This window comes from Cupressus sempervirens, chromosome 9 (assembly GCF_028749045.1).
Source record: "Cupressus sempervirens isolate cs-2001-9-10 chromosome 9, ASM2874904v1, whole genome shotgun sequence".
Lineage (NCBI taxonomy): Eukaryota > Viridiplantae > Streptophyta > Pinopsida > Cupressales > Cupressaceae > Cupressus > Cupressus sempervirens.
In genome coordinates, this window is record NC_143126.1 from 307,746,937 (window position 1) to 308,035,294 (window position 288,358).

At 36.6% G+C, this 288,358-nt stretch overlaps 2 protein-coding genes across 3 annotated transcripts; one reads left to right on the forward strand and one right to left on the reverse strand.

Annotated features, from left to right (window-relative positions):
- The first annotated feature begins 8,202 nt into the window (after positions 1–8,202).
- Positions 8,203–229,724, forward strand: BASS2 (Sodium Bile acid symporter family). Of its 2 annotated transcripts, none has more exons than XM_089799937.1 (14): positions 8,203–8,342; positions 8,443–8,600; positions 62,951–63,050; positions 88,847–89,003; positions 89,239–89,280; positions 89,505–89,618; positions 89,749–89,811; positions 90,093–90,220; positions 196,250–196,331; positions 196,942–196,993; positions 197,118–197,215; positions 197,367–197,528; positions 229,000–229,089; positions 229,199–229,724. In XM_089799937.1, exons 2-14 carry the CDS (start codon positions 8,462–8,464, stop codon positions 229,274–229,276), a joined length of 1,305 nt encoding a protein of 434 aa, XP_089656063.1. In that variant the 5' UTR covers positions 8,203–8,342; positions 8,443–8,461; the 3' UTR covers positions 229,277–229,724. The 2 variants fall into 2 exon arrangements, with proteins under 2 accessions (XP_089656063.1, XP_089656064.1); XM_089799938.1 differs by having other exon boundaries at positions 8,208–8,342; positions 8,452–8,600.
- Positions 101,177–102,537, reverse strand: LOC149538624 (uncharacterized). Its single transcript, XM_089799939.1, has 3 exons — positions 101,848–102,537; positions 101,526–101,690; positions 101,177–101,403 (listed from the first exon to the last, which is right to left on the reverse strand). Exons 1-3 carry the CDS (start codon positions 102,429–102,431, stop codon positions 101,220–101,222), a joined length of 933 nt encoding a protein of 310 aa, XP_089656065.1. The 5' UTR covers positions 102,432–102,537; the 3' UTR covers positions 101,177–101,219.
- Positions 229,725–288,358: the final 58,634 nt, after the last annotated feature.

Below are 288,358 nucleotides of genomic sequence, written 5' to 3' on the forward strand. Positions count from 1 at the left end.
TACAGGAGGAAACCCTAAATGATGTATGCAACTTATAGAATGTCAATCATCATGTTTTCTTATTGAATAAGTGTATCTAGTATATTTGACAACATTAAGACTTATTTATAAATTTTTAGAAACAAGTATAGCACATACTTGCATCACAAAATATAGCAAATACAACTCAAAATGTTGAAAATACATTGCAAAATAATTATGATTGTATAGTAGAATAATAATAATTATGACTTTCAATCAATAGACAAGCATTAGAATTATATAAAGGGTTAATGATATTTGATGATTACATCTTAAAACTTAGTGATTGCATAATATAATTTAGAAATTTCATCAAATTGTTTGCTAAAATAAATTGTGAAGACTATGCATGCAAATCAAAGAAAAAATACATAATAGGGACTAAAAATTATGTTTAAAAAAAAAATGTTTAACTATCAATCAATTTTTGCAAATACACACACACAAGAAAATATGGCTATTGAAATTTTTTGGACTTTACCAATTTGTGTATGTATAATGACTATTTAAAGACTCAAGATTTCCACTAGTCTTTATCACAATTGAAAACACTTGAAAATAGTCATAGCCTAAGGTCAAATCTCATTATAATATTTCAACCCACAACTTGGTTGTTAGCTCAAACAACCTCTTGTCACACCCTAAGGTGAGTGCATATTTTTTTTTTCCTTTTTTAGAGGTTGGTCAAAGAAGACTTCTCTTCAATTGTGTCAACCTCCTAGGAAACAAATGGTGAGTATCTTGAGGGAAAATTCTTGCCTCTCCTTGCACTAAGGATATTGTAATATTTGGAAAATAAAGGGTAGCCTCTCAATTAAGCTTTCTAGTAAGATCAATGGTGTTTTCCTAAATGAGATTCAAGGGTGAGATACTTAAGTAAATTTGTATCCATGTTAGCTCCTTAATGAAGTTCACTCAGTTTGAGTTATCACTAAAAATTGAGCATGATAAGTCAACTATAAAGCTAGGCCTTCTCTAGAGTCTTATTTATATTGAGGTCAAATGGATTTACTACTTTGAGGTGATTCCTTGAGGTGATAAAATCCTTAAGCATGTATCTCTAAATAAAAAGAAAAATAGGGTTCTACAATAGATTATGCAACTGTAGGAAACATGTTAGAAAAATTGATCAATTTTGAAGCCCAAAATAATATATGATTTAATCTACCAAAAGAAAGAACAACAAAGGTTAGTTTTATGCACCTAACAAAGTGTTATCTTATCTAAGATAGACACAAGATTCTTCCATGTCACATGTTATAAATTCAAAATCAATAATAAAGCCTTAAATCTAAGAAATAAATATCATCCAAATAAAGATAGCTAACATTGACAAATAATTATTCTTTTTACAATAACCCATTACTAGATTATAAAACCTATTAATGAATTCTTGTAACTAGTGACAAGACATTGCATATAGTGATTACATCTTTGTTTGTCGCGAATGGATCAAATGAACCTATAGACACACAAAAAAAATCCTATCAATAAATTTAATTATTACATATCATAAAATTACAATTTCATATTAGAATCATGCAATTGTGGCAGTTTATCTATAGTTGCCTTGAATTGATCTAAACCTAAACAAAATTAAAGACAACTTTGAAAATCACCAATAACAGATGTCCACATTGGATTCACTAGGATGTGTAGGGGTATAATGTTGAGTCTTCAAATTCCGCAACAATATTAATGAATCCAACCATAAAAGATCCAACATGCTCCAAAAACTAAATACTTGGCTCAAGAAAGAAATACAATCAAATGCATTGCAAAATGAATAATTCAAAATAAATTAAATGCAACCATTTAAATGAAAATCTCTCCCTTGTTTATTTCCTTGTTATGCAATGTTGGCTCTCAAATTTGTTCAAAATATGAAAACACAAGAATTCAAGAATTGTGATTATAAAATTATAATGAGGAATCACCTTCATTTTATAGATTATTGGACTCCAATGAACGATTCAAATTGAGGGGCATTGATTGAAAATGAACAGATGAGATTAATTCAAGCTATAAAATAGTTGGATAGAAGATTGAGATAAATTGGCAATTGACTAGTTGCATGACAAAGATGATTGAACTGTAAATTGGGTGGCTAGAAGTACACTAGATTGATTGATCAGAGAGATGATTGCATTACTAAGAAGACTAAATTGATTACTTAGTGACATTTAAAAGAGGGGGGCAGGAGGTGGAGGTGAAGGAATGCTTAACATTAAATAATTAAAAAAAAAACTATTTAATTGTGCATGAAAGGGAATAAATAAATGAACCAATTTATTTATTTTTAGTAGAATATGCTTGAATTAGGGAAATAGAAAATTAAATAAATTATTTAATTTGAGAAGGCATAGGTAGTAATTGACATTATAAATTATTTATAGTAATAATAATAAGGAAGAATATTTTTAAATTAATTATACAATTATTTAATTAAACATATAGAAGGATTTTAATTAAATAACTAAGTCTATGTAATTAATTTGTAGAAGAATAAGTAGGGAATCTTAACAAAATATTAAATAGAACTTTAATAATTAATAATTTAAAATATTCAATTATTGAAATTAGAGAAAAATGACCATTTTAAATTTTTGAGTTAAGAAGAATTGTACAAATTAATTAGATAATAAAGGTAATTCAATTAATCAAGATGAACATTAATAAAGTTGTCACATGTCTATGAAAGATATTTTTAGTGTTTTACACTTATCTATCTTGAACAACACAAAATCTCTAAATGTAGGTGAAACTCCTTAGCCATTCAAACTTTCAATAAATTTTTTGAATATTTTTAATTAAAAATCCATGTCTTAATTTTGGGAGTGAAATTTTTCTTTGTCTAAAAAACTTGCATCTTAACTTTTGATTTGTTGACGTATATAAGTATTAATATGATGATTTTTTTTTAATGTGATAGTGTTTATGTTATGTTAAAATTGAAAAATTAAATTAGAAGATTACTCAAAGCTTATTGATTGATAAATGTGACCAATGGAGCAATCCCAATTACATAATAAAGATATTTACATTACTAGATGACTTCAAGAATATTAACCTTATAAATTTGTGCCCAACTTAAATTTAAGACCTATTTAATGAAATATGACAAAATTGGAGAAATTGCCATCAAACACCTTCAATATATCTTTGAATAGAGTATTACATCCTATCTACTGCTCATGTATATCCATTAATGTAAATAATACTCGTTATGTATTACTTTTCCCTTCACCTTCTTCATCCATGTCCACCTCTAAAGGATGATTTAATAAATCAAATAAACAATAAACTTCTACAACCATCCTGATGCACCTAACTATCTTGAGCAAGCTAATGCCAAAACTAGCTTGATGGTGCTCAATTTGAGATTCAACCCAACCCCCCAAATCACGAAGGAGATTAGGGTCCATTAATCAATGAATTGGTTTGTGACCAAACTCTTTCTTCTAAATGGAAACCAAGACCAACCATCACCTTTTTATAAGAAGCATTGCATCTCCCATTGCCAATGGGGCAACACCAAATATGACACCATCCTCTCAAAATTTGTAATATGCTTTCTTGCACCCAATAATATGGCTATAAACATTGATCCAACATATATGTTTACATGGTACCTCTAGATCATATTGATGTATGTGTACCCATGATCATTCAAATGTGATCCAGTGCAAGGCAAGATAATCCCCAGAGGATATGTCCTAACCCCTAGAAAATAACCACACAATGGAAACACAACAACAATGCAAGATCTGATACCAAATCACAACTCTTTATTCATAAAATAACTAATTACATGCAATGTGTTAGGCTGTAAGGCCTTTTGGTTATGACCAATTACAAAGCAAGTAACAATTTAGCAAGATCCCTCGAGATCCAATTGAAACCCTAGCTAGTCTAGATCCACACTCTGGTAGGAAACCCTAAGGAAATCTCAACTTGTGCTCACAAGCCCACCAAGAAATCTCCTAGTTTACCAAGTCTCAGCTACCAGCCCTTCTCAAAGTTTGCTCCTACTCCACATCCTCTTCTCCAAGAGGGATGAATAATGATTCACCCCTCCCAAAATGAATGAATGCATAAAGATTCCACAAGATAGCCTACTTATACCCAACTAATCCACAAGTTGGCCAAGTAAGCTACAAATTAAATAAACCCTTACATTAAATACATGTTGAGCCACAAGTCGACCTCCAATAGATATTAAATACCAAATTCCTTAAAAGACTTACAACACAAATCAAATGCACAAGGGAGAGACAACCAAGACCCAAATAGGTCCACACAAACTCCCAGGTTCATCCACATCACGATCATAAGCTACATGCATTAAGTGCACTAAATCAATCAAGGAAATTTGCAAGAACTCTAGTCGGCGCCAACACACTACCGAGTGTAGAAAACTCCCAAGCATTGTCGAGCAACCAACACATGCCAAGCAACACAACTGATGAGCTTCTTCAACGACTGAGCACCACAACAATTGAGTACCTTTAGCGATCGAGCACATTAGCCAACACTATGCCCAATAATAATCGAGCATCCACCCTTCTTCTTTGACGGAGCACCAAGCTTATCCACCAAGCCCATTCAGTCAAGCCTCCAATCGAGAAACACCATAGAGATGACTGAGCACCTCCAACTTTCCATAAAAATGCCTAAATCTTGAGGAACCTTAGATGCCCCTGCATTAGATTCCTGGGGTACAAAGAATGTGTGTCCCACACTTTGATGCCCAATGAAAAACCCACAACCATCTTCATCTTCACCAAAGACTTCAACTCCAATAGGGACAAGAAAACCAACATGCAAATCATACACATCTACATCATTCTGTCAAGCACTAGAATCTTGACTATCCAATCAACATGTTTACTCCTAGGAACAAACTAAACATAAAGCTTCATCAACAAAACCTCATTCACATAAGCAATTAATGAATCCACACTAGCAACAACAAACTCCACATCAACAACACTATGCAAATCTCCATCAACACATTCCAAACTCACAACACTAGCAGTCTCATTGCTCACAACAAGATGCTCTACAACATACAACTCACCACCAATAGAAACCAAATCATCTATGACCAAGTCCTCTGCAATTTCCATGTCGGTCTCAATTGATTGATCATGAAAAAAATCCCCATCCCAACATAAAAAAGGTTAGGAATATCCTTTGCAACAACCTCAAATTGCTCTATAGGTTTTGTATCATACTCCACAAATTGATCAACAAAACCAACCTCTTCCACCTCAACCTTACTATGTCATCTTCTCTCTCGAACAAGTTTTCTAATCGGCCAAACAATTCTCTTCTAGATCGATAGACTCCAACTCCAAAAACATCTATGGAATGCCCTCCTCATCCTGCCCTCAACCGAACTATCTTTAGACCGAGCAGACACCTCCTTAGCTTGATCAGCCAAACTAGCTTCAAACCAAGAAGACATCTCAACAAGATTCCTCTCCACCACATCATGGAGATTTGCAATCATCCCAGGGTCCAATCTTCTCGGAAGCATCTTCCAAGATCTTTGCAAACCCTCTACAACAAATCACCAAAAAATCAATCTTCCCTAACAAGATCAACCTTCCATCTTCGCATCCATCAATCCATCTACAAGTCCTCTACAATTGCAAGTCAACACAATGATCTGCCACCTCACAACCAAGAGATCCCTCCCCTTCTACCTATTAGTTCAATACCAAGGAAATGACAAAGATCACTCTTTGGAACTAAAACCATTTATGCATTAACTATCTCTTAGGAATAGATGATTTGGCGAAGGGCCAACTCCAGAAGCAGATGCTAGGAATCCAGAAAGAAAAGATCACCACCAGATCAAGATCTTCTTAGATCAACTCCTCTCAACCCAAGGTCCTGGTGCAAACTACCTCAACTTCGGTGATCAGTCTACACACTCAGGAACAACTGTGCTCTGATATATACCATTTGATGCAACACAAGGCAGGAGAATCCCCATAGGAGATGTCCTAGCTCCCAACAAATAACCACAGAGTGGAAACACAATAAAAATGCAAGATCTGATACCAAATCATAAATTTTTATTCATAAAATAACTAATTACATGCAATATGTCAGGCTGTAAGGCCTTCTCAGTTAAGATCAATTATAAAGCAAGTAATAGTTTTGCAAGATCCCTCAAGATGCAATCCAAACCCTAGCTAGTTTAGATCCACGCTCTGATAGGAAACCCTCAGGAAATCTCAACTTGTGCTTGCAAACCCACTAAGCAATCTCCTAGTTTACCTAGCCTTTAACTACTAGCCCTTCTCAAAGTTCACTCCTACTCCACATCCTCTTCTCCAAGATGGATGAATAATGATTCACTCCTCCCAAAATGAATGACTACATAAAGATTCCACAAGACGAGCCCTAGCAATACCCAACTAAGCCACAAGTTGACCTAGTAAGCTACAAATTAAATAACCCTTACATCAAATACATGTTGAGCCACAAGTCAACCTCCAACATATATTAAATACCTAATACCTTAAAAGGCTTACAACACAAATCAAATGCACATAGGAGAGACAACCAAGACCTAAATAGGTCTGCACAAACTCCTAGATTGGTCCACATCATGATCACATGCTACATGCATTAAATGCACCAAATCATTCAAGGAAATCCACAAGAACTCCAGTCGGCACCTACAGACTGTCGAGTGTAAGAAAACTCCCAATTATTATCGAGTAACCAACACATGCCAAGCAACATAGTTGCTGAGCTCCTTTAATGACCAACCACCACAACAACTGTGTACCTTCAGCAACCCAACACCTTAACTAACACTACGACCAATAACGACTGAGCATTCACCCTTCTTCTTCGACCAAGCACCAAGCTTATCCACCAAGCCCATTCGATCAAGCCTCCAACCGAGAAACACCATAGAGATGATTGAGCACATCCAACTTTCCATAAAAATGCCTGAATCTTCAAGAACCTCAAATGCCCCTGCATGAAAATGTCATGTATAACTATCTCAACCTTAAAGTTTAAGACCTAATGATCTCCCAAATGAAAGCCATTATCCTTCTTTTGGCTTTTAGACAAATTATTGTATCCATTATACAAATAAAGAAATGGGGATATTTTTCATCCTTGCTAGGTGCATATAACATGCAATATTCATTATGATGAGTGAACTTTGGAGTACTTCATCCACACAATCTTTAACTTCCATAATGTTGACTATTCCTTCACTGACTCAAAATTATGATCCCATGTCCTCTTCATAAAGTATCTTGTACCAAATGTCCCTCAAATATAAGAGTGATTCATTAATTTTAATGTCTATCACCGTATTAGGAACTCAATCCACCATGTCATTCCCCTCTCTTCATACAAGTGCTATCTAAACGTCTTTTACCTAACTTAGGAACTCCCAAATTGGTGTGATCAACTTTTTTTAATTTCCTTCAAATTGCATTGATTGTTATCTGCGAGTCCCCTTCTAAATGACCTATTCTAAAAATATTCTTGACATAATCTATTCCTAACATAACTGCTAGGAACATGTATCATTATTGTTCATTTAGGAGATTCTCAACAACTAACACAATTATTTTGTCTAGCTCGTGCCTTTAATTATATATCATATAAGCTTAGATTAATGTAGAAGGCACAATCAAAATTCACTTTGCTCAATTCAGATTTGGCAAAATTTTTTCAAGCATCAATCCCAAGGTTATAAACTATGAACACTTAATTATTTTACATCTTTTAATTAAACTTTAAATTTCTTCCATTTTGAAATTTCTAAATTTTGAATTTTTTCTCCTTTACATCATATAATTGATGATGAATCATTTAGTGTGATCCAAAATGTTGATAGTAAATTTTACACAATCAAATCCATAAATTGCCAAACATCCTATAATTGAATTTAAAATTTCTTCCATTTTGATATTTTTCAAATTTTCAATAAATAAATAAATACCCTAGAAAGTATACAAAGATTCCTTCGTATTTTAACAGGCACGCTCCTTGGAAAGTCGTACAAGCAGCACCATTCCACCAGATAAAACAAATTTAACGTCACTAAAATCATTTATCCATTGAAATGAAAATGATAATAGTCCCGCTTCCAAAAATAGAAATAAAATTTGGCTCCTCTCACTACATTTTGGAATCCATCCTATTCCTTATCCATCATCATAATCTTCTTGGACGTCCAAAATAATTGACAAGGGAGACCTCCTCTACGTTTTGTCCGTTATCCATTAATTTTCGAGTGAACTTGCTGTGACGGATATCCCGAGCAGGGCTTCCTCGTAAGACAAACCAAGCGTCTCCTTCCCTTTTGCTCAAGGTTTTATGATGTACGCGAGAATGTAATGTATATTTTCGGTAACCGTGTTTTCGTGCTTGAAGATTGCACAGGTAGAACTCCATGGCTTCAATGGCAGTTTCATTCACACCAGTTTTCTCATCACTTCAGCAGAGTGGAAGAAAGCTTTTACCTCCATCTTCACGCTCGTCTAGGATTCTCCTCTCGTCTTCAACACATGTTCGCTCACAATCCCAGCTAAGTGCGTCTTGTCTATCCTATTTTTACAGTTTTTATTTTCCCCCGTGTGTATAATTAGGACAAATTATAAACAAGGGAATCATGGCCAAAGTTGAATATCTTTGCATTTGACACGTAAATGAAATAGGCAATAGTAAGAAGTCTGTCAATTTTTCGATTTGGTAAGTTCCTCTGTCGAACTACATTTGGTTTGGTACAAAGGGCTATCTTTCTGTCAGATTCATCCGGCCTCGTGTATTGAGAGATAGATAAATCCATTGTTTTGGATGTATAATCAAGTGTCTACCTGGTTTTAAATGCCGTGTCACGTCTTCTTGAGGATTTGAGCTTTGTGTGAGGTAAATTTCTCTCGAAATTAGAAGGGGAAGTTCTCTGATAACTAGAACTAGTCCTAGATTGTGGACAAAATCTACAAAGTATTCACACTATGCACGCAAGTTTTTCTTTAATGCAAAGTGAAATAAACTAAAGTAGATCTGCCTTCTTTCTGGCCTCCAATATGAGCACAAGATTGAAATCAACTCTTCTATCATAGATGAGATTTTATATTTTATGACCCTAAATTGCATGAATCAACACTAATCAAAACACAACTGATGCAGAGATAAATTCAACGGAAGCAAAATCAAAAGGAACCAGCACCAGTAAGAGATATATAATAAAATTCTTCTTAATTAATTCATCAAATGAATAGTACATACACTTGCTCTCTTACAGATTTCTTCTTCTTGTAATTTCATATCCAGAAACTTGCCCTAAACCTAAACCTAAACCTAAAACTCTATTTATACTTGTTAAGACGGTCTATGAAAAATTCTAGATTATTACAAAATAGGAAAAACAGCCTACGGAAAACTCTAGATTGATATAGAATGGGGAAGAATGACCCCACAATGAGCTGTACGAATCCCAAGAAAAGATCTTATCGTAATGACAAAATCAGGATAAATTCTTGATTTAGAAATCACCTCCAAAATATTTTATGTGGGTGCTCTTGCACCATGCTCTCCAGGAAATTTTATCTCAAGCCCATTTGAGATGAATGCTTGTAGAGTGGTACCTTGCTGCTTGATATCTTGTTCGGTCATCCACACAACATTTGCATCTGAATAGCCTTTGAGTTTTACCAAATACTGCTTGGACTCCTTCCCTCTTGTTTGCTTTATGACTTTGGTGTCAAATATCCTTTCTAGTTGTGGTGTCTACTTAAATGGTAGACGTTGAATGTCTTTTGTATCAGCAATCTGTCCTGTATCAATTTCTTCAGTGGGTGCTTTTAATGGTGTGATGTCTGCTATGTTGAAGATGGGAGAAACGACAATCTCAGGTGGCAATCAAATCTCATAAGCATTGGTTCCAAACTTCTTCAATATCTGACAAGGACCTAGTTTTCTTAACATATGCTTGGTAGATTTACCTTTTGGTAGCCTCTCTTTCTTGAGATTTGCCCATACTAAATCTTCCACTTCAAATTCTAAGTGTCTCCGTTTTTGATCTGCATGCTTCTTATACTTGTCAGAGGTTTGTTGGAGTTATGCTTTGACTTCATCATGGATTTCTTTTATGGCTGTAGCAAATTCTTCTCCCTGGGCACTAACTTGTTGCTGTGAACTCATATCTCTTAACTCAAAAATCCCTCTAGGATGAATTCCATATACCACTTGAAATGGTGACTTTCCTGTACTTCTATTGATGGAGTATTATAGAAAATTCAGCTTGGGGTAGGATTACATCCCATTTTGCAGCATGTTATCTTGTGAGTGTTCTTAACAAATTGCCCAAAGTTCTATTAACTACCTCTGTTTGGCCATCAATTTGAGGGTGGTAGGCTAATGAGAATGATAAATTGGTTCCAAGTTTCCTCCATAAAGTTCTCCAAAAGTGTCCTACAAACTTCAAATCCCTGTCTGAAACTACGTTGAGAGGTAGCCTGTGAATTCTTATGACTTCTTTGAAAAAGAGATCTACTATATGAGAAGCATCATTGGTCAACTTACATGGTAAGAAGTGAGCCATTTTGCTGAACCTATCTACGACAACAAATACACTATCATGCCCCTTTTGTGTTCGTGGCAGCCCCATTACAAAATCCATCGTTATGCTTTCCCAGGGTCTAGATGGTATTGGCAAAGGTTGATAAAGCCCTGCATTTGTAGTCCTTCCTTTGGCCCTTTGACAAATCATACATATTTCCACAAAGTTTCTAACATCACTCTGAAGTTTCGGCCAATATTAGTACCTTCTAACCAATTCTAAGGTTTTATCCAAACCAAAATGTCCACCCATTGTTCCACTATGCTTCTCTTTGACAATGTTTGTCCTCATAGAGCACCTGGGTACACATAGTTGTCCTCCTTTGAAAAGAAGTCTGTCTTGTATCAAAAAATCAGGAAAATCAGCATGGTATCTTTCACCAAACTCCATGCATACCTTGTAGATGTCGCCAAACTTTGGATCTGCTACATACATGTCCTTGAGTGCTTCAATTCCCACACTTTCTAGCTGTATCTAGGAGACAGTCAGATTCCTTCTACTAAGAGCATCAACAACCTTGTTTGGTTTGCCCTTCTTATGCTTGATGGTGAAGGTATAGGCATGTAAATACTCCACCCTTTTCATGTGCCTATGACTTAATTTGTCTTGGCAATTCAGAAAACTGAGTGCTTGGTTATCGGTATATACAACAAACTCCTTTGGCAACAAGTAGTGTCTCCACCTTTTGAGAGCTTGAACCAATGCATACATTTCTAGGTCATATGAAGAGTATTTCTGCTTGGTTTCATTGAGTTTTTCACTTGAGAAAGCCACTGGTTTTCCTTCTTGACTAAGAATTGCCCCTATAGCAACCTTGCTAGCATCACATTCTACTTAGAAAACTTTGTTAAAATCAGGTAAAGAAAGAATTGGCTGCTCACTAACCTTTTTCTTGAGCAATTCAAAAGCTTCATTTGCTGATTGACTCCATGCAAACTTACACTTCCTTCCTCCTTTAATAGTTTCTAACATAGGAGGACATATATGACTGAAATTTCTTATGAATTTCCTATAAAATGTAGCAAGACCATGAAAGCTTCTAACACCTCCAACTGTTCTTCGGGTGGCAAGGATAGTATAGCACTTACCTTATCTTTATCCATTTTCAAGCTACCTTGGGAGATCACAAAACCAAGATATGTCAGCTCCTCTTGCATGAACAAACACTTTTCCAAATTTATTACCAATTTCTCCTCATGAAGTCTTCTTAGAACCATGTCAATGTGCTCTAGGTGTTCTTCCTTTGTCTTGCTGAAAATTAATATGTCATCTACATATACTATGATGAACTTGCTATTGAAGTCTTTGAGTATTTCATTCATAAGTCTCATGAAGGTACTAGGAGCATTAGAGAGTTCAAATGGCATTATCTTCCATTCATATAATCCATCATTGGTTTTGAATGCTGTCTTTCACTCATCTCCAACTCTTATCCTTATTTGATGGTACCCACTTTTTAAGTCAATCTTGGAGAAATACTTTGCACCTCCCAAACAATCAAGAAAATCTTCAATTCTTGGCATTGGAAACCTATATCTGATTGTAATCTTATTAATGGCTCAAGAATCAACGCATAACCTCCAGGTTCCTTCCTTAAAACAACAGGTACAACACATGGGCTTAAGCTTTTCGTAATCAAGCCAGAATCGAGTAACTCCTTTACTTGTCTAGCAATCTCTTCATTTTGTTGTAGTGTCATCTTGTATGCATCCTTATTGGGTAAAGTAGCTCCAGGAATGAAATCAATACAATGACTAATGTCTTGTATAGGTGATAAGGACTTTGGCATACCTTTTAAAATCAAACTTTCATATTTATCCAAAAGTTCTTTCACTTCATTAGGAATTGCCTTCTTTGTTTCAGCCTCCTTTCTGTCATTTCCAATGGGTTCTTGTGGTTGTGGGTTAGGCATCAAAAGAAAACAAGGCTTAGGTTCATCCTTCATGTTCTGTAAGAATTCCTTTTTATCAACCATCATAATTTTGGCTTCCCTCTCTTTATTTTCTTCCACTTCTTCATGATCAACAAATGGAATCAATCTAATCACTTTTCCATCCTTCTTGATGGTGTATATATTGAGTTATCCATCATGTTGTGCCTGCAAATCATACTGCCAGGGCCTACCAAATAATAGGTGGCATGCATCCATGTCAACTATATCATACAAAATTCTGTCATACTTTCCAATCTGAAAATCAACCCATGCTTGCTCATTTACAAGAGTTTGTTGACCCTTTGTTAGCCATGAAACCTTATAAGGAAAATGCAGAGGTATCCTATTAAGTTTTAACTTTTGAACCATCTCAAGAGAAACTAAATTCTCAGTAGATCCTGAGTCAATAATGACTTTACATACCTTACCTCCGAATTTGCAAGCAGTCCTAAAGATAGTTTTCCTTTGTGGTGGTTCCATGGTAGTAGGCACTTTCAAAAGTGTTCTTTTCATCATTAAACTTTCTCCTCTTTCAGGTACACTATCTGAGTCAGCTGTCTCCTTCTCTTGGTATTCATCATCTTGTACCGAATGTGTTCTTCTTTCACCTTGTGAACTTGAACTTGCTCTATCCGGACACCTAGATGCATAATGTCCCTCCTTATTGCAATTAAAACAAATAATCAGACTTGGCCTTCTACCACCAAATCCACCTCTTGAACTGCCTCTTCTACCTTTGAAGTTACCTCTGAAATTTCCTTCGCTTTGACTGGTTTCTTGCTTTATCTCCTCATGATCTTCATTGTTTTGTCCTCTTCTTTGGAAATTTCCTCTTCTCCTTTGATTTCTTCCTCTTCCTTTGCTATTTTGTTCTTGCCTTCTTTTCAATTTGGCTTCCACCTTCAATGCCAGTTGATAACATTTTTGTACCGTATTAGGACACAATAAATTAAGTTCTTGAATGTTCAACCTCAATCCATTGAGATATGTAGCAACTTTTACACTTTCACATTCACTCTACTTTGCCCTCAGGCTTAATTTTTGGAATTCTTCTGTATAGGCTGTGACATGTAGCTCCTTTTGTCTTAAACTTTGTCTCCTTCGATGAAGTTGGATTTCATAATCCTCAGCTAAGTATGTCTCTCTCACTTTGGCACACATCCTTTCCCATGAAGTTATCATGTTCTTATCTTCTTTGACCCTTTCTCCTTGAGTGAAATTCCACCAAGTGAGGGTTGGTCCCTTCAACTTTGACTTGGCAATTGTTACCTTGTCGTTCTTTGCTATATTTTTACATTCAAAATGGTTGTTCAAGGCTTCTATCCAATCCACAACAGTATCAGCATCCATCTTTCCTGAGAAGATGGGTAGGTCACCTTTGGCATCCTTCTTACCAACTCTTTCAAGAGCTTCTATGAAGTATCTCTGGTCTTTAGGTAAGTTAACCACCTCCTGCTCAGGGGTATCCTCTTCTCCCCCTTCTTCCTCTTGCTCTAAGGAAATCTTTGCTGTCTTTTCCATCCGAACCTTCATCTTCTCAAATTCATCTAATAACCACTTATTGATTTTCTCATGTTCTTGCATCTTCTTTGCAAGTTCAACATTGGTGACCATGTTTGATGTTTTAGCTTCTGACTTTGATCTAGACATAAAATCTAATTGCCTCAGGAGCTTTTCCCAAGCTTTGATACCAAAAATGATGCAGAGATAAATTCAACGGAAGGAAAATCAAAAGGAACCAACACCAACAAGAGATATATAATAAAATTCTACTTAATTAATTCATCAAATGAACAATACATACACTTGCTCTCTTACAGATTTCTTCTTCCCGCAATTTCATATCCAAAAACTTGCCCTAAACCTAAACTTAAACCTAAAACTCTATTTATACTTGCTAAGATGGTCTATAGAAAATTCTAGATTATTACAAAATAGGAAAAACAGCCTACAGAATACTCTAGATTGATATAGAATGGGGAAGAATGACCCCACAATGATCTGTACGAATCCCAAGAAAAGATCTTATCATAATGACAAAATTGAGATAAATTCTTCATTTAGAAATCACCTCCAAAATATTTTATGTGGGTGCTCTTGCACCAACAACACTTGCTCATCCTATTGGCTAAGCAACAAGTCAATATATACAAAGATCTGCAAAACAACCTATCCTATGTCATAGATAATACAATATTCATAAAACAAATAACCTAAGCAAAGTACAATGCTGCAACATAGATGAACAATAACACCAATGCATGACATTATTCTTCACTTCACTTCATTAATGAAATCTAAAACACAGTGATCATAAACACACACAAAGCAAATTAGGCATAACTTGACTAATTATAGTAGCTTAAGTTGAGCATCAACTGTCATTGAGTAAATCTTGTGAGTAGAACACTTATTTGTAAATTTAAAAATGACATTTTGAGATGTAGTTTAAACATGAAATTATTTCAAAAATCAATCCTTTAAAATTATCTTGGTCCTCCTACTTTCGGACACACAAGTTTTGTGAGGCCTCGTAGAGGTTACACTCAGCAACAACATCCCATCTCGAGCGGTTCTTTGAGACAGCCTTGCGCTCACTCTTGCCCTAGACTGTATCCTTCATTGCTGGACTACTTCTCGTCTGAGAAGTGCTTTTAACCTTTCTCTATCTGGTTCTTTTGCTTTGCTTTCTTTCTTGTTCTTTTCCCAGACACTATTTGGTGTTCCAGTTGTTGGTTGTCACTTTGTTGTATGCTTTCCCTAATACCCTCTTTGTGGTCTCTTGTTGGACATTAATGAATTTATATTATCTTATCTCAAATAGTTAACTGAAAACTAGAGTACTTTAAAGGAATTAATATAAAGAATTTTTTAAAGTGAAGTTAAAAGAAAAAGAGTTTTAGAAATCTGCTAAAAAATAGATCAGTTGTTCGCTTAGTTACCAGATTCGCGTGTCGGACACTGGATCCGACCTTGCTAAGATCTTGTAGATCTTGACGGATCTATAGGTGATTGCAGATCTTGCCCAGATCCTCGAGGATCCACCGCGGATTTGCGTGAAAGGGAGTAAAAAAAATTTAAAAAGTGGGCTAAATGAAATTTTTTAATATATATTTTTTTGTGCAAACCCTAAAAATGACCTTTTAAGTCATTATGCAAGTTCATTTATGCTCACATTTGCTTTCTATTTTGCTCTATCATTTTGCTTTCTTGAAGTAAAGTACTTGGATTCGAAGAAGATTGGTTGTGGATCTCCAAATACCTTGCAAGAAGTGTTTAAGATATGCATTTCAACCATATTCTTTAGTTCTTTCATAGATTATCGATTTATTTCTAGTTTTCCAAAATTTCAAGTTTTTGTGTAAGTGTTAAGTATGGTTTTCTTTCATTTTTTTCTAGATTGCAAGAATAGAACAATGAGTAGTCAAGGCTCAGTAGGTGGGGCTAGATCACTAAGCTTCAAAATTGATAAGGGGTCTGCTTTATGGAGACACACAACAAGAATCACACAATGTCCTAGGGGTGGGGTAGACATATGGAAATGTAATTATTGCAATGTACAACATAGAAACTCCTAATCTCGAATGAAACTACATTTTTTGGCTCTGCGGGTGAAGGAATTAACATGTGTCAGGGTAGTGGGCCAGATAAGAAGGGATTACGAGTTGCACAAATAGCAGCATTAGCTAAAGAGCAAGAAGATGCTGTTAGAGCACTTGCAAAAGCAAAATGTGGTGCTTCCAAAAGAACAAATACACTAACAACACCATCCAATCAAACAAGCACAAGAACACATCCTTTTTTGCCTATGCCAACTATAAATGATGAAGATGTAGACCCATCTCCACTCACTTGCAAGAGAGGCCCACTAGATAGGGCATTCCAAAATGCATTGAGATACATTGCTGATTAGAAAATTAGATATTGTTTAATTGCAAATGATGTTTTATTTAATTTTGAGAGATCACCTTATTTTAGGGCGATGGTGCAAGTAATAAATGGAACACCCCGTGGTTACAAACCACCTGGTTATGAGAAGTTGTGTAGTACCATATTACATGATGAGAGGAAATCAATAGAGGCTGAACTTAAACCAATAAGAGATTCTTGGGCTCAATCGGGTGTGTCTATTATTTTGGATGGGTGGAAAGATTATAGAAACCATCCATTGATCAATGCTATTGCTGTATGTCCTAAGGGGGCAATGTTCTTGAAGGCAATTGACTGTGAAGGGCAAGTGAAAGATTCATAATTTATTTCACACATTCTTATTGATGCCATAGAGTCAGTGGCTCTTGATAATGTTGTCCAAGTGGTCACGGACAATGCAAAGTTTGTAGGGCTGTAGGGATAACTATAGAGTCTAGATACGATCATATCTTTTGGACACCATTCACCGTCCACTCTCTCAATTTGGTGATGAAATCAATTGGCACTGAAATAGATTGGGTGAAAAAGATATGAGGAAGCTGAAGAGATCAAATGTTTGTGACAAATCACCACATATCACAAACAATTTTTAGGAGTTTCTTGGACTTGGAATTATTGAAGATAAATTTGTAAATTTGATATTCAATTATATATTATTGGATTCCATAATATATATTTGTTGTTTATATTAGCATGTTTTAATTGTTAAATGTATTACTAACTTGAGTTTAACTTGTTCTTAGGTTGTTGAAACCCGCTTTGCCTCTCACACAATCATTGAAATAGATGGTCATTAGTCCCCAATGGGACGTTTGGAAGGATTCCAATACAACAAGGGCCTTAAATGTGAGAAGAATGATACTAGATGAGGATTAGTGAAGTCTTGTGACTTATGTGTTGGAAGTCACCGATCCAATAATGACAATGCTTCACTTTGCAGACAGTGATGAGCCATGCCTTGGGGATATTTATGATTCCATGGACACTATGTTGGAAAAAATTAAAATGGTAAGTTCTACACTAGTTTACAATAATTGTTTATTTGAGAGATATCTAGATTCTAAAGTTTAAATTGACATAATCACTAATTATAATTATTATTCATATCTCATGTTGGTTATCAAAATAACAGGTTAGAAACCTACGAGCCTTGCCTGCTCGATGCTGGGTATCTAACTGATTTTGGCCAACGTGACAGGATTAAATCCTCTGTGCTTTAGGTACTGCTGGACCAAGGCTTGTTTACCCAAATCCAAAACTCGGATGCAAAATGTATTATAGTGGATTGCAAAACAAATTCCTTCAACTGGCAAGCGTTAAGGAAAACTTCTATATTTATGATTAATAACTTCAAATTTGGACTGCTTATTTAAGTTGTACTTTGCTGAAAATAAAAATAAAAATGAATTACAAAGTGAAATTAGATTCTTTAAGAAAAAAGATGAGGAAATGCCAGCGTTGGATTCAGAATTTAAGAGCAAGGTTGTGACCAGTGCCTGATTCTAGTTGGGTAATAGAGTTAACATACATTTCTAACATACAACTTTATAGTATTAAGATTATAATATTTGCTAGAATTTCAATTAATTTGATGCCACAAATTGTTATGTGTCAGTGTATTCAAATTAGTCTATTATGTTTTAACCATTATATGGACACAATAGATACAAATAATAGAAAAGAAATGATTTCCTGTATTATTTGTATTAATTGATGTGAATAGCCTTAAACAATTTAATGTTCTTATCAAATTAATAAATTATAGACAAATAAATAGACAAACCATAAATGATGAGAATATATACAATTCAACTCTATAACAAATAGAAACTCTTACTGGTTTGGTTGTAGAACAGACTGTACCAAAGACATTCAGCCTTCTGATGTTCAATTCAATACAAATCAATCCTCACAGTATCCAAATTTGAAACTCAAAAATCTTAGTCTCCTTGGCTTTGTTCAAATTCTCAACTTTTCCTTCAGAGAGATACCGAATATTCAATGGTGCCAACAAAAGATTTTACAATACAAACATTCTGTATATATTTTAAATTGTATCCCGATCACAAATAATAACTGTCTCTTTCCAAAAGCAATAAAAATGATGTCTCTCCTTACTTTACTTTACATATATTTATATACCTTTAAAAGACATCAATTGCTTTTTCAAACAACATGCCTCTTCATAAATAAAATTAACCGATGCTTAATTCCTCTAATATAATTTATATTGTAACCGATGGTTTAGATAATTCCTCCTTTATATCATCTGGGCGTTGCTTCATTTTTTCCTAACTATTATCTGCGTAATCTTTCACCCCTCCAATGGCTTCCTTCTTCCAATTTCAATCTCCGGTTACAACTGTGAGGAATCGTGCAGACATCTGAATCAGATTTGGAGTATGCTCCAAGGTTGCTGCCATCTGAAGGTTGGGAACGTGCGGGTTTATCTAGAGATCGCAACACATCATTCCTTAACATGTGCTTGGTTCGCAAATAGTCTTCTTTTCCTCAACATATGTTCTCTAGACCTGTGTAAGAGCACAAAATCAAAATGAAACACAAAAATCCATGATTCAACGGTTCTGTGAAGCATAATCATTAGACCTTCAAATAACTCTTGTAGTTTCACGCATATACAGTAATACGATGATAATTATTCGGCAAATCGTGAAAACACGACTTCCAGATCTAACCCATTTGGTACGAGAATATTGCACACTTCATTATAATGTGATGTGGGAACTCCATTTCACCAGTGGACTCGAAATCTTGTTCTCATCAAGCCTACATGATAATATTATTGTCTGCACTTATGTTCTTTGACTGGGATCGCTGCACCATATAGATAGCAGAGACACATTTGTGGGCAAGATTTGACTTCCTGTAACTTTGTTTGGAGTGCTAGCTAGATAGAAGCTTTGACTAGAGACTGGCACGATGATTATCTGTATTTCTGAACTGTGTTTAGACATTGCATACTCTTTTGGTTTCTGAATCAATTGATACAAACTGTGCATAAAGTTTGTTGCCAATGGAATCCAATACTTCAAAAGATAAATTTATTATCGGGATTATGACCTCACTGCACTATTTTGGCTATGATTGCAACTATGCATTATTTGTTGTATTCATATATTCATCAGTTTATCTGTTGTATATTTCACATATTCGCTTGTTATTTGGTGAAACCCTTTCATATGTATTTCTGAATACAAATTCTCATTTATCAACCTCACAGAGAATCGGTGATATACCTATAAAGTTTGATGAACATTCTGATTATAGTATTACCCAGTCTACAGCCAGATGTGGTTATATGTTTCTTTTGATTCCAAAGATTAAAAGTCTTGCCTTCATTACTCATAGTATACCCTCAGCAATACAAGAAAGTGTACAGGCTACATCAAACATTATCCTCGACCTATCCTTCAGTTGTTGGCAAACAGTGATGATAATTTCTTCTCATAACTGTAGGATTCATCTCTTCACTATTATAAAACATGCTGAGCATCATGACATCTTCTAGGAAACTGTGTGAAAACCTGGGTCTCTGATGGCAGCCAATTCAATACTTTTTTTACCAAGCTCTGAACGTTGGTAATGACCCTTCTCATATATAGCCTCGTTTATCGTTTTTTCCACTCTATAAAATACTCTGTTCAAGACTATTATTGTTTAAATTGATTGAAAATTTTTGGGTTCCATCATTGGCTCTTATTGGGGACATATGCCCCTTGTGGGCATAGTGAGATCTCAGCTATCTCTGGAAAAGAAGACCTGGCGACAAATAAAAGGAGATCAGTTTGTGAATTTGCACATAAAAATCTAGAAAATGAAATAAAATAAAAGTACGAAGGAACAAATAAAAAAGAAGAAGGAAAAGGCAGAAAATCTTCCCTTTCAAGCTTACTGAAAAAATGGTTTAAGATACTGTCCATGAACTGGAAAATTTTGTATATGACCCTTCATATCCTGCAAAAAGTAAGATTGTTCACCTGCTTTATCAGAAATAATAAATGGTCTGAGCCATAAAGCTTCGAACTTGCCATGCTTACCTTTGTCCTAATCCTTAGCGTTCCATTTCAAAACCCAATCGCCTGCCTTAAAAGATCGCTTAGAAGACTTTTTATCATGAAGAAACTTGACTTGCTGTTGCTTATTTATATTTTTCTCCTGTGCTACCCTTCTTACCTCATCCAACTCAATCAAAGCATTTAACTTATTTTCCATAAAATTGACATCTTCTAATTGCTCTTCAGTAACAAATTTGTAAACAGGTAACAAGTTATTTAAGGGAAGCTTGGCCTCTTTGCCATACACTAAGTTAAAAGGAAAGAAACTTGTCGATTTCTTTATCGTGATTTTGTCCGCCCATAATGCCAAATTTAGCTTTGAATCCCAGGCGTGTTTGTTATTATCCAGCATTCTCTTGATGATCTTCAGAATGTTTTTGTTGCTGGATTCTGCTTGTCCATTACCTTGGGGGTGATATGGAGATGAATATGAAACTGCAATACTATACTTCCTGCAAAACTCAACAAATTCGTTAGACCTAAAACACATACCATTATCTGTTACGATTTTTTGTGGGACTCCAAATCTAGTCAAGATATTTTCCATAAGAAATTTAATAACCACTTTACTTGTTGACTGCCGTGTAGGTATAGCTTCCACCCATTTGGTAAAGTAATCGGTGGCTACTAAGATCCAGCTATGTCCACCACTTGACTTTTCACTGATTTCTCCTATAAAATCAATCCCCCACATTTGGAATGGTTCTTCCGCTTGCATTGTCCTTAATGGGAGAGCGCCATCATATTTTAATTTACCGGAGAATTTTTGACAGGCTTCACATTTTCGAATATAGGCATGGCAATCCTTGAAGAGCTGAGGCCAATAGTACCTTGCTCGCAATATCTTATGAGTTGTAGTCCTTGCCGAAAAATGACCCCCATAAACCCCTTCATGCATTTCCTTGAGAATAACTTCTGATTGCGCAATATCTAAACAAAACAATAGAATCCCATCCTGATTTTTCCAATACAAATCACCCTGAATTAAAACATATTTTGCAGCTTGTAACTTAATGGTCCTTTTCTGATTCTCATTCAAATTATCCCTACATTTAGTATGCTGCAAATAATACACTATATCTGTGTACCAAGGGCATCTCCCAATACTAACTTTAGCATGTTCATTACTAATTTGGTTGACTTGCACAGCCTCCAAATTTGACTCTGCCATAAGCTTAGCTAGACCCTGCCCTCTAACTAATTTGGTAATCTGAATGTCCACATTGAATTCCTGGATTTGATTTATCCAACGACATCGTCTTCCAGTAGTTTCCGATTGTCTGAATATGTCTTTAATGGTAGCATTTGGCACATAGGCGATAACTTCAGCCCCTACTAAGTAAGGTCGAAAAGATTTAATTGCTTTAACCAAAGCATAAGCCTGTTTTTCATTTATATCATAATTCAATTCAGCTGCTTGTAAACTCTTGCTAAAGAATGCAATTGGTTGCTCGTAGCCTTCATTGTTCTTTTGTAGCATGACTGCGGCTATGGTATGGTAAGAGGCAAATGAAAATAACTGGAACGGCTTCTTAAAATCAGGAGATTTTAGAATTGGGGCTTCTTTTATAGCTTGCTTTATCTTAGAGAATGCCCCTACAGCCTCACTATCCCAAGCAATTTTAGCACCCTTCTTAAGCATCTTAGCAATAGGTTTAACAATTTCAGCAAAATTAGAAACGAACCTTCTCACAAATTTTATTTGCCCGAAGAAAGATTGGATTCCCTTAGTCGTTTTAGGTATCTGAATGTTATCAATAGCTGCTACCCGTTCAGGATCAATTCTAACCCCTTCCTTGGAGACGATATGACCTAACAATTTTCCTTCAGTTACCCCGAATTGACATTTTTTAGGATTCAAAGAGATTCCAAATTCAAGGGCCCTTATGAAGATCTTTTCTAAATGCTTACAATGGTCTTCTGCTTTCTTTGAATAAGCAGTAAGGTCATCTTGGTAGACAACCATGATCAAGTCAATCAATCCATCGAAAGCAACATCCATTGCCTTTTGAAAGGTAGCCGCCTCATTTGTTAACCCAAAAGGCATCCTAGCATAGACGTAGGTACCCCAAGGTGTGGTAAAAGCAGTCTTATATTGTTCGGATTCTTTTTTTTTGACTTGATTATAACCTGAGAATTTGTCCATCATAGATAGTCATTCATTACCGGTTACCTTTTGTAATAAAATCTCCATGTTAGGTAATGCATAATTGTCCTTAAGGGAAGATATGTTCAAATTTCTAAAATCTATACATGACCATATATCTCCATTCTTTTTTCTTACTGGGACTAAATTCGAAACCCATGTAGAATGCCTTATAGGTTTTATAGTTCCGGCGTCTCTTAATTTGATGAGTTCATCTTTCATTTTAGGAGCTAATGTTGGATTTATAGGACGCTGCCTTTGTCTAAATGGTTTAGCATCAGGTTTCAAAGGTATTTCATGCTAAAACAAATCTTCCCTATACGCTTTAAGCTCATCATAACTCCAAGCGAAGACGTGTCTATATTTTCTTAATAAAGTAATTAGGTCGGCCCTTATTTTTGATGACAATTTCCTCCCTATGTAAACCTTTTTGGGAGAACTCTCACTTCGCAAATTTATTTCCTCAATTTCATTTTTAATCTTGGTAGACTTGCTATTTTTTGGACTTTCCTTTTCGTCAAAGATTTGTTCTAAAACAACTAGACTTTTTGGTATTTTATTGGTTTTTAATTGCATTATTTCCTTTCCAAACAATGTTTCCTTACCATCTTCTTCTTCTATATACCCATTCCAATCAATGAACTGATTTTCATAATATCATTATCGTCCTCAAAAACTTGCTAGTTTTGAACATTGTCTGGTATAGAAGGCCTATTTTTCACTTCAACCTGAATAACTTCATCAAATGGGATATCCATTTGCCTAATAGCCATATTAGCCATTATATCAGCTAGGTAATTGGTTGATCTATCAACCCATTTGATTGAAAAGGCATCAAAGAATTCTATTAAATCCCAAACATAATTTCGATATTGTTTTAATCTCGGGTTCCTAGTTGAAAATCTATGCCTAATTTGTGAAACAATTAAATCTGAATCCCCTAAAACAATGAACATTTTAATCCTATATGCTTTTGCAATACCAAGACCAATGATTAACGCCTCGTATTCAGCAATATTATTAGTGCATTCAAAATTTAGTAAGAAAGAAAATTTAAAAGTTTTACCTGACGGCGAAACAAAAGCAACACCAGCCCCATTTCCTTCCTTACTACATGGGCCATCAAAAAACATGTGCCAAATATCATTACAATTTTCTTTTACATAAATTAAAATTGGATCAACAATCTTAAAAGTAGGTTTGGTTATGCTTACTTGGAAATTGTCCATGTCCGAATGGCAAAAGTTAACTTCGGGATCATAAATGTAATCTTCAACCAAATAGTATGGTTGGGTTCCCTTTCGATTCGTATTTCCTTCCCTCCCACAGGAATGGTAGCATAAGACATATCTAACTGCACATGACCTCCAACCAAATTTGACCATTTCCTGGATAACAACATACCATAACTTGCTGATATTTCAACTACTGTAATGTCAGTTCTGTATGATATATGCAGAGATGACGAAAAACGAAATTCAACATTTTTAATTATTCCAACTATAGGTACAGATTTGTTATCCATGGCATAACATTTTCCAAAAGGAGTATCAACTTTAAGTCCTATTTCCTTCATTACATCAGCAAACATAATATTTACTGTTGCGCCAGAATCAATCATACAATTTTTTACCAATTTATTGTTTATCAACAATGTTAAATAGAATGGGTCTACTTGATTTGTCCTTTTATTTAATGTTGTTCTTAGATATACAATAAGTGTCTCTTCATTATTTTTAACATCATCTTTATTGTTAATATCTTGCACACTGGACAATATCTTCACAGTCTCATGCTTGTAATCAGAAAATTTCATCATAACCATTAGAGGCACAACAATTTTTAACTGGGACAAAGCATGACTCATAAAACTATGACAATCGGATATTTTCTTACCATTATTTTGCACAACCGGTTGCTTGGTCATTCTATAAGCTTGATTACCTTCCTTTTGTTTGGTTTGAGTTTGATTTTTAGGCTTCTTAGATGCTTCAACCTGCTGCTGATTCCTCAAAAATATACTAGCAGGAGTTCCTTGATCAGCATTTTTATCTTTATTCCTTCTTTGGTATGTATGTTTAGCGTGCTCAACTGCTGCAATGGTATAAGCTCTTCTTTCTTCTGGTGTTAATCTACGAAAAGTAAGATTATCTTCTTCATCTGAAAAGACTTGTTGAGTGCATCGCTGCTGGTTAGAGCTTCTGTAATAATAATCAGCATTTTGATCTTCATTCCCAGTGTCATCTTCGTCTCTTCCCCATATTGGTTCAGACGATATTGTGTTGACCACGGGTTCTACACTTTCCTGATTTCCTTCTTCAAAAATAGCTTGTGCAACAATACAATGATTAAGATCGTGGAGCAGCCTGCATGTATCACATCATGGGCCATCATCAACAATATTCACTTTCTTCAAAGGGTCAGGTGAATCTTTAGCATGAGTTGGTCTCTCTGGTTTTCCATCCTTCCAGTTCGTGTTATAAGGCATATCATATAATCTTACTCTATCATTTTTATTAAAGGGTGGTCTCTCATTTCTACTTTGTTTGACTTTTATCTCTTTTAACATATCCATTATTTCCTTGAGTTCATCCTCCTTAGGATTTTTTGAATTATACAGTTTTGAATCATCCCTCTTATTAACTCTTCCTGCCGCCTTCCTATCATTTTCAATGGTCATGGCAACTTTGAAAGCTTGGGGTAGCGAAGAAGGTCTATGAGATCTTATTTCATAGTGAGTTTTGCTATCAAAGGCACTTAGGTAAAAATCAATCAAGAATGAATCCACTGGCCTAGTTTCTCTTGGAATTCTGTTGAGGACTTTATTAAATTTTTTATTGAACTCTGATACTGATTCATTGGAGTTCTTTTTAATGCTAGTTAATTCATGTGACACGAAAGATGTATCAGTGCGATCCCCGAATTGCTCAATAAATTGATCTACGAAATTACACCAGCCAGAAATTGATCTATTTGGTAAGCTTCTATACCATTCCGCAGCGTCATCGGTTAATGATTGAACAAACAATTTCATGAACACATCTTCATGTTCTTCTTCAAAATCTTCAATCACATTTTTCAGGTTGATAACATGTCTTTCCACTGATTCAGTTCCATTTCCTGAAAATTTTGGGATTGCATTCCTCAAATCATTTGAAATAGGATTCGGATATCCTTGAATCCCATTGAAATCAAGTTGCCTATAGCGTTCAATTGCCATTGGTTGCTGCATCACTTGATTTCTATTGCCTTGATTTTGAGCCACATATCCTTGAATGTTTTGATTATTGTTATTTTGATTTGCCCCATAAGGTTGTCTAGTATTCCCACTATTTTGCTGAATTCCTCTATTATTTTGTCCATTGTTCCATGCTCGCTGATTATTATATCTATTAAAATTATTATCTTGATTTCTCTCTCTTTTGTTCTCATAGAGCGGATTATCATGACTGGTAGCATATTGTGCCTCCAAATTCTTTCTGTGAGGTGGGTTATACCTAGGCGGAGTATTTTGATCTGATTTTTCTTCCCTCCATCTATTTTATCTTTCTTCATTAGAAGGTTTAGGCGGGGTGGTAATAAGGTCTTTTGACATTCCTATTTTTGCTAGGATATTCTCTGGCTGCATTTTTAATGTTTTTGCTAATATTGCGCTATTGCCATTCATAGTTTCATCCATTTTCTTTATTATCAAGCCCCATTGCATTATTTGCTCTTGTTCATCATCATCCTCTATACGAGTTATTTCACATTGAGGCTCTTCATCGATTCTAGGAATGTGAAAGAATGGGTTTTCTTCTTCCTTTTCCGGGCTATTATGGCTTGACTCACAAACTTCAGGTTGTTTATTAGCCCTTTCCTGAAAATTTCTATGCCCCGTGTAAAACATGTTTGCCTTTTGATTTTTACCTTTCTTATTCTTTGGCTTCTTTTCAAAAGTGAGTTGCACAAGTCTTTTAGGCTGGGGGTTTACCGATCTTCTACCCCACATACACTTGCAAAATTAAACAAATGCTGATCCAAATATACAATAGAGTCGCCAATTTCTTTTAAATAGAAAGAAATTAAAATTTGGGTTTTTTATCCAGCAGAGTTTTATGCCAATAATTTGAAAAACAATTTGCTGAAAATAAGAAAAGAGATCTCTTTTTAGTTGCTGATTTTATATGAATTAGATAAAATGAAAAATTTAGCCAAGACTTTAAGACTTTTGAGCACAGCTTTGAAATTTCTAGAAAAGATTTGTGAGTTTTATAACAATGATGATAAAAAATCCGAATGCTGGAATCTAAAAATTATAAACAAGAAATAAAAACAAAAGAAAACTTTCTGATGTATCCATATCTGACTGAAAGAAAACAAAATCAGAAATCTCACCTCTAGGCTTATGCCTAAATGAAACTCTAAACTGGTCTTGGAGTAAGTAAACCTTACTTGCGACATTCCCCAGTAGAGTCGCCAATCTGTTGGTTATCAAAATCACAGGTTAGAAACCTACGAGCCTTGCCTGCTCAATGCTAGGTATCTAACTGATTTTGGTCAACGTGACAGGATTAAATCCTCTGCGCTTTAGGTTCCGCTAGACCAAGGCCTGTTTACCCAAATCCAAAACTCGGATGCAAAATGTATTATAGCGGATTGCAAAACAGATTCCTTCAACTAGCAAGCATTAAGGAAAACTTCTATATTTATGATTAATAACTTCAAATTTGGACTACTTATTTAAGTTGTACTTTGCTGAAAATAAAAATAAAAATGAATTACAAAGTGAAATTAGATTCTCTAAGAAAAAAGATGAGGAAATGCCAGCGTTGGATTCAGAATTTAAGAGCAAGGTTGTCACCGGTGCCTGATTCTAGTTGGGTAATAGAGTTAACATACATTTCTAACATACAACTTTATAGTATTAACATTATAATATTTGCTAGAATTTCAATTAATTTGATGCCACAAATTGTTATGTGTCAGCGTATTCAAATTAGTCTATTATGTTTTAACCATTATATGGACACAATAGATACAAATAATAGAAAAGAAATGATTTCCTGTATTATTTGTATTAATCGAATTTGAACAGCCTTAAACAATTTAATGTTCTTATCAAATTAATAAATTATAGACAAATAAATAGACAAACCATAAAGGATGAGAATATATACAATTCAACTCTATAACAAATAGAAACTCTTACTGGTTTGGTTGTAGAACAGACTGTACCAAAGACATTCAGCCTTCTGATGTTCAATTCAATACAAATCAATCCTCACAGTATCCAAATTTGAAACTCAAAAATCTCAGTCTCCTTGGCTTTGTTCAAATTCTCAACTTTTCCTTCAGAGAGATACCGAATATTCAATGGTGCCAACAAAAGATTTTACAATACAAACATTCTGTATATATTTTAAATTGTATCCCGATCATAGATAATAACTCTCTTTCCAAAAGCAATAAAAATGATGTCTCTCCTTACTTTACTTTACATATATTTATATACCTTTAAAAGACATCAGTTACTTTTTCAAACAACGTGCCTCTTCATAAATAAAATTAACCGATGCTTAATTCCTCTAATATAATTTATATTGTAACCGATGGTTTAGATAATTCCTCCTTTATATCATCTGGGCGTTGCTAACTTCATTTTTTCCTAACTATTATCTGCGTAATCTTTCACCCGTCCAATGGCTTCCTTCTTCCAATTTCAATCTCCGGTTACAACTATGAGGAAATCGTGCAAACATCTGGATCAGATTTGGAGTATGCTCCAAGGTTGCTGCCGTCTGAAGGTTGGGAATGTGCGGGTTTATCTAGAGATCGCAACACATCATTCCTTAACATGTGCTCGGTTCGCAAATAGCCTTCTTTTCCTCAGCATATGTTCTCTAGACCTGCATAAGAGCACAAAATCAAAATGAAACACAAAAATCCATGATTCAACGGTTCTGTGAAGCATAATCATTAGGCCTTCAAATAACTCCCGTAGTTTCACACATTTACGGTAATACGATGATAATTATTCGGCAGATTGTGAAAACACGACTTCCAGATCTAACCAATTTGGTACGAGAATACTGCACACTTCATTATAATGTGATGTGGGAACTCCATTTCACCAGTGGACTCGAAATCTTGTTCTCGTCAAGCCTGCATGATAATATTACTGTCTGCACTTATGTTCTCTGACTGGGATCGCTGCACCATATAGATAGCAGAGACACATTTGTGGGCAAGATTTGACTTCCTGTAACTTTGTTTGGAGTGCTATCTAGATAGAAGCTTTGACTAGAGGCTGGCACGATGATTATCTGTATTTTTTAACTGTGTGTAGACATTGCATACTCTTTTGGTTTCTGAATCAACTGATACAAACTGTGCATAAAGTTTGTTGCCAATGGAATCCAATACTTCAAAAGATAAATTTATTATCGGGATTATGACCTCACTGCACTATTTTGGCTATGATTGCAACTATGCATTATTTGTTGTATTCATATATTCATCAGTTTATCTACTGTATATTTCACATATTCGTTTGTTATCTAGTGAAACCCTTTCATATGTATTTTTGAATACAAATTCTCATTTATCAACCTCACAGAGAATCAGTGATATACTTATAAAGTTTGATGAACATTCTGATTATAGTATTACCCAGTCTACAGCCAGATGTGGTTATATGTTTCTTCTGATTCCAAAGATTAAAAGTCTTTCCTTCATTACTCATAGTATACCCTCAGCAATACAAGAAAGTGTACAGGCTACATCAAACATGATCCTCGACCTATCCTTCAGTTGTTGGCAAACAGTGATGATAATTTCTTCTCATAATTGTAGGATTCATCTCTTCACTATTATAAAACATGCTGAGCATCATGACATCTTCCAGAAAACTGTGTGAAAACTTGGGTCTCTGATGGCAGCCAATTCAATACTTTTTTACCAAGCTCTGAACGTTGGTAATGACCTTTCTCATATATAGCCTTGTTTATCATTTTTTCCACTCTATAAAATACTCTCTTCAAGACTATTATTGTTTAAATTGATTGAAAATTTTTGGGTTTCATCATCTCATATCCTAGGTTATAGAGGAGGGAGAATGATCTTCAAGGCACCTTTTACAACAAGGTGGAAGAAATTGTTCATCATCGATGGAACAAGATGACCACACCTTTGCACCTCCTTGCATATGCTCCATCCCTGAGGTACTGTAGTGCTTATCAAATGCTTGTGCTTGTGTTATCCAATGTTTGTGCTATTGATATTTGATAGTGTTCAATTGTATGTTGTTATCCCCAGGTACTATAGTGCAGATGTACTTTTGTTAGAAATAGGGAATACTGAGGAGGGGGGGGGGGTGGTTGAATCAGTATTCTACAAACTTTTGTCACCAACTGGATATTATTTATTACTTTGAACCATACATAAGAAAGTAAACAAGTAATGCTGAACAGTAAGAGTAACCATGCACAAAGGGAATTCATAACACTATATTTTGTTAACTAGGGAAACCTTGGCCAAGGGAAAACCCCGGTGGGAATGATGCCCTCAAAGATATACTAATATATATATATATATATATATTCTTTGTTAGAGGATGGACCTTGTTAGGCATCTGTAAACACATTCAGTACATAAGAGTCATTGATAGGACACTTTGAATCCTTGTTAGGAATTGTGGTACAATGTATGCAAGAAGAGCTCATTGCCCAAACATGCACTTTCAATTACAAGAAGAGATCATTGCCCAAACAAGTAAGTTATCCTTTAAATTCCTCAAATACAGATGTATAGATGCTGTAACTTCTTTCTAGCTGATCTCTAACCTCAACTCAATCTCGGATCACAAAATCAGGTTATCCAAAACTTGCTTCTTGCATATGATACAAAACTTCGCATTCATAACTTTCATGCATAACTTTCCAAATAACCTCTCAAGATCTCTTTGCATAAATACCATGCCTTTTCACAAATTGCTGCTAGGGTGGCTAGGACCAAAATAAACTTTCCAACTTAGAGTAAACATCTAGGATGTTGTCCCTAATTAGTCAAGTAATTATTTTGCAAACAAAATAATTCTTTTACCTTTCATTCTGCTGTTCTGAACATAGTTATACTGGTAAATCTTAAATATCTCTTTTCTGTATTGTTCGTACTGATGTCCGCGGTTATACACATTATCATCAACATGTATACTGTTTCCATATAACCTCTCTCTCAAAAAAAACATCATATAAACAAGTTATACTTCAAATACTGTTCTTTGTTCCTCTCTGATAAACAATAGTTGCATTCACTAGAACTTGAATAACAAGTGTCTAAGTTAGTATTCCTGCAAGCGACATTAACCACATGTTCAGTTCACTTCATTCTTCCTCCATGTAACCTTGTGAGTCATAGTATGACATTAGCAACAAGTTGCATAAAAAACAATACACTGCTGTAAACCATTTTCATACTTAGACAATTTTCTGAGTACTAAAAAACTAAGTATCTTTATTTCCAAGGTTTTCTACAAGCATGCACATCATGTGCTGCCATTAATGACGACATTTATATATCTACATATAGCCAATTGTAACATCAGGATTTCCTGGGTCTAATTTATCATTCAACATACTCAAGGAATACAATTTCTATTTCGTTTCATAGGAAGATAGTTATATCATTCATGTTCATGTGAATAAGATTTACCGTTAAAATCAGTTAAACAAAATTTCTTAACTAAATACTTGAAGTACCATCAAACTAAATTACCACAGAAATTAAAACCACATACCTCGGAAAACTGAGTTTAAATCAAACTAGGGATGCTTTTGCAACCACCAGGGTTAGTCCACAAATACACTATAACAATTTCATATGATGACTATCATCTACAAACCGCTACCTTAAAATCAAATGATAATTTTTAATAAATACCACTATATTTTAAATTAAGGAATCACATACCACTGTATCAATTAGGGCATCATTTACCTTCAGTTCATTTAGGGCTTTTGATACTGCTATCTCACTTAGGGCCTCTGCTACCACGGATTCATCTAGGGCTTCCGATACCACGAATTCAATTAGAGTTCCGATACCACTGTATCATTTAGGGTTCCAGTCATCTCTCAAATCAACTAGGGCTTTAGATTCCTTTTCCTCTGATTACTTAACTGTAACAGAAACTCAAGATTAGAAATATACTTATATTCGATATTCATATAAATAAAAGTAAAATGATGGTAACAATGAAATAACACAATTTGATCTTACCTCATAAATAAAAGTGATATTACCTGTTTCCGATAAACAAATGAATGCATAGCTTATCTCTGTTTGACGTATATCCGACATCTTGAGAGGTGAAACATTGTCAGAGGTTTAACCACCCAACCTCGGACCACAACATATCCCCACACAATCTCTAACGAGAAAGGCCCTCCCTACTTGGAATTGACAGGGAACATCTTACCATTCATTGGGCATCAAGATATATAACACGCCATACGACTTGGCAGTAAGAGATCACCATAATAGGAATATGCATGAGTTATTAATTAATTCATATTAAATGATAATATAGAAATGTCATAACTGATACTGGTTCATATTATTGATGATTCCTTTCTCACACCTCATCACCCATTTTCTTGGCTACACAGTCGGGTGAGTCCCAGGTATTCGGAATTCTCAGAGCAGACGGCTCTATCAATTATCCAAGAAGATTACATGTAATCCACCATTTCACATTCTTTGTTAACATAAATTATATTCTTTAAAGATCTCATAATTGACAACATTCTTGACTACATTCTTCAAGAGTGGAACTTGCTAATGCATTGATTTATTATTTTATATATATAGTTTGCTGATATCATTCTTGTATTCTTCTTTTACAGGTTCATCTACACCTCATCACCATAATCAAGCCATCAAGCTGATGATTCCTTGGTGCCTTCGAATTAACTTTACTAATATACTCTGCACCTTCTTCACCCTATTCTGGCTTTTAACCTGGTGAATTCCTTGGTGCCTTCAAATTATCTCATCTCCATTATCAAACTTATATCTAAATTGCATGATAAATGTTTTTCTGAGAAGACAGAGTTTTAAGATGAATTTCAAAAAGTTACATATTATAACTATAACAGACTTGAGAAAGAACCATTGTTATGCTATCACATATGGCAGCCAACTGACCTTTAAAAGATCTCAGTAAACTTGAAAAGATTATGACCTGCTTTAATCATTGTCTTATATCACAATAAAGAAAATGGCAAACATTAAATGGAATACGATTGACTTTAATCACATATTGTTGTCTTAACACAAAGGAAAACGTCATACTTGCAAAGAAACTATTGCTATGCAGCTGACTGATCTTAAGAAGGTCATACTGATACAAAGAAGTCTTAGTCGACTTCACTCACTATCTTGCACTATGATTGTCTTAGAGGCATAGTAAAAAGGTGAAGAAATACTTCAAACTCAGAACGTGGTTTCTACAATAATACCGGCACACTTAAATTGAAGGTGGAGAACATGTATGACTGCTATAGGAACGATTACCATGCATTAACAAATAATATGGAATGGAAGATGTTTTCATTGTATGCAGTCATGAAACCTTACATGACACTGCAGAATTAATGAATAGCTCGGATGCTTGAGAAGACTCCAAACCGTGGCAAGCTTACTCAGCCGTATGCAAGGTAAAACCCACTATTACTGCAACTAATTTGATTGCTTGCTGGGGAAACTTGGTTGCAAATGGCTTGAAAGCCTATGGTATAATGGACGCCAAAGCTAGGAATAAGAGTGCTGAGACACGACAAAGGATTGCATAAATAATATTGAGCTGACCTTACGGCTACCCAACAGTTACAAAGATCACTCGAATCTTTAATCAATCGGCTAAAGGAAAAGAAGAAAGAAGGAAGATAAAAGGTTTTTTTAAAAGTTATTTTAATTATTAAAAACTAATAAGCAACATCACTTAATTAATAAATAATAAGAGCCTGACTCTATGGCTTCCATTTGTTACAATAAACCTTACGAATTCCAATCATAAATTTGACTTAGATCCCCAAGTAATAAATCGATTAAAAACATAAAAGAGAGGAGAAAACGATAAAATAGTTCCAAATGTCAAATATTAAATTGATTCCAAACCAAGTGCTAATTGGCTTGAAGCGAGGAATAATAAAATAGATTTATAATCCAAATGTTATTAAATTATGAACATTATTATAATCTTATGGGTTCATATGAACATCATTTTATTAAATTATAATGGTGCCGAATCATTTTTATATTATATGCATGTCTATAAATATCAATTAAAATAATATGATGAAAGATACATATTAAAATCTTTTAAGATACATTTTATATTTTAACTAAATTATTGTAATTTAAATTATTTATTTAAATAACTCATGTAGTTCCATAGATGTATTTTGTTTCAAATCGCTAGGTCCTCTACCTGTCTGCCCAGTGATGGTGATGCCCTGCCTAATTCTTTTTTGAGAATGCTTCCACCCCTTCAACATGCTTCTTGCAAGGAATTTCTCAGTAATTAAATAAATAATTATAACAATTAACCTTTCATCTTAATTCCATGAATTCTCGATTAACGATCAACTAACATGTCATCTTCACTTGAAATCATAATGACTAACTATCATACCATTTTGCCATTGTTGATAGTTTTTGAGCATGCAAGATAGTACTCACCCATAGTTATGGTGTCCTGCATACACAAAGGGTTACTTGATAGTGATGGTGATAATATGAAGTTCTTCTACATCACACACAATACGACATGTGTTTTGTTATGGGACCCAGGTATTGATTCGCGAGATACATCACTTTACACAAACTTCCATATATTGCTTCATGGTTTGGAGTGTTTGGGCATTTTTGTCAGAATGGAACAGTTGGTTGTATGTTTGAGAGATGTGGAGGGTCTCATGTTGTGGTTGAGCATGTTATTTTGTCAGTTTCCCTAGATTGCATGAGGTTCAAGGATTGTTAGTAGGGACCTCATGGAGAGGCATTGGCAATATGGGTTGGCACATCTATTCAAACAGGTACAATATGGAATGTGTTGCATTTTTTTTGAAATTGGTTTGGAATCCAGGAATCAACATGTATAATACATTCCTCCAATGGATTCATGGTGAGATGTTACACTTTGAAGATCTTGATGTTTATATCAGGGTAGCGCAACATAGGACATGGGTGCGTTGGTTGCACTTGGGCAAGTATTGTTATAATACTATGTATCATATGTCGATTGCTATGACTCCATTTAGAGCCCTCTATGGTTATGATGCTCTATCTTTTGTTGATTTGGTGATTAGTGACAATAGGGTTCCCTTGGCATAGGATTGGGTACAAGAGAACTAGGACATCATGAGATTTCTTAGAGAGAATATTCAGCAGGCACAAAATTGGCAGAAGGTCTATGTTGATCGACATAGGATTGAGAGGATATTTGAGGTGGGGGATATGGTGTACCTACGACTGTAGCCTTACCAAAAGAGCACTCTTAAAAGGGGTGGAGCTGAGAAGCTCAAACCTTGTTTTTATGGACCATACAGGATTATCAGGCGTGTTGAAGAGGTTGTGTATGAGATTGAGTTACCATCTGGCAGTAGGATTCATAATGTGTTCCACATGTCGTGTCTGAAAAAGGCACCAAGACAACATATTATACCATCTCTAGATCTTGGAAGAGAGGGAACGCTAGCTGAGAAGCAGGTTGATTCAAGAGTATCTGATTCACCGGAGAGGTCTCCCTATAGAGGACGCCACTTGGGAGGGCGAGACTATTTTATAGCATCCAGCTTTGCAATTGCTTGTGGGCAAGCATCTCCGAGAGGGGAGGATTTGTCATGTCTCTTTTTAGCTCTGTCTAGTAGTGACATGAGAGCCTATTACGGAGTCTCGTAGGTTGGTAGTGGTGATCAGGGACTCATTCAGGGTTTTCAGCGTCCGGATTTGATAATATAGGCGGTAGTAGATTAGTTGAGAGCAATTCTTTGATTTTAGAGGGTAGTTCCTTGATTGTAGGAGGAGATTCCTACCTTTTAGGAGGTGGTGACGTTTCCAGAGTTGAGGTTCTATGAGGTCACCCCCTGGTCTCAATTTCAGGAGATTTGGATGCGTCCCCTATATTTTAGGAGTATCCCTAGATTTGAGGGTGTGACTGCCAGTTGGCCTAGGTTGTCCGACATCAGTTACAGGCAGATGACAAACTCAGTTTCATGTTTTAGAGGTGAATTTTAATATATTTAAATATTCTCCTAAGTTAGCATTATAATAATTTAAATAAGGCTAAGTGTTTAGCCATTTTGGAGCAATAAGGAGTTTTCAGGCTCCATTTGGATCGATTTGCCTATGTGTGATAGCTTGTTGGAAAGAGTTCAGTCTCTAGTATTTGATTATCAATTCCTGGGACTTATTTGATGCTTGGAACTATTTGTCATTAATAAAGTAATGATTTCCTTCTATTTGGACGTCTTTATTAGGAAAATAATGTTATATTATAAAGTTCAAATGAAATCCACTTTAGGGTTCTTTTAGGGTTCGAATTTCCTTGGAGAGAGGATATAAGGAGAAGGCAGTGTAAAGATGAGTAGCTTTATCATTTTGTGAACCTATTTTGAATGCCATTGCTCTGGAAGAGCATTCCTCACTTAAGATGCAAACCCTAGTGTTGAGAGTGGATTTGTTGGGATGTAACCCTCAACAAGATCAAATTTGAAGGTTCTTATGCATATATTTTGATCATGACAGAGGATCAATTTCTAGTGCAGGCAGTTGATTTATTGGGAAGGCGGCCACTTTGGTTCAGCCTGGCTTTTCCTTATAGTAGCTCGCAGGAGGAATTTTGGAGTGGTTATTTGCAATAGAATGAAGTTGTTTTATTGCAGCAGCTTGGGCTCTTATCAATTGAACTTGTTTGGCTGTAGCTGATTTCCATCTTCAGCTGGCGTCAACCTTGTTCGAAGTACATTTGTATTGGTACTATTCTAAAATAAATCAGATTCTGTTAGTACGGTTTTAGAATCATTTCCAGAATAGTATGTATTGCTGCATATGATTTCTATCACTTCTATTTTATCAGTTACTGTTATTTATTCATTGTAATACATATATTCTAAAAAATACAAAAAGAAACAACCTTCTTCTACAACTTTTTTCTAGCTCTATAAGATCAAAGAAAAATCTACAAGAAAATATAATTTATATAATTAAACAAACAGTAGTAGTAGAGCAAAAAATATCCATTTGGGATATTTCAAACTTTGTTTGTCCTAATTTGAACATGACTTGCTTAGCCCTTCTTTCTTCACTTTGACCATAACACATTTTTTCATCTGCTAAGGTACTTATTTCATTGCAATGTCCCCTTTTTGAAATAGGATTTAATAACAATAAAAAGTTAAAATAGAAAATAATAAAAAAATGTAATATAATATAATTACATGATATAAACAAAATTCAATTAAAGTTGATGAATGGTCAAAAGGCATGAAATGAAGGGTTGTGACTCCCTCAAGCATGAGTCCTAAAAGGGAGATTATTTCAATTGAGAAGAGGAGGGATGATTGATCCAATCAGTGAATCAATTAGGAAAGAAAACATCCATCAATTGAGAAATAAAGGATTATTGTTGAAGGGTGGTGACTTAGTTCTTGTAAATGTTAGCATGAATGTTGATGGTATTCCTTTGGGGGAGTATCTCAAGCATTGTCAGAGCATGTGGGAGATTGTTAGTATGATTGCCATGTTGCATTCATGACTGTATTTGTCATTGATGTCAACATAGCAGTATCAATTGGGAAAGAAAACATCCATCAATTGAGAAATAAAGGTTATTGCTGAAGGGTGGTGTCTTAGGTATTGTAAATGTTAGTGTGAATGCTGATGGTATTGCTTTGGGGGAGTATCCTAAGCATTGGCAGACCATGTGGAAATTTTTTAGTATGATTGACATGTTGAATTCATGACCGTGTTTGTCATTGATGTCAACATAGCAGTATTTCTGTGAGGATTGGCAAAGTAGTAGACAAAGATCGAGGTTGTACGAATGAAGAATTGATGATTACATTAAGCACGGTTAAGGACGTATTCTACATTGTGTTCTAATGATGTGGTTAAGTGCACATCAAGTAAGTCGAAGATATGGAGAAGGTATGCTTGATTTACAGAGAATAGTATATAGACAGAGTATCTAAGAAGTAGTTTTTGATGAGTGGATTGTATCTCCTAATAGAGATAGAATTGTGATATGCTAGGTTAGACAATGACAATAAAAAGTTTGATGGTGATGTCAGTGAGTGCACAAGGTCTGGGGTTGTACGTGTGAGAAGTTGTAAAGATTGTAAGCCGAGAGTGTTATGTAATTGTAAAATAATATATTATCTTAATGAAGTCCTATTATAATTAATTGGGAAAGCCTCAAGGCTGACTCAAGGAATTGTTTTGCGGACATGGTGTAAAGGAAGGTTATTCTTCTTTTGGTAAAGTGTGGATTTGATATGGATGAAGAGTGAAGTGTGTGAACAAGAGCATAGTATTTGATAAATGCGAGTAAGTGATCAAAGGGATTATTGGATACGAAGTTGGTGATTTGGTATTGAGATCAGAAGGAGAGAAGTCTGGTAGATAGGACAGAGAAAGAGGAAGTACAAGTACAATTCATTTCTATTATTATGCAAAGAATAATATGGAGACTAGTTGGACAGTGAGTTCGGTGGTCTTTCCCCTGAAGTTGTTTGGATAGTGGGTCAATTTGCCTTCTACAACTCCTAACAGGGTTGGAATCTCCTAACAGAGATTCAAAGTCTCCTAACAGGGACTGATATGTATTGAATGTATTTCATTGACTCCTAACAGGGTCCATCCTCTAACAAGGAACATTTATATTATTACATCATTTTGTGAGTACCATCCCCATTGGGCTTTCCCTTCTGATCAAGGGTTTCCCTAGTTAACATATTTGGTGTTATTGTGTATGAGTATCTTGTTATGGTTGCTGATTATATTGCTCATATGGTTAAGGATTAATAAGGTTGATAATTGTTATAATAGTTGTATAACTGATTGACTCCCCCCCTCTCAGTTATATTGGTGGACTTTATTTTCTAACAATTGGTATCAGAGTATCAGGTCCTTGAAGAGAAAACTTAATAGCTTTGGGAGATCAATGGTGGGTGATTTCAGGAAAGAAAGTCCTAAGTTTGACGGAGTTAAGTATGACAGTTGGAAGGAAAAGATGAAGACTCATTTGCTATGTATGGGTCTAGGATATTGACTTTTGATTTAAAGAATGACAAAGCAAATGTGGAAGAAAGAAAGCTTGAGGAATGCAATAAAGAAGAAAGAGATTTGTTTATGTGCAATATGTGAGCTAGAGAAGCATTATTGATAGCTCTTCTTGAAAATGAATACAGTCAAGTAAGATCTTTAGTAACATCTCATAAAATTTGGAAGGATTTGGAAAATATTTTTGAAGGAGATAAGCATGCTAAAAGAGTAAGATTATAGAATTGAATATGTTCAAGATGCTAAAATGATGGAAGATGAATCTGTGAGAAGCTATATTGGTAGGATATCTGAGATTGTTGCAGGAATTAAGTCTTGTGAAGGATCTAAAGAGGAGGATGAGATTGTATGGAAGATTTTGAAAACTTTGACACCACCATTCAAACAAGTAGCACAGATGATTGAACTTCTGATGCCTTGTACTGAGAAGTTCACTAGGGAGACTTTGCTTGGAAGATTGGAAGCAATAGAATCAAGTTTGAGGCAGTCTGGAGAATTGACAAGAGTGGAGACAACTTTTAGTGCATTAAGTGTTCGTCCTTGTTTATCCAAAAGTGTAAGCACCCATGGAGACTATGCTAGCAACAACAGATCCAAATCTGAAGAAGATAGGAAGATTGAAGAAGGAATAGCCCTTCTTGTGAGAAGAGAACCAGATGGTAAGAAAATTTTCAAATGTTGGAATTGTGATGAATTTGGTCATTATGCTTCTAAGTGTCCTAAAAGAGAGTAAAAGTATAAGAGAAATTTCAAGCCTAGAAGACCTAGAGATTGTTTGTATGCAAATAAAGATGATGAATCTGAGAAATGAGTTCAGAGTGAAAGTGATGATGAGTTAGGATTTGTGGCTATAAAAGAAGAGAGTTCTAAAATTGAAATTAGAGAAGAAAAAGCCCTAGTTTCTCAAGTTGAAAAGAAATATGATTGGATTATAGATAGTGGTTGTTCACATCGTATGACTGGTGATATGAACAAGTTTGTTATATTTAGAAATCACGGAGGAATTGTTAGAGTTGGTAACAATGCAACTTGTCACATCATAGGGATATGATCTATTACTTTTGATGGAAAGACTACCACTGATGATGTTTATTTTGTTGATGGTTTGAAGCATAACTTGTTGAGTGTTGGACAATTGGTTGACAAAGGTTATCAGTTACAATTTACAGAGAAGACTTGCATTATCAAAGATAAGGATGGTAAGCTGATTGGAACGGGTACAAGATCCGGAGGTAATGTGTTTCAATTGAATTCTACTAAGATGACTTGTTTGGTTGCAAAAGTGGATAATAGTTGTTTGTGGCATAAAAGCTTTTGTCATAAAAACTTTGATAACATTATGAAGGCTAGTAGTACATTTGCAGTCAGAGATTTGCCTAGAATCATGAAGCCTACTAATGTTGTTTGCAAGGAATGTATTCTGGCTAAGCAAAAGAAGGTTTCTTTTCCCAACAAGAAGTTCACTACTACAGAGAAGTTGGAGATTGTTCATAAGCAGCCCTATCAGAACAAGAGGTTTCTATGGAGAAAGGTACTTTATGATTTTTGTTGATGATTTCACTAGATTGATGTGTAGCATTTCTTAAGGAAAAATCTGAGGTAGTTGAGAAGTTTAAGATATATAAGAATAGAGTTGAGAATGAATCTAGTGTAACGATTAAGTGTTTGAGATTAGATAGAGGTTGAGAGTTTAACATGTTTTGTGAAGAGAATGGAATTAAGAGACAATTATCTTCACCCAAGACTCTTGAGCAAATTGGGATAGCGGAAAGAAGAAGCAAGTTTGTATCAAAGACAGTGAGAGAAATGATGTTTGAGAATGATGTATCTAAGACATTTCGGAGGGAAGTAGTCAATACAACAGTATACACCATGAAAATAGTGCAGATCAGAAAAGGTAAAAACAAGATTCCTTATGAATTATGATTTGGTCACACACCCCCAATGATGTATTTCAGAATTTTTGGAAGTAAATGTTACTTAAAGAGAAATGATGATATTGGTAAGTTTGATCCAAGAAGCGATGAAGGTATGTTCCTTGGTTATTCATTGAAAAGAAAAGCTTATAGATGCTTTAATCATAGAACTAAGATAATTGTTGAGTGTGCAAATGTGAAAGTGGATGAAAAGTTTGGAGTCAAAGAAAGGATGATGAGTTCTAATTCTGACGAGGAAGAAGATAATCCTAGATTTGTTAAAGAGAATTTAGAAGTTTTCTTTAAGACCAACAATGACTTGCAGAATGATGTACAAATTGTTGAGCAAAGAGGAGAACAAAGAATTGAACCAAGAGAAGAAATAAGAATTGAAATAGCAACTCCTACACCAAACAGAAATTTGGCAAAGAATCACCCTGCAGAGAAAATCGTTGGAAGCAAAGACAAATGAGTAATGACAAGAAACAGAGTACATGAGGAATTATGTCTAATTTCTCAAGTTGAACCTAAAAGCGCAGATGAGGCATGTAGGGATGATCATTGGATTCAAGCAATGAAGGAAGAACTAGATCAGATTGTGAAGAATGAAACATGGGAATTGGTTCCTAGGCTTGAAGACAAGAATGTTATAGGAACTAAATGGGTATTTAAAAACTAGATGAATGAACAAGGTGAAGTTGTGAGGAACAAAGTTAGATTGGTATGCACAGGATATTCACAGCAAGAAGGGATAGACTATGAAGAAACTTATGCCCTTGTAGCCAGGATGGAAGCAGTAAGAATGTTCTTGGCTTATGTAGCAAATAGGAAATTTAAAGTATATCAGATGGATGTCAAGTCAGCCTTTTTGAATGGAGAACTTGAAGAAGAGGTTTAAATTGAGCAGCTTGAAGGATTTCCTTTGATAGAAAAAAAAGATATGGTCTGCAGATTGAAGAAATCACTGTATGGTCTAAAACAAGCACCTAGAACTTGGTATGCAAGATTGGACAAGTATTTGACAAAAAATGGATTTGCTAAAGGTATGACATATAGTAATTTGTATTTGAAAGAAATTGAAAATGGTTTGTTGATCATTGTGATATTTGTTGATGACATAATCTTTGGAGGTATGATGAAGCAAGTGATAAAACTTGCTGAAGAGATGAAGACTGAATTTGAGATGAGTATGATTGGAGAAATGAAGTTATTCTTAGGTTTACAGATTGTGCAAAACAGAGATGGTATTATCATATCACAAGCTAAGTATTTAAAAGACTTGTTGAAAATATATGGCTTGGAAAGTTGTAAGCCTGTTGGTATACAAATGGTAACTGGTCACAAGTTATCTAGCAAAGATGAGACACCTACAATTGAGTAGAAGAAATACAGATCAGTGATTGGAGGTTTGCAATATCTGACTCACACCAGACCAAATATAACAAATGCAGTTGGGATAGTAGTAAGATTGCAAGCTTATCCTAAGGAATCTCATTATGTAGTAGTAAAGAGCATATTTAGATATCTAAAGGGTACAACTGATTATGAATTATGGTATGATAGATCAAGTGATTTCACTTTGTGTGCTTATACTGATGCGGACTGGGAAGGCATTATGGATGATAAAAAAAGCACTAGTGGTGGAGCATTTTTCCTTGGAGGAAGATTGGTTTCTTGGCTAAGCAAGAAACAAGATTGTATTTCACAAAGTACAACAGAAGCAAAGTATGTAGCAGCAACAAACAATTGTAATCAAATCACGTGGATGAAACAGACGCTGAAGGATGTTGGGATAGAAATTTCAGAGCTTGTTATCATACATTGTGACAACACAAGTACAGTGAGTATGTCTAAGAATCTTGTATTGCATTCTACGACTACACATATATCTATTAAGTATCATGTTTTGAGAGAGAGTTGCAGAGGAAGAAATCAGATTGGAGTATGTAAGTACAAAATATCAGATTGTAGATATCTTTACAAAACCTTTGCCTGAAGATACTTTGGATACTTGCAAGGTATGCTTGGGGTTATGCCCCTGCCTACTTGTGAATAGATGATGCAAAGATTGCATTAGTCCAGTGGTACAAAGGACTATTGTTTGACTGGACTGAATGTTGATGCTTCTTCTATTGGGGAGTATCTGAGATGAGTAGAGTTATCAAGGACTCTTGGTAGATAGTTTTGAACAATGTCTTTGGACACTTGAGTTGATTGAAGACTTGAAGTAGATGATTGATGTAATGATGTCATTGATGTCAATGGGGAAGAGCATGCATGAAAAACATCTCCTTAGTACTATTGGGGAGAGATTACATAGAGAAGTATCATGAATAGGGGAGAAGATCCTCTAAGCACAATAAGGGAGAAAGTATTATTGATGTCAATGGGGAGATACATTGAATGGGGGAGAAGTTGAGAGTTGTTCCTGAGAATCAGAGTGTGTATAATTGATGCCTATCCTAAAGAAAAAGATGCAGTTAGAGCAGTGTTCTAGTGAGGTTCAGATTTGATTGATGAAGAGGATTTGAAAAGAAGAGAACAACAACAACAACAAAGTTTGATTTGGTATTCTTGGAACTTAGATGTTTTTCATCTATGTTGCCATCAATGCCAAAGGGGGAGATTGTTAGCATGAATGCTGATGGTATTCCTTTGGGGAGTATCCTAAGCACTGCAAGAGCATGTGGGAGATTGTTAGTATAATTGACATGTTGCATTCATGACTGTGTTTATCATTGATGTCAACATAGCAGTATTTTGTGAGGACTAGCAGAGTAGTAGATAGAGATCGAGGTTGTACGGACGAAGAATTGATGATCAGGTCAAGCGCGGTTAAGGACGTGTTCTACATTGTGTCCTAATGACATGGCTAAGTGCACATCAAGTAACTCGAAGATATGGAAAAGGTATGCTTGATTTACAGAGAGCAGTATATAGACAGAGTATCTGAGAAGCAGTTTCTGATGAGTGGATTGTATCTCCTAATAGAGATAGAATTGTGATATGCTAGGTTAGACAGTGACAATAAAAAGTTTGATGGTGATGTTAGTGAGTGCACAAGGTCTGGAGTTGTACGTGTGAGAAGTTGTAAAGATTGTAAGCCAAGAGTGTTATGTAATTGTAAAATAATAAATTATCTTAATGAAGTCCTATTATAATTAATTGGGAAAGCCTCAAGGCCGACTCAAGGAATTGTTTTGCGGACATGGTGTAAAGGAAGGTTATTCTTCTTTTGGTAAAGTGTGGATTTGATATGGATGAAGAGTGAAGTGTGTGAACAAGAGCATAGTATTTGATAAATGCGAGTAAGCGATCAAAGGGATTATTGGATATGAAGTTGGTGATTTGGTATCGAGATCGAAAGAAGAGAAGTTCGGTTGATAGGACAGAGGAAGAGGAAGTAATAGTACAATTCATTTCTATTATTCTGCAAGGAATAATATGGAGACCAGTTGGACAACGAGCTCTGTGGTCTTGCCCTTGAAGCTATTGAGACAGTGGGTCCATCTGCATTCTACAACTCCTAACAGGCCCTGATATGTATTGAATGTATTTCATTGATTCTTAATAGGGTCCATCCTCTAACAAGGACCATTTATATTAGTACATCATTTTGTGGGTTCCATCCCCACCAGGGTTTTCCCTTTGATCAAGGGTTTTTCTAGTTAACATATCTTGTGTTATTGTGTATGAGTATCTTGTTATGGTTGCTAAGTATATTGTTCATTCATATGGTTAAGGATTAATAAGGTTGATAATTGTTATAATAGTTGTATAACTGATTCCGCCCCCCCTTGCTCTCAGTTATATTGGTGGAGTTTACTTTCTAACAATAAAGGGTGGTGACTTATTACATGTGAAGGGTGGTGACTCCTTCAAGAAATGGATTTAAACAAAAGTCATTATTCATCCAAGAAATCAAATTAATAAGCAAATGTAAAAAATTAGAAATCAATTAAGAATAATTTGGAATATAAACTGAGAGCATATATATATTTCAGAAATTAAGTATTTGCTGCTATTTTAGAATAAATTTATTATTTCATGAAGAGGTCTTGGGTAATTTAGCAAATTCCCTAAGGAATTGTGTCTTGGATTTGTAAAGTGTCTTGCAAATTGGAAGGATGACCAGTCTTCTGATTTCACAAGAGATGAAAGGATGACTTTTCTTCATTCTCTTATCAGATTGAACAAATGGTAAATGCACAATCAACCTTTCATGCTTTTGAAATAGGAGTTGGAAGGACAGCTAGCTTTCCATGCTCTAGTCTTGATCAAGGATGATGGCTAGTCTCCAAGGTGAACGAAGGGACTAAATTACAACCAACCTTCCATGCTCCTAGCAAGGCAAGGATGACTAGCCTTGGAAATTGTCGATTCGCACATTTCCAAGAAATTCATGATGTGATTTGGCATGATGTCTTGATTTAAATATTAATGATGCTATGACTTATTAATCTAACTTTCATAATTTTTTATGTACGGATTTGAATATTATCATAATTTCTTGTTACTTCATAATTTTTTTTGGTCATAATAAGGTTTTTTATATTAATTAAATAAAGAGATTACATAAAGTCCATAATTGTTTTTAAACATAAAACATCACCTAAAACTCTTCCATCAACACTACAACTATCACTTTGCTACTAGTGTTTGCTACATTCATTATCATCAAACATAGCTTCTAACCATCTACGGATTTCCTATTACAAACTAAATAGACTTCAATAGATTTACATATCTATTTTCAATGCATTTCTCAATCTTTTGCATTCTTCAAGCCACCATCTCGAAACCATTGTCCATGAGTGCTGTGACTATGCAACCTTCATCTTTCCTTGTTCTTTCCCTCTAACTAGCCACCAAAAATCTGCACCCTTCAGCTATTTTAAACAAAACCTCTACTTGTGGCTTCATAAAAAAATTGTCCTCCGAAAAGTCATTCCCATATATCTCCATTGCATGAAGCTAATCTGGCTTCCTCACCCATTGTCACAAAATTTTAACTTTCCACATTATGAAATGTATTTACCCAAACCTTTGCACAAGAATTCATAGCACACGAAAAGATATTTGACTCCTTGGAAATCAAAATTGAACCATTGGCCTTGGTCTTCCTCCTGCTTCTTGGTAAGCTTCAATTGCCACTTTCAATTTCCTCCACTCCTCTTTAATCTTTTCTTTGTAATTGAATTTGATTTACCCTCGCTGACCATCGCAGAAAGGGAACGAAGCCCATAGCAGCCACTTCCTCAAGGTCTTCATAGCATTTACTATAGTCAAAGCCAAACATTGGATATGCCCATTCTAATAGAGAATCTAGGCCAACTATCGAGTCATTATAGAAAAGAGACCTCATCATCCACCTAATTCGTTCCTCCTCCACACCAATTTCCAAATCCCACACCAAAATTTGTGGTGCTATGTCTACATTTAGTTGCACCTGTGCGTGGCTCCTTGGAATAGACTTCCGAAGGTTGCTTGCACAACTCTAATCACTTTTGTAGAAGGGCATTTTAGTACTTGACCTGCTCTAGAAGTACATTTTTGATCTGCTAAGTCCCTTTTTCTCACTTAAAGGAGCATTTATGACCTGCTAAGCGTTTTCCTATTTCAAAGGAGTATTTTATGGTGAATAGGTGCAGGGTCTGCTCCTTTTGGATTTTGAGACATGGCAAGCCACTTGAATTTGATACTTATAAGTTTTGGCTTTAGTTGGACTTTTCACAACTTAAAACTTTTCATCACTTTCACTTGGCAAACATGGTGAAAGCATGCACTTTTAGTCTTTTAGACTAGATAGTTATAACCATGGCAAAACCAATAATGACTTTTTATATATTGTCATTTTTTGAAAAGTGCTCTTTTTAGGCCTTTGCAACTGAACATATTGGCTCTACTAGAAAAGTGTGTGCTTTTGGAGTTCGAGCCATTTTTCATGGCTTAACTTATTTTCACTTTCATTTTTGCAAATCTACCTAAACATCACCCTTGGGACACAACTTTTGGTAGACTCACTTAAAGTGCTCAAATTTGGGTTGTAATCACTTTTGATCCATATTGGATTTTCTTACTTGGCAAAGCATACCCTAGGAGTCATTTTGCCATTTTTAAAATTCTTTGACAATGTTTCGCTTATTCTTAAATTCACACTTGTCCATTGACTAAATAAACCATCAATAAATTCATAGAGATGATGACCTACACATATGACATGCAACCTGATACCATAAAATCTAAACCCTAAACCCCAAACTCTAAAATTTCTAACAAGAATTCACTTTTGATGCTCCATAAATCAAGTACTTGAGCTCATTCCATACAGCAATTAGTCAATTTTTCTGTAAGGCAACAGCAGCAAGCCATTGATACATTTTATTTATATAATAATAACTGGTTCAAGAGCTCCTAGCAGAAAGAACCAGTAAAGAAAATCTCCATTCCTTGCTCTAATAAATAATACATAATGTAATCCAACTCATGAATCTAATGCTTGTAGTGATTTCTGCTGCTGATACATAAATCTTAGTAGTCCAGATTAGGCTTCAATAGAACACCCATAGACTACACATACAATAGATATACAAGACATATAATTCCCATCTATGCTTACACAACATGTGTATTGACAAAATCGTTTGACAAAACTTCACAAAACATTGGCCTTTCCTGCAGAATCAGGATCTTTCACCTTCCACATTGCACAAACAAGCAAAATGCATTCTGTTTGGGGTTCCCTAAATGTATACTAGAAGTCATTGCCCTTGCCTTTTTATAGTAATCACCAGTTGAAAAAACCCAAAAGCAAAAGAGCACCATGAATCATCAAAATAACCATTATCTGATCCCTGATACAGAAGGAGAGCAAATGGAAACTGAAAACTCATTTAAAATTCATAGACCACCAACCATATGTATGTTACTAATCCAACATGATTGTTGGGTCCGAACATCCCTTCACAAAATGAGGCTTACACTGTCATTTGAACCATCTTCACCAGAAGAAGAAACTTAAACACTTATCATTCCATTGCCCATGGGGAAAAGGGCATGGGCTGCTTATAAAACTGAACAATTTCAACAAAAAACAAAACTGGAAAGAGAAAAGTTGACTTTCATTCCTCCATTTGTTTTGTACCCATATCATTTTCCTTTGAAACAATGCGCAAACTATTACCCATAACATTTTCCTGAGTAAAAGTGCACAAACTATAAGTAACACTCAAGTTTTGGAAAGAAGCCACTTAATGAATTAGCAATCATGATCACATGCCTCCTTGTTGGACATCGATTTCTTTGTATTTCTCCTAACAATAACTGCACATTGTACAATTCTTTTAAGGGGTTGAATATATTAGTAGTATATCACAATTCTCAAAGTAACCACTACATCGGGTTATAAAAATATAGAGATGAACACTGCAACTATTATTTGTTGTAGATGCCAGATTTGCATTGGAAAGAGATCTTTATGAGTGCTATATTGCCATGAGAAGATCTGACTAGTTTAAACATGAGAATGGATAAAAGTGAGTATAATTCTTGGAATAATCACACCTTTGGGGTGGGAAACACAAGGATTACCACTACAAGTCATTTTAGTACTTCAAAATTCTTATTGCATCTCAGATGCATTTTTCTTTAAGAGGGACCTATATTAATTATATACGATGTTACCTAGGGATGTGTCCTTGAGCTTCGACTCGTCCTAGAAATGGGGATGTCCCTAAAACTTGGGAACACATGGAAATGTGTCCCTTGGCTGTCCCATATTATTAATGTTTTGAGTTTTGATAATCTGTTTGACTTTGGCTCTCATGTGAATTCTCAATTTAAATTATTTAACACAAATGTTATATGTAAAGGTTTTATAATGTATATAAGCATGCTTTATCCATGTTTACATATGAATAATTTGTTTCATACAAATTTTAAAATTTCCCTATTTTTTATGTAGTCATCCCCTTAACTGGCCCTTCTACCCCTAAAATGGCAAAAAAAAATTCCATCCCTAAAATATGTTTCCGACATCCCATATCTTGGGAACTTGGGATAATATTGCTCATATTTTGTCATGGGAAGTTACATCCAGTTAAAACATAATTGTAGCTGGTACAATTATCATAGTAACCTTATAGTAATAGTGCAGAAAGGAGGAGTTTGCAACTTCTTTTGTACACCTCTACATGCAATGTCCCTTTCATGGATTGCCTCGTCATCTACCCTAAAATCACAAAATCCAAATGAAACAAGGAACACAATATAGCTAGAGACATAACCATAACTTCATAATTAGATGAGGTAATATTGTTTGAGAACCTGCAACCAATTTAGATAATAATATAATCACAGTGCAACCACTACATTCATTTTTATGATTAAGAGAGAAATATGTTATGGCACATAATTCTCATGGACTCAACTATAATGAGGGTTGAGATAGGAAGGACTTGATGAGGTGCCCTAATTATTGATGGCCCTAGGCCCAAGAGCGGAAACTTTGCTCCCCTTGTAATGTTCCCGTCATTAAATAAAACAAATAATAATATTTGTATTTTGGGGTCTCAGTCAATTTATATATATCTCAAGCCCATCTCTTATTTTGGTTGTAGGTGTTTGTTGTCTTGTCGGCACTTGTTGTGCACCTCCGGAGTTTTCCTTCGATAGGGTATTATGACCAATGTGTTGGATGTTTTTGGTATGCAACTTGATTTATCTTTATTTGTATTACGAATTCTTGTTCGAGTTCTGCACTTGTTCGCCATTTCGAAAGCGAAAGACCTTCCCTCTTTGGCTTTGCAGGTTTGGTGCGATCAAACCCTCAACTTACTCTGCTCGTTTTTACTGTGTTTCAGAACTGGCAATTTCAAAGCAATATCATTGTCTGAATACAATTAAATCTCTTTGCGCAATATTGGATTCAGTGTATATTGTATTATTTGTCTATCTTGTTTACTTAACTTGCAACATCATCGAATGTGAAATTCCATTGGAGTCCATCTCGAATAGACTCAAGAAGTAGCTGCCTTTCTTGCTTATCACGAAAGGAAGGTGTTTATCACGAATTCATCAAGTTCGTCAGACTCACATTGCCCCGTCACACAATTACCAACACTCTTCCCTATGGCAACAAGACACATCCTGTATGACCAACCTGAGACAGTCATTTGACTATATGAATTTACTGTATGACCAATTGGGAGATTGACATCGTATTGTCATTTCTTTTTTTCCCTCACTGCACAACAAGTTCATACCGTACAATAGAAAGATCCTCCACCACAGATCGTAGTCCCTTAAGCCATCACCGTGCAACCAATCCTCAAGCCATCCATACGCTTGTGCGATCACTCCTATGACAACAATAGGCTTCCAAATTTGTGTCTGTGGGATATTACATTATAGCCAACCATATGGTGAGCTATAGAGAAGTTTTTGAGGTAGTTATGCTAGTGCAAGCTTAACAAGTAGATTACAGTGGTATCAAAGTTGGTGGTTTTGCTAGCTTGTTGGATGTGAATGCAAGTTTATACTAGTAAAAGAAGGCAATATCACTTCATTGGTAAAAAGGGGTGCCCATAAGATCCTATTGCAAAATTCATGACTTTGCTAAGAGAGCTCACTAGAAATCAAGTTCAGATCAATGACACACAACAACTCATGGAGGAAGCATTATGTAAATTAGTTGAAGGGAAAATATCCGAAGAACATAATTGGCATAGCGACGATTCGGTTATGAGAAGGGATAACCTTCATCCTTGATGCTCTTGATCATCGATGTCAACTTTCCCTCCAAGGATTGAAACATTGCACAAAGAATGAGAATCAACCTTCCAAGAAATGCAAGAACAGTTATAGGAAGACTGGAGGAATGCGAATAGGGAGGGGGATATATCTTACAAAGATATTGTTGAGTTGAGAATGAGGTACTCTGGTGGTAGCAACTGTGGTTACTTTATTGATGACCTCAAAAGGATGTTAGGGTAACTTGAATCTGTCTTTGTTTGATCAATTTGAATCAATCTCTACACAGGCGTGGGTGATAAAGGAAAACACATATTTCCAGCTCAGCTCTATGTTTGAAGAAGAAGCAACTAAATTTCCCACAGTCCACTTGGAATGAGTTGCTCATGAATGACGACATCATAGTTTGGTTAGTCTCGACCATGATCAAGTAACTTCTTATACCGAGTTTATAGAAAGACTTATAGATCATTTCAATGATAAGAATCTAGAACTCAATTTCATGGAGTTGGCATAGTTGTGGCAAGTCGGGTCAGTTAACAGTTACATTACTGAATTTCCATCCTTGGCTCTAAAGGAGAAAGGCAAGAGACCCCATTCAAAGAAGCCATCATTGGATGAGGCCACTAGACAAGAGCTTAGGAGAAAGCTTTGTTTTAACTATAAGGAGCCATGGGAACCAAGACACAGATGCTTAGGCAAGGGAATAATCGATTACATTGAGGTTGTGTTAGACAACGAGAAGGAGCATGAGTAAATGGTACTAAAAGGTATGGTCAACAATTTTCCAAGGAAGTTAATAGAGAGGATTGCCGCACTAGTAAGATGAGGGGGCACCATCCCTCTTGCTGATAGTCCAAGGTAAACTATTTTCTATGCGTGGGGGACTCTCCAAGGACAACAGGTCATAGTCACGCTCGACAATGGGGCCACACTTAATTTCATTAACTCATCACTTTTGAAATGAAGAGGTTTACCTATAGAGGCACATGTGTGATTCCAAGTCAAGGTGGGAGGAGGAACCCTCTTATCGTATACAAGAGGAAATTTATAATAATTGTTTACCATATGGGGTAAAGAAATTAATGCATCTAGACAATAGATAAGAACAACAGAACTCTTTGTATTATTCGCATATGCCAAAGACATTACATTATGCTTCTCATGATAATTACAATGATCTCGGAGGGTGTATAAATACTTTCCGAAGAACTTTCCCAAAGGAGTTTGTCAGCTACATACAACATGTTGGCTACATAACAAGAACCTTCCCGAAGGCCTCGTCGGTTACACAATAATTACGAACGACATACACCCTGTCGGCTACACAATGTTTACCAACGATAATAATATGCAAACTGAAGATTGAACTACTACTGAAATAATATTGATTTTCAAACTAATAAAATTAGATACATAGCAGACTTTTCAATTCACTAATTACTCCAGCATTATAACACAATGTTCGAGTAATGACTTCCCATCTTGTTGCTACAGTAACATGAATAGTGATGTGCTACAGTGACATGAATAGTGTTACGCTACAGTAACGTGAATGGTGTTGCGCTACAGTGATGCCATAGTAAAATCTGCCTTCAATTAGTCCAAGACCCTTATAAAATCATCCCTTCAAAATGGCATAAGCATTGGACAAGAAGCGGGAATGATATGAGCAAACACCCAATCTGCCTATAGCTGGGAATGCACCCAATCTGACTGTTAATGAAGCTGATAGCAATGAATTCCAAAGGCCAAATCCCAAGGGAATGATGTCTAGAATGTCATAAGAGAGGATAGACATCCTCTAATGCCAAGAATGGATTTGCAACTCACACATCAATTTTTTTCTCATATTCAACCTGTTGAATGAAGCCACTAGCGCTCCTTTTTATTCTTTCTGCAAGGGTCCATTCCACTCACATGGGCAATGTGGGATAAAGGATGTGTGATATAAAACATATTTAAATAATCACTTATGTCTCCCTTCGGCGCCCCTTTTTGATTTGCACACATTCCCATAAAATTTAATATTAAAGTAACACTTTAATATTTTACAATTAAATTAATTTATACTTTAATAATACTTCAGGCATAAAAATATATTAGCTATTGGACTCCGAATAGCACAAGTGATAGCTCATCAGAAAGTTCTCGCTGCAGAGTATCAAATTCAATCACCAAAACTAGCCTCCCCTGTATCCTGCTGACTTACTAAAAATAGTATGCCTGCCCGAGACTGAGGAAATCGACTCTGTTTTGGCCCAAACTGGAGATGACTAGGACAAAACACTCTAAGATCCCTTTAAACCCTTTGTTAGCCCTTGGGACCATGTAGAACTAGGCTAACGTGCACATACTTGGTCGACTGCTAAAGTGGCGACATACAATCTATCAATCTTTCAGTGAATTCCGCATAAGTATTTATTTGGTCATGCCCTAGTGTGATGGTGCCATGATGCCACCATTCATGCGCCACTCCCACCAAGTGTAGTGCTGCAAATTTGATTGCTTCTTCTTCTGACATTGGATTAAGTTGGAAGTAAGTATTAGCCTTCATTACCCATGCTTGAGCAGATATGGATCCAGATCCGTCAAATGGTGACAGATAAACCTTACAACTTTCTTTTGAGATCATCGTTAAAATATCCTCGGTTTCCACTTCTGGAATATCTCATTCTTAGTTCTGCATAATCTTTGTAGGATATATCCTTCTCCAAATTTACATTATTCCAGCCTTCTCTCAACTGTTCTTGAACTTCATCAAAGGTTGTTTGCTTTCCTCCATGTGGTACCTTCGTCTGTGGAGGAAAAAACGACATGGAAGGTCGAAAGTGTGCTGGATGAGGGTTTGCCTTACCCAATACCGAGTTTGCGCTGTGACCGTTTTGTTCACCAGATATTTTATTGTCTACCAATTTCCTGAGAGTTTCTTCCATAAGTCGTTGAGTATCATTGATCTGTCTAATTCCTCGAAAGATCTCTTAGTAGCGCCATGAGTTTGGCAGCAGTGGGTTCTTGTTCCACCATTCTATCAACTGAATGGGATCTTCTTCTCTTTGGGCTATAACCTCTCATTCACTGTCCACAAGCTGACAAGATCGTTGGCTCTGATACCACTATAATGTTCCGCTTCTGTCGGAAACTCTATTGCCATTCGGTAACAACGGAGATTCGTACGGTAGCAACAGATGTTCGTACGGTAGGGGATGCGGGGTGTGATATGGTGGGGTGTCGATTGGAGTCAAGTTGTATGGTGGAGAGGTCTGAGAATATACCATACAGTATGGCCTGCGTAAGGTGATTCCAAGGAGTCGTACGATGGAGTGAAGAAGGTTGTAAGTTGGTAGTGGAGGAGGGATATAGGTGTACAGGGAGTTTCAGATAGTAAGGGGTTGATTTGGAGGGGCTGTACGTTGGCAGGGATGAAGTGTATGGTGGGGATAGGGGCGTTTGATGAAGAGCGTGGTGGGGAGGAATGAGGTGGAGAGTGAATAAGAGGGAGTACTTGCTAATGCATAATTTGTATGATAACACGGAAGGAAGAACTAATACTCGCATATACTAGATAGTTGTTCCAATCAGGAAATATAATTGCATACAAAGATGTTGTGTAATGTTTCATTTCAGGTACGTGAGGCAAGTTTTGTAATGTTCCCCTTTCCGGATATACACCCGAAGGTTGAGATGTCGTACAAACCGATGGAATGTCGTACAGTCAGAATTGAGACACTATATGCTGGCAGCAAGGTGCCGTACGGTCAGAAAGGGAGGTCGTATAGTATAGGCCAGAGGTGGCCATATGGCAAACAGTCCGTATGGTGGGAAAAATGCCTGTATGGTGAGGGGATGAATCCGTACGGTCTGCTTGAAGACAACTGTATAGTATAATTAAGGAAGTCGATATAGTGGTAGAGGAGGACCATACAGTAGGTAGGAGATGCCCACAGAGCAGTTTGAATGGCCGTACATATGCCTAATAGGAGGATGTATGGTGTGGATAGGATTGACGGAGAGGGCAATCGCAGAGAGTGGTATGAGGAATTGATGTAGACAGTAGTGCGCAATGATTTCCGATAATCCAGATATGAGATAGATAGTTCCAGATATGCCAAACAGTTGATAACAACAAAATCGCTCCACAATAGATATATCAATATTTGCCAAAATCGAGCCAAGAAACATAGATGGAATAGGGTGAGGGCTAAATCCCACCGAAACCACACAAGCCAAATAGGGAAGATTTTTCACTTCCGAAATGGCGAACGATCCAGAATCCAACAGGAATTCGCAGTACATAGAAAATAATCCAAAGCATACCTAAAGACTACTTACAAGCCGTGCTTAAATACCCGTCAGGAAACTTTTCGAGGGCGTACAAAGATAGCCGACGACGACAAAAACTACAGAAACAAAATAAAAATGGGTCTGAGATATATTTAATCAATTGGCCCATTAACAAGGTTTAATTAAATAGATTTATTTTATGACAGGGACATTACATGGTGCTCCACATGTGCCAGATCCAAAGCAAAGTAACACACAAATGGAATAGGGTGAGGGTTGAATCCCACCAAAACCGAAGAAAGCCAAGTAGGGAAGATCTTTCACTTCCGAATGACAAACAATATTGAACTCTAACAGGAATTGGTAGTACAAAGAAAATAATCCAAATCGCATACCAACTACAACCTACATGCCGTGCTTAAATACCCTTCGGAAGAACTTCTTGAGGGTTTACAAATATAGCCAATGACCAAACCTACAGAAACAATAAAATAAAAATGGGTCCGAGATATACTAAATCAATCGGCCCATGAACAAAGGTTTTGATTAATTAATTATTTTATGACAGGAACATTACAATCATTGCACAATGTGTAATCACTGCATACAATATGATTTAGATCACTACATGTTATATTATTTCTATATGTATTTCTGTTGCTCCTCTTCCATAGTCATATTTGCTATTCTTCTTAATCTATTTATTGCCTTATATCTTCTGAGTCTGCAATTCTCATTGGATTGAATTCTTATCCTTGAATTTTTTTGTATACATTAATTTTAAAGGGTCACTACCTTTCATCAAAATTGAGTGACCACTTTTCATGGTTACCTTGAGAATAATATAATATTCCCCAAATTGATCTCTCTTGGACGATCTCCTCAAGTGAGGCCTTCTCCACTTTATATTTTCCAATATGAGGGGAGTCACACCCCTTCACCATGTTTGCCCTTTTTAAGGGTCACAACCTTTCACAATTACCACCCTCCAAAAGATCCATAACCTTCCATCATTTCTGCTTTCCATAAGTACCACCATTTGGAAGAGACACACCCCTTCATCATTTCTTCTTATTGAAGGAGCGAATTTCTTATTTTCTTCTCATTTGAATTTTCCTTTCGATTAAAGATTCACATCTTCCATTCTTTCTTTCTTCCTCTATCCTTATCCCCTTTTGAAATGAAGTTCTCTTCTCCCTTTTATATCTCATGTTTGAGGGAGTTAGAACTTTTCATCTAATGCCTCTTGATTACTCATTAAAATTAACTAAATTTTAGTTACAACTCATGGTTATGTTTACTTTTGTATTTGTAATTTAAATTTAATTTCTTTATTCTTTTACATTTTAATATTATTATTATATATTGTTAAATCATATTTCAAAAAGGGGACATTACACTACATCTCAGATTTCAGTGAAATGAATCTTTATTGGAGTTATCAAGACCCCAATTAAAGCTTGGAATTATTATGCATGTTTATAATGATGTAGTGTATTCTACTATCTATCTATCGGATGATAATCTGTTTGATGTGGTTCCTTAACAAATATGCCTTTCTTGTCCTCAACAACTTTGCTTGACTATCCATATTGCTTTGCAAACTCCTTGAATCATATCCAACTCTATTTATTGTTCTCCTGCAATTTTAACATTCCCGTGGGCTGTTTTTATCAACCATTTCACAATTCAATTTCCATTGTGCTACTTTGACATTATCAAAAGTTGTAAAGGGTTTGAACTATGATATTTTTCTGCCTCTAATTCAAAACTGAGTTTATCTCAGTGGACAAATCTTTTTGCATCTATTTCAAACAGTAGGTTATCTACAACCCAGTAGAAAATTCGCAAAATATTCCCATAATTGGATAGGAAATCAATTTTTTAGTTAGATCATCGGTATTTGCCTAATGCTGAACAATCGTCTTCTAAATTCATCATTTTTAATTCCTGGTCAATGTAAATTTTTCTTACTTGCTTATAAATGGTAGTAACTCTTGAAACCTTATGGTCAACACTGTCTTGATGCTTTTACTTCCTTACATCTTTCCTTATTTTTTGAGTATACAACAGATTTTCCAAACTCCTTTATGATGCCATCACTTCTTTGTTCCCAAACTTGTGCCTAAGCTCCCAAAATTCCTTGTGTATGAAGCAAACATTTTCTCTTCTAAGTTTGTTTCAGCTATCATTAGTCTTTCTTCCAATAGGAGAAATCTTCTTTGGTTGATTAGGAGGAGATCCATTACAGTGGAATTGGGTCTAAGGCACTGATTACTTTAGTTTTACAACCTTTTTGATAATGTATTGGGCTTCTAGTTCTACACGTCCTTTTTCCTTCATTGTTTCTTTTCTTTCTGTTTCAAGGTCGCGCTAAAAATTTCCACCCATTAGTTCATTCAGTGTACCTTTAGAAATACCATGCTTGCTGCCTGTTTCATTGAACTTCAACTCTATACTGTACCTATCAAATAAATGGTACCCATGTATGCCGACAATTATGCTAACCTCTTCTAGATTGATATTGTAATGTTTACCTTGAACTCCAATATTCTTACCATGATGTCCCAGGCTTTACGACTTGTAAGATGGTTTTGATCAAATTTTATGTAGGCTAGATTTTGGCTGTAACAATTATTCATTGCTCCAAATCCCTTCCCCAACCACACTAAAAGTGCTGGAATTTCGCACTTGGCAATTTCCACATGCAATACCTCCTACACTCAATATTAAACCAAGAGATATTTTCCATACATTGGCTGTAGGATTGCATTCTTTTGTGTAGAACCAAAAATGTAATGGCTAGATGTCGCCTTGTTCTAGCTGTAAACGTTGCAACAATGGTTAGTTTTTAACAATGCCACAATATGACTGAAAAATCTTCTTTGATTGCCAAGAAAACATGGAAAGTGGCAGTAATGTTGAGGGGAGCAGATTTATAATTGGTGACCCTAGTTAAAAGTTTCCTTGGCTTGTATCTATGGTAAACATTATTCATTCCTTATTAAGTAAAGTTGTTGATTCTCAACAAGAAAGACCCATATTACAATTATTCCATTTGGTAGCTACCCTAGAAGTGTGCTAGACCAAATATCACTACGATTAAGCATCTCATTTTTGGAAGAGGTCATAATTGTCATTTGTCATTCATTGATACTTCTCACACATATCATTGGCAATTCTTGGAGCCTCATCTTTAATGCCTTGAAGCTCTACACACTTTCTCTTGGATTCCAATCCTCCAAGGTCCATGATATATAAGTCTTTGCATATTTTTTGTTCCACAAAGTTATGATGAATATCTTTCCTTTATGATTGTAGGAACTTGTTTAGTCTCATCCTTGATGTATCCTCTAACTTATTTATAGTTTGATATCCAAAACACCTTACTATATTTAGTTGTAAAATCTTGAACATCAAAATGATGCCTATTTTTGTTGTCACCATCTAGTATCAAATACCTCATAGTGACTGTATCTATTTGTCTATCATCCACAATCTTCTCTTCAGTGGAGGTACTTGGCTCCCACGAGTGATCTATGAGCTTTGAACCTTGATCCACTTTGATCCTCAAATGATCACTCAGACTCCATGTGCAAAAATAGTTCGGAATTCTAAAACAAAGAGTCCACATGCTCTATACTACAGGTTGTATCCCTTTCTCTATCAACTTTCTTTGTGCGATTTCCATGGTTATGAGTTTTGTAATGACATGGGAAATACCAAAATTGAATTATTCACATACCTTAGGCTGTAAACAAAATGATTATAATCATTTGCTGCAAAACAGTTTTTGATTTAAGCAAAAACAGGTTTTTAAGGGACCCCAAAACCCTTTACAAGAAATCAGATCAAAAGATTAAAAATTGACAGACCCCTGGAACGACATGCCAGCAAAAGCAATAGGCCAGCTACCCAATAGAACCAAAAAACCAGCAACAAGACAACAAAATAGGATAGAATGATCAGAACCAAAAGACACACCAGAACAAAAGAGACACAACCTTATACAAGGTTATTGAGGATATCAACCACCTTCTCCTCCATCTGGGTCATCCTTTGAGCCACCTTCTTAAGGTCTTCAATGGCCAGGGGCAAAGAGATGAACGTTTCCTTCATGCTAGCCCTAGTGCACTTCCCTAGACGTTGGGCTTCAACAACCGACACATTCTTTTCTTGCTCCACATCTATAGTAGCCCTCTCTATGTTGTTGGACTCTACCTTGGCAACAAGAGTCCTCATGATCTTTGTAGTAGAGTTCACAACCTTAAGGGTATGCTCCATTATCTTTTTGAGGGTTGCCTCTGTCTTGTCCACTTTGCGAGATAGTGAGTCCAACTTCTTCTCACTTAGTTTCCTGGCTTTTCATTCAACCTCCACTGAATCCAAAGTAGATTCTTCTCTTCAAAGGTCCACCGAGAAAAGGTGGAAGGATCCAAAGCCTGCTTCCCTCCAAACACTTCAATATTTTGTTGCATCTCCTCAAACTTAGACGCAAGGGCACAATTTTTCAGGTTGGCTTATAATTTCATGAAAAGCCTACTTTAGAATCTCGAAGGAGTAGAGAGCTTGAGCATTCGCAGTTTGTAACACCTGAATTGTAACTTCCATTTTATCCTCAAAATTTTCAAGCCAAATGTCAGCAGAAACCTCCCTAGGCTTATTCTGATCCGAGAAATCAGACTCTTCGGACTCAATGGGAGAAACATGAACACCATGAATCATAGAGCTAGTGAAGTCTTTCAGGAACGAAGTCTTTTCTCTCTCTTCAAAATTCTTTTACTGCTCTCATCAATAGAGCAAGTGGACTTAGCAACAGGGGAACTACTGGTTAAGTGGCAGCAACAAAAGGACCCCCAATGAAAATTTCTCTTGGCACCATCACATCACTACTCTTACTCATAGACTCAACAGTAACACCTAATCCCACATCCTCCTTTCCAGCCTTCCCAGTCACCTTAGAGGAACCCACACAGGAGAAGTGAGCACATAAGGGGCTTTCAATCTCAACTTTTGACCACATAGAGGAGGGTGAGTCTCTTCGTGGCTATCCTCAATATTCACCCTTTCACCCCCTTTGAAAATAAGCTGTTTAGATGCAGGTTTTTTCTTGGGGAAAACCTTAGGTTTCTTAGTTCTAGGAGACTCCTCATCACCATCTTCCGTCCCACCGTCTTTTCCAAACTCTTTGGCCCAGTAATATTCCTATCTTCTACTCTCAACACCTTCTCCTAGGGGTTTCTGGAATCTTAGCCTGGAGATGCTCAAAGAGCAACAAAATAAGCCCTTGGTGGAGCACTAGTTTCTGAGGGTTGGGGAGCACCAGTTTCCTAGGCTTCTTCTTGTGCTCAAGAATGCTGGCATTAAGAGATGAGTATAAAGAGAAAGTAAAGGAAACCGTAATTTATGATTAAGGAAAAAAAAGTGATAATTATGCACATATGCAAATCTACAATTAACAGTAATGTACTCCATAATGACATGTACAATCTTCATCCAAAATGGCTTGAGCTGAGAAGGTTCAAAGTAAGAGTTATTACTTTTAACCAGGGCTTCATACTCATCCTCCATTTTCTATATCTTCACAGCTTTGTTGGAATTCCCTTCAAAGGGATTCCAGTAACCTCCTCTATGACCTTCTCATCAATGGTGAAATCCTTGCTGGACAGTGAAATGGAACCATTCTCCTAGTCTTGAACAAAGGTCTACATAATATTTTGTCATACCCATGCAAATTTTTCAGATAAGGAGCAATCCCTCCCTCCCTCAACTTTCTGCAGACCTCTTCAACCCTCCTCCAACTGTCACATGTAGCAGGTTCAAACCGCTTCAGATTTCCCCCATTCTAAACTTAGCCAAATGACTGATTTGCCTGATCAGAATCCAATTGTCAAAAATGGTGGTGTTTACGAAGAAAATAGGCCAAAAAATCACCCACAAAACGTGCGAGGTGAAAAGCATAATCATGGAAATCAGCCTCGAGGGACAATGACCACACATTTCACTGATTTGAGAGCCTTTATGTGTCTTTGACATTTTTAAAATCTTCTTTTCTAGTTCTGCCAAGGATATGATCAAAATGTATGAGGGCTTTAATATCATTATTAAAATTACCTTCTCCCTTCCATAATATAACATCGTTCAAATAAACCCCAAGGTTGGTGGGCCTATCCACCACCTTATTGGTTTCCCTATAGGAGTGGGCAATTTAAAATTTTTCAAATCCCTTCATATTATCTATTGACACCCTTATTAAATTGTCTATAATCGAAGAAACAGGCACCTCCCCCCTTAGGCGGCTTATAATGTTGTTCGAGCACCCTTCTATCCAGACATTTTTGTAGTTAAGGTGCCTAGCAATAACTAAAAAATGCTGAAAAAAAGTTTTTTGATAATCCTTAACACCATTTTTGTGACCCAAAACTTCTGAATTTGGGCTAATTGAAATTTCTTTCTTGAGTGCATATTCATCCTCAGTGCTCTACTGAAAATCAATGCGACTCATGATTTTGAATTTTGAAAGACAGTGCATGATTTGGTGCATCTTCAACTTGAACTCTTCCCATCCAACAAGTAGTCATTTTTGTCTTCCCTTCATTTATATTTTGGTGACACATGACATCATCGGAAACCAATAAAACTTCTCCTGTGAGAGACTATTTATCTTCAACTTTCTTTTTAGGTTCCTCTTGTTCTTGCTCATTGGTGTGTTCATATATTTGTGGCCCTAGTTGTGTTGACTGGCTTCTTGTGATTCTAAGTCAGATTTGGACTTCATTTCTTGTATCAGAATCGAACCTTTTGGGTCTTGTACCTTGATGTCCTGCTCAACTATATTCCCTATGTATTCATCGATAATGGTTGACAAGTGCCTTCAAGTTCCTATCAAAGGGAACACTAACTTTTAAATCGTTTGGCAACCTTTGAAATTGGTTTACAATTTTGGGGGTCTCAACTTCGTATATTTATTTGCTCCTCTGTATTTTCATCAATAACTTTTGAACAAAATCAATGTCCTCTTCCTTTTGTAAGGAGTTCGGTTGAAAAATACTGTATTGGGCCTCTATAGAATCTTTCATCTGTATCATCCTTTTAGACTTTCAAGTTTCTATGAGTGGAGTGCATCCATCATCACCATGTCAGGTGGCAGGATTATAGCTCAGATACCATTTGAAATGTCCTTTTTTAATTCTCTCTATTTTTGTCTTAAACAATTAATCTTTACTCACAATATTACTGGCATATTTAGTTATATATGTTAATTCAACTTTAAACTTATAATTCTGATAATTATCAACTTTGCATTTTAAGTTATGGTTCTCAGTTTCTGGGCTCTGCCTGTTTAACTTTCGGGGAGTGATTTTTTATCCTCCAGACTATTATTTTTTGAATAATGTATTAAATCCTTTAATGGTAATGCCTAATTTATCAAAACAAAATATTTATTTTAATTTTTGCTGTAATCTTTCTTCTAATTTGCAGCTTCCTCACTTTGTATAAATGCCTTGAAATGTTTCTTAATCTCTAAGTTGGGGGTTCTTGTCCACTAACTCGACAAGAGAAATCAAGATTTTCATCCTTAAATTTCTGATTTTTGAGGGGTTTTGTTCTTGGGCTGCTGAATAATTCACAGGGATAAATATATATAATATGTTTTTGTATGTCCTTTCCTTGATTGATGGACATTACTCTTCGTTCACGTGCCTTTTGACTTTTCATCAAAACTAAATTTCATTAAATTTCAGTTTCTTTTTATAATGTTAATTATTCTCTCCCTCTCACTCTTTACCGACTACCACAAGTGATTGAGATCTTCTGAATGAGATTTTCAAAATCACAATGAGAATCAGAGAAAGTTTGCAAAAAGTATATTTGGAACTTGGATGTGATCATGTAATATATTTTTTGTATGAGAAGTACCTGGGGATTAGTATTGAGATCAGTAATATAATGTAACAGATATGCGAAGCAAGACTTCGGTGCTTAGCTTGGAAATCTTTGAGCTTGGAATTGGTGCAAAAAGGCTTCGAAGCTCATTTCTGCTGCCACAATTATCAGGGTATGTATTTTAACCATATTTGCTTCATTGAGTTTTGTTGGTTTCTAGGGGAGATGTACTGACTCTCAAAGCTGTACTCCTATGCGTACATGGGGGTTTTGGGATGAGAATTTATACAAATACTTTTATTCATACAACATAAACGCTTTTGTTTTAATATCATATGGTACAGCTTCCTTCCCTGCCTGATGGTTCCTTTATTCTTCTTGTACACCAAGAGCCTTAGACCACAGACAGCATATACTGGATATTGCCCCTTAAAGATTAGAGGCTCCTGTGGTCCAAACACATGGACAAGGATGGTTATACTTGTTTATGGGGAAACTGCAATACTTAAGAGGTGACAAGAAATTTTCATGATGTGACATTTTTTTGCTGAAAAGGGCCACTTCTTGACATGAGAACACTGTGAAATTCTTCCTTGGTCTCCTAATGTATGCTCCTTTACAGCATATTTGACCATGAAGAAATGTTTTAACTTCTTCTTGCATAATTGGATCTCTTTCATCCCTTTTGCTCCCAACTATTATTCCTTCTTACCCCTTTGCAAAATTGGTGAAAGCTCATTGTACCCTGTCATAGGTGCTCAATTTGTTTGGGGAAATTGATTTCATGGTTTTATTTTATCTGAGTAATCTATATAAAGTTCTATCTTCCATTCCTATTAATTGACGGTAAGCTTTCCATTCTGGGTATCCTAGCACATTAATGTACTCCTCTTGCTTGCCAAAATTAGGATGCTGGTGTCAGCAAGTAGTTTTTCCTTATTGTTTGTTTAAAGGAAACTCAATTCCTTCTATCTGAATAGTTAAGGTTTTGCAGAGACTGTTTCCGTGGGTTTTTGTATATGTGATTTTTTTGAATTTAGTTTGTTCTTCACATCTTTTTACCAATGATGGAGGTTGGTAGCCTGTTAGTTAACTAAATCCAGTAAAGTGAAGTGAGGGAAAAAGGTAGATAAATTATCAAGGATAAAGAGAATTCTTTATTAGTGACTATCTCCTACTGAAGACAATTCAATTTTATGCTGTAAAAGTTATTCAAATTTTAGCCTTTTAGTAATTCATCTTTCAGCTTTTATTTGTATGTAATGAGGCTCTGCGTGTATTTTCTTTTGGTAAATGTTTGTAGAAAGTCTTCTACGGCATGTTTTCTTTTCTTTGAAGGTACTTATTTAGATGTCTTTTGATCTTTCACCAAACTTCCTCTGCTTCTGTCTTGATATCACAGTTGCCTAAACTTGTTTTAAGAAAAAAATAGCATGGATATAACTCTGATAGAATTGTCATTGCATTTAAAATTCAAATAATATGATTCACATGGTATTCCATCAATATAATTGACATTACATTCTAATGACAATTCTCATAATGATCTAATCATTCTAGCTGTCTATAGTTGTGTTGTAGGGAAAATAAGGCTTTTTAATCTCCTTGAAGCATTCTCAAATTGTGGGCCTTCAATATCTCACCCATCTGTAAATTTATGTGCTGAAATACATAATTGGAACTTCATTGGTCTTTCTATTATGGAGTGTTGAGCAGAAGGGGTTAAAACCCTTAGTGTGCCGAGCCTATGTAAATTATATGTCCAAATGGATTTAACTGTCAATGCTCTTATGATGTCTGCATCTTTGCACTAAGGATATTATAGCAACAAAGCACTAATGTGGTAAAAAAATTTATGCGGTCAAGAAGTGGCAGACCTTGAGCACTACAAATAGTAAGAAAGTAGTTAGTAGTATGTTGTACACAGCAAGTAATTAGTTTTGAGAAATGAAGTATCAAGAAAATCGCGAAGGCCTATAAATAAGACGACTTTCCTTAGTGGCATTAAGAGATATGAGGATGACTTAGATGACAGATATCTCCATCAAGTGTCACCAAGGACAACCACTTCCAATCATGGTGACAAGACGACATCTATGTGAATCACCACTAGAGCAACAAGAGAGAAGCATGTTACTAAATATACTAAATGAAGATGTATACCATTATGATAAATTGGCACCTTCATTGTAACAATCATCATATGATGGGAATGAAAGATAGCAATCATCATGACCATCAAGAAGATGATGCGAATATAACCAAGATATTGTGAGCATCCATTAAGTATTTATTGCTGTGAAGTGAGAATACCTGAGAGCCTGATAAAAAATCATCTAATCATCATCATGGAATAACAGTCAGCACACTAATCAGAATTGATAGCTAGGAAACATTGAACGAATCATCCACGTATGAAAGCTAATTCTTACTGAATCAAATATCTGATCAATTGATTGTGTAACACTGCATATCCAAGAATGATCACAAATGAAGACCAAGCAATGTTTCAAGTAAAGATTGATCATCTAGCATTGGACAGTTAAGTAATCTTGCGAATCTACATAAAGACAGTAAGCATCTGATTGCTTCCATCAGACCAATCATACATGAAGATAAGACATTATGAGAAAGCCAGATATATTATCGATGATATCAAGGAAGATTGGATCAGTAGTTGGCAGGTTGACCAAGGCATATATGATGGGAGAAATTGATGACATTGATTAAGATTGTTAAGCATCTTTTGACAAGTTCTGGGAAAGCATTGATCAATACTAAACAACAATATTAGTAAGACAGCGTCTTGAAGAGATTATAACTATTAATAGCAATAATCAAGAAAATTGATTTAAGGGAATAGTTGACTAATCAGATGATTAGTCACAACCAACGATAATGACAGAAAATGGATAAACAATCAAACAAGAATCTATTAATGATAAGTGGCAGAGATTACATATGCAAACTAATCGATATTCTCTAACAAACCAATAGGAACAACTTGGTTGACAGATCGACTTGTTATGAAGAAGGTCAATTGGTAAGAGATTTGTCTCACTGGACATGATAAGGCGGAATGCCTTCAATTTGCAAGATAAGATGGCTATCAAATCCATTCCTTCCAGCATCAAATCAGAAAACCTTTTATGTTTGATAGTATCCATATTTTGATCTGCTCAATCGAGCATTTTCCTTTGGCATCAAACAACTGCAAATTTAAGGATTAACAACATCATCATTGTTCCAAGATAATATATTCCAATCAGAACAACTCATTGCAAGAAGCAATACCCTCTTAGTTGCATATTCATATCGACATATCAGAGAACAGCATATTCATAATTGCACAGCTATATCAATATATCAGACAGGGCTCTAAATAACATTATTACTATAATCAGAAGTAGGTTCATTGCATAACTTACATCGATACATAAGGAAGAGCAGAGATCTCTATACATCTGCAGATTGGAATATCTTAACTTTGCGTAAATCGTAAAGTCATATCAGATACAACAGTGATCTAATGTCCAATCCAAATATTGTTATTTGCAGATTATATGTATGATCTTATCATTACTGATATGTAGGCCTAATCACCTTGCATATATTCAGTTGTCCAATCAGAGATAGCAGTGGTATTTTCATATATATCTTATCAATTGCATAATCTGAATCATAGGTCAAAATATTGTTATTGGCAACTCATTGCCAAGGGCAAAAAAAAAGATATCGAGAAATTTCAGAGATAAGTCTGAATTCTCAAGAAAATGTTGGGAACTTAAAAAATTGCTTAAATTTAATTAGAAATGCATTTTTTTTGCAAAAATCAATAAGGAGGTGGATCTAATGAGTCAGTAAAGGAGTAAACATACCAAACAAGCTGATCTTGGTAAATAAAATGCAAATAGGGTGCAAAATCGCATCCTCACATGGAATGCTAATGACTTTGATGCAGGGGTACCTGAGGTCCCTGAAGATTTTGGTATTTTTGGTGAAGACTAGAGGTACTCGGCCATCTTTGTGGTATTTCTTGGTTGGAGACTTGACTGAATGGGCTTGGTGCTCGGTTGAAGAAGAGGTGTGCTCGGTCGTCATTGAGTTGTCATGTTGGCCGAGGAGCTCAGTTGTTGAAGAATTGCTTGATATCTATACTGTTAATCTATACCGTTGCTTGGCAATGCTTGTGGTTTTTGTAGACACTCAATAGTATGGCTTATAGGATGGAGTTCTTGTGGATTGGATCTTTATCCTTGGTGCATTTAATGCACGAGGAGTGTGATCGTGATGTGGAGCGATGGTGGGAGTTTGTGTGGGCCTATTTGGGTCTTGCTTGTTTGTCCTTTGTGCATTTAATGGGTGTTATAAGCCTTCAAAGGCATTTGGTATTTAATATTTGTTATAGGCCGACTTGTGGCTTAAATATGTATTAAATGTAAGGGTTTATTTTATTTGTAATTTGCTAGGCCAACTTGTGGTTTAATTGGGTATAAGTAGAGGGGTCTTGTGGAGTTTTGAGTGATAATTCAGTTCAACATGGAGTAGCTAAGAGAGTGAAGTGTAGCAGAACTAGTAGATGTGGCTTGGGAAACATGGAGATTGGTTGGTGGCTTGCAAGCACAAGTTTAGATCTTGCTGGAGTTTTCTACTAGATTGTTGTCGTGCCACAAATTTGGACTTAACTAGGGTTTGGGATTGGATCTTGAGGGATCTTGCAAAACTATTACTTGCTTTGTATGTGGCCGTAATTGGGAAGGCCTTACAACCCTACACATTGCATGTAATCAGTTGTTTTATGAATAAAGAGTTGAGTTTGGTATTAGATCTTGTATTTCTATGTTATTATTTATATTCCATTGTGTGGTTAATTGCTGAAGAGGTTCCTGACCTTGTTGATATTGGCATAGAAATATGTTTTAATGATCAATTGGTAGATTCTGACATGGAAATTGGGGACTGCTTGGTCGTAGACAATTAGGTTGTTGTGGGTGATGATTTCTATGTTGCAGAGCATCTTGGTTCTGAGAGCTTGGCATGTGTTGGTGATGAATTTCATATTGCTACCAGTGTGGATTTGGTTTTGGATCGACCTGTTGTTGCCGCGGATGTGGAGTTTGATTCTCTTATTGCTGAGATGAATCGTGGTGATAAGTTGCATGCTAATTGGTGGTTAGTGGTGATACAAACAATTATGGCGTTTTGGGTGGATGCCGTAGGTTTGGGTAATTTGCGGATTTATTCTATTGTCTGTAGGGGATTGGAAGCCTTTGCTGAAGATGAAGTGGAAGTTTGGTTTTCATGAAGGAACAAAGTGTGGGACACACTTTTCTTTGTACCTCGGGACTTTGATGCAAGGGCATCCAAGGTTCTTGAAGATGCTGGCATTTTTGGTGAAGACTAGAGGTGCTGGCCATCTCTTTGGTATTTCTTAGTTGGAGGCTTGATCGAATGGACCTAGTGGAGAAGCTTGGTGCTTGGTCGAAGAAAAGGTGTGCTTGTTTGTCATTGAGTTGTCGTGTTGGCCAAGGAGCTCGATCGCTGAAGAATTCCTCAACATCTATATTGTTGCTTGGTAATGCTTATGATTTTGGCTGACGCTCGACAGTATGGCTTGCAGGATGGAGTTCTTGTGGATTGGATCTTTATCCTTGGTTCATTTAATGCGTGAGGAGTGTGCTCGTAACATGGAGCGATTGTGGGAGTTTGTGTGGGCCTATTTGGTTCTTGCTTCTTTGTCCTTTGTGCATTTAATGGGTGTTGTAAGCCTTCAAAGGCATTTGATATTTAATATCTGTTGTAGGCTGACTTGTGGCTTAAATATGTATTAAATGTAAGGGTTTATTTAATTTGTAACTTGCTAGGACGACTTGTGGCTTAGTTGGGTATAAGTAGAGGGGTCTTGTGGAGTCTTGAGTGATAATTTAGTTCAAAATGGTGTAGCTGAGAGGATTGAAGTGTAGCAGTGCTATTAGCTGTGGCTTGGGAAACAAGGAGATTTGGTTGTGGCTTGCGAGCACAAGTTTAGATCTTGCTGGAGGTTTCTATTAGATTGCTGTTGTGCCATAGATCTGGACTAACTAGGGTTTGGGATTGGATCTTGAGGGATCTTGTAGAACTATTACTTGCTTTGTATGTGGCCATAATCGGGAAGACCTTACAACCCAACACATTGCATGCAATTAGTTGTTTTACGAATAAAGAGTTGAGTTTGGTATTAGATCTTATATTTTTGTGTTATTGTTTATATTCTGTTGTGTGGTTAATTGCTAGGGTCTAGAACATCTCCTTTGGGAATTCTTCTACCTTGTACTATGTCAGGTAGTATCATATCTTAGTTTTCCTGAGCGTGTAGAGAGATTGTTGAAGTTGAGGCAGTATGCACCAGGACTTGGGGTGAAGATTATCATAGCGAGGTTGGATCTAGTTGATCTCTTGGATTTGTTGCAGAGGGTTTGTGAAGATCTTGAAAGATGCTTCCGAGAAGATTGGACCTTGGGATGATTGGAGATCTCTATAATGTGGTGGAGACGAGGATAAGTGAGGCGATTGCTTGGGTCAACGTTGCTTTGTCCAAACGAGTTGAGGAACAAAGGAAGGAAGTTGTATGCTATTGGAGTTGGAGTTTACCGATTCGGAAGAGAGTTGTCTGGCCGGTTAGAAGATTTGTTCGAGAACGAAGAGGGAGTGGCAAGGTTGAGATTGAGGCTGGTTTTGTTGATCAGTTTGTGGAGTTTGATGCGAAATCTGTAGAGCAACTTGTGGTTGTTGCTGAAGAGGTTCCTGAGCTTGTTGATGTTGGGATGGAAATATGTTTTCATGATCAGTTGGTAGATTCTGACATGGAAATTGCGGACCACTTGGTCATAGACAATCAAGTTGCTGTGGGTGATGATTTCTGTGTTGCAAAGCATCTTGGTGCTAAGAGCTTGGCATGTGTTAGTGATGGATTTGGTTTGGATCTGCTTGTTGTTGTTGCGGATGTGGAGTTTGATTCTCTTTTCTCTGAGATGGATTGTGGTGATAAGTTGCATGCTAATTGGTTAGTGGTGATACAAACGTTTCTGGCGTTTGGATGGATTTCGTAGGTGTGGGTAACTTGCAGATTTGTTGTTTTGTCTGTAGGGGATTGGAAGCCTTTTCTGAAGATGAAGTGGAAGTCTAGTTTTCATGAAGGAACAAAGTGTGGGACACACTTTTCTTTGTACCTTGGGACTTTGATGCAAGGGCATTTGAGGTTCTTGAAGATGTTGGCATTTTTGGTGAAGACTAGAGGTGCTTGGCCATCTCTTTGGTATTTCTCGGTTGGAGGCTTGACCGAATGAGCTTAGTCGAGAAGCTTAGTGCTCGGTTGAAGAAAAGGTCTGCTTGGTCGTTATTGAGTTGTCATGTTGGCCAAGGAGCTCAATCGCTGAAGAACTGCCCAACGTCTATACTGTTGCTTGGCAATGCTTGTGGTTTTTGCTGACACTTGATAGTATGGCTTGCAAGATGGAGTTCTTATGGATTGGATCTTTATCCTCGGTTCATTTAATGCGTTAGGAGTGTGATCGTAATGTGGAGCAATCGTGGGAGTTTGTGTGGGCCTATTTGGGTTTTGCTTATTTGTCCTTTGTGCATTTAATGGGTGTTGTAAGCCTTCAAAGGCATTTGGTATTTAATATCTGTTGTAGGCTGACTTGTGGCTTAAATATGTATTAAATGTAAGGGTTTATTTAATTTGTAACTTGCTAGGCCGACTTGTGGCTTAGTTGGGTATCAGTAGAGGGTTCTTATGGAGTCTTGAGTGATAATTTAGTTCAACATGGAGTAGCTAAGAGGATCAAAGTGTACGAGAGCTAGTAGCTATGGCTTGGGAAACAAGGAGATCTGGTTGTGGCTTGCGAGCACAAGTTTAGATCTTGCTAGAGGTTTCTACTAGAGTGCTATTGTGCTACAGATCTAGACTAGCTAGGGTTTGGGATTGGATCTTGAGGGATCTTGTAGAACTATTACTTGCTTTGTATGTAGCCGTACATGGGAAGGCCTTACAGCCTAACACATTGCATGTAATCAGTTATTTTATGAATAAAGAGTTGAGTTTGATATCAAATCTTGTATCTCTGTGTTATTGTTTATATTCTATTGTGTGGTTAATTGCTGGGGGCTAGGACATCTCTTTTGAGGATTCTCCTACCTTGTCTTGTGTCAGACTCATAGCCATAGTTTGATAGTTCGAACTCTGAAGAAAACTTAAAATAGAAAATTATTTTTGTAAAACGATAAGCAAATACAAGTACAATAACAAAATGTTCTACATCTTCCTCTTCCCCTTCCTAGCAGCTCTAGGAAAAACCACTAGAGTGGAAGGGGTCTAGGCCTAGAAGTCTGCTGTAGCTATGACTCAACCTCCATCTTGAATGTAGATGGTGCTAACACTGACAATGAATCCTCATCTATATCTGCCTCATATTCAATGCCCTCATCCTCATGAATGTCATCCAATCTCGTTGCGAATTCACCCTCACCAATAGCCTGCCTCTCCAAATTGTAGATCTCATTCTTTGTGAACAACAAAGGTTTCTTTTGTGATGTCCAATCATAGTAAAGATCTCTGTCATCCAAATCAAGTGGACTAGTTGGTGCTAACTCTACCTTTCTTATGTGCAACTTAAGGTAATATTGCACAAAGATGAGGTCATTGAGGAGTCTCTATGCTAACTTTTTCCTCTTCTTTGTGTGAATGGTCAAGTATAAGCTTCAATTATGCTCATGACTGGGTGAGTTGCACGACTGACATAAGATGCAATGCAAAGGATAGGTCTTTGTAGGTTTGGACATTTCCACCTCAATTTTGCCACCAAGCATTTGAAAGATAAATATTAAAGAGTTAGAAAGAAAGGTGAAAAATATGTTAGTAACTTAGTTTTAATCTACTTATCATGCATGTGAAATACTCTGAAATTCCAAATATTTGACCCGAGGTTTGAGTGTTTCTTCCTCTCCTTGCCATGGCTAAGGAGAATAACTTGCCTGTTTCATTTTGGTACACTTCCATCTTGGCTACAACGAGGTCTCTCACCTCAACCTTGGGTACTGTCTTTGCATGCAATCAGTGAGGCCCTCCATAACCTCTTTATTGGGATTCGTATAGGATGAAGAGAAGCAAAAAAGAGGGTTGACAGATTACCTTGATAGATGAATGGGTTGGTAGAGCTAATTGTTCTACCTATTGTCAATAATGTCCTATATGGGTTTAAATTTGAGGCTGTCTCCCTCATAGTAAATTTTGATAACCTCTTTGGCCCTATCCATGGTCTCATAAAGATACCCCATTAGGGTTTGATCACCGTCTACCAAGTGGAGAACTCTAACCAAGGGCTTCATCACTGACAATTGAAAAGTAGAAAAACATTATCATTAATCATTAGAGACTAGAGTTACAAATTAATAATTGAAGACTTGATTCCTAAATGCAAAATTTTTTTAATATTCAACTTTTGAAGTTTCCAAGTTACCTTTACAATTTTTGTAGCCACTTCTAAAATTGACTATCAAAGATGATGTACAAACTCACTTTCCATCAGGCTTCTTTAAATAATTCAAGTCTAGCCATGCCCAATTCACAAACTTTTGCTTCAAAGAGATCAAAGAAGTAATAACACTTTGCAACGTTAAGAAAATCATTGCAAAGCTTGCGACTATAGGTCTGTAATGTCCCTATTTTTAGCAGGTTCCCGCAGTTGGCTTGGTTAGTTCACCATTGCGACCCTCGTGAGTTGAAAATGGGATTTGAGGTTCTCAGTTGTGGGGTTGTAGGCTTTTCAGCAGCCTTTGTTGTGTTTTGGCTCCAATTGAGGGACTTACACTTTATAGTAAGTCAAACTGTTGGTTTCGATGAGCTCAGTTGAGTTAGAGGAGTTGGGTGATGCTCTTAGTTTTTATTTTGGGCTTTCGGTTTGGGCTCCAAGAATCTTAGAGGGAGCGTCTAGTTATAGTAAGTCACCCCGTCAGGTTCATTCATCATCTTTCATCATCAAGATCACTGATGTTGTTAGATTTTGATTCCGATGCTTCTTCAGTTGTTTTCGCAAGACGGGTGAATTATTATTATTATTCCTCTAAATATGCTGAGGTTACTATTTTTGTTGGTATTGTTGGTCGGTCACCTCAGTATCATAGTCCGTTGGAATCGGGATGAAATTTTTTAAATTGTGGGAACAAGAAACATTGGCCTTACATGTCAGAATATTAAGTTATGGTGGAAAGAGGTAATTTTTGGAGCCAAAAGCAATTAATAAATTATATTAATGACACTTTATTATATTTTAATGTTGTGTAGAGAAAGCTTCTTAAATGGAGTTCTTTTGGGAAACTGGTGCCATTTGGAGATTATAAATATGAGGACATTTGATGAGAAAAACATCTAATTATTGGTTATCTTATCTTTCTTTGTTGCCTTTGTGACACTTATGAAGTTTTGAAATTTTGTGCCCTTGCTGAAGTAGAAGAGTTTGGGATCTACAGTTGAAGTATTGTAGATTGAATTCTAAGATTGGTTGGCAAATTGTGCTGAGGTATACGATTTGTCATTTCTCCTACTATATTAACTATTGCTAAGGAGAAGTTTAATTTTTCTTGTTGCTAGAGGTTGTTTTGGAATTTGTGAAGCGATTCACTGGAGTTGTTATATCAAATTATGTGCTGGTTAATTTGGAGTTGGTTGAGTGCCAATTTATATTTGTTGTGGGTGTTGTTTTCTATCTGCTCTTTGGGAGCAACATTTTCCAAATCTGCAGTTGCATTTGTTTGTCGAAGAATTCTTTGTTGCTGCTAGTCTTCATTTCAGAGGGTTTCAAGGCATGTCTTACCTGAAAGTTCATGGATTGTAACTTCTAATTTTTCTGTGTATTGTTGATTTAGATAATAGGGGATATTTTATCAACTGGGTTGTTGGTATTTTGTGAAAATACTTAGTATTTAAGTTGATATTGAAATTTGAAAATTTTCAGCTGTATATTCCCTATGTAATGTCTAAATATTTGAGTTGAAATTATTATTGGAAAATCTTCTAGTTTGCTGCTATATTTTCGTATCAAAATTGCAAAACCTCAAGAACAAAAAAAAAGAAATCAATTCTTCAGCACAAATTGTTTGAGAGCCAGTTGGGTTATTACAGTGGTATCAGAGCTTGCTTACAAAGTGTTTGACGAAATGTCAAACAACTGAATTATAAAAGAATTTGGTGTTTGACTAAGTTATAATCGGTTGGGGTTATTACAAGGTCTAATCAAATCCTTCTCATGGGTGTGTTCTCTCATCAAGCAGGGAAACCAAGGGTGATTGTAGAAATATTTTGTTATCTTTCTTGCATCCTTTACAACCGGTCTCACCCAATCTAGTTTTCCTATGTCCTCTAGAAGATAGTCAAGGACATGTGCTACACAAGGAGACCCAAAAAGTGTGCTATACGTATCTTGGAGGATTCTACCTGCTGACTATAATGTCCCCATTTTTGTCACTATCAGAGTTTTATGGATTAGCCTATTATTGTGGTCTTTGTAGGCTAATTATTGTGGATAGAGGGTCTTTTGTGGTAGTGGCTTGGCTTGGGAGGGTCTTATCTTCTCCACATTTTAGTAAGCTACAGGTTGGTGTTCGTTTGGCTTAGATCGGACTTCGTTTGGGCTTAGTTTTGTGTACTTACTATTTGTGGTAAGTTGGTGTGATCGAGATGGACCCTTTCTATTTTTGGGAAGTGCATTTGGTCATCTGGAGAAATAATAGATATCTCAGACGACATATTTAAATGATGAGTATTTTAGGAGTTATTGTATTTTTAGTGGCCAAATTATTATTAATTATTAAATGACATATTATAAAGTTATAATTTAACTTTATAATTTCACTTAACTTGAGAGTTGAGTTATCATTGGAAAGTACCATTTATTAATTAGTTAAGCCAAGTCAAGTGAGAGAATCTAAAGGAAGCTTCTAGTTAATGTTGTGTGGTGAAGTTAAAGTTACATTTTGGCAACAAAAAGGGAATTTGGAGGTTATAAATACAGGCCCATTTGTTGAGAAAAGCACGCCTGAATATATATTTGCTTTTTGTTTCCTTTGTGGCTATTTCTGAGTTCTGAATTGTGAGCCCTTGCTGAAGTATAAGGGTTTCTGAGTTTGTTGATTTTTGAGCCCTTGCTGATGTACAAGGATTTGAAGCTGAGATGCATTTAATCCACAGATGAGGTATTGTGGATTAGATTCTGATAATTATTGACTTCTTGAAGTTGTGATTACTGTGGTTGGAAGCTTTTCTTTGTTAGGTGAATTCTGAGATCCATTTGTGGGGTAGCATTGAGTATTTCTACATCTATGTGCAACTGCATTTTCTGCTATGGGTTTGAACTGCTTATTGGTGGTTGCTGTTCATTGGAAATTGGGCAGCGATTAGTGTCATTGAATGTCTGCATTCAGACTTTCAGACTTGCAGATAAATTCAGGGCCTGTGCTTTGTTAATAAGAGCTCGTGCTGAAGAAATTAAGGACCACACTAATAAATCTGGGCATGGGGATTAGTTGGGAGCTGCAGCGTTGAGTAAGGCAACATGTGTGAATGTTGGAAAAGGTTTTTAGAGCCTGCAATTTTGTGTGGTCATCATGAGGAAACCTGGGGCTGTTGTGGCAACATTTCTGGGCAGTGGTTAGTAGAACATGCTCTGCATTCAAGACTGTCATAGCATGGCGAGTGTGGCGATCATATTATTTGAACAGACCTGCTCTTGGTTATGATTTTGCTGTGTACAACAAATCTTCTATCTTAACAGTTTCTTATTTCTCTATGTTTATAATTCGCTGCAAATTAATAACAGAATTCTAATTTTCAGTCTCTTGGGAATTTGGATATTGTGCAATTGTGTGGGAGAATCCAAAAGAACTATATATATCCAAAGCACCATAAATCAAAACAAAGAAATCAGAGAAAAAAAAAAAACATAAAATTCAAATAACAAATATCTTAGTATTCCATCAGCATTGCTTGGCCCCTTATTGTGGTTCCTTGCCAAATGTTTGTCGAAATGTCAAACAATTGGTTAGTGAAGAAAATTGGTGTTGATCTAAGCTATAACTAATTGGGGTTATTACACTAACAGATATGGCACAACATTGTTGGTTATGATTTGCACCAGAGGTGATGATTCTACCTTTCAAGCTTGAGTTTGTGTAACTGAACTCACAAGTTTACGAAGAAACAACAGGATTGAAGAATGTCTTTCCTCCAAAATTGCAGTGGAAGCCTTGTTAGTTTGACCCACACAAGCACTTGAGATGGGAGCTCCTCATTCAAGTTGAAGTCATTGTGCCAAGGTTTGATAAAAAGCCCCACCTGGTTGAAGAAATGAAGGTTGCCCTCAAAATCCTTAATCCTATTTGACATGTTGGAAACAAATACTAGAAAATAGTTATTGACCGTGAGAAGTAACTCCACATCTCCTTCAAGGTTCTAGACTTGGTTTGCCCAAGACTCTAAAATAGGTATAGAAAGATGAAGACCCATGAACTTGCATATGGGAGCATGATTACATTGGTATTCAACATCCTCCAAAACTAGTTCAGGTTGAATAAACAAAACCGGATGATCCTTGGACCTCTTCAAACAACCATTCACCTTTTTCATTTGAAAATCCTCTTTCAAAGAAGAATCTCCTCGCTCTACTTGGGGTTTGCCTATATGTTCCTTCGCACAAGCATGCACTGATAAGGATGGATCAACCATCTTCAAATCTCCAAAGATCATTGGAATTGAGGACTTTCCTCTATTCTCCATGGTTAAAAGACAAACACAACAAATAAATAAGAATGAGATGGGGCTGATGACCCATATCCCAAACCTCCACACTACCCCTACAGTGACAAGCCAAATCTCGACCATGACATGGAATGGAAAGATTCTCCTTGGCAGAAGATAAAGTTCAAAGACAGGCTTCAAATAGTTCAAGCAACCCGTAAAACAAACCCCCCTGCAAATCAAAACAAACTCCCCATGCTTGAACATAACAACACAAAGAGGAAAGACAAGCTAGGGCATGGAGGCCCTATCTCGTGCCCATCCTTCATGCACCACCATCTGTTAATTTCCCTTGAACATCAATAATAATAATATTAAATTACAATAGAACTAAAATATAAAGTAAATAAATGAATTATATTTTTTAATAATAAAAAAGTAATAAACTAAATATGAAAATAATGAGATAATAAATGCTGATAAAACTTAAAAAACCTAAATCACTAGTAGTGAAAGATTAGGAACATTGATTTTATCAATAAATAATATCATATAATAGTCAAATATATTTTAAATTAATTCTCTAGTTATTAATATTGTAATATATATAGACATTAATATTACTGATTAAAAAAAACAATATAGATGCTAATATTAAATTATTAATATTTTAAATATATAATTATTAATATGTTTTGATTGGTAAAAGTAATATGTTTTATTAATAATATCATAAAGGAGGATTACAATGAGATTTCATCATAAAAAACTAAAATACTGCCATCAACTTCTATCCCTATTCAATCTATAACTATTCATCATCAAAGCTACTTTGCTTCTCGAAATTGCAAACTAGCCTGTAGGCTTACATCATTCACACCCAATCCACAAGCATTCATCCTTTACACCTAACATCAAACTAGGCTTGATCTGTCATCCTTTTATCAAAGCTGCTCGATATCAATTTTCCATATTGCCATTATCTTGCCATGGATGCCTACCCTTTCAAACCTTCGACTCCCCATGCATCCTCTACCAATAATCTGCTACCGCAGCCTTTAGTATCTCAGATGTGTAGCTAACCATCAAAAACCTCAAAAAGATTTTACCCTTAAAACAAAACTTCATCCTTTCTTTCATCCCCCTCCCATTTCACACAGGCACTCACCTCCTACAGCTTTGAGTTCTTCCATGATGTGACACAAGTAAAGTAAAGACTCTTTCTACCCTTGCCACTCTGCATTCGTGCTTACTTATCCCATTTTTCAATTTCGTCCAAGATTCAACAATTTTCTTTTTATATTCAACCTTGTCGACTCTTCCCCACCACCATAGAAAGGGAACTAAACTGAACCTGCGAGCATCATCTTAGTTCTCGAAACACTCAATCAAATTAGATACCCATCTAGCCATAACCCACTCTAAATTCGAATCCAACCCCAAGAGTGGATCCTCATAAAAAAAAAATGCCTTTATCACATGTTTTACTTTCTCTGTATTTTCTCCAAGTTCAAGTCCTCAAGCAATGATAACAGATATCACATCCAAATTTACTCACCATTTCAGCTTCCTTTCTTGGAATTGCTGCTCTATGACTCCCAACACTGTACTAATCACAACATCCTTATTAATTTTTAGCAGGCCATGCAAATGTTCCTTCCTCACTAGACCTTCGAAACCTTTTTGTCGCCTCTCAGTGTCAACTAAAAAAGTGATCTCCATCGTTGCAAACCATAGATTTTTTCTTAGTCTTACAATGCTTCCAATGCCTGCATATCACCTCACCTTACCCCATATCTATAGCAAAAAGGCACACCTTTCTATTGTTGAAATGTCATTGAAACGACACTCCACATAATGTTTATATTCTTCCACGGACATCTGCTATCTTTTTATTGTTCTTGACATTCACCTCGCCTGAGAACACGAGAGGAAATTAATATCCGCCACTGCTTTGTTTCATTTATTAACGCTGACAACATCATTAAAGCTAGCACCTTTAGGACACTTCAAATAATTGTCATCATAGAGGCACACCATCATTTCGTAATGGTCATCAAGCATATTTATTATTAATATTGTTAGATATAATAATATTAAATTGGAATATTATAAGATAAGATAAGATAATGTCCATGAAAAACCAACAAGGTTTATGGGACTGAGCATACAAACAGAAGAGCTGGCCAAAGAAGAAGCACCAAATGGTGATAGAGAAGAAACAAAAGCCAAAAACAAAACAAGAAAGAAGACAAGGTAAGGACTAAGGGTTCTTCCTTGACACAAAGAAGTCAGTAATAGAAGGATAAACCCATGGACGATCCATAGTCTTAGACTACCATGTAGAACCGCTGTAGGATTGTCGCTGCTTGGAGAGACTAGTGCAGTTTCTAATCGATCTGGAATAATTATTATTTTTCTTTAATTACTGATATTATAGTATTGACATTTAAATATTGTGAACCAAATTATATTAAAATCATTATTGTAATATTATTTATCTATGACCATAGCATGTTATTAATTCTTATAGGCCACCGTATGAAGAGTCATATCTCTTTCCCAAATGGGCATTGACTTTAGTATATATTGGAATCAATTTACATTCTTAAGGAAGGGAAGAAAGGAAAATTATCAGATCAGCATTGGGCAGAGTACAGTCAGCATTAATGTTATTCAATCAGGTTTTAACATTCCAATCCACCTGTAAACCAGTGGACAGAATTGACTTATGATTTCCAGTTAGCACTCACTAATTCCACCAATCAGCATTTTATATAATACAGTCAGCATCTAAGGTACAGCCAGCAACATTTCATACGGTGAAGGAAAATCCCCAGTGCAGTAAGGAATATAATCATCAAATAGAATTAGGGAGTAAAAACCAATTAATACTGATCACCTGGGAAAAGATTTGGAATTCATTTTCAAGATATACAGATCATTTTTGGGGAGGAATGCATATGTATGAGGACACCAATTAGAAATGGGTGTTAAGGATAAATATTGCATAACCAAATTAGAGAACCTTTATATATATATTCTCCATATTTGTAATTTCTGGAGGAAACATCTGCCATTCTTATGTTGAAAAGTATAAGCATTGATCAGAAACAGTATCATGTTACCTAAAATTTTATTTCTTTACATTGCAAATCTAAATCATTGAATCAGGTCTAGCAAAAACGTTGGCTAATACATATCAAAGGCAAGTATATAATTTATAGGTCAGAAGGTGCATCATTGTCCATAATTACATACTAGGAGCAGCAAATAAACATCAAGCAATAAAACGGAATATCTAACCAATACTCTTGATTCAGTGTCATGGGTAGATCTAGCATATTCAATCAATAATCCAGACAAAGGCATAGGTCCAGTCTTCAAAGAGAAATATAAAGATATCAAATCAAACACAACCACTGGGTCTAATTCAGTGATAGGATAAGAAGGTCGCAGACAAGCATTAAGACATCCCTCCCAGAGTAGTAGATCATTGGAAGAAAATAAATATAATCTGGTTGTCAACATTTGAATCTGATGCAGGAGCATCCAGAGGTATAAGGGCAATCTTGTGTCACCCAAAAAAATATACTTAGACTTAGTTTCTGTTTCATGTGTTTTCATTTTTGGATACCCATTTGGGTCAAATAAAGGTTCCAACTCTCACCGTTCCACTATCAGTGAGCTAGAAAATCCCGAAAAAATAGGAGCATGTAATTGGGCCATCATTTTGGTAAACTAGAAGGTGTGAATTGGCCAGATGAATGTAATTATGATTTAGAGCATTCCAAAAAAAGAATCAGGTCAAAAGGCCCCACGGTTTGAAAGTTATTGCAGTTTTTCGAGTTTTGGAGACCTCCTAAGAATGCTTCAAAGTCAGGTTAGGGGCATTAAATGACCTCGGAAAGGGCCGAAAAATGGGGGATGAGCGAAGCCTGTTCATAGGGCTATAGAGCGCTTCGAGAGCTTTCCGAAAATGTAAACGGTTCGTCAATCGGAGCTACGGTTCAAAAGTTATGCCTCCCGGAAGTTCGATTACCGTTTCTGGATTCTTCTAGATTTGCACCGACTTCTAACGCAGCTTTTGGAACCTTCTATTTGGTCGGTGGATGCCTACTAGCACTTTCTAGAATGTACTCCTAGTCCTTAACCCTCCGGGGTCTATTTAAGGAGATTCCTGGCATTGTAAAAGGCAGTTCAGAGTGGAGTTTGAGAGGAGGTACTGAAAGGAGAAATTATCTCCAGATTTATGCTATTGTAAGCCCTTAGGGCATGTTTTGAAGTTTATTTTCCTGTACTGTTGTACTAGCTTATTTTCTCAGTTAATATAATTTTCCCTTTTCTGTTGTGTCCATTCTGTTCTTGGGTTGTGTCCCCATCAGAATCCTTCAAGAAGGCATATATTAAACTATAAGGGAGTGCCAATCAAACATACAAAGTTGATCACTTGATTTAGGGGGAAGAAAGTCAAATTCTTAATAGCAATTAAGTGATTAAAAAAGAGTCCTTATCAAGAGGAGCTTTACTCATCAAGAGATCAAGCAACACTCAAACTAGGAGGTGGAGACATTACAGTCTTTTGGTCACGGATGAGGACAAGTTAGCAATCTATTCATTAGCCTTATATTATGGCAAGATCTTTTTTTAGGCACATTTTGATGATTAAGGATTGTTGCAACGAGCTATGTCATACAGTAAGGTTGTAAGCTCTAGATCTTATTGGGAAGAAACATGCAAATGCACTTCTCATGCCAATAGTCGCCCACTGTACCAAGGATTGTGAGTACTTGAGTCTGAATCTCGTTGAGGATGTTAAAACTAGAACTAATGATTTCTGCAAGGACGTAGAGCCTTTATCTAGGGAGTAAAGGCTCATATGTTACAATTTCCAGCTTTAATAGGATTATCTTGTTGATGTGAGTTATATTCCACTACATGTAGAATTGAGTACTCAATATTCCGAATGGAATACCAAATCTTCAACCCTTTCCTGAATAAAGAAGCTGATATGCTAATTCATGTGTCTGAATTGTGTGATAAAATGAGATGACTCCAAGGCTCCTTCTTATTGCGGACTTTCTCCCAATTATAATGATGTGATATGTTGGTTATCACAAAGGGACTTATGCTGTTCATTCAATGTATACCAACTTGACTTCGACTTATTCTAACCAAGCAATTGCAAATAAAAGGGTTTAGAAAGCTATTCTACTCCTAGAATGTAAGAAACTATGGATGTCTTTGTGACTCTAGTAGGCTTAGTTCAGCCATCAACATCAACCGAGCTAGTGCGATCTCCTAAAGTAGATGTAAGATGTTCAGACTATTACATTCCATTAACATGATCCATTAATGCATATCAATATGCGAGCAATAATTGAAGTTAAGCTTACGATTTTATGCCATTCAATGAGGCAAGGAATACTTACAATCAACAAGCAACTAGTGGTTTGGTCTTAAGCGAGTTCACTCAAGATACATCCAACATATCTTCCATTCATCTACTTCTACTTCTACTTAACATGAGATGAAATCTAATCTAAGAGAGGTAGTGAAGAAAGCATGCGATACTCCAAAAGTCACTATTATTCACCATGAAAACCAACAATGAAATTGAGAATAGTATACATTAGTATTATGGTGACAATTTCAACAAGTTCCCCTACTCCACTCTATCTCTAATTAATTACAAATGAGAAGGCTTTGGCCTTTTAGAGTTATTCAATACCAATGAAGGGCCAAGGTCAATTCAAAATCAAGGGCCAAGATTAATCCAACACAACCCTAATTACAATTTCATAATCTCCACTATTAATCATCGAAGGCGCACCCAATTACAAAGAGCACAACATTGTGGGACAATTGGAAAATTACATTGCTTTCATGGGCCAATGAGAAGAAAGGTTAGGTAGAGGCTTATAGAAGAAGCCACCAATCAACAAGCCAATGATAAAATGCCACACAGGCTTACAACAAATATTCTTTTAAATGATAATTTTCTTTGATTTTTCCTCATTTGGTAAATTCAATGAGTCTGGATGTTGTATTAAGCTCTTGCATTGGGACACTTGGCATGATTTAAATGGTTAAAGAAATGGGCACCACTTTAGCGTGCTTATCTTTAGGCTTAATAAATACCCTTTACCCTCTTCATAAACTTCTTTTTTCCTTTGAAATCTTCTCGTTGCATTGGCTTGTTCTTGCATTCTTGACTTCTTGTTGACATGCTTTCGAACTTGTGCTTGACCTTGTGTAACATCCCATTTTAAGTACACATTCTAAGATTTATTATTGAATATCATAGCAGAATGGCATGAAGCAGTTGAGAAACAATATATCATATCTATATTTCAAAATTAAACAACAATTATAACCATTTCAATTGAAGATAACTAAATTAACTTTCTTAATTGATTTCTACGATTTCAACTAAAAGATACATTCATTGCAACCACATCTACGACTGTACATTTCAAGTAATATAAAGGTACTTGCAAGTAAAAGATTTAGGATACATACTGAGCTAACTGAATTAACCAACAATGTGTTGTACAAGTCTTGGCATCTAGAAAAGAGGAGAAGCATTGACATAGGCTTAACCTCCAAACCCTGGACCTTAACATATCCCCACACAATCTCTTATGAGAAAGGTCCTTCCTACCTCGAGATAGACTTGGGCACCATAGTGCTGCCATCCTGAGCATATCGATGGTAGTGTCGACTAAGCAACAGACAAGGTTGAGGGACACCTCCGTTAGCCTTTCTTTTGTCAGCTAGCACTCTTGACCTCTAGTGGTCATTTATGGCAAACATGCCTCTATAGTACCTTGGCCAAGGATTTAGGTGGGTATTCGCTCGACTTGACAATTGATTACATCGTGGACAAACATGAGCTTACTTGGACTTATACAATTCTCCTTTATAAATTGGTAAAATATTTTGAAATCTAATTTATTGTTTTATTTCCCTTCTCTTGCAGGATTTCCTTTCCTCGTCACCCATATCTATACTTGGCTCTATTTGGCCTTGGGTGCTTCCTAGGAGACTGCTAATAATCATGAGATTCTGTTAAATCAAAAGATTGTTTGTGGTATTATGTTGAAAACATACATAACTGGTACATATCAAATAGCAAGGAAATAGAGGATATTGCAATGCAGATTTGCACATCGTAGAGCATTATATAATTCCATCGGCTGGGCATTCACTATCCCAATCTTATAGCAGTCGATGCTTAAGTAAACAACCAATCCAAATAAGAGTGTGAAAGGAACAGTCTATAGCCTCTCAATGCTAATCGAGCTCAATACTCAATACTAATATTGCATTTAAAAGGAAAAATATATCTTTCTTGATTCGAGAATGCATTTCACATAATGCGAATAACATGATGGGAGTTACGTGACCAATTATTATTGCATTCTTTACAATGCAAATGACATGATGGAAAACATACGTGACCTGGGTATAGAAGAAGATATAAGACCAAGTGTTGGTGCAGAACAATCTTTGTGAAATCTACAGCTCCACACAAGCAACTTGGTTTTGAATTTCTGTGATATGCTCTAACGCAAACAAAGAACAAGGGGAATTGAAGAGAGTCGTGAGAATGGAGAGGGAGAACGCATGAGGAAGAGAGAGCTCTCTCTACCACGTGGATGAAAACTATAGTTCCACTGCTGCGATTACAAGAAAAGTGCTCGACTTGCTGTTACAAGAATATTTGAATTCAAATTTTAAAAAGAATATGCCACTAAGGGTGGCAATGCTCAAGTTGGAACATAAGGAAATATATATATATATATATAGTTCTCCATAATCTTTGCACAATATAATGTTTATATAATATATGTATATACTTATATATAATATTATGTTATCATGCCTTGATAATTTGTCTAGGATGGTACCTATATATATATATATATATATATATAATTTGAGAGTACATATAATTTATTTTTATCATTATATTCTCTCTAGTCATGTACGCATGTACTTATATATACATGTAAGCACAATTCTTAGACGTTATTAGAGTATCATGGTGGCATCATATATATATATATATATGTATGAGAAATCTATAATGTTGAGCTCAAACAAAGTCTCAAAATAAAAAGAGGTAGTAGTTTTTCCATGGTATTAAAGGTTTATTATTTCTCTTGTTATAAAGTTGACCAAGTAGCTCATGATTGTCCAAGGTGTACTCTGTTGCTTGGTCATTAAATCCTTCATCAAGGTAGTTAGAGCCCATACCTGATAGTGCAAAGATGGACTAATTTTGGTGCCCCACTCCTTGAATCCCGTTTAGCAATGCATTCCCCCCTTCGTCTACTCTTGCAACCAAAATGTATTTTTCCATAATAATAACGTGTTCCTCCATTTAAATAGAAATATCAATAAGATAAAATAACTGATAACTATCGCAACAACTATCCACCACAAATATAAGTATTCATTTTGCCAAAATAACATAAATCAACTAACAAATCATTTCCCAATGAATCAATTCGATTATCATAACTTCCATTTCACAAGATCATGTTATCAAGAGTATCTAACCATTACAATGACATTATCTTTAAAAGATCAGAAATTTGGGATGTAACACCTTGTACTTGTAGAAGTGGTTACAATTAAGTCACCTCATTAATATCACTCCCTCAAGTGGCAAATAAAATAAAATATGATTGTTTTGGACAATGTGAATCAATTTAAATCATTTTCATATGGCAAACTAGAACAACCTTCCTATCTAACCAAGTGATGTTAAACACAACCTTGCCCTCCTTTCTTAATGCCAATGCGTAGATTAAATCATTTGACTCTTACCCTCTTGTTTTGACACTTGGGCAATTTTTGGCCATTTTTCAAAATTTCAACACTTGATTTCCAAGAGGCTTTCAATTTATTACCAACCTACTCTGTAATGTGCGCTCTATAAGGGTTCACTTGGGACAAGTAATACTTGGAAAATAAAAGCTAGAAATAAATAATAACAATTCAAGCTATAATATTCTACCCTCTATCCTAATCCCAAACCTTAAAGACATCTCCTAATCGAGATTACTAACCCTCTTGAGGATCTCTAGGTCCTGGATGATATATCATCAATTCTAGTACCATCCTCGGTTACTGCTTCGTCTTCTCTAGAATGCACCCTTGACGGTCCTCCTTGGAAGAGAACCTCTATCCAAGGTCTTATTGCATATGCACATGTTGAGTCATTAGAATATTTTGTAACACGAAGATTATATCAATCTTGGGCATGTCGCTCAGATGGAGATTATATCAATCTCTCCTACCAACATTATAGATATAATAGAAATCTCAATCATGTCAGTTAGATGGAGATTATATCAATGTTTCATACTAACACTTTAGAAACTATAGCAATCTTACTCATATCAAATAGATGAAGATTTTACCAATCTCTCATATTAATACCATATAGATTAGATCAAGCCTTTCCCTCATAAGAGGTTATATTTACCCCTCTATAAAATATCAAATATTCATAGCATCATCTATATGTACATTATCCTTTGGAGATTATATGTGAGCAATTATATCTTTGTATACATAAATGCATAAAAGATAAATATATACATAGACATAAAAGTTAAAGTATTCATTATATTTACCTTAAATCTGATGTGAATCTTTTGTCTTATTGCATTTCATATGTTGAGTCATTAGAATATATTGTAACACGAAGATTATATCAATCTTCGGCATGTCGCTCAGATGGAGATTGTATCAATCTCTCCTACCAACATTATAGATATAATAGAAATCTCAATCATGTCAGTTAGATGGAGATTATATCAATGTTTCATACTAACACTTTAGAAACTATAGCAATCTTACTCATATCAGTTAGATGAAGATTTTACCAATCTCTCATACTAATACCATATAGATTAGATCAAGCCTTTCCCTCATAAGAGGTTATATTTATCCCTTTATAAAATTATCAAATATTCGTAGCATCATCTATATGTACATTATCCTTTGGAGATCATATGTGAGCAATTATATCTTTGTATACATAAATGCACAAAAGATAAATATATACATAGACATAAAAGTTAAGGCATTCATTATATTTACCTTAAATCTGATGCGAATCTGTTGTTGACTTATACTCCTTTGACTTTATTAGACTCGTTATTTTTTGCATATGTAAGGGAGATTTAAATGTTTTAATACTCCTTTTTATTTAGTATCATTTCTTTTGGCATTATGTATTATTATTACCTTATTCTCTTCTTAATTTCTTCTCTCCCCTTTACTAATATGCACTGGAAATCTCCTGCCCGGATGGTGTATAAATTGCCTCCTTTTACCTTTATCTCTACATTGGGAATGCCCGTTTTCTTGTATTATTTATTGCCTTTGATAGTATGTATTACCTTTCAATTTATATTTGGTTCTCCCCTTGGTTTTATTATTTGACTGAGTACAACCTCAGTGGTTTGGTGCTTCAATACTAGCTTTGGTCACTGATAATTCCTTTTAGTGTTGCCATTGTTATATGCCACGATGTGACTCGTCTTTCATACCCTTTGTTGTTTGACATTTCCTCGTCACATTTCCTTTTGACTCTCTATTGTTTGTTTCTTTTTCTTGTTTTAGTTTCAGCATGTCGTAAAGCTTATCCCATTTGTTTTTGGTCCAATATTGTAAATTATTCCTATACTATATCTCCACCTCCCTAAGTTATTAATGCCTTATTTGTACACAGTGTGCAGCTTGGGGTCACGGGTCATAACTCAGCCCTCCCAATTACTAACAACTTTATAAACATAGCCAATTTTAATATTAATTTGTTTGATTGGGATTAATGATTGATTAATGTTAATTTTAATAATGTGGATAATATTGCATAGTTGATTAATTTAACATGTACTGATAGAAATTAATGCTGATGTTAATTATATAGTGATTGATGATTGATTATTGATTAATACATCGTACAAGTATTAATATTGATTGTGTCTTATATACTATTGATTAATAACTTATGCTTAATCAATCACATAAATTAATTATCAATTTGTTATTTTTAATATTGATTTGATCAATTTATTTAAGATCGTATTTACAATAATCAAACAAGTATATATATGTACAAAATAGTAGAAAATTATATATGTATTAATACATTAATATGTTCCTTATGGCTCATGACATACCCTTCTACCTAAACCTACCAATGGAAAGCAAAAAGGTTGGGGGGGAGGTCCCCATTTGCTATGGAGTGATGGTGTGAATATCTCACAAGAAGTCTTCCATTTAATTTTGATTATCGGTCAATGTACCATCATTCTTTCTAGTGTAATATACATCACATCTATTTTGTTTGAACAAAAATATTAAACTCTGCAACCATTTAATCTACTAGAGGCATTTCATCCCATTTCTTATTCCTGTTCTGTGTAGATGTTGTGCAAATATATTAGCAGTATGTTTATGCTTTGTATATCAGAAAAAAATGCTCTATTTATTCTAAAAAGATTACAAGTGTTTTTTACTCTGCTCTTTTCCTTCGCATGCGAGTGGATTAATTTCATATAGTAGCTTTTATATTGATTAATTTCTTCTGCTTGTTGCTTTGTTCTGCAGGACATTACTGCCTTAGTATTCTGGAACAGATGTTGGCATTGTGAACTGCATTTACCTATTTATCTGTTTGCTATAGTACTTTTTATATTTATTGAAGATTCATAATAATTATCATCAATTAAACTTAAAAACTAGAGCATTGATTGGGATACTAGTTGAACATGCAACTTATCTTCACGATTTTGTTAGATTCTTTAACATCTCATATTTTTTCTGCTCCCATGGAATGTACTCAGATAGTTCATTTTGTCGTATTCATTTACCTAACCATCTGCTACGTAATTGTAACTAGTAAAAGCTCATCATTGTTGTTCTATCTGTTAGAATCTTCCCTGATTCTATCTCTAGTACATTGGAAGAGATCATTATTTGGTTGTGGAAATTATGATGATTGGGGACTTTTCCTGCTTAAAAAATATTTCTAGAGTAGATTAACAATCATTAATTCTTTAATAGTTTAGCATTCTCATAAGTGGGATTTGTCTGGGAAAGAAAATTTGTTTTTTTCACCTTGTGGATTCTTATGTTTTCTATCTTTGCCGCTTCAAAATTTGGTGGCCTTACAGATTATCACACCAGACAGAAAGCATTGGCAACCATGGCAGGAGGCAATTATGCAAAGCTGAAACAAATGCTTCTGGGGATGTTCCTAGTGCAGCTTCTGGGGAGCTAAGTCAATTTGAGAAGGTTGTTGAGTTGTTAACTACTCTTTTTCCTGCATGGGTAAGCATTTGAACTTTGAAGTTTCCTATGACTTTTTGCTTTAGTGCTTCAAGTACATTTTATTCGTTACTTTCCTTCTTTAATAGTTATAAGACGTGGTCCATGAGTAAAACTTTCTAAATGCTCCTAGTTTGGCAATTTGAATGGCAGTGCTTTGTTGACCTGTAGGCCTATTATGGTCATGAGAATCTTTCAAATTCAACCTTGACACTTTCCTATTGTGTCTTGTTTTCAGGTGATAATTGGCACACTAATTGGCATATACAAACCTTCAGCAGTAATTGAAACTTCCCTCTAATGATGCCAAAATATACTAGTGTTTTCATTCGGAACTATTTTGTTTCATTGTTTCATTTTTTTGAATGCACAGTAATTGTCTAGTTTTGAAGAAATTATTGCTATCATTATATTGCTACTTTTTTTGGTTAGCTACCCATGTTAACCAATCTTAACATTGCTTGGATAAGAAAAATTATTTAAAGCCATTTTATCTACATGCAGGTTACATGGCTGCAGACAGATTTGTTCACTGTGGGTCTAGGGTTTCTCATGCTTTCGATGGGGTTGACATTGACATTTGAAGATTTCAGGAGATGCATGAGAAATCCATGGACGGTTAGATACCATTTTATTTTATGATTTTAATTTTGGAAAATTGGTATTCCTGTTTTAGGTAGTCACTATGCTTCTGGCAACTTTTAATAATTTTGGATTGCTAAGTTGAATTTATCAATCTATTGTGCAGGTTGGTGTGGGATTTATAGCCCAATACTTTATAAAACCACTTCTAGGATTTATGATTGCTTCGGTAAGCTCTATAAAGATTTATCAAATGTGGACCTAGATTTCACTATAATAGTATTACAATGTCAGTTGAATACAGGAATCAATCTTAGTGACTGTAAGTGATAAAGCCACGTCTTGTGTTCTTGCCTTACTAATAGGAACAACTAGTCTTTCCAAATTAAATGCAGCATTGTTTTACTAAAGATGCCCTTATGTAGAATTATCTGTTGACTCATCAAGAATATTTAGTTATCAAATAAATTGTATTTTCACTTATGCTAGCATTGAATGTATGCATAACAGAGCCTAAAACTTTCTGCTCCTCTTGCAACTGGCCTTATTTTGGTGTCTTGTTGCCCTGGAGGTCAAGCATCAAATGTTGCAACCTACATATCTAAAGGAAATGTAGCACTTTCAGTGCTTATGACAACGTAAGTTTTTTCACATCTCCACTACACTGTTGTTTGGGGAAGTCATTTCTAAAAGTTGTATTAGCTATTAGTTCCCTTATGTTGATGGATGAAAAATGAATCTAATCTAAATCAAGTTTCTGTTGAATTACATGTTGGATGTTATGGCTTCTATCCACCTTTTGATTGATATGTGTATATGTTCATATACAAGTGTGTGACTATCTTTAGCAATGTTTATGACCGTGGGGTCATGCATAGTGTCCTAATCTTTTATTTGGATCAATGCTAAAGACTCAATAGTGTCTAGCTTGTCCGACTTTTGTTATTGGTACTTTATTCAGCTAATGATTTGCAATTTTTTGGCAAATTCCTATATTTGGATTTGGTAATTTCTAAGATTTTATTGCCAAAACCAACTTCCTTTGACTAAATTCTGATAATAATGTAATTGCTTAAATGTAAAAATCATAAAAAAGGGCACTTTTGTAGTGTTTTTAATTGAAACATATCACTCCTTTGTTTCTTATTGGTTGTCTATTAAAATGAGCCAGGATTTTGGTAATGCAACTGAATCTTCCTGTCTGCATTTAAAGAAGTTAGATAGGGATCATACTCTCAGATTTATATGAAATGTCCCCAGTAATAGGGTTACCTTGGGACAAGTACTACTTGCAAAACAAATGTTAGAATTAAACAATAACAAATCTATTATCTAACTATACTATCCTACCCTCTATTGTAATCCCAAACTTTAAAGACATCTCCAGATTGAGATTACTAACCCTCTCGAGGATCTTCGGGTCCTGAGTAATATATCATTGGTTCTAGTACCATCCTTAGTTACTTCTCTGTCTTCTCTAGAGTGCTCTCTCTAAGGTTCTTCCTAGAAGGGGTAACCTCTGCCTAGGGTCCTTATCACATATGCATATGTTGACATCAATGGAATATTCCAGCCATTAAGAATGTATCATCCTCACTCATGTAGGTGAGATGGAAACTAATCTTACATACCAACATTAAGGAGGTGGTTCCATACTAAGATTAATCGCTTCCTTGGAAAGAGACTATTGATCTTAAACCATTAATCATGTCTATTATTCATTTAGAAATCCACCTTTACGTATACATATTACATATGCATATATGTATATGTATAAAGCATCCATAAACATAAATTCGTGAAAGAATTAATTCTTAAACGTAAATTCATAAACAAATAATTATGTAACATTGTTAGAGTAATAAAGTTTTTTCTTATTATTTAAATCATATTGATTTAATTATTGAGTCACTTAGTATCTCTAGCTTACTTAAGCAAAACTTTGGGCATATAATAATTAATTCTTTTTTCAATTATTATCATGCAACCTAGGTTAGTTACCTGTTAGGGTTTTGATCTCCTTTATAAGGACAATCTCTCTTTGTAATTTATTCATTCACTTTTGATAATAGCAATTTCTTTTTTTGCTCATCAAGAATGTCTCATCTGTGGATCTGAGAATTCCAGCCTCCTCCCTTTTTGTGACAGGTGCTTGCATGCGGGTGATTCTTGGGAGCTGTGGGGTTAATCTTTCATCAACTTCAACATGGTATCAGAGCTCTAGATCTGCATGCCCCTGTTCTATTTAAGAGAGGTTTTGCTTGGCTTTTAGATCTATACCTTTTTTATGAGGGTTTTGATTCTTTAGAACAATTTTTTTTGGATATAGGGGGGTCATTGATTTTCGGGTCACTTCAAGCCCAAACAGACATCACCGTTGAGCTCAGAGCACCCAAAAATTCCTATTTTCATATAAAATTTGTCCAATTTGGATACAGTTGGAATCTGAGGCAAAACATTTTGCTCATAGATTGGGCATGTTTCCCAAGGAAATGATTTAAATTTTTTTGGCACAGAAATCAAGATTTTTTGGTGCAAAAGTTGAGGTTTTTTGGCATGAAAATCAAGATTTTCTAGTACTAAAATTGAGATTTTTTGTGAACAAATCGAGAATTTTGGTATGTAAATCGAGACATTCTATGCATGTTGGCATGAAAATTGAAGCACATTCACAGGGAAATCGAGATTTTTGGCACAAAAATCTAGATGATTTTTGGTATGACCATGCATGCTTCCCGAGATAGTTTTGGTCATAACTAATACATTTCTTGAGGTAATTTCTATATTGGCGGGTACGCTTCTCGATGCATTTTGGCATAGATCTTGAGGCAATGATTTTTTATTTTGCCCTTATAGCTCTTTTTTAACCTACTTGCAGTTTTTTGGCCGTAATTTGCTCATTTGGACTTCGTTTTTCACAAATAAGATCTTGTTGGAATCCTGGTTTCGAGCTCGTTCCAATGGTGTAGGTTATTTTCGGTTCTGGTGCTTTTTTGATGGTTGTTTCTGCTATCAAAGTAGGGGTTCTATTTTGCACTCTGGGAGACATCTTGAGCATCCAATCTCCAATTTGGGAATTCTTTATATTGTTGCAAAGTTCTTTTACAGCTCTTTCTAGTGATGGTAGTTGTTTTTCCAGATTCTGCTCTAGACACATTCTATTCAGTCTTTTGCATTTTTGCATTTTGGTGGATATCTTGGTTGTTTCAGGTTTGGAGATCGATTTCGTTACTTCAGATGATTCGTCATGGGTTGTACTATCTATTGTATCAGCCTTATGTCTCTTTTGGTCTATTTTGACATCATTTGTATACATTTTTGCAAACACATTGGGATAAAGTGCCATATTCTATCTGTATTTTTGTTTAAGTTGTTTTGCCTTGTTTTGCCTTCTGATTCGAGCAGTGTTATCTGAGAACACTTGTATAGATTATTTTATTCTTGAGAATCACCATTTCTTGAGCCTTATACTACTTTGATTAAAGAGCTATGGGGGGTTGATGTTTTGGCTTTGTTCCCCATCTTCCTTTGTCTAGTGAGTTTCCCTTTTGTCACATTAGCCTCATGATGTGTTTGAGATTGATCACCTTAGTACATACATGTATTTTTTTGTGCATCTTGATTGTGGTTCCTTGACATGTAATTCTATTGGCCCACTTTTCCAGTTGCTTGTCACTTCACCCTTGTCCGCATTATAAGGGGTTCTTTTGTTGTTTCTCATGCTTCCTTGGTTCGATGGAGTGGGCTATGTATTCACTTTTTGTTCCTATGTACTAGGCAGATGCAGTGGCTGGGTACCTATGCATTTTGGTGAGATGGATCATTTACTATATAGATAGTCTTCTTTTTGTTCCTACTTTGCTTGAAGCCTTCTATGTTTGATTGATCAGCTCTTAAGGCTTTGGTGTTTCATGCCATCTGTATCTTTGAGTTTAGTTGTTTGCCTTTGTGTGCCTCCTAATTCGATGCTGATTATAGTCTTCTCTACTTGGTCAGGTTTTATTTCAATGGAGGTTTCTTTAGATTAATAGTTACTTTTGAAAGAGCTTTGCAGCTTCTACATGCTTGAGTGTTCTTCATGATCATCTTTTGTTCCTATCTTTTGGGACATTCCCTAGTTTGGAGGCTTCTTTAGTCATTCATTAGTTCTTTTTAGCATTATTTTCATCTCTTTTTGGAGTAGGGTTTTTCTCATGTAGTTTTCTCTATTTTTTCCTCCTTTTAGAGATTTGGTTGTACTTGGGTACCTCAACAGGCCTTGTTGCCGGGACTCAAATTTTCTTTCAGTAGTAGTTTCTAGGTTTTTAGCTACTCCCTAAGTTTATCTTAAGGGGGGTGTTAGAGTAATAAAGTTTTTTCTTATTAATTAAATCATATTGATTTAATTATTAAGTCAATTATTATCTCTAGTTTATTTAAGTTAAATTTTGGGCATATAATAATTAATTCTTTTATTAATTAATATCATGCAACCTAGGTTATTTACCTATTAGGGTTTTGATCTCCTTTATAAGGATGGTCTCTCTTTGTAATTTATTCATTCACTTTTGATAATAACAATTTCTCTTTTTGCTCATCAAGAATTTCTCATCTGTGGATTTGGGAATTCCGGCCTCTATAGCTTTTGCTTCTCTCTTTCTGTGATAGGTATTTGCATGCTATTGTCTTGCATTTTGTGACCACAAAATGCAGGTAATAGTACAAAACTTTTTCAAGCTAGTTTTGCATTTCTCTAAGCTTATTTCATTATTTAATTGGTTTGTATTGAACAATCAAATGACACCAATTGATATAATGAATCCTTTTGTTGAAGGCTTTCGTCAAGTCTTTTTTGTTTCTCTGATTGTCGAGCCTATGCTTGATTTTTGAGGCCTTCAATGTCTTTTTCTTTGCTTTTGAGTTTGCGTTTGTTGGTTTTCAGTCCTTTGGTCTTGCTCATGTCATGGCTTTCGGTTTTCTCTTCGATTTGATCTAACCTAGAGCTTAATCAGAGTTGTTAGTCAAGAGTTATGGTCATTTAAGTGGATCTTTTTGATGCAACAACATGAATTAAAAATATCATGTTATATTTTTTATTTGACATTCACTTTTTGAAAAATATAATTTAAATTTACTTTATGTTATGTTTTTAAGTTACTTTATCTTTTAAATTTTCACTTAAAGTAGCTATAGTGCACTTTATGTTATAATTTTAAATTGAGTTACTTGTGATTTTTCACTTAAAGTCACTATATAAACTATATAGTTTCAGTTTTATTTTTTATTTTTAAATCAAATGCTCATTTAAATGTTACTTTTTAAATGATATTTATGTGTTATATTTTTAAAATGATATATAAATTGTTTTTTTATGTCCTATTAAGTAACATGTTTATGAAATTAAGTTGATTACAATGACTTTAAGTCATCAAAAGTGGACATTTTATATGCAATTACATATAAAATCCATCATTTACATGTCACTGTATATAAAGTTCAACCTGAAAACATAAGTGGACCTTTTTGATGTCATGACATCAAAAGGCTACCAAAAGTGGACCTTTTTGATATCATTACATCAAAAGGTAAGTTTTTGTGTCATTGCATCCAAAATGTGGGATACAACTTAAAATATGCATTGCATTCGAAAAGGTGCCATTTTGACCATATGCATGTTTTAAAATGTGTTATACACTCCAAAAGGTCCGATTTTCTTTTTTAAGAGTTTTTAAAATATGCATGTCATCCCAAAAAGTTTGATTTTGACTAAAAGCATATTTTAAAACATGTGCCCTCGAAAAGGTCCAATTTTGGAAGAACACAGGCATTTTCTCTCCAAGAACCCCATTTTGCTTATTGTGAGAGATTTACTTGATGGTTTTGCATGAAATCTTTCGTAATAGGGTCGTTTTTGCTTGGCATAGGATTTTCCAACATTGAAAATGAATTTATCTTGCTAAAAAGAATTTTTTCAAACTCCTTCCAAGGGCATGTTTTTGGAGAAATCTTCAAATAAATCCATTTTGAGTGATTTAAATCACGTTTTTGCAAAGAAAAGAGGCGTTTTGATATATTCAATCATTGGCAATACATCAAGGGTCACATTTTTGCATTTGGAAGTGAAAAACGACTCATATTATGCCTTTTATGAATCATGTTTTTGCTAAAAATGCTTGGAAAATTGGGATTTTAATCCACTTTTGTGCATCTTGAAGCCACTTTTTTACATTTGGATCCATGTATACATTTGGGAAAGTCGTTTTTGCATTCACAATTCAAAAATGACTCAAAAGCATGTATTTTTTGGCCACGTTTTTGCAAAAAAGGCCCAGATTTTTGCATTAAAAAGTCATGTTTTTGTTCAAAAAACTCAAAAAATGGCATTTCAGCCCATACATTTGGATCAAGAGGGATCATTTTTGAGTTTTAATGCATGCTCTTGTTTTTGGAGACCACGTTTTTGGCCTTCTCATGTCAAATTCGATCATTCAATGTCCATTACACGCAAGTACGGAAAAAGTCGAAAAGTTGTTTGAAAATCTGGATTTGAGGGAGAATTGATCTTGAAGTCTATAAAACTTGCTATTTTGCCTCTTTAACCTCCAAATAAGTGGACATTTTCAAACTTGCTTATCAATTCATGCTATTCTTGCTATTTCCATGCATATTATGGCTTGTATTGAATTTGAATTTGTGTATTGAAGTGCTTTGCATCTTGACATGTTTGAGTCACTTTCCAAAGGTACATTTTTCTTTAGAGTTTTTGTGTTGTGTACTTGTTTGCCGGTTTTCTCCACTTTGGAGAAGTTACAAGTTCTTTCCCAAGAACTTGTTGTTTCACTTAATGCAAAAGCATCATCATTTTCCACTTCTATTTTCACTCATCTCACTTTTTGCATCCACTCGCATGACACGATTATACAAAAAGCCTTACATGTAATTGCATCCAAAAGGGTCTGATTTTGATTAAAAGTCACTTTTTGAAAAGTCAAAAAGATGTCATTTTCATCTTCCATGTACTTTGACTTATCCTTTTCACCAAAGATGACTATAAAGTTCATTACCCCTCTTCCATTTTCCATTTCCATCCCTCCATATGCATTCACACCTTCATGAGCAATTACATGTTTTTGCATTTTTCCATTCTTTCCATCTCATCCGTCATTCGCTCTTACATGTAAAAGCTCATCTTTCATCCGCATTTGCATCTCATCTCATCTTTCATTCCTTGTTACATGTTACACTTACATGTAATCATTTTTCATGCAATAATGTTTTGAAAACCCTAAGTCATGTTTGAAAATCAACAATCTTCATTTGTACGCATTCCCATGCGTTCCACTTTCATGTTTCAAAGCATTTCCATCCTTCCAAGTACTTTGCTTCAAAAAAAAAGAAAGAAAAAAAGTTAAAGGTGTTGATAGAAAGTTGTTTCAAGTTTACATCCGGATACCATCTAGAAGGTTTTTCAAAGTGTCAGAGACTAGTTTGTGCTGATCTGTAAAGAAAAATTCATGACAACTTGAGCGAGAAGAGCTAGATCACATCAAGTTTTCAAATGACAATGACAATTCATCAAAGTCAAAGTTTATTGAAAGATGCAACACCATGGTTATCAAGGTGAATGCAGTGGTACAAAGTACAAGAACTTCCGATCCTATGATCATCTGGGATTGCATCATCAAAGTACAAGGCCCTTCAAAACAATCCCTAGGATTGTTTCCTTCTTTTCCATCTTCTTTCTTTTTCTTTCATATTTGTAATTTAAGATGATGTATTACATGAAGATGTGTAATTACATGTAATGCGAGTTACATGTGCATGTAAAGATGTAATGCGAGTTGCATGTAACCCTAAAATTTCTCTTCTCGTTAGACTGGGTCAAACTTGGTTGAGTTGCTCCCACTTTTTCCTCCATCTTTTTCTCAAATCTTGTGCCTATATCAAGGAGTGCCCCTCATTATAAAAATCATCTTTTGTTGTATGGTAAAAAGCTCTGCTACATTTGTGCAAGCATAACTTTGATTGTGTAGTACGAATTTGGAAGAAAAGTGAATAAAATAAGCAATTGGATTCGAAGCTTTAACTGGAAGCAATTTTGATAGAGAAAATTAGAAGCTTTGACTATAATTTGTGCCTATTTTTTTGATTTATGTTATTATTGTGTTCAATAAAAGAGCATAGTGATTTCAGAAGCAATTGGAGCCGAAGCTTTGACTGGGAGTGGTTGTGGAAATATATAGCTAGAAGGTTTGTCTATAGCTTATATTTCTTTCTTAATTTGCAAAATAGTTAAGTTATTCTTACTTTGAGGAGTCTTTGTGCCCTAATTGTAAAACTCTTCATATAGAAGTATCACCAGACTTAGAGCCAAATCGGTACATTTTAGCTAGCCATTGAGTTAGTGAAGGTTTATCGGTATCACTGTTTCCAACTCTTGATAGAAGTGTAGTTAGAGATTCACCCTGCCGATTACTCGCTCCACAAGTAAGTCGATTCTTTCTTGAAAGTTAAGAAGAAAGGATATTGGTAACACCCATTTTACAAAATCTCTCAACTTCTTGCTTAGCTTGAGTTGATTCAAGGAACGGTGAGAAGGGGGAGCCTTCCTTTTAAGGTAGGAGAGGCTCTGTCTCACGTTGTGGCTGATCATCTTGTTTTGCAATTGGATTTTTACCCAAAACTGTCGATTGCAAAATATCCACCCAACACATGCAGGTGATTCTTGGGAGTTGTGGGATTGATCTTTCATCAAATTCAACAAACATAACATGTTCCATACCTTTACCTTTGCTTGGTACACATGGTACTTCTTGTAGTCGGCCACATAATGGACTATACTTTACTTGGCGCTTTATTATTGTTGTTCCAAAGGATTTTGTTGTTTCTTACAGTGCTTATTGTTTTTTTACTTTCTCTTGCTTTGTGTTAGATGAAAACATATTCCTTTTATTTTAATTCCAACTTCCCTTATCATATGGATATATGTTTTCTTCCTTAATAATTCAAAGATTCTATTATCAACCATTTACAATGTTTTCTCCATGAATATCCCCTTCTCCCCCCATATTGATCTTTGATTCCTTATTTATATCTTATGAGAACGAGACTTTTACAAAAAGCCACAACTCTCAAATCGCACCTCTTGATTTAGGTATGCAGATCAAATATTTGGTTAATGCTATTTAATTAGATATCAATCGGTAATATTGGTATATGGATATATAAAATGAATGCAATATCATTCTAAGGTACATGGCATGATTTGTCCATTTTGTTTGAGATTTATATATGTAACATGCTTATTTCTAGTAATTGATTTATCCATTATTTGAATATAAAACTATTACAATCTTAACTGAATGAAAACAGTGACAGTTATAACAATTATTCTACACATTCACATGAAAGAAAATACGAGTTTATCTATAATTTACAATTTGAATAACTGAAAGATAAACTAACATTCCAATTCTAGATTCACATAAAGTCAGTTAAAAATACCATATCTATTGCATTTCCATGGTTATTTTATATAATTGAATTCCTGATATCTAATATAAGGTACATAAAAGAATTTAAATACATGACTATATATATCAAATCAAATGCAAAAACATGAAATAGATACTCGAGAGAAAGTAGATAATGTCCCTTTGTTGTGCAAGCTTTGACATCTGAAAGAGAGAACAATTGCCATGGGCTTAACCTCCCAACTGCAGACTTTTAAGTATCCCCTCACAATCTCTACTGAGAAAGACCCTCCCAACCCTGGGATTAGGCTTGGGACACTACTGTCCTGTTACTGAGCATCTTGAAGTGTTCGCTAGTATGCTAGAGTGTCTGCTAGTATGCTACTGATTCCTTCCATCTACCTATCTTTTGACTACTAGCATTTTGACTTTTGGTGATCATAGCAACAATCATGCTACTAACCTACCATAGCCAAGGATTTTGGATGGGCATAATCACCCACCTCTCGACTTGACAACAAGCAATTATACAAAGGACTGCCATGAGCTGACTTAGTTATTTAAATTTAATTAGTGTTACTAATTTATATCTTCACGTTTTCATGCAGGGATTTTTTTATTCTCACCCTTCATTTGGACCATGTTGGTTCTCATGGATGAACTACTAGGTGATTCCATAAGAGATTCTAGTTTTTTAAATGCAAATATTGCCATCTCAATGTGCCCAAATTGGCCTATAGTACTACAAACTCAGAAATTATAATTCTTTTGCAAATTATTTAAATATCATATAGATACCATACTTGTCTGAGAGATTTGTTGATAATAACCTTGTACAAGTCAGCTCTTTTGGACAAAAATCAAATAGAGTAATCATGCATACTTGAAGTGGTCATTTTCTTTTATCAACATACATAAACATGATAAAGAAAGATATACTCAAGATTGTATTCATTCCAAATCTTAGATTTAGTGATGCTATTATTCCTTTCATTGATAGATTGAAATTGGTTTAATCCTATGTTCCCCCAAGTTTCCGGTACGGGGATGGTGGGGGACGGTGGGACAGGTTTTCGGGATGACAAATTTTTTTGGCGATTTTGGGGACGGGGATGGGGACGGCTATATATATAGGAAAATTTTAAAATATAGTATATACATTGAAATTTGTAAATATACATGTCATTCATATGAAACTAAGCACAAAGCATGTCATTTAAACATTATAGAACCATAACATACAACATTTGAATGCCATCTATGAAATAATATCTGATTTTAGTATTTTACTATTTAGTATTTTAGTATTCAATTCTCAAAATGCATATCAATACAATATTAGAGAACACTGAACAATGAACATTAAGTTATTAACCATTGTCAATATCATAAGACTCATAATGATAAGCATGATAAATCATAAATCTGAAAATCAAAATCAAAATATGCCCAAAGCTATAGGTTGCCATAAAGTAATAAGTATCATTTAATCAATGTATCATAATCATGTTCATGTTCAACATAAAAAACAAAACATAGAAAATGAAGCAGACTGCTGCTCCTATTTTGCCTCTACTAATCCATGGCATCAAAATCAGAATCCTCCTTACTGTCATCCTTCACAGGAAGCGTGGTCTCATCTAATGGAACCCCAACCAGTCCTGGTGCTATGTCATCCTCATCTATCTAGGCCACATCCTTAGGCTCAACATCCCATCGCAAAGCTGGTGTTTGCCTATACTCTGGAGTTTGGCAAGTCGAAGAGCATGATGCACTGTCACTACCTTCTCCGCTCTTTTAGAGGTAAGTCTATTCCTCTTGATAGACTGGATATATGAATATGTGGACCAGTTCCTCTCTGCAGCTGAAGAACTAGCAACTTGTGAAAGGAGGCGACCGGCAAGTATCTTTAACTCAGGTGTATCTCTCCCATGCCAAGTCCACCATCCAATAGGATCTCTGTGTGCCAAAACAACTCTATCCAACTTTGCTTGTGGCTTACCCAAGTTTGGGCCACGAAGGTTGGTGAAGTCAAGGAACTGTGCACAAAGAGTAGAGGCATCTTGAGCTGAATACATCTTATCAATTGCTTTTGTGAAGCCATCCAAAACCTCAGGATCATCACATGGGAGGCCCCTTTCACCCAACTGTGCATACCATTTGGGATTTAGATTATGTTCCACCTCTACGTCACAATAGGCCTAATATGCTCCTCATAAAAGCCCAATGTAGGATCCTTTGCCGCAACAATTCTCTTCATCTTACCCAACATGCTGTCAATAGTCTCATAGATCTCTCCTAAACTAGGAGCATCAGTATTAACATATCTAATGACATCAACAATGGGTGCTATGACAGAGCAAATGTATCTGCAAGATCAAAATGCCAACAAAAAAAAAAATCAGAATTAGAATTTTAAGAATTTTAAGATTATTAGTAGGAAAATCAGCAAGCAAAAGACTAATAGTAAATTTAAAAACCAACAACTTACTTCATTGTGGACCACCAACTCTCATCAAGGATCCTTTGCCTCACCGCTTTTCCTTCAGTGGACTTAGAATGAGACCATCGTCCCCACTCTGGATTCATCACCATCAATTGAAGGGTCTCATACACCTCAATCATCCTCTCCATCAAGATGAAATATGTGCAATACCTATAGCAACAATTAAAAATTAAAAATTAAAACTTAAACATTAATGATTAAAATTTAAAACAAAAAGCATCACATGTAAGTAAACTTATAAATAATTTTTTAAAATAACTTAAAGTTAAAACAAACTAAAAGTAAACTATAATTATAATTGACATACCTTGTCTCGGCTGGTTTGAGGAACTCCTTCTTAGAGAAGGACCTGAATAGAGCAAGTGAAGTGTGGTGGTTGCAAATAAACATTTGCACTTCTCTAGCTTCTAGCACCGCTTCCTTCACCCATTCAATCTTCCCTATGTCCTTCAATGTATTGTTCAAGGAATGAACACAACAAGGGGTCCAAAATATGTGCCTATAAGCACCCTCTATCATCAAAGCTGCTGATTTGCACACAGGTGCAGAATCTGTGATAACCTGTACAACATTAGAGGGCCCAATCTCCTCTATGGCATCTCGCAAAATGGTGAACTGAAAATCTGCATCCTTCTTCTTTCTTGAGCAATCTATGGCTCTCAAAAAATAAGAGCCAGCAGGGGATGTGACAATGATATTGATGAGTGGTCGATGTCTAACATCGGTCCACCCATCCATCACAATAGAGCAGCCTGTCCTAATCCAAGTGCGTCTCATATCCTCAAATAATAAAGCAACCTTTGAGTACTCTTCATCTAAGATAGTGGTTCGTAGCTTATGCTCACCGGGGGGCACAAATGAGGAATTTATGCTCATAATATCTTTCACCATTTGTTTATAATAAGTGGAACGGGCTGCATTATATGGGATACCATTAGCAACAAAGAATCTACCAATGGATGCCTCACACTTCTCCTTTGCCTATGCATTAAACATACTTTCCACCGAGCCCTTCTCACTGCTACTTATCTTTCTCTTCCCTCTAGACCCACTAGGGCTGCCACTAGTACCAATGGCGGATGAAATATGCCTAGATGATTGTGAGGGAATGGATGGTGATGTCACTATCAAATTTTGCCCCTCCATTTCAGCCTCTAAGTGCAATCTTTGACATTCTAATTTTTGTTCATCGGTTAGGTTAGGACAAGCTTTGACTCCTTGGCATGTAACACCTAAAAAATGTGACTTCACTCTTGTATAGCTGCCTCTAAAATCATCAAGACAAACATGACAATCCCACACCCTAGTCCCTCCCGAATTCTTTTTATCTTTTGGCCTAGGTGTGACATATTGGAGAAGAGGTTTTTTCCTATTGAAAGGACCTTTTGCAAAATTCTTCATAATGTCGGAAGGGCATTTAAACAAATGAGCTTTAGGATTGGGTTTTTGCCTAGTGTCACTACTAACAACATCAACCTCTACATTTTCTTCTTCACCACTACTACTTGTACTCCCACTGCTGCTCATTGTGTTTAAATATGCAATTGAATAGATATATGAGCTGAAACAATGAAAAAATAAAAAAAAATCAGACTTTGCAAGTTACAAATTTATTAAAAAAATGATAGATGAAAGCACAAAGAGTTTTATATTTACTTGGTGGACAAAATAGAAGATCAAACCTTTGGTCAAGCTCTTGGAAGCAAAACTATTACCTCCTCTACTTGCAAAATGAAAACTTCAGCCAGCTGCAACATAAAATGAAAACCAAAGAATGGTTAAAACAATTTAAATGTGTTGAGTTATATACATTTTATGGTTTTTGGAGGAGTGGGGCCCACTAGTCGACCAAAAAAGACACAACAAATGTTTTTTTTTTAATGTTTTGAGCTTGCAAAAAAGGGGGACGGCCGGCCGTACCCGGTACGGTTGGGGGACGGCTAGACGTCCCCTTTTTGTACTAGCCGTCCCCCTTTTGTCCCCCCCACGTCCCCAAGTTTCGGGGACGTCCCCTGCAAAAAAAGTGAGTTTGGGGACGGCTAGGGGACGTCCCATACTCGTCCCCCCGTCCCTGGGACGTCCCCGTCCCCGAAACAAGGGGTTTTAGGCCGGGTACGCATCCCCGGGGAACATAGGTTTAATCTATTGCTTGAAATTGGAAAATACAAGAAGGCGGATATAAACATGACTTGAAATTTGCAAGCTCGAGTCAAGCATTATTCCGGAAATAATCAATGCTGAAAATGGGGGACAACAGTCCTGTGCCAATAATGATAGAATAACTTTGTCCAGAAATGGACGGTGGGTGTATGATCCAGTAATTCATATACACTACTCCTGTAAATGAATACGTTCCAGTCATGAAATAAAAAGGAAATGGCTCTATAAATGAGGGACTTTATAGCAAGACATATCGAGAGTATAAAGCTGGAAATGGGAGGAGTAAGTATGAATCCCATCATGAGCATATAATAAAAGGCTCACCGTTATGCATGCTCGGTGACACAAGAAACTTCTAACGTGGCAAGGCGTTTGGTAAGGCCATCGATACAAAAATATAAATAAATCACGATGAGCCATTTAATAAATATAAGGTCTGATGGAATAAAAGAAATATGCAAGGTGTCCGCTTAGCAAAAATAATCAAGCTATCGCCAAGGTGAAAGAATAATATTAACTTCACTCCCTTAATGTTTTAATACAAGGATATCGTCATACTTATCTATACTCATAGGTATCATGCGGTGTCATTATATTTAAACATGCTTAACACAACAGAAGGTTCTCAAATTATAAAGGTACCAAATTTGTTAATGCTTAAAGATTCTCCTTTATTATTTCATGTTTTATGATGACTGGTTAGGTCATGGTAGACCAAAGTTTTCTCTTTCTTGCCAAGCCGTCTATCCTTAGTCAAGGTAGTTAGATTCCATACTTGATAGTTTGTGAGTAGATTTGGTGCCCCATTCCTTACACCCATTTTGGCAATACTTTCCCCCTTCATTGTGTTACTGCAAAAAGGAATGGTCCTAGAGTAATAACATATTTCCATGATTTCAAATTATTAATAAATTTCAAAATTTTAGATAATTATTTCCATCTTCCATAATATTCATTTTCAATTCCAAACATAATGATCAACTAACATGCCATATGAATTAATAACGAACAACCATGATTTCCATTTCACATGATCAAATATCTCAACAACTTTACCAGTCAATTGACTTCACATGAATTCTCAACGACTATGTGATTATTTTAAATTAGGCAAAAATTTGGGATGTAACATACCCTCCCCCTTGTCTTTCATCGCCCTCGATGAACTTTGCAAAACATTCTAACTAAAAGGTATATAAATCCACAATGCATTAAATTAGAGTTCATAGTTCATGTTCTTGGAAAGAGATGAGGAAACTTATGGAAAATCTCATCATAATCTTCCCAAGTGGCATTTTCCTTAGTATAATGGTCCTACTTGACCTTGCCCTGTTTTATATCTTGATTCCGCAAGTGAATCTTACTCTCCTTGAGTATTCTGAGTGGCTCTATTTACACCACCCTTGGGTCTCGCACCTACAAGAGTTTCCAGTCAATGACATGTTCATTATGGTTTATATATTTCTTAAGGTATGACACATTGAACACATTATGCATTCTGGCAAGGGCTTTAGGTAGATCGATTTTGTAGGCTATCGGGTTTATGACTTCTAACACCTCAAATGGTCCCATATATCTTGGGGCTAGTTTATAGTTTCTACCAAACTTGATAGTGCTTTTTTGTGGGTTGACCTTCAGGATGACCTTCTGTCCTACTGAGAATTCTCTAGGGATCCTCTTTGTATTTGCATAGCTCTTTTGTCGGTCATTTGCCTCCTCAGCCTTTGATCGATCTAAACTACCTGTTCCTCAATCTCTAGAAGCATCTTGGGCTCGACAATGATTCAATCCTCAATTCTTCCAACTCACAGAGGTTATGAATTTATGCCCATATAGAGCCTCGAAGGGTGCCATCTAAATAATAGACTGGTAAGAATTGTTATAGGAAAATTCCACCAGTCGACGGTACATTTCCAACTAATACTGATGATCCATACAATATACCTTAAGAAGATCTTCTAGTACTTGGTTTACCCTTTCAGTTTGATTGTCGGTATCACGATGATAGCTGAAACTAATATTTAGTTTGGTTCCCAAGGTTGAGATTAAAGTTTGCCAAAATTTGGATGTTATTCTAGTATCTCTATGAGATATGATCTTCTCTTGGACTCTGTGGAGTCCAAAAATTTCTTTCACAAACTTTTGAGCAAATTTCTAGCACTCCATCTGTTAGGTTACCTAGAATAAAATGAACCACCTATGTTAACCTATTGACAACCACTAGGATGGTATTATGTCTGTTTCGGATCATGGGTACCCCTTGAATAAAGTCCATGGTGATTATTTGCCATTTCCATTCTGAAACCTCATTCGGGTGTAATAGCCCAATTGGATAATGGTGCTCTGCCTTGAACCTCTAACACTCAAGGCATCTTGCCCCATATTCTGTTGTTTCTTTCTTTTTCATGTAATGATCCATTACCGTATATGACTCACAAACAATCTTTTCCCAGACAATTTGGTAGTCAGATGGAATACGTACGGTGATTTGGAGGCTAGTACAACTGAGTTGAGATGGTGTACAGATGTTACTTTTCCAATGTACAGACAATGGGGAGGCCGTACGGTATGGTGGGGAGTAGATGTGTCATACGATGACATAGGAAAGGGTTGTACGGTATACTTCTGCTGGCTGTAGGATATATTATGTTGGCTGTACGAAATACCTATGCTGGCTGTATGGTAGGCTATGGAGGCCGTACAGAAGATTTTGCAGGCTGTATAGTAAGCTATGGGTGCTATACAAAAGGTTATGAATGTAGTATGGTGAGAAAGGAAGTTAGTACGGGAACTAGGAGGCCATATAGTGGTAGAGTTGCAATACGAAGCTACAATGAAGGTTGCCAGTTGCGGATGAAGTATGGATGGAAGATAGTTATGCACCATAAACTATTAAGCCGAACTTATCATACGAAAACCAAACAAGAAGAAGATTTGAACATGAATATCTTTCAATAATTATATGCCAAAAGATGATGCTTCGATGTGTCAAATCCGAGCGAAGTGTTACAGGTGACGGAATAGGGTGAGGGTTGAATCCCACCGAAACCAAAATAGCCAAGAAGGGAAGATCTTTCACATCCGAAATGGTGAACAACAGAGAATCCCAATTGGAATTCGCAGTACAAAGAAATAATCCAAAATGCATACATTAAAGACTACCTTCAAGTCGTGCTTAAATACCCATTGGGAAATCTTTCCGAGGGTGTACAAAGATAGCCGATGGCAACACAAACTAAGGAAACAAAACAAAAATGGGTCCGAGATATATTAAATCAATCGACTCATTAACAATGGTTTGATATATGATTTATTTTATAATAGGAACATTACAGTCCTCTCGTTCCAAATTTTACTTGTCCTCAAGCAAATGTAATGCCGGGTGGTAGAGAATGTGCTCGCCCTCCCACGTTGCGTTGTCCAATGGCAAGTATTTCCAATACACAAAATATTTCTTTACTATGCGGTTTCGTAGGGTCTTTTCATGTACTTCGATGATCTCAGCTAGTTCCAATATGAGTTTCCCTTCATTGAGTGGTGGAAGGTCTGTGGCTACTGTGATGTTCTGCCCCATGACCTTCTTCAGGCATGAAACATGAAAGACATTATCAATACGACTTCCTTCCGAAAGTTCCAGCTTGTAAGTGACTTCACCAACGCAACAAACTACGTGATAGGTGCCATAAAATTGTGGCTTCAATTTTTCTTTTCCCTTTTCCTTCAATGAGAATTGTTGATATGATTGGAGCTTGAGATAAACGAAGTCCCGTACTTCGAAACTCCTCTCCATTTGGTGTCTTTCAGCGTACTTTTTTGTTGATTTTGTGCCCATTGCAAGTTTTCCTTCAGGTCTCGTAGGATGTCCTGTCCCTCCTGAAGCCAATCCCTTGCCCTTGGTGTGCGACTGTCTCCCAACACTGTGTCGATGAAGGAGAGGGGTTCGTACCCGTACAAAGCTTTGAATGGTGCCATCCCGAAGGACATGTGATACGTGGTATTGTAACAATATTCTCCTAGGTGTATCCACTTGACCCACACCCGTTGTTGTGCCGAAACATAGTTTCGAAGGTAGCCTTAGAGCCACTTGTTCACAATCTTTGTTTGTTTGTTTGTCTTAGGGTGGTAATTAGTACTTGGTGACAATTCTGTTCCTGCCAAGTGAAATAGTTCTGTCCAAAAGATACTGATGAATCGCCCATCTCCATCACTGACAATGTTTTGAGGTAACCTGTGTAGATGAAAGACTTCTCTAAAAGATAGATCGGTAACTTGTGCGGCCTGAAAATCTGAGGGGATGGCGAAGAAATGTCCGTACTTTGTCAATCTGTCAACCGCCACGAATATACAATCCTTTCCGTTCACCTTGGGGAGCCCCGTTATGAAATCCATCGAGATACTTTCCCACTTATGCTCTGGAATTGGTAGAGGTTGCAGTAATGCGACAGGTAGAGTATGTTCAAATTTTTTCTGCTGGTAGACCGCACACTCTCTTACATACTACAATATGTCTCCTTTAAGTCCTTTCCATGAAAACCTCTCCTAGAGACTTCTGTAAGTTTTGAAGAAACCTGAGTGTCCTGCCAAGGGTGAGTCATGCACTTCCTTCAAGATTTTTTGCTTAAATTTGGATTCTGGCACTAAAAATATCCGATTCTTATAGTAGATGATGTCATTCACCACTTTGTACTGATCATCCTGGGTATTGCCATCCATTAGCTCACAGGAAAATGTGTTTTTGGAATATTCTACCAGCAAATGTGCCTTTCAGTTAGCTGAGATCTGGTTTAGTGAACAGATGGCGAGTTTCCTAGACAAGGCATCTGCAACAACATTGTTATTTCCTTTCACATATTCAATGTCAAAATCAAAAGCCTGAACTTTGCTTACTCATTTTTGTTGCCTCTCGTTCAAATCTCGTTCCTTTAGAAAATATCTCAAACTATTGTGATCTGTACAAACGACAAACTTGGCACCCACCAGATACTGCCGAAATTTGGTTAGTGCATGTACGATGGCCAACATTTCTTTGTCGTAGATGGAATATAAGCATTCCATTTGTGTAAGCTTCCTGCTCTCATACGCCGTGGGGTGTCTGTCTTGCATCAGTACCACGCCAATGCCTTCTCCGGATGCGTCACACTCCAGAATGAACGGTCGAGTGAAATCAAGTAATGCAAGTACAAGACAAGTGCTCATTGCCTCTTTTAGCTTATCAAAAGTGAGTTGTGTCTTTTCATTCCACTGGAAAGACCCCTTGTCAAATCCGTTAAGGGTGCGTTGAGCTAAGAGAATTTTTTAACAAACCTCTGGTAATAACTGCACAATTTGAAAAACCCTCACAAATCCGCGAGTGATTTTGGGGGAGGCCAATCAAGAATAGCCGGAATCTTCTCTTGATGAACTTGAACTCCATATTTACTGACAACATGCCCTAGGTACAATATTTCTGTCATACCAAATTCATAGTTTGATTGCTTGGCAAACAAAGATTGCTCCTCCATGATCCTTAGGACTTCATCCAGATGCTTCAGGTGCTCCTCCCATGTCCTGCTATAAATAAGGTCATCAAAAAATACCAATAAGTACTTATGCATTTGTTTGTTGAAGATGCAATTCATTCATGATTGAAATGTAATAGGTGCGTTTGTCAATCGGAATGGCATGACCAAAAACTCATAATGCCTGTAGTGACAACGAAAGACTGTCTTTTCCAATCTGATGGTATCTGGAACAGAGATCTATTTTCGAAAAATAGACTGTGCCATGTAATTCATCCAGCAACTCATCTATCCTTGGAATGGGATATCTATTCTTTATTGTTTTTTTGTTCAACGCATGGTAGTCCACATACATGCGCATTGTCTTGTCCTTTTTTTTAAGACCAAAACCACTGATGACGCGAAAGGGCTAGAATTGGGATAGATCCATCTTTTCTCTAACGGTGCTTAAATTGTCTTTTCGATCTCATCTTTGAATTTCTTAGGATGGCAGTAAGGTGTGGTTATGACCGGCTTGGTTCCTACTTCCAACTCAATGGTGTGTTCAAATCCTCGATGAGGTGGTATGCCAGGAGGAATGTCTATAATTTTTTTTCATGTTTACTTAAAATATTTTGGAGATCATCATCTTAGGGAGGTGTCCGTTCCCTTTTATAGGTTTTGTAGAAACAAAACAATGTGTAGCCCAAGCAACATCATCACGTTGAAAAATTGCCTCCATCTGATGTGCACAAACTTCCTTCGGACCCTCATTTGCCATTCCACGGAGAACAACCTTATTTCCATTGACAACAAAAGTGAAATCCATCCGTTTGAAGCTTTGAGTGTATTCATCAAGTGTATCCATCCACTATATGCCCAAAATAACCTCCATCTCATCAAGGTCCACTATGAAGAAATCCTTGGTCACTGTGTGATTCGCCATTGTGATAGTTGAAGAACAAAGTGTGTGCAGGGCAGATGAGTCCCTTCGGCAACCTTGACTTGAAATCCTACGTGCGTCTTCGTAGGTAGACCTCTTCGCTTCACCAAAGATGAGTTTATGAAGTTTAGAGTGGCTTTGCTGTTGAGCATCACCATAACCCTTTGTCTTTGAAAGGTTCCCTATACATGAAAAACTGTGCACCTCGGGCTACCGGCTAGAGTGATAGTTCCCCCGCAGCGTACCAATGCTGCAATTCTTTCCATGCAGTTCAAACTAATCATGTTGGTTGCATCGTGATGTTGTTTGTCTTCAGCAGGTATTTCTTCGTGTTCATCCTCATCATCAGACATGACCTCAATGTAATGGATCTTCCCTTTTCCAAGACATCTGTGGCTCGGTTCCCAAGCTCCCTTGCAATTGAAACATAGTTTCTTCCTTCAGAGCTCCTGTTTGGTGGCTTCATCCAATGACAGCTTCTTGGGCGGAGGTTTATTATGTATGTCCCTCGGAATCACCAGCGGTTTGGAATGTGAGCAACTTTGCGAGGATGATTTCAATGATGAAGCCATATTTCATGCCGCCTTGATGGCTTTCGACAGGGTGGTAGGATTGAACTCTTTTACCCAACCTTTTAGTGGTTCTGTTAGTCCGTTCATGAAGAGCACTACCCATCTTCTTTTACAAATGTCCATGACCAAAATAGAGAGTTTTTGAAATTCTACAGTGGTCGACCGATCTAGTTTGTCTCAGTTGTGCCAAATCTTTGAAATTGAGTTCCAGATCTTTACCATCAAATCGATCTATCAATCTCTCAGTGAAATCCGCATAAGTATTTATTTGATCATGGCCTAGTGTGATGGTGTCGTGATGCCACCATTCATGCACAACTCCCTCCAAGTGCAATGCTGCAAATTTAATTGCTTCTTTTGGCATGGGATTAAGTTGGAAATAAGTATCGGCCTTCATTACCTACGCTTGTGCAGATATGGATCTGGATCTGTCAAATAGGGACAAATCTACTTTACTCAACTTCCTTCTGAGATCATCATTGAGATATCCTCTATTTTCGCCCCCCGAATATCTCATTCTAAAATCTGCATATCTTTGTAGGATATATCTTCCCCAAAATTCTCATTCTTCCAATCTTCCCTTAGCCACTCTTGCATTTCTTCAAAAGTTGGTTGTTTCCCTCTGTGTTGTGAAAAAGATGGCATGGAAGGTCGAGAGCGTGCTGGATGAGGGTTTGCTTTACCTGATACCGAATCCGCATTGTGTCCATTTTGTTCACCAGATATTTTATTGTCTGCCAACTTCTTGAGAGTTTCTTCCATGATTCATTGAGTATCATTGATCTGTGCCTAATTCCTCGCAAGCTCATTCAGTAGTGCCACGAGTTTGGCGGCTGTGGGTTCCGGTTCGGCAGCCATTCTATCAACGAAATGTGTTCTTCTTCTCTTCTAGCTATAAACTCTCATTCACTGTCCATAGGCTGGCAAGATTGAAGCTCTGATACCATTGTAATGATTTGTTACTGTATGACTTGCAAACAATCTTTTCTCATACAATTTGGCAGTTAGATGAAATAGGTACGGTGATCTAGAGGCTAGTACGACTGAGTTGAAATGGCGTACAGATGTTACTTTGCCAACGTACAAACAATGGGGAGGCTGTATAATATGGTGGGGAGCGGGAGATGTGTCATGCAGTGACACAGGAAAGGGTCGTACGGTATACTTCTACTGGCCATACGAAATACCTATGTTTTTCGTACGGTAGGCTATGGAGGTCGTATGAGAGATTATGTAGGCTGTATAGTAAGCTATGGGTGCCGTACGAAAGTTTATGAATGCAGTATGGTGAGCAAGGGAGCTAGTAAGGGAACTAGGAGGCTGTACAATTGTAGAGTTGCACTACGGAGCTACAATGAAGATTGCCAGTCGTGGATGAAGTATGGATGGAAGATAGTTATGCACCCTAAACTATTAAGCTGAACTTATCATACGAAAACCAAACAAGAAGAAGATTTGAACATGAATATCTTTCTATAATTATATGCCGAAAGATGATGCTCCGATGTGCCAGATCCGAGTGAAGTGTTACAGGTGACGGAATAGGGTGAGGATTGAATCCCACCGAAACTGGAACAGCCAAGTAGGGAAGATCTTTCACTTCTGAAATGGTGAACAACAGAGAATCCCTACTGGAATTCGCAGTACAAAGAAATAATCCAAAATGCATACATAAAGACTACCTACAAGTTGTGCTTAAATACCCGTTGGGAAAACTTTTTGAGGGTGTACAAAGATAGTCGATGACGACACAAACTATGGAAACAAAACAAAAATGAGTCTGAGATATATTAATTCAATCGGCCCATTAACAATAGTTCGATAAATGATTTATTTTATAATGGGAACACTACACATCCCCTTCCAAAAGTACAAGGGTTTTATATCAGCCAACATCTTAGTCACTCAAGGGTGTCCTAAATATGGAGCAGCATGAATTTCTCTAAAGATCATCCTTCGAATTTGTGGATCCTTGGGTATATACATCCTACCTTTACATCTCAAGAGTCCATCCTCTTCTAGTTGGTATCCTTCATATCTTGGGTCTTGAGGATCCCTCTGAAGTGCTTGATTGATCTCGTTATAAAGATCATCTCTTGGTAGACATTGTAGTACTTGCTCCTTGAGCCTAGTATTTATTGCCACCATAGCTGATATATGCCTTCATTGACTCAAGGTGTCCGCTACTTTATTCTCTTTACATTTGATATAACTAATCTTGAAATCTTAATCTACTAGAAACTCTAGCCATCTTTGGCAAGCATTGAGGTTAGGTTGGGTGAATATGTACTTCAGTCCATGATGGTCTAACCGGAGTTCGAATGGTTTTCCAATTAGATAATAACTCCACATCTGTAGAGCATGAACAATGGCCGCTAGTTCCAAATCATGTGGTGCATAACTTTGTTCATAGTTTTTCAATTTCCTAGATTCATAGGCAATAACCTAATCTTCTTGCATCTATATGCCTCCCAATCCTTCTCCCAATGCATTTGTTATAATTATGAATTGACCCTCAAGATAAGGTACCCTAAGTACTTGTGCGGTAGTTAATTTATCCTTTTAAGTATTTTTCAGACTAGATAACTTCTTCCCTTTCCTTTGAAGCAAGGCAATGGGATATGCAATTTTGGAGAAATCTCGAACAAACTTTTGGTAAAATCTTGCTAAACCCATGAAGCTTCTGACCTCAAACACATTCTTAGGCACCGACCATTCTATGATTGCCTTGATGTTGACAGGGTCTATTGCTATTCCTTGGGCTCATATAATATGCCCTAGATATTGAATTTCCTTTAGATACTCTTGGATAGTTTCCCATACAGATTATGTTCCCATAGCCTCTGCAAGACTATCTCTAGATGTCTTTGACGTTCTTCCTCGTTTCAGGAGTAGATAAGAATACCATCAATAAAAAACTAATACAAATCTGTCCAAACAATCCTGGAATATGCTATTCATGAGATTCATAAAAGCCGTTAGAGTGGTTGTTAGTCCGAAGGGTAATACTATGAACTCATAGTGGCCATAACAAGTTCAGAAGTTAGTTTTGTGAATGTCCTCTTCCTTGATTTGGAGTTGGTGATAACTCGATCTTAAGCCGATCTTGGAAAATACTATTGCTCCCCTCATCTAGTTGAATAGATTGTCAATTCTAGGAAGGGGGTACCTATTCTTGATGGTGACCTTGTTAAGCATCCTATAATCTATGCAAACAATACTAGAGCTCCCCAAGGTGAGACCCTCAGGTCTTCTATCTTTATGGCAAAGATTTCACACCCTTTTCTTCTGCATCTTTTAAGCTGCATGACTGAGATCTGACAAGGTTTTACCTTATGCATTATTCCTTGAATGTTTACAGGGTTTCCTCGATCATCTAGACCCTCCATTGTCTTGGCAAGACAATCCACTTTTGCTTTGTGCTCATTGAGCCAATTTATCTCCATGATGACTTCGTAAGACCCTAGAGGTGCTACGTACAAAATGACCTCAGTAGAGAAGTTTGAAAAATCTACCCGAGGCTCAAACAAACACTGCTCTACTCTAGCCCTTGTTTGATTTGCAAACTTGATAGTCAAAGGTTTTGCCATAAATCTAGTTCTCTTAGGAAATCTACTCAATAATTTTGGGGAGATAAAACATTTTGTTGCTCTTGTATATTAATATAGAGATGGGGTTTCCATAAATCTTACCTGGAGGTTCTATAGGGCCTAGTTGATGTTTAGCCCAACGGTTGTCTAGTGCTGTATGTATCCTTTGTTGATAGGCTTCTTGCTGAGGAGGTAGCGGGGGTCATGGTTTTTGGTTATGTTAAACTTGTTGGGACATTGGTTTGCATAATAGTCCTCACTACATGTAAGATATCCTTTGGGTGGTCCCTTATTTTCATTCCGTTTATTGTCGCTATTATTATTGATGTTACCCTTAAACTCCTTTCCATTGTTTCCCTTGAATTCTGGTTTGTTGGGCTTGAAGTTCTTAAAACTCTTTTTATGCGGCCTTGCATTTGAATTAACAGCATTCCAACTAGTCTTCCGCTTATTGTCTCGGATAGAATCATCCCTTTTGATTTTGTCCTCTTGTCGGATGGCTCTCTCGAGAGCTTCCTCCATGGTTCGTGGGGTGAGGACATCCATAACTCCCTCGATCCTATTGTTTATGTTCATGATGAACTTTCTAACTTTAAGGTTTTTGTCTTGATGATAAGGGGAACGTACTTTAGCAATCAGGTGAACTTCTCCCAGTACTTGTGTACAAACAAATCCTCTTGCTTGAGATTCTTGAAGTCTAATAGTTTCTGGTCGTAGAAGGTTTTGGGTAGCCATCGGTTTTGAAAATGGAGACAAACCTGTCCAAAGTTATTTTAGTAGTCTTAATGTTGAGCTGTATTTTGGTGTTTCCCCACCAAGTGGCTGCTCTCCAAAGATATGGTATATTCCCCATACTGCTTTGTGTAAGAATTTTCCTAAGGCAAGAATGAAATGCCAAGATTTAGAAGCTCAAGAGATAGCACAAGAGATACAAGAAATGATCAAATGAGAATGGATACCAAATGATTGGATATGAGATGAATACACACTAGAAGTGCCTGTATATAAAGGCAACTAGAATGACTAGGAGTCAGGAAAGAGATAAACATGACAACTAAGCACATGTCCACCAAGAGTGGATTATCCTCTATTGAGCACAGGAGTTTGTGTGATGATGAGAGAATAAATTTACATAGGTGTATCTCATAAAGAGATGTTGTAGACACCATGTGCTCTAATAAGTTGCTAACTCCTATGTTGTTAACAAGACAACTCATATGACTATGCATATCCCTAAGTGTCTACACGACAACTAATATAAAAATGCATTATCCTAAGTAAACTTAAGTAAAGTCTAATGATAATTAATTATTTACACTAACACCCCCCCCTTAAGTGCAACTTAGGGGAATGCACTTAAGCTCACAAAGCTAAATGCAAGATGCAATGTGGGTCCTGGTTATTAGGCCATGTTAGGTACCCATGTACAAATGCAACGCTCTACAAACAATGCAATGCAATGTAATCTCTTTGAAGACGGAGAAAGAGGAAAAACCTCATGGGAAAAACCTCCTCCAAAAAGAGAGATGAAGAAATACAAGATGCATGCAACGATGGAGTAATCAAGACCCCCCTAGTATGACATACATCATGCATGTACAAGCATATATCCCCATAAGAAAAAATACATGATGGTATCCCCCCATATTGAATAATCTCCTGCAAGGATGTCATGAAGACAAAAAAGTATCCAATGCCTACAAACGACATTTATCCCTTTAGGAAGAAGATACACCAAGTATAGGTGCAAGTATATTTCCCATTGTGGATAGGAAGATGGATGAGGAATCCATATGTAGTATGCTATGGATGCTGCCTCTGAAGTCTGTTCATGTATTGACAAGTCCTTGATGAATGTAGCTGCCACAAGCCAATCTGGTGGGTGCCCAAAAGGTGGCAAACAAGGTAACATGTCCATGTATGAAAGTGAATCAAACTCCAAAGACAAGGAATCATTCTGATAGGAAGATATGGGAAGAGAAGCAATGTAGCCTCCCCTCAATGATGAATGCATACCCATGAAAGAAGCTCCTTGATGATTGAAGGAGCTGCACCATGAAACCTAAGTGATGTTCCTCCTTGTAGGAAGAAGTGATGCCATAGGTGTAGTAGAGAATGCTCCCCAACTATTAGGAAGAATGCTCAAAAAATATGATTTCTGAGGAAACTGGAATACAATCTCCAAAGATTGATATGTCTCCTTTGAAGTAAGAGTCCTCCAACTGCTGAAAGGATGTGCCCACAATCATGTCACTCTCAAAAGAAAGATTAAGTGGTTGAGAGTTTGAGTGTTCCCTTGCAACGAGTGAAGAAGAATTCTCCTCAACAAAGAGAAGATGAATGTCATCAATAATGTCTCCCACATCTTCAATGTAAAGACTCCACAAACAACACTGCAATGTCTAGAAGGAAGTCATACCATGAAGCTGAAATAGGAAGACATGGTGTCTTGCTGCATTGAATCTAAAGCATCTGTGGCTGGAATTGGATTAGTAGAAGCAATAGGAGCATCATAAGGTATGATCTCAACTGGAGTTGTAGGTACCATAATTGGAGTGACTGGAGGTAGAATGTCCTTTGGTAATGGAGGGACTCGTGGATCTCCATATGGTTCCCAAAGACACATCCAAACATTATGAGGACTATTTGCCTTACTAAGAGGAGCAAAAAATTCCTTACTTGTACTGTTATACATAAAGTGAAGAAGAAGAAAAAGATGTCCCCAATTAGTATCAGGTGGAAATATCTTCAAATATAGATAAGGAAACGCTTCCTTATGTTCTCTTAGATGATCAATCATCAAAGTACTCCATTTCTGATAGTTCCTTTTTGTTAATTTGAATTCTAAACCAAAGTGACACTTTTGACATGACTCCATGAGATCAAATAATGTATGCACCCCCAAAATGCAAAACAAATAAAAAATCAAAGAAACCCCCCCCTAATGCATGATTTGACACTTTATGTTTAGTGTGATTACAATAGCCACTTGCCAATTTAGGGCCTAAGTGGACTTCAGATTTTGCTGGTTACAACAACAAATATGAAGTTATATTGGACTCAACAAGATAAGACACAAGACCTCTCAAGGATCCAATTAATTACAAGTGCCAATAGGCCAAAATGTGACCAAAATTTGAAAGTACTATGTCTACTCAAAATTATTCCAAACTGATACCAGATCTGGAAAGTAGACAAAAAATATGCACTCTAAAAAAAATAGCACCTGAATATGTGTCCAGATGAGCCCGTATGAAGCCTCTGAAGTTGTAAAAATCGGGATTGACAATTTTTAGAAAAATTCAAGAACAAAGATCTCAAACAACTTGCACCAATGTGTAGATAACGAAATTCTATCCAAAAACAAAAAACATTGCTAAAAAAAAAGAGTCCGTATGAGGGAGATATCGCTGTTTGAAAATCACCTTTGTAATAATTTTTCTTGAATCACTGCTACCACACCTCCAAAAATCAAATGGCTCTAGATTTCATCTCAGATGTCCAATTTTGATAAAACAAAAGTCGATTTAGGGGTTTTTTGACCTTCTAAATGTGATACCAATATTTGATTTGCACTAGCAAGCTCCAATTTTGACCTGAATTTTTTTTTTCTCTCCAATGGCTATGCAATGAAGCTCTTGTGGCTCTGATACTATGTAAGAATTTGGTATAGCTTTGATACCATGTAAGAATTTGCCTAAGGTAAGAATTAAATGCCAAGGTCTAGAAGCTTAAGAGATAGCACAAGCGAGACAAGATATGATCAAATGAGAATAGATATTAGATGATTGGATATGAGATGAATACACACTAGAAGTGCTTGTATATAAAGGCACCTAGAATGACTGGGAGTTAGCAAGGAGATAAATATGACAACTAAGCACATGTCTAGCAAGAGTGGATTATTCTCCATTGAGCATAGGAGTTTGTGTGATGATGAGAGGATAAGTTTACATAGGTGTATCTCATAAAGAGATGTTGTAGACACCATATGCTCTAATAAGTTGCTAACTCCTATGTTGTCAACAAGACAACTCACATGACTATGCATATTCTAAGTGTCTACATGACAACTAATATAAAAATGCATTATCCTAACTAAACTTAAGTCTAATAATAATTAATTATTTACACTACTACTTTGGATGTCTCAAAAAGATTCCTTATTTTGAAATATTGTTCCATTTCAGTTAACTAGGCCTCAGTGTCTTCTCCAAACTCGAAGCTTGAGAACCTAGGAGGTTTGATCTTCTTAATATTGGTGAATAAATAACTATCTTTTGTTTCTTTTGTTTTTTTGATGGGGTTAATAAAGCTTGATTTCCTTTTTCATTATGGCCAGAGTTCTCAGGTTTAGTCCTTGGAGAAAGCAAGGAGTGAGTTTCCTCCTGACCTCGTCCAATCTGGGCTGCCATTTTGTTCATTCTCCTTTCCATATTTTCTAATTTTGTTTGCGTATCTCGCAAGACGTGGATCAATAGATCTGAGGAGTTTTGAGGATTGACCCTGCTGGTCACCTCATTCTCTACAATGTTTCCATTGCTGACCTAAAATATACAATTGTGTCTTAATCGATATCATGCTCACATTTGATTTCAACAAAGAGTATTTGATTTTCTTATGGAGATTAAGCACAACAAAAGAAAAGAATTTGCCAATTGCTCATTTTATTGTTTTAGAGTAATTTTGATTGTTGTAATTGCAACTATCTTATTTACAAAATTTTCCTCTTCTAAGGACACAACAAAAAGAATATCTTAACTTAAATTGGACATCCTATTCTTGAATATTCTGTCCATTTTCATCTTTGGGCTTATCCTACCCTTTACATGGTTTATGATAGATCATAAAAGGATTGGTTTGCCTGGCATTCCATGCCTTAATAAGTTTGTTTCTCATTATCGCCTTCCTGGCAGGAGACCACTCGACCCTCTCTTTCTTGATTCGCCGCAAATCTTGAGCTAAGGTTTTGTTATCTTTAGGTATGAAGTAGCAGTAGTCATGCTTCCGCATGTTCTTAATCAAGTATAAAAATATGGGATGCTGAGGTTTCTTGCGAGGAGTGGTTCGCACATACATCCTGTTTAACATTTATATCTAAATTTTCAGTTTTCTTATTGGTTTAAAGAGTGATGAGCACAAGGTTCAGAGTTTGACTCAGTGCTTTTATACCATATGTAACATGCTAATTTCTAGTAGTTGATTTATCCATTATTTGAATATAAAACCATTACAAGCTTAACCGAATGAAAAGAGTGACAATTATTAACAGTTATTCTACACATTCACATGAAAGAAAATATAAGTTTAATTATAATTTATAATTTGAATAGCTGAACGATAAACTAACATTCCAATTCTAGGTTCACATGAATTACTATTAAAACTACCATATCTATTGCATTTCCATGGTTATTCTATATAACTGAATTCTTGACATCTAATATAAGGTAAATAACATAATTTAAATACATGACTATATATATCAAATAAAATGCAAAAACATGAAATAAATACCTAAAAGAAAGAAGATAATGTCCCTGTGTTGTACAAGCCTTGGCATCTGAAGAGAGGAGAAGCATTGCCATGGGCTTAACCTCCCAACTATGGACCCTTAAGTATCCCCTCACAATCTCTACCAAGAAAGGCCCTCCCTACCCTGGGATTAGGCTTGGGACACCACTGTCCTGCCACTGAGCATCTTGGTGTTAAGAGTGTTGGCTAGTCAACTGACAAGGCTGTGGACTCCTTCCATGAAACTATCTTCTAACTACTAACATTCTGATCTCTGGTGATCATAGCAACAATCATGCCACTAATCTACCTTGGTCAAGGATTTTGGATGGGCAATATATATGCCCGATCATCCACCGCTCGACTTGACAATAAGAAATTATACAACGGACTGTAGTGTTCCTGTCATAAAATAAATAATTAATCAAGCTTTGTTTACAGGTTAATTGATTTAGTATATCTGACACCCATTTTTATTTTAAGTGTTTGTGTAGGTGTTGCCGTCAGCTATCTTTGTAAACCCTCGGGTGTTTCTCCAAAGGGTATTTAAGCACGACATGTAGGCAGTAGTTGGTATGTGATTTGGATCATATTTTCTTATACTGCGAATTCCAATTGGGATTCATTGTTGTTCGCCATTTCGAAAGTGAAAGATCTTCCCTACTTGGCTATTTTGGTTTTGGTAGGATTCAACCCTCACCCTATTCCATTTCTGTATTGCTTGCTCAGATCTAGCAAATCCGTACACTATCTTTTTTGCAAATACATATAGCTATATATTTGGAATTTGTTTGCAATACTTGTACTGGCATTAATAGGCGTTTCTGGAGAATATATTCACATTGTTCTGGCATCTCAAATTGTAGCTCAATCTGTGGTGAAGCAACCATCAATCATCCTCCTCCTTGCTATTGAGACCCAAGTCACCTTGACAGCATTCATTCTTGGCGAATTGCGACTTCTGTAACCACTGCTCATGCAACACCCAACTCCACCATACAACCTGATTGTTGCTCTCAAATCGTACGACCAAAATACACCTCTTAGACCATATGACCAATTGCACTTACAGACCGCACGACCAATTACCCTCCGCACACATCGTATGACCAATTGCACTTGCAGACTGTACGGACAACTACCCTCCACATAGACCATATGACCTAACACATACCGTATGGTGACTATACATGTTTCTACCATTCAGTCATCTGGGAGACTCCATCGTATGGACAAAATTTTCCCTACCTACAGTCTAAATTGAATTGTATGCTTTGAACTCTGCCCTTCACGTTGCCTTATTGGAATTTTGGGGAATCGATCTTTAGTCTTGCGAAGGAGGAACATTATAGTGGTATCAGAGCCAAAGATCCTGCTAGCCTGTGGACGATGAATGAAAGTTTAAAGCTAGAAAAGGAGATCCCACTCAGTTGATAAAATGGTAGATCAAGAACCCACTCCTGTGGAAGTCATGGCAGTATTGGGGGACCTTTCGAGGAATTAGGCACAAATCAATGACACTTGGCGACTTATGGAAGAAATTCTCTGGAAACTGGTAGATAATAAGATATTTGGGTAACAAAATGGTTAGAGTACTGACTTGGTTTCGGGAAAAGCGAATCCACATTCGTCACGCTCTCGAGCTTCCATGCCGACTTTCCCTAGACGGACGAAGGTACCACATGGAGGAAGGCAACTAAATTTGAGGAAATTCAAGAACAGTTGAAAGAAGACTGGAAGAATGCAAACTTGGAAGAGGATATATCCTACAAAGGATACACAGAAGTGAGAATGTGATATGCAGAGGCGCAAACCGAGGTTATTTTAATGACGATCTTAGAAGAAAGTTGAGTAAAGTAAATCTGTCACCATTTGACGGATCCGGATCCATATCTGCCCGAGCATGGGTAATGAAGGCCAATACCTACTTCCAGCTTAATCAAATGCTAGAAGAAGCAATTAAATTTGTTGCACTCCACTTGGAGGGAGTGGCGCATGAATGGTGACATCATGGCACTATTACGCTAGGGCATGACCAAGTAAATACTTATGCAGAATTCATTGAAAGATTGATAGATTGGTTTGATGATAAAGATCCGAAACTTAATTTCAAGGAGTTGACACAATTGAGGCAAATTGGATCAGTCGACTAGTACATCACAGAATTTCAGAATCTCTTTGTTTTGGTAACGAACATTTTCGAAAGGAGACAGAAAGTGCTCTTCATGGACGGATTGACAGAATCATTGAGGGGTTGGGTAAAAGGTTTCAATCCTACTGCCCTTTTGGAGGCTATAAAAAAAGCGCGAAGCATGGCATCATCATCAACATCATCCTCACGAAGTTACTTCCATTCCAAATTGCCAGTATTTCTAAGGGACAAAGATAACAAACCTTTGTCGAAGAAGCCTTCGTTGGATGAAGCTATCTGATAGGAACTTTGAAGGAAGAAATTATGTTTCAAATATAAGAAATTGTGGGAACCTGGGCACAGATGCCTCGATAAAGGAAAAATACACTACATCAAAGTCATGTTTGATGATGAAGACGATCAGGAGAATCTATCCATAGAGGACAATCACCCCTACAAAGACTCCAAAATGGTTAATTTGAACAATACAAAATAGGATCGCCGCATTGGTACAGCGTGGAGGAACCATTACCCTGGCTGGGAACCCGAGATGTACGATATTCCGAGTACAGGGAACCCTTCAAGTATAGAGGGTCATTGTGATGGTTAATAGTGGAGCCCCTCTAAACTTCATAAACTCGTCTTTAGTGCAAAAAACTAAAAGAGGTCTGCCTACAGAGGCACACACAGGATTCCAGATCAAGGTTGTCGGAGGAACACTTTTACCCTACACGCACATTGTTCCCCAACTGAGTATCACCATGGCTAATCACATTGTGATAGAGGATTTCTTTACAGTGGACGTGGATGATATGGAGGTTATTCTGGACATACAGTGGATGGAGACACTAGATGAATACACAGAGTTTCAGGCGGATGGATTTCACTTTTGTTGTTAACGGAAAGAAGGTTGTTCTTTAAGGGATGGCCAGCGAGGGATTGAAGGAAGTTTTCGCAAAGCGGATGGGGGTCATTTTTCGACATGATGACATTGCATGGGCTGCACATTGTTTTGTTTTGGCAGAACCAATAAAAGGATAATAGACACCCCATCGGGATGATCTTTAAAATATCTTGAGTACCCATGATAAAGTTTTTATAGACATCCCTCTTGGCATACCTCCCCATCACGGGTTCGAGAATACCATCGAGTTGGAAGCTGACGCCAAACGAGTTATCACAATGCCATACTGCCACCCCAAAAAATTCAAACATGAAATTGAGAAGACAATTCAGGAGTTGCTCCAGAAAGGATGGATCCGTCCGAGCTCTAGCCCTTTTGCATCATCAGTAGAATTGGTAAAAAAGAAGGATGGGATGATGCATATGTGTGTGGACTACTGTTCATTGAATAAGAAAATAAAAATAGATACCCTATTCCCAGGATCGATGAATTGTTGGATGAGCTGCATGATGCGGTTTATTTTTCTAAAATAGATCTATTGGGTGGATATTTTGCAATTGATAGTTTTGGGTAAAATCTAGTCGCAAAATAGGATGACTAGCCATAGTGTGGGAGATAGAGTCTCTCCTATCTTAAAGAGAATGCTCCTCCTTCTCATTGTTCTTTGGATCAACTCAAGGTAAGCAAGCAGCCGAGAGATTTTGTAAAAGGGTGTTACTAATATTCTTTCCTCTTAATTTTTAGGAAAGAATTCACTTACCCATGGAGCGAGTAATGGGTAGAGTGAATTCTCTAACTCCACTTCCATCTAAAAGCTGAAAACGGTGATACTAATAAACCAACACTAACTCAAAGGCTAGCTGAAAGTGTACCGATTTGTTTCTAAGTTCGATCATAATTCTCTATGAATAAGCTTTACTAATAGGGCACAAAGGCTTCTAAAATTTAAGATATTCTAATTATTTTGTGAATAAAAAAGAGATATATGCTACAGACAAAGCTTCTAGTCTATATATCTCTACAATTGCTCCTAGTCAAAGCTCCAACTCCAATCGCTTTTGAACTCGTTTTATACTTAATTATCAATAATACAAGATTACATGAATGAAATATAACATATGCAAATCATAGACAAAGCTTCCAATTCACACAAGTAACAATTGCACTCAATCAAAGTTCAGTTTCAATTGCTCCTTTGTATTCACTTTTCTATCAAATAATGCTACACAATCAAAGTTTTGCTCACAAAATTCCTCCAGAGCTCTCTTGCATACAATAAAAGATGATATTGCAATAAGAAGGCACTCCTTTATATAGGCAAAGGAGTTGAGAAAAAGATGGATGAAAAAGTTGAAGCAACTCAACCAACTTTGACCTAGTCTAACTAAAAGAGAAATTAATGGGTTACATGCAACTACACATGCAACTCGCATTACATGTAACTACATCTTTTCATGCAATGCATCCTCTTTGATCTACAAACAGAAATAAAATAAAATAACAATCTTAAAGATTGTTTTTCAATGCCTTGAATTTGATGATAACATCACGCATTGTAGGAAGATCAGAGATCTCCATTGTCTTTGATATTGCCTCTATCCTTACTGCATTTGCATATGCTAATTGTACAACCTTGGAATTTGCCGTTAGAGAATCTTGCAAATGTTTTGCCAAAGATTTATGCGAAGCAAATTTGTTCATTGTGTGAGAACCAAAATCTTCAGAAACCAAATCAGCATTGACCCTAATTGTATATTCTGAAGTCATTTATTCAACAGCAATCAAATTACCATGTTCAACAAGAATTTGACATCCCATTTGCTCTAAGTCACATGTGATCCTTGTATTTAATGCTTGACAATCTCCAAGGGCTGCCTACAACTTTGTTATTAGTTTTCTCTATGTTTCTTCTTTGTAGCTCATAAGTCCTTGCTTTTTGAAAAACATTTCACAAGATGGGAGAATGTCACATGAACCCATATCATCTAGATCAAACTTAGCAATCTCATCCCAGCCATTAAGATCCCTTTCAAATCATCAACTTCTTGAGTCAAGGAGGTAATCAAATCTTGTCCCATCTCATCCACATCTTTGATACGCCTAAGGACTTTAACCGTATCTATAATAGTTTGGACTCCTTTAGAAATAACTTCTCCCACCCAAGACTTGGCAGCTTCAACTATCCTTTTCTCCCTAGATGTCACAGACACAAAAACAACATTTTGAGAAGATTGTTCTTAGATAACTTCATTGAAGTGAGCAACTTGATGCTTGAACTGATTTTTCTTTTCCCATAATTCATGATTGCTGTTTGATACATTGGCAAGTGCATCTTGAGCATCCTGTAAGCAACTCAAACGTGTTTGCTTTCCGATCTCTACCTTGGTGAACTTGTAATTAGAATGGGTAAGTTCTTCAATAGGTTTGTCCACCAGTGGCTCAACAAACTCTACAAACTTGGTTTTATTCTAAATTAACTAAGATCCTTGAAACAATCTTATTTTTCAAAGATTTGAACTTAGTTTTCTTTATAGGAAGGTTATCTGGGGGTACAACCACTTTCTTTCTCTTCATTGTGATTCTACTTAACCATGTAGATAAGCTGCAACTTTCATCTGTGGAAGTAGGTATAGTGGAGACCATTGGCATTGATCCTAATTGTATCTCTGTTTTAACTGAGCAAGATTCCATTTGTACAGTCGAATTCATAGGTGCATGATGAGAGGATTTTTTCATGAATAACTCAAAACCTGTTAGAGATGTATCAAGTTGAGAAACTTGACCTTCTGTGAGAGTTGGAAAATCCTTGAACACATTCCCCAAATGTTCATATAGGATGAGCCAATGTATTGACTTTTAAAGTAGGGATGGAAGGCGTAAAAACAATGGAAAATGAATCCACATCATCATCTATCTCATCTAGAAAAGGGGCTTCCTGTATGGATGGTTCAAGAGTTTGTACAGGTCTTGGGGGAGATATGATCATAACTTCCCCTTCTTCCTCATCTTCTTCATCTGATTCCTCCTCTAATTCTTCCTGTGACTCTTCCTTTGATTCTTGAACTGGTTCAGGGATTTGAGATGATTAAGTCCCTTTCCATCCTTTAACTTGAAATTGAGAGATTTCTTTACATCAGAAGAAGCACCATCTTTACTGTGATTTCCAATTGCGAGTTCCTTCCAAGAGGACCAAAAATTCCACAATCCAAACCCAATTTCCGATGAACCCTTTTTAGGCCTTTAATTTTCAACCACTTGTTGGTGTTTGCTAAAATGGATTGAAATCTTTCAAGGATAGATGTACCTTCCTTCTACTGCCATTGAATAGGAAAAGGGCATCTTTTATCAAAACTGGCTTGATGATATTCTGGATCAAGAATATTGCCATCATCTTTGATTTGAAATTCTGATGGGATCTCAAGCATGTTAAGATCAATGATCTGTTGCAAAGTCAATCTGCAGTAGTCCATTTTCATTATATCCAATTTTGATCACATATCGATCCAAACATCTTCGATACGATGAACATGCGTAAAGGCCCTCTTGATTTGAGAATTCATTTCTCTGTAATCAAAGTCAAATTTGGCTTTGAATCTCTTTAATGTGATCAATTGAAGTTCTGCTTTTGTATTTTTTGCTTTATGTACACAATTAATCATATAATTTCCAATTACCAGGGATTTGGCAGAAGAAATACCAAAACCTGGCCTATGCAAAGCATGTTGATCAGACTGAACTTCCATGAGTTGTCTAGCCAATGCTATTAAGGTATATGGCTCTCCTTTAAAGTACCCAACCCTCAAGTAAAGGTTGGAAACTGGATAAAGATACAACCAGACTGATTTACATTCTTCCAAGCTTCATCAGATACCCTTTTAACGGACAACTATCTATCAAACAAACATCGAAAATGCCCAAAGAAAGCATCCTAAACTCTTTTGTAATGGTACTTACTATTAGCCAAAGTAATTTGATCATAGTAATCCCCAACTGGAATTTGAAGACAATCTCCTTTGGTTGAGAGTCCATAAAAAGATCCCATGGCAGCAACAATATAAACAAGGTAGGAATTCATGTTGAAGGTGCTGAAGTCCCTACATTGAGCAATTGTTGACAAAGTGCAGTACTAATTAATCTCCCTTAAAAGATATGTTCCTTATTATCCATGATCTGAAAAATGAACTTATACATCCATGGTTCAAAATAGATGGAATCCTTGAGACCACAAATCTTGCTGAGAAGGATAATAAGGTCTTTGTACTCCTGTTTGAAATTAGATCTATGAATGGTCTTTGGCCATCTCGAGAAGTCGTTTCTCTTGGAATCCAACCAATATAGATTCACATACTTCTGATAATCTCCCTTATTCTCATTCCATATCTCCAATGATGATTCTATAGTCAGATCTATGCATTGTGCACTCGGCGACACTTTGAAAATCTGCTCAATAACCTCTGGATCAAGGCTTACAATAACATTGCCATCAACATTCTTGATAGTCTTTGACTTTGGATTGAAACACTATGCATATCCAAGAACAAATTCTGGTTCCAGGGTAGCCATGAGAAACGTAGACACCAAGTGAATATGACTTCTTTTGATACATTTCATTCCATGACTAACAGGAGCTTCTACTCTTTGCAGGAAATCAATCATGTCTACATGTCCAATCTTTGTATCTAACACATTGTCAAGAATGGATGTGACATGAGATTAAGTTGCATGAACCAACTCTTTATCAATTTGGTATTTCATTTTGCCCTTAGATTTTGATGGTGAGGGCATCTCTTGTGCTTGTGCTACAACACAAAATCTCTAAAATGTGAACACATCATCAGAGGATATTGCCATAAAAGGATGATTCGAAGTATGGTTTACACACTTCAAGGGTCTAATGACATGATATCAAAACGATATATAATACATATGTAGAAGATGGGAAATGATTCATGAAGTAGGAAGGATATGCCTTGAAACATGAAAGTGGAACACATAGGAATGTGTGTGAATGAAGACTCTTGACTTTAAAAAGTGATTTGGGTTTGCTTGTAATCACTGGTTGAGCTGTGTTGTCTTCTTGGCCCGCTTGATTGTTGTTCCTCATCACGTTCCTTCCAAGCCTCCAAATCCTACATGATAAGAGGAAAGATATTAGATCCAATGGATCTAAGCAATTGTCTTGTATCTAATACGTACGTGGATATAACCATAGCTTCCCACAAAGGTTATTGAGCCCAGTGTAATTAGAGACTGTACTTATGAAGCACATCAGAACAAGCTCAACAAATTACTTTCACAATCAGAGATCTGTTGCAGTATTTTTATTCCATATCGATTAAAACATGAAAGGGGAAAATCATCTTAATTTGAAACATTTTTGTTTTCAGATTTACTTGAGGGAAGTAATATCATGGGCTGAATCAATCAATGGAAGCATATTAAAATGGTAGCAGATGTGTTGGATTCATATGCATGCATAAGAGGAATGGAGTAGCAAAATGAGAAAGTTCAGAAATAAGGAAACTGTGAGAACCTAGAGAATGAATTGCAAAAGTTGCAGACATCCTACAGCTGTAAGAAGATAAGCAATTGTCAAGTTTCTATATGGCAGATGAAAGGAAAGAATTGAGCCATTTAGCATGAGAAAAGAATGATAGTTTTATCAATAAAACGTAAATGTACACTGCTGAAGCTTCAAGTGAAGAATCAGACGAAGGATTTCTTAATAATGACAGTTTGAAGTCCCATTTTTACTGAGATATTCAATGACAGCAAATATAAAGGAGCTGTTAGTTCTTTCCACACTTCATTGAAGTTGAACAAATGCCAAGCAGTTTTCAAGAAATGCATCAGAAGCAGAAAAGAGGGAAAGGAAGAGATCTTTACCACTTAAGAAAACAACTAAACCCTTGCAAAAGTGAATACCCAAAATAAATTTTCCTTCCCTTCAGATAAAATACTGTGGATTAAAAGTCACCTTCAATAATCTGCAAGAAGGATTCATTGAAAGGAAGGAAGAAATATCCAGATTTGTTATTTAAAAGGTCAGACATCCATGCAGCAATCGTCCAGAAGAAAAAGAACCAAATCGCTGCTATAAGTGAAAAATCTATTAAAGCTCCAGAATAGGTGCCCTAACAGGAGATGGAGAAGCCATGGTATGAGGAAACATAGAGAGGAAAATTACCATAATTCAGCCAGAAAGGAGATCTCAAGATAAGACAAAACCCCAGTCACAACATATGTCAGCCGTGAAAGCATACAAATAGTAGCAGAGATAAAATGGAGGCCATAATCATAGTTATTATCCAGATGTAATCATATGAAAGCAACTACACAGAAGCACCAATAGAGGTATAAAGAAAAATAAAGATAGCTTGAACAAAATATGAGAAGCACGGGTTAGAGCCGCATTGGCCACGAGCTCTACAAATTTGGGTCTTTCATTTGCCTGTTGTAGCCAAACACCCAGATAACACTAATGAACAAATGTCAAAGGAAATGCATGAAAATAGTCAAAATTGCTTCTATAACTACAATGCAAATGCAAAATTCATTTTATCAAGACAAAGAGTTGCAAATCAACCATTATGAACTCAAAATGGAAAATACCACCTTCAGTCAGTGCATCAGAAGCAACCCAGAAACAATATTCCAGATTTCCTTTACAATATGGCTTTTGCCAAACAAAACAGGGTGATTGGTGATGAAATAAAGGAGAGTCACGACAACAACAATGAGAAAACAGGAACGCCATAAAATGGAAAAGAATAGGGCTCGCAGATTTCCAGATCTTTTCTCCAAGCACATAACCTATCAATCCTGATAACAAATGTCAGAAAATGAAAACATGATAAGCATTAGCTCTATGTGGGAGATAGAATACCCAACATAACAATAGAGAGAGGACTCCACAAAGGCACAAATAATGCAAAGAAATGTCCAGATTCCCTCCACCATGATAGCTAGGGTTTCGAAACTCTTTTTTGCTGCTTCCTCTTCTTTTTCCAAAGTCATCGAATGAAAGAATAAGCAAATGTTTTTCTTTGGGTTTCTTTTTCTAAAATACTTGGAGGGAAATGCAACCACGTGGATCATGGTTATCCAACTTTTTCATCTTTCTTATTAAAGCCGACTCCTTAATAGTTTTATTAACTATGTTATTAATTCGATTAATAGAGTCACTTTATATTTTATGTAATTTGCATGTAATAGGTGCAATTATGGTTACACAAGAGGAGTTGTGTTTTGACTATTTCTAATTTATGTAATTCCTATCTCTATTAATAATGCATTCAAATCAAAAGTTGTAATTAGTGTTCAATTGATTTATTCATTATAAATCAATTAATTAACACTAATGTAGTAAGTGCATTATTAATAAAGTTATGAGTCATAGTCAAAGAAGAAGTGAGCTGTAATCATGTTGGATACTGAATAGAGTCTTGTGTTGATTAAGTCTTACAAAAGGAGTGATAGTTCATCATTTATGCCATGTGTCATAACTCTCCCCTATACTTCAGTTGTTATTAAAGACAGTTAGGAGTCATTAGGAGATTTTTGAATTAAGTTAGGAGAGTTTTATGGAATTTCTTGACTTGACAGCATGGGTATAGTATGAAGAGTTAGTTTAGCACTAATAACACATGTTTTGGAGCTTTCTGAAGACCTTTTGTAAGGGGAGTTTGTTTCTAGTTGACCCAAGGTGGTTCCTTGTTTTTAGGCATCATTTATTGGGTAGTGAAGGAGGATTTTGATATATCCTATCACTTGTACTTAAAAATTCATTTAGTGTTGAGGAGAGACCTTTGGTTGCTATCATTGTGTTTTCAGTATTGTTTCAGATTGGAGATGTATTTTCAAAACCTGGGAGAAATATATTGAGCATTTGGGATCTATCTTTGGTGTCATGTTTTTGTATGCAGATTGATGATTGATATTCCTTATAGTGTTTCTTTTTGAAACTTTTAAGATTCATCTCATTAAGCATCTTTCCGTGACTTATTGTTCTATATAGGTTAGGAGTTGTACTAATTTTTTGCAAAATTAAATGTTATTGAGTTCCTTTTAATACTTTAGAATATTGGATCTTCTTTTGAAATACTTATGTGTAGATCAAAGTGTCAAAGATTGTATTAGTCCATAAAGTGCTAGAGGTTCAACTTGTGTTTGAGGAAATACTATTTTCACTTCAAAATCCTTCTGTTGAATCACCATTTTTGTCGATGCATTTCTTAATTATTAGTTATTCTTACCCCTTTTCTTGACAAGTTTCGTTGATCTTTGCATTTTTAAAGTGATTCACCATTTTAAAACTAATAGGAACCGGCCTAGAACCTGAAGGTTTAGTCTTGTTATAGGTCACCCACACCTTTGATTGATCCCATATTCTCGAGAAATCTTTAGTGTTTAGATGCTTGAGATAGGGTGCAATTTCTGGAGTTAACAGTTTTGGTGCACTCGGTGAGACATTCTGTCAGTTTTCTGAAGTTTTTTTGTTTTGATACACAAACAACAAAATATTGAATAGCTCAGGAGGTATTTTTGTGTATCTGGCAACTCTGTTATCAGAGATCAGTGATTTTTTCCAAAGTTTATGAGAAAAGTTCAGACCAGAAGTTCCACCACTTTTGAATACTTACAACTAGAAACTCCAAAAAGGCGTGGGAGGACTCTTTCTAGGACTAAACCAGTCACAAGGACACAACTTTCAGCACCTGATATTCATGTTTACGGGAGGAGAAATCAGTCAAGTGAAAGAATTACGAGGCATTCAACAAGTCCAACTTTAACGACTGATCCATTTGAACTTGATACTTCTTCTGTTTCAATTGTAATAACAATAGGTACAAGTGCTACAGCAGCAAGTACAAGTGGTTTTGCAATTCAAACAGCCTTGGTCAAAGCTCGTATACAATAGTAACAAACACATTTACGTTAAATGGCGAGGAGGTTTGCATTTGTGCCTTTCAATCAAGGAAGCCCCTTGAATTTAATGCAGCATCATGATATGGCATATGCCTTTGGCTGCCTTGAAGAATTTACCAAATTTCACCCGAGAAACTCAAACCACAACATTTGAGCATATTAGACACATTGCAACACTGTGCAATGTTCATCATTTCACAGAAGATGTTGCTGTTAAGCTACTTGCAACTTCATTAAAGGGAAAAACTCTCCAATGGTTCAGAAGTCTAGCTGTTGGCTCTATTGATTCATGTGATGTCCTAGGAGATGCACTATTTAGGCATTTCAAAGATAAATCAGACCATTTGTCTCTTGTAGAGCAGCTCAAAACTATAAAGTGTGCTCCCCAAGAACAAATGATGGACTTTAACAAAAGATTCCAAAGGACTTGGACCAGAATACTTGTCTCGGTGAGACTTTCAATAGACCATGCATTTCTATATTTTTTGAGAAGCTTATATAGTGATATTTTTGTGATGATTCAATCAATGGGAGGAGTCTCGTTGCCTCAATCATATGATATTGCTATTAGAGTTGAGAATAGTCTCATTCAAGTAGGCAAGATAGCCCCTACGCCTCCAATGCTGATCTTCCCAGATATTCAGCCCAATATGCCATTAACAATCCCGCTTTTTAATGCCTTACCTACTGTTCCTAGCCAACAAATAGTTGTAGCAGACCCTTTACAGGAGCTGCAGGAGATTAAGAATAGTCAGCTTAAGATTGAAAACTTGATGTGAACCTTTAGCAATGAGCTGGTAAATTTGAAAAGACAACAATTTCAAGCTACGCAACCTTATCAACAGTATAATCAAGCTGTTAATCAGCCTTATCAGCAGCAGAATCAAGGCCAAATTCAAGCAAATAGGCAACCATATTAGGTCAATACAATTGGTTGTAGGCCAAATATCAATCAAAGACCTTTTTGACCTTATAACCCAGCCTCTTAATGCTACTAATCCTATCAAAGACATTGTACCTATGCAAAATAACTTGGCTGCAGATTTTGAGTGGTGTTATCCCTGTAATGAAGCACATAATTAGACTAGTTGCATAAATGGGATGATTGATCGGGCTTTCATGGTACAAAATATAGTCTTGGATCAATATAATACAATTGCTGATGTACTTGAACAACAACATGATACACATGCTCTTGAGACTGCATTCCTTAACTGGCAAAGAGAGGAGTTCTACGCAGTAAATAATGACTCACCAGTATCAACCAACACTAGAGCAAAGAAGAGAGCTCTTGAAATGGAGCAAATGGAAAATAAAGGCAAAGAAAATGCTATTAATGAGTCAATACCTACTACAATGGCTACGATTAGTACTCCTATCGCTACAGTCAAAGATAACATTCTGCTGTTCCATTCAGTATAGTAGACAATATGAAGAGGATGAATGTAACCATGTCAATGTGGGATACATTGGCGATTCCAGGTTAGACTGTTATTCTAAGGCAAGCTTTATCTGATGAGGTGACTCCTAAAGAGGCTATGAATGAACCTCAAAAAGCTGTACTGACAAATGCTGATCACAATGATGAATGACAAGACAACAACAAGGATACCAGAAGGGAATCAAGTAAGAGTGTTAAGCCTCTGCCCTTTTATCTTTAATTAGTTATTGGTGATAAATTAGTCCATAACTGTATGGTTGATAGTGGAGCTACAAGCTTGATCATGCCTAAAAAAGTAGCAAATCAGTTAGGATTGAAATACCAACCAATTGAAAAGGGAGTTGTCCAATGTGATGGAACATCCATTGGTATCATAGGTCTCATTAAAGATGCAAGCCTCACCCTTCATGCCTATCCTAATTTTTCTGTTCAGCAGGATGTCTATGTGATAGATATATCATCGTATTTTGCCATTTGTTTATCTAGAGATTTCACTGCTAAGATTAGGGGGTGTTTATCATCTGACTGGTCCCACCTGTTGTTTAGGACTAGATATGGTACCCGGGTAATGATTAAGTCAGAGTTGCTTGCAAAAGATCATATTGAGCCATACATACCTAATACCATAAATGCAAACTTAGTTTCATTTGATGAAGGAGATCATGGTAACACTCTTGAGACTAGAACCCATCTAGATGATATCCCCTATATTCTCCTTGATGAATGGGCATCAAGTCAAACTGCTGAAAGTCATTTTTCTGATTTTAAGCATGCTGGTTTGGGAACCTACGTTATTCATGAGCAAGATGCAGTTATTCAAAATTTAGTGAAGCCAAGAAATCAACAGGAAGAGATGTAAGATCAGCTGTGGAAAATGTTCTTTAATAGGTCTAAAAGAAAAAATGGTATTGGTGGAGGTGCAATGCTGGTTTCAGCTTATGGTGAGAAGTACTATGCTGCTTTTCATTTCTCTTTTGCGTGCTCTAATAATTTTGCAAAATATGAGGGTTTGATTCAAGGTTTGGAGTTGGCAAAGAAAAGAGGAGTTGAATGTATAAAGGTATATGGGGATAGTGAGTTGATTGTTAATCAAGTAAGAGGTTTAAATGCAACAAAGAACGACACCTTAAAACTATATAAACATTGAATTTGGGATATCACTAAGGAGTTTTCTGCCTTCAACATTGTCTCTATTCCAAGAAATCAAAATCAACAAGTTGATAGGCTTGTAGCAGTTGGTGCTCAGTTTGACATTCCTGCTGAAATCAGCAAAGAGAACACCCATCAGCATGTCAAAGTTGTAGTAAGACCATCTATTCCCGATAATAGCACTAAGTGGCAAGATTTTGATAGCAATGAGTAAATTCTTAGCTTTCAGTTGGAAGATGTATTTTCTGTTTCAAATTAGGACAATCTGAAATAGTATTATGATGATCAAATTATCCAGCTTAAGTCAAATAAACTTCCAAAGGGTTTGGTCACTTTGTAGTCTATTTTTAGTAGAGATGATGAGTTAAGGAAAAACAAAGCTGGTATGCAGGTAAAGTAAGAACATTATGAAAGTATTGAAGTGGCTAAAGGAAAGTTTTTGAAAGTTGGTAAAGTCTGTACAACAAAGGAAAAATCGGAATTTGCTGGTTTATACAAAAAATTTTCAGATGTTTTTGCTTGGGAATATTCGGATCTCAAGGGTTTTGATCCAAATATAGCTCAGCATACCATTGAGCTACTTCCAAATATTAAGCCTGTAAAACAAAAATAGAGGTCTATCAATCCCAAGCTAGGACCTTTGATGTTCAAAGAATTGACCAAATTGATTGAAGGCGGTACCATTTATGAAATCAAACACACTAGTTGGGTTTCTAATTTGGTTCTAGTAAGAAAGAAAAATAGAAAAATCAGACTTTGTGCTGATTTCAGGCATTTAAATAGAGCATCACTAAAATATCATTACCCACTGCCCTCAATCGAACAAATACTTCAAGTTGTCGCTGGTTCAACAAGATTCTCATTACTTGACGACTTTTTGGGATGTAATCAGGTACAAATCAAAGAGGAAGACCAGTATAAAACAACGTTTAGCGCAAAGTGGGGTACAATGGCTTATCAAAAAATGCCTTTTGGCCTATCTAATGTTGGTGCCACATTTCAGAGGGCAATGGAGATGACCTTCAAGGGACTACTATACAAAATGGTTTTGGTGTACCTTGATAATATAATTGTGTTCTCAAAGGATGTTGATGATCATTTTGCTCATTTGAGGTTGGTTTTTGAGAGGTGTAGATAATTTGGAATCTCATTAAATCCCAAGAAATGTATATTTTCTGTTCATGAGGGAAAATTATTAGGTCACATTGTATCAAAGGAAGGCATAACAGTTGATTCAGAAAGAGTTGAAGCAATACATGAGTTTCCTTTGCCAAGCCACAAAAAAGGGCTTCAAAGTTTCATTGGATGAATAAATTTTGTGAGAAGATTCATGCCCGACATTGTTGCTTTACTTAAGCCTCTCACAGCGATGCTTAAAAAGAATGCAGTTTTCACATGGACTAAAGAAGGTAAGCAAAGTTTTCAACTATTAAAAGAAGCCCTATCATTAGCCCCAACCTTGGTTAATCCTGATTTTTCCAAGGACTTCATTTTATATGCATATGGGAGTATGGATGCTATTTCAGCTGTTCTAGTACAAAAAAATAATGAAGGATATGAACAATCTATTGCGTTTTACAGTAGAGGTCTTGAAAGCTTTGAGCAGCGTTATAGTTTTGTGGAGAAACACGCTTTTGTTGTCATTAAAAGTCTCAAAAAGTTTAGGCATTTGCTGTCTAATAATAAAGTTCACCTGATGGTTTCTCACCCAAGTGTCAAGGATTTCTTTCTTTGCAAAGATCTTAATGAAAAACGTGTAGGTTGGATTACCAAGGTGATGGAGTACGACGTAGACATAAAAATCACCAAATTAGTAAGGGGAAAGGGGCTATGTGAACAAATAGTGGTTCAAACTTTACAAGATGAAGAGTCTGATAATGAAATAACACTATTTAATGGTGATATTGATGCTGCAGATGAACAACCAGCTAGCTGGTTGACAGAAACGATTCATTTCCTACAAACCGAAGAGTGTTCTCCTCTACTTGATAGAGCCAAGCGAAGATATTTCAGGTTACAATCCATACCCTATATTTTAATTGAAGGTTTTTTGTTCAAAAAAGACATGAATGTTGTTCTCCTCAAATGTATTGATAATAATTAGACCAACAAGCTTTTGGAGTAGTTTCATGATGCAAGGGGTCACTTTTCCCCAAAAATAACAGCTTATAAAATAATGAGGGTTGGGTATTATTGGCCCAACCTATTCAAAGATGGTCATGCTTGGGCAAGGAAATGGAAACAATGTGCGTTGTTTGCTAGGAAGGAGAGATTGGCTGCTTTACCCCTGCACCGTATTTTAGTTGATCAACCATTTTTGAAATGGGGCATTGATTGTGTGGGTCCTATAAAGCCAAATTTCAGCGCTGGTCACAAATGGATCCTTACTACCATACATTACTTTACTCGTTGGACAGAAGCTGTAGCACTAAATGAGGCAAACCAAAGTTCTGTTTTGAATTTCTACGATGAATTGGCTACAAGGTTTGGGGTCCTTGAATCTATAACCTCAGATAACGCTTTAGCATTTGTGGGGGCTAGAACAACTGATTGGGCTTTGAGAAATGGTGTCTACCTCAACACTTCATCAAATTATTACCCTTAAGGTAATGGTTTGGTTGAAAGCACCAATAAAAACTTACTGAGGATAATAAGAAGGACTTTAGAAGAAAATAAGCAAGATTGGCATTCTAAGTTGAGATCAGCTTTGTGGCTTGACAGAATGGCTCCTACACAAATTCTTGCCAATTCATTTTATGTTCTAGTATATTGAAAGCAAGCCAAGTTGCCTATTTCTACAGAGCTCCCTTTGTTGGAGTTAGCTGATAATTTAATGCATTTTGAAGAGGATGACCCATTAAAGTTGAGGTTTGCTAAATTGTTAGAGTTGAAGGAAGAAAGGCGTAGTGCATTACAAAAAATGGAGTACTAGTAGATTCAAACTAAAAGGGTGTTTGATAAGAAGTCTAGACCTAGAAACTTCAAAGGAGGAGATCTCATTCTAAAGTGGGATGTTTTGAAAAAAGACTAGGTCACTGTAACAAGTTTGATCACATGTGGGCTGGGCCATTTCTAATAGCTGAATGTAAAGAACACAATGCATTTTAGCTTGCTACAATGGAGGGAGATGTTTTACCAATCCCTGTGAACGAGATTCACCTCAAACCATGTTTTGAGATATGAGTTATCGGTCCTATTTTGTATATATTAGGTAAGTTTTTCCTGTTTTCAATAAGTGCATTTGCATTTTAGTTTAGGTTTTCCCTAAGTGCTGTCCAAGCACATGTCAGTTGTTTTCTTTCCTAGGATAGTTCATTGTTTTCTTAAGTTTTTGGTTTTGGTCAAGTTGTTGGTTCAGGTTGTTCAAGTTTCATTTTCATATCTGCCCACCTCATTCATACATGTATTAATGCACGTGTTGAGTGTATACACTTAATCAACATGCATGCATATGCACACACCTAGTGTCGTAGCTATTTGAAGTCATACTATTAGTTCCATACTCATATATATTGCTGTCAAACCCTAGCTATATGCATACCCATCTACTAATCACCAACATCCATTCAATTCATACATTCATAGATGCATACCTAAGATGGATGACTATGAAAGTTTCAACTTCTAAAGTTTATCCTTGAGTCTGATTATATATGTCAATCAGTCCAACAAGAGTTTTTAAGTCTCATTAGGCTCATTCAGATGCATTCCAAACCCAACCAATAACTTTAGAAGTCGTGTTAGGTGTGGTCTAGGTCTCAAGAATGCATAAATCTCAGACTTTGATGCCCAATGGAAGTCTAAGGCAGCTGGTCAAATGTCCAGCAGGCAGACAATCAGCAAGAAGTCGCCAAAAATGTTACTAAATTTTTACTCATGTTCAAATTTAGTCCTAGTGGATTGCAAAGGTTTCACACAATTGCATAAGCATTTTACAGCTTCATTCAATTTATGCATATCGAGATCATGTTCATTATGTGCCAAAAGAATAGAGAATGTCCTTGTATTATTTATCATAGCAATACAATTGATATTTACAATCATTGAACAATGAAATGATTTGAAAGCTGAAAGTAAAATGTCTCTCACACAATTGACCGTGAGAGTAGCCCTTAGACTATTGCTACATTTTCCTACTTTTTAAAAATAAGTAACATGATGGAATTAAAAGATTAAGGAAAGGGTCATGGGCACCTACCATTGCTTGTAATGACTGGTTAAGCTGTGTTGTCTTCTTGTTCCCGCTTGATTGTTGTTCCTCATCACGTTCCCTCCAAGCCTCAAAATCCTACATAATAAGAGGAAAGATATTAGATCCAATGGATCTAAACAATCGTCTTGTATCTAATACGTACACAGATATAACCGTAGGCTCCCACAAGGGTTATTGAGCTCAGCGTACTTATTAGAGATAGGACCTATGAAGCAAATCAGGACAAGCTCAACAAATTACTTTCACAATCAGAGATCTGTTGCAATATTTTTATTCCATATCGGTTAAGACATGAAAGGGAAAAATCATCTTAATTTGAAACCTTTTTGTTTTCAGATTCACTTGAGGGAAGTAATATCATGGGCTGAATCAATCAATGAAAGCATTTTAAAAAGTTAGCAGATGTGTTGGATTCATATGCATGCATAAGAGGAATGGAGTAGCAAAATGAGAAAGTTCAGAAATAAGGAAACTGTGAGAACCCAGAGAATGAATTGCCAAAGTTGTAGACATCCTACAACTGTGAGAAGAAAAGCAAATGTCAAGTTTCTATATAGCAGATGAAAGGAAACAATGTAGTGACTTGTACTTACAACTCCTTTGGAAATCAATGTGCAGCCACTGGAATGAAGTCGTACGGTCAATTGTGTGCAATAGGGAAATTTGAAATGCTTGTATGGATACCAAATAGGGTGTATAGACAAGGCTGAAGGCCGTACGGTATGTTATTGGACACCAAATGTGTTGTACGGTGGGAGAGAGATGATGTACGGCTATACAATTAGCAGTCTGGCCGTACGGAGGGATAAGGGACTGTACGGTGAAGTGAGAATGAAGTTGTATGGTGAATAGAGTAGTCAAATGATAGTAACTATGGGGCCATACGGTGAGTATATGGAGGCCGTACGGTTGGTTGGGAGGTAGTACGGCTTAGCTTGGAGGCCATGCAGGTGAATAACGGTAGTTGCACGGAGTGTTGTGAGAGGCGAAAAGAATGATCTCAGATCTATATTGTAAACTATTAATTCCAAATTCATCAGATAATGCTAAACAAGAGTGGAGATTAGAACACAAATAACCTTCAATTAATATTTGCTAGAAGATGGTGCTCCAATTTGCTAGATCCAAGCAAAGTGTTACAAGTGATGCAATAGGGTGAGGGTTAAATCCCACCGAAACTAGATAAACCAAATAGGGAAGATCTTTCACTTCTAAAATGGTGAACAACTAGAACTCCAATAGGAATTCACAGTATAAAGAAATAATCCAAAAATGCATACCTAAAGACTACCTACAAGCCTTGCTTAAATACCTGTTGGCAAAAACTTTCCGAGGGTGTACAAAGATAGTCAACGGTAACACAAACTATGGAAACAAACAAAAAAGGGTCCGAGATAGATCAAATCAATCGATCCATTAACAAAAGTTTGATTAATAATCTATTTTATGACGGGGATATTATGGTCATCCCGTCCCAAAATTTGCTTGTTCTCAAACAAATGCAATGCAGGATGTTGTAGAATGTGCTCACCTTCCTAGGTTGCATCGTCCAATGGCAAGTGTTTCCAACGTACCAAATATTCCTTCACCGTTTGGTTCCGTAGGGTCTTCTCACGTACTTCAATAATCTCTGTTGGTTCCAATATGAGCTTTCCTTCTTCATTGAGCGGCAGAAGGTCTATAGCTACCGTGACGTTTTGTCCCATAGCTTTCTTTAGGTAGGAAACATGAAAAACATTATGAATACGGCTCCCCTCTGGAAGTTCCAACTCATAGGTGACTTCACCGATGCGACACACTACATGATAAGGGCCATAAAAACGTGGCTTCGGTATGGCTAGAGCCTAAGGTAGACCAAGTCTCCTACTTCTAAACTCCTCTCTATTTGGTGTCTGTCGACGTATATCTTTTGTTGATTCTATGCCCGTTGTAGGTTTTCCTTCAAGTATCTTAGGATGTCCTATCCCTCCTGAAGCCATTCCCTTGCCCTTGGTGCACGATTGTCTCCCAGAACTGTGTCGATGGAGGAGAGGGGTTCATACCCGTATAGTGCTTTGAATGGTGTCATCCTGATGGACATGTGATACGTGGTCTTGTAACAATATTCCCTACATGTACCCATTTCACCCACGCTCGTTGTTTTGCCAAAACATAATTCCAAAGGTAACCTTCGAGCTACTAGTTCACAATCCTTGTTTGTCCATCTGTCTAAGGGTGGTAACTAGTACTTGGTGACAATTCTGTCCCTGCCAAACGAAACAGATTTGTCCAGACGATACTAATGAATCGCCCATCCTGATCATTGATGATGTTTCGGGGTAAACTGTGTAGATGAAAGACTTCTCTAAAAAACAGATCGACAACTTGTGCGGCCTGAAAATTTGAGGGGATGGCGAAGAAATGTGCGCACTTTGTCAATCTATCAACCGCCACGAAGATACAATCCTTTCCATTCAGCTTGGGAAGTCTAGTTATGAAATCCATTGAGATACTTTCCCACTTATGTTCTAGAATTTGCAGAGGTTGTAGTAACTCGGTGGGTAGAGAATGTTCAGATTTGTTCTGCTGGTAGATCGCACACTCTCTTACATATTGCAATACGTCTCCTTTAAGACCTTTTTATGAAAACATCTCCTTGAGACATTTGTAAGTTTTGAGGAAGCTTGGGTGTTCTGGCAAGGGTGAGTCGTGTACCTCCTTCAAGATTTTCTGCTTCAATTTAGATTCCGGCACTAGAAATATCCGATTCTTATAGTAAATGATGTCATCCACCACTTTGTACCGATCATCCTTGGTGTTTCCATCCATTCGGTCATAGGCAAATGTGTTTTTGAAATATTCTACCAACAAATGTGCTTTCCAGTTAGCCGAAACTTGGGTTAGTAAGCAGATGGCAGGTTTCCTGGACAAAGCATCTGCAACCACATTGTTCTTTCCTTTCACATATTCAATGTCAAAATCAAAAGCCTGAACCTTGCTTACTATTTTTGTTGCCTCTCGTTCAAGTCCCATTGCTCCAAAAAATATCTCAAACTATTGTGATTCATACGAACGACAAACTTGGCACCTACCAAATACTGTTGGAATTTGGTTAGTGCATGTACAATGGCCAACATCTCTTTGTCGTAGATGCAATATAAGCGTTCTCTTTGCGTAAGCTTCTTGCTGTCATAAGCTATGGGGTGTCTATCTTGCATCAATATTGCGCCAATGCCTTCTCCTGATGCGTCGCACTCCATAACGAACGGTCAAGTGAAATCGAGTAAAGCAAGCACGAGACAAGTGCTCATTGCTTCCTTCAACTTATCATAAGTGAGTTGTACCTTTTCATTCCACTGGAAGGACCCCTTTCTTGTTAGATCTGTTAGTGGTGCGTTGAGCTGAGAGAACCCCTTTACAAACCTCCGATAATAATTGCACATTCCAAAAAATCCTCGTAACTCCGTGAGTGATTTTGGGGGAAGCCAATCAAGGATAGCCTGAATCTTCTCCTGATGAACTTGAACGGCATATTTACTGACATGTCCTAGGTACAATATTTCTGTCATACCAAACTCACACTTGGATTGCTTGGCGAACAAAGATTGATCCTTCATGATCCTTAGGACTTCATCCAGATGCTTCAGGTGCTATTCCCATGTCCTACTATAAATAAGAATGTCATCAAAAAATACCAATAAGTACTTATGCAATTGTTTGTTGAAGATGCGATTCATGTATGATTGGAATGTAGCAGATGCATTTGTTAATCCGAACGGCATGACCAGGAACTCATAATGCCCGTAGTGATAACGAAAAGCCATCTTTTCCACATCTTCTTCATGCAGATCTGATGGTATCTAGAATGAAGATCTATTTTCGAAAAATAGATTGCGCTACACAATTCATCCAACAACTCATCTGTCCTTGGAATGGGATATCTATTCTTTATTGTTTTTTTGTTCAACAAGAGGTAGTCCACACACATGCGCATCATCATCCTTTTTGACCAAAACCATAGATGACGCAAAAAGGCTAGAACTGGGACGGATCTATCCTTTCTCTAGCCGTTCTTGAATCGTCTTTTCGATCTCATTTTTGAATTTCTTGGGATGGCAGTAGGGTATGGTTATGACTGGCTTGGCTCCTACTTCCAACTTGATAGTATGTTCAAACCCTCGATGAGGCAGTATGCTAGGAGGAATGTTTATAAAAACTTTATCATGATCGATTAAAATATTTTGGTTATCATCATGTTGGGGAGGTGTTCGTTGTCTTTTTATAGGTTCTGTCAAAATAAAATAGTGTGCAGCCCAAGCAACGTCATCACGTCGAGAATTGCCTCCATCTGATGTGCAAATCCTTCGTTCGGACCCTCATTTGCCATTCCACAGAGAACAACCTTCTTTCCATTGACAACAAAAGTGAAATCCATCTGTTTGAAGCTCTGAGTGTATTCATCAAGTGTTTCCATCCACTCTATGCCTAGAATAACATCCATGTCATCAAGGTCCACTATAAAGAAATCCTCGGTCACCGTGTGATTCGCCATTGTGATACTTAGTTGAGGAACAAGGTGTGTGTAGGGCAGAAGAGTCCCTCCAGCAACCTTGACCTGGAATCTTGCGTGCGCCTTCATAGGTAGACCTCTTCGTTTCACTAGAGATGAGTTTATAAAGTTAAGAGTAGCTCTGCTATCAAGCATCACCATAACCTTTTGTTCTTGAAGGGTTCCCCATACGCGAAAAACCGTACACCTCAAGCTACCAACTAGGGCGATAGTTCCTCCGCGCCATACCAATACTGCAATTCTTTCTGTACGGTTCAAACTAGCCATGTTGGTGTTGTAGTGTTGGTTGTTTTTAGAGGGTATTTCTTCTTGTTTGTCCTCATCATTGGACATGACTTCAATGTAGTGGATCTTTCCTTTTCCAAGGCATCTGTGTGCAGGTTCCCATGGTCCTTTTCAGTTGAAACATAGTTTCTTCCTTCGGAGCTCCTGTTTGGTAGCTTTGTCCACGTACGACTTTCTCTGTGGAGGTTTATCATCTTTGTCCCTCGGAAACATTGGTGGTTTGGAATGTAACTTTGTGAGGATGACACCGTTGATGATGCCATACTCCTTGCCTTCTTAATAGCCTCTGACTGGGTGGCAGGATTGAACCCTTTTACCCAACCCTTTAGTGGTTTTGCCAGTCCGTCCATGAAGAATGCTATTTGTCTTCTTTCAGAAATATTTGTGACCAAAATAGAGAGTTTCTGGAATTTCGCAATGTACTAGTCAACTGATCCAGTTTGCCTCAGCTGTGCCAAATCTTTGAAATTGAGTTCTGGATCTTTACCATCAAATCGATCTATCAATCTCTTAGTGAATTTTGCATAGGTGTTTATTTGATCATGCCCTAGTGTGATGTTGCCGTGATGCCACCATTCATGCGCAACTCGCTCCAAGTGTAACGCCGCAAATTTAATTGCTTCTTCTTCTAGCATAGGATTAAGTTGGAAGTATCGACCTTCATTACCCATGCTTGCGCAAATATGGATCTGGATCCATCAAATGGAAACAAATTTACCTTACTCAACTTTCTTTTGAGATCATTGTTAAAATATCCTTTGTTTCCACCTCCCGAATACCTCATTCTCAAATCTGCATAATCTTTGTAGGATACATTTTCCTCCAAATTTGCATTTTTTAGTTTTCTTTCAATTGTTCTTGCATTTCTTCAAAGGTCGGTTACTTCCCTCCATGTGGTGCCTCCGTCCGTGGGGGAAAAGATGGCATGGAAGATCGAGAGTGTGCTAGATGACGGTTTGCTTTACTCGACACTGAGTCCACGCTGTGACCATTTTGTTCACTGGATATTTTATTGTCTGCCAACTTCTTGAGAGTTTCTTCCATGAGACGCAGAGTATCATTTATCTGTGCTTGATTCTTCGCAAGTTCTCTCAGTAGTGCCATGAGTTTGGCAATTGTGGGCTTTGGTTCTACGGCCATTCTATCAACGGAATGGGTTCTTCTTTTTCAGCTTTTAACTCTCATTGACTGTTCACAGGCTGGTAGGATTGAAGCTTTGATACCACTATAATGACCCGTACTTACAACTCTATAAATCAATGTGTAGCCATTAGAATGAAGTCGTATGGTCAGCTGTATGTAGTAGGGAAGTTTGAAACGCTTGTATGGATACCAAACATGGTGTACGAACAAGGCTAAAGGACGTACGGTGCATGACGTACGGTATGTTATTGGACACCAAATGTGTCGTACGGTGGGAGAGAGATGATGTATGACTGTGCAATTAGTAGTGTGGCTGTACGGAGGTATAAGGGCCATACGCTGAAGTGAGAATGAAGTTGTACAGTGAACAAAGTAGCCGTACAGTAGGGACTATGGGGCCATATGGTGAGTATATGGAGGCCGTACGATTGGTTGGGAAGTAATATGGCTTGGCTTGGAGGCTATACGGGTGAATAACGATAGTTGCACGTAGTGTTGCGAGAGGTGGGAAGAATGATCTCAGATCTATACTGTAAACTATTAATTCCAAATTCATTAGACAATGCTAAACAAGAGTGGAGATGTAGAACACAAACAACATTCAATTAATATTTGCCAAAAGATGGTGCTCTGATTTGCCAGATCTGAGCAAAGTGTTATAGGCAACGGAATAGGGTGAGGGTTAAATCCCACCGAAATCGGATAAACCAAATAGGGAAGATCTTTCACTTCCGAAATGGCGAACAACCAGAACTCAAATACGAATTCGTAGTACAAAGAAATAATCCAAAAATGCATACCTAAAGACTACCTACAAGCCGTGCTTAAATACCCATCGGGAAAAACTTTCCAAGGGTGTAAAAAGATAACCAACAGCAACACAAACTATGGAAACAAACAAAAATAGGTCTGAGATAGCAAAAGTTTGATTAATAATCTATTTTATGATGGGGATATTACAAACAATTGAGCCATTTAGCATGAGAAAAGAATGATAATTTTATCAATAAAACATCAATGTACACTGCTGAAGCTTCAAGTACAGAATCAGACGAAGGATGTTTTAATAATGACCCGAGAAATTTAAAGGTAGTAAATATAAAGGAGCTCTTAGTTCTTTCCATACTTCCTGAGCTGAAACAAATGCCAAGCAGTTTTCAAGAAATGCATCAGAAGTAGAAAAGAGGGAAAGGAAGAGATCTTTTCCAGTTTAGAAAACAATGAAACCCTTGCAAGAGTGAATACCTAAAATACATTTTTCTTTCATTTAGATAAAATACTGTGGACTAAAATTCACCTTCAATAATTTGCATGAAGGATTCATCGATAGCAAGGAAGAAATATCTAGATTTGTTGTTTAAATGGTCTGTAATCCACGTGGCAATCATCCAGAAGAAAAAGAACCAAATCATTGCTATAAGTGAAAAAGCTATTAAAACTCTAGAATAGGTGCCCTAGCAGGAGATGGAGAAGCCATGGTATGAGGAAACATACAGAGGAAAAATACCAAAACTCACAGCCGGAAAGGAGATCTCAAGATAAGACAAAACCCCAGTCACTACATATGTCAGCCGTGAAAGCATACAAATAGCAGTAGAGGTATAATGGAGGCCATAGTCATAGTTATTATCCAGATGTAATCATATGAAAGCGACTACATAGAAGCACTGATAGGGGTATAAAGAAAAATAAAGATAGCTTGAACAAAGTATGAGAAGCACGGGTTATAGCCTCATTGGCCACTAACTCTACAAATTTGGGTCTTTCATATGCCTGTTGTAGCCAAACACCCATATAACAAAAATGAACAAATGTCAAAGGAAATGCATGAAAATAGCCAAAATTGCTGCTGTAGCTACAATACAAATGCAAAATTCTTTTTATCAGGGCAAAGAGTTGCAAATCAACCATTATGAACCCAAAATGGAAAATACCACCTTCAATCATTGCATCAAAAGCAACCTAGAAACAATATTCCAGATTTCCTTCATAATATGGCTTTTATCAAACAAAACAGGGTGATTGGTGACTAAATAGAGGAGAGTCACAACAACAGCAAGGAGAAAACAGGAACGCCATAAAATGGAAAAGAATAGGGCTCGCAGATTTCCAAATCTTTTCTCCAAGCACATAACCTATCAATGCTGATAACAAATGTCAGAAAATGAAAATATGATAAGCATTACTTCTATGTGGGAGATAGAATTCCCAACAAAACGACAGAGAGAGGACACCACAAAGGTACAAATAATGCAAAGAAATGTCGTCCCTCCACCATGACAGCTAGGGTTTCGAAACTCTTTTTTGCTGCTTCCTCTTCTTTTTCCAAAGTCATCGAATGAAAGAATGAGCTAATGTTTTGCTTTGGGTTTCTTTTTCTAAAATACTTGGAGGGAAATGCAACTGCGTGGATCATGGTTATCCAAGTTTTTCATCTTTCTTATTAAAGCAGACTCCTTAATAGTTTTATTAACTATGTTATTAATTCTATTAACAGAGTCGCTTTATATTTTTATGTAATCTGCATGTAATAGGTGCGATTATGGTTACACAAGGGGAGTTGTGTTTTGACTATTTCTAATTTATGTAATTCCTATCTCTATTAATAATGTATTCAAATTCAAAGTTGTAATTAGCGTTCAAATGATTAATTCATTATAAATCAGTTAACACTAAGGTAATAAGTAGATTATTAATAAAGTTAATGAGTCATAGTCAAAGAAGAAGTGAGGTGTAATCATGACGGATAATTAATAGGGTCTTGTGTTGATTAAGCATTGTAAAAGAAGTGATAGTTCATCATTTATGCCTTGTGTCATAACTCTCCCCTAGTTTTTCATAAGTCTCCCCTAGTTTTTCAGTTGTTATTAAAGACAATTAGGAGTCTTTAGGAGATTTTGGAGTTAAATTAGGAGAGTCTTATGGAATTTCTTGACTTGACATCATGGGTATAGTATGAAGAGTCAATTTAACACTAATAATACATGTTTTGGAGCTTTCTGAAGACCTTTTGTAGGGGGAGTTTTTTTTTGCTTGACCCAAGGTGGTTCCTCATTTTTAGGCATCATTTATTGGGTAGTGAAGGAGGATTTTGATATATTCTATCACTTGTACTTGAAAATTCATTCAGTTTTGGAGCTTTCTGAAGACCTTTGGTTGCTGTCATTGTGTTTTCAGTATTGTTTCAAATTGGAGATGTATTTTCAAAACCTTGGAGAAATATATTGAGCATTTGGGATCTATCTTTGGTGTCATGTTTTTGTATGTAGATTGATGATTGATATTCCTTATAGTGTTTCTTTTTGAAAACTTTAAGATTCATCTCATTAAACATCTTTTCGTGACTATTATTGCTCTATACTTGTCAGGAGTTGTAATAATTTTTTGCAAGTGTTTAATGTGATTAAGTTCCTTTTAATACCTTCGAATATTAGGTCTTCTTTTGGAATACTTATGTGTAGATCAAAGTATCATAGATTGTATTATTCCATAAAGTGCTAAAGGTTCAACTTGTGTTTGGGGAAATACTATTTCCACTTCAAATTCTTTTGGTGTATCACCATTTTTGTCTATGCATTTCTTAATAATCAATTATTCTTACCCCTTTTCTTGACAAGTTTCGTTGATCTTTCCATTTTAAAAGTGATTCACCATTTTAAAACTAATAGGAACCGGCCTAGAACCTCGAGGTTCAGTCTTGTTATAGGTCACCCACACCTTTAACTGATCCCATGTTCTGCTGAAATCTCATCGATAGGATTGATTCATTCAAAATAACAGTTTCAACATTTTCTTCTAGTGTATTTTCACCTTTGTAGATTCAGAAGATAGGTTGGCTATAATCCATTTGCATGTAACTCGATTACATGTACCTTTAATCATGCAAAAAAGCCTTCTTGTTTGATTTAGTCAAGTGGTTGAGTTTCTCCCACCTTTTTCTCCAATTTTCTTTCTCATTTGCCTATATAAAGGACTGCCCCTCACTATAATAATGATCTTTTTTATATGCAAGAGAGCTTTGCCAAGCTTGTGCAAGCATAACTCTGATTTTGTAGTTCAATTTTGCAAAGAAAAGTGAATATAAAGAAGCGATTGAATTTGAAGTTGTGACTGAAAGCAATTGTTGTGAATCAAATTGGAAGATGTGATTGCAATTTGAGTTTATTGTCTTTTATTCATGTTAACCTTGTGTGTATTAGAGCAAAATGAGTATGGGAAACAATTTAATTTGAAGAGGTGATTAGAAGCAATTGCGGTGGTATAAACTAGAGGCTGTTAGTGTGATTTATATTACTATATTCTATTCATGCAATTTGTTAGAATTATGTTACTTTTATATCTGTGAACTGAAATAACTTGTAGGATTATAGTGGAGAAATCATCTAATTCTTGAAGTCTGTGCACCCCAATGGTAGAGATTTACCTTTAAAAGAATTGCATAGAGGTTTGTGAGCTTTGTAGCCATTCTTATAGATTATAAAAACTAGACATAGATCTAAGCTGGTACACTTTCAATTAGCCTTTGAGTTGGTGTTTGGTATTGGTATCACTATTTCCAACTATTAGATAGAAGTGTAGTTAAAGAGATCAAGCTTGTCCATTGCTCGCTCCATAGGTACGTGGATTCTTTCTTGAAATAAGTAATAAGAGGAAAGAATATCGAAATAAGTAATAAGAGGAAAGAATATCGGTGACACCCCTTTGCAATATCTCTTAACTTCTTGCTTACCTTGAGTTGATCCAAGGATCGGTGGGAAGGGGGAATCTTTCCTTTAAAGTAGAAGAGACTTTGTGTCACACGCTGTGGCTGGTAACCATATTTTGCAATCGAACTTGCATTAATTGTCGATCGCAAAATATCCACCCAACATGACCTACCACCCCATAATATGAACTATTCTTTCTACATCACAACCTTGACATTTCCAATGGAATGCACCACTTTTTTGGAAGGGGTCTTACAATATTATCATACTTCCACAAAGGAGAATCAGAATGGGGTTCTATTATTTGTTCAGTATTGCCTACAGAGGAAGAGGTAGTTGCCATTGTAGTTCCTTTTCCTATGGCACGAAATGTTATACATATTAAATATAAAAGTGAATAAAAAATTCTAAAAAAAGGTAGATCTTATGAGCAATGAAAGAAAAATGAAAAAAGATAAAAGTCTTAAGAAAAGCAAAAGAAAATGGAAAAAAGACTTACCTTTCCCACTCATTCCAAGCTTGCAAAGGTGTAGGAATGGGGCACAAACACTTGAAGAAGATCCACAAATGAATGTTCCAACTCCTCCTTGCATAACTAAACGCTTGCTCAACCATGTATTTGCTCTAGCTCAAGAGAAAATAACCAGTTTGCACACCACAAATGAGAGAAGTCAACATAAGACTTTAGAATCCACTTTTTTGGGGTTGTAGATGTCAAAAAATAAATAAAATATAATAGATTTGCAACTAAAACAGCTTGGTCGTTGACTTTGACCATCTGTGGGACCAAGTTCGATGCTGGTTCAATTGTAGGCCGATTTTTTTCTACGTGGTTTGAACTAGCTGTGGACTAGTTTGAACCAGCCCTTGTGGACTTGACCCTATCTATACCCACTTGCGGACCAGGCTAGGACCATGGACCAGTTCATACCATGGCTGGTCTAGGGGCCCAAACAGGTGAATTGGACATCCTCAGTTTTCAATATTTGTCATTAGCACTACCCTTTAGCATTTAACATTGATCAGTGATGAAAAATCATGCTATCAAATGCATTTAATTTTACGATTCTGTGTATTTTAAAAATAATTGTATGTGATGGAGCCCGAAATTCTACTCTCCATTTGTGCAAAATTGCTACAAATCAATATCAAGTATTTGAAGATATTTCTATATACCTTTACATTTTCACAATGAATGGATAAAGCATATTCCTGCTAGAGATAATGAAAAGATTCAGGAGGTTGTGAGATTGAAGGGATTGTAAAAGTGGTGTAAGTTACAACAACAGTTGATTAGAGAAGAGAATATATAAACAGATTTCATGTACATATGACAGATAAGAATGCCAACATGAGAAGTTGCTAATTGGATTTCATTCACCAAACCAATATGCATAAAAGAACAAGTTCACTTTGCAGGAACAAATAACAGTGTGATTGTATTAAGCCACCTTACAAGACACATTCAAATAAAGATATTTTTAGAGAAGAAATTAAAAACTTGCAAGGAGGAATGTAAAATATTAAAGCATAGCTTTCATATAGATTTTATATTTTATTTTAATAATAAATAAATAAGCCTTTTGTTCATTTTTCAAGGCAGAGAGATTACAATTACAATTAACAGTCATCCTTTATGATCAATAAATAGATTATTGAATTATTTCAGGAGGATTTTATTTTTTGCATTGGATATTTTCCACATAATGTTTTCAACAAACATGGAATAGTGTGAAACATATAAAGTTTCTGCGTCTTTGGCTGATCAAACTTCCCACCTAAGAAGTTAAATTCCTTTTGGCTAGCATATACTTGTGTATAAAAAGTATCTGTTATAGAGCTCAGGAGTAATTGATGGTATTTTTGATGAAATATCATCTCATAGAGCTGTACATATTAATGTTCATAATAATTGACTCTATTGCCTGGATAAACAAAGGCACTGGTAATATAGTTATTGGGTTTATAGTTGAAGTCAATAATCTATATATTTCCTCCTTACAAGCATTAGCTCATTTATTATATAAAACATTCAATTATATCAAAGCAATCATATAACAACATATTGATCGAGTTTGATGACCTTGCCAACCAAAGAACTCACGGATACTTAAATTCGCTATATAAAAGCTTTGAGCAAGATGATCAATTTTGAAGCGAAGGTTTACCCACCTAGGTGTAGCAAAGCCTAAAGTAGGGGAATTTGAATTATTCCCGTTCATTGGCCAAAACTGATTGGTTAATCCTATCGGAGAATTGGCAAAAGTATTGGATTCCCAATCTGTGGTTTTGGGAACCAATAGATTGTCGACTCTTTTGGGGAGAGTTGCTCACAATATATATTGTGAAGTTACCTAGAATTTTAGATTTTGTAGACCAGAATCAAAAAGTAGTTTTATCAGTTTGTTTGGAAGCGTACTCTACAGGAAGCGAGAACCCGAAAGATCAACAAATCAATATGTTCCTCGAAAGAGGTGGCAACTCTATTCAATAAAGTTTCAATTTGTAACTCTGTCTAGGGAGAAGATTTGGAAGGAAATGGTAGATAGTTTTGCAAATGTATCGATCATTTGAAAGATAACCTTTCATTATAGATGGTATCAGGCCATTGGATCTTAGGAGATTTGATTGTGAGCCTAACAAGTTGTTCCCTAAGCTTGCACAACTTGTACCAAAGTTCCATGGAGAGTGGGATGAATTAGCACTTAAATATTTGGATGCATTTTATACATTCATAGAAGATTATGAGATCGGTGCAGAAGATTAGGTGATGAAGTTGTTTGTTAGGACATTAATAGACAATGCGAGATAAGCATATGAATCATTACCTACACATAGTATCTCATCTTGGAAAGAATTTGAACAATGGTTCCTATATGAATTTTATGATGCAAGGAAGATAACATGTATTATGAACAATATGAAAACCAAAGTTGCAGCATGGAAGAGGATCCTAAGATGTCTCTACTTGATGCCTTTTTTCAGTTTGGAAAGATGTGAAGGTGAATCTGCAACTCGTTTGTTTATAGGGAAAGGTGAACATTTATCAGGAAATGCCTTTAGACATCATGCCTCCATGCAAGGAATTCGTAAGGAAATTTTGTGAGTTGGGAATCTCGCTAGACGACCTCGACTTGAAGTTTCTTTTTCAAATATTCAAAGATAATGAAGATAGAGAAGACGAGGCTTATGATCAGATTGAACAAAGCATTTTGCTTGTTGGCAATCTCAGTGATGACGAATAAGATCCAAATTACATATCTCCTTTGAATACATTTTTGAACTTGGAAAAACAAGAAGAATCCGCACTATGTTTACCGTATAGGTAAAGGAAATGAACGCATACAGACAATGAACACGAACAGCAGAATAATATTCGCAATAGTAGATTCATGATTTGCAATGATCCCGGACGGGATATAAATACTACTGCCGAACCTTCCCGAAGGAGTCCGTCGGCCACAATTATTTTATCCGTTACAAACTATTTACCGCAGGACTGTCAGCTACGGAATACCGAAACATCGTCGGACCGTCGGCTACAGAATACAAAATACCGCCGGAACCATCCAGTCGGCTAACACCATCCCCCCCAAAAAGAAAAGTCGTCTCCTGACAACTGACAAAATATCTGAGACAAATTAACAACAAAATACATTAATAGAGTGACTACAACAAGAGAAATCTGCTTCTGTCATATCACTTCCACATTCATCCCGTTACATCTGTAGCCTCTGCTAACACAATACTGTCTCCTCAAGTTGACCTTGATAGCCACCTGTGCTGCTTTCTCTGTTTTCAATTCCTCGGTACCCTAAGCCAAGTGTCGCTGCACTGCCTCCAACCGGATGATCAGCTCCTCCCGAGCTCTCTACGCATCCACCAAGACAGCCTCACAACCAACACCTGTTCCCACTGCCTCTGGTACACAGAAAGTCCATGCCTGCAGCAACTTCAACTCTTCTCAACTGGTCAGACTCCCACGACTGATATCCACCACGACTGGGGGTCCAGGGGGCAACGCCCCCGGCGGGGTCGAGGGGCAGTGCCCCTCGCCGCCAAGACCAGATTAACACTTCGCAACCCACACAAAAATGCACAGAACACACCATTTCTGTCATTATCTGCCGATTCTGCACTCTTTCTGGCAACCACGGATGTGTCCCCTTCCCTTTGGCATCATCTGTCACTCATTCTGAACAACTTGATTTTGTCATCGTTTTTTTTTAAAATTTTTTTAATTTTTAATTATAGCTTTGCCTCCTCCGCCCGTTACAGAAGGTCTCACCCCGCGGCGGAGGAAAAGAATATGCAATAGAGTGAAAACGGAGCAGCAAGTGGTAGCGGGAACTATGCATCAAGGAGCTGCAGGATTTCCAACCTTGCCGATCAGCTTCCTCGGGGTTATGGGAAAAGAAAAATGTCGCAAAGCCAAACCCGCGGTCAGGAAAGGAACTCCGCAGCTTAAGTTGCTTCCGCAGACAGAGTCTTTCACATCCGTGCAAACTAAACTTTATTCTCCTCCCGTTCTGCCTTCGTTTTATTCACGTGCTACATTCTGAACTCCGCGGACAAGGAAATTTGAAGCCCGCGGGGCTTTTGTCCACCTGCGGACAGACTCTGCTTGCGGGGCGTCCGTTTGGTTTGTCCGGGCCTTCGTTTGGTTTGTCCGCGGGACCTCCGGCAGGTGTTGCCCGCGGGATCTGACTTGCCCGCGGGATCTGACTTGCCCGCGGGGCCTCTGGCAAGTGCTGCCCGCGGGGCCTCCGGCAGGTGTTGCCCGCGGGGTCTGACTTTCCCGCGGGGCCTCTGGCAAGTGCTGCCCGCGGGGTCTGACTTTCCCGCGGGGCCTTTTCAATTTTTTATTTTTTATTTTTTTTCTTTTTTTTCAAATTTTTATTTATTTATTTTTTTTCTCTCTATTTTTATTATTTTTTTTTTTCCTCCTCCTAAAAGAAATCAAATAACAAAGGTACCTCCATTTTGCTTCCAGGTGTCGCCATTCTGCAATGACGACGGAGTCAGCTGGCCATCTTGTGACAGCGACGGAGTCTTCCTGGCACCATATATTTTGAATTTGGCTCTGTTGACTGCCGGAGGTACCTTCTGCCCGTCCAAAGTTGATAATCTGATCGCTCCATTGTCACCGACCTTTCGAATCTGATATGGTCCAACCCATCTGACCTTAAACTTTTCCACTTTGATTTCATTCCGACCTTTGTACACCTTACGTTTGTTCTGTGCCACCTCCGTCGCCCACTGTGCGTGCGATCGTCGCGCAACTAGATTATTTCCTTGCTGTCGATGCCCTTCCACCAATCTTACGCTGCAGTGTAACCTTTTCTTTCCGAGCGGTCCATTCACCATGTATCGGACAGTGAGATTTTTCGTTTTTGTGTGTTCAGACTGTATGTTCTTCCCCTCAGCTTCAACCATGGCAACTTTTCCTTCTTCCACTTCCCTGCATTCCTCCGGACATTCATTTTCCTCCTTTTTCTCATCTTTGTCGACCCTTAGCATATTACAACTCGGAAAGAGTTCGTAGTCTTCTATCTGCCAGTGGTAAAGGCCATTTATCGAGTCCAGGTCGTCGTCATTCGATCCTCCGTCAAGTCTCAATACTCCTTCATCCGGTTCCATTCTCCTCTTTCCTTCGTCATCACTCTCGCCTTCACTGTCAGAATTTGACAATGCTGCCTCCTCGCCAACCATTTGCATGTGCAGGTCAATTATGAATCTTTTGCCTCTGCGCTCCATTGATAGGGTATTGCGTTTCCAATCATGTTTCACTTTTGCTTGCACCAACCAATCCCGTCCCAGAATAGCATCATAGCCTTTTCTTTTTAATGGAATGACCACAAAATCCAATAAAAATGGTTGCGTACCAATTGTTACCGGTTGCACTTTCAGAATTCCCAACGGTTTGATTCCATGTTGGTCTGCCGTGAGCAACTGAAATGCAGGTGGCCACAGCGTCGGCTTTCCCAACTTCTTCCAAGTATCCTCCGGCAACACATTCACGCCGGACCCTCCGTCAACAATTGTCTCTGTCAAAACATTTCCCAAAATCCCCATCTCGACGACCGCTGGATGCCGTCCAGAGGTGAGTGCCAGCAGCATTGGGTCTGTTGCCGTCGCTTCCCTACTGTCCCTTCCTGTGTCCTCCGTTGCTTTCGAAAACGGTGTATGATTCAGAATGGTTGTCCGTAACTGTGGCATTGTGAAAAAGAGGTCACTTATCCTGACTGGTATCTCCGTTTGTAAGATCTGCCGTACAATGTTTTGTTCTGCGAAGGTCTTTGCCAAAGTGCCGGTGATGTCCTTCAACTGAGATGTCCCCGCCGACGATGCCTTTGCAATGTCCGCTTGTGCTTCCCCCACTTTTCTCTTTTCCTCCGCTTGCCTCCGTGTAATTGCCAAAACCTCCTCTACATCCGTGCCAACAGTGATCAAGTTTACTCCAGCCTTTGGACACTTGGAATCTTCGTGATCGCCGGGTCCGCACCATCTGCATAATAATTTCGGTGTGTTTGCCGCTGTACAATCCCGTGCAAAATAACTCCACAAATTACATGCTCGACATTGAACGATCGGCCGTCCGTTTGCATCATACTGGGTTCGACTTCGGCTTCCATTATTGTTATTGGTTGCATTGTTGTTATTTTGCCCTCTGCTATTATTCCTGTATCCTCCAGATGTAGCACTGGCGGTATTCGTGTTTCCGCTACTACCCGATGGGGAAGCCTCCTGTGTGAGAAACACCTGCGGAGATCCTCTTGTCTTCATGTTAAAGGGGCACTCCTGTGTTGAATGGCCCATGATCTGACAAATGTCACAGAATTGGTTCTTTGGACACGATCCTTTAGTATGCCCGTCTGTCTTACGCTCTGTGCACCACAGCTCACTGCCTTTTGGCTCCTTCTGCATGTTTTTAAATTCCTTCATCATACGAACCATATCCTTCTGTAGGGCACGAACCTTCTTGCTGCTGCCTTCGTCGTCGCTACCATCATCTCCGGCAGGCTCGTCGTCATCAGAATCAGAGGAGCTAGTTTTCTTCTTCTTTGTCTTCTGCTCACTTTCAAGGTCCAGTGCTCTGTTATATGCGTCCACATATGATGACGGTGGCACAATTTTCATTTTCCTCCGCAACTTCGAGCGTAGGCCGTCGACGAACCATCTTTTCTGCAATCCGTCCGCTGGCTTGCTTTCCATTTTGTTTACTAAGTCTTTTAATCTCCTGGCATAGACGCGGACAGTTTCGTGCTTCCCCTGCTTGGTATTGAAAATTTCCGCTACGATTTCATTATCATCCCGCAAAAGTTTAAATTTCGCCAAGAACTCCTTTTTAATGTTATCCCATGTATCCAGCTTCTGCGGATCCATATCCGAAAACCAATCAATCGCGACACCTCGTAGGGTTGCCGAAAATTGCTTGGCCCATTCGTCGGCATCTGTGATTCCATTTGCCCGCCAGATCGTCCCACATGTCTTACAATGTCGGAGGGGGTCGACTGTACCATCGCCTTCAAATTTCGGTAATTTTTCTTTGGGTCCTGCCATAACTCTGGAGGTCTGCACTCCTACAGTGGTCGGCACTCCCACACCGGCAGGCTGAACTCCCACACCGGTGGTCTGCACTCCCACACCGACAGTCGGCACTCCCACACCGGCAGTCTGCACTCCCACATCGGAGGTGTCAACAGCTGCAACCCTTGGTGAAGACGGAGGATCCTCCGAATTTGTTTCCCGCGGAAGTCTATCCTGGACGAAGAGGTCACTCCACGCTCGTGCTCCGTCGGCACCGTGAGCTGTGCGAGTTGATGCTCTTCCGTCTGAATTTTCTTCCCTCGGCGAACACAAATTCAAGAACTCCTCCCGTGCTTCTTCCACCAATTCTACCCGCTGCCGAGTCTCCTTCAACAACTCCTCCGCACTTCGGTTTCCGTTAGCAATCTTTTGGAATCTCCATCGGCGTTCGGCTTGCTGTGCCAGAATCAAATTCTCTTGCGCAATACGAATTCCATCTTTTCCCTTCGCCTTATTCCGATCCTTGTTAAGCTGATTTGGCATTAATCTTCATTCCTCCCACCTTCCAGATTCATAAGGCAACGGCGCCAAATGTTTACTGTACAGGTAAAAGAAATGAACGCATACAGACAATGAACACGAACAACAGAATAATATTCGCAATAGTAGATTCATGATTTACAATGATCCCGGACGGGATATAAATACTACTGCCGAACCTTCCCGAAGGAGTCCGTCGGCCACAATTATTTTATCCGTTACAAACTATTTACCGCTGGACCGTCGGCTACGGAATACCGAAACACTGCCGGACCGTCGGCTACAGAATACAAAATACCGCCGGAACCATCCAGTCGGCTAACACACTACAATTCTTCATAAGGATGATAAATGTTCATCAAGAATTACCTTCAGAATGCAGGTTTCCATCCTTTGATCTTTTCAACAAAATGCGTGAATTAGGTCTCTTACATGATCAATTCCTTATTTTTCTCAAACATATAGACGAAAAACTGATTGCAGAGTAGAATGAATGCAGGACTGAAGTAAGACACAAGTCAAGAAGAGATATTTGAAAGTAGAAAAGGAGACATACTAAAGAAAATAATATGGAGGAATAAAATATTTTTATGTAGTTATTCAATGCTGGATATTGTAAATAAGTAAAGATCATTTGTACTCGTTTTACAAATTTAATGCAAGAGCCCTGCTTTTCTTATTCCTCTTGAAAATTGAAAGTCAGAATATTCTTTCAGATTTATCCCTTGTGATAATTAATTGTAACATTGGTTACTATTAAAATTGAAAATTTGATTCCAGTACAAGTCCTTGATCATCAGAAGTTGCATACGAAATGTTGTCTGTGAAAGTTTTGTCTAGTTGGTTTTCCCAAAGAAATTAAATTCAACTAGACTAAGGTTTGTATTGCTAATTGAGGCTTCAGTTTATAAAGTAGTGGATGGTGTAGGTACCGTCATCTCAGGGTTGTATATAGGGATTTGAGAAGTTTGACTCTATTTGCCTAAGGTGGAGTAAGAGATAGGTCTGCATTTTATGTTGAGAAAATGGGTTCACGTTTGAAGTCTTCAAGTTTGATATTCCATCATATCCATAATTCATAAACACTATTCCTTCCATTCGAATAACATTCATTTCACAAACAAATATCAAATCATTCATATAATTTAATTATCAACAAATTTTAAAGATTTTGCTAACCTAAAGAATTCACAAAGTCTAAATTCGCTATAGAAAAGCTTTGAACCAAGCAATCAGGGTTTAAGGTGAAGGTATACCTGCCTAGGTGTAGTGAAGCCTAAAGTGCAGGGGAATTGAAGTCATTCCCGCTTGTTGGCTAGGACTGATTGGGTAATCCTACCGGAGAATTGACAAAGCTCTTGGATTTCCAATCTGCGGTTTTGGGAGCCAACAGTATGCACACACACACACAACCCATAGCCAAACTTAATTGCACCCAAGGAAGGAATAAATTTTGTTGTTCTTTTGTTCCTAGTATTCTATATCTGTAGTGGCCCTGTACTTGTTACAGCAGCTTAGTTGCTTGACAAAATTGCCTGCAGAATCTCTAATCACCACAACTGTCCTCCATCACCAGGGTTCCTGTGAGCTCCCTTGTCAAAGTTTAATTTAAGGAAGCTCTCAGGAGGAGGCGGCCATTTTACAAGATTGCAATCTCTATTGATTCTCTTACCCCATAAATGGGTTCCTACTTCATGTAATGTTGTGATGCTACTCTGAGAGGAATATCAGGTAATTATTGGACCAGAGGAACCTAAGGAGAAATACTTTTAATAAATGACACTGTAGTTGGAAGAAAGAAAGGAACCGGACACATTTGTGATGAAGTTTTAGTGGGAATAACTGCAGTTGTCAAAAATCACGTATTATTCGCACTGCAGCATTTTCAAATATCTGTTGAACTTATCACGCAGTCTGCAATCTGGCATGCTGTCAAAGTTTAGACACTGCATTTGAAAGACTAAACTGAAATGTGCTGTTTTGGCTCTCATAAAATTCTGGCATTATGATTTAATATATGTTAAATCCTAATTAATGGCTCAAAAAATCTAAAAACAATAGAATAGAAAAAACATTCAAACAAAATTTCTGCAAGTTGGGAAAGCTATGATAGCTATTGATAGTAGGGATTAAAGAAGCAAAACCTGAGTTACTCAAAGTCAATACTATATAACCACAATTATCAATAAAATAACCTAATACAGGAAACCTGAAAGTTGAAATACACATCTACAAAGATGAGAGTTTTTCTATGTTCATCAGTCCTTCGTTCAATTCTAGATTACACCTTAACTTTCTTTCTTTTCCTTATTCAAAAGGCACATCCCAACTTGTCTGCTGACATATCTCACCTTGTATAAAAGAGCTTACCTGCATTTTTAATTTCTACCTTTTATCTTTATTGAGTAAACTTCAGCTGTACTGTTTATGCACATTATTGAACTCTTGCACCTGATTCCAAGTGGACTTGGTTTAGTTTAACAGAAATCCTTACATGCTAATTCAACAGGTAATTAGGCTTAATCTATTCATGCATGAATTTTGCATGCTTTTCTTTATAAGATATTACTAAGTACATATACAAAATATTTCTGGACTGACTAAAGGGCTACGAGTGAACTGCAGCATCTACCTGGATAAAGTTACAAGCAAGGAGAAACAATCTGGTGATGTATATCTCATTGAAAGGGCAATTTGATGCTGAGAAATGCGAGTATGTTCTTGATCTATCATATCCATTTCAAGCTGGAACAAATTAGCAATAACCAAAGCACATATTTGTAGGATCAGTTTAATCGACCTTTGGTTCTCTGCGAGGGGAGACTGAGTAATGAAAGCTTCCATAAACTGTGTCCTAGAAATTGCTCTAAGGTTTTTTCTTCTGTAGTTTTGCATTTGAAGGACTTCAGTAAGAACATGATGCATTTTTATGCTGTGGATATTCACCTGTGGCTTTCTCTTGCATCAAGTTATGAACAAGGAAAAACAATTTAGTGATACACTCGTTCCACATAGAATACAAGAACTAGATGTACTTATTGTTCAGAGATTGCATACAATAGGCCAATCCTATGATTGTAATGTGAGCAGGACCCACATTATAGATGCATTGCAATACAAGGTGAAATATGATACATACTATAAGGATGTGTGGTCTATCTAGTGCCTGATTATAGCCCTTTTGAGCTGGCCAGACTTTCTAGTAACTCAGAAATCACATTTTCAGGAACAGCTGACAGAGCTTTGGTGTCTGGTACAGTTTCTGATCTGGAAACACAGACTCAAGAGTGCAGCTTTCCATAACCTGTGACGTAGAAATTGGTATAAACTTTCATCTTGTGTGGTTTTTCTTTTCCGGGGCTTTATAAATGCACTTTAAAGGGGCTGTTAGGAGCGAAATACCAGAAGACATTACATTTCATTTTGTCATTAAGTAATGTTTAATGTTCGTAGCTTAATATGTACTTTAAGATGGTTATAATAACCTTTAGACACATCAATAAAAATTTGTATTGTTAGATTCTTTTTTTGGATTGGGTAGGAACACGGCTAAATATTTTCCTTATAAAAATAATAGAATCCACTGTGTTTACAGTTGAAAAAAAATGCCTTTTGCTAGATATATTAAGTTGAGGAGCATATCTATATCTTTAGACTACAAACATAAACCTGGCATCTGTGCTAAAATGCTTTAAGGTTCAATATTGAGCAAAATAGCATATTTTACTTGTAGTATATGCAAATCTGTCCAAAAGTATTTTCGCTCAGTATTAAGGAAGCAATACACCATGAGAGACAATCTGATCCTTTGGCAACAAGAATAAGGGCTGGAGAAGAAACATGTATTTTTTTTTTCTGCCATCATTTACTGCTGTTCCTTGATTTCCAACATTTCCAGCTTCACTTTTCCCACTTCCAAGTTATAACTTCTCTCCAGTCACTTTCTGGGCATATTTTTTGTCCTTGTGTCCCGCATTATCCTCATCTTGAACATGTCGAGTATCTCTCCAATTCTTAATCTGACAGGATATACTTCTGGTTCAACTGGTCTCTGGAAAGAAGGCCCTTGTAAATGGAAGAGTGCTCTATAATGGTACAACCTGAGTTGCTATGCTTTGGCTCTGAGCAACAGCAGAGGAAACCACCTCTGGAAGTGCCTTGAATTTTTACAAATCTCTTCCACCCATCCGCCTGTTTGCAGGTCACCAATTTACCTTAGTGAGCTCCCACAATGTAATCTCAGACCCTTAAGTTCTTCCATCATTGAAGTCAGCTTTTTCCTGAGAGAACTTTCCTTAGTTGAATAGTACAACACCTATTGGTTGTATTTTCTTTCAAGGATTGACATTTGATGAGTCTAAAGCTTTTTCTAGGAGCATTATAGTAGCAGTGCGGAAGATGGGGACAGGAAAGCTTTTATCAAATAAGAGTTGGCCTTTTCTTAGAAGCAAATAATTCTGAATATTCTAATTTCTAAAATGTCAGAAAGCTCCACTGTGCATAACTTCCTACATAACTAATTAAACACTTAAAGCCCTTAACAAATACACATTTGCTTGGAGTTATAACACTTACATGACATTATAATTATTTTGATGCATGCAAATAAGTTGGTGGTTCTTAAATTTCAATAATCAGTAATATTAAATAAAAAAGGTGGGATTAGCCAATGATCCATGTATCATCTTGCTAGAGAATTCTTGCATAGTGTGCCTTGAACATATAGCCAGTTTCCTGTTCCTCACATGCTTTGGTTTAAGGATTATTTGGTTGATACTTGAATTTCCACTTATACCATGGAGTAGCCTAACCAGGCATAGATAAACTAGATTCTCAAAGTGATGGTTTCAGACATGATTTGGCTTCTGTCATAGTATGCTGGTATATATGGATGAGAAATACCATAATGAACTTGATGGAATGAAGTGTTGATGTTAGTTTTGTTCCACTACAAGATGCACAAAAGAACATTCAATGTTTTGGGATGAAACATCAAATATCAAGTCCTTTCTTGAATAAATACAGTTCTTATACTAAGACTGCAATGAAAGGTCATAAGATGACTTCAAGGTTCCTTCCTAATGTGGATACTCGCTTAGTTGTAATAATATGATTTGCTGGTATCATGAGGTGGACTTATGCTGTTCGCTCAGACTTGTTAACTTAATTCAGTTGATTTAGCTTCACAAAGTGCAATGAAAATATACTTCTGACTTCAAACTTATGAAATGCAATGAAACTAAACTACTTCTACTTCTATTTCTACCTAAGGATGAGTGAATACACTTGGACTCTACTAGATGCAGTCTTCTCATTGACTCCACTGACCTAGTCCAAGCTTCTAAGGTGTGTTTAAATGATGTTCCAATCATACCTTTTCCTTCATCCCATCTGTGGATGCAAATCGAAGATTAAGTATGGATTGAAGTTAGGTGCATATAACATTATTCAACCACACAAGGAAAACTTACAATCAATAAGCAACTAGTGGTTTGATCTATGATTGAGTCAAGCAAGGATGGATTCACAATTACTTTTATTCAACTGAATCACTCAAAGTGAATTCTAACTTAACAACTTCAAATCAAATCTATTTTATGTGTGGAATTCAATACTTCCAAATAGATCACACTTATTCACTGTGTAAGACACAACAATGAATAGTAGAGAAAACTTGGAAGTCTATTAGCAATGATTCTCCCTTTAAAATTATTAGGGGCTCAATTACAATGAATTACGAAGATCAAATCAGGATCAATGGCCTAGACTAATCCACATATACCCTAATTAGGGTTTCCATAAACATAAGTAGAAATATATATTCCAACCAATTACAATTAGGCACCACCCTGTGGGCCAATAGAAAAATTACAATTCTTTTCAAGGACAAATGAGAAACTAGAATAGGCATAACCACTAGATAAGGTGCACCAACAAACAGACCAGTGTGAAAAGAGAGCTTGTGGAAGAAGCCATGAACTAGTAGACCAATAAGAAAATTTAAATCCTTCCTAGAGCCAATCAGAAAGTGGGCCATAGAATCAAGCATTTATTTATTCACCAATGAGCAAACTCTGAGCCATGTGGCCCTACATCAAGTCATCATCTTGGAAATGGTGTCCATTTTTTCTTTCACATTTGTTGAATCGGGACACAATCTCATTGAGATCTTCTGTGGGGAGACTTTGCATTAATCCAAGCCTATATTCATAATATCACATATCACTTGTATAGATAGGACATGCTTTCTTCCAATCAGATACATTACGCAGTTATGAAGCCCACAAATTTACAGCTGCATCTAAATGTGCAAACATGAGTGGATTCCCTTCCATGAAGTAGATTTCTTTCCCCTTGTAGTTCTTCCAGACATATCTTTTCATTATCATTTACCTCCAAGTGAAACATGGTTCTCACATAACCTAATATATCATTCTTTACCTTTAAAATGGCATCCTTTGTAGCCAAATGACTTGATTCCAATTATTTGAGTACATCACCCTTGTGAGAGATTGCTCGATGCCATGCTAGTTAATCAACCTTTTGTCCTCTTTTCAGTACTTGATTCTTTATTTGTATAGGTAGTGGTACTTCCACGAGAGCCTGCAAGTGGGAAAGAGTTTCCTCTTGACTGGATGAGAAATCCTCACATTGTTTCAGTATCTCTTGCTTTCGTTCTAGAAGGGAGAGCATAGTATCATAAGTCTATTTGAACCTTATAATGAACATGTTTGGCTCTTCTAATACTGATGCCACCCATCTATCTGCTTCTTTCTCTATAAGTCTCACTCTTTCTAGTCCTACCATAGATGAACTGGAGTCTGGAACTAGACATGGGAGGGATGAAAGTTGGATCAGCTTGCTGAAGGGGATTCATTATATGTCTAAGGCTCTCTTTTAAATGATTGTTCTCTTCTTTGTAACTCCTTTTCTTTCCAACTTCTTTGTTTATCTCATCTTCTAAAGCTTGAATAGATCCAGGAGCTTCTTCAACTTCTTGTTTCTTGGTATTTTTCTGTAATTTGCACTCTTCTATGTCATCATCTCTTGGCAAAACCTCTCTTATTACCTTGTCTACCTTTGGGATTGCAACTTAAGCAATGTGCATACCTGAAGCATCCTTTGTAACTTGATAGAATCTCTTGGCTGATACTTTATCCTTTTCATCATTATTCCTCCTCACTATCTCTTCTACACTATCAATGGGTTTCTGAACTGCAACTTGTTTCTTCATCATTTGATTCAGTGGTCATGTTGGTGTTGTGATCTCTCTTAGTTCATTTTCTCTTTTCTCTTCTTCCTGGTTTTGTTCTTGAACTTCCATATTAATTTCTTCATTTTCCTCCACTTCATGTGGTTGAATTTCTCCATCTTCTAATAGTGTCTCCAAGTCTATAATCTCATTCTCTTCATCTTGATATTCTTTGTTCTGCTGGAGGGGAGAATTTACCTCTTGCTCATCACGATCCAATGGGACGTAGCCAAAACTCTTAAGAGCAGCTGACTCATTTGCTACTGGAACTGACATTTATTTCTCTGGTACTTGTTCTATTGTTCAAGACTTTTTTTTCTTTTGTTGATGTTATTGATTGAAGATTTCCTTTCTTTTCTTATCCTTTGTTTGTGCCTATGGCCACCTCTCTCACTACTCTGGCTCTCAAATCTAGCTCTCATCCCCTATAGCTATCTGGATGATTCCTCCTCATGTTCAGTGACATCCTTCATTGGTTCATAAGTCAACGGAAGCCTCCTTGCTTGGAGGTGAGCTATCGTTTTCTGCAATCAAACTTCATTGAAAGTTCTAATTGTTATCATTACTGCATCCAAACCTTCCATGCTTTTGTCTATCCAATCAATGTGAGGAATACCGTCCTTTTCTGTCTCATAATCAGGTTGGAGGTACTGCCTATCATCTTTCACTTGATCAGGAATTTGGATCCAATTGCCTGATCTGGTCAAGTCAACTGGCATCCTGGAAAATGATATTTTTCTCCATTTCATCACTAGCATAAGCCCAATGATCCTTTATATAAGCTATGTGCCTGTACTGAACTCCATATACTATCTTAATCTGATGGTGGGGATCAAAGTGTGCTATCCCATGACATAATACCAAAGAGTAGAATTTGAATTCTCCTTCTGCTACCTCTGCTGCTCGAGGGGATGGGCAAACTTCGCTCCCAAGGCTGGATGGAAATAGAACCCCAGGCTGTGCTTGTGTTTCTGAATCTTGTCATATTACCAGCTCCATTAGCACTAGCTTGTTAGGTGGAAACCTAGGAGGTTTCTTTGGACATGCTATGCTTCCTAAAATCTGGATGTAGGGGAATTTGATAAACCATGAACCAGGCTTCTTCACTAGATCCCCTGCTTCTTTTGACAACCTTCTTAGTGGGTTCTCTTGCAATAGCCTTATGTTACGCACTGCAAATACATCATTGGCAATTCTGAAATCACCATTTTTGTGGAGGTGCAGTTGGGGGTTGTAGTCATTTAACATGAATTCTCTTTTCTTGTTCCAACTGTCCCAAGGCATACTTATGCATCCAAGCCATCACGTAGACCAGGTAGGAAGTCATGTAGAATGTCTCAGTGTGTGTTAGAGTCCTCAACTTCTCATCAATGTTGTCACTAATCATAATTTCCCAATCAAACATCTCATTACCGCCAAGTATCATCTCTATGTAATAACACATCCAAGACTCAGAATGTGCTGCCTGTGGACTTCCTGTTTCCCTGTTTACCATCAGGATGAGATCTTCCACATCTCTAAAATCAATCTTTGTTAACTTTGGGAGTTGGGGGTGAGTTCTTTAAGGTCCTGCCAACCACTCTTTGTTAACGAGGCTAATGCAATGAACAGATTTGTTTTCATACTCTTTCATGGCTTCCTTTTTTGTCTTACAAATCTCTACCTTGTGCTCTTGGATGTTGAAGGCTTCTCTTATGGCATCTGCTGTGAGTGGAACTGCAACACTTCCCTTTGGAGTGAGGACTTGTCTAGTGGTTGGGCTGTAGTTCTTTACCATCTCCAAAACTCACTGTCCACTAATGTGTAGGAGGGAAGTCTGATGCTTGCACAATACCACTCCTGATTTCCTTGATTTCTTTGGACTGATTGATGCAATACATTCTGTCCTTACTAGATTCATATCAAATGGGCCAATTTTGGTGTCACCAGTGTTCTCCCATGTGGAGATGAAGCTGATTTCAGGAGTAATCTTGTGTATCAGACTTAAGTTATGTCAGCCTTTGTGCCTTGGCACTTTCTGCATTTTGGGCTCCTTTTCCCTTTGCTGTTTGCCCATTACCTTCTTTCTCCTTTGCTGGTAGGTCCTTTTTCAGCTTTGGCTTTGCATTTTGGGTTGTCACCTGCTTTCTCCATGAATAATCCTGCCATAATAAACCTCTAATCAGATTTCAATTTATTTCTATAAAACTTGGACTAAATTGTAAAGTTAATAGCTAGTCAAGTACTTAATCAGACCTTAAATTTTCACATCAGATTTTTAAAATTAACAAACCTAGGGCCTAAATGGCATGAAATACGTAGTAATTCTATCAATTTTCAATCCTAGACCTCATACTGCTTGTTTTAAATCAATTTCACTTCGCTGTTATCAAAGAATCTGACTGAGATCTGAGAAACAGAACCTTGGTACAGGACTATATAGCTCTGAAAATGATGGTAGATCTCAGTCAAAAATAGTAACAGTGTTATAAGAAGACTAAAATATCAAGTCGAGGACTGATTTTAATTGATTTCAGACTTATGTATGTCTGAGATGAGTGAAATCAGACCTTAATTTGCTGGTATTTGCTTGAACTCAGTTTAAATCGCTGATAGATGCTTGTAATCAGAACCCAATTCACTGTAATTAGACCTTAACCTGCTGGTAATTGCTTCAAATCAGAGCACATTCAGCATGAAATCTAGGAGAAGAAATAATGTGGGTTGGACTGTATCATCTCCTATAAGCAGCCCTGCGAGAAAAACGATTAAAAAACCTCTCAATCTTGTTTACTGGTTTGAATTGTTAGTTTTAGGTAGCTTGGACAGCTGTTCGTCCACATGTGATTAATTGACAAATAATTGTTAGAGTTATGATAAATATTTGTAAATTAATTGACCCCTAGAAGCCACTAGTAACGTATTGGTTAGGTTGTTTTAATCGAGAAGCAACTAGAAACTTCTTGGTTAGGAAGCAACTAGAAACTTCTTGGTTGAGTTTTCTTGATCAAGAAGCAACTAGAAATCTCTTGGTTAAGTAGTATAAAAGGGCTTCAAGGGAGGCATTTGGAGAACAGAATAGAGAACACAAGAGTTGTAGAAGCATTTGCAGTGATAGCAAACAGTCTTGCAGTGTTAGCAAGGGCGCAATGATAGTGTTGGGGATAGCAGTGGGGAATATTAGTGGGAGAAATTAGGAGGTTGTCTGAATTCTTTGCCAGTGAGGCAAGGAATTTTGTATCTCTTGATTTGTTGAAGTTAATATATTTTCCATCTGCAGAATTGGTTTTCCCTTAGGAGTTTTTCCAGGGACAATTTGTCCAAAAATATTGTGTTCTTTGTGTTTTGAATTTCTTTGCATATTTTATTGGTGAAGTTGCAGTTGTGTTATTTTTCGATATTAGCTGTGAATTTGTTTTCAATAGTTTAATAATCGTTTACGATAGGAGATTAATAATCAGTGACTGCAATAGTGTAAATTTTCACATGGTATCAGAGCAGTGTTGAGGGCAGAAGAGTTTTGCCCTAGGAAAGAAATTGCGATCTCTTCAGATTTATTATTGCTTTAATCCGTTGAGATGGCTTTAGCTTGTTTGAGAGATTAGGACACATTGGATGGTGCCTTGAATTTTGGTGTCTGGAAGGCCAAAATTTCTTTATTTGGAAGAGAATGGTATCAAGAATTATGTTACTAGTGTTGTAGTTGTACCAACGGATGCTACACAACTTGCAACATATAAGAACGACAATGCCAAGGCAAGGAGGATTATCCTTGATGGTGTTAAGGATCATATTGTTCCACATATCTCAGAGCTAGACACGACGAATAAATTGTGGGATGCCATTTTGAGTCTGTGCCAAAATGCTACCACCAATAGAAAGATGATTCTCAAAGAGAAGCTGAAGAATACTGGGATGAACCATGAAGAAGACGTTACAAGTTACCTCACTAGGCTTAGACTTGTGAAGGATGAGCTAGCAGCTATTGGAGATAGTCCCAGTGATGACAAGCTAGTGAGAATAGCCCTAAATGGGTTTTCAAAACAGTGGAGTGTCTTTGTTCAAGTTGTTAGTGGACGAGATACCTTATTGAGTTGGGATCAACTATGGGTTGATAACTTAGGAGGAGTTTAAACTTTAGACTAAGTCTTGTCAATGGGCCAACAAGAGTTAGAAAAGTGAGGTGGAACAGGAGAATGTTGACCTAGCAGGGAAAGGGAAAGCAAAGAAGGGGTCTAGCAAAGGATTGAATTCACAAAGAAAGAAGGACCTTTCTAAGGTCAAGTGCTTTGGATGTCATGAGCATGGTCACTGTGTCAGTGATTGTCTAGAAAGGAAGAAGGCAAAGAAGCAGGTGGCAGCTTTAGCAAGTATAGATGAACTCTCTAGTAGAATGGAGGATGAGTTTGCACTTATAGCTTGTATGGTGAGCTCAACCTCACAGACTATCTAGTATATAGATAGTGGGGTGTCATTTCATATGACGAGTTGTAGAGTACTTCTCCAGTTATAAGGAGGAGAACACCGATATCCAGATTTCTATGGGAAACTTGTCCAAACTCAACCTGGTTGGGAAAGGGACTGTTCAGTTTCAGAGGGAGAATGGAAAGATAATTCCAGTTCATGATGTGTTGCATGTGCCAGGATTAAGTATGAACTTGATTTCTGTATCTATTCTTCAGAATAGAGGGGGTATAATGTACTCTTTAGAGGGACATGTGTTGATTAAGCACAAGGATTGGAAATCACCCATAACTATTGGAGTTAGTAGTGGTAGCCTTTATAGGTTGTCCACTCATGAGCATCACTAATCCTACAGATCTTGGAGAGCTATGGCATAGGAGGATGGGCCATATTCATCATGGAGCACTCAAATTGCTTCGTGAGACCGTGATAGGTGTTCTAGGGGTGAGCATAGAGTATGATGATGTATGTCAGGGATGCGTGTTGGGGAAGTTTGCGAAAGCATCTTTTCCAAGGAGTGACACCAGATCTGAAGGTGTTCTTGATCTAGTACATTCAGATGTATGTGGACCAATGTCGAGAAAATCTCTCAGAGGATATGAGTACTATGTTACTTTTATCAATGATTTCTCTAGGAAGACCTGGATATACTTCTTGAAGACCAAGGATGAGGTTTTCAGTCAGTTCTAAGAGTTCAAGGCTCTAATGGAGAACTTGACAGGAAAGAAGATAAAGGTTCTTTAGTCAGACAATGGAGGCGAGTACAAAGGAAATAACTTCCAAGAGTTCTGTACCAGGGAAGGAATCAAGAGAGAGTGGATTGTTCCTTACAATCCATAGTAGAATGGAGTTGTTGAGAGAGAACTGTTCTATATTGGAGGCGACAAGAGCTATGCTACATGAGTAGGATATGCCCTGCTATTTATGGGCAGAGGTGTGTAGTATAACAGTCTACATTCAGAATAGGGTTCCACACAAGGTGCTAGGGAAGATGACACTGGAGGAAGCTTTCACAAGAAAGAAGCTAGATGTTGGTCACTTTAGAATATTTGGGAGTTTGGCATATTGTCATATTCCAAGAGATACATGTACCAAGTTAGATTAGACTGTAGAGAGGGGGTACTTTGTTGGGTATAGTGAAACCTCAAAGGCATATAGGATTTTTATCCCCGGGACCAGAAGAATTATTGTCAGACATGATGTTAAGTTCATGGAGGAGAAGGCATTTAGAAGGTCTAGAGATTTTCCAACAGATGATTAGAGTGAGTAGCTAGCAGAAGCTTCAAGGCCTAGTCAAGGGCAGCAAAGTACAAATACAGTTACCAGTTCAAGTGTAGGCTCAGGTGGTGAAGTTTCACAGAGCATGGAGCAACAGGTGCAATGGGAAATGCATCTAGAAGAATTAGAGGTTGATATTTCATCCTCTACAGTTGGCAGCAGGAACCATGAGGTTCAAGAGACACAAAGGGATACTCAAAAGTTTGTGGGAGCTCCTAGGAAGAGTACTAGACAACGGAGACAACCGGCCAAGTTCAATGACTATGTGGCATTAGTTAGTCAGTTGGTAGATAGTGAACCTTCCAACTACCAGGAGGTTGCAGAGCATCAAGTATGGCGGGATGCTATGGTTGAGGAGTATTCGTCAATAATGCAGAATGATGTGTGGGAGGTAGTGCCTAGACCAATAGATAGGGCAGTTGTTGGATCACACTAGATCTATAAGATAAAGCACAGTGCAGATGGTAGCATCGAGAAATACAAGGCAAGGTTCGTGGCCAACGAGTTCTCTCAGAAGGAGGGAATAGACTACGAGGAGACAGTTGCTCTAGTCGCTAGGCATACTTCTATATGAGTTGTGATCTCGTTTGTAGCATAGATGAGATGGTAGATCCATCAAATGGATGTCAAGATAGCATTCCTTAATGGTGAGTTAAAGGAGGAGGTATACATAGAGCAACCAAAAGGCTTTGTAGCACACAGGAAAGAGACCCATGTGTGCAGATTGAAGAGAGCATTGTATGGACTCAAGCAGGCTTCCAGAGCGTGGTATGAGCGCATTGACACATACTTGCAAGAAATGGGCTTTGTGAAGAGTGAAGTGGATGCTAATCTCTACTACTTGGTTGTTGGGGGTGAGATTCTCATTCTTGTTCTTTATGTGGACGATTTGTTTCTTACAAGTTCACTAGGGCTCATAGAAGATTGCAAGAGGGACTTGTAGAAGAGTTTAAGATGAAGAACTTAGGACTTATGCACTACTTTCTAGGCATGGAGGTGTGGTAGACAAATGGAGAGATTTTCCTTAGTCAAGGGAAATATTGCATTGAAATCTTGAAGAGATTCGGGATGGAGGATTGCAAAGCCATGTCTACACCCATCATCACAAATTGGAGGAAGGTAGATACATCTAAGGAGAAGGATGTAGATCCCACCTTATATAGACAATTGATTGGTTTGTTTATGTATTTGGTCAACACTAGGCTAGATATAGCATTTGTAGTAAACTCTCTTAGTCAGTTCATGGTTGAACCAAAGGGAATGCATTGGATAGCAACCAAGCATTTATTGCGTTACTTGTGTGGTACAGTTGAGTATGGGATCAGATATGTTCGAGGTGAAGGTATCAGGTTGATGGGCTATATTGATGCAGATTGGGCAGGAAGTACAATGGACAAAAGGAGCACTTCAGAGTGTTGTTTCAGTTTGGAATCAGGAGTTGTATCTTGGTTCATCAAGAAGTAAAAATTCGTGGCTTTGAGTTCAGTAGAAGCAGAATACATTGCAGCTAGCATGGTGACATGTGAAGCTATATGGCTTCGGAAGTTGTTAGTAGCCTTGTTTGGTCAGAAGATTGAGACTACTGTGATACACTGTGACAATCAGAGTTGCATCAAGTTGTCTGAGAATCCAGTGTTTCATGGTAGGTCTAAACATATAGACATCAGATATCACTTCATTAGAGATTGTGTACAACGGGGGGTTGTTCAGCTACAGGTAGCAGACATTCTGACAAAGGTATTGGGGAAGGCAAAATTCATCTTCTTCAGAGATAAGTTGGGTGTCATGCAGAACAACTTCCTCGGTAAGAGGGTGTGTTAGTTTTAGGTAGCTTGGACAATTGTTCGTCAATATGTGATTAATTGGCAAATAATTGTTAGAGTTGCGACAAATATTTGTTAATTAATTGACTTCTTCTAGAAGCCACTAGTAACCTATTGGTTAGGTTGTTTTAATCGAGAAACAACTAGAAACTTCTTGGTTAGGAAGCAACTAGAAACTTCTTAGTTGAGTTGTCTTGATCAAGAAGCAACTAGAAACCTCTTGGTTAAGTAGTATAGAAAGGGGGTCAAGGGAGGCATTTGGAGAACAAAACAGAGAACACAAGAGTTGTAGAAGCATTTGCAGTGTTAGCAAATTTGTTTGTAGTGATAGCAAACAGTCTTGCAGTATTAGTAAGGGCGCAGTGATAGTGTTGGGGATAGCGGTGGGGAATATTAGCGGGAGAACTTAGGAGGTTGTCTGAATTCTGCCAATGAGAGGCAAGGAATTTTGTATCTCTTGATTTGTTGAAGTTAATATATTTTCCATCTGCAAAACTGGTTTTCTCTTAGGGATTTTTCCAGGGACAATTTGTCCGAAAATATTGTGTTCTTTGTGTTCTGAATTTCTTTGCATATTTTATTGGTGAAGTTGCAGTTGTGTTATTTTTTGATATTAGCTATGAATTTGTTTTCAACAGTTTAATAATCGTTTATGATAGGAGATTAATAATCAGTGACTACAATAGTGTTAATTTTCACATGAATTCCTTCTCAGATCTGCTTGCAGTCAGTTGTGAAAGTTATCATTTGAAATGTAGATGGCCTTGTTTATATAGATGTGGCCTCTTTGATTGATTTTTTCCTTGCAATTTAATATTAATCATCAAATATTTAATGGCCACTCCCATTTGCGTTGAATCTGTAGCTTCCCTATTTATTTTGGGCCTCTATCCACTTTGGATATTTGAAATTTGAGCTCCCTATATTGGCTCAAACCTCCCCATGTAAGCATCCTTTCACTAAATTTGGGCCTCTTGTGGTCAAACTTGAGGCAAATTGAGGTTTTGTTTGATGCCTTGTATTTAAAATTGTGAGGCCTTTCCTTAAATATGCATCTACACGTATGATATAGGCCCCTTTGTGGCTAACTAAAGAGTTAATTCATTGAATCTTTGGCCATATGTTTCACTAGAGGCCCAATTTAGGGCCTCATGAAGCCTTGTGCCCAAATCTAGGACCCACATTTGGAGTTTTAAGGCCCATATTTTTGCCCATGCGCTACGCATAGAATCTGATTTTGAGTGCATTGGGGACTGATCTATGTTAGATCAGGCTCACATGTGACCCCTTTGGGACTGAATTGGGTGTCACTTTTAAAAATATAGTCCTGATATATAATTTCAAGGTCACAAACTACCTTATGGGGCCTTTCTTTATCAAGTTTGGTGCCTAGATTTCTATCTCAAGCTCACACGCTAGGGATACCGGGTTGATCGTTTAGAAGTTTGAGCCCAGATTTGTTAATGGGCCCAAATGCTACCCCCTTTAGGACTGATTTAGACCTGACTTAGTTTGAATCTATGCCTGATTTAATTAGAATGGGCCACATGTTTCAGTGGAGGGTGTGTTTGCATTGATTCTAACTGAGTTTTAATCCCAGATTTACTAATTGGGCAACCCTATTTTATTTTGGATCATATTTAAGTCTTTGTTTGAATTTGGGTCTGGGTGCAAACATCTAGGCCACCAATTTCATCTTTAGGCCTTGTGTGTCATGTTAAGGTCTGATTTGGGGCCAAATGTTAGATTTAAGGCCCATAAGCTTGGAATTTGGGGCTATTTGTTGGTAGCTAGGTCCACATGTTTCATAATTTCGTCCACACGCTAAGTTTTAGGGCCACATGCTACCTTTTAAGACCAAACATCTCAGATTGTAGGCCTTATTTTGCTTGTACTTGGACTGAGATCTATGACTTAGACCCCAAGCCACACATAGGAACAACTTTGCATTGGTTTTTGGCCTGATTGGGCCTGCACGTCATACCTCGAGGACCTATATTTTCTATTAAAATCTGGTTTGGGCTCGGTCCCACCTTATTTAGTCCGACGCATTTCATTTATGGCCCCATGTTCTCATTTTAAAGCGAATTTAAGCCCATTCTTAGTGAATTAAGGCCTGGTCCAATTGGATTAGGCCTGCACGTTTCGTATTAGGGGCTGTCTCCATCGAGTTAGGTCCCTAGACTTGAGCTAAGGGCCACATGTTTGACTTAGGTTCCATTATAGGCGTCTCTCCTAGGATCAAACTAGGCCTTGAGTTTGCAAATTTGGCACACAAGTTTGGTTTTAAGGCCTTAGTGATTGGTTAAGACTTCCTACCTTTTCCCTTTTGCAATATTTCTTCCCTCTTTCATTAAATTGATCAAGTTGAGTTGCTTCCGTTTCCCAATAAAGCTTAATTTCTTCCTTTGCTACCCGGGGAGGTGGAATCCACTACTTGATGTGGCAACCTTGCCACATGAGAAGGTGGAGTCCAGTCCTTGATGTGTTGATTGCCAGATGAGAAGGTGGAATCCACTCATTGATGTGCCAATATTATGGAGCAGAAATAATATTTTAACTATATGTTTCTTTTTGTTTCCCCTTCATTGCAATTTACTTAGGCAATTGTTTTATATTTTTTGGGTCATTTTTTTTTAATTCTTAACTTTTAATTAAATTTTTTTTTTATCCGTCCAAGGCATAATGCCCTATATATTTTATTAAAATGTTAACAAATGTTTTTCCCCATTCAAAGTGCAAGCACTAGGGGAAAAAGAACGGGAAGAAAACCCCCCAATGTTGTCCAGAACGTTAATGTCCTGTAATTGAGATATTACAATTGCCTTTGATACTTGTCAAAGGGCTTTGGGAGGGCATATCCCCCCTTACATTAGTCCTCCCCTTTCTTTGAGAAGATTCAGGAGGGTATACCATCCTCTATGATTTTTCTACTTATACATTACAATAAATCATGTTCATTTGTATTCTGCAATATCTTTCATTGTTGTTGCTTCAAAGCATTCCGATGATCTGAGGCAGTCTATACCTTCCTTTCCTTGTTAGTGATTATGATCTATTCCATCCATGTTGTTAATGAGGCTTCGCTGACTTGTAATAAATGGATTGTGATTCCTCCTTTGCCTGATTTGAGGGATGCTGCAACACGACTCATCTTGGCCAAGATCATTGTTAGCAAACATTTATATCATTACAAACCAAGAATTTTAAACATATATGCTTATTAACTGTTAGGATAAAATTAGATGATTACCAAATTTTAGATGGAGTAGTCGTTAATCCAGAGTCTATTTGAGGTCTTTCTTTATATGTTAGTAATTAGTCTTGGAATTTAAATCTTTTATCATTTGTTATGACCCTCATTTCAATCTAATCTTCATATGATTATATTTTATTAATATATATGATGACATATTTTATATGTTATTGTTTGTTTCATGGCATTTAATTTATTTAGATGATAAAATTATTTATATTCTTAATTTAGTTGTCTTGGATTTCATCATGTTATTAGGTTGTATTTCCTAATTTAGTGGATTTGTTATTCTTTATTTTAAAATTTGAGGAAGTGGAATTTTACCTATAAAGTAGGTCATTAACTAATGAATCTAATTATGATGACTTTATGTTTTATTTATGAGTTAAATACTTGGGACAATTAGTTTTTGTGCTGAACTGCTATGCGTTGTTGCTACTATATGAAACCATGATCCTTGTTGGTCTTTTTTGAAGATTGTAAGTTCAGCTTGTTCTTGAGTAAATAGTCTTTACAATCCATGTTTACAATATTTCCTGTTACTAAGGCCAATTATAGATGTACTTCTTAGTTTTTGTTTATCTTATTCATAATATTTATTAAATAACTGTTTATTTTAACACTCCACTATTAGAATTAAACTAATAATCCTGACTAGATACATAAAAACTGACAGATCTGTTTCATTTCTCATTCATAAATTGGAACATACAAAATCCAAGAAACTTACAATCATGTTATTATCTAGCAATCTTTTTCTAAGTTTTATTACTGAACCAGATTTGACATAGAACATGAGCAAGGAGTCTCTCAGAAAATGCCTAAGGATACAGAAAGTTAAGAAGTCTATTCGTCTTCAGGCATTAGAAGTGGAGATTGAGGTTCGTTGTCTTCGGGAGACAGTTCTGACCCTAAAATTGGAACCTCAAGCAGATCAGGGGATAAGAATTGATTGGATTCCCATGAAATTAGATTGTCTTCTTTTAAGTAATCTTCCATCCAATTGCCATTTGCTGCTGATTGGATATGAAAGAAGATCATCAGGAATGCCATGTTTCTCTTTACAGTAGGGAGCCATCTGATAAGATGATTAGTATCAAACGTAGACACCAGAGGGTAGAGTGGAATAAGTTGTCTGCTATTTGAAGGCAAATCATAATGGCATGATTTGCATATGTACGTCATTACGTATATTGGCTATTGCCTCGAATAGCCTTTTACAGAGAGAGTAGATGTTGGTTTTATTGGGCTCAACCAGGCAGCTCATGGCTATGAACATTGATGGAATGTCACTTGGAACTCTGTACCATTCAGTATTGCTAATTAATTCCTTCCCTAAAGCCCTGTATACTGCTCTCAAGATAAGGAAATGAGTGTTAAGGAGCAGAGAAAGATGCTGGCTTGAAATTGGGCTCAACCAGGCAGCTCATGGCTATGAACATTGATGGAATGTCACTTGGAACTCTGTACCATTCAGTATTGCTAATTAATTCCTTCCCTAAAGCCCTGTATACTGCTCTCAAGATAAGGAAATGAGTGTTAAGGAGCAGAGAAAGATGCTGGCTTGAAATTGGGTCATCAAAGGCCGTTTGCGGTACAAACCCTTTTAGTTTTATTACAGTGTTCATAGTTTGATCCCTGATACAGGCTGAGAACCCTTTCAATTTTAAAGGGATGTGTAAGGGGAACACATGAAGTCACCCAATTGAATAGTGGGAACCTTGGACAAAATTACTCGGATGGTTAGTTTAAATAAGAGTCAGAGAGCTTTCGCGAGTTGAAGGGGAGGCGAAGGAATGGAAAGATTTGAAAATAGGTAGACTATCAACTGATTGGTGTAGACAGTTTTATATGTTCTCGATTCATGTTATGACAAGGGAATATGAAACATCAGGTTTTTAATGTTGCCTTCTTTTTCTTGTTTGAATTAATGTTGTCATTTTAAGAAGTTATTAGTTTATTAGCTATGTTACCAAATTCTTCCGTGGCAAGCCCAAAGTCTGGTCCTTGTCACATTCTTGCAAAAGTCTGTCCAAATTCTGCTAGACAACCCTACATAAATTTTGCAATTTCTATGGCAAATTGCCAAATCTGCAGCAAGACCCAGGGTGAATTTTACCAAAAAATGGAATTTTTTTACTTTGTTAAAGTTTGTTTTGGTCCATCTTAGTCAATCCAGTCCTCCAATCATAAAATAGACCACAAAAAAGGCTACAAAGAGAACTTATTTTCTGCTGCATATACATATACATATCACACATACATACATACATACATTTTTGTATAGACAAACCCAAAACGAATTTGAACCGACCCCAAAAAAATCTTGAATGAATTTTGAACCCGCATTTGAACCTGAATCCGGACTGACAACTTAGTTTATTAACATGTTTATTTAGATTTTAAGTATTTTTTATCTTCTTAGCTCTCTCTATCTACCAACAGAATTCCTTTCTATCTTGTGCTCGACTATCTTTATCTATTCTGGTGCTGGTTCTAAATTTACTCCCACCCTTTTCTAGTCTTTGTTTCTGTCCTGGTTTGTAGTCGATTCCTTACTTGGATACCTAGCATAAATTGATTCATTTATATTTCTTATTCTTATTCTGTTGATTACGGAAACTTGTTATCTACACTAGACCTAAATTTGGTAACCCTTTTGGGTTTGCATCTTCTCTGCCATTAGCCTTTGTTCACTAAAGGTTAGGATATCTTTGCTGCTCTCTTCTTAAGACATTTCTATTTTCTGTTGTCTGCGTGTAAGGTCAAGATTATGCTAATCTTATAATATGGAATGATACATACTACCTTTCAGTTTTTGGTTTGTTAGATTTTCTTAATATATTAGGGTTCTATCCAACTTATTATAACTAAATTTGACTCATTGTTACCAGCTTTTTCTCTGTGTTCTTTATTTTATCCAAAGGTTTAAACTGCTTGAATGATTTCTCTGTATTTGAATTACTTATTTCTAAGCATTGGCTCCTAGCTAACTAATCTCAGAAAAAGTGACTCGGCCTTAATTTTGAGACATAGACTAAACCATAACACCATTTCTTGCTCTAACCATAACACCATAGCTAACATTACAGCAGAAGAGTTAGTATGCATAATAATTGAATTCTTCACCCTTACCCATATTTTTAGTATTGTCAGCGATAGATAGATTAAAGCTTCCACTCTTTCCATCCAATGGCATTTTTTTAAAGCATACTACACCTTGAATTATAAAAATACAGAGTAAAATTAGATCACATAGCCTGTTTTGCTTATAATCGTTTACTCATTTCTCGACATTGAAATAGAGCGAAAGAATAACAAAATATCGAAAAAGAAACATGAATTAAGAAGACACCGGATTCCTTACCAAAATTTCTTGCTTTATGTTGTGATGTTTATATTTGCAAACTACAATTTAACTTTTCAATTTTCATTCTTAGCCAAATTTTGCCATTTTTTGCTCAATTTTCACACTTAGCCAAAATTTGCCAATTTTTCACTCGATTTTAAAGAAGGCTTGCAAAATCTCAAATTGATGCTCAAGTTTTCTCTACCACCTAAATCTATTGAAGTAGTTTTGTTGTTCTGTATTTTGTAACCACAAAATGTAGGTAACATTACGAAACTTTTCAACTTAGTTTTTCTTTTCTCTGAGTTTAGTTCATTATTTAATTGGTTAGTATTGATCAACCAATCGATTCCAATTGATATAATGAATCCTTTTATTGAAGGCTTTGTAGTTTTTCTATTTGTTAAGCCTATGCTTGATTTTTGAAGCTTTCAACGTCCTTTTTTTCGTTTTTGGGTGTGTTTGTTGGTTTTTGGTCCTTTGGTTTTGCTCAAGTCATCGCTTTCGGCTTTTCCTTCCGATTTGGTATATTTTATGGCTTGATCGGAGTTGGCAATCAAAAGATATGACCATTTTAGTGCCCAAAAAGTGAACTTTCCAGGGGCAATTGCTTGAATTAAAATATCATGTTATATTTTGAAGTTGACTTTAACTTTTTAAAAAATATAACATAAATTCACTTTATTTTATGTTTTTAATTTACTTTATCATTTTAATTTTTCACTTAAAGTAACTATAGAGCATTTTATGTTATATTTTTAAGATGAGTTGCTTTTTAACTTTTAACTTAAGTGACTATATTACATTTATAGTTTGATTTAATTTTTGAATTTTAACTCAAATATTTTAGCAAGTATTACTTTTTGAATGATATTTGCACATTATATATTTATCGATATAGTGTAAATATTATTTATGACCCATCTAAGTAATATTTCTTCAAAAATAAAATTGACATGTGCTTAATTCATCACTTATGTTGTGCATAGCATGTCTACAAGCACATTTACATGAAAATATGTAATTGCCTCTAGAGAACACAATTTTGAACAAAAAGGCAATTTGAAAACACAGAAAAAATGTAAATACATGTATTTTATAATATGCAATGACTTTCCAAGAGTGAGACTTGCATATTCAAGTGTTTTTGAAACATGCAATGGCCCCTAGAGAGTGTGATTTTGCACTAAAGACATTTTTTTAAACACTTATACATGTAAATACATGCATTTTAAAATATGCAATGGGCCTTCTAGAGTGAGACTTGCATATTTGAGTGTTTTTTAACTATGCAATCACCCTCGAAGAGTGCTTTTTGCACTAAAAGGGTTATCATAACAAGTTTTTAAAATATGCATTGCGCCTCTTAGAATGCGTTTTGCATCTCGAGGGCAAATGCATGTTTTTAAAATATGTAATGAGGCTTGGAGAGTGCATTTTTGCACTACTTGCATTGTTTTGCAATTTTAAAACATGCAAATGCACTCCAAGAGTGCGATTCACACTTCCAATCAATGGATTTTATATGTAAAGTGTCTCGGAGAATCCGATTTTGCATTTAAAACCTCATGTAATCACCCTCTAAGATCTCGTTTTTGCACTCCAAAGCCAAAAAGTCCAAACACATGACATGTATTACATTTATTTTAATTATGTAATGAGGTCTTGAGAGTGCAATTTGCACTTCCAGCCATCATATGAATACATTTTAAACTTGTAAATGCATCCATAGATCTTGGTTTGGCATTTCAGCACATGCATATGCATTTGGAGACCACGATTTTGCATCTTGAAGCCAAAAATGACTCAAATCCATGCATTTTTAAGATATGTTTTTGATAAAAATGCCCAGAAAATTGGGTTTTTTCATTCACTTTTTTGCATCTTGGAGCGACGTTTTTGTGTTTGGGGAAGACATTTTTGCATTCCCAAATAAAAAATGACTCAAATACATGCAGTTTTTTGCCACGTTTTTGCAAAAATGACTCAAATTTTTGCATGAAAAGGGCATGTTTTTGTTAAAAATACTCAAAAAATGACATTTTCAGCCTATACGTTTGGATCAATAGGGGTCGTTTTTGAGTTTTAATGCGTGCTAGCTATTGTCCTACATTTTGTCACCACAAAATGTTGGTAATAGCACAAAACTTTTTCAAGCTAGTTTCGCGTTTCTCTAAGCTTGAATTTGATATTTAATTGCTTAATGTTGATCGATCAATCCATTCCAATTCATATATCAAATCATTTTATTGAAGGCCTTCGTCAAGTCTTTTTCGTTTTTCTTTTTGTCAAGCCTTTGCTTGATTTTTGAAGCCTTTATCGTCCATTCTTTGCTTTTGAGTTTGTGTTTGTTTTTAGTCCTTTGGTTTTGCTCATGTCATGGTTTTCGGTTTCCTCTTCCATTCAAGCCAACCTAGAGGTCAACCAGAGTTTTTAGTCGAGATATGCCCGTTTTAGTGCCTCAAAAGTGAACCTTTTTGGTGCAACAACACGAATTAAAAATATGATGTTATATTTTCAATTTGACTTTCACTTTTCTGTTATGTTTTTAAATTACTTTAACTTTAAATTTTTAATTTAAAGTGACTATAGTGCACTTTATGTTATAATTTTAAGTTGAGTTACTTTTTAATTTTTCACTTAAAGTAACTATATAACTATATAGTTTCAATTTATTTTTTGGTTTTTAAATCAAATGTTTATTTAAATGTTACTTTTTAAATGATGTTTATATGTTATATTTCTTAATATAATAAATAAATATTGTTTATGGCCCATTTTGTAACATTTTTATTATTTTAAGTGAATTAAATGACTTAAAGTCTTCAAAAGTGGACATTTTATATGCAAAAACATATAAAATCCATCAAAAGTGGACATTTTGGATCTTTTTGATGTCATTACATCAAAAGTCTATCATAAGTGGACCTTTTTGATGCTATTGCATCAGAAGTGAAGTTTTCATGCATTTTAAAACAGGTTACCTCCCCCAAAAGGTCCGATTTTGCCTATGAGCATATTTTAAAACATGTAAGAGCACCCAAAAAGTGCGATTTTGAAGAGATGCACATTTTAAAATATGTAAGTGACCCAAAAAGGTCCAATTTTGATCAAAAAACATGTTCTAATATATGCCATGACATCCAAAAGGTCCATTTTTGAAGAACATGTTTTTGCCCTCCAAGAACTTGATTTTGATCATAGTTGAGATTTTTTCAATGGATTTGCATGAGATTTCTTCTATTGGAGGCATTTTTGGTTGACAATGATTTATCTTGCATTTAGAATGGATTCAACAAGCTGAAAAACGTATTTGCAAGCTCTCATCTAGGGCACATTTTTGGAAATAACTCCAAATAGATCCATTTTTGACCCACGTTTTTGCTCAAGAAGGAATTGATTTGGTATATTTTAGTGATTACATTGCATTTTGGTACATTTTTTGGTGTTTGTTGATCAAAACATTTGGATCATGTGCCTTGGAGAAAAACGTTTTTCACCAAAAATGTCCCATATGCATGCAATTTAAAAACGTTGGGATTTAGAACAATGATAGGGAACGTTTTGGCATCTTCCACCTAAAATGCCTTGTTTGCTGCCTTCTCCCATTCAAATTTGCAAAAGTTTGAAAGATTCAAGTCTTTTTGAAGAATTTTTCAAACATTGGAGCATCTTTTTCCTTCATTTTTGGCACATGTAAGTGGACTCTTTCTTTCTTGCTTTAATTTCATGCTTATCTTGCTGATTTTATGCATGTAATTAGTTGATGGTTGCCAGTTGTTAAAATTTTTGCCATGGAAAGTTCATTTTTCCTTTAAAAATGAAGTTTTTATTCATTTTCATGTTTTTGGTTCTTTCCCAAGTCCCAATTTTGAATTTGAGTGTTGAAGTGCATTACATCTTGGCATGTTTGAGTCACTTTCCAAAGGTATGTTTTTTCTTTTTGTTTTGTGCTTTGTGCTTGCTTGCCGGTTTTCTCCACTTGGAGAAATTGCAAGTTCTTTCCCAAGAACTTGTTTTTGCTTCACGTCATGCGAAAGCATCATCATGTTCCACTTTCCGTTTCCATGTCACAACACCTCATCTCTCACTCAACAAATGTGATTACATGTTTTCTATCTCATTCACCATCTACACATGCATGTAATCCTATTTACTGCTTCCATTTTCACTCATCTCACTTTCTGCATCCACTCGCACGACACGATTACATGAAATACCTTACGTGTAATTGCATCCAACAGGTCCGATTTTGATTAAAAGTCACATTTTGAAAAGTCAAAAAGATGTCATTTTCATCTCCCATGTATTTTGACTTTCCCTTTTCACCAAAAATGACTATAAAACTCATTATCTCACTTCCATTTTCCATTTCCATCCCTCCATATGCATTTATGCCTCCATAAGCAAATACATGTTTCCGCATCTTTTCATGCTTTCCATTTCATCTTTCATTCGCACTTTACATATGAAGTGCATCCTCCACCCACATTTGCATCTCATCTCACCTTTCATCTCCCATGACATGTATTCATTTTTCATGCAATAATGTCTTGAAAACACTAAGTCACTTTTGAAATCAACAATTTTTATTTGCACGCATTCCCATGCATTTCACCATCACACATTCTCATTTCGTTTCATTCCATCTTCCATATTTTCACTTTCATACCATTTCATTCTGCATTTTGTTCATTTCATTTCGCACTCTACTGCATATACATATGTTTTCTCTTTAAAGTCACTTTGTCAGATTTGCGAAGTCTCCAATCCATTTTCAAATATTCATTGCTGATCTAGAATCCACTTGTATGGAAATTCCTTTTGATGATGTATTTGATTTGGGATTTTTGTGTTATAGTGCAAGCACAAGACATGTCCTCACCATCAAAATCCAAAGGCAAAATGAAATATCAATATGATAAAGAATTGGCTCATGCAGCTTCTTCATCAAACATTTACTCTAGATAACGTGATGGACACAAAGATTGGTGATGTGAATGTGGCTATTTTTTACAAAGAGTTGAAGCTCCAGCTAGTCATGAAATGAAATGTATTAAGAGGAGCAACATTCACCTAGTGTCTACATTTCCCATGGCTGCTATAGAACTTGATTTCATTCTCGGATGTGCACGGTGTTTTACTCTTAGGACGAAGACTATCAAAGATGCTGATGGCAAAGTTATCATTAGCCTTGATCCTGAGGTCATTGAACAAATCTTCAAGGTTCCACATAAAGCAAAATGTGTTGATTTGACTAAAGAATCATCATTAGCATGCTAGAATGAGCAAAAGTTCAATTATCAGAAGTATGTCAACCTTTACTGGTTAGACAATAAGAGAAGCAACTTTTCCAGATGGCCAAAGACCGGTCATCAGTCTAACTTCAAACAAAAATATAAGGATCTCATCATCCTTCTTAGTAGGATTTTGTGGCCGTAAAGATTCTACTGATTTCGAGCCATGGATGTATAAGTTCATGTTTCAAAGTATGGAGAATAAAGAACACATCTTTTGGGGAGAACTCATCAGTACTGCACTTTGCCAGAAGATATGTAATGTGGGAACATCAGTGTCCTTTAATATGAATTCTTATCTTGTTTACATTGCTACTGCCATGGGATCTTTCTCTAGTCTTTCTACCAAGGGAGATCGTCTTTAGGTTCCTATTTGGGATTACTATGAACAGATCACTTTGGCAAATAGTAAATTCCATTATAGAAGAGTTCAGGATGCTTTCTTTGGGCATTTCCGATGCTTATTCAGTAAATAGTTATTTGTCAAAAGAGTATCTGATGTAGCATGGGAGAAGGTGAACCGATACAGCTGTATTTTTATGCAGTTTCCCACTTTCACATACTTGAGAGTTGGATATTTCAAAGGTTAGCCATATACCTTACCTAAATATGCTATAGATCGAATCATCTTGATGGAGTCAGTGAGACAGTTCATGGATGTGCAAAGTGATCAACATGCTTTGCATAGGCCTGGTTTTGGCATTACTCAGTTAAACCTTTGGCTATTAGCAATTATTCAATCATTTCTGTGCCTAATGCAAAGAACATGGAAGCAGAGTTGTAATTGATCACCTTGAAGAAGTTCAAGGCTAGATTTGATTTTGATTACCGAGAGATGAACTCTCAAATGAAAAGAGCCTACACTCATGTTCATCGCATCAAGGACATCTGGATAGATATGAGGATAGAACTTGACATCATGAAGATGGACTACTACAGATTAACTCTATAGTGGATAATTGATTTTAACATGTTGGAAATCATCTCATGTTCCTGAACCAATTCAAGAATCAATGGAAGAATCTGAAGAGGAATTGGAAACGAAATCTGATTAAGGAGATTTAGATGAAGGGGAAATCATGATCATATCTCCTCCAAAGCTTGCACAAGCTTGTACATCTATACATGAAGAGCCTTTCCTGCATGAGGGTGATGATGATGTGGATTCATTCTCTATTGTTTTCACTCCTTCCATTCCAGTCTTGGAAGTTATTACCATGGCTCTTCTTATTTTCTTTGTTGCTCCTCACATTCCTACAGATGAACAATACAATCATTTAGCAGATGTGTTTGAAGATTTTCCAACTCTTACTAGCGGCCAAGTTTCCCAACTTGATACATCTTCAACAGGATTTGACCTTTTCATGGTAGAGTCTTCTCAGCATGTTCCTATGTAGATTTGATTTTGACTACCGAGAGATGAACTCTCAAATGAAAAGAGCCTCCATTCATGTTCATCGCATCGAAGACATTTGGATAGATATGAGGACAGAACTTGACATCATGAAGATGGACTACTGTAGATTAACCCTATAGCAGATAATTGATTTTAACATGTTGGAAATCATCTCATGTTCCTGAACAAATTCAAGAATAAATGGAAGAATCAGAAGAGGAATTGGAAATAGAATCTGATTAAGGAGATTCAAATGAAGGGGAAATATGATCATATCTCCTCCAAAGCCTGCACAAGCTTGTACATCTATACATGAAGAGCCTTTCTTGCATGAGGTTGATGATGATGTGGATTCATTCTCTATTGTTTTCACTCCTTCCATTCCAGTCTTGGAAGTTATTACTATGGCTCTTCTTATTTCCTTTGTTGCTCCTCACATTCCTACAGATGAACAATACAATCATTTAGCAAATGTGTTTGAAGATTTTCCAACTCTTACCAGCGGCCAAGTTTCCCAACTTGATACATCTTCGATAGGATTTGACCTTTTCATGGCAGAGTCTTCTTAGCATGTTCCTATGCCTTCAACTGTGCAAATTGAATCCTGCTTTATTACAATTCAAATACAATCAGGATCAATGCCAATGGTCTCCACTGTAACTGCTTTTGTGGATGAAGGTTTCAGCCTACCTGAATGGTTGAGCAAAATAACAACGGAGAGGAGGAAAGTGGTTGTTCCTCCGGATAATCTTCCTGTTAAGAAGACCAAATTCAAATCTTTGAAATATAAGATTGTTTCCAAGATTTTGGTTGATTCTGATAAAACCAAATTTGTTGAGGTTGCCGAGCCCCTGGTGGATAAACCTGTTGAGGAACTTACTTGTTTTGATTACAAGTTTACAAAGGTTGAAATTGGAAAGCAATCATGTTTGAGTTGTTTGCAAGATGCTCAAGATGTATTGGCTAATGTATCAAAAAGCAATCATGAGTTTTGGGAAAAGAAAAATCAATTGAAACAAGAGGTCTCTCGTTTGAATGAGGTTATAGAGAAACAATCTTCTTAGAGTGTTATTGTTATGTTTCAAACATCTAAGGAGAGAAACTTGATTGAAGCCGCCAAGTCTTGGATACAGGAAATCATTTCTAAAGGAGTTCGATGTAATGTTCCTTGTTTCCCCAAAGGAGAGGAAATTGTCAAAACAATGTTGTACGGTCCTCTATTGATTTTTTTTAGATGCCGTACGATATCAAGGGAATGCGTAGGAGAGTTCGTATAGTAGTAGTGAAGCCGTACAGTGGAGAAGTAAAAGGTCGTACGGAAGGGATGGGGTGTGGCCGTATGGTGGGGAAGTAAAGAGCCATATAGAGGGGTGTGGCCATACAGTGAGCAAATGTTTGGGGCTACTGTACAAGGGAAATATGGGGGCCGTATGCTAGAGAATGGCAATCGTATGATGGAGCAGCTGCCGTACGGTTGTAGCTGTGAGGGTCTTACGGTGAACTTGAACTAAGCTTGTAGGCTGCAACATGTGAGGTCGTGGTGTGGAATGGAATGCAGGAGTCCGTATAGACACAAAAAGTGACTGCAAAACAATTGATGGTATGAACAACAATGAGATTCAATGTAGACAAACAATAGATGAAATTACATAGAACAAGAGAGTAGAACCAATAGAACACAAGGGTAATTCACTATATGATGGTGCTTTGGTTTGCCAGACCCGAGCTAAGTGTTATAGATGATGGAATAGGGTGATGGTTGAATCCCGCCAAAAGCAGAATAGTGAAGTAGGGAAGACCTTTCACTTTTGAAATGACGAACAACAAAGAATCCCAACTGGAATTCGCAGTACAAAGAAATAATCCAAAATGCATATCTACGACTACTTACAAGTCGTGCTTAAATACCTGTTGGGGAAAACCTTTCCGAGGGTGTACAAAGATAGCCGACGGCAACACTTACCAACGGAAACGAAAATAAAAATAGGTCCGAGATATATTAAATCAATCGGAACCACAAATACAAATATTAACTTGGGCCACATATTAATTAATTAAAGTAACTAATTAAAGGTCCTTATATTATTTAAATTCTAGGACCAGTTAATTAATTAATTAAATTGAAAAATTACATTAAAATTTTGGGACATGACAAGTCCTCGCTGCCCAAAGATTGCTTTCCCTCAAGCAATCCGTATCTAATGAAACACCAACAACTCTAGGGTCCTAAATCAAACGCGCAGGCAAGACAAGTGAAATGACATCAACCCTCCGCAGCACCACATTACTATCAAACTTTCGCTGCGCCACTTTGATATAAATATTATCATATCTCGAGTCACCAGGATCCCAAGCCAAACACGTAGGATAAATGAGTGAATTGTCATCAAACCTCCCCTGCACCCCACTGTCATTAAGCATCCACTATGCCACTCTGATATAAACATTGTCATAGCCTTCACTAGGATCCCAATGACATTGATTGATGAAATCTTTCATGTCATTATGTTCAAAAATCTCTTTGGGTATGGTCATGCACACAAACGCTAATGCTGGCACAAACTTACCCACTGACACAACCACAACGATCACTATTATATTCTTGACAGATGAAACCTTGATGAAGAGAGCTTCAGTAGTGAGAATGTCGACGAAGGGGGGCTCGACTGTGAGAATCTCGACAACATGAGCTTTGGTGAAGAGTGCCGTAATGATGGGAGGCTCAGTAAAGAGTACCTCGGTAAGGGAACCTTAGCAGAAAAAATCTCAACGGAGAGTACCTTGGCAGCAAACAAAATTTTAGCTGCAAATAGAACCTCAATGGCATGCAGAACCTTGGTTGAATCCTCGTTGATGGATAGAGCCTCGATAGTGAGCAATGTCTCAATGGTGACAAACGTAGCTATTGTGACCGATGCAGCCATAATAATGGACACAATGATGATGGAGATAGCCATGACATTGTCGATGGATACAACTAAAGGAATGGATACACCTTTGATGACGGATACAAACTTGACATCGATGACAAACACAATGACATTGACGACAATGGACACAATAAAGATGACATATATGATGACAACGACGGTGTCAGGCATGGCAATGGACAAGGCGGCGATGATGACAACTAACACTGACGATGACGGATATGGTGACGGTGACAATAATGGACACAACAACGGTGACAAACATGAACTTGATGACGGACACGGACTTGGTGTTAGTGCCAGACACAATGGTGACGGATACGAACTCAATGAGGTATACAAACTCGGTGTCAGTGATGGACATGGCAGTAACAGACACAAACTTGACAATGGACACGAACTTGACGTTGCTGACGGACACGATGGTGACTAACACAAACTCGATGATGGACTTGGTGTCGGTGATGGACACAAACTTGACGACGAACACGGACTTGACGTTGGTAATGGACATGATAGTGATGGACACGACGGTGACAGACATGAACTTGATGAAGGACAGACTTGGCATCGATGATGGACATGATAGTGACGAACACGAACTCAATGACGAACACGGACTTGGCATTGGTGATGGACACAACGGTGACAAATATGCCGATGGTGATAGACATGAACTTGACGACAGACACGGATTAGGCGTTGGTGACAAACATGATGGTGATGGACATGACGGTGATAGACACGACAACAATGACAAACACGATGATGGCAGACAAAACGGTGACAAACACAATGGTGACAGACACGAACTTGACATTGGTAATGGACATGATGGTGATGGACACGAAAGTGACAGACACAATGATGGTGACGGGCACAAACTCGACGACGAACATAGGCTCGACGTCTGTGATGAGCACAACGGTGACAGACATGATGACAGTGAGGGACACAACCTCAATGACGAGCAGGACCACGATGATAGATATTGCTTCGGTGATGGGCACAACTTGATCTGTCCATGTCTTCACAAGGTCCATGCAAGCAACTTCATTTTTCTTGGTGTTCTCCCCATGTTGGTGTAGTAGAAAGATTTAGTAAATCCTCCTAGAATGACCCTGTAATCATGCCTTCATTCTCTTGTAAAGCATCACCCTTATCATTGTCATCCATTTTCTCCCTCTTGTGCAAATGAGATATTAGTTTTTCTTCACAATGCTTGAAAACGTTACTGATTAATCTATATGTAGAGGGGATACATTCTAGATTATGAACAACCCATAACATAGATGTGATGGGTTGGGATATCTCATCCATCTCTACAATGCACAAAATCATAAGACTCTCCATAGCAACTGAAATCTTAGTATCATGATCTTCCTTGATGGTGACCAAGAAGTGATGAAACATATCATGGACCAAATTTTGCAATTCAAGATCTAAGAGAAGGTTATTTACTTTGACAGTTGCACAATTCTCCAATATTGTAGATCTCCTACCAAAAGGGTCACTACTGAAGTCATTAAGACTTTGAAAGCTGTCAACTATCAATTCCAATATCTCTATCATGGTGTTATCATCATACGGTGCTATTGGAGCTGAAATTTTCAAGACCTCACTTAGACATGCTGCAATTGCCAATCTTTTATCCTTGCCATGGTGTCTCAAAAGCCTGGGTCGACTTAAGGCCTCTTTAATCGGCGAGAGGATTCCTTGTATAAATCTTGAAGGTAATTAGTTCACCTGACACAAACAAACTTTCAATATATCTAATGGAAGATCAACACCCTCACTATGTTCTTTGCCAATCCTTTGTAGTGCCTTCAACCACCACTCTCCATTGCTGTTCAGGGCCAGAGTGTGATCCAAGTACCAAAATCTCTCAATCATCCCAACAGGCGAGCAAGATCACCATCTTTGATACCACTATAATGTCCCTTGTTCCCCCGAAGGAGAGGAAATTGTCGAAACAATGTTGTATGGTCCTTTGTTGTCTATTTGTAGATGTCATACGGTATCAAGGGAATGTGTAGGAGAGTCTATACGGTAGCAGTGAAGTCATACGGTGGGAAGTAAAAGGTCATACGAAAGGGATGAGGTGTGGCCGTATGGTGGGGAAGTAAAGAGCCGTATAGAGGGATGTGTGGCCATATGGTAAGCAGATGTATGGGGCTATCATACAAGGGAAATATGGAGGCCGTACATTTGAGAATGGTAGCCATATGGTGGAGAAGTAGCTGTATGGTTGTAGTTGTGAGGGCCGTATGGTGAAGTTAAACTAAGCTTGGAGGCCGTAACATGTGAGGTCGTGGTGTGGAATGGAATGCAGGAGTTTGCATTGACACGAAAAGTGATTGTAGAACAATTGATGGTATGAACAACAATGAGATTCAATGCAGACAAATAATAGATAAAATTACACAGAACAAGAGAGTAGAACCAATAGAACACAAGGGTAGTTCGCAATATGATGGTGCTTTGATTTGCCAGACTTGAGCGAAGTGTTACATGTGATGGAATAGGTGAGGGTTGAATCCCATCGAAACTGGAATAACCAAGTAGGGAAGATCTTTCACTTCGAAAATGGCAAACAACAGAGAATCTCAATTGGAATTTGCAATACAAAAAAATCCAAAATGAATCTCTGCGACTACCTACAAATCGTGCTTAAATACCCATTAGGGAAAACCTTTTCGAGGGTGTACAAAGATAGCCGACGGCAACACTTACCATCAGAAACTAAAATAAAAATAGGTCCAAGATATATTAAATCGATTGGAACCACAGATACAAATATTATCTTGGGCCACATATTAATTAATTAAAGTAACTAATTAAAGGTCCTTATATTATTTAAATTTTAGGACTAGTTAATTAATTAATTAAATTAAAAAATTACAAAATTTTTTTGGGACATGACATTCAAGCTATGATGGAGACATTTGCAGTTCTTAGGCGTGTCAAAGAGATGAATGAAATGGAGCGAAACTTAATCTCTTCTTTGACTCAAGAAGCAGATAACTTGAAGGAAATCCTTGATGATTGGGATGAAATGGTGAAATTCGATCTGAATGTCTTGGTCTAATATGACATTCTCTATCATGTGAAATGTTCTTCAGATTTCAAGGACTCATTGGTTACAAAGAAGAGACATTGAGGAAGCTGATCACAAAGTTGCAGAGGGCCTTTAGAGATTGTCAAGCAGTTGAAACAACTACAAGTGTTACTTGTGATTTGGAACAAATGGGATGCCGTGTTACTAATGACTTTGGTAATTTTATTGCAGCAGAGAGAGTAAATTCAGAATATACAATCAGGATCAATGCTGATGTAGAATCTGAAGATTTTGGTTTGCACATGATGAACAAGTTTGTCTTGTATAAATCCTTGTATAAATCCTTGTCAAAACACTTATTAGATACTACAACAGCGATTTCCAAAGTTGTGCAATCAGCATATGAAAATGCAGTAAGAGTAGAAGCCATATCAAAGATTATGGAAATTGTTGATCTTCCAACAGTGTGTAACAGCATTGACAAATTCAAGGTATTGAGAAACAATCTTCAAGATTGTTGTTTTTGTTTTTATTTCATGTTAGTAGTTATAAAGGATGCATTGTATGAAAAATTGTAATTACATGTAATGTGAGTTGCATGTACATGTAAAGATGTAATGTGAGTTGCTTGTGTAGTTGCATGCAACCCTTTATTTTCTTTTGTAGTTAGACTAGGTCAAAGTTGGTTGAGTTGCTCTCACTTTTTCCTTCAACTTTTTCTCAACTCGTGTGCCTATATAAAGGAGTGCCCCCTCATTGTAAAATCATCATTATCTTTATGCAAGAGAGCTCTGGAGAAATTGTGCCAGCAAGACTTTGTTTGTGTAAGCAATATTTTGAGAGAAAGTGAATACAAAGGAGCATTTGAGACTTGATTAAGTGAGATTGTTACTTGTATGAGTTATAAGCTTTGTCTATAATTCATTTAAGTTATCTTTGATTCATGTTATCTTGTGTTTTTTAATTGTATCTCGCGAATTGAAAAGAAACGAGTTAAGAAGCAATTGGAGCCAGAGTTTTGACTAGGAGCAATTGCGAAATTATATAGCTAGAAGTTTTGTCTATAACTTATACTCTCTTCTTAATTCACAAAATAGTTAAGTTACTTTTACTTTTAGTAGTCTTTGTGCCCTAATTGTAAAGCTTTTCCAAATAGAAGTACGACCGGACTTAGAGCCAAACCAGTACATTTTCAGCTAGCCTTTGAGTTAGTGAAGGTTTATCGGTATTACTATTTCCAGCTCTTGATAGAAGTGTAGTTAGAGATTCACTCTGCCCATTACTCGCTCCACGAGTAAGTGGACTCTTTCTTTAAAGATAAGAAGAAAGGATATTGGTAACACCCATTTTATAAAATCTCTTGACTTCTTGCTTACCTTGAGTTGATCCAATGAACGGGGAGAAGGGGGAGCCTTCCTTTTAAGGTAGGAGAGACTTTGTCTCACATGCTGTGGTTGGTCATCCTATTTTGTGTCTAGATTTTAACCTAAAACTATCGATAGCAAAATATCCACCCAACACTATTGCCTTTTGAGATCACGTTTGTAAATCTAGAGTTGAGGGAGAATTGGTCCTCAAGTCTATACAAATTGTTATTTTGGCTCTTTGATCTTCAAGTAAGTGGACATTTTCAACCTTGCTCATTAATTCATACTTATCTTGCTATTCCATGCATATTTTAGTTTGAAGTTGCACACTTGTCTATATATATGCCATGAAAAGTGCATTTTTCTTTTAAATATGATGAAAACTCTCATTTTCACACTTTTGGATTTTCCCCAAACTCCAAATTCGAATTCGCACTTGAAAGCAACTTGCTTGTTGACATGTTTGAATTTAAAACCAAAGGTACGTGTTTTTTTTGTGCTTGTTTTCGTTGTTTGTTTGCTTGTTTTCTTATTTTTCTTCTTTTGGAAGAAGTTGTAAGTTCTTTCCCAAGAACTTGAGCACATTGCACTTAACTCCACCTTCCACCATTTCATACAAGTGCATCATTTCATTCCACCTCCATCATTGCATGCCAATAGCACATTGCATCTCATTCTTCACATGCAATTACATGTAATCTCACCCTCCATCTGCACTTACATGTAATCTCATTCTTCATTCCCATTTACACGTATTTCCATCCTCCGAACCCAATCGCATGTTCGTTTTACATGTAATTCATTTTACGTGTAATGACATCCAAAGAACCTGTTTTTGACTAAAGGTCACACTTTTAAAGTCAAAAGTTATCATTTGCACACATTCCCATACACTTAGCCTTCATATCTCAAGGCATCTTTATAAGAACTCATCCTTTTCCCATACGCATTTACATGCCATCCATCTTCCTAAGTCCCAGTTTAGCCCTCTACATGTACTTTTCATATCACATCCTATTCACTACATATGTTCTATAAGTATCTAATCAGTAGTCCTAATATATTGTTCCTTAGAGATTCATTTTGCCAATATTCTCATGGAGTTAGAACCCATATCTTCCGATGATGGATTCAATTCTATTGAAACTTTCATGTTGTAGCAAGTCAAGATATGCTAAAATTTCTATAAAGAATGAAGACATCTAGTAAAGAAGGCGTGCTTCAAATCAAAGAAGTGGTACTTCATTTAGTCTCCATTTTCCCAATGATTGTCCGAGAATCTAAGTTTGTGGGAATGCGCCAATCACTTTGCTTCAAAATAAAAAATAAAAAATTAAAGGTGCTGATGGAAATTTATTTCGAGTTTACATCTGTACACTGTCGAGAAGGTTTTCAAAGTGTTAGACTCCAGAATGTGCCAATCTACAAAGGAGAATTCACAACAATTTGAACGAGAAAAATCTTGATCACATCAAGATTTCAAATGATAACAGACAATCCATCAAAGAGAGTTAGAGGCTATCAAAAGACGTGACACCATGGTTATCAAGGTGAATGCAGTGACACAAAATACAAGAACTCCTGATCCTGTGATCATTCGAGATAACATTGCCAAGTACAAGGCCCTTCAAAACAATCCCTAAGATTATTTCAATTGTCTTCCATCTTTCTTCTTCTTATTTCATGTTTGTAAATAAAGATGATGTATTACATGAAAATGTGTAATTACATATAATACGAATTACATGTCTTTATGACATGTAATCCAATAATTTCTCTCCGTAGATTGACTGGGTCAAAGTTGGTTGAGTTGCTCCCACTTTTTCCTCCTTTTTCTCAACTCTTTTGCCTATATAAAGGAGTGACCCCTCATTGTAAAAATCATCTTTTGTTGTATACAAGAAAGCTCTGTTAAACTTGTGCAAGCATAACTTTTATTGTGTAGTACGAATTTGGGAGAAAAGTGAATAAAAGAAGCAATTAGATTCGAAGCTTTGACTAGAAGCAATTGTGATAGAGCAAATTAAAAGCTTTGACTATAATTTGTGCCTATTGTCTTTAAGTCATGTTATTATTGTGTGTTCAATAATAGAGCATAGTGAGTTAAGAGGCAATTGGAGCCAAAACTTTGACTGGGGGCAATTGTGATAATACATAGACTAGAAGCTTTGACTGTAGTTTGTGTTACCATCTCAAATTCTAGAAAAATAGTTAGAATTTTCCTACTTCAGGAAGTCTTTGCACCCCAATGGTAGAGGTTTTTCTTATAGATTAGACAAACAGGACTTAGAGCCAAACTGGGACGCTTTCAGCTAGCCTTGAGTTAGTGTTAGTTTATCAGTATCACCCTTTACAACTCTATATAGAAGTGTAGTTCAAAGTTTCATCTTGCCCATTATTTGCTTCGCGGGTAAGTGGATTCTTTCCTGAAAGTTAAGAGGAAAGAACATTGGTAATACATTTTCAAATCTCTCAATTTCTTGCTTATCTTGAGTTGATCCAAGAAATGGTGAGAAGGGGGAGCCTTCCCTTTAAGGTAGGAGAGACTCTATCTCACACGCTATGGCTGGTCTACCTATTTTGCAACTGAATTTTACCCAAATTTGTCTGTTACAAAATATCAATTCAACAGGTCCCATTTGCAATGGGGCGATGGTGCAACAACCTCACAATAGGAAGCATTGGGGAATTTATTTGACTGCTTTTATTGATATTCACAATGGTAAATTACTAAATTGTGAATAACATAATGGACTCCTAAGTGTTGTGTCTCTAGGGTTCTATAATGCCCATCAATCAGAGTTTGTGCAGAAGAAAAATATGCTTCCATGTGAACTATGAAGTCTTTCTTTGCTTCAGGGTGTGTTGATGATACCATAGTATTTATCACACTGGTGAGATAATGACGACACATACAAGTTCACTGGCTTCATGGTAATGTTTGTAGTGAGAAGTGACCAAGCACTGAATTCTGGAAAATGTCTTTATAAAGTTCTGATAATTGATAACAATAATTCATTACATAACAAGTGCTCTGGAAACCTCACAAATGTAAATTTCAAGCATGGTCATGTGTGTGATGTATCATCTTCCTTGAGTGCTCTGCTGCTCCATGTGAATGTTTTAAAAGTCTATTCATCATGTATAGAATGGTCACTTACAACACATCTGATTGCCATACCTACAATTCTGGCATTTCTTTCATATGGTATAAGGTAATTACTCTTTCCTGAAATTTCAAAAGTCATTTCGATTTTTTAAAATTTGGACAAATTCTTAATCATGATCTTCAATAATTTTGTCTCTTTAACAATGATTGCATAGGGAGTTGAGACTAGTAGAATAAAATAGATTGGATATCTGAGTTTTGTACTCTGATACAATGTTCCATGCGTTTTTTTCTTTTTGACATTCTTCGGATATCTTTGATTCTGATCTGGTGGAAGTCATTGTTCACATCTTGCATCTTAGTTGTCTTTTTGCAGTTGTTCAACCATTGGTGCAATCGTGATGACTCCACTTCTTACCAAGATTCTTGCAGGCCAGCTAGTTCCAGTTGATGCAGCGGTAAGAATAACATTTATGGTGTGGACCATAATACTCAACTATGATTTCCTTTCAGGATTAATAAGAAAATCTAATTCTTTATTTGTACGGTATCATGCCAATAAATAAATGATCATAATTTGTAGAGACTCATTTGACTGTTTTCCATTTCAGCAGTCTCATATTGGTGCGGTGTTCAGACTCACACTTTATGGGACACAATGCTCAGCTTTGATTTTCTTTTGGGAGATTTGAATAATGATTTGTTCTTACTTATATGTTATCTGTTATCATAACAATGAATAAATTATCATATTGGATATAAAGTTTAAACTTGTCTGAAACTTTTCAATTCATCAATTTAAGCATTTAGTTTCATATTGGCACAGTGTTCAAATTCACACTTAATGGGACATTGTGTATGGGACACAATACTCAGTTTTGATTTTCTTTTGGTGGATTCAAGTAATGATTAGTTCTTATGTATATGTTATCTGTTATCATAACAATGAACAAATTATCATGCTGGATATAAACTTGTTTGAAACTTGCTTAGTTCATCAATTTAGTATTTAGTGTAGATATTGGCGCTTTTATTCTATTATTGGTTATTCGTTTTTTGTTGGGACAGGGTCTGGCCCTTAGCACATTCCAGGTCGTGCTGTTGCCCACTATAATTGGAGGTCAGATGTTTCTTTGACACACTTTTGATAGCTTAATAGTCTCCTTTCTCTGGATGAGAGAGATTGTTTTGTGAAGTTAATTATGCTGGTTGAGGTGTTTAACTCGTGAAATTACTTATCTCAGTATTGTCACATGAATACTTTCCAAATTTCACGGAGAAGATAACAATGTTCACACCATTAGTTGGCGTTATTCTGACAACTCTGCTATGTGCTAGTCCTGTAAGTTCCCACCAAAAGAATATCTTTTAAATTATCAAAACCCATGCAAGTGAATTACATAGAAGTCAACAACTTATTTAGGATATTCAGAGTGTTACTTTTGGCTGCATTGTTCAATATTGTTGAAGATATTTCTTACTATAATTGACAGATTGGACAAGTGTCAGATGTTTTAAAGGCCCAAGGAGGACAGCTTATATTACCGGTTGCACTTCTACATGCAGCTGCATTTGCCCTTGGCTATTGGATTTCAAAATTGTCATTATTTGGAGAATCCACTTCCCGAACAATATCCATCGAATGTGGCATGCAGGTATTTTTCTATTCTCCAGGAATCAATTGTAATGGCATTGGCTACTGTTTAATAGTTTTTTAACAAAAGTGTTTACTAGTTTGATACTGAGTCATTAGGTGCCAGAAATTTTGCATTCAGTTGCATGGACTATAACAAAATTGAATATTTAAAACTCTGCTTGATTATCAAAGAAAATCATAATGGTTAAAATATTAAAAGGCCCGACCTGGTCATGATAAAACACTCTGCAATTGAATGTTGAAATATCCATTGGATTTTTATTCTTAATCTTGCTTACTTTAAATCCTTATGACCAAAGGTTAATAAATTCAGAAAGTTAACATTGGTGGTTGACTAATGAAGAATTAAAGGCTCATGCGATTGGATTAAGGAAGCCAAGAAATATAATATTTTGGTTTGGAATATTGCCCTACACAAGATTGGTTACAAATTTATTGAAGAATACATTCATGGACATAATTGAATGTTTTTTCAAGAACCCAATTTGTGATATGGCTAGCTGCTGGTTAGTTTAGAAAAGAAAAATATACCTTCTTGTATGCTCAGTGACTAAGACAAATGAGAGTGCATTAATTTCGTAGAAGAGAGTGATACAAATCTTAGTTATTGGTTAATATGTATATGTAATACTGTTCTATCTTTATAATTCTACCATTGGTACTGTCTTTTAAATTTTTAATACAATGAACTAATCGAAAATTTTCTTTATTTATCTCTCTGGGTTCCTTGTGCATTCTCTTTTGGGTTCAAACAAATTCTTTTAATGAAATGTAAAAATTACATCAATGACATTTGAGTTGAACAATTGGGAAAATACCTATTGTGCTAAGCACTATTAGTATTAAAGTATGTTCCACCAAGTTTCTGGGATGGGAATGACAGGGAACAACAGGACATGTTTCCAGTATGGGGATACTTTTGGGCCATATTTTAGGTTACAGCAGGGGATTTCTGTTTGAAAATAGGGAATTTTGCAAAATATAGAGAAATTTCAAATATGCTTATCATAGAATTGATAAAGCATTCATCATGGATATTGTAGAAGCTTAATACTTATAGAAGAACTTGGAATAGGGATTCTGATTGATCATTGTACAAATTTTCACTGTCAATGTGCATACGTATTATATTCAAATTTTAGCAAAAATGCCCAAAGGCTCCAACTTTGAGCCATGAAATGACATAAATAAGGACATAAATTATAAACAATAAACATAGAACTACAAAAATCTAACAATATATCGCTGTCCATAATCAACAGGTGGCAGGTCCGAGTGTCTAAGAGTCTAAATCAAGTAGATTTGATGCCTTGACCTCCTCTTTCAACTGCTGTTCACTCCTTCACCAGCTGCTGCTGCTTCTCTTGCTACTCTTCTCATTCTTTGCAATGTGAAAATGATTTTTTTCTCTTATTTTTAGTTATTATGCTTAGATTAGGTTTTGGTATTGTTTAATGTGGCTCGAGTGTCCTTGTGAGCATGACCGGCCTTTTTCCAAATTAAAAATGTGAATTTTTAGAAGTGGCTTACCATAGGTGGCTTGGGCCATAGGGGATGTCCACAAGTCCCCGAGATGGCTAGAGGATGCTTAGGAATCCCCTAGCATTCCAAGAGACTTCTGGGTGCCCCCTACATCCCCGACCACTCACAGAGCTGTCCTGGAAATGCTTCTAGAATTCCACACAAATTGGGGATTGGCAAGGTACTTCAAAATGTTGTCCCCACATCCCCGTATGGGTAAAATCATAGGGAATGCATCATTGTGGAGCATAACTATTAAGTCTTGTTGTTTCAAATTACTAGACAGGTTTTAAGAGTGAGCAGTCCAAACAAATTTGAACTAAATAGTGTGTCTAACACGTAATATTTGGGTTATGATAGGTGACAAACAAAGTACCAAGTGTCAGTTTACGAAATGTCAACAAAAGTAGGAGCTTGCTAGCGTGAGACATGCATAGGTTCATGAGGAAACTATTCTTTCGTATATATGCAATGTTTATATATACACAAATATGATTGCATGTTCAGCAAGATTTACAAGTATAAAGCATGGAAGAGCTCAGGATAATAGTTTCAATATTATTGGCAAATGTATTTTGGGCATGCTAAGCAAGGTTTATGAGTTTATAACGGGGAAGAGCTGAGCTAATACTTCTGATATTTCTTTCTAAAAATGATAGGAGATTCTTTCACATTAAAAAATATGTTGATAATTGTAAGGGAGACACACTACAAACTACTAATAGATGCTCAAGGAAAGAGCTGAATACTTGGGCTCCTGCCTATTCAAAGGGGTGTAATATCCCCGTCATAAAATAGATTATTAATCAAGCTATTGTTAATGGGCCGATTGATTTAATATATCTCAGATCCATTTTTGATTTGTTTCCGTAGTTTGTGTTGCCGTCGGCTATCTTTGTACACCCTCGAAAAGTTTTCCCCGACAGGTATTTGAGCACGGCTTGTAGGTAGTCATTAGGTATGCATTTTTGGATTATTTTTTGTACTACGAATTCCTGTTGGAGTTTTGGATTAATTCACCATTTCAGAAATGAAAGATCTTCTCTATTTGGCTCGTGCGGTTTTGTTGGTATTCAATCCTCACCCTATTCCGTTGTTGCATGTAATACTTAGCTCGAATTTGGCAAATTGGGGCACCATCTTTGGCAAATATATATTGAAAGTTATTTGTGTTTAATCGTCATTTTTTGGGTGTATCTACTGAATTTGGATCTATAAGTTTGTTACATGACTGGATATACTTCTTTCCTCCATCCGTACATCGTTTGTTCCTTCCCCTACCATACAAACAACTTTGCATTCACTCCGTACCCCACCTCACCACCACATCGTCTCCTTCACTCCCCTATACATCCTTCCCACAATACTGTACGACCTGTAAGCTTGTCATACAACCTTCTACATGTACCATACAACTTCCATTTATCTACTATACGGCCTCACCCATCCACTGTACGAACCTACATTGACATCGTACGACCAAAATCTGAAGATACTGTACTGCATTTTCCCCCATCGTACGGCCATCAATTTGGCCTCCTAGCAGCTACCATATGGCGTCATTCTATACTGCCTTTTTTAAGCCTTATCCTGTGTGTGATATGCCAAAATTTCTATAAAGAATGGAGACATCCAGTGGAATGAAAAGGCGCAACTCACTTTTGATAAGTTGAAAGAGACAATGAGCAATTGTCTTGTACTTGCATTACTTGATTTCACTCAACTGCTCATTTTAGAGTGCAACGCATTTGGAGAAGGCATTGGTGATGTATTGATGCAAGATAGACACCCCATAGCCTACAAGAGTAGGAAGCTTACGCAAACAGAACACTTATATTCCATCTACAACAAAGAGATGTTGGCCATCGTACATGCACTTACCAAGTTCTGGTAGTATTTGGGGGTTGCCAAGTTTGTTGTTCGTACGAATCACAATAGTTTGAGATATTTTCTGGAGCAACAAGACTTGAACGAGAGGCGACAAAAATGGGTAAGCAAGGTTCAGGCTTTTGATTTTGACATTGAATATGTGAAAGGAAAGAACAATGTGGTTGCAAATGCTTTGTCCAGGAAACCCGCCAGCTGCTTACTAACCCAGATTTCAGTTGACTGGAAAGCACATTTGTTGGTAGAATATTCCAAAAACACATTTTCCTGTGAGCTAATGGATGGCAACACCAAGGATGATCAGTACAAAGTGGTGGATGACATCATTTACTATAAGAATCAGATAATTTTAGTGCCGAAATCCAAATTGAAGCATAAAATATTGAAGGAGGTACATGACTCACCCTTGGCAGGACACCCGAGCTTCCTTAAAACTTATAGATGACTTAGGGAGAGGTTTTCATGGAAAAGACTTAAAGGAGATGTATTGAGTATGTAAGAGAGTGTGCGGTCTGCCAACAGAACAAATTTGAACATACTCTACCCACCAGGTTATTGCAATCTCTGCCAATTCAAAAACATAAGTGGGAAAGTATCTCGATGGATTTCATAACTGGACTTCCCAAGGTGAACGGAAAAGATTGTATCTTCGTGGTGGTTGACAGACTGACAAAGTATGCACATTTCTTCGCCATCCCCTCAGATTTTCAGGCCGCACAAGTTGTCGATCTGTTTTTTAGAGAAGTCTTTTGTTTGCACGGGTTACCCTGAAACATTATCAGTGATCGGGATGGGAAATTCATCAATATCTTCTGGACAGAATTGTTTCGGTTGGCAAGGACAAAATTGTCACCAAGTACTAGTTACCACCCTCAGATAGACGGACAAACTAAGATTGTGAACAAGTGGCTCAAAGGTTAGCTTTGGAACTATGTTTCAGCACAACAATGGGCGTGGATCAAATGGATACATCTAGGGGAATATTATTACAGTACCATATACTACATGTCCATCGGGATGACACCATTTAAAGCTCTATACAGGTACGAACCCCTTTCCTTCATTGACACAGTTCTGAGAGATAGTCGCGTACCAAGGGTGAGGGACTGGCTTTAGGAGGGACAAGACATCTAAGATACCTGAAGGAAAACATACAACGGGCACAGAATCAACAAAAGATATACGTTGATAGACATCGAATAGAGAGGAGTTTCGAAGTAGGAGACTTGGTCTACCTCAGGCTCTAGCCATACCGACAATCTTCATTGAAAGAAAAGAGAAAAGAAAAACTGAAGCCACGATTTTTTGGCCCTTATCGTGTATTGCGCCGCATTGGTGAAGTCGTCTACAAGCTGAAACTTCTAGAGGGGAGTCGTATTCATAACGTTTTTCACATTTCTTGCCTGAAGAAAGTTGTGGGATAGAACATCATAGTAGCTACAGACCTTTTGCCACTCAATGAAGAAGGAAAGCTCATATTAGAGCTAGCAGAGATTATTGAAGTACGTGAAAAGACCCTGCGGAACTGAATGTTGAAGTAATATTTGGTACGCTGGAAACACTTGCCACTGGACAACGCAACCTAGGCAGGCTGTAATGTCCTCACTTTAGCAGTCGACCAAGTGTGTGTGCATTAGCCTAGTTCTACATGGTCTCAAGGGCTAACGAAGGTTTTAAAGGGATCTTAGAGTATTTTGGCCTAGTCATCTTCAGTTTGGGCCAAAATGGAGTTGATCTACTCAATCTTAGGCATAATTACTATTTTTAGTAAGTCAGCAAGACACAGGGGAGTCTAGTTTTGGTGATTGAATTTGATACTCCACAGCGAGAGCTTTCTGGCGAGCTATCACTCATGCTATTCGGAGTTCGATAACTAATATATTTATATGCCCGAATTATTATTAAAATAAAAATTAATTTAGTTATAAAATATTAGTCACTTTAATATTAAATTTTATGGGAGTGTGTGCAAATCAAAATGGGCGCCTAAGGGAGACAAGCGATTATTTTAATATATTTTATATTGCACATCTTTTATCCCACATTGCTCATGTGAGTGGAATGGGCCCTTGGAGAAGGAATAAAATGGAGCATTAGTGGCTTCATTCGGCAAGTTAAATATGAGAACAAATCAATGCATGAATTGCAAATCCATTTTTGGCATTAGAGGACGTCTATCCTCTGTTGTGACATTCTAGACATCATTTCTTTGGGGCTTGGCCATTGGAATTCATTGCTATCAGCTTTATTTCAGGAAGATTGGATGCATTTCCAGCTACAACTGAGTTCTTGTAGCAAGTTACTATAGCTGCCAAGTTATTGTAGTAGTCAGATACTGTAGCAGCCGTGTTATTGTAGCAGTGCATCATGTTTACCGTACAGGTAAAGAAATCAACGCATACAGACAATAATAGCAGAATAATATTCACATATGCCAGAACTTACATTAGGCTTCATAATATTCACAATAGCAGAGGATTCATGATTTACAATGATCCCAGACGGGATATAAATACTACCGCCGAACCTTCCCGGAGGAGTCCGTCAGCCACAAATATTCTATCCGCTACAAACTATTTACTGACGACGTTGGCTATAGAATACAGAAACACCGCCGGACATCACCCCATCGGCTACAGAATATAGAAACACCGCCGGACATCATTCCGTCGGCTACAGAAACACCGCTAGAACCATCCAGTCGATTGACACCATCCCCCCCAAAAAGAAAAGTCGTCTCCGGACGACAATTACAACATATCTGAGACAAATTAACAAACAAAATATATCATCAGAGTGACTACAACAAGAAAAATCTGCTTCTGTCACATCACTTCCACATTCATCCCGTTACATCTGTAGCCTCTGCTAACACAATACTGTCTCCTCAAGCTGACCTTGATCGTCACCTGTGCTGCTTTCTCTGTTTTCAATTCCACTGTACCCTGAGCCAAGTGTCGTTGCACTGCCTCCAACTAGATGATTAGCTCCTCCCGAGCTCTCTATGCATCCACCAAGACAGCCTCCCAGCCAACACCTACTCCAAGTGCCTCTGGTACGCAGAAAGTCCATGCCTGCAGCAACTTCAACTCTTCTCCACTGGTCAGACTCCCACGACTGATATCTGCCACGACTGGGGGTCCAGGGGGCAACGCCCCCGTGGGATCCTGGGACAGTGCCCCAGGTGCGCTCCCTGTCGCAGTACAGGGCGGGGTCGAGGGGCAACGGCCCTCACCACCAAGACCAAATTAGCACTTCGCAACCCACACAGAAATGCACGGAACCCACCATTTCTGTCATTTTTTGTCGATTCTGCACTCTTTCTGGCAACTACAGATGCGTCCCCTTTCCTTTGGCATCATCTGTAACTCATTCTGAACAACTTGAATCTGTCGTCATCTTTTTTTTTTTCCTTCAAATTTATTTATTTATTTATTTTTTTATACATCAAATGACAGAGGTACCTCCAGATGACGTCGCCGCTAGGGAGTCCTGTAATGACGACGATGGAGGATTCAATGACGACGAGAATTTTTTTACGCGATATAGTTTCAACTTAGATCCGTTAACTGACCGAGCCATCTCCTGTCCATCCAAAGTCGCCAGTTTGATTGCTCCATTGTCGCCGACCTTCCGAATCTGATATGGTCCAACCTATTTGCCCTTAAACTTTTCCACTTTGATTTCATTCTGACCGTCGTATGGCTTACGTTTGTTCTGTGCCACCTCCGTCGCCCAATGTGCCTGCGATCGTCGCGCAACTGGATTATTTCCTTGCTGTCGGTGCCCTTCCACTAATTTTATGCTGTGGTGTAACCTTTTCTTTCCGCGCGGTCCATTCAACATGTATCGGATAGTGGGATCTTTCGTTTTTCTGTGTTCAGACTGTATGTTCCCCTCAACTTCAGCCATGGCAGCTTTTCCTTCTTCCGCTTCCCTGCATTCCTCCGGACATTCATTTTTTTTGTGTTTTGTCACGTTCGTCGACCGTTAACATATTGCAACTTGGAAACAGTTCGTAGTCTTCTATCTGCTAGTGGAACAGGCCATTCATCGAGTCCAAGTCATCATCATTCGATCCTCCATCAAGGCTCAATACTCTCTTCGTTTGGTTCCATTCTCCTCTTTGCTTCGTCATCACTTTCGCCGTCACTTTTTGAATCTGACGATGCTGCCTCCTCACCTACAATTTGTGTATGTAGGTCAATTGTGAATCTTTTGCCTCCGCGCTCCATTGATAGGGTATTTCGTTTCCAATCATGTTTTACTTTTGCTTGTACCAACCAATCCCGTCCCAGAATAGCATCATATCCTTTTCTTTTTAATGGAATGACCACAAAATCCAATAAAAATTGTTGCGTACCAATTGTTACCGGCTGCGCTTTCAAGATTCCCAATGGTTTGATCCCGTGCTGGTCTGTCGTGAGCAATGAAATGCAGGTGGCCACAATGTCGGCTTTCCCAACTTCTTCCAAGTATCCTCCGGCAAGACATTCACACTGGACCCTCCGTCGACAATTGTGTTTGTCAAAACATTTCCCAAAATCCCCATTTCGACGACCGCCGGATGTCATCCGAATGTGAGTGCCAGCAGCATTGGGTTTGTTGTCATCACTTCCCTACTATCCCTTCCTGTGTCTTCCGGTGCTTTCGGAAACGGTGTATGATTCAGAATGGTCGTTTGTAACTGGGGCATTGTGAGAAGGTCACTTATCTTGACCGGTATCTCCGTTTGTAAGATCTGCCGTACAATGTTTTGTTCTGCGAAGTTCTTTGCCAAGGTGCCGATGATGTCCTTCAACTGAGATGTCCCTGCCGACGATGCCTTTGCAATGTCCACTTGCGCTTCCCCCACTTTTCTCTTTTCCTCCGCTTGCCTCCGTGTAATTGCCAGAACCTCCTCTACATCCGTGCCAATGGTGATCAAGTTTACTCCAGCCTTTGGACACTTGGAATCTTCGTGATCGCCGGGTCCGCACCATCTACATAATAATTTGGGTATGTTTGCCGATGTACAATCCCGCGCAAAATGACCTCACAAATTACATGCTCAGCATTGAACGATCGGCCGTCCGTTTGCATCATACTGAGTTCGACTTCGGCTCCCATTATTATTGTTATTGTTTGCATTGTTATTTTGCCCTTTGCTATTATTCCTGTATCCTCTAGATGTAGCACCGGCGGTATTCGTGTTTCCGCTACTACTCGACGGGGAAGCCTCTTGTGTGAGAAGCACCTGCGGAGATCCTCTTGTCTTCATGTTAAAGGGGCAGTCTTTTGTTGAATGGCCCATGATCTGACAAATGTCACAAAATTGGTTTTTTGGACACAATCCTTTAGTATGGCCGTCGGTCTTACATTCTGTGCACTACAGTTCACTTCCTTTTGGCTCCTTCTGCATATTTTTAAACTCCATCATGCGAATCATATCCTTCTATAGGGCCCGAACTTTCTTGCTACTGCCTTCGTCGTCGCTGCTATCATCTCCGGCAGGCTCGTCGTCATTAGAATCAGATGAGCTAGTTTTCTTCTTCTTTGTCTTCTGTTCACTTTCAAGATCCAGTGCTCTATTATACGCGTCCACATACGACGACGGTGGCACAATTTTCATTTTCCTTCGCAATTTCGATCGTAGGCCGTCCACGAACCATCTTTTCTGCAATCTGTCCGCCGACTTGCTTTCCATTTTGTTTATTAAGTCTTTTAATCTCCTGGCATAGACACGGACAGTTTCGTGCTTCCCTTGTTTGGTATTGAAAATTTCTGCTACGATTTCATTATCATCCCGCAAGAGTTTAAACTCCTCCAAGAACTCCTTTTTAATGTTATCCCAACTATTTAGCTTTTGTGGATCCGTATCCGAAAACCAATCAATTGCCACGCCCTGTAGGGTTGCCGGAAATTGTCTCATCCAGTCGTCTTCATCAGTTATGCCATTTTCCCTCCAGATCGTTTCACATGTCTTACAATGTCGAATGGGATCGGCCGTACCATCGCCATTGAACTTTGGCAATTTCTCTTTTGGTCCCGCCATCACAATTGGTTTCTGTAAACAGGCGTTGCTCGGTCTTGCAACACTGGCGCTCTTCACTTCCACACCGGCGGTCTGCACTCCCACACTAGCAGTTTGCACTCCCACACCGACAGTCTATACTCCAGCGGATTGGTCTCTCACATCGGCGGTCTGCACTCCCACACCGACGGACTGCTCTCCCACACTGGCGGACTGCTCGGAGGTCTCGACAGCTGCAAACCTTGGTGAAGAAGAAGGATCTTCTGAAGTTGTTTCCCGCGGAAGTCTGTCCCGGACGAAGAGGTCACTCCACGCTCGTGCTCCCTCGGCACTGCGAGCCGTGCGAGTTGATGCTCTTCCGTCTGAATTTTCTTCCCTCAGCGAACACAAATTCAAGAACTCCTCCCGTGCTTCTTCCACCAATTCCACTCGCTGTCGAGTCTCCTCCAACAATTCCTCTGCGCTTCGGTTTCCGTTGGCAATCTTTTGAAATCTCTGTCGGTGTTCAGCTTGCTATGCCAGAATTAAATTCTCTTGTGCAATACGGATTCCATCTTTTCCCTTCGCTTTATTTCGATCCTTGTTAAGCTGATTTGGCATTAATCTTCATTCCTCCCACCTTCTAGATTCATAAGGCAACGGTGCCAAATGTTTACCATACAGGTAAAGAAATCAGCGCATACAGACAATAATAGCAGAATAATATTCGCATATGCCAGAACTTACATTAGGCTTCATAATATTCGCAATAGCAGATGATTCATGATTTACAATGATCCCAGACAGGATATAAATACTACCGCCGAACCTTCCCGAAGGAGTCCGTCGGCCACAAATATTCTATCCGCTACAAACCATTTACTCACGACGTCGGCTACAGAATACAGAAACACCGCTGAACATCACCCCGTCGGCTACAGAATATAGAAACATCGCCGGACATCATTCCGTCGGCTATAGAAACATCGCCGGAACCATCCAGTCGGCTGACACATCACTATAGTAGCTAGGTTACTGTAGCAATCGTGTCAGTATAATAGCCGACTTACTGTAGTAGTTACATATTATTGCAGCAGGTCAATGCAACTCAACTATTTGATGCAAACAATGTTTATTCCGATTAATTGCTGGACTATTTAGTGAGTCAGCTTTGAACTTGTTTATTAGTTTTCGAAATCAATATAAAGAGTGTGCTGGTTATTTTTGCGATATATGTTATGTTTTTCAAATTCCTATATATATGTTACATGCCAAACACAACACAATACAGACAATCTTTTTAGAGCCATAAGGGTTGTAGCACATAATGGGAAATTAGAGACTGCAAGCTAAGTGTTTGATAAAATTACCATATAGTTGTGAATACTTGTAACTAGATTTTGGGGGTATCCATTACAAGGGCGAGCACATTCTACAACATCCAGCATTACATTTGCTTGAGGACAAGCAAATTTTGGGATAGGAGGACTATAATATCCTCATCATAAAATAGATTATTAATCAAGCTATTGTTAATACGCTAATTGATTTAATATATCTTGGACCCATTTTTGTTTTGCTTTTGTATTTTGTCTTGCCGTTAGCTATCTTTGTGCACCCTCAGAAAGTTTTCCCTCACGGGTATTTTAGCACAGCTTATAGGTAGTTATTAGGTATACATTATTGGATTTTTTTTGTACTACGAATTCCTTTTGGAGTTCTGGATTCATTCGCCATTTCGGAAGTGGAAGATCTTCCCTATTTGGCTCAGATCTTCCCTATTTGGCTCATGCAGTTTTGGTGGGATTCAACCCTCACTATATTCCGTCGTTGCATGTAATACTTCGCTTGGATCTAGCAAATCAGAGCACCATCTTTGGAAAATATATATTGAAAGTTATTCGTGTTCAATCTTCATTCTTTGGGTGCATCTATTGAATTTGGATCTATAAGTTTGTTACATGACTGGATATACTTCTTTCCTCCATCCGTACATCATCTATTCCTTCCCCTACCGTACAGACAACTCTGCATTCACTTCGTACCCCACCTCACCACCACATCGTCTCCTTCACTCCCCTGTACATTCTCCGCACAATACTGTATGGCTTGCAAGCTTGTCATAGGACCTTCTACATCTACCATACAACTTCCATTTATTTACCGTACGACCTCACCCATCCATCGTACGGACTTGCATTGACACCGTACGGCTAGAATTTGAAGATACCGTATTGCATTCTCCCCACCATATGGCCATCAATTTGGGCCTCCCAACAGTTACTGTAGGACCTCTTTCAGGCCTTCTCCCATGTGTAACAGGACAATTTGATTCCGGTATTCGTCGGATTGTACTAGTACGGATCTGTTCCAGATGGGTAGACGAACAAAGACATGTTACATGGGGTGCACAATACTAGAATTTTTTTTTCCAATTATACACTCCTTTTTCCATGTATATTATTTTTGAAAAACTACAAATTAATAAACTACCCTCTAAATTGCACATCGTATTGTTAGATTCAGAAATAAATTGAAGCTACCCAAAACCTAGACCATGAATGAAATATTCAGCTGGGATATTTTTTTCAGATTTTTCCAAATATTCAGCAGAAATTTTAAAACACAATTTGCATCAAACTAACTTCTATTTATGCAACAGATTATGCTGAAATTCATAGAGGTTTGAAATTAAATATGAAGATAATTAAGTACTATCTTATTTTCAGAACAGATATGAAATACTTCTATTCACATATTTATGCAGTGATGAACTTGTCCTCAATTTTGACATCACAAAATTGAGGCAACCCTATGGAATTTTCTCATGGATTCATAGGCCATCGTCCTTGTTTCAATGCATTAATGAGAAATCATGAAAATAATTTATTATCCCCAAATTGTTCTTTGTGTAGTCTTATTTGCGTGTTGTTTTGAAATTTTTCCGTCAAGATTATCCCCAATTATTTGTAGGTAAGAGTTTCCCTTCTCACATTACAAATGCTCTATTTTTGGTTAACTTTCTCGTCTTTTCTTTGTTTTTTTTTTTTTTAATGTTGAAAATAGTTTTTGCTTTTTTTTTTCCTTAGGTGAATAGCCCTTGGAATTCTGCTCGAAATCGGAGTTGTCTAGCTCAAGTTATAAGGGAAATAGTGAGGTTTTCAGGACAACTGCATATTTTTATTAAAAACCTCATAAAAGTGGGCTTTTTATTGGTAATTGCACAATATAATGTTATATTTGATATTTAAAGTGGATTTGATGGTCCATTTTAAAATTTCAACTCATTCTGAGTTGATTTGACCATAGTTTTCTATGTTTTATGAAAATAGCCTTTTTCAAGATTTTTTTTCATCTTACTTTATTAAAAACTATAGTTAAATATTAAATATAATTACATGAGATAACTTAAGTGCATAATTGAGAATTTTTATTTGATATTGCACATATCCACATGCAAAATACTTCATGAAAATCCACTTTCAATAAATATTAAGTATCAACATCATTAAAAGGGTGCTTTTTAAATGCGATTGCATGTGTGATTGTGTTTAAAGTCCATTTTTAATAATTAAGTGCATATGTTGTAATGTTTCTATTCCCTTACATTTTCTCTATGTAAGTATTTTTCCCGTCAATAGCTGAAAATGTGAAATGATGGAACAATTGTAGAGGCCGTATGGTTTGAGTGGGAAGCTGTACAGGTAGAGCAGGATATCGTATGGTCAGTCGTGCAAGGCCAAGTTGGATGACGTACGATCAAAACAAGATTCCGTACGATGGTTGAGTTGGTAATGTATGGTGAAAATAGATTTGACCATACTATGTGTGGCAAGGAGGTGTGAGTGTCCTACGGTATAGAGGGGTAGTGATGTACGGTTTGGTGTGGAGGGAATAAGGAAAATGAAGAAGGGTCTTACGGACAGGGAGCAAGGGCTTAGCTGCATGCAATGATTTTTGGTGTATGCCGAGGTTGCTAGTAAGGAGGTGACGATGATAATGGCTGCGTAGGCTACATGTTGTACTTAGGAAGTGGAACGTCATAGTATTCCAATGGTAAAAACACAGATTTGACTCAGAGATATTATTAATATTGAATATAATCGGATAACTGGATTACCACAAACATAATGTAACTCCAGAAGACAATGATATTAGCAAACAAAATTAAAGCTCCGATTCGCCAAATCTGAGCCAAGTAGTACACAGACAGAATAGGGTGAGGGTTGAATCCCATCGAAACTGGAATAGCTAAATAGGGAAGATCTTTCACTTCTGAAATGGTGAACAATCTAGAACTCCAACAAGAATTCACAGTATAATGAAATAATCCAAATCGCATACCAACTACTACCTACATGATGTGCTTAAATACCTTTCAAAGGAACTTCCTAGGGTTTACAAAGACAGCCGATGGCAACACCTATGGAAATAATTAAAATAAAAGTGGGTCCAAGATATACTAAATCAATCGGCCCATAAACAATTCTTTGATTATTTATTTATTTGATGACGGGAACATTATAGTCCTATCCCAAAATTTGCTTGTCCTCAAGCAATGCAATACTAGATGCTAAACAATGTATTCACCTTCCCAAGTCGCGTTGTCCAGCGGCAAGTGTTTCCAGGGTACCAAGTATCCTTTAGGGTATGGTTCCACAAAGTCTTCTCCCGTACATCAATGATCTCGGCTGGTTCTAACATGAGCTTCCCTTACTCATTGAGTGGCGGAAGATTTGTGCTTATTGTAATGCCTTGTCTCATGACTTTATTCAAGAAAGAAACGTGAAAGACGTTATGGATATGGCTTCCTTCTAGAAGTTCAAGTTCATAGGCAGCTTCACCGATACAATGAGTTACATGATAAGGACTGTAAAAACATGGCTTTAATATTTCTTTCCCTTTTGCCTTAAAAGAGGATTGCTTGTATGGCTGGAGCCTACGATAGATCGAGTCTCCCACATTGAAACTTCTATCGATTAGGTCTTTGTCAACGTAGATCTTTCGTTGATTCAACACCCTTTGTAAGTTCTCCTTCAAGAATCTCAAGATGTATTTTCCTTTCCGAAGCCAATCCCTTACCCTTGGTGTGCGACTGTCACCCAGTATCATGTCGATAAATGAAAGGGGTTCATACTCATATAGTGCTTTGATAAGTTGTATTGTAATAGTATTCCCCCAAATGCATCCATTTGATCCATGCTCGTTGCTGTGCCAAAATGTAGTTCCAAAGGTAGCCTTCCAGCCACTTGTTCACAATCTCCGTCTGTCTGAGGTTGGTAGCTAGTACTTGGAGACAATTCTATTCCTATCAATCAAAACAATTTTGTTCAGAAAATACTGAGAAATCAACCATCCCTGTCACTAACAATGTTTTGGGGTAATTCGTGCAAACGAAAAACTTCTCTAAAAAATAAGTTAGCAACATGCGCGACCTGAAAATTTGAGGAGATGGCGAAGAAGTGCGCATAATTCGTCAATCTGCCAACCACCACATTACCTTACGAAGTCCGGTGATGAAATCTATAGAGATACTTTCCCACTTCTATTATGGTATCGGCAAGGGTTGCAATAGCCCGACAGGTAAAGTGTGTTCCGATTTGTTTTGCTAGCAAACTGCACATTCCCGTACGTATTGCAAAACATCACCTTGAAGTCCCTTCCACATAAACCTCTCTCTGAGTTGTCTATAAGTTTTGAGAAACTCTTGGTGTTTGTCCAAGGGTGAGGCATGTATTTCCTTTGGGATTTTCTGCTTCTGTTTGGATTCAGGTACTAAGTATATTTGATCCTTATAGTAAATGATGTCATCCACCACTTTGTATTGGTCATCCTGAGTGTCGCCGTCCATTAGCTTGCATGGAAATGTGTGTTTGGAATATTCCCCCAATAAGTGTGCTTTCTAGTTCGCTGAAATTTGAGACAATAAGTAGATGGCAAGTTTTCTTGACAAAGCACTTGCAACTACATTGTTCTTTCCCTTCACATATTCAATGTCAAAGTCAAAAGCTTGAATCTTACTTACCCATTCTTGTTGCCTCTTGTTTAGATCTCGTTGCTCCAGAAAATATCTCAAACTATTATGATCGGTACAGATGACAAACTTGGCGCCCATTAGATATTGCTGGAACTTGGTCAGTGCATGCACGATGGCCAACATCTCTTTGTCATAAATAGAATATAGATGCTCCGCTTGTATAAGCTTCCGACTCTCATAGGCTATAGGGTGTGTATCTTGCATCAATACTGTGCCAATGTCCTCTCCAGATGTGTCACACTCTAGAGTGAATGGTTGAGTGAAGTTGGGTAAGGCAAGATTCGGGCAAGTGCTCATTGCTTCTTTAACTTATCAAAAGTGTGTTGCACTTTTTCATTCCACTAGAAGGAGCTTTTTTTAATCAGATCTGTTAATGGTGCACTGAGGTGAAAGAATCCTTTTAGAAACCTCTGGTAATAACTACACAATCCAAAGAATCCTCACAACTGAGAGAGTGATTTTGGCGGGGGCCAGTCAAGGATAGCTTGAATCTTCTCTTGGTGGACTTGCACTCAATATTTACTAACAACGTGCCCTAGGTACAATATTTCTGTCATTCCGAATTCACACTCGGATTGTTTGGCAAACAAGGACTGAGCCTTCATGATCCTTAGGACTTCATCAAAATAGCTCAAGTTTTCTTCCCAAGTTTTGTTGTAAATAAGGATATCATCAAAGAATACCAGCATGTACTTGCACAATTGTTTGTTGAAGATGCAATTCATGCAAGGCTGAAAAGTAGTTGGTGCATTCGTTAATCCGAACAGCATGACCAGGAACTCATAATGCTCGTAGTGACAACAAAAAATTGTCTTCTCCACTTCTTCTTCCTGCATGCGGATCTAATGGTATTTGAAACGAAGATCTATTTTAGAAAAATAAACCGCGCCATGCAGCGCATTGAACAATTCATTGATCCTGAGAATAGGGTATCTATTTTTTATTGTCTTCTTATTCAACGCATGACAGTCCACACACATGCGCGTTGTCCCATCCTTCTTTTTTACTAATAATACTAATGATGGAAAAGGGCTAGAGTTGGGACAGATCCATCCTTTCTCGAGCAACTTTTGAATTGTCTTCTCGATCTCATCTATGAATTTTTCGGATGGCGATATAGCATGATGATTACTAGTTTGGCACTAGCTTCCAACTCGATGGTATGCTCAAACCCATGATGGGGAGGTATGCCAGGAGGAATGTCTATAAATTTTTTATCATGGGTACTCAAGATATTTTGGAGTTCATCATCATAATGGGGTGTCCATTGTCCTTTTATTGGTTCTGCCAAAACAAAACAATGTGCAGCCCATGCAATGTCATCATGTCGAAGAATGACCTCTCTCTGCTATGCCAAAACTTCCTCGGTCCCTCATTGGCCATCCTATAGAGAACAACCTTCTTTCCATCGATAACAAAAGTGAAGTCCATCCAGTTGAAACTCTGTATGTATTCGTCTAGTGTCACCATCAATTGTATGCCCATAATAACCTCCATATCATCCAAGTCCACTATAAAGAAATCCTCCATTGTAGTATGATTAGCCATAGTGATACTCAACAAGGTGCGTGCAGGTTAAAAGTGTTCCTCCAGTGACCGTGACCTGGAATCTTACGTGCGTCTCTATAGGTAGACCTCTTCTTTTCACTAAAGACGAGTTTATGAAGTTTAGAGTGGCTCCACTATCGAGCATCACAATGACACTGTCCTTGAAGGTTCCCTGTACTTGAAATACCATACATCTTGGGCTCCCAGCTAGGGTGATGGGTCCTCTACGCTGTACTAATGAAGCGATCCTCTCTATACGGTTCAAATTAACCATTATGGAGTCCTCGTGGGGGTGATCATCCTCTATGGATAGATTCTCCTAATCATCCTCATCATCAGACACGACTTCAATGTAGTCTATTTTCCCTTTACCAAGGCATCTATGCCCAAGTTCCCACGGTTCCTTACAATTGAAACATAATTTCTTCCTTTGGAGTTCCTGTCTAGTAGCTTTGTTCAACGAAGGCTTCTTCAGTAGAGATTTGTTATCTGTCCCTTGGAAATACTAGTGGTTTGGAGTGGGAGTAACCTCGAGAGGATGATGTTGATGATGATACCATGCTTCGCACATTTTTTATAGCCTCCGAAAGGGTGGCAGGATTCAAATTTTTTGCCCAACCCTTCAACAGTTCTACTAGTCCATCCATGAAGAGCATTTTCTGTCTTCTTTCAAAAATGTCTATAACCGAAAGAGTTTTTGAAATTCTGTGATGTACTGGTTGACTGATCCAGTTTGCCTCAATTATGCCAACTCTTTAAAATTAAACTTTGAATCTTTACCATTAAACCGATCTATCAATCTTTTAGTGAATTCTGCATAAGTATTTACTTGGTAATGCCCCAATGTAATAGTGCCATGATGTCACCATTCATGCGCCACTCCAACTAGAGTGCTGCAAATTTAATTGCTTTTTCTTTTGGCATTGGATTAAGCTGGAAGTAAGTTTCGGCCTTTATTACCGATGCTTGCATAGATATGGATCCAAATCCATCAAATGGTGATAGAGTTACTTTACTCAACTTTCTTCTGAGATCTTGGTTAAAATATCCTCGGTTACCACCTTCGGAATATCGCATTCTCAATTCTACATCTTTGTAGGATACATCCTCTTCCAAGTTTGCATTCTTCCAATCTTCTTTCAACTATTCTTGAATTTTTTCAAAGGTTGGTTGCCTTCCTCCGTGTGGTACCTTTGAATATATAGGGAAAGTCGGCATGGAAGATCGAGAGTGTGTTGGATGAGGATTCACTTTTCCTAAATCCGAGTTGCTACTATGACCATTTTGTTCCCCAGATATCTTATTGTCTACCAATTTCCAGAGAGTTTCTTCCATAAGTCGCTGAGTGTTAATGATCTATGCCTAATTTCTCGAAAGATCCCTCAATAGTGCCATGACTTTCGCAAGAGTAGGTTCTTGATCTGTCATTCTATCAACTAAGTGAGATCTCCTTCTTTTCCGGATGTAAACTTTCATTCATTGTCCATAGGTGTTGATGTCAAGTTTTATACCACTACATAACATATAGCAATTGAATATCTGATACGGAGTATCAAACACACAATCCCTCTCTTGAAAAGTTAATACTTATGAAGACATAAGCAAAACTCCAGTGTTCCTTACACCTGGGGATACTAACTTAGTATATCGATGTGGTTCGCTGGTAATCATGTAGGCGGGCTTATGTTATTCATTCGAAGATAACTTGGTGGTACTTCGCTTGCTTGACTTGTTCTTTTCTCCTTGATCACTTTCACTTTCAACTACTCCTACCACTAAATGCTTATTGCTCTACTACTACTCCTATGGATGGAGAAATTAGGAAATGGACGGGGATCTAACCAAATGAAAGCTTGCCAACAGCACTACCTCCATTGGTGCGATGATTCTAAGGGATACTCTTAGGATTTTCATACTAACACCTGTCTTCCAACCCAATTTGAAGTACAAGCGGAAAGATGATATGCAAGTAGAACTTAGGAGCGATTGGACTAGATTACCACACAAGTCTTCCTAACAAGCCGCTAGGATGCTAGTGGCCTAGTATATAGGTCCCTATCAAATATTCACTAACATCACCATACAATTAGCCATCTACTTCTACTTTAACAACATGAAATGAAATTCTACTTTAATTTGAGAGATGAGAAGAACCATGCAATACACCAAAATGATCATGTATATCCACCATGCAAGCCACAACAATGAATAGAGAACAATTTTGATAGTATTTTGGTAACAATTCTCTAACATCACTCCCTCACAAATGAGAGCAAAATGGCCTTATATAGAGGCTCCAAATTACAATGAATGGCTGAGATTAAAAGGCAAAATCAAGGGCCAATATTATATCTTACAAACCCTAATTAGAGTTACCATTGTTCAACCAATTACATGAGGGCACCAACTTTGCGGGCCAATGAGAAAATTACAATAATTTGTCAATCAATGAGAACACAGGACACTTGGCATGATTTGATCACATGCACATGAAAGTGCCACCTCATCAACCTTATAAATTTATTCAATCCTTGAGATAAGGTGAAGCCTTGGATGCTTGAGCTTGTCCTTAGAAACTTTCTCATCACCACTCGAACTTGCTTGTACTTGATGTCCTGATCCTGAAAGGATGAGGTCTTCATGCACTTGGGGTAATCTTGCCTTGGCCTCGATGGCTTCCATGGATATGGACTTCTTTGCAACTTGGAACTTGAGAGCCTTGCTCTTGGTCACTACCTTGAAATCAAACTTAACCTCCCCCATTATCCTTGCCTTCCTTAACCTTCTTGGTCTTCCAACCTTCCCATTCGAATCCAACCAAGCTAGCTTGCATGAATAGCCAAGCCTTGCCTAGCCTCAAATATTTTCAAATCTTTTCTACTAATCCGCTCTTTCTTGAAATTGCAGGGCTTCTTGAATCTTAGTCTTCAATCAAATTCGCCCTTCATCTGATTTCATTCTTCACCAAAGCTCGCACTTCAACCTTGGCCAGCTTGCAATCAAATAGAAGGGCTAGGACCCCATGTGGATTTGCTTGTAGTTTTGCACTGCCCTAAGTTGTAATTCTAGATTTTCACTTATAATTCTAGCTCAATCAAATTTGCCCTTTCCATTTACAATTTCATCAATAGAGTAATACATCCAATTCTTAAATTGCATACCTTGTGAGATGCCCATGACTCAGTTGAGCAGCACAATGAGGTCGCCATACGTTGATTTGAAGTCTGATCGGGTGAACCTTGACGCCTTGGTGACTCCCTTCTTGCCTTCATGTACCCAATTCTGTTTTAGGAGAGTGAAGTAGGCATCTTGATTATCTTGGTGGAACTTGGCAGCCTGATCCATCGTTTGTCTCTCAACTGTATCATGTTTACAGTGCCACTGTTGGTGTCACAGACTTCAATTTCAAGATCGCCATCATGTCTTCCTTGTCTTTTTGGTATACATTCCTCTTGGGTTCTTGCTTGCACTAACATCTACCATCTTAAACACTTATTTTTGCCCCTTTGTTCTAAGTGATATGGACCACTCTTATCGATCTCCATCCTTCTTTCTATCAATGGATTCTAACTTATTTCTTCCTCGCCAAGTCTTATCACTACACTTATCAATCTCCAATTTTCAACCTAGGGGTGGGACTACCACTTATTTCTGCCTCTTCATGCCTTAGGATGGATTGCACTTATGACTCCCTCTCCAATACCTAGGGTGGTCTAGCTTATTTCTACCTCTCCAAGTGACCTATCATGAAAACTACACTTATATCTGTCAACTCCAACCTATCAATGGGATGATGAAGTGGTGGATGAAAAGTATAAGCAAGAGAAGAGGAACGAAACCAAGCAAGAACAAGAGAGAGACAACCTTGCCCTTAGAGCAGCCTCCAAACACGGAATGAAGTTCGTCCTTCTACCAACAAAGAACACCTTTGGAAATTTGTCTGGCATGTGAAAATTTAGTTCTCCAAGCAAGAATGTGAAGTCATGGCAAGTGAAATAAGACTTTGCAATTCTGTCCACCTTATGCAAATACTGAAAATGCTTATTAAAACTCCTTGTCTAGGGCACCAAAATGTGTGAAAATCTGCCCTTATGTTGTCCAAATCAGACCTGATCAAATTCTGAAAATTGTCATTGAAATACTTGATCTAGGGCACAAAACAATGTCCTCAAATCTGTCTTCAACATCCTTCAAAAAAGCTCCAAAACACTATCCAAATTCTATCCAAAATGCCCTAGAAGTTGCCGCCAATAAAACCCTAACATGCACATGCAAATTGCCCAGAATGAAGGTGCCCAAATGTGATGGATTTTGCTGCCTTATGAAGACTAGAATTGACGCCAAAGGATCGGATCTGAAAATGAATCAAATGCTGCCCAAAACAGTCCACAATGGAGGCACCAAAACACTAGATGCTAACACATGCCTCAAAACCCTAGCTCGACGACCGCAAACAGATCTGATATAAAATCGCAACCCCTTTGCAAGAAAAAAAAATCATGCCTCCACAAAATTCGCCCAAAAATCAGGCCTCCACAAAATTCGCCCAAAAATCAAGCCTCCACAAAATTTGCCCAAGCAAGAAAAATCTGAATTTGCCTCAAAATCGCCTAGGGCAGAAATTCGCCCAAGATGGAAGGAAAAAAAAATGTCTCCAAGCAAGGAAAATCTGCTCCAAGAAGAAAATTGCTTAGGCTGGAAATTGCCTCTCCACAAATTTTGCCCAACACATGAGGAGGAAGATGGAATGAGAAATGAAAGAGGGCGAAGCCTCTCGTATACCAACATTTCACTAATCCTCCAAGCTAGCCAACTTGCCGTGGGAGAGACAAAAAATTAAATTAGACCACCATTCATGGTCCAAATTTAAATGCATCATTAAAATTACCTCTTCCATAGTGAAATTAGCATATTTAATTGCCGGTTAGGACCAAAATTGCAAAATAAAATTAAGAAAGCCTTGGAGATGTTAAAATTTTCATTAATAACGTTTTAGTAATTAAAATATCATTTAAAATCAGACTTAGCAAGCTAAAATCGATTTTCAACTTTAATTTACAAAATTTTTTTAATAATAATTTTAAAATCTTCAAGCCAAATTTAACCAATTTAATGCAAAATTTTGCAATTTAATCCATTTTCAATTTTGCAATGCAATTAATTTTTTTCCCCCAAAATAAATTATTTCTCTAACATTCAAAATCGATTTTTTCAATTCAATTTCACTATCACAAAATTTTCTTTTCACCAAAAAAAAATTTTAAAAAATTCCAAAACAATTAAATCTAAAAAAAAAAATTATTTTGAAAAAATGTTTAAGATTATACAATTACATCCAATTTCCAAAATAAATTGTCTAAGTCCAAAAATTTGTAAATTTATCTTTCCAAATATTGTTCTAACCATCGAAAAAAACGTCATCTTTGAAATTTGTTCAGCCTAAGGATAAAATTGCCAGTTCCGGAAAATCCAGCTAAGACCAGGTGAAAAATAAATTTAACCTCCTCCTTGACCCGAAGGCGTCCAAAGCATAAAATTTTCTAAAATTGGAAATTTTTAGACAACTTCAAAAAATTATTGCCAAGGCGATTAAAAAAAAGGGGGTCCCCAAAAATTTTGGGGCGTTGATGTGAAAAGTTAACAACAATAGGTTGGCAGGATCTTTGGCTCTGATACCACTGTAATGTTCCCATTCCTCGATGTTTTCTCTATGTAAGTATTTTTCTAGTCAGTAGCTAAAAATGTCAAATGATGGAACAATTGTAGAGGCTGCATACATAAGCATTTAAATTTCTTTTAATTTATAGTGGTGGTTTTGGTCCCAACTACATATGCTTTTAATTAAAAAATATGTTTTCCTTTAAACTTAAGGCAAAAGTGGCGATTTTTAAGCCAACTGCCTATGTTATGAACATATGTAAATGTCTTTCCAAAATGTGTTTCCCATTAGCAAATGAAGTGGTCAATCATAGTGGCGATTTTCCAAGAGAATACATGTATTTCAAAATATTCATTTGCCCCTAAAATGTGCGTTTGACACTAACTAAAGCCTTGATTTTTATGAGTGGTCATTTTTAATAAGAATGCATGTTTTCAAATACATGCTATTGACCTTTCCTTATGCATTTTCCTCTACAAAAATCGTAAGTGACGATTTTCTTTGAGAAAGCATGAATATCAAACATGTATTTGCTTATCTAAAATGTGTACTTAAGGCTGCATGGTGATTTAAGAAGGATATGCATATATTTCTCAATATGCTATGATTTCCAACAAACCCGTTTTGGCTTGGCAACAACACCATAGTTCTCCTAGGTGGTGATTTTTGGGAAAAATGGAGGCATTTTGTGACATGATAATGTCTTTTTGGAAGCAATTTTTTCTAACTAGGGCTGAACGGCGTTTTTGAAAGAAAATACATATATTTTCAACATGCTATGAGTCCCAATACATTCGTTTCACTTTGAAAGTGCCTTATCTTTTATAGATGGCAATTTTTTGGAGAAATACATGCATTTCTTAGCATGTTATTGACTTTCTAAAGTGTGTTTAAGCCTGCAAGATTATAGATGGCAATTTTAGGACCTTTTGCATATGTTTTCACAATTGCATTTGAGCAAAAACAGCTCATTTTGGGCATATTTTCATCACTTATATGCTCCATTTTGAGGCGCTTTTGCATCGAATCTCATCAAGAAGCTTTCTAAAGTAATGGTTGATGCAGGGGACTCCCCTTAATACCATAAACTCATAACAGAAACAAAGAAACAACAACAAATGTGAGAACAAAATATGGACTTCTTATTATCGCCGCAAATGCGGAATTACAGAATTCCTAATTACAATATGCTAACCCAGGACGCCTTCATTACAGTAATATGTAAGACAGTGCTGCGAACTATCACCTAGAGCTCCCCTAGACAATGTTCGGGCCTTTCTTAAATAGGCAGTTTTATGCCGCCCGGGAAGGTTCTAGATGCTCAAACATAATATCTAGGGCCGACAGACCCTAACAATACACAGAGTCGGCCAAATACATCTTCGATAAATTATTTTAGAAATTTCGGTAGCCCAACTTTCGAAGGCCATAACTCATGAACCGTTGCTCCAATTGGCTATTATAACCACTTTTCGGAAACACTAGCTCATGATCTACAGGCATGGAATTGCGTTAGCGCCTTTCCATCGAGTTTTCAGACCTCATCCGGACACTCTAAGGCCTCCAATGATGAGCCTGAAGATTTTTCTACAAATTTTTCCACCGAAAATTCACAATAACTTCTCTGATACTTACGTTGGAGCAATGAGATTTTTATGGTAGGCTTATAACTCTAAAATGAACCATCCTGTAGAAAATGAGAACATTTTGAGCTCGTATGACAAACTTACTAAAAATAGCAAGCTCCCATAAATAGTAACCACTCTGTCTACTAGTCCTTATTAAAATGGAAAAGGCTGAAAATAAATTATTTTTGGGGGTTTTCATTTCTAAGCTTGTCTTTCATCATTTTGCAAGCTATTTTGATGCCCTAGATGCCATTTTTATGTCTTTGCATTTGAAGTTGCTAAGTCAAAATTTGTTCCACATTTTGGGCATTGCATTTCTCTAACCATATCCACATGTCCAAATACGAACCATGTTATGACGATTTCAAAATCTATTTAAGTCTTGGCTTTGGACAAATCTAAAATCCAAACATCTCTTGGATTCTTTTTAGATTTGCTCAAGATTTGGACAAGGATTTGTCTTTCTCATTTTGGTGGAGTTGAGGTAATTTCCTTGGTTATTTTCCTTAAGTCATTTGTATATATTTGTCTTGAAAGTTTTTGCAAATCTCTGTCATTTCCTTTTTCAGATTTGCATTTCTTTTGTTTATATGAAGTTGTTTCTTCTATCTTTCATCTTCTTCTCCAAGTTGCATATGCAAGGTCTCATCTTACTTGCATATGTAATCAAGTGTAATATCCTGTTCTAAAAAGGAAGATAAGTTTGTTTTTCCCTTAAATGCAAATAGAAATTAAAACCCCACCACTATGCATTCCATGTGCCTCCATATGGCTGCCCTATGGTTGAAGTCTTTCCCACATGCTTGCCGGATAGAATCTCATATTTTGCACTTATTTAAACATGAGGTGCTCAATGTGTTATTTGTTTTTCTCCTTGCTCACTTAGATCCAAGCTTGTCGGTTGCATTTGTAATTCACCCTAAAAAACCCGTTTTAGGCTATTTTACTCACAATTTAGCCATTCTGAGCATGATCCATTTGTTCATTCTCTATCCACATTTATTCCATCCATTCTCCCCACCTATACCTTGTTCAAAATCCATCAAATCGTGCTATGGATCCTTCACATAAAGATGTTCTCATTTAATGGGATTTTCATGTAACAGTTGTGCAGGCGTACCATTTTGCAATGTCAAGAGAATCTACTCTAGCAAAGGGCAAAGACAAAAAGAAGATGAAATACCAATATGATTAGTATCATAACACCATCCCTTCATCACAAGTAGCCTCATATTGTGATGAAATATGGGGTATTGATATTTCTCATATGAACGTTCAAGACATCCTTGCAAGAGTTGATGTTGCAGCTACTGAAGATATGGTGTGGACCAAGTAGAACCATATTCATTTTCTGTCCACTTTCCTCTTGGCAGCTCATGAACTTGAACTCATCCTTGCATGCGCAAGACATTTTGATGCAGCTTTACGAACCATCAGAGACCAAGATGGCAATACTATCATTAGTCTTGATCTTAAGACTATTGATCATATATTTCATGTTCCTCACACTCCAGTTGTTACAAATATCACCAAGGAGGCTATAGAGCATTGGCGTGAGGATACTTCTTATTGTACCAATTTTGTATATGATAATTGGCTGATTACCAAGAGGCCAAATCTTGTCAAATGGCCAGTCAAAGGAGTGCGTAGATGCGATTTCAAAGAAGAAATCAATGACCTTACCACGCTACTCAGTCACTTGGTAGGGCTCAAGGATTCAAACACCTTCGATCCCTAGATGTATAAGTACATCTCACTCATTATGCGATCAAAAAAGAATATGTTTTGGGCTGAATTGGTGAATGCCTCAATATGTGAGCAATTGGTGAACGTACTATTTACTGGTGTGGTCAACATGAACTCCTACATGGTATACATTGTTTCTGCTCTAGGCACCTTTTTTTGTCTATCAACAAGACATGATAGGTCTATAGTCTATGTGTGTGAGTACTATGAGCAACTGCCTTTAAAGCAAAGTTGGATATAATTCAAAAGGGTTCAGGATGCCTTCTTTGGGCATTTTATGTGCTTGTTTGATAAAGAGCTTACTAATAAGTGAGTATTTGATGAGGCATGAAACAAGGTTAATGAGTATGGTTGTATGTTTTTACAATTTTCCAACTTCACAGATTTACGAGTTGGATGCTTCAAGGTAGAGCCATACACATTGCCAAGGTACCCCACCATTAAAATTATGCTGATGGAATTAGCAAGGCAACTTATGGAAATCCAGGCTTATCATTCTAGTTTGCATTGGCCCGGAGTGGGAATCTCATCTTGAAATTCATTGAAGATCGGAGGATACTCAATAGAGACAGTGCCTAAGGCAAAGAATATGGAGTTCAAACTCCAAAGGATCATGTTGAAAAAGTTTGCAGCCAGGAATTGTTTTGATTGGAGAGGATTGCATGACAAGACAAGGAAGCAATTCTTGCACATACATCGTCTAGAAGATCTCTAGATTGATGTACATAACAAGGTGGATATACGGTGTATGGACTATACTTGGTTGACTGTGAAACAGATTGTAGATTTCAACTTGGCATCAATTCCTCCTAGTTTTGTAGATGATCAGTTTCTAGATCCTTAATATTTTCAGCATGGGGTGGAGAAGTTATGCATTCTTCCTCCTACATGGTCGTGCAAAGAAAATATGTCCATTTGGGATAGATTCTAGTCTATGCACACTAATATCAACACATGGATGAAAAGAAGGGGTCTTAAATGCATAAAGATAAAGTTTGGTAAAGATTTTGATCCTGCTGATATGATTGGTTTGAGATTAGAAATAAAGGATAAAGGTAAAGATGACACGTCCTCATTTACTTTTGAACCTCCTGCACAAAATTTGCCTAAGTTGTCTATCAAAGGAGGAAAGGATTCAAGAGTACTTAAGGTGAAAAGTATTGAATCTTAATCAATTCAAGTTGACTCAAGTGACGATGAAGCAAGGAAATCAAAGGAGCCATCACCTCTTGCTTCATGTCCTCTTGAAGTTCTTGCTGCAACCACTCTTTTGGATTCGGCTCCAATATCAGATGAATCTCATGATTTGCCTTTAGGCATTGATATGGATGCATTTTCCATTGAGCATCCATCTTTTGAAGAGTCTGTGACAATTACACTAGCATTGCTTGTATTCTCAATCGCACTTGCACTAGAAACACAAGATCAATATGATTTTGAGAATGTTATTAATGTATACTCCTTGTGAATTCCTTCTGCCACAGTTCGGTCTACAACATTGCTTGATGTGACTTCAGCTTAGTTTAAGCAATTCATGATTGAGATCACACATAGCAGTCCTACGACCATTCAAATTGAGACACCAGCTATAGTTACCACTATTATGCAAAGTAATCTAGTATTAACTATGGTAACTACTTCTTCAGTCAATGCATCATCTTTCAACCTTCCTCCATGGTTGAGTGTTGTTACACAAAAAAGAAAGAAAGAAGAAATCCCACTTGAAGAAGATGACAGAGAAGTAAGCAAACCAAGGGTCTCAAAGAATAAGAAAGCTAAAATAGTTTCTCGAGTGGTGGTTGATGAAAATCACATCAAGTATGTTGAAGTGGCTGAACCTCTTGTAGAGAAATCTACCGAAGACATGTAGCCTGCTAATTAAAAAATCACAAGGGTTGATCTTGGTAAGCAAACAAGACCAAGTTATCAAGAGGATGCACATGAGGTGGTTATCTTTCTTTCTCAAAAGAATGATGAACTATGGGAAAAGAAAGTGAAATTCAAAGAAGAGAATGCTTGTTTGTTGGGAATCATCGAAGAGGTCTTCTGCAGCCAGTGACCCTGTTTTAGTTGTGTGCACAGAAAGAGAGAAGTGGAAGGCACACACTATTGATGGCTGGAGCTGCCATATTGAAAAAGAGGGAATCCAAGTGATTCAACATGTATACTGGTATACAGGGAGTTTAGGAAAGTCTTTGCTAAATTGGATGACATGTTCAAATCACTCAATCATCAATTTGAGTTGTTGGACGGGGATCTTGGTGCTTGGAACATGATGAAAGTTAATTTAGACTTCCTATGTGAGTATGATATCATTACATCCATTGAAATGTACCATGATTTCGTGCATGTGATGGAAAACAAGAATACAAGTTCTTCAAAAACTCATAGAAGAGATAAAGGTAGCAGTATTCACGGTATCTACTCAAGAAAGTAAGATCAAAGAAGCTTTCAAAGAGTTGTCATGTGAGATCATCACTGGGGACAACGGAGTAAAATTTCAACAAGAAATTCTCACAGAGTTTGTAGAAGCCATTCACCTATAGACTTACAGCTTGAAGTGGATGACTTCAACATCAGTGTGCTTGACACATTTGCAAATTGGAAGTTTTCATTGAAGAATTTGCGTAATCAAATGGAGGATTGTAACAAGAAAACATTTAAGGCAGCAAGCGCACTCAAGAAAGTTACCATGATCTTACAACACAATGGAGAACTGGATGCTGCAACTATACAAGAGTCCCAACGGAAATTTGGAGAGCTGGTTGATACCATGTGAAAACTCCAAATCATATTTTTACATGCTTTAAGTAAAGAGCATCTATGTTGTAAGTACAGGATAACATGTACCTATACAATCAGCTCATGTAGTTAAGTTGCAATTGCATTAGGCATGCAACTTTCAATAAAGTGAAAGTAGTTAGTTAGGATAAGTATGGGTGGTTGAGGTTGTTCTACTTTTTGCTCCACCTTACTCTCTTAGTTTTTCCTATATAAAGGAGAGAGTTCATTGTAAATAATCATCTTTTTCTGTATAAGAGAAGGCTAGGCTTGTGACTAGAAAGCTTTGTATTTCTGGTTATAAATCTCTAAAGTGAATAAAGGAGCAAGTTTTTACCAAATGTTGTGTTGAGATACTTGGAATTGATCATTGTCTCTTATGTCACATCGATTACTTCTCTGTTTAGAAGCATATGAGTGTTTAATGCTGTTTTTGAAAGACTTTGATCTTTCTTAAACAAGATTAATTTAGTTTGTTAGTGGCTGCAAGTACTAGGTTTTGAAGACTTTGAGGTTGACCTCGTAGTATATTATTTCATATTTGGATAGTTGAACAAAGAATTTGAGCTTTGTTAGCTATTTGCCCTTTTGTTTAAAGAAAGTTGCTTGTAGGAGCTTTTGGGTTCTTACTATCATCTGCACAAGTCAAGATATTACGTCAATACTTAAGCCACTGGTATTACCATAGCAATAGGTTCCTTTTGTTTAATTGCAAGTAGTCGTTGGTAATATAAAATCATTCTTGAAAAAAGTGGAATTGATCTAGTGAACTACCCGTTTGTTAATTCTAGTTAGGTCTTTGTTGTAGCCATCTACGGTAAGAAGGGAGCCTCCCCTATCGCTGAGAGGAGAAATTTATCTCACTACACTGTTGCCTAAAGTTATCATTTTGTACCTTGTCTTTATAGTAGCTTACAAAATTTCTAGCCAATAGAACTCCAGTTTAAATCCACCTCGAATTCAAATTGGGTTTCCGTCCACTTGACTAAATTGCCAAGGATTTCTATCCGAGCAATTCTGAACTGAAGGCTTGAAGCTCCCAAATTCTCCAAGAGAAAATCATAAACCAAACATATACCAAAGATGCCTACAATTAACTTCTCCATGTTCTTTACTAGCACATTCTTGTGACTCTTCATTTTCCCTTTGCTTGTCTTCTTGTGACCACTTTGTTGTAATCTGCAATATCTATATGTGTGTGTGTGTATTGAGACATTCACATATTTGGTACATATCTGTGTATTCTGTGTTGTGGTGGTGTTCATTTGTGTCATACTCTCTGCATAATAATATTTGCTGCTTCAAGACATCATAGAGCATCATCCCAACTACATACTTCATCAAACCCATACATGCCCTATGTGCAAAGTTTTGTTCTTTGTTTGAAGCTGAAGGGTAACATACTACAGAGGTCTCATTGATCGTATAGCTTAGTAGATACACCATACAACAATATTAGAGGCCAACCATCATCGATGGGTGGTGGTGCCAGGGTGGTACTGTGCTGATTGGTACAGTGGTTCGCCAACTGGTAGGTGGCGGCACCAAGTGGAAGTGTGTTGATTGGTACAGTAATAGTGCTGACTAGTAGCTGGTGGTGCTGGGTGGCAGCACCAAGTGCTGAGTGCTGAGTGCCGAGTGCCGAATGCTGAATGCCAAGTGCCCACTGCCCACTACCCAGTGCCAAGTGTCATCTGCCAAGTGTCAAGTGTCAAGTGTCGATTGTCAAGTAGCAAGTGCTAAGCGTTAAGATTCAAGTGTAGAGTGCCAACTGCTGACTGTCATGTGCCAATTGCCAAGTAATAAGTGTCAAGTACCAATTTCCAAGTGCCAAGCGTCAAGTGTGTTGACTGCCAAGTGCCAAGTGACGTACAGTCAGTCATTTGTATGGCACGGGGCTGTATGGCTAGAAGTTGACTGTGGTGGTAGTTTTGTAATGGCAGAGTTGTTTTACTAGTCGTATGGGTGGAGTATCATGCAGCGGACTTTTGTAGGGTGAAAGTGATTTGAGGTAAAGGTGCCATATGGTGGAAGTTGCACTTGTGAAGGGCCAAATCTGGAACTGAACATTACACTCAAAACACAATGGAAGGGATGGAAAACCCTCCATCTATGGTTGGGTTGGTTTTGGTTGCTTCCAGTGTTTAGAGAGCGACGGTCTCTAGATTTATAGATCAGATAGATCAGATGGCACCAGATTAGCTTGGAAACATATTCTTTTTGAGGTACTTTACTAACCATAATTGTCTTTGAACCTGGTTAACACTAATGATATTGAGTTATAGTTTTTATTTCTTTCCCTATAAGAGTAGTTTAAAACTGCTATGGCAATTCTAATATTTTTCAACATTTTGTAAGGTGCACGAAGTTACCATAAAATATTTCAACTTTAGCCACTGTCCTCTGACGATGATTAGCAGAAATTTGAGAATGCTTATTGTAATATCTTGAAACACTTCTCTGCTTCTTCCAAATATAGACTATCTATTACTTAGAGTTGAGTCTCTCATATTATGCCATATATTCATTAATAGAAAAATTGACTCTTTTTTGAGAAAAACATGTTCCTATTGTGATGGTTGGTTTTCACGTGATGTTGAAATTTCAGAATCTAGAAAGTACTGATCCTGTAAAACTGTGTTAAACCATATTTTTAACCTTTTTTTACAGAGCTCAGCTCTTGGGTTCTTGCTAGCACAAAGGCACTTCACAAACCCACTCGTTGCAGTTCCCTCGGCTGTCAGTGTTGTCTTCATGGCGGTATTGTTCAAGATCTTATCAATTCCAGAAGTTCTGTTTGAGATAAATTTCAATTTTGACTATACATTAGTTTTTCATGGGAATTTAACATTTTCCTTCTGGTTTCCAGCTCGGAGGAAGTGCCCTGGCTGTCTACTGGAGGAATGTTGCCATTCCTTTGGATGATAAGGATGATTTCAAGGAGTAACTGCAGTTCTGGATTGACTTTATTGAAGGAAATTAATTAACAGAGATTTTACAGTCAGTTGCAATTTGTTAAAATCTTTAAGTTTGAAGTGATGTTACTCGAACTTCTGTCCTCATTTGTCCTACCGAATTGAAAACTTCAAAGCTTTTGAAGTACCAGCCCAATGCAGTTGAGTTCACTACCGAAAAATCTTCTGTCAGCAAGCTATACAAATAACCTGATGAAGCACATCGATTCTCCCAAAGCATTGCAGCTGTATGACGGACCACATGTGGTGTGACTGTGAACTGATATTATGTTGGAATTTCAGAGCTATTGCTCTAATATTCAACATTCTACTCGAGGAAATTAAACAAGTGAACTGAATTCAGCAAGAGGAAACTAAAGGTCATATAACACCAAATATGTTTTAGCCTTAAATAAAGGGTCATTTCTCCATAGTTGAATATATTTTTGCCTTGCTGAATAATGTGGTTGATATTTTTAATTAGGAGCCTAGTAATCAAATTGTATTTGATCGAAATGTGTGATAGAAGTAGACATGGTTGATATTGAAACTGGTTTATATTAACATGCTTTACCAACTTCAATCCATTAACTTGAGAATCATAGTTTTATTTATGGATGCTGCAAGTGATATTTGCCTGGTATGTTCATCAATATCTTTGAAGCATGATAACGTCTCCAGAGCTAACACAATGATAACAATGGCAGATTCTATTGTTTTCTCTTGGAAATTAAAATCTGAAGCAGCTTGTGTGCCATAATAAAGGGAGATCCACATTCATCCATATCTTTGAAGCATCACAATGTCTCCAGACCTAGCACGGGGATAAACAATTGCAGGCTTCTAGGATTTTCTCTTGAAATCAAAATTAAAGGTGCTTGTGTGATTAATGGTGCGAGAACATGATGTGCACTATGACCTTTCAGCTTTCAAATAGTTTGTGGAAGTTGCAACGAGCTACTAGTTTTTAAATCCTCCTGAATTAATATTCACATCACAAGTCAGTTTTGATTGCAAACTTCTACACATTCTGGAGTATCTTAACTAGACTCTGGCATAGCAAAGAAATGGGCCATTTGGTTTGTGTTGTAATTATTTCTTTGTAGCACTTCTTAAAAGACTACTTAGTGTAGCACTTCTTAAAAGACTACTTAGTGGTTAAGATATTGTGACTGCTGTTAAGACTAATAAATTCACAATCTGGCATTTCAAAACCATCTGATATTCTATTTTTGTGTTCATTCAAACTGTAGAGTTTTTTGACAAGCAAGGTGAATGAATGATTGATTTTAACGATATCCACAAGACTGAGCACTTTAAAGGAACAAGGGATCATAGCCTTAATTATCTTCTCTTTCCTCTCTAATCTTCTACTCTGAATCCTGACTAAAAAGCTAACCTAACTTACATTTGAAAATGTTGCATTCAAAGAAATTCCATATTTTAATTCTATAAATTCATAAATTTTAATGTGTTTAAAATATATCAATTCATCCCTCTAAAGGGACGAACATGCATAAGGGTAACGATGACATGTAAAATGGAACCCTTGGCAAACCAAGAGCAATAGGTTTGCTTAGACATGATAATTCGTCTCAGGTGCCTCATCGATATTGGTACACAAACATTTTCTACAGTAGATTTAAGATGGTTTTACAATCAGCTCACGCTAGTTGTAGAGGGTTTTCCAATCACAAAAGATGGAGAGCTTGCTGCCACAAATCCTTGTATGATCTCCAAACTGCAAAATGTGGCTACTAATAAGGAATGATGCCCACAATACAAGCCCAAGCTGGAATAGGCTGGCCGCCTAGCTGAATGTGATGTTTCCTTCTGATAAATGGTGCTATAATGAATGTTGATCCTTACCACAGAGAATAGTACCTTCCAACTCCAATAGAAAATCACCAAATCCTTGTTGAGATTTGCGTCCCGACACTTCTGACTTAGGATTTTTTTTCCAAGCCTCTGAATCGCTCCACTAGAGCAATTTCCAATTTCACAAGTTTCAAAAGTCAAAAAATACTCCACAATTAGGTCTTCATCTCCTTATAACTCCAAGGTGCAAATTGAACCCTAAATGAGAATTACACTTTGGACTCTATAATAAAATAAGATTTTCCCAAATAAAGGCATCTAGGCTATAGGAAAAACATGACTTTATTAAAATGTCATAACTCAAAGCGCCAAAAGGTCTCTTGACAGTGAAATTAGTTTATAATAATTCAAGACCTTTCCAACGAGCTATAACACAAGAGCGCATATGACCAAATGAAGCCATATTCCCTTTATTACTCCGAAATGGCTATATAAATAGCTTTATTATAAATTATTTAAATGCTAACCTAGGAAGTATTAAAATATATTAAAACATCCCCCATTTTTGAAAGCCCAAACCAACCAAATTAACATGAAACTGACCATGTCACTTGCCTATGACTGATACCGGACAAGATGGGTCAACTGGCAGTCCCTTCCCTATAATATAGGGATGCTTCTAGAAACTAGGGAACACACCCTATCATCCTAAAACTGAAACCATGGAATGGTCCTATTGAACCTCACATCTAGAAATTGTCACATCCTCCTAAAATGTAGGGATAACCTCCTAAAATTAAGAAACTGTACTCAACTAGTTCCCAACTGCCTCTAAAGTTAAACCCGGTCATTGAATATCTTGTATGAGTCTCTATCCACAACTATTGGCCTACAAAACCTTCATGATAGGCTAACTCACATAACTCTACTAGTTAGATTAAAGAAGGGACATGAAAGTCCTCCCTTCTTAGAGATGCTTGCCCACAAGCACCTGTAATGTTGGGTGCTACAAAATGGCTTCACCCTCCCAAGTGGTATCCTCTATGGGTAGACCTCTCTAGCATACCAAATACTCTCGAATCACCCTGCTACTCAGTCGTCATTCCCTCACCTCAAGAATCTCCTTAGGAACCAAAGTCAACTTACCTTCTTCATCCAAAGGAGGTAAATTGAGTGATGCTATAATATGCTACCCCAATGCCTTCTTAGGGCATGATATGTGGAACACATTATGAATCCTACTATCAGGTGGTAACTCAACCTCATGAGAAACCTCTCCAACTCACTTGAGAACTCTGTAAGGTCCGTAAAAATGAGGTTTGAGCTTCTCAACTCCCCCCTTTAAGAGTGCTATGTCGTTAGGGCTGTAAGAGTAGGAAAACCATAAATACCTCAAATACCCTCTCAGTCCTTTGTTGATCAACATACATCTACTAATTCCGTGTATGTTGTAAGTTCTCCCTAAGGGAACTCATGATATCTTGGTTCTCCTGTAACCAATCATGTGCCAAAGGAACTTTGTTGTCACCCAAAGCTAGATCAACAAGAGATAATGCATTATAGCCATAGAGAGCTTTGAAATGAGAAAACTCAATGGACATGTGGTGTAATGTTCCAATCCCTATAGTTGAAGTTAAAGGCTATGTATGGATTGGAGGGAGGAGCAACTAAGCTATATGGTAATGTATGGTTGTCTGAAAGGTCGTATGGTTTAGCAAAGAGGTCGTATGGTTGGGCCTGAGAGGTCATACAGATGTAGTAGAGAGGTCATACAGTTCAATCTGAGAGGATGTATGCTTGCAACAAAGGGGTCGTACGATTGCAATGGGGAGGGTTGTATGATGGGATTGGATGACCCTAAGGTGGGGTAGGATAGTCGTACTGGGCAGGAGGTAGCCATATGGAGTGCAACCATAAATGTGTGGTGGTGTACGATGGAGGCAAGGATGGTGAGAAGAATATGCAATGACGTTAATAGTCTTCAATCTGCCAAGTAAGATACACAATAAAGATTGAAGATGTATAAAACATCAACTTGGAATGACATCTATATTATACTTGCAAATAACGATAGCACTTTGATTCGCCAGATCCAAGCCAAACAATATAGATGGAATAAGGTGAGGGTTAAATCCCACTAAAGCCAGAGAGAGCCAAGTATGGAAGATCTTTCACTTTCGAAATCGCAAACAATATTGAACTCCAACAGGAATTCATAGTATAAAGAAATAATCCAAATCGCATACCTACTACTACTTACATGTCGTGCTTAAATACTCTTCAGAGAAACTTCTTGATCGTTTACGAAGATAATAGATGACAATACCTATAGAAACAATTAAATAAAAATGGGTCTGAGATATACTAAATCAATTGGCCCATTAACAAAGGTTTGATTAAATATTTATTTTATGATAGGAACATTATAGTCCTTCCATCCCAAAATTTGCTTGTCCTCAAGCACATGCAAATCCAATTCTTGGAAACCTTCTGTAATTAGCTTCTTCTATTTCAAGTCAGGTACCAAGTAGATCTTATTGTCGTAGTAAAAGATATCATCAATAACTTGTGTGGTAAAAGATATCATCAATAACTTGGTAACTTTCATCATGTGTATAGTCATCCATCAACTAACATGCAAATGTGTTCTTGGAGTACTTGAATGGACCTGCCAATTATCTAAGGAATGGGGTAAAGTGTTGACTATCATGTTCTTACTTGCAACGTCAAGGATCATATCATATTTTAAAATGGCCTCCATCTTCTTGATTGTGACTTCCCTTGATCATTTATTTGACATTCTTCTTGGTAGCACCTTCTTGCCAACTATCTCAAATGAAAAGTTCATCGTCTTGAAACTTTGGGTGTACTACCACTAGTACATTTGGGCTCATTTTTCAACCTTTATTGGTCAAAATTTTGACCCATTTTTTTACCAAACTTTGACCAAATTCGACCAACACATTGGTTGAAAAATTTTCAGTTGAAAATTCGACCAACGTACTGGTTAGTCAAAATTTCAACCAATACGTTGGTCGGAAAAGGTTGAAATTGTTAGGACATTTTCTGTCATTCATTGGTCAAAATTTTGATCAATGCTTGGTAGAAATCTGCAGGACATTGGTCGAAATTTTGACCAATGCATGGTAGAAAACTACATGGCATTGGTCGAAAACTTTTTGGTCGAAATTTCGACCAATATGGTGGTCGAAAAATGTTGGAATTGTTAGCACATTTTTTGCCATTCACTGGTCGAACTTTTGACCAATGCTTGGTGGAAATCAACAGTTCATTGGTCGAAATTTCGACCAATTCTTGGTAGAAAACTATAAGGCATTGGTCGAAATTTTGACCAATGCTTGGTAGAAAACTACATGGCATTGGTCGAAATTTCGACCAATGCTTAGTCAAATTTGTTTTGTGGGTCACAGTTATTGAGGTCCACTTCAGCAATGGCCCTTCCTGTGAAATTGCCGTCTAAAATCTTTCTAATGAGATAATGTGCTATGAGCTCTTCATCAGTGGGATGGAACGCGAATCCAGGAGGCAGTTGTGCATCATGCATGCACAACTGCCTCCTGGATTCGCGTTCCATCCCACTGATGAAGAGCTCATAGCACATTATCTCATTAGAAAGATTTTAGACGGCAATTTCACAGGAAGGGCCATTGCTGAAGTGGACCTCAACAACCATGTGAGCCTCAGGGAGGGTTCAATTCCCTCCTTTATTATTCACTATGCATATAATCCCATACACCCATTTGATCTCAAATGACGATATGTACTGAATGTTGAGTGTCTGTGCTGAGTGCTCCAAAACCATCCATTTCATGCCTTCATCTGTACACAATGTCTTTCTAGTTTCTTTCTACTCACACACCCATTTCATTTCATATGATCATCTGAAAATTGTGTCACTCTAAGCTCTCAACTGTTTCCTCTTGATTGATTGGACTTGCTAAGTTGGCTCGCCAACTTGCCCCACTAAGTCTATTGTTCAAGTATGCTCGTGAAGTTGACTCTTTGAGTTCGGTCATCAAGTCACCCCACCAAAGTGCCTCATCAAGGTCAATCTTTAGGTTCGCTCATTGAGCTCGCTCACTAAGTCAACTCGCCATGTTGCGTCTCTAACTGGCCTTGCTAAGTCGGCTCGCCAACTTGCCCTACCAAGTTGCCACTTTAAGCCCACTCACCATGTTAGATCGTCAGGTCGACTCCCCAAGTCAACTTGCGAAGCTGAAAATTGAAGTATGCTCACCAAGTCGACTCTTTAAGTTCGCTCACCAAGTCCGCCCCCTAAGCCAACTCTCTAGGTCAGCTCACTAAGTCACCCCCACTTTCCCCACCAACTCGCCACTTTAAGTCGACTCACCATGTCAACTCAAGCCGACTCCCCTAGTCAGCTCGCCAAGCTGACAATTCAAGTATGCTCACCAAGTCGACTATTTATGTTCGCTCACCAAGTCCGCCCCCTCAGTCAGCTCACCAAGTCACCCCCACCCAGTCACCTCAACGAGTCGACTCTTTAAGTCAGCTTACCAAGTCGGCTCACCCAGTGGTTTTACCACCTTGCCTCGGCAAGTTGGCTCGTTATGTGTGCTTGCCAAGTTGCCCCACTGAGTTGCTTCTCTAAGCCCACTCACCATGTCAACTCACTTGTTCGGCTCACCAAGTCGACTGTTCAAGTATGCTCGCCAGGTGGGCTCGCCAAGTCACCCCACCAAGTCATGTCAATAAGTTGATTGTTCAAGTCTACGCTCGCCAAGTTGACTCTGAGTTCGCTCATCAAGTCACCTCGTTGAGTCGCCTCAACGAGTTGACTCCTTAAGTCTGCTCACCAAGTTAGCTTTCCAAGTCGTCTCACCAAGTCAACTCACCAAGTGGGGCTCTCTACGTAGGCTCGCCAATCTGCCCCACCAAGTCGCCTCTTTAAGGGAGCTAACAATGTCGGCTTGCTAGATCTATTCCCAAAGTCAACTCGCCGAGTCAACTGTTCAAGTATGCTCACCAAGTCGCCTCACCAAGTCGGCTCGCCATGTTAGCTCGCCGAGTCGGCTCGCCATGTTAGCTCGCCGAGTCAGCTCACCAAGTCACCCCTCCAAGTCACTTGAACCAAAGAAAAATTTGGTGTCATTCAAACTTACCATATCTGAAGGGATATAGTGGCTGAAAGTGCATATTAGATTCATGGCACTGAATATGATGGCTGGAAATTGCATATCAAACCCATGTAGGATAATATCAGTCTTTCTTTTGCAGATCATAATTCATATCATACCTTAAAGTGGTCATTTACTAGTCCCAAAGTGGTCTACAAAAGCCTACAATAGCTAGCTAACATCTGGATGTGATCCATGTTGATTATATGGCCTTAAAACCTATGGATTGAATTGTTACAATTTGATTTGTGATTGATAATAGGTCTATAATCTCTCTTTTCAGTCTTAGCAGTAAACAATAAACTCATATTTTTCGATATCATTTAGCTGTACATGTTTTGATTCATTGCATAGTCATTTCCTTTAATCATTTGTCGAAATTTTGAGCAAAATTTTTTGGACCAATGGGTTGGTCTAATTTGGTCAAAATTTGGGTCAAAAATTTGACCAATAAAAGTCAAAAATTGAATCCAAATGTACTAGTGCAAGTATGCTCGCCAAGTTGACTCTTTGAGTTCGTCCATCAAGTCACCCCACCAAAGTGCCTTATCAAGGTCAGTCTTTAGGTTCACTCATCGAGCTTGCTCACCAAGTCAGCTTGCCATGTCATGTCTCTAAGTGGCCTCGCTAAGTCAGCTCGCCAACTTGCCCCACCAAGTTGCCACTTTAAGCCCACTCACCATGTTAGCTCGCCAAGCTGACTCCCCAAGTCAACTCGCCAAGCTAACAATTGAAGTACGCCTGCCAAGTCGACTGTTCAAGTGCGCTCGCCAAGTTGACTCAGAGTTCGTTCATCAAGTCACCCCACCAAAGCGCCTCATCAAGGTCAATACTTAAATCTGCTCACCAAGTTAGCTCACCAAGTCGCCTCACCCACATGTCCCACCAAGTCCCCAAGTCTGCTCGCCAAGTCAACAATTCAAGTGCGCTCACCAAGTCAACTCTTGAAGTTTGCTCACTAAGCCCATCCCCTAGGTCAACTCTCTAGGTCAGCTTGCCAAGTCACTCCCACCCAGTCACCTCAATGAGTTGACTCTTTCAGTCAGCTCACCAAGTCTACTGTTCAAGTACGCACGCCAGGTCAGATCACCAAGCCAGCCCACCAAGTCATGTCACCAAGTCGACTGTTTGAGTATGCTCACAAAGTTGACTCTTTAAGTTCGCTCATCAAGTCACCCCACCAAAGCGTCTCATCAAGGTCAGTATTTAAGTCCGCTCACCAAGTCAGCTCGCCAAGTCGCCGCACCAAGTCGACTCACCATCTCACCTCACCTAGTGGACTCGCTAAGTCAGCTCACCAACTTGCCCCACCAAGTCGACTGTTCAAGTATGCTTGCCAAGTTGACTCTTTGAGTTCGGTCATCAAGTCACCCCACCAAAGTGCTTCATCAAGGTCAGTCTTGAGGTCCGCTCATCGAGCTTGCTCACCAAGTCAGCTCGCCATGTTGCGTCTCTAAGTGGCCTTGCTAAGTCGGCTTGCCAACTTGCCCCACCAAGTTGACACTTTAAGCCCACTCACCATGTTAGATCGTCAGGCTGGCTCCCCTAGTTAGCTCGCGAAACTGAGAATTGAAGTATGCTCACCAAGTTGACTCTCTAAGTTTGCTCACCAAGTCTGCCCCCTAGGCCAACTCTCCAGGTCAGCTCACCAAGTCACCCCCACTTGCCCCACCAACTCGCCACTTTAAGTTGATTCGCCATGTTAGCTCACCAAGTCAACTCCCCTAGTTAGCTCGCCAAGCCCACAATTCAAGTACACTCACCAAGTTGACTCTTTATGTTTGCTCGCCATGTCTGCCCCCTAGGTCAGCTCACCAAGTCACCCCCACCCAGTCACCTCAATGAGTCAACTCTTTAAGTCAGCTCACCAAGTCGGCTCACCCAGTGGTTTTACCACCTTGCCTCAGCAAGTTGGCTCGTTATGTATGCTTGCGAAGTTGCCCCACTAAGTTGCTTCTCTAAGCCCACTCACCATGTTAGCTCACTTGGTCGGCTCACCAAGTTGACTTTGAGTTCGCTCATTAAGTCACCCCACCAAAGCACCTCATCAAGGTTAGTTTTTGAGTCTGCTCACCAAGTCAGCTCACGAAGTTGCCTCTCCAAGTGGCCTCTCTAAGTTGGCTCGCTAACTTGCCCCACTAAGTCGCCACTTTAAACCCACTCACCATGTCAGATCGCCAGGCTGGCTCCCCAAGTGAACTTGCCAAGCTCACAATTCAAGTACACTCACCAAGTCGACTCTTTATGTTTGCTCACCAAGTCTGCCCCCTAGGTCAACTCTCCAGGTCATTTGTATCCCCTGCTGTAGGTGGACTTGATCTCTGGCAAGCTTATTTTGACTATATCTTTTATTTTCAACAATACAAATATTTTTAACTTGGCCTAGCCCCATCCTATTAGATGCTTGATCCAATGTCACTTTGCCAGTAATGAATAAGAATAGCATGTGTATTAAATCACTTGAGCTAGAAACTGTATCCATCTTTATGAATCTAAAATATGACATAGCAAAAAGTGGAATAGTTCTGATGGAGAAATATTATGAATGAGCCAACTTCAGCATCAAATGCCTGAATAACAATCAAAGTATACCTCAAATTCATAATATTTGCAACAATATAGAGACCTTCCTCTTCGTTCACTATCTACATTAGCCATTTGATTAGATGTATTTTGAGAATTAATGGAATGGTTTCGAGACAACAATGACCAAGAACCAACAAAGAAAAATCTACCTAGGAAACAAACGACTGATAAAAATAATTTTGAAACTTGAAATAAAAAACAATCATTTTATCTTTGCCCCTAGATAAAGAAATAACTCTAATAGTAACAAAGATCAACATGCACTGCTACTCATATGACACAAATAAAAGAGTGGATTCTCTAGAATCAAATGATTGATTGATGTCTTGCTAGTTTTAGCCTATGAGGGCCCAGTTCTATCTGTCCATTGTGAATGTGGGTAAAGAATGATTTTCTTACATGCTTTGATCTACAATGATCTTGGATGACAATTGTTACATTTTGCATATCTGTTTGGTGCCAATGTTTAATCTGTTTGGTAATTACTTATATTATAGTAGTTCATGGTTCAATGGTTTTTAGGATACATGTCTATCATAAGTTACCTACAAAACTTTGTTGCTGCTATCCTGAATACTGCCTACTACACATGGCACATCAACATAAGTATGTGCTTTGCCAATGCAAAAAATAATATAGCCCTTCTATTTATCTATCTATGATCTCAGTGTTACTTAAGCTTAACATCAAATGTTGGACCAAGTACTTAAAATGGTCCGCAGTGTCACCTAAATATATAATAGGGGCATGTGGCCAAGTGAAGTGCAGAGTCTGGATATGGTTTAATATTGTACAAGTGTTCTTTGGTGTTTCTTTGAGTGTCAGTTAAACTAATTGTTCTTGTATAGGATTATTTTTTGTGTCTACTTTTCATTTATTATCTCTACGGATGCTTTCTCTATGTGGTCATTTAGTTGAAATGAGATTGCTTTCTTGGGTCCTTTGACATCTTTATAAAATACTTGTTGATTTTCCACTTTGTTTTATTGCATTACTGAGAATGAGTTTTTTCTGTTATATAACAGCTCCTGTTTTCTCAAGAGGGCATTGGTTCTTCAGTTAGCAAGTCTCATCAATTTCAACTTTGTCTATTGATCGACCTTGAGATGAGCCTTTTAGATCGAACTACATATGTATGCGAAGCTCTGAACAGAACATATTTAGCATAAGTTGAATGTGTTACAAATTTCCAAATCCAATTTTTAAGAATCTGCGATAAGTTTTGCTTCACAATCACTTTGGATTCATAATGGCAAATGAGTCCCATAAATAACATCTAGGGTCTAGAAACAGAAACATCTCAACATGATAAATCATATCACCTCTGCTTATACATTAATGGTAATAATATTAAATATACAAGTGTGGCTCCTCATATTTGATTTTGAAAATAACGTCTAGTTACCAAAAATTGACATATTATGTCAATGATTAAATGGAAAACAGAGCAAGAAGGTATAGAAAATTTGTGTACCTTACAACTAGCATTAGTTGGCTACACCTAAATGTATAGCTTAAAGGACTCGTTTAGTTACAACTAGCATCTTAAGATACAAAGATGCATCAATTTCCAAGGATGCTGACAAAAATTGCCAAATAAACTAAGAACAAAAACTCCCACTTTCTTTGACTAATTGCAAAAATTGCATAGATGAGACTAAATTAGTACGCATGGTGTTTAAAATGTAAATCTTTTGTACACCCAAAACCAAGTGTGGCAAATTCAAAATTTTGTGAATCCAATATGTCTAGGGACAAACACACAAACTCAAATATACTGAAATGCATTTTGTACATTACGCCACTGCTCCCATAAACAGTTTCACATCCAACTCAAGATATCCCATATCTATAGATGAAGATGGTATTAGATGCTCAGTTGAACATTTTATCAGTAGAACATGTTTACTTTTACACAGCTTTGGATCAGAATGCAATCAAAAAACTCATATCAGAACAGGATAACTAAACAGGTTCAGGCAATTTGTACTGTAGTTTATAGCACTCCTGTAGTAAGTTCTTTTAATGATGCAACTACCTTGAGGATTTCACTTTTTATCCAGCTTTCTCCAATAAATATCTTCTGCACTTACCATTCAATATGTCAACAAAATATTCTGTAAACACATAACACTTGGATGCTTGAATATCATGAAGATATATCAATATGCCTACTTATCCAGGTATATCATTTTCTTATGGATAAAGGACAATCTACTGAAAAAATAAAAGACCACTTTTTACAAATTCACATAGGTATAAACCCATTCATTATGGGAAAGTAGAAAGCAGATCTAACGTAAAAATAAACTAGAACTAGCCCACAAAAATGAAAAGCAAATAAGTAATGCATGTATTTTTCATTACCTAAAAGTTAAATTTAGGTTCAGAGTAGAGTTCCTTTGGAATACCTTATAAAATGAAGGGAAAACTAGACAACTGACTTGAATTTGGAATATATGCAATATCAAAATCCTTGGGAATTTGAACCCAAGTGCTCAAACATTTTATCTATTCATCACCAGCACTAAACAAAACTCCTATACCTTGTTATATTATGATATTCCATTAGACTTGCGATGAGCTTTAAGTTGGTCTTGATTCGTTCAAAAAAAAGGAAATAGTAAAATACAATGGAAAAGATACCGCAAGAGAAATCAGCGGACTAGCAATGGAAACAAGTTTATGTTTTTGAATTGTACCTTTACTTCAGATTTCCACATTGTCTTCATCATGAACCGACCATTGTGAGAAAGATAAAATACACTGTCACTCTTTCCTAGGGAGGAGAGTTCCCGCAGAGCATCATTTCCACAAATAGAAAGCATATAATCAGCTGCATCAATTTTAAAAAGTTCTCGAAGATGCCTGAACATTGTGCAAAAAAGCTAAGTCACAAAATGTTGGTAATATCATGATGTCTTGAGATAACAACCAAAATATAAGAATTCCAAAGCTCATAACATTCCCACTAAAATTGTAACAATCAATTTTCTCAAATATTCTTGAAGAACTGAATCATTTTGGATTAGGAATTTAGGATATCTTTTATACACAAAATGGCAAAGGAAATAATCTAGGTACAGGAAATTAAATCAAGTAATTTTGGAAAGACACTCTTTGGATATTCGAAATTGCTTTGACATTATCAGGAATTGTGCTGTAAAAATCTACACAGCATTGTTAGCAAACTAAATATGGAAAAAAAAAAAACATTCAGCCACTCTGTAGTGATAAAGAACATCCGTGCATTTTCTTGGTTTGAATAAAAATCAATATACTGCTAGCAATAATTTGGCTTCGTTTCATTGTTGATGGAATATTTTAAACCATCAGATTCATTGAGAAATCTAATCCTAGAATTTAAGCTAAACAACCATATTGTTTACAGGTGCATGGAAAGACAAAAGATGCAACATATTCACTCGGAAGGTGCTATGTAGCATCCATGTGCAGACTTGGCACTATAAGAAAATAAATAGGTAACACAATCTTTTTAGACCATTACGGGATCATGTAGTAGCATCAAAGCCACGTTTTTAATCAAATCCAATGAAATTGAAAGGAATTGCAAATCTAGAAAGAGAATATTTTTGAGACACACAAGCAGATCTATCAACATGCAGATATAGTTTGCACAAAACCATACAGCTCGAAGTCCCTATGTGGGGTGGCACAGAAAATCCAAGTGAGTTCTCAGCCTTCAACACACTAGGCTTGAAAGTAACATTACTGTATTGTTGAAGTATAGAACATAAATACCATGCACTTGTCAAGAAAACAACACCGATGATATTATTATTCCAGATATAATCTATTTCCAGTTAAATGACATCTCTATCAATCAAAATTATCTGCATTTCAGAAAGTTTTGGAGCTGAAATAACTTCAGTTGACTGAAAAATGACAATGGAGGAAGACAGCTAAACAGTATATCATTTTGGTATTAGAAAGAGTGGCAGGGCGATTATCATTTTGGTATTAGAAACCTAAATAGTATATTTTAGTACAGTCTTCTTCAATAACAAGAAACAAGATTATAAATCAATTTAACCTATTATACTTATATTTCAATGTAAGCGACACAAGATTATAAATCAACTCATGAAGATATTATCATTCTACCATTCTGAACTTTGAGATTGGTTTTTCTAATAGTCATTTGGATTGCCATAGACCATAAAACAAGAGGGAAAAGCATGTGCTCTCAAATAGAATAAAATGTTGGCACATACCTGTCTTCCACATTCCAATTCCAATGGACAAAGTCACCAACACAAATATTATGCCGAGTTATTGATAATAGATTCTAATGCATACATTCAAATGGAAAATATGAAAATAAACAAGTGGAACAGCCTCAGTTATTTACCTTTGGGAACACCTAGTTTAGGTAAAACCCTAGTGCATGTTCTTGCTCTGTTGCCTACGTACCTTTCTATGCAATAGTTTTCTCTCTCACATGTGGGGACAGGGGAGACACAGAGGCTCCTTTGTTGTCTCCTTGGCTATGCAATAGTTCTGCAACACCCTGCCCCCCTTTGTCTCTCTATGCAATAGTTCAGAGGTATAATCCACATTTGAAATGTGGAAAGTTACCAAATTTATTCTAGTTTACTCTCTTTTGTTCTTTTTCATGTAACAAGAGACCCTATAGTAATGGAGTTTTGTTTCCCTAGCACATGATGATCTAATTCATCATTCAATGCAAGACCCTAACCAAGAAGCTCCTCGTCCCAGCATTAAATTTGAAATAAAGGTGAACTAGCTAGATAATGGGCTAATAAAACATGCTTTATTGCTAGTGAGAAGCATTAAATACTAGTTCACTTTGCATTTGTAACCTTGGGCAAGGTCTTAGCAACATGCTTGCATTGAACCTTTGATGTAAAGGAGAAGTACACAAGCTCACAACCCTCAGGAAGGCTTTCTTAGATAAGAAGTTTCTGAGAAGACAAAAATCCTCACTAATAATGCTGCTGCGATTTTCTTATTTAAATCCAAACAAAGTTGTATTATCTTGGGCAGAGGAGATTACTGTTGTTTGTGGTTAAGGATCCTTTAGGTCAGAAGAATCACATGCAAACTGGATGTGACATTGCAGTAAGCAAACTGTAATAAGAGCTAGGAGCTTGCCTAGTGATCAAGGCTTGAGACTAGACACTGCATGAAGCATTTGTAGGCATTTGAGTCTCAAGCGTCACCGGTTCAAAATCAAATTGAAAAGGAAACTTGGCGAATAAAACTAAATAAAAATAGCCTTCTTGAATAAACATCAACATTGTATGAACAATACCATTACAATGCACTATACTTGGTACAAATATATTGTTGGCTGAGTATAAAGAACATTGGTGGTGAATTCAAGTCCAAGCTGCAAAAGCAAAGGCATTTACATAAAAACTAAGCAACCTTGTTTGGCAAGAAAAGATATATAGAGATTTCCGACTAAAATTACAAATTGATGCTAAAAAACTTAAACCATAAGAATTGTTCTGTAGAATAATAAAGAAGAAAGATGAAGAATCAAACACCTGAAGGATACAATGTTGATGCAGCTTTAGAAAGATCGTTCGAAAGACATCATATGCTCAGGCTAAAGGAGCTTTGAGATTCATTACTACACTCAGAATGGGCTCATCTTCAATCTTCTGAAGACTGAAGATGAGCCCATTCCCAAGTGTAGTAATGAATCTCATATAATGAAATCTCATCTATGAAGCATATTAAAAGCTAACAGAGCATCTTCGCTAGCTGATCTCCCTTACGAGCAATAGGAAAATGCCGAAGATAGTCATGATGCTAATAGGCACATCATGACTATCTTTGAAATTCTCATATGGCTCTTGTGGTTCTACTCTTATAACGTGAGGCTTTCTCTTCTTTTTTCAAGCATAAGGCTGATGCGCCCCTGTAATAAGAAATAAATGGGTTTAATTTGGATTATGTACAACACAGAGAGAACCAAAATGTAATAGCAATTTTTAACAGAGAAATGAACTATATAAACTTATAAAGTTCATAATAATAATAGGCCATAAACAAGAGCTAAATTCTAAGTAGACAAAGTTTGGACTCATGAAGTGTACCTAATTGATGAAAATCAAATCAATTAGCTACTACATAAGAATTGCTCTCTTTTAAACATTCATTGTAGCAAATGTCAGGAACTCCATGCTGCCAGATTTTACACAATTTCTTTCTAATATTATTTTTGGCTAATAAGCACAAAGACTAAGTCGATATTAAATGCACTTGAATTCAAAAAAATATGATATTACATAGAATAATAATAGCTTTTGAACAATGAATATTTGACTAAATTTTAGAGTGGACTACATTGGAGTACAACTAAATGTTTTAACTAGTATACAACCAGCCCCACTGAGCTGAAGCAATTGAGTGTCATGAATACATTCTTGATAAGAAAATATAATTATCATCGTACATAGTACAACTATTTTTTATAACACTCAAATTTATGTTTGAGATTACAGATTTTCTACCTGAAATCTAAATTTTTTGACAAGAAAATCAATAAAAACTAATTAACTGAGAGTCTGAGCTGTAGATCCCACCACGGCACAAGGAATTCCAGTTTATTTTTCTTCCTTCAATTGACTTTCCATTGGACCAATCTCAGATTGCTCAAAACCGTTTTGCCTCCTCCTGCAATCCAACAAAGAGTGTGTATCAAATCTAGCAAATTTATAAATAATCAAGTCATCCACACAATCATGTTCATCTCATTTGAAGATCAAAAATACATAGTTAAATGCATATTAGAAATTAAATATCAGATCCCAACTTTATATTTTGCATGAAGAGTTGTGGTGATCAAAGTAAGTCCATTGACCAACTGATCAATGTAATTTTATATTAAAAAGACTGAAAACGTAAGAGGCAGCAACTGATTACAAGTATTGCACAAATATTTGTAGTAATCATGGTAGTTTATATATCCCTTAAAGGTTGACAATATGAGAAACAAACTGAATATTGTACCAACTGGGTTGAAGAGATAACATAGGGAATGGAAAATAAGTGAGAACTATTCACTGGTGTATTTTAGACCCGTGCACATCAAACTTGGGACTTTTTTCATAAATCTGAATTAAAACTTTATTTCAGAGCAAATAAAAATTTATTGTGAATAATTCAATGAAAAATTAGAACCTGCATCTTAGTCTTAAGTGTTGCCCTATAAATCTTTTTGCATGCATGTCATCTTTCTTTGCATCCATGTTCCCTCAGATTTCATCCTAAAAGTTTAAGCTAGGATAATATTTCCTCGCCTCTATCTCATTATCATACACATTGGTTGTGCATTAAATTCATGGTGGTATAAATAATTTAATCCATTATTGGCCTGATTACAAATATGTAATGCCCCACCCAAGTCAGTGCCTGGGCTCTAATGCGTTTAGAGCCTTAGAGTGATGTCTTGTCATTTTGAAGTTTTGTTTCATCAAGATAGATGAATTGACAGCTTAGACTATGGCTTTGATCTTCCTAAGCTTAGCTATGATAATTTGGTTTTAGTTTTGACTGTTATGTTTATGTTATGTTTAGGGCATAATAGGGCTCTTCTTAACTAACAACAAATTGACATTTTGAAGTCCATAGATGTCTGAGACTAGTTGGGCTCATCCAAGAGGTTTGGGTTGAAAATTTTGGTGCAGGGTCACCCAATGGACACAGGAAACTACAGGGTACACCAGGAGCTATGAAGGAGACCATGAAGGTACCAAGGGAAACCCATGCCTAATGAAGACATATCATGTCAATTGATGAGGAATCATGGCTATTGAAGCCATTAAATGTAAGAAATATAATAAAGTTGTCAAAATGTAATGCCTTGCCAAGAATGGGCAAATTAGCATAAATAAGGAGTCAAGAGTCATAAAGGGTCATTTAGGTGTTATTAAATGTGTCCAAGGTCATGAATAATGTAATAGGCTATTAAAGCCTCTAAATGATGTAAAATGCACTCAAAGTGCAAGATGTGGTAAAATTGTTAACATTGACAATGTAAGCCACATGCGGCACCTTAGAGGAAATTAAGGATAAAGGTGGAGTCTTTAGGTCACTTAGGTGTCATAACGTCATTTAGGTACAATAATCAATGTTCCCAAGATCTTAAGCCAAGAAAGTGGCAAAGGGAAACCAAATAAGTAATGCTATCATTTAAAAGATATAAAAAATGCTTGTTTATTGTCATGTGACAGTTATATGGAAGTTTGGTCGATAGGAGTTAGTTTGAGGGTAGTTAGAGGGCAAGAGGTCTTTAAAAAGAATGCATTTTGAATGTAAGAGATAGTGGTGGTCGAGGAGGAAGCAGTTTGAAAGACAAGATCCAATAAAATCTCTATCATATCAGTATTTTTTTCTGACTATCACAACAGTGCTGTCCATTATTGTTTGATTTCAAAGTATTTACAAGTTTCTTGGCATGTAAAGTTGGTGTTTTGTAAGATTTAAGGTTGATTGAAGAATATCAATGATTTGTTAAAAGTCTCTTTAACATTGGAGTCAATTATATTGTAAAAGTTTATTGGAACAGTGCTGAATAAATTACTGTCTGACATAAGCATGTGATAGTCGCCTTGCTATTTTGTAAACAAATGGAATAAAGCCTCTCCCACTGTCTGTCAATCACTGTAACTTGTGAGAGAGGAGTCCAATGTATTTGATATGTATTTTTAATGTGGAATGAGTGCAGGTTTATAAAAAGACAGAGAATAAACTGAAAGGAGTAGTGTGACTGGTGGACAGTATAGTGAGGGTGCATTTGAAAGGCACCATATGGTGGATAGAAGAATCTGAGAGTTGGAATGGATAGGTAAGTGTTGGAAACGATTGGAGGTGCGTATCTTTAAGTGTCTAAACCATCAAAATGGTTTTGAATGTCTGTTAAGGGATTTTTCTAGGAAGCCCTAGGTTAGAAACCCTTAAAGGGAGGGTTTGATGAAAAAGTATCTAGAAATGCTTGGAGGTGCAAACAAATTGAGGAATCTTTCTATTGTTAGATGCCTTAAGACCATGTAAAAGTTTGGAGTGTTGGATATGAATGCAAATAGTAGTTTCTTTGGAAATGGAGCGCTAATTGGGCCTAATTGCTTGAAGAGACAGTCATGGAAGTGTTCATTAGTCATAGGTTGGGGAATTGACGTTTGCAAAGTTTGAAGAACTCCATAAAGGGTACTTGAAAAGGTGACTAAGTCATTAGGTTGTTTGGGGAGTTTTAGAGAAAAGTTCAATTTTGAAAATTGAGATAGAGTTGATGCCTGGTAGGGGTTGGAACTCCTTTGTTATGATATTTGAAGATTGTTGAAACCTTAGAAGGATCAGAGGAATCCTTGAAGATAGAAATCAAGAGTTGATTGCATGAAGGGTGAATTAGAAGTGTTCCCAAGGAGAAGGAAGTTGAAACATGGACAAGGTGAATTGATAAGTGGTTTAAAATGAATCAAGGCAGTGAACCTGTTACAGAGGAGTGTTTTGTTGATTTCCTAAAGTCAGGGACTTCCTATTGATCCTTGAGTTGAACTCTAGTTCCTTGAGTGGATTCCAAGATGTTGTTGAATCCTCAAATTGAACAGGGTTCCTTAAGGGGATATTAGAAGGCTCTGCATTAAATTTCATCTAAATTATCACCAAAAAAGAAGCAACTTATGTATCCACAGAGAGACTTATTATGGAGAGACATCCTACTATTTCTTGTGAACTCTCTGTGCTACAAATTGCTTGGAATTGATGATAAAGGACATTTGGAAGCTTAGATGTATCAGCAATGTCATTGAAGATGCTAAATAGGTAACTAAATTAGCCTATAATAATACACTATTCATATGTCCTCTCCTTGATAAGAGAACACAAGAATGGAAAGGATCTTATGCAACCAAGAGACATACTATTTGCCACCCACATCCTCACTTTGCAAAGTATTGTTCATTCTCTCAAGAAAATGTTTTTGTTCAATGCTTAGCTGGAATATCCATATGCCAAAAAATTCTATAGGGAAAAGACTACAAGAACAGTTTTTGATGGCTTAATTGTAACATAAACAAAGTTACTCCAAATAACTAGCAAATATTTTATTGTTTTCAAACAAATAGTTAGGTGAAGGGGTTAACAATTGTCCTATTTTCAAAAAAAAAATCAAGTTTTAGGTGACAAATCTTTCCCAATATGCTTCATTTCATGGATAAAGATGGCATGTCGATGGGTTACCTCTAAAAAGCCATGGATGGGCCCAAGAGGTTGCTTTAATTTTGGTGGATAGATCATTTGGAACATCATTGAACAAGCTAGACACAAACTCCTCTAACCAATATATGCATTAGCTTAGAGGTTGAACCCAAAGTTTTACTTCTGTACTCCATTTAAGGCCGATGAGAAGGTCATGACATGCATTGTTTTATACATTGATAAGGTGGTGCTAGATGATGAGATAACAGAGAAAGTTCTTGATGAAATTTCTAACTTTGACCTTATAGTTTTGTGTGCTTGCTTCTAATATTATTATTATAATTACTAGTTTGGAGTGAGATTCAACATTGTTTGTCTTGTTACTTATATAAAACTACCGAGAGTATGCAAGATGGTTGATGAAGAACTATACAAATAAGTATGATTATGACCATTTCCATGGCAAACACCAAAACATGTTGCTGTGAGGGAAAAGCTTAGAAGGATACAAGATACTAATATTAATAAAAAATAATTTATTAATCATATTCTAATTTACATGGTAGAATGCTTATACTGGTTGAGGCAAACATGCATTCCCTGTGTATGCAAGAGAGTTACCAATTTCTCTTTAAATTAGAGTCATCCTGTCTCACAGGCTCCAAGGTTGCAAACCCCATATTTGTAACCTATTTTATTCTTCTGACAGACACTTAGCTAGTGTTTACCAAGTTTCTATGAATCAAGGTATCAAGTTGTGGGTATTACATCTTGTTCTCAGAAAAAGACTTTATTCAAACACCTGATGGGGCACAAGCAATATCTTGAAGGATTGCAAGAGCTGACAAAAACTTGTGTTCAGAAGCATGATTTAGTGCACAGTCAAAATGGAGAGAGCAAGTTATTTGCAAGCGGTTGCATGCTATTGTTAATTAATGTAGCCTAGCATGTTTTGTCAATAAGAATCCAACAGTTTCAATGTCGTGAGTTCTTTATAAACTTTTTTTTTGTAGAACTAGCCAATGGTTGCATTCGTTAGAAATTTACACAAAATTATCAGTTTATGGAATTAAAATTTAAATATAAAGGGAAAGACATGGTGCCTAAAGGCTTTTTTGATTAATCAATATGAGTGGTCACTCCTAGGGGATGGAGAGGACTCTCCACAAGGGACAAATTGCATAGGTAACCAACTGCTCTCTAGTAAAAGGCATGCCTACTGGGTAAGCTTCATTTGTCATAATAACATTCATATAATATTGGATAGCCATAATGTGCTATTTAGTAATTTGTCTCTAGGATTACTATTGGATAGGGTATTTTAATGCATCATAGAGTTGGAAATAGGTTCTAAGCTTGTCAAGAACGTCCTTTACTACCATCCACAGATGTATAGGGAAGAAAAAGAAAACATTACAAAGCAATTGCTGGAGATGGATCACATCAGGCCAAGTTCTAGCTCTTTTGAATCATATGTGGTGCTTCTAAAGAGAAAAGATGGTATGTAAGATGTGCATAGACTACAAAACCTTGAGCGGGAAAATCATCAAGAATAGGTATTTGTCTACCATCAAGAATAGGTATCTGTCTCTCACAATGAATGGCTTATCAATGAGTTGCATGGAACAATTATCAATGAGTTGCATGGAGCAATCTATTTTTTAAAGATTGATCTCAAGTTAGGATATCGTTAAATCCATGTGTGCAACGAGGATGTGCACAAGACAACATTCAGATTCTATTTTGGGTACAACTAGTTTTGGTGACTGGCTTATGGCTGATAAATGCTCTAACGACTTTCTTGTCATGTACCCATTGCCAATCAATAATCAAGTAAGATTTTTTTTTAATGATATATTGATTTACACATAACATAGCAATACCATCTAAAGCATTTAAATATAGCTCTTGGAATAGTAAAGCAATAGGATATTTTTAAAGAAGTGGGCTAGTGCTAGGTTGGGGTTATAAATTTTCTCTACTTGTGCCTTGTTATTAGTGCTCAAAGTTTTTAGGTGGATCAATAAAAAATCCAAACCATTTTGGATTGGCCTCTTACTAATTGAATTGGCATGGTTAAGGGGATGCTTTGGCCTTTATAGTTAATGTAGGAGGTTTGTTAGGATTTTACTCTCAACCAAAAACTCCCATAACTAATATGATTACAAAGTGAAAATTCTCATGGGAGTGACATTTCCCAAGAGGTCTTCAAGAAGCTCAAAGAAGTAATGAATTCATTATCATGCATAATGAGAAAGAAAAAGAGACAAAAACTAGTGCTTCCCTAATAAAAAAGTCTTTATAGAGAAAGAAGAAGAGAACATACCCAAGATCTGGTGTTGCTCTTGAGAATGGTGATGTTAACTTCAAAGGCTTCAAATAAAACAACTCCTCTTCTTAACTGATAACTCTGTGTGTGATATCTTCTTACCTACTGCCAATGAACATGACATTGTAAGAAGACTCTGAACAAAGATAATATTTCATGAATATCACCATGTGTTTCTACACATTTTGCCAATTGATGATGTAATAATGCCTACAATACTTCACCATATAATACTTACCCATAAGGGAAAATAGGACAGTGCACAGAGAGCTACTGGATTGCTGCATGTAATTTGCCAAAAAGCACAAACCTACTGAATCCACTTCATTTCTGAGTTTCCACATATCAATATTATATCTTGAATCAAAATTTATATGGACCATAACTATTTAATTACTTGTAAATTTGGATGTTGTTTTTGAAAAGAGGATTTAATATAATACATAATTGTGCACTAATTCCATGTTTCCCATAAATTATGTCCTGCACATAACAACAGTTTTTAAAGACAGTAATAAGGAGGTCCTAAAGCTACCTGTGAGGGTTTAATAGACATTGTATAGAGAGGGATTAACAACAAAGACTGTATTAAGAGGGATTGGACTTAAAAACATAAAAAGAAGCATTTATATCTCTAAATTAATAGAGGATTGAACAAAGCCCATATAATTTTGGAGCTTCTGAGATGAAGTTCTAAACATATAAAAGACTAGGAATGTTAGCCAATCCATCTAAGCATATGGGTATTAAGGGTCAAGATATGTGTAGTGGCAGTCATGAACATTGCTTTTTCTTCACATTTTTCCTATATTTGATACTTTTCTTATAGGTGGACATGTCTATCACAAACATCCAACATGTCTGTCCTTAGACTTCATGGCAAAAACCCTACAAACAACACAAAAAAAATAAGGACATGAACCATCCAAAAATCTCTAATAGCTTGTGGATATCCCAAAGATGCATAAGTGCATGACTTGTGAAAACCAAAAAAATAAGATTAACTTGTATAACAAGCGAATAACCAAAATGATTTTATGTTTGTGTTATGTTTGACAATGATAATGATATTTGGATTCAAGTATGAGGAAATTTGTATCAGTCAATTCATTAAATATCATTTGAATACAAAGAATATTTTAAGAGATTCAAGAGCATAATTATAAGCCAAATTTGTGGAAGACCTAAATCAGACCTAAGTGAACAGACATGTGAAGGCTTATTTTGAATATGAAAAGAAGATCTATGGTAGAATTTTTATGAATGTATATTCCAAGTTTAGAGCATTTATTGAAAAACACTATTTCAAATCTTAGTGGATTATTCATAAGTACAAGGTAGATTTGTTGAAGACCTTGAAGGAGATCTAAGGCAAATCTACCTACATTATAAACACTTTGCATTTCAAAGGTTAGTTCCTTCTGCATTGTAGGATTTGAGGTTGGTGTCTCTTGTTAATTCAGCCTACAAATTTGTTTGAAGTTATATACATACATACATATGTGTGTGTGTGTGTGTGTGTGTGTGTGTGTGTGTACATACACACACAATTCACCTACAAGGATTTCCATGCTAAATAGTATATGCATCTTGTCTTCTTTTGTTAGACATCAACTATGTGAATGCTTTCTACATTGCTTTCAGTTGACTAAATATATAAAATGAAATATGCAGGTTTCTTTTGCAAACTAACTCCAATGTGGACAAATATCTAATAATTGGGATTTAAACTAAGCAAGAACTATATGTTCAAGGAACCAAACGATGACTACAATGAGACTATTAAAAGCGAAAAAACTTCAGTCTCGTTAAAGAGAATTGGGATGTGTGTTTGAAGACTTAACAAATTTGAGCTTCACTTGGTTTCAAGAATACTATAATATTTTGTACTTAACAAGGCCAACCACTTGAAGGTAAAAGCTCATCTGGCCTCACCCCCCTCCCCCTAACATCAATCTAAAGTACCCATTATAATCTAATTACATACTTTATTCATTCATTCATCCATTTATGAACTATAACATTCAATCAATACAATCACATAACATTCATTAATATGATATAAAATTCATTAATACACAATACTAATCAAAATTTCATTAACACATAACAATATTCATTAACATAAAATAAAAATCTGTATTAATACACATCATTCATACATAATTACTTAAAACAAAGTTCTTTCACTATCCAACAAGGTTTATCAAAGAAGATTTTTAAAAAATAGGGACATCCATATCTGCTTCATTCTCCTCCTCTTCTGGCACATGTAATGTCAAATTACAATGGCTCCTTCTCTTTGGAGGAGCAGGAGGTTGCTGCACTAAAGGGGCCTCTGTTGTAAGAACAAGTGAATGCGATAAATTGGCATACTCTTTTTCTTTTTCTAACTATTACAAGTTTGTAATTAAGTACGAGTACAACATAAAATGCATTTTTCTTACCTGACAATGCCACATCATGTACATTAACATTTTGATCTGCCACCGCGTCAACATGTTGAACACTTGGAACATGGTCCATTCCTTCAGCATGAAATTTAACATGCTCTGAAATATTCAAAAAAAGGATACACGTCAAATTCCAATTGAAGATGTTAAATTGTATTCATAATTGCATAATTAATTTCCAATAGCAAATTAATACCTCCACCACTATAATGCACATCATGGCCTTCGTCAGGAGCAGGTTCTATGGTAGGATATGAAGGCTGTAGTAAAATGTTATGCACATTGTTATGTAGTCAATTTACGTTTAAAACTAATACCAAAAAAGAATCTTCTCAACTATTTAATTTCATTTACTTTTCATCTGACCAATTTACCTATGAGATATCATTTGGTGCACTGGATTCTTGGGCAAGGCTTACAGATTCTTCATGTAGGCGTGCAACCACAACTTTATAGCCTTCCTTCAAGGCAATTTTTCTATCTTCATCTGTGACCTCCACATTGAAATCTGTGCCCTATTTTTTTTGCTTGATAATGTCAGTTTTCCATGTACAATTTCATTAAACAAAACTGTTTGCAACATTATATTAAAATAAAAAAACAAAATTCATTGCTCTACTTACAAGTCGAGATTGCAGATTCATATAGCCACCAGAGCCAAGTTTGTGTTGGCCAACCTTTTCTATTCTCAGTTTTGTAGCCACGGATGTGTCCTGCAATCTATGAACAATTTCAAACATCTTAGATTATATATTTACAAATATCAATAATTAGTGCATGATTACAATGTACTTAATACTATAATGGCATACCTATTTTTTCCCTGTGCTGCTTCATTATCTCTATCTTCACATAGCCTTTTCTCCTTTGCATCTTCTATTATTTCATTTCACTCCATCCATGAACTCATAGGAGGACAGTCGTACTTTGGGTTATCCTTAAGACCCCTTCTATATTGATCCCTCACAGTCTTTATATGCTTTGCTACTCTTTTCAGAAGTAGGCCACTGTCAAAAATATTTTTTCGAAATTTCTCCTCAATGGATGCAATCAACTGATTTTTTAATTCCAAAACTTGTAAATTCCACCTTTTAAAAATAAAAACAAATAGATTGTTAGATCAATAACTTTAATATATTACAATAAATAGAAGAAAAGGAAAATTATGTAGCAATGATATGAAACTACGTACCTTTTACGTATGGTGGGTCCAAATAACCTCAATGTCATATGAAAAAGATGTTCAAAGAAAACATTATTACCTACAAAAACATAAAAGATTTATCAGTCCAAAATGAGTAATGTAAAAGTAAACTAAATTTACACTTTAAATAATATCAATTTTAAAGCACTTGGAAGCTTTCGTTCTCTTAATGGAAACATAGTTTTCTTATTAAGTAACAATGTCCCTTCATACGAACTAGTACTAATCACACCAACTGCTCCAGGAAATGGATCAGCTTTAGTAGTATTGCTCTCTGTTGCTCTATCAACTGAAACATCATAACAATTAAATGACAATTTTAGTATTGCTCTCTATTGGTCTACCTCCTTGCCTATGTCCATGTCTCTCTATGTGTGGCTATATATATATATATATATATATATATGTATGTATGTATGTATGTATGTATGTATGTATGTATGTGTGGTGTGTGTATGCAAGCTTTTGTAGACATCATTTAAGCACTAATATGCTAATTCGTTGTTCATCAACTTGTAGAAAGACATTACAAAATATAGCACATTACAAAATATAGCAAAAACAAGTTTTACTAGTTCTATTGGGCATAGACGATGATGTTTGCATGGTCCTTGTTGCCGACAATGCAACAAACAATAGTGGACCGCCAACCGAAGGAGGAGTCTGCACTTCATCATGAGCTGAAGAATAGAATATTGTTAGCAAAGACATTTTTAATGGATAAAGATCAAATGGGATACTAGTGAGAAACGTCAACAAAAAAAAAGGTAAGTGTTATAATGTTGATCAAAACAAACAAAGTGTTACTTACACGAAGGTACTGTGAAACAACCCTAACCATGTTCAACATGTGATGTCGCAACTGGCACATATGTCTATACAAGAATACATAAAATTAGAGATCATGATCCATAAGATACTATAAAATATTAATATCTATTGAACTTCTATTACTGCTTTAGTTGAATTACTGCTTACTTTCAAAGATTGGATTCTATGGTCCAATTCTATTCTCAGTGCCTCTTTCTCATCACTTCTATCACCCTTGATGATAATTTGAACAAGCTCATCAGTGTATCTTTGTGTAATTTTTTGGGTGATGAATACAGGGTCAGTACTAAGGCCAATGTCATGTAGATATGACGCTCGTATTTTAGATTGCATTTGATCAGTGATCATTGTAGCTTTTTCCTATCATTTGTGACATCAAATATTCGTATACTTTCATCAAAATAACTTCAAAGCCATAAAGAAAAGAACATAATAATAGGACATTTGTTTCTATATTAACATTAAAATTTACAATAATTAGTGTTTACCTCTACTGAAGGTGTCTGAGATGGTGCATCCATATCGTCCTGTGAAAAAAATCAGTAAGTCTTAGAAATCAGTAGCGAAATTAAAGTAATAGACTTACCAAAATAAATATTAATAATAAAGTAGATTGTATATGTAAATCATTTGTCTTTAGTTAAAAATTTAGTGTAACTAATGTTTATATCTAAAAAAATATTTGACATGTTCTACTTAATGTTTATATGTGCACATATGGTTTGGAAAGAAATATTTGGTCATACAAGACCCCATCATAGTTGACATTGATCGTACTTGAAGATTTCATTGATCATCATGATCTTCATCCATGTCATCATCATCATCACCATCATCATACTTGTCACTTTGATCGTCATCGTCACCACCACCATCATCATCCTCTTGATCACTATCATCATAATGACTATCATTGCCATGATCATCACCATCTTCATCACCATGATCATGATCGTCATTAGCATCATCATCATCATTATCACCATTATCGTTAGCATGACCAAAATCATCACCATCTTCTTCTTCTTCATCACTGGGTAACTGTCGTTCCTGATAATCATTTACTTCCTCTTGTGCTTCTTCAATATCTTCTTCTTTGATCGTATTATACTTTACCGACCTTCCTCTTGGGTCATGTCTAACAAAAAATGACCAACCTGGTTTGTTTGGAACACCAAAGTAAAAAAATGTCTCGCATTGACTTGGAAGAACATAGGGCTCATCTCTGACTGGCTCAAATGACCTTGTATTAATCATAGTAAAACCACTATCATGTTCAATAACAGTCCTATCAGGATCATTGCAATTCATTTGTAACCTAAACCGTTTGACAACAAATAGAACCATTTTGAATGAATTAAAGTCACACTCAAGTATATCATCCAAAATTTCATAGTATCAATTTTTAGATTGTTGAGGATGTATGTCAGTTCTAGATGAAATATTGGTGACCGCAAAGACAACACGTATCCCAGAATCACACATTTTCTTCGTTTCATCTAACTTTTTTTTTGTGGAATTTATAGCCATGTTAGTACATAGCTTTGTGGTGTTTGACCTACAATTATTCAAACATGTCAAGAATCTTCTCATTGATCTATGAGTTGATATTAAACTTATGTCTCATGATTAGTACTCTTATGTATACTTTTGTATCTCTTAAGCCATATATTAGATCAAGTACCATTGGTGTAACATTGAGATCTCCATTACAATGAGCTTCTTTAACAAATGATGCAACACCATCCCATGTTAATGAGCGACCATTTTCTTGAGACTGTTCAATCCACACTATCATCCAATCAAGATTGTTTGCAATATACAAGTGTAGTGCATCCCACTCATGACCAACTATAAAAAAGACACTAACTATAAAAAAGACAATTACACTAGTTAGAAACAACTTATATATATTGATGATGGATAAGAGTTGTTAAATTACAAGAAAAAACTTATAATTACCTCTCACCCTCCTCAATCTACCTTTCCTCGTCAGGTACTCCCCTTTGAATTTGTCATTACAGTTGGGATCCCAAATGCGATCTACATGGATACCTGCTGCAAACTTTGGAAGATATTCACTGATATACACCATGGTCTAGTATATCATATATCCCTCTATCATAGAACCCTTGGGACGTGCTCTTTGTCAAACCAATCCCTTCATAAATTTCAAGTGCCTCTCAACCATCCACATTGATCTAGCTTGTACAGGTCCACACAATTCAATCTCCTCAACTTGATGTATGAGGTAGTGTTCTTGAGCATTGAAAAATGTTGGAGGTAAACACTTTTGCATTTCACACATAAGCTGTGGAATTTTTCTCTTCCAATATTTTATATCTTTTTAATTAATTTCTTTAGATGATAACCACCTAAAAGAGATTCAACACGCAAAAACACATAGAGGAGATTTAAAATAAAATTATACAATAGATTTCAAATAAAAAGTTGCAAATCTAATAAAAAATACTCTTCTAACCTCATGTATTTTCCAAGATCGTATATAACTTGTTTAATATTGTTGTCAAACTGTTGTGGAAGGGATAGAGGTAGGACGAACTGCAATCATTAAAAAATGATCATTTCAATATATTATTAAATAATGCAACTGGTACTACATTCAATCTTACAAATATATTGTAAATAAAAAACATGACTTACTTTGAGGAAGGTATGCCAATCATGTGTCTTCAACCCTAGCCCAAAATCACCTTTATTTGATAGAAGAGTGCTTATATTTGCAGCAAATCTTATTGGAAATTTTGTTGTTTTTATGACTTCTTTTAATGCATCACTTTGTTGCTCTGTTAATAACCAAGGAAGGGCACTTGTATTTATGGGGTCTCCATTTCTATTTGATTCAATGAAAACTTTTAGTGCATGATTAGATTCATGAATGTCAGTACAAATTTTAGCAATTTGTTCTCTATCACGCCTTCCATCCAACATTTTTCATAGTGTCTCTGTTACATTCTTTCCAATATGCATAGCATCAAACAAATGCAAAATTGGGAGATCCTTGTAGTATGGTAACCTACTAAATTGAGTAGGATAACTTTTCATTCCTCTAGGAAGTTGGTCATTGATGCCTTGACGATCTTCATGAGCATTAGTTACAACATTAGTAAATATAAGACAATATCGAAATACAAATTTGAAACTTTGGACGACAAATTGGACATTACCTCGATGATTTAGTCGATCGTATTCCAACTTCCATAAATGAGGTGTCATTCTTTGTGGCTTTGATGATGTCTCTTCTTTCCCATTGAAAAGATGTTTTTCAAAAATTTGATACCTATGATTATTGTGGAGAAAGTGTCTAAACTCATCAAACACCTACTTTCTTAAACTTCTCGAATGACGACATTTCATCTTCAGACCACAAACTAGACATGCAAATTTTCCCTTTGTTTGAAGACCTAAAAGATCATGTATAATTGGATCATGTACAATTATCATGCACAACTTAAGCAATCGATAGTAATGTGTAAGCACTATAACAGACCAAAAATATGTGATCTTAACAATATAACATACCGTAAAAATGAGTTAGCCCAAGGGCATCATGTATTGTCCATATAAGCATTGCATGGAATTGAAATGGTCGATGTCCTATCAGTCTAGAGATGTCATACATAGTGATGCCATTCCATAACTTCAACAACTTGTCAATTAGGGGCTCAATATACACGTTCATATCTTTAACTTGGTATTTACCTAGCAATCAAATGAGCATAAACATTACGTAATTATTATAACCATTTTCATGCACTATTTATAAATTAATTTAGATAACTATAAAATAAAAAAATACCTGGCACAATCATGGACAACATTATGTGCTCCCTCTTTATGGACATCCAAGGAGGAATGTTATTGTTAATAACAAAAATAGGCCATACTGAGTAAACAGATCTCATATCTCCATATGGATTGACACCGTCCACTGCCAATGAAAGTTTCAGATTATGAGGTTCTTTTTTAAATTGTGACCATGTTTCTTCTATCTCTTTAAATGCAGAACCATTAGCAGGCATTCGCATGATGTCATCTTGACTTCTATTACGTGCATGGTAATCCATAAATTGTGCCAAGCTAGCACACCTGAATAACTGTTTAAGACGTGGAATAATGGGAATGTACCGAAGAACCTTGTGAGGCACTTTTTTTGTTATTTGATCTGACCGATATCTACTGACATGACAATCAAGGCATTTTGTTGCAAATTCATGTTGTTTATGATATAGAATGTGATCATTGGGACATGCATGTATTGTCTGATACTTCATTCCAATTTGATCCATAATGTTAGATAATTCTCGGTACAAATGAGGCAAAATGTTTGATGGTGGTAACAAAAATTCACTAATCAACCTACAACAACAAATATGCATTGTTAATATAATGAATAGTAATTGTATGCTAACATTGAAGATGACAAAAATGACATACCTTAGCATAAGTGACATTGCTACATTGGATATACTATTCATAACCTTTAAGTTCACCAATAACACTATAGCTGACAGTAGAGTTGTTTGGGAGCCTTCGTATAAGGGCTTGTGTGCTTTCTCAAGTAAAGGTATATCAAGACCATCTTCATCATTATTATCAGATTCACTAGTACCATCATTGTGAGCCTCTTCATCACTTGCCCCAATACCATCTTCTTTAATCATGTCCTCTGGCACATTATCATCTTCTTCCATGGGAGTGTTATCCTCAGCTTGGATATTCACACCTCCATGTTCCTCCAATAGGAAATCCACATTCAGCAATGGACGAAAATCATGGCCCCCTTCAACATGACCATATTGCCTACAATGACTCTGGGCTGTTGTGATTAGACTTCTTTGATTCTTTAAGCCCTTACACTTTTTGCAAGGACAATAAAATTTATCAGGTTTTCTTCGGAACTGAGCCCACAATGCAGCCATTGTCTCATTATTTTTTTTTGGGTTCATATTGTCAAGCGTGGTCTTTCTTCACAGAAAATATACCTACAAATAAATTGGACATGTTGTGATTAATGTTTATATCTGCACATATGGTTTTTGTTAATTAATGTTTTCAAATGTAACGAAAATGATTACAAACATATAAAAAAGGACCTTCACAAGGTCTTATTACATCAACTGTTCTAACATGGTCATGTTGGTTATCTTGAGACCTTAATGTCTTCTCATGCCTTCAACCTTGACCTTGATAACCCTTGTAACCGCTTCTCACTATTTTTCTTAACACCACAATGAACAAGAAAATTGACTCTGTGGAAAACAAGAAAACTCTTTGACAAGAATCTGTCTCGAGACAAAAAAAACCAAAGTTGTTATATCAAGCACACACTACAAATTTTATTTATCTTTTACAAAACTATTCTATTAACTATTACTTACACAGTGAACTGCTACTTTATAGGGTACGAAATTTTGAATCCATTCCCTATATTGGTTTGATACTTATGCATATGTTATTTTACAATCTCAGGTTATGAGGAAGGAAAAAATACACCTGCATTAGGACTACTAGAGTAATATGGACCAAAAAGCTATACCAAACCCTAATTAAGTGACGATTAAAAAGCCCCTTCACTGCTTTGCATTCTACGTAGATGATTTTCAATATCTCCAATATCTCCATAGGGATTTTAAAAAAGGACACAAATTTGTCACCAGTTTTAGGTGTAACACATCATCCTAAATTAATTTCCATCGAAAGTATGCAATGATTCAGAAAGAACTGGCATGCTGATTCACTATTGCAATTAATAGGAATACAAGAGCAAAACTTGGAATTCTACTAATGTCATCAATGTTAATCTTGGGTACTAGTACAAATCCAGTAAGAAATCTATAGTTTTACCAACCAAGATATTTACAAGACTTGATCACAAAAGGTTCATTTAGCACAAAAAAACTTCAAAAATATTGTATATATACACTCTTTGACGCTTTCAAAGGGAAAAATTATTTTAGTGATGTTTTACTTAAGAATTTCTAGAGGAAATGATAAGAATGAAATATATTCAAATTTTGACACTAAGGAATTGAAACATCCGCACTCGAGAATTGCCTTGAGTATTTAAATTCACTCGAATTATGCCTTATAGCTTCTTTGAAAAATAATCATTTAGATATTCAGTGGTATCTTAAGTACTATATACTAGTGCTTGCACCAAGCATAGGTGCAAGAGTATAGTCGATAGTGGCATGTAGTTGATCATTTTAGAAGTGTGGCAGCTAGTAGCATTGTTTTATAGAAAAGCCCTATACTATTATTTGCTAGGAAGATAATTAGAACCAAAGTAAACATGGTGTGCACAACTAGCGTCATTTGATTGTGAGGTGTAGAATATTTGGTGGATCTTAATTTTTGTGGAAACTATTTTGAGCAAGGATATGCTAAAAATGAGTTCTTCTTCTACAACAATAAAAACATTATCAGATTCACCATCCAAACTATTGAGTTTGAACCAAATATCAATATGTAGTTTACGAATAGTTGGCCTAAATGGTTGTTTTTATAATTGAGAATAACACCGAGCTTGATTTGATGAGTTTTTTTTATTGACTCATAAATTTTCTAATAATTCAATAGATTAACCCATTGATAAAAAAACATGGAAACTCATTAGCTATTATTGTGGAGTTAGATCTCAACATTGGCTCTAGTATCTCTTTAGTTGGCAATCGTGCATTGGTTACATCTGGATTATCACCAGCTATTGCAGATGATGGAAGTGATACTATGCATGAAGCTTCTAATATAGGAACTCCATGAGAAGCTAGAGATCATTTAATGGAGATTTGGTGATGAAAAATGGGATCTCTATAGATGAATAGGGCTCGTTGAAGTTAAGAGGGAGAAAAATAATCTAATGAGATCTCAGTTTTCTATATTGCTAGCAATGGTAATGAGGCCAATCCCTCCAAAGGAAGAGAAATATCTAATGTTGGTACTGTTACTTCTTTTAAAGATGGTCTTGTCTCATTTCAGACCTATATGGTGAGCATGAAATTATAGGCATAAAAGCATAGAGACTTAGAATCAACCAGTCTTGCTAGAGAAGGAATGAGTAACCCAACTACAATGGGACTTAGAGGAGCTTCGTGAATTAAGACTTTTAAAGAAGTAAAGAAAGGGTCAACATATGAATAAAACCATTTGGCTAAACTTTGTAAGAATATTCAAGGAAATTTTAAATATGATTTGTGTAAGTTCAAAACTATCTTTTTGTTTGCAGTCATGTTACATCCTGTTTTCATGCATTTATTGTTATGTTAATGGATTGATAAATAAGTTCAATCTATTTTGAAGTGAAGTATATTTAATCCTCTTTCATTTGATGAAAATTAGAGGTTTCAGATGAGAAGTATATTGACAAATCCTTTGGTTTTTGTAAAAATTGTCTTGAAACTCTTATTTACAGACCTAGTGATAAGGGTTTGATCAAATAACACATTTTGACCATGGAAAAATGCTGAGTTTTACCTTTTTGGAAATAAGATTCATGCATCTTTCAAATAAATTTGTTTTGATATTGTTTGGTTTTGTATCTTGGAAGTATTTGACGTTCTAGAGGGCAGAACTCATAAATTCTATGACAATAATAATCGGTCTCAGTGCAGAGGCCATAAATTTCTATCTAATTGTTGGATGATTCTGATTTTTGCATATGTTTTAGGAAGGCTGAATATCCACAATCCCACCACTATGATTGGTGTAATAATGTATAGTTTAAAAGTTATGAATAACAGAATCAAAATTATCAAAACTACATATGATAGTTTCATGGCAGTGAGTAGGTGAAATGTTATCATATTATTTAGGTTTGGAGAATCTTGTAATGTAGCTTATAGAAAATAGATCTGAAATGCTTAATAGAATGAGTATTAATATCTACGTTCAAAAATATAAGGATGACTAATATTTGGCAGCAATATAATACATGAGTGTGTGGAACATCTTATAAAAATGGTATGTTTGTACATGGAACACTAGAAAATCTGATTCACATGGTGTCCCTACATGATTACCCTCCATAACACTGAACTACTACTTTATAGGGTATGGAATTCTGAATCCATTCCCTATATTGATTTCCATTTCTATAAATTGACACAATCAGAATAAAAATGTCCAACTAACAATCTATGCATTGTAATGTCATAAAATATTTTGAATCTTTGAAAAGGCCTGGGTCAACATACCTATTTTAGCAAATAACCCTTCAATGTCTTTAACAGATCTCTCCAAATCAGAGAGAGGTGTGCAGGCTTGCTCGGTCAGAGTGTTTCTACTCACCATACAACATCCCAAATGTAAGTCTCATCTAAGAATATCATGTAAACTACATCTACTAAATAACACTACTAATAGACAAAATGTCAAATAGGTTAGTATGGAGAAAAATAATACTGAAACATATTTCAAAAGTCTCCTTGTCTGAATATTAAATAAACAAATATCATTATTGAGAAATTGCCACCATGTAGATAATTTTAAATTGAAGTTTGTGTTTACCATGTCCAGAGAAGAATGATCTAGAAATTCAAATGTTGAGATGATCTCCCCTAATTGCTGTTTTTCTGTAGAGAGTAGTCTCTGTAAAAATCGAACAAAATTTTTTAATTTTAATACAGCTGTCAACTTGAAAATAGTTCTATGCTCCACAAAATCTGAGGTATCAATTCCTAGAACATATCATCTATCATCAAGTTTAAAGTGAAAGAGACCATACAAACTATTGTAAGTTTTGCCCAACTGGGACACATTTAAAATAAATTAAAATACAAATTTCAATCAAATTCATGTTAGAATCAGTCATATAAATCAATACAATTGTTCCCTTGCCAGCTCCATAATACTATAGAAATTGGTAATCATATTAGATCAACCATGGATTACATTCTTTGAAGTGTCTAAAGAAACTAGCAAAAATCATCATTTCAAAAGTAAACATGAAAAGAAAAGTGAGAGAGATTCTCATCCACTAACAGGAATGCTTGAACATTTTTCTCTATATGTTGAGTAGAACTAACCTGAAATACATTCTAGTGTATTTTTAAAGATCACAAGTTATCCCTCTTCAATAGACCCCTCTTGTACACTCTCCAGTTACAGTAGCCACATGGGCTCTTGTAGCAATTGTACAGGCACATAATCCAAATAATTGCTTCTCTAAAGTAACAAATTTTGAGCTATGAATTCAGGAGCTTTTATGCAAGTATTTTCTCAAATTTTAAGGTATTTTGGTCTTACATATCCACTTTGAGAATTGTATGATAACTAATCTCCAAATTATACTCTTCAAAACATCAGAAGCAATGTAGGTAGAAAACTGTATTTAATACATTTGTCTTATAATTGAAATCTCATAATATTAATAAAATATTACGACTGTCAAGTCAAATGGGATGACCTTGAATGCTAAATCATAGAGACTTTCATAATGAAAACACAAGGTCAAATCGCAAGGATACATGTTACATACCTAAAATGCACAACTATTGAACATCGAATTCATGTATAGTATTGGAAAGTGTTTGAATGTCAAATTAGATTAACCATGATATTTGATTTGAGAAACACCAAATGGACATTCCCTTGCCAAGAGTTTCTTAGATGTGTCATCATACCTTTCCCGTGGTTCCATAATGTGGTCAACTTGCCAAAAATTCCTAAAGGTATTTAAGTCAAAGTGTTTGTTGAAGTGTCCTATGTGTTTTTTGATAGGTAGGATTGGTTATAAAGTGTAATGTCCTCATTTTAGCTTGCCATGGTTTATGTTTGGATTGACCTATTATTGGCCTTCGTAGGTTAAGGCTGATGGCTAGAGGGCCCCATTTGGAAAAACAAGAGGATCTTTCCCTTCTATAGTACAGAAGTGTTTAGGATTGATCCTCGTTTGTTTCAGTTAGCTACACTTACAATTTATAGTAAGTTATTTATCCAACATTTCTACATTTGGCAAGGCACTTGGGCCAATCTCAACGTAGTGACGACCCTTGGCACTACTAATTTTATCAAATATTCAGGGAATTACTAGTTATAGTAGGTTAGGAGTTAATGGAGAGAACCATTAATATTTTTAGTAAGGCAGTTGGTAAGGTAGTTGGTTTTTAGAATTGCCCTATTGTAAAAAAAAATTGAGACAATGTGTATAAGAGAGTCATATGTGTTATCTATAGATAAGGACCCATATTTTATGGTCTTGTAAGTTACTTCAAACAAGGGTCAGATTCCAAGCATAGTTACAATGCCATTGTGAGCTATTGTCCCAATGTCAATTTGTGATACTTCTGTTCAAAAGAAATACAATCAGTGTGTTTTATTTATTCATCTTCTATGTGTTGAGATTTCCAAACATAACCTTTTTTTCCTTAAGCATGGAACGTTCTTTGTCTCTCTATTCCTCACTATAATAAGTTAACAACATTTTTCTCTCAAACATGATAAGAAAGTTTTGTTTTCTATTCCATCAATGCTGATGGGCTTCCATACCTTTACATTTAATACATGTGGGCTTAATTTGGACTGAATAAAGAGGTCTGTAAGAGTTTTTTTTGAGACTTCCATCACTTCCATGTGCTGTGAAGTGGTCTATCTATTTGGAAGAAAATATGATAAGCATGTGAAGATGATATGGGACTGGTTAAATGCCTTGTGATTTTCAAATTATATCATATATGATGGAGGAGACAGTATAATTAATGCAATCAATTTTTCTCAACTTGGGTCTGGATTTAGGTATTAAGACAAGCCGTCCTAATAATGAGGAATAGTTCTTATCCATTTGGGTGTGGATGCATGAATGGAGACAAGGTGTCCCAATGAAAACAATAGAAGTTCATTCCCTGGAAGTTTCAGAGCCATTCAATCATTCATCTAGAGGATTCACCTCCATTATTATCTTAAAGATGACCATCTCTCTTTCGTGGGGATGCTGACATCTCAAATTTCACATGTGAATGAGTTGATCAACTTAAACACCTATACCTACATGCTTTGCTTATCAATGTACTTACTTCTCCAATGGATTTTTTCTAATCAACAAAAAGGGAAAAAATGATACACTGATCTAAATTGCCCTTAATTGCATACCCATGCCTTTTTCATTTCTTCGTTTGGTGACATTTTGATCAAGTTGTTTTCATATATATATGACCATATATGTTGATATATTTTTGTATGAACGTTGGTGAATAATCTTATTTTAGTTTCATTTATATGTGTGAATCCTATAGGTCTAGATCTAGTTTTGGAATTTATATTATTCATCACCTTAGTTTTGAATCATAGATGCAAAGGTAACTCATCCAACTTTGATACACAAATTAGAGTCCCAAAATTTAACATGTTTTGACATCATTTTAATTAGGTTGTTTTGTAAATTGATTAGATTTAAAGTAGGTGATTTTTGCATGGAAGTTGGTAAATAATATCAACTCAACTTCATTTACATGTATACATTCAAAAGGTCTAGCTCTAATCTTGCAATCTCTATCAAACATCACCGAAGTTTTGGTTCATAGATGCAAAATTGACCCATGTTATTTTCATTACTCATTTGAATTGCTTGCATTCACATCTCAAAATTTAAGTTTGACCCATATTCCATCTTTCCTACTAACTACTATGGGTTGCTAAAATACAAATTATTTTAAACTATATCCTAAGATGATGCTTTAAATGATATGCCCAAATTCATTATTATTAGCTAAGTCTAAATTCAAGAGTAATATTGATATAGTATAGAGGGCATAGCTAGAGTTTTAGCATTGCATCATCATAGGCACACTACATGGATTTTGATAGTATTTGATATTTTTTCATTTCCATTGAATCAGCCCACTTTAAGGTTTGGCAAAAAACATACTCCCTAACTAGAAAACTCTTCAATAATATTTTCAAACATTATCGGCCAGTTTTTATATGCCAAAAACACATTGGTGAATAGATCATAGAAGCATCAAGAAGAGAAGTTCACATCCTCAACTCTATGTGCAATTTTGCATATTGGTTTTATTTTGTAATAACATAGATCATTTTAACATGAGCATAGAGGAGAATTGGATAGTCATACAAAGGTTTTTAGTATTGGTCATGCATGCATGTAGAGAGCGTAACTAGAACATTAGCATACATCCTCATAGGAACACTAAATGGATGCCTGTTGTTTTGATCTTTAATCACTAACATTGAATTAAATCACTTTAAAATTTGAACAAAAATATATCCCCTATCTAGCAACCTCTTCAAACATTGTTAGGTAGTTGTTATAAGTCACAAACACATTAGTGAATAGGTAGGAGTCATCAATAGATGCTCACATCTCAACTCTAAGTATAATTTTCACATGGGTTTTATTTTGTAATCACAAAGATCATGACACACTCATCTAAACGAACCATTTTCTCATACCATGAAAAAATAGTATCTATCTATCATAATAATTCCTTCTTGACTTTTGGAGTTGATTACAAAATTTGATTCATTTAATTACTTGACTAGTTTTCTATATTTCTATGAAATTTGTAAGTATTTAATGTTCTCTAAGTTTAATAATATTGCTATAGCATTATATTTCATTTTAAATTTATAATTATGATATTATGGTAGCATGAATACATAAGATGGACTTTTGTTGCCGCATAAAGTACATAAGTTGAAGCATATTCTGAATTCATGCAATGCCATCATAAGTTAAAATGTTCATTTTAACAATAAGGGGCCAAGAAGATATAATATCAAAGAACACCATATCATGGTGTCCATACTAGGTTTATATAATCAATGGTTTTTATAAATACTCAAAGATTCATTGTGTATAATTTATAGAACAAATCAAGGTAGGCATGGCATAACAAGTCTCCCAGCAATAGAGAGTACTTATATTTTCCTTGATGAAGGTGGTCAACCATAAATATAAGTTAGTTTAAGACATATTCTCCATGATGCAAGGGTAGTTGGATCTTTAAAACACTGATGATTTCTGTACTTCTTCAAGCTTAATATAATTGTTCCTCCTTATACGATGATCCTTCCTCATCTATCCATAGCTTCCTTATGATAATTGCTTCTTCATTTAACATATATTTCACTTCAACATTCAGATATATTATTGACAAGGAATATAATCTTCTGTTTTCAACTTTTGTTAAGGGCGGCCAATCCCAGTTTAGCAGAGCATAACAGTCTACCTTTACAAGATTGTTTGTCCATTAAGCAATTTTAATGTAGGATTATCATGGACAACTTTAAATAGTAAGATTTTTGGTGTATGCAACTTTCAACTTTATTGGGAGTCTAATTTGAAATCCAGATCTTTGCGGGGCTACTCTAATATTATATCAAGCTGCTAATTTGAACTAGGATATGTTTTGCATGTACATTAAATGGAGGTATCTCAACAACAATCAAGAGTTGGATCTTGGTAAGGTTCAAAGTTACTCATCCTTTAAGAGGAAGGACAAAGTTGCATTACCTGATTTTGATAAGAATTGATTTGTTCATGAATGAAATAAATTAGTTAGATAATCATGATGATGAGAGACACAAATATTGTGGAGATGATCAATGATGGAATCTGGGAAATCCTGATTTTTGAGTGATTTCTCATAGTTCCTTTGATTTTGGATAATGGTAAGGAATCATATTATTGGCAGTAGTTGATCCCTTCTAGGCCTGATGCTTAATATGATGAGCTTATTCATTTTCATACCACACATCTTGCTATTGTACTCAAAACTGCTAGTTAGTCTTGTATGATGAACCTTTCTTGATCACCCATTATCTCATTTTCTTTTCATTCTTGAATGAATTAATCAAATGGATACCACATCTATAAAAAAAAAATTCAACTATAAAACAAATATATAAAACAAAACTTCAATCAAATGTATTATGATTAATCAAATGTCAATCTATAAAACAAAACTTCAACTTTCCTTTGTAACACTGGGAAGGAGACTCTTCAATGTTTCCAACTATTATTTAATCCTTTCACGCCACCTTCTTTCTAAAATCTCTTTCAATGGATCAACTTTGAAGCATTCACCAGATCTCCTCTGCTACAATCAAGCACCAAAGAACCCAAGATGTCAAACCCTGTTGGTGCTGAAGCTATAAAATCCTTTTGGCATGTACTCCTGGCCACAAAACGTAGTGTAGAAAATGGTTGAGTGCACGAGCTATCTTCTAGGTCATGTAACAATGAGATTAGGGTGGCAAACAACACTTTTTTCAATTTTGACATAGTGTGAGCCAGTGTTGGTCAAATTTTTGACCAACACGGGCTCACATTTAACAAAATTCATGATGTTGCCTTGCACATTTCGACCAAATTGACCCCAATTTATTAGATGGTCAAAATTTTTGGTCAAAAATTGGGGTCAAATGTACTAGTGTACTCAAGGGTCTCCATCCATTGAATGTCTAATATGACATTAGTATCAACCAAATCTATGACAAAGAAATCATCTATCAAGGTATAGTTTCCCATGGAAATTTTTAGTCGTGGGATCACATGAGTGCAAGGTAACAAGGTTCTTCCAACAACCTTAACCTCAAATACTCCATGCTCCATTGCATGCAAGCCCTTACTAGTGACAAAGATGAATTGATGAAATTGAGTGTAGGGCCATTATCAATCATGGTTATGACTCATTTCCCATTAAGTGTGCCATGAACCCTGAAGATACTACTTCCAACCATTGTAGTGAGGGTAACAATGAAACTCCCTTTTTGTATCAGGGTGTTTATTCTCTCCTGATGGTTAATTGCTTCACCAATCACTGTAGGTACTTGTCCTTCATCATCATCAAGAAACACCTCAATGTAATGAATGTTTCCCTTCCCAAGGTGGCAATGACCTGGTCCCTATGGTTCTTTGCACGTGAAACAAAGATTTTTCCTCCAAAGCTCATGACGGGAGTCTTCATCCAATGAAGGTTTTTTTTGAATTGGCTCCTTGTCTTTGTCTTCTTGCGGCGACAATGTTGACATAGCTACATGGGTTTTGGAGGAAGATGTAACCATGCCAAAAAACTTCTTAATAGCTTCATTGAGTGCGTATGGGTTGAACTCTTTGATCCATCCTCTCAAAGGCTTTCTCAGCCCATCCATGAATAACACGATTCAACATCTTTCAAAGATGTCTGTGACTATTACTAACAACCTTTGGAACTTAGTGATGTAATTGTCTACTGTACCTATTTTTTTTAGCTGAGCAAGATCTTTGAAGTTTAGTTCAGGATCCTTCCCATCAAAATGGTCAATGAGTCTCTTAGTGAACTCGACATAAGAGGTTACTTGGTCATGGTTGAGCGTGAGCAATCCATGGTGCCACCACTCTTGGGCCACTCTTTCTAAATGGAGTGTTGTGAACTTGATTGCTCCCTCTTCAGACATTGGGTTGAGTTGGAAATAGGTTTCTACCTTCAAAACCCATGCCTGTGTAGTAATGGCTCTAGATCCATCAAATGGTGATAAGTTTACTATTCGAATCTTTCTCCTAAGATCATCATTAAAATACCCATGATTTCCCCCACCTGAATATCTCATTCTTAGATCAACATAGTCTCTGTAAGATATATCATCTTCCATATTCAGGTTCCTCCAATCTTCCCAAAAATTTTCTTGCATTTCCTAAAAAGTGAGCTCTCTTTCTTTGCGTGGTGCTTCTATCCTTAGAAAGAAGATGGGTATTGAGGGTCAAGAGCGAGAGGGTTGAGAGTTTGTCCTTCCTGTAACAGTGTTGTCACTATGCCCATTTTGTTCTCCTATTGTCTTTATATCGACCAATTTTTCTAGTGTTTCCTACATAAGCTTTTAGGTTTTGTTGATTTGCATTTGCTTTTTGTTGAGCTCTCCTAAAAGATTCAAGAGTTTTGTCATAGGATCCAGAGGATCTGCTATTCTACCAACAAGGTTATTTTGCCTTCTCCTTTTAGTATAAACTTGCATTCACTTCCATAGGGTGGTATAATCATTGACTCTGATACCACTATAATGTTCCAATCCCTGTAGTTGAAGCTGAAGGCAGTGTACGAATTGGAGGGAGGAGAAAATAAGTTGTATGGTAGTTTACGACTGCCTAAAAGGTCGTATGGTTAAGCAAAGAGGTCATACAGTTGGGTTTGAGAGGCTGTACAAATGCAATAGAGAGGTCATATGGTTCAATCTAAGAGGTTGTACAATTACAATGACGGGGTCATACGGTTTAGTCTGAGAGGCCATATGGTTGCAATGAGGAGGGTCATACATGGGGTTGGACGACCATATGATAGGATAGGATTGTTGTACAATGTAGGAGGTAACCATATAGAGTGCAACCAAAAATGTGCGGTGGTGTATGATGGAGGCAAGGATGGTGAGAAAAACATGCAAATATTGATGTTAATAGCCTTCAATCTGCCAAGTAAGATACATAATAAAGATTGAAGATGCACAAAAAATCAATTTGGAATGAGTCTATATTGTAGTAGCAAATAATGATAGTGCTTCAATTTGCTAGATCCAAGCCAAACAATATAGACGAAATAGGGTGAGGGTCAAATTCCACTAAAACTGGAGAGAGCCAAGTAGGGAAGATCTTTCACTTCTGAAATGGAAAGCAATATTGAACTCCAATAGGAATACACAGTACAAAGAAATAATCCAAATCATATACGTGCTACTACCTACATGTTGTGCTTAAATACCCTTCGGAGAAACTTCCCGATGGTTTACAAAGATAGCTGATGGGCATACCTACAAAAAGATTTTTTTAAAAAATGGGTTTGAGATATACTAAATCAACTGGCCCATCAACAAAGGTTTGATTAAATATTTATTTTATGATAGGAAAATTACATGTGGTGTGTAGTATTATAGCAATACTCGCCTAGATACAACCAACACACCCATGCCTTCTGCTACCCTGACACATAGTTACACAGATACCCCTCAATCCACTAATTAACTATCTCTGTCTGCCCATCCGTGAGGGTGGTAGCTAGTACTAGGTGTCAACTCTATGCCCATGAGCTTGAAAAGTTCCTACCAAAAGGACCTCAAGAATCTATTTTCCTTGTCACTCACTATGGTCTTAGGGAGGCCATAGAGTCTAAACACATCCCTGAAGAATAACTCAACAACCTAGGATGTTGTGAAATCAACTGCAATCGAAAAGAAGTGGGAACATTTAGTCAACCTATCCACCACAATATAAATATAATCCTTCCCCTATGCCTAAGGAAGATCTATAATGAAGTCCATTTAGAGTCACGTCCACTTTTGTTCTGGTATAGGAAAGGTTTGCAACAAACTAGCCGGGAAAGTATGCTCTATCTTGTTCTATTAGCAAGTCATGCATTCACAAACATGGCATAAGACATCATCCTTGAGACCCTTTCAAAATAATCACTCTTGTACCACTCTATATGTTTTACCATAATTGGGGTACCCTGTTGTAGAAGTATCATGGAGGACATGCAAAATTTGTCCTTTTAACCATGATTCAGGAACAAGGTAGAGTGTATTTTTGTAGTAGATGAAATCATTAATCACCTTGTATTTATTATCCTATACCAATCCATCCATGAGCTCACAAGCATGCTAATTTTTGAAATACTCAACTAAAAGTCGAGCCTTCTAATCTATTGAAATCTCACTCAATGAACATAGTGCAACAAGTGATGGTTTCCTAGAAACTGCATTAGCAATAGTATTCTTTTCCCCCTTAATAAAGTCTATGTCAAAATCATAGGCTTGAATCTTTTTTACCCACTTTTATTGACGATCATTGAGCTCTTTTTGATCAAGGAAATATTTCAAACTATTGTGCTTAGTTCTTACCACAAATTTGTTTCCAACAAGATACTATCTAAATTTGACTAATGTACACATAATAGCCAACATTTTCTTATCATAAATAGAATACAACCTCTCATTATCACACAGCTTCCTACTCTTGTAGGCAATGGGATGTATGTTCTATATCAAAACAACCCCTATACCCTCACCTAAAGCATCACACTCAAGTACAAAAGACTATGAGAAATCAAGGAGTACTAAAACCAAACATGTGCTCATAACCTCCTTGAGTCTATCAAAGACTCCCTATGTCTGCTCTGTCTATTTGAAGGCTCCCTTCTTTGTGAGATCTGTTAAGGGTGCTACTAACTGAGAGAATCCCCTCACGAACCTATGATAATATGCACATAAACAAAGGAATCCATGTAACTAAGTAATGTTCCTTGGATAGGACCAATCTCGAATTGCTTGGATTTTCTCCTTGTGCACCTTCACTCCATTAGTACTGGTCACATGGCCCAAATATAAAATCTCATTAAGTCCAAACTTGCATTTGGACAACTTAGCAAATAGAGATTGACTCTCCAAATTGTTAAGTACTTCCTCTAAGTGTTTGAGATGATTCTCCCAAGTAAAACTATAATTCAAGATATCACTGAGAACCGATTTCCTCAACTCCTTGTTGAAGATATGGCTCATATAGGATTGAAAAATGGCTAGTACATTTGTGAGACCAAAAGGCATCACCAAGAACTCATAATGCCCATAGTGACAACAAAATGTAGTCTTATGTATGTCCTCATCCTGCACATGTATCTGATGATAGCCTAAACAAAGATCAATCTTAGAGAAGTAGATAGCTCCATGAAGCTCATCCAAAAAATCATCAATGCATGGAATGAGATATCTATATTTGATCATCTTCTTGCTCAAGGCCCTATAATCTATACACATTTGCAAAGTCCCATCCTTCTTCTTAACTAGTACCAAAGAAGAAGCAAAAGGATTAGAACTAGGGAAAATGAACCCCATGTCTAACAACTCATGAATGGTCTTTTCAATCTTATCCTTGTATTCTCTAGGATGACAATATGGAGTGAAGATTACTGGCTTGGCTCCATCCTCCATCTCTATCCCATGCTCAAATCCTTTATTAGGAGGTACACCCAAGGGTATATCACCAAACACTAGACCATGTCAATCCATCACTAATTGTATATCAACATGAAATGTCCTTCCATCCTGAGGTGTAGGTGTCTTGGGATTTACATAACAATATGTAGCCCAAATCACTTCATTATGTCTACTGATAGTCTCCATCTTGTGAGAAGACACCTCCCTAGGTCCACCATCTAATGCTACCCTCTAGAAAGGAACTCTAACTACATATAATGGTGGTCAATAATGTACCATCCAATACCCCATAACCATCGAATGCCCAAAACCACATCATAATCCTCTAGTGGGAGTACATAGAAATCATTTTTCAATGAGGAATCCTCCTAGTGCAACCGAATACTATGCCATCTGCAACCTTCACCTCAAAACCAACAAACACTTGATATTGCAAACCACACCTATCCACTATTTTCTTATCAATAAAATTTTGTGTGGTGCTTGTGTCTCCTCTCCTCATCTCCTTCGAACTATCTTTACTATCATTGTTAGGAATCTCCTCATCTCCCATCTTAGATGTTACCTCGACTAATGAACTTTGCCTTTACCAAGGCAAGTGTGTTCAATCTCCCATGGCTCATTACAAGAGAAGCATAACTTTCTCCTTCTCAAATCATTCCTTGTCTCTTGGTCCATCTTGGGAGGTCAAGGTGATGGTTTGCCTCTACCCTAGGAAGTGTTGACCTTCTATGGAGGTTGGGAATCCCTGAATGGCTTCTTCTCTATCTGATAAGAAGTAGGAGGGTGTCCAATCTCAATGTCACATCAATGGCATCCTCAAGAGTGGCCAACTTGAAAGCATGCACCAATCCCTTAAGCATATCCTATAGTCCCTCAATAAATAACATCACACTATGTCTTTGAGGTATATCAGGTACCATAACTACAATACATTGGAACTCACTAACATATGCCTTTGCATGTCTAGTCTATCTAAGATGTGCCAAATCGCTATAGTAGATTTTTGTATCCTTACGGTCAAACCAAGTAATGATACACTCAATTAACTTTGCATAGGAATGCACTGCGACATGATCCTGGGTGACCAATCCATGGTGCCACATGTCATAGGCAACCCCATCTAAGTGCAAGAGCACAAATTAAATAGCATCATGCTCATGCATGGGCCTCAAAGATAGATATATGTCAAACTTTTGCACCCAAGTTTGTGCTCTTGTACCACTAGTACCATCATATGTAGCCAATGTGATCTTCCTAGTAGCTCTACCAAGGTCATTGTTTTGCTGTGGCCTATGTTCCTTATCTTCTGTAAACCTAGAAGCATCTCTCTACTGTGCACAATATTGGGGAAAAGGAAAAGTGTCCCTAACCTCTATAGGTAGGGCTCTCCACTCATCTATGGCTTCCATAACTGAATCCTTGAATCCCACCTTGGGTGGCTCTACTTGTATCGGTTGCTCATCTGATACAAACCATAGAAGTAGAGGTCTATTCCTAACTGGTGTATGAGGGCATGCCTGTCAGTTGAAATAAAGGGAGCTCTCAACTACTATGTGGGATCTATGACTATGTTGACTTACTATGACTGGAATTGATTTGCTCTGCCCCTGTCTCTCATGCCTACCTCCATGTCTATCCAACTCCATCCTTTCCAAGATACCTTGTAACATTTCCAAGGTTTGAACTATCTTGGGTTATGTAGTGATGAGCGTTTGCATCATCTTCCTCTCTTCCTCCCCCATTTGGTTTTGTTTGGCACCTCCTTGTTCATTTGCCATAATATTTTCTTGTTCAATTCCAAACCCTTGTTCGATTTGAGCTCTCCTACACATGTAAAATTTATTTATCTTAGCTCTACTCGGATGCATAGAAGTATCAATAAAATTCACAAGCTAACAAGATCGAAGCTCTGATACTACTAAAAGATCCCCAATCTTGGTGACCTTGAAAATTGATTTTTTTTTAGAAATTTGAGACTTTGACATGAATTTTGTACCTTTGAATAGACTTTATAGAATTTTGATTTCTTTTTGGTTTTTTCTCATTTCCAAGTTTTTAGGTATTTTAGAAGATAAATGCAAGTAGATAACAAATAATTTCAAACTAAGAATGATGATTAGCATTTTCATATTGAAAACACTTAACAATATGGAAATGATTCAAATTGTACCAGGCATAATATTTAATTTTTTGCAGTTAGAGAAATAAATATATCAAATGGATTTGGTGTTTTTTATAATGAACTTGGTGCCAACTATAGATGGTTTTACAATCACAAAAGATGGAGAGCTTTCTGCCACAACCCTTGTATGATCTCCAAATTGCAAAATGTGGTTGCTAAGAAGGAATGACACCCACAATACAAGCCCAAGCTACCTCTAGAAGAAAGGCCCAAGCTAGAATAGGCCTAGCCTAGCTAAATGCGATGTTTCCTTCTGCTAAATGGTGCTATGAAGAATGTCGATCCTTACCATAGAGAATACTACCTTCCAATTCCAATACTGAATCATCAAATCCTTATTGAGGTTTGCGTCCCAACACTCCAGACTTAGGGTTTTTGTCCCAAGCCTCTGAATCGCTCCACTAGAGCAATTTCCAATTTTCACAATTTTCAAATGTCAAAAGTTACTCCACAATTAGGTCTTCATCTCCTTATAACTCCTTCCAAGTTCAAATTGAACCCTAAATAAGAATTATACTTTGCACTTTATGATAAAATAACATTTTTCCAAATAAAGGCATCTAGGTCATACGAAAAACATTACTTAATTAAAATGTCATAAATCAAAGTGCCAAAAGGTCTCCAAATAGTGAAAATGGTTTATAATAATTGAAGATCTTTCCAACAAGCTCTAACACAAGGACACATCTGACCAAACGAAGCCATATTCCCCTTACTACTTCAAAATCACTATATAAATAGCCTTATTATAAATCATTTAAACGCTAACTTAAAAATTATTTAAATATATTTAAATATTCTACATTTTCCTTCTAAAATCCCAAACCAACTAAATAAACATGAATCTGACCATGTCACCCACACAGACAAGATGGGTCAACTGGCAGTCCCTGCCCTATAATCTAGGGATGCTCCTAGAAACTAGGGAACACATCTTGTAATCCTAAAATTGAAATCATGGAATGGTCCTATGGAAACTCACATCTAGAAATTTCCACATCCTCCTAAAATGTAGGGATACCTTCCTAAAATCAAGGAATTGCACCCAACTAGCTCCCAACTACCTATAAAGTCAAGCCTAGTCACTGAATATCATGTATGAGTCTTTATCCACAACAACTAGCCTACAAAACCCCTGATATAGGCTAACTCACATAACTCTGCTAGTTAGATTAATGATGAGACATGAAATTCATCCCATCTGAGATGCTTGCCCATAAGAAATTGCAATGTTGGGTGCTACAAATCTGATTCACCCTCTCAAGTGGTATCCTCTATGCATAGACCTCTCCAACATACCAAATACTCCCAACTCAGCTATCTTCTTAGTCATCGTTCCCTCACCTCAAGAATCTCTTCAACAACCAAAGTTAACTTACCTTCCTCTTCCAAAGGAGGTAAATTAGGTGATGCTATAATATGCTACCCTTGTGCCTTGTTCATACATGAAATGTGGAACACATTATGAATCCTACTATTAGGTGGTAACTCAACCTCATAAGCAACCTCTCCAACTTGCCTAAGAATTCTATAAGGTCCATAAAAACTAGGATTAAGCTTCTTAGATCCATTTTAAGGGTGCTATGCCAATAGGGTTGTAAGCATAGGAAAACCATGTCATCCACCTCAAATACCCTCTCAGTCCTATGCCAATCAACGTACATCTTTTGCTGATTCTATGCATGTTGTAAGTTTTCCCTAAGAGAACTCATGATATCCTAGTTCTCCTGTAACCAGTCCTCTGCCAAAGGAACTCTATTGTCACTCAAAGCTAGATCAACAAAAGATAATGCATCATAGCCATAAAGAGATCTAAAATGAGACATATTAATAGACATGTGGTGCATAATATTATAACAATACTCGTCCAGATACAACCAATGTACCCATGCCTTCTGCTGCCTTGACACATAGTTACGTAGATACCCCTCAATCCACTTATTAACTATCTCTATCTATCTATCCCTCTGAGGGTGGTAGCTAGTACTACATGTCAAATATGAGCCCATGAGCTTGAAAAGTTCCTACCAAAAGGAACTCAAGAATCTATTGTCCCTATCACTCACTATGGTCTTAGATAGCACATGGAGTCTAAACACCTCCTTGAAGAAAAGCTCAGCTACTTTGGATGCTATAAAATCAACTGCAATCAGAAAGAAGTGGGCATATTTAGTTAACTTGTCCACCACAACATAAATACAATCCTTCCTTGTTGTTTGAGGAAGACCTATAATGAAGTCCATAGAGAGTCTTGTTCATTTATGTTCCAATATAGCCAAGGGGTGCAACAAACCAACTGAGAAAGTATGCTCTATCTTGTTCTACTAGCAACTCATGGATTCACGAACATGGCATAAGACATGATCTTTGAGACCCTTTCATGAGAATATCTCCCGTACTGCACTATATGTCTTACCATAACCGGGGTGCCCTATCTTAGGACTATCATGGAGGACATGTAAAATCTATCTCTTTAACTATGATTCATGAACAAGGTAGACTATGTTTTTGTAGTAGATGAAATCATCAATCACCTTGTATTTATTATCTTGTACCAATCCATCCATGATTTCATAAGCATGCTGATTTTTGTAATACTCAACTAAAAGTTGATCTTTCCAATCTGCTGAAATCTCACTCAATGAACATAGTGCAACAAGTCATGGTTTCCTAGAAAGTGCATTAGCAACAATATTCTTCTTCCCCTAAATATATTTTATTTCAAAACAATAGGCTTGAATCTAGCTTACCCACTTTTGTTGACAATCATTGAGCTCTTTTTGATCAAGGAAATATTTCAGACTATTGTGGTTTATTCTTACCACGAAATTGTTCCAACAAGATATTGTTTGAATTTGACTAATGTATAAACATAATAGACAACATTTCGTTATCATAAGTAAAATACAACCTCTAATTATCACACAACTTCCTACTCTCGTAGGCAATGGGATGTCTATTATGTTTCAAAACAACCCCTATACCCTCACAAGAAGCATCACACTCAAGTACAAAAAGCTATGAGAAATCAAGGAGTGCTAAAATTGGACATGTGCTCATAACCTCGTTGAGTTTGTCAAAGAATCCCTTTTCCTGCTCTATTCATCTGGAGGCTTCCTTCTTTGTGAGATCTGTCAAGGGTGCTCCTAACTAAGAGAATCCCCTCACAAACCTCCAATAATATTCACATAAACCAAGGAATCCATGTAATTTAGTAATGTTCTTAAGATAGGGTCAATCCTAAATTGCCTAAATTTTATCCTCATGCACCTTCACTTCATCAATATTGATCACATGGCCCAAATATAAAATCTCACTGAGTCCAAACTCACATTTGGATAGCTTAACAAATAGAGACCAACTCTCCATGATGCTAAGTATCTCCTCTAGGTGTCTGAGATTATCCTCCCAAGTACAACTATAAATCAAGATATGAAAAGCACTAGAACCAATTTCCTCAACTACTTGTTGAAGATATGGTTCATACAGGATTGGAAAATGGTTGATGCATTTGTGAGACCAAAAGGCACCACCAAGAACTCATAATGCCCATAGTGACAATGAAATATAGTCTTATGAATGTCCTCATCCTGCACATGTATTTGATGATAGCTTGAATGAAGATCAATCTTACAAAAGTATATAGCTCCATGAAGCTCATCCAAAAACTCATCAATGCATGGAATGGGATATCTATTTTTTAACGTCTTCTTGTTCAAGGCCATATAATCTATAAATATTCATAGAGTCCCATCCTTCTTCTTAACTAGTACTATAGAAGAAGCAAAATGACTAGAGCTAGGGCAAATGAACACCATGTCTAACAACTCATGAATAGTATTCTCAATCTCATCTTTGTATGCTCTAGGATGATAATATGGAGTTGTGATACTGGCTTTTCTCCATCCTCCATCTCTATCCCATGCTCAAATCCTCTATCAAGAGGTACACCCAGGGGTATATCACCAAACACTTGACCATGTCGATCCATCACTGACTATATATTAACATGAAATTCCCTACCTATTGGAAATATGGCTAGATAGATGTATGAGTGTTGTTATTTATGAAAACATATTTCATTATGTAATTAGAGTTAGAAAATTTTCTAAGTTTTGAACATTTTTCTGTAGCACAAAGACAAATATAGTATGTACAAATGATAGACTTTGAGTTAGCTCTTGCACAGTGGAGGATTGATAGTTGACAGTGTCATGATGATGCATGTTAGTGCACAGATCTATATGGAATGTACAACATAAGTTATAGAGGAATTACCAGTACAAGTAATTAATAGAGCAGAAGAGAGCATGTTAGTAAATTGAATTGTATGGCTTAAAGAATCATTTTGGTAATAAAATAATTACTTAATCATGATGAGGCAACATCCAAAGTTATAATTAGTGAAGTGTGTGAAAACATAAAGGTTGACTAAGCATAGTTTTGATAATCTGCAAGATATAAGTAAAGATCATATCTTTCACAATAAATGTAAAGTATGTATAAGATGTGAACTATTGTCAAATACAAGCCTGATGCAATAGAAAATATGATGTATGATTAGAGAAAGTGTGAGATACAATAGTGAGACAAGTATTATATTTATATCTATTATTGTGAAGAAAGTTATTTTAATATTGCATGTTAGGGTAGTGGGCTCTTCTTGCATTCATTGTAATTTCTCTACCAACTCCTAACAAGGTTGAATCAACTCCTAACAGGGCCTAGTCATCTAACAAGGACTCGAGACACTATATGTAATTCATAGACTCCTAATAGGATTAATATACTTAACAAGATTTTTTTGTTTAGTGGATCATCTTTTGTGTATCATCCCCACTAGGGTTTCCTTAGTTAACAAATAATGCTATTTTGAATTCTCTCTATGTATGGTTATATTTACTATTTAGTATTGTTGGTTTACTTACATATACAAGTTATGAAAGTAATTAACAATATCTAGTTGTGGGAAAAAGTTTGTAGAATATTGATTCACCCCCAATCAAAATTATCTATTTCTAACAATTGGTATTAGAGCACAATTACTCATAAGAGACTTAACAACTTGAGTAATATCCCTATGGATTTGGAACAATTGAAGAGAAATCTTGAAGAAGCTTTTGAAAAAAATGATCTTCTTACTAAAGAAAGAGATAACCTGAAAGATAGGTATAAGGATGCAAATGTCTACATTGGTAAACTGAAAGATAAGATTGATGATTTGACATCTAGAAAAGAATTGAATAGATGAAATAGTGACAATGATGAAGTAGGAAACCTCAAGAAAGAAAATGAGATTTTGAAGCATGAGTTGAAAATTGTTGAACTTAAGTCTTAAGAAAGATGATAGAAAAATAGAACCGGATCTAAAGTCGAAGAATGCAGACCTTAGATCCTAGTTGAGTCAAGTAACATTTGAATTAGATTTTATTAAGTTAGAACATGCAAAATTAGAAAAGTACAACACTATTGTGAAAGGAGAATTGACACAAGCTAAAGAATAGTTAGAGAAGCTTTATTCTAGTAGTGAGAAAATTGATGAACAACTATTTTATCAAAGAGCATCTTATGATAAGATAGGCCTTGGATATCTTATTGGAGAAAAAATCAGCTGAGAAAGTTGAAATTAGAAAAGAACTTGATCCAGTTGTTGAAACCCCTAAGCCTAAAGAAAGTGATCAAAGTAAGATTGAATCAAGCATACTTACAGATGTATCCAATGAAGTTGAACTAGTTGATTTGTATATGAAACATGATGAACCAAAGAAAATAGTGCAAGTTGATGAACGTAAGAGAGTTGAATCATCTAAGGAAGTTAGACATGAATTCACAGGTAGATGTTTCATATGTAATAAAGTTGTTCATATGAAGAAATATTTCACAAGTAAGTCTTTTAAACCTATTACTTATTTTTATTGTTATAATTGTGATGGTTATGGACATAAAGAAGTTGATTGTAAGAAACCTAATTTTGATAATAGTAATGCAAATAGCAGAATATTTAGGAATACTAACCTTGTAGGTAATGCAAGAGGAAGATCACAAAGAAGATCAAATGATAGAAAGAAATCTAATGGTGAAAGGAAACAAGTTGTATGTTACAAATGTAACAACCCTAGACATAATGCAAGGAATTGCAGAGCACTTGAAAGTTAGAATGGAACCAATTAGAGAAGGAATGAACTTGTATGTCAGTTATGCAATAACTTTGGACACACAACAATATTTTGTAGAATGGACAGAAGAAACTTCAACATGAATTCTAATTACAGAAGGAACAATAATAGAAATGACAGAAGAAATGATGGTGGCAGCGATAATAGTCAGAAGGAAACAATTAAAGAGCATATTGATGAATTCAAGGAAGCATTTGTGAAAGCTAATAATCTAGAAAGTTCTCATACAGTTTTGGAAGAGTAGTATTTCCATGCACTTGATGGAAGATTGAAATCAACAGTTGTTTGTGACTCATCCTATTTGAATCAATCATTTACAATAGAGGCAGAGTGATAGTTAATTAGAACTGATGTTAGAGAATTAGAAGTTGTGCAGTCAACAGAAGGTAGAGGATAGAGTGAGCAAGCTATGGTCAAGTGTGCAAGCATTTTTATGATCACAGTTAGTCATAATAAAGAAAACAAGGAAATTGTTAATTAGTGACAATTTTTTGAAGATAAAGTAGATGTGCATTCAATGTAGAGTTAAATTTGAAATTATTTAAGGATTACGAGAAAAATTGTGAGTACCATTTGATTGTGTAAAGAGTTTGGAGCAATTCATGAGTGAGTTGATGACAAATTGAAGTGTAAAGTGAAGTGTTTGAAGTGTGAAGTTACAAAATCCCTAATACATAATATTCAAGTTATTTTACAAAGTTTGAGTTGAGATTTACAATATAAAGATTTGGCATTATGGAAAACTAGTTAGTATGTGATGTTAGTGAGAGATCTAGGTACAAATTCAAGAAGCACTCATTTGTCTTTCTTAGCAAGATAATCTGTTAGGAGCATTTTCTCAAATCCTACCAAATGTACTTTACGTAGATGTCAGAAGTCATAGTCATTGCAAATTTGAGAGTATTAGTGATGAAGAAATCCACAAGGATTTAAGAGTTATGTGCAATGGAGACCTAACACTAAAAAACAAGTATGCATTAATGAATGAACTGAACCTAATTAAGTATGTGTTTTATATGGAATTCAACAATCATGAATGAAGTAGAATTATTCTAAGCAGAGTCAATGAAGAAATGTTTTGGGTAGGTGATATACTTATTGTAATTGACAATGACCTAAATAATAAGGTCAAAGGTTTAAGAAATGAAGGTTGTGTTGGGTGGATATTTTGCAACTGACAATTTTGAGTAAAATCCAGTCACAAAATAGGATGACCAACCACAACATCTGAGACATAGTCTCTCCTACCTTAAAGGGAAGACTCCCCCTTCTCACTGTTCCTTGGATTAACTGAAGGTAAGAAAGAATTTGAGAGATTTTGTAAGGGGCATTACCAACATTCTTTCCTCTTAGCTTTCAAGAAAGAATCCACTTACGTACAAAGTGAGTAATGGGCAAGATGAAGCCTCAAACTACACTTCTATCTAAAGTTGTAAATGGTGATACTGATAAACCAACACTAACTCAAAGGTTAGCTAAAAGTGTACCAGTTTGGCTCTAAGTCAAGTTTTAATCTATGCTATAAGAATAACTTCTACCACTAGGGTAGAAAGACTTCCAGAAGTAGGGAATTCTAACTATTTTTTGTTAATTTGAGATGGTTATACAAGCTACAATCAAAGCTCCTAGTCTACGTATTGCCACAATCGCTCCTAGGCAAAGCTTCGACTTTGATTGCTTCTTAAATCACTATGATCTATTATTGAACACACAATAATAACCTGAATGAAAGAAAATAGGCACAAATTATAGTCAAAACTTTTAATTTTCTCTATCACAATTGCTTCCAGTTAAAGCTTCAAATCCGGTTACTTCTTTTATTCACTTTTCTCCCAAATCAGTACTACACAATCAATGGTATTCTTGCAAAAATATGGTAGAGCTTTATTGCATACAATAAAATATTATTTTTACAATGAGGGGGCACTCATTTATATAGGCAAAGGGGTTGAGAAAAATATGAAAGAAAAAGTGAGAACAACTCAACCAACTTTGACCTGGTCTAACTAAGAGAGAAATTATTGGGTTGTAACATGCAAATTGCATTACATGTAATTATACATTTTTATGTAATACATCCTCTTTAATTAAAAACATGAAAGAAGAAGAAACACAAAAGAGAATTGAAATAATCATAGGGATTATTTTGAAGGACCTTATACTTGGTGATGCAATCTCGGATGATCACAAGATCAGGAGTTCCTATATTTTGTCACTGCATTCACCTTGATAACCATGGTCTTGTGTCTTTTGATAGCCTCTGACTCTCTTTGATAAATTGTCCACTATCATTTGAAAAATTGATGTGATCAAAATTTTCTTGCTCAAGTTGTCATCAAAATTTTCATCAACACTTGTAAACTTGAAATAAATTTTCATCAACACTTTATATATATATATATATATATATATATATATATATATATATATATATATATATATATATGAAACAAAGTGCTTGGCACATTCCCACATGACCATAGGTTGAAGATCAAATGTATTACTACTTCTTGAGAATCAAAACATGCTTTCTTGATGGGAAAGCATATGTATTTGGATGGAAAATGGTAGGTGAAGTGAGGATGGAAGGAGATGGATATGCTTTAAGACATGAAGTTGAAACACATGGGAATGCATGTGAATGAAGACTCATGACTTTTAAAAAGTGACTTGGGCTCTCAAGATGTCATTGCATAGAAAGTGGATTACATGTATGTGCAACATGTAATTAGAAATGGAAAGTGAGATGACATGCGAATATAGATAGACGATGAGATGAGTAAAAATAGAAATAAAGAATGCAAATACATGTATGTGTGGATGATGGATGGAAATACATGTAATCATATGTGAAGAATGAGATGTGAAGTGTTATGACATAGAAAGATGGAAATGGAATGAAATGATTCTCTTGCATGAAATGAAGGGTGGAGTGAAATGAAACATGCTCAAGTTCTTGGGAAAGAACTGACAACTTCAAAATAAAGAAAAATTGAAAAATCAAACAAGCACAAAACAAATACATGCATTTGGTCTTAAACTCAAACATGCCAACAAGAAAGTTTTTTTCAAGTGCAATTTTGAATTGTAAATTTCAGGAAATTCCAATAGTGTGAAAATGAGAGTTTTTATCATTTTTAAAGAAAAAATGTAGTTTTCATGGCATACATTTTTGACAAATGTGCAACTTCAAGCTAAAATATGATTGGAAATAGTCATATAAGTATGAATTGATGATAAAGTTTGAAAAAATCCATGTACTTGGAGATCAAAGAACCAAAATACCAAGAATGATAGACTTTGAAGACCAATTCTCCTCCAAATCTAGATTCTCAAATAATAATTTGACTTTTTTGGAACTTGCATTCAACAAATGTTAATGAACAATGAAGGGCCAAATTTGACTTGAAAATGCCAAATACATTATCTCCAAAGATAATAGCATGCATTAACCCTCTTGTGTTGGATATAATTGTCTAATTGTGTGTTTTCTTTGATGTTACAAAAATGTCATATTAGTTGTCAGTCAGTGCTTACTAAGCTCATGTGGTTAGCAAGACAATTTTCCTTGTCTACTATGCATTTCTAAAGATTACTCTGTGAAGATAGTGTCTACCAAGCTCACTCAGGTGTCAAAGGAATTTAGGCAAGAAACAATGTTAACCAAGTTCACATGGTCAGTGAAGGAAAGTTGGATAGAGTCAGTGTTCACCAAGTTCACTTCGTTCCCAAAGGATATTTTTGTAAGTTTGCAGTGTTAACCAAGCTTCTGTTGGTTAACACATGAAATTGTCTTAGAACCAGTGTTTATCGAGCAGGGTCGACCAATGAAGGATTTTGTTTTTTTGGCATAAGAAGCTTAATTATTTTAAGTATTGTCTCTAGCCAAATATGGTGATGATTATTGGTTATTGTAATTTGAATTTGATATGACTTGACAATCTAGATGGTATAAATGAAAGGTCAAGTTGATATTTTTAGTGTGTGTGCAATTATGTTGATTGAATTGAAAAGGAAAGAGTGAGAGAAAACTTGAAGGATAAGTAGGTATCCTTGTGGAGCAGAAAAGTATTATTCAATCAAGAAGGATCAAGTATGAAGCAGAATAGAGATCTATAATCAGCAATTTAGTTGCATCACAATAAAGTCATTTCATTGTTACTCTCTAACCATTGTAGCAGTGATCTAAAATCTCTTAACAGAGTTGGTTTAATAGCCAGTTGTAAATCCTCTAACAAGATGATAGTTCCATTGAAATGTTTTAAGATCTCTTACAAGGCTACTCCTTATAGGGTGATTAAATCTTCTAACAAGGTCACACCTAACTATGTGTTTTTGTAACCTTTAACCAGGGTGGCTCCTAATAGGGCTCACTTCAAAAGAGTGAAAAATAGTAACTAGTTACATTGGTGGTTTCTTTCATATTGTGTTTCCATGTTAAATCTTGGTGTGTCATGTGTTCATGTTATTTCTCTTATTCTTGCAAATTAATCACTGTGAATGTTTAAGATCAGCTAAAAGTAAATCACACTCTACATTTACCGAGTTATAGCATTTTCTATGTATTTACCTAATATCAGTAGAAATCACATTTTTCAATTTAAATTTTATTGTTGACATCCAAGGGATCTGAGATATATTTTAGTGGTAAATGATTCACCCCCCCTTCCACTTACTCCTTCTATATTTCCAACAATTGATATCAGAGCTTTTGGTGCTTGTAGGAAAGGTTTCAAAGACCTAAGCTAAAAATTAGGATGTCTTACAAGAGAGAAATTTCAAATCTAAACAGAGAGAACTTTTCAGCATGGTAGAGACTCATGAGACTGCATCTAGCCTCCATTAGTGATTTAGGCTTGAAATACCTTGATTAAGAATACACAACCCCTACTGATACATTGTCTGTTGGAGATATTGCTGAGAAAAAGAACCATAACATCATGATGATTGATATTACATCTGCTCTTAGCTATGATGAATTTGATGAGATCAAGAACTACAAAACTTCTTTTGATATGTGGAACAAGCTAAAGGACATCTATGGTGGTGATGAAAATGTGAAGAGAGCCAAAACCATAAAGCCTTAGAGGACAGTTTGATCAAATTAGAATAAGAGAAGATGAAAATGTTGCCAAGTATGTGGAAAGAATCAAAGCTAGTGTCAGTGCAATCAAAGCTTCTGAAGAAGAAATCAAAGAAGAAACTAT

Excerpts from the sequence above, each read along its gene's own strand:
- BASS2 (XM_089799937.1), top strand. The coding sequence starts at position 8,462 with ATGGCTTCAATGGCAGTTTCATTCACACCAGTTTTCTCATCACTTCAG. Across the intron at positions 8,601-62,950 it reads TCGCTCACAATCCCAGCTAA|ATATGCGAAGCAAGACTTCG; the intron begins GTGCGTCTTGTC and ends ATAATGTAACAG. Across the intron at positions 196,994-197,117 it reads GTTGCCCACTATAATTGGAG|TATTGTCACATGAATACTTT; the intron begins GTCAGATGTTTC and ends TACTTATCTCAG.
- LOC149538624 (XM_089799939.1), bottom strand. The coding sequence starts at position 102,431 with ATGGTGAAAGATATTATGAGCATAAATTCCTCATTTGTGCCCCCCGGT. Across the intron at positions 101,691-101,847 it reads CTCAAACCAGCCGAGACAAG|GTATTGCACATATTTCATCT; the intron begins GTATGTCAATTA and ends TTGTTGCTATAG. Across the intron at positions 101,404-101,525 it reads AGTTGGTGGTCCACAATGAA|ATACATTTGCTCTGTCATAG; the intron begins GTAAGTTGTTGG and ends TTGATCTTGCAG.